The sequence below is a fragment of the Mytilus californianus genome, unplaced genomic scaffold (assembly GCF_021869535.1).
Source record: "Mytilus californianus isolate M0D057914Y unplaced genomic scaffold, xbMytCali1.0.p SCAF_14, whole genome shotgun sequence".
Taxonomy (NCBI): domain Eukaryota; kingdom Metazoa; phylum Mollusca; class Bivalvia; order Mytilida; family Mytilidae; genus Mytilus; species Mytilus californianus.
The window spans coordinates 17,814,604-18,048,921 of record NW_026262626.1 but is presented as its reverse complement, the minus strand read 5'-3'; the positions used below and the strand labels follow the sequence as shown (position 1 = coordinate 18,048,921).

General features: G+C 31.8%; 2 long non-coding RNA genes across 2 annotated transcripts; one reads left to right on the top strand and one right to left on the bottom strand.

Moving 5' to 3' along the window:
• Positions 1 to 22,238: 22,238 nt before the first annotated feature.
• On the bottom strand, positions 22,239 to 164,737 carry LOC127724317 (uncharacterized). Its single transcript, XR_007992446.1, has 2 exons — positions 164,594 to 164,737; positions 22,239 to 22,411 (listed from the first exon to the last, which is right to left on the bottom strand). It is a non-coding gene; the product is annotated as an uncharacterized LOC127724317 (long non-coding RNA).
• Positions 144,934 to 151,007, top strand: LOC127724316 (uncharacterized). The gene is made up of 6 exons (XR_007992445.1): positions 144,934 to 145,021; positions 145,548 to 145,687; positions 146,825 to 146,931; positions 149,014 to 149,072; positions 149,599 to 149,738; positions 150,880 to 151,007. It is a non-coding gene; the product is annotated as an uncharacterized LOC127724316 (long non-coding RNA).
• Positions 164,738 to 234,318: the final 69,581 nt, after the last annotated feature.

The window sequence follows — 234,318 nt, the reverse complement described above, 5'->3', positions numbered from 1 at the left end:
CATCAGGCATAGTCGCCTTTTTTATGACGTCACAATAGGGAATTCAGAAGAAATTAAAAAAAAATTGACATAAAATTAAATTTCGAGAACAGATATTTCCTTAGTGAGGGGAACAATTTTTACAATCGGTTGGAAAATGTGAAAATAGTTAAAAAATCAGAGAAAACACGTAATACTATTAGATTCAGACACTTCTTCTCATAGATCAGGTGAACATGTGTCGGGAGTGTCACCTACTGGGCGTTTACCAATAAACATCAAGGTCAGGGAACGAATAAATTTCGGTCAAAGAGACATGCAAAATACTTTTCCTCGACATTGGTTTTTTTTTTTCTGTCAGCGAGCGAAAAAGGTGTCTTGAGTTTTCATAATGACAAATTTAAGATTGAAATGAGGTTTGATCTAATGTTAAATAAAAAAAGTATGTACATATTGGAACATAAATTGACTGCCTTGTTGAATAACACGTCTATAGGTCTGTTGTATAGAGATAGGGGAAGGTCTTGCTGCTGCTGCTGCGCATGTTTGTTTTTCATATGTCTTCGAAGATCATGTGGCCAACGCTTCGACATAGGTTGCAACTGAACATGTTCACTTTTTCTGCATGTGTATACAATCTCTTATTATAGGTTTCTTGCGAAAATGCAGCAAGCAAAACAGGTAGTCATTCTTTGGGCGACATACTTTGAGATTATCATCCCTCAAGGCGAATTCGATTTGGTACAATTCGTTTCTGGTTACTTTGAGGTTAATTGGATTTTCATATACGATGTCCGCGATATCTTCGTTCGAAACCCCTGCCGATTGAAGTATCGGCAGAAACATTTCCCGGGTGTACCTGTCGATCACAAAAGAAAACCCGTCTCGTTGGTGTTGGAAATTTTGGTACGAACAATAATTCTAGCAGTGCACATTCCCATTCTCCGTCCAATATGCAGCTTTTGTGAAGTTGAATCTTGAATGCACTACCGTCATTATTTTCTAAAAGCGAAAGAGAATCCTCGCTTGATACGTAAAGGTAAAATTTATCCATCATTAAGTGACAAGTTTTGCTTCAGGCATTCTTATAGACGTTTGAAAGGTTGAACAATTTTATGCAGTGATTTTTTTCGATTTTTCAAAATATTCTGAATTTTTTATTTATTTTTTTTTTTATTTTTTAAATTTTTATTTTTTTTTGCTTTTTTGCTTTTTTGCTTTTTTGCTTTTTTTGCATTTTTAAAAATCTTTGAATTTAAATTTTTTTGAATTAAAACTTTTTTTTAAATTGAATTTTTGATTTTTTTTAGTTTTAATTTTCCAAAATGAGAGACATGCTCTTGCATAATGAACGTACCAACAATGCCGACTATGTGAGTCATGTGTTTTATTACTTAAACATGTTAGACATGACGTCACTTTAGGGGTCGACACTATTCCATCTGGTTTGAGGATGTGGTCACCTAATAAGGGTAGATGATGTCTCATACAGGGAGTAGCTCCCTTATAAGGAGATGACGTTACTTCTGGGCTGCGTCATCGGGCAAAATCCGGTATGGACCTCCGGTGACGTCACAAGTGGGCGGGGAATGCCTTATACGGGAGTGCCTTAGCGCCCTGGGTTTTCGACTTAAAACAAACCACATACTACTACTGTGGTCTAATATCACAATATAAGAACAAACTGTAATTGAACCTAGTTGAAATCTATTTCCTAGCTGAGTTCTTGGCTTCGTTGTAAATTTTTCGTACATTTTAATATAATGTTATAGGTTGGTCGAGTTTATAGTTGTGCCATTTAAACTGAGAAATTCTGAAACTTTGAGCCCTTCGTATCCTGGCAACATGTCCACTTTTCAGAGCAATGCCTAACTTCATTTCATCCATTGCCAACCTTTGTAATAGCATGTTTTTTGTAAGTAAAGTTGCATGTACATGAGTTTTTTTTTTTCGCCAAATCCTATCCCGTCGCATTTTTTTTTTTCAAAAACAGAAACTTCACAAAAATTTCTGCATTTACGATATTTAATTACTTTATAAACATCAATTTATATGACGTTTTTTCTGGCTGAATCAAACTAAAGTTATCCTTTGAATGACAACTTTACAGAATACTTAAAAAAGGTAAACATTCTGTGTTTATTATTTGTTAGATGAAATATTTAGTCCGCATCCAAAAATACAGAACAGTCTGAAAATCACAATTGGTCAGGTTTCTTATGTTTAAGGGGCATAACTCTGAAATGGTAACACCCATAATGGTAAAAACTAAATGACGTGTTTTTTCTTCGTAAATTAATTTAAATTAACCAGCTGAAAAAAAGGGTAACCGGACATACGGACAAAGTCAAAAGACTACTAGTATATGCCCTCGATCTGTATATGAATGATAAAATGAAAAGTTTTTATTTCATTTCACGTAGGCCCTTAAACATTTTCCGTTGCCTCAACCAGCCAATACCAGTACCAGTATTACTAGGTATATCCCAGATATAACTGAAACACAAGATTAAACATATGCTTCTACCCCAAAAGTTTTCAATTTAATGTGTTCCCGGTTTGTCCTCCTAAAGCTCAACCTTTCGGATGAATAGTGTAGCGTTCATTGACATACGAACGTCAACTATATAATCAAATTCTAACTGGAACATTTATTCGACTTTTTATGTCAAATAACGTGATCCTGTGTTCGCATTTAAAAACACCCTTCTTTACACGTATAAACAGAAAGACAAACAACATCAAAACCAAAACGAAAGAGACGCAAGAGTTATTAGAACTGGTTCTCCGGTAAAGCGCCCAACGTCAGAGTAAAAAATGATAAAATATAAATTGCAGCAAAACTTGTAAATAAAGAACATGGAACATCTTCATAGTATATTCTATCCACCATATAAATTTCAGCATGTAATATGCTACCGTTAATTTCTAATGATCGAGACAGTTTGGTTGAAAAAATGTCAAAAAAATTAATTTAACGTCATTTGATTTCCTTTGACGTCGTGATTTTCAATACCAATTATTTCTTTTACGGTGTTTTGTTATCTTTATTTATTCACATAAACTTTAATGTGCGTTTTTCTTGTGAGTTGAAATTAAGGAATATTCAGCCATGTCTGCTTTATTATGTAAGTCTTTTTTTTATCTCTTCAACACAAATTTGGGTAATACATCTTCCTGTGGACTGTTTCCTTGTGAACTAGTACGATAAAAAATCGACTCAGCATGTCGGTCTTGTAGAAGGCATGATTAATATTAATATCGTAACATGCTTTCGATCCGAATATGCATTTAATTCGCCGCTGATTCCCCCTCCTCCTCCTCCTTCTCATCACCATCATCATCTAGTGTTACCATGAATTATCATCGATGTGGTCATATTTATATATAAAATCAACTGTTTCAAAATTGCACAAGAATGGCGTATAATGCATTCATCCCTTGGGATGAATAGTTTGAATAACTAAGAATTTTCTATGTAGACGAAACACAATTCTTGTGTCTTTGATGGGTTACTTCCTTTGATATTCAATAATACTTTTTTCTTTGTAACGGAAATTTTGAAATAATAAAAGAGTAACGAGACGTGTTTATATCTGACCAAAGGATTAAACGAATCACTTATTTGATAATGTTTAAAGTTATTATAATACTGCAATTTTAGAGGAGATATGATTTATTGATCGTTGTTTTCTGAACGCAAAGTGGCAAATATTTCATGCAGATTTATGACCGATAAAAATATATATAAACAAAACCCTGACGAGAGACAGACGACAAAAAAGCAATCAGCAAAATATAAAATATAAAAACATTTTCTATAGATTTTTTATTCATAGTAGGCAACCCTCTTTGTTGGTTGGTTGTAGCATATTAATCTCACCGACTTAAATTTTAAAAGAGACCACCAAAAAAGACCAATTAAACAGCTTCTCCTTGTAGATACTCTTATACTAGTAGTATTATGCATCCTATTCCGCTTGAATATCAGATATTTATTTAAAATAACCAAAGATATATGAGGTGGTTTATAGAATAAAAATAATCCCCCCCCCAAAAAAAAAAAATAAAAAAAATAAAGAAACAAAAAATAGGCAATCAAATAAGGAATAGAAAATAATGGGGTGGTAAAATGTATTTTTAAAAATAATTGTATACAAATTAAAGATAAGTTAAAAAAAAAAACTAATTTCAGAAATAAACTATTTACAGAATAATGAAACTTTACGTTTTCTGCATATCAAATTTATTATTGATAATTGACAATAGAATAGTAAATCATTTGGAATAAAGTGTTGAACTGGTTGTAATCGGAACTGGTAATTGAAATTAGCGATGCAAATTCTATACATTCATAATCCTCGGTATTTTTTCTCCAAAATCACGATCTTGCACGAGTTAACGTATCATTTTGTCTCCTATCCTATATATATTGCAAACAAAGTTAACCTTACATCCTTCTCCTGCATTGTGTCACAATGATTACATTTTACATCACTGATTAAACAGTTCGTGACAGAGGTCAGACCAGGATAACCATTGACAACAAAAAGCTCTGCAATAGTGTTTTGAATTTATCTTCATCATTTACGCCTAGCGTCGAATATTTTATAGCCAAGGATGTAAAAGAACAGAAAGAGTTGATGAGCTATCTGACCAAAATGACATATAAAAATAGCCAAATCAGTCTAAGATTAACTTTGCCCGATAGAGTTGAAACCTTAGTTTCTTTATAGTTTCAAAATTTATAAATGAACAATTGAAGGGAATTGAGAGAATTGCAGAATCAAAACGCTGTCAAAATTCCTACGTCTTCAGTTTCATATTTGTATGATCCATAACTCAACAACAATTTATTGGTTAGGGCTGGATGATTGATGCTTGAGGACGGATGACATTGTCTTAGATTTTTTGGGGGTATGATATGTTTTTAGTACCAATAAATGTTAAATATTTAAGAATTGAATGCTTCTTTTTGTAAATTTATTGGGGTGTAAAAGCGTTGACCGAAGTACATTTTGTATAAAGCGCGGAAGCGGTTCGTTTTAAAAATGTGCGTACGGTCAACGCTTTTACACCCCTTTAAAAATTACTAAAAGAAGCAATCAATACTTATAATTACATTTTTTTTGCTTGGATCATCAAAACACAATTTCTATAAAGTTTTTCTTTTATTTACCTGTGCAGTGTATTGTGGAAGCTCGTGTCATCATGAATGTTACATTTCATTTTGAAAATGAAGGTTAATTTCATAATGACCCGAAATTGCTGTTAGCCAATCAAAATAACGTATTATTATGAAACATACATACATGTACTGTAATTATTATATAAATAACACATAGCTGAGAGGGTGATAGAGCAGATTGTTACCCCGAGAAAACATTGTCAACTGAGGCGAAGCCAAGGTTGACAATGTCTTTTCAAGGGGTAACAATCTGCTCTATCACCCTCTCAGATATGTGTTATTTAATTTATTATACTGAATGTTCTGTTATTACTGTCGATTAAATTTCAAATTCAAAGTAATAAACTATGACGTCTTGTACATAACAACCATCCGTATTTAATAAAGCGCACACTTCATCAAGCGTCTCCATGAAGGGTAATAGAGTATTTGCCATAGGATAGAGTCGTATTTAATAAAGCGCACACTTGATCAAGCGTCTCCGTGAAGGGTAATAGAGTACTTACCATATAATAGAGTAAATTAACACCCTCGTATAAGCCAATCAAAATATTGCATTTTTACGTAAAGTATAATAAATTTTAATATTCTTCAAAACAATTGATTGATAGGAAATTTTTTTATATTTTGTTGGACAGTTGGGTAATCAAGAATAAAATCTAGTTCTGGTGATCGAATTTTTATTCTATCAGATTTCAGATTTCTCTTAATGTCGGTTAACTACCGGTACTTTCTCTGTTGTAAAACTGAATGGTCTGCTTCTCAGTACTAGTACCTCATATCACAAACCAAATATACTATGATCAAATATACCTCATGTCATCTTAACCTCTGTTTATAATCCCAGATACCCAAATTATTACGAAGAAATTAAAATAGTTTTTTTTTCTCCACGTTTGATTTTAATCAGATATTAATCAAAATTGATAAATGGTATCATTTGTGCAGTTCAGTGACAGATTTCAAAAAAGGGGCGTACGGGGTAATATCGTCATACGTATGTCGTTGATACAAACAAGAAGATCTATAATGTCAAAATTGTGATACAACAGGAAATTTAATTTCATATGCAGGAACTGAACACAAGAATTTTACAGAATAAGCATATTTCTTACTGAATAGAGAAAAATGGCCAAAAGAATTACAGAATACAGACATGTAGACCCCCTCCCCTAATCCAGACCGTCATATATCATTGTGACGGATAGCTTTGTTTGATCTATTTAACTGTTTTTATTTTCGAAAAGAATATGTGTACAAGGTGTTTTTAAAAAATGTAACGGACAATATATACCATGCCCTCTCAGCCGACGTCGTAATTTCATTTTAATGAAAGAAAGTAATTAAAAGCTTCGCTCCCTGTGCACCATGATATAAAACTCATTAGGCAGAGCAATTTTTATGGCTACTTGCATAATTGTTACATCGTATTAAATTCGGTATCAAACTTATATTAATAATAAAAGTTTCATATCTTGAATATTAAAAACGGGTTAAAATTATGTACTTGCATATATTAATATTGATATAAAAACATCCGGTTCGGGTTTTTTTTCTAGATCTGAGATAAAAGCAACTCTGTTACACTTAAACAATTGACTAATAAGAATTGTTACATGGCCTGGTGTCTTCTTGTGTCGCCTGAATTACAATGTATGTTATTGTTCTGTAATTTATATATTCGCCATCCGTAATAATTATCTAATATGTTTATTTGGCATGCCATACTCGATAAAAGTGCGGACGTGATAGAAAGCACTCTTTACCAAAACGTCAACGGAGATTACATTCCACGGAGGTTACATTTCGATGATTTCGTCATTTATAAAGCATAATATGTGTATCTGAAGATAGAAGTTGTACTAAAATTAAATGTTGACACCGATATCGATCTATTGGATGTAGAATTTATTTTCAAAATTGGTGTTCGTTTAGAATAGACCATTCCACGGAGATTACATGCTTAACAATTCTCTGCAGTTTTCAACTTTGTTGAGTTTTTCAGATTGATATATGATTTGGAATAAATGACCATTGTTATAAAAAAAATTATTTATGGTAACCTTATAATCAAATTTAACTCGTATCACACTCTATGTTGTGCTGAATATTTTGTCCTGCTTGATCTTTTATCCGTTAACGGAAATTACAGGTTTACGAAGAAAACATTTCGAAGGACGGTACGACCACTATCGTTGTGCAATATGTACTCAACTTTGTAAAAACTTAAAATATAGATAATAAAGAAATATATTAATCTCAGAAATAAGTATAACAAGCTACGGGTATATAATTCGAAGTCGTTAGTTTTGCTTTATTACGGTTGGACATATTAACGTCATAAAATGGGCGCTTTAACGGAGAACCAGTGTAAAGCGTTGAAAATAATGTAAACAACGCCATTTGGCATGAGATATACATGAACTATTGCTTATAATATTTAAAACTTAAATCATTACTGTGAAGCTATTTGTGCAGTATTTGATGCAACAATTCAGCAGATAACCTATTACAATTATCACTATATAAGACATTTAATAATAAAAAAATATTTTCAAGAAGAGATTGATTGCTTACTATGATTATTCAGATTATGTGGAAATTACAAAGAACCGAGATACAGTTGCTTTCTGAGGTAAGCGGACAATAGCACAAACATTGTTGGGAAAAGGAATAGTGAATTCGATAAAATTTGAAACAATGTATGGAATGGATATGAACCAAGTACAGGTTGCATTTCTGTAAATATTGACAATGCAATTTCCCATAGGAACTCCTTTTACAGCTAAAACTGTACCTCTTTTACTATGAAGTTTTGAACAAAATCTCATCCTAGAATTGAAAGTTCATATGCACTACAATTTTTTTCAAAGGTCAAAATATAGGGCTGTGCGGCATATTTTCAACGTTTATATGCCCTGAACTTTTCAGAGTTTAAACTAACACTAATTTTCTTAACTACCCCTACCTCGAATGAAGGGTTACCACAGATTTCAATGTAAACAATATGTACATGTCTATTTACTGGTAACATTCCCAAGTTATGTCTCTATGAGATGGAACACAGAGAGCATAACTGGGAACCAGTATGTAAACAAAATTAATTTTCTATGAATATTCTAAATCTCCCCAAAAGAGGCGTGGTTTGAGAAACAGCTGTATTTACAAAGTGCAACCAACAGGGGTATTTACAACTTCTCGTGCAGGCCTTTATCACTTAACTTGAATGGTTATGTCGCCGTCTGATAAAAGTTCGTATTTGAGAATTTACCACGGCAATACGATGAATACATCTGGAATATATGCCGACGGTGCCGATTATTAGACTTAGACATTTGATGTTATACTGAGTTTACAGAAGGGTAGGTTCGTTTTCTCCGTAATTCGGTATTGTCAAACTTGTCATTCATTTATTTCTGCAGGTGGTTATACAATCTATATTTATAGTGGAACATACATCACATTTTCTGGACATAGCATTGTGTAGCTAGACAAGATAAATTGGTTATATGATGATGCTGCTTATATTCTATTGACCTAAATGAGTTATAAAATTTGGAACGCTTACGGAGAAAGATGTAATATACGGAAGATCAAAAACCTGATTGAATAAATACAAAAATATAAGTATTCAAGACCCGATCGATGAATATTATTGCTAAAGGATCGGATCGATACACATGGGTAGATAAACGGTGTCAGACCACCAATTCACCAACTCCAATTCAAAACATAGTCCTACTCGGACAAAAATGATTGTATAAGTATTCGAAACCTGATCGATGAATATTATTGCTAAATGATTGGATCGGATACACATGGGTAGATAAACGGTGTCAGACCACCAATTCACCAACTCCAATTTAAAACATAGTCCTTCTCGGACAAAAATGATTGTATAAGTATTCGAAACAAGATCGATGAATATTATTGCTAAATGATTGGATCGGATACACATGGGTAGATAAACGGTGTCAGACCACCAATTCACCAACTCCAATTTACAACATAGTCCTACTCTGACAAAAATGGTCTTTTTTATATCTTTGTTTACTAAAACTTGCAAACATATTTACATGACTGTTACTTTTTATGTGGTTCAATATATAGGGATTTTTAATTGGTGATCTGATACCTTTAACAAAAGCTTATAGTTGAAACTCAAACTTTTTTCGACATAAATACTTTTATAAGATCGAGTCGTGTATTCATTGTTGCTGATAGTAGAAATTATTATTATGCATTCCTATTGCCTAATGTGCATCTACAAGATTCGTTTTATTCACTTTATTACCAATATATGATGTTCAATAACATATCACCAAAAAACATAATATTCAGAATGGCTGAGGTTTATAAACAGAATGTTCTTTGATGAATTAACTCAGTGCTGACCGATAACAAAACAAAATTTTCAGAGTTCAGTTGTCTGCCTTTTTTTAACTGACACTCAAATTTGGCGCGTTTTCCAGAGAGGTTTTTTTTCTGAGAAATGAAGTAGTTTTCAATGTCTTTTTCAGTAATATTTGGCAAGTTATCTTAAGTGGCAACAGTCCATTTAGAGTCAAGTTCTTCAAATAAACATGTTGTGTTTTGTCATCTTCTCCCTCACTTGATTCAGAATCAAGGATTTGTTGCATGTCACGAAATACACGCTTTACAAGCACTTCCATTGTCCCGCTTTGCTTAAGGTTAAATTTTTCTAAGAAGTTTGAAAAAAAAAATGTACTGTCCATTTAGACATATCCTCGATAATAATAATTTGCTCCTCTTCTTCTTCCGAACAAACTACTGTAATTTACATTTGACGCCATTATTTTTGTTTAGCCTAGCGTCTCCCTGGACGTAACTTTCGAGTCAAAACTAAAATCCGGACCGGACAAGAAAAATCATTGTTCCGCGAGATGGCGGAACAGTGTCATTTTATGAAACAAATACGACTTCCTTCTATAAAACTGGAGAGGAAATCTTTTTGTTTCCTGTTTTATTACTTATATAACAAATACGGTTTCCCTCCTTTGTATATTACATCATCGTGTTAAAATAAGACTTTGTTAAAATGTGTACAAAAAATAAAATTCATCCTCGGAAACCTTGTCAATTTCTTCACTTTAAACGTAGTTCAGTTTTAGCAAACATATAGCGATATTACACAATATGTTTTTAACGTGTAAAATATACCAAACGATAATTAATTTTATTATATGACTAAAAACTTTCGCTTTTCTCATTGGCTAAAAGCATACGAAGTCTTCTCTGATAAAGCATTGTATCCACCGCGGGAAAAATCATGGGAGTTTAATATAAGATTTGGAACAGCTGACGTGTTCGTAAATATAGATGTATCAAGGCAACGTCAATGATGTAGGTTTATGACGTTATGCAAATCTTGTTTTTTCTTTTTTTTCTTTCGGTGTAAATGTAATTGTTTTCTCTTCTTCTTTTTTTCGGGGTATTTTTTTGGGAAAATTTTATTGAATATTTCAACTTATAACAGTTAGCAGCTGCAAAAGTTGATGATATATTTAGTATAAAAACAAGAAACATTTTGAGCAAATACTAGAAAATTGGAGAAGGATAAAAAGTCATATGATAAAACGATTATTGACTTTTGATATCAGTTGATACAATGATTTATCAAGAACAGAGATATGACATTCATATTCGGCCGTTGGCTTCGGTGAATATCATATTTCTGGGGTTGATAAATCGTTGTATCAATCTCATCAAAAGTCAATAAATGTATAATAGTGCATAGTGAAATGCAATATTTTTTATGTTCATGCGATTGGTCTACCAATCAATATATAACACAAAATACCTACATGTAACAAACTAAATTGAAAGCAAAGTAACAGCTCTGCAAGTGATGTTAATCCTCTCTTCAAATTCATAAACAAAGGAAAGGTTATCCTATCTATGGTCACTTGTGTTACAAATAAACTCATCATAGATACCAAGTTTAAAGTTAAGTACGCCACACACGCTTTCGTCTACAAAAGACTCAACAGTGACGCTCGAATAAAAAAAAAATTCTAAAAAAAAGGCCAAATAGAGTACAATGTTGGAGACTATCAAGGACCAAAAAATTCCGATGGTTTTGCCAAATACAGCTAAGGTAATCTATTCCTGGGGTAAAAAATCTTTCGCAAACTTTAAACTAGAACTAAAATAATCTGTCACGATTTACTAAGTTTATTTCATACGTAAACTCCAGACTTTGACTCTGATTCCCTGTCCTGGTTTGGCTTTACTTTTGGTCTTCTTTAGTTTTATCAGCTCTTCAATGTTTGTATTGAGTTTTGAATTTTCAAATATTTTGACATCGAGCATCATTGAAGAGACTTTATAAATCGAAAGTGCATCTAGTGTAGTAAAACAGGTACAGTTAATATTTGACTACATCTTCAATTGGAACTCTTAAAATCATTGCATGGAATGTAAGCAGAATAATATCTTATGGAAATCCTCAGGAATATCATTTCAACTGGAAGAATTTGGGATATACACAACATATGTATGTGCTGTGACCATAAAGGTCAGTCTAACAAAAAGAAATTTGTTGATTTATGTGTATAGGTCAAGTTATGAAACCGGTTTAGCTGTATATGTCGTAACTCTTGTTTCAAGTTTAAATGGATAGATGTCCCCGACAAAATCACTAAATTTGCTTTATTAAGACATATTTAAAGCATAGTGGAATCCGAAGTTAAAAATGCTAGCTTAGTTACATTCTTCTAAGAAAAAAATTCAATGTATATTTCACATTCCAATTAAGAAACAAGTCAACGAGTCAGACGAAAATCAAATTTAGTCACAGTAGAACATCTATTGAAAAACATGTACAAAATGTTGGCTTATTAAAGTCATTCCTTAACTTAGAGCATTAGTAAGGCTTAAATTACACAGACTGCAAGAAGCAGCTAAGATATTGCCTTATATCAAGGGATGTGTGTTGTTTTTGCAGGGAGTCTGTCCGGCATACTGTCTTACTTGATATTCCAAAAAACAATGAAAACAACACTTTATAAATTTCATGTGTTCGATGCGCTTTTCTGGATTTACCTTCATCAGGAACGCTCAAAGCCGAAACTTTGAAATCCAAGGATGCATAAGAACCCACATATTTGAAGAGCTATATGACTGAAAAGAGCCTAAAATAATAGCCAAATCCATCCAATGTCGACTTTGCTTCAGGGAGTTAAGACCTTAGTTTCTTTATAATTTTTATAATTATAAATGAATAACTTAGAATACTATTCTATTAGCCCCAGAAAAGTAGGTTATTGTCGATTTACAGTTTGGTTTGTGGAACATGGTGCGTTAAGTAAAAAAGAAAATCTTTGTACATTTAGTCCTATTCGTGATTGTGTTTGCCAATCAGCTTGTCGCACATCTCTTTGTTCATGTTATGCAATTAGTATATTTATAGACACTCAGAGATGTAAGGTTAAACTTAATAAGATAACCAACCAACTATTTGAGGAAACTATATCATTATATATTTTAACGTTAATATAATATTTGTTATGAACAAGTGTCCATCACATACATTGTATGAAAAGTATTTTGATGCCAAGATATAGTCAAATTAAGGTTCTTCCGATATCAACATTTAACATGTGATAATATTGAACATTCCCGAGGACAAAATGTCTAATCAATATTACAATTCAATCAAAGTTTCTTTTTCTAACAAAGTATAATTTGATTAAGGATAATGGAGAAATATGAACTAACTCTAGCAAAAACGATTACAACCGAAACATTACCTCTCGATTTAAAATCAAATTACATATCTTTCGCCTCTCTTCTACATAACAAAGTTACTGCATAGAACAAGGAAACAATATAAGGCCTCAGTATGGAAACACAAAAACATTAATTAGCAGCTTTATTCAACGTCAAAATAATCTTTTGACAACGGTTGACAACAAAACATTAATGAAAACACTTTCGTCAACTTCCTTGATGGCTATTGTTGCTTAAAATAACCATCAAAAAATAAAAAATAGGAGTCATATACAAGAAAGCAAAAGTACAGTGTACTAACTTATATTCTATTTATTTCCTGAACTTAATATTACACTAAGAGTTGATAAACAAAAAAATCGGGGGTTTTCTCAGGTGCTCCGGAAGGGTTGGCAGATCCTGCTGCTTATGTGGAGTCTTGTTGCGCATGTTAGTAAAACCAGGTGATAAGTTTAATGTGGTAGGTCATATTCGAAGAAAAGAGGACGTGATTGTGATCACGACAATTGGAACACATCCGTCGTTATCTTGTGAAACCGATATTCTATAACGGTCAACCAACCAATCATGACATCCGTTAATTTTTGAAGCGATGATTTCCACTTTACCATTTGGAATTCTTGGTTATATAGCTTTATTGTAAGCAGAAATCCTCTATCAAGGATGCCACGATAGAAAATATAAACTCTTGAATTTAATTTCAACTAGGAGATATATACTCCATATGCATTTGGAATTATGCTACATAGGAATGCAAAGTGTACAATTTGGAAGCTTAAACAATCCTTTTTGTCGTATTCTTTTGTTCTCAACCAACCCTCATTGTGAATATCTAGATGTCAGTCAAGATATGATGCAGACTTAATTTTATCTGTTGTTTCCTTAAACTTATTTCATGTTCGATGGGATAGATGCGTTCAACGAAGTCACCAAAGTTTGATTTTTTTGGTGATAGGACGTCATCTATATTAGCAAAACGTGAAATTAAAGGATAGTGTCAGCATTCTAATAAAATAAAAATACAAACCACAGCCTCACCAAAACAATTTTATGCCAAATTTATAAATAAACTGCGAACGTTGACTGCATACCATAGTGATCAATCTAAATATGTAAATACGAAGCAGGTTATTATTTTATATATTTATTACCATGAAACAAAATGCATTTTGCAAATACAGATACAATTGAACATAAAATGTCTTATTTTTTTCGCTACCGACACTACTATATGAGCCATTTTAACGTTAACGGTAACTATTCTTCTAAACATGCACACTTCGAGAATTGATGTCTCTTTAGTGCTGATTGATGTCGAAATAGTTGATATCCAAAACTTAGTATAAACGTTGAAAAAATAACATAAAAATCCGAAAAGGACCAAATGTATATCCAACGAATAAAGAGAGTTTAAAAAACTGATTGGCATTCGCCATAAAGGGAAATAAAAGTTAACAAGATGTCTTTTTATACATGTACAAACGTACTTATTTTTTGCGCATTTTACTTCGATTTTGAAATATGTCAGATAACAAAAGAGGAAAATATACCTTTATATGGAGTCCAAAAACTGACGCTAGGGGGAAGTAACGGAAGATAATACATCTGATTCATGATCTTTTGATTTTCAATAGTTCCCCTAAAAGTACATTGATGAAGTATCGTTTAGGAAAGTAAAGGTGGGGAAGTGGGGAAGGCTTTTTGGTGGGACGTCAAGGTTGTACCTTTATCTTTGCGGGATTCGAGATTAACTCTAATCGGGACTCGGGAATTAATGATTGTTTTTTTTTTGGAAGGGGGGCGGGGGATGGGGGGGGGGGGGGGGGTGTGGGGGGTCAGGGAATGAAGGCTTTTTTGGGAATTTGGGAATCAACGTTTATTGTTCCGGGAATTCGAGATGACACCTTTCCTACCCCTCAAGATATACGTTTAAGGTGAACATATGCACGGTTAATGAGTTACCTATATGGATATTTGTGGTGCAACATGTTGGAAAAATCAAATGTCAAACATTGCAAACAGTTGTAATGTGTCATTAGTTTACATAGGTTCGTTAGAAATTTTTATTTTCTAGACATAGCCTATTACAGTTTATCGCTTTATAAATCATAAAAATTTTAAATATTATGTTTATATATATAAACGATTCAACGCCCCCGTAAGAAAGATCGTTGACTAATATATATATTTACGATAAAAAAAAAAAAAAAAATGTGTGTTAACAAATTGATCTGACAGAAGCGTACTTTTTTTAAAGTCGTATTTAAGAGTAAGACAATTATTGTAAAATATCAGATGCAACTCAAATTTGAAGATTTCTCATGGAGATAATTGAATTGGCATAGAAAAAGTAGCTCCATTTAATGCATTTTCTTTATAATGAATGTTTATTAGTCACATATACCACTTCAATGTATCTTGTTTAAATGTAGATAGTTTTTCAATATCAAATCAATATATTTATGCCAAATGTTTAGATGTTTTTTTCTTTTTCATGAGCGGTAATATTCAATCATCAAATGTAGCTACCCTAGCTTGTCTTATATCAGTAAGGAGTTTTGATCCTGCTTTTCAAAGTATATGACACGTGACGTTTAGCAACCAAAAATCAATCGTTCATCAAAATGACCTCTGTTAGTTTTTTATCAACTTGCTGGTCTTCTCCCTTTTTGTTGGATTGTGCAAGTTTTATAATTGTGTGTATTACTTTTATGACATATGGTCAAGATAGGTCTGAATGTGCGCACGTAACATAGGTTTAATCCCACTACATTAAGCAGTGGGAAATCTAGTGACAAAATATTACCTCCCCTGTAAACACTGAAAACTAGATCTTCTCAATGTTTGTCCCATTTTAGCAAGGACGATATCAATATTATTATGGATTCACGGGAAATGTTCTGGTAAATAGTAAAAACAGAAATAAGTTGAAATAAAAACAAAACTTCCATTAAATGTTATCATTTTCCTCCTTAAGTAGCAAACGACGAGTACAGCAGGCTAAAGAACATGTAGAAGCTTGATGTAGAATTGGTTTAAAATGTTGCTTTGCGAATAAATTCCTTGAGTACCAACTTCAATTTATTTTTCTACTTGCTGTACACCTCTCTGGAACATGCTAATTATCCGTATATATATATACAGCTAGATCAGAGAAAGTCAGGGAAAAAATTCCATTACTAACTATGTCAGTTGGTCTATGGTAGAGAGTTGGTCTTTTTGGCAATAATACCATATCTTTTCATTTTTCTATTGCGTCATATAGATGCAAAAAATCAGCAGTATGAACATAATCGCAGAGTGAGGCCAATCATAAATAAGAAGGTTAAACATTTAGACGAGCAATTTTAATCGCTTCGGTTATGCAGTATAAGATGACCAAAGAAGTTATATTTTCATTGAAACAATGATAATATTCAAATACTATTATTCTAAATGTAAATGGTCACGTGTTCATTGGTGTACATGCAATACTTTCTTATTGCTTCTGTAAGTTCATAGCAAGCGGAATTAAACACTATTACGCCAAATGTAAATGGTCACGTGTTCATTGGTTTACATTTAGTACTTCCGTAATGAAACTGTAAATTTCTAGAAAGCTTAGTTCATCAATTGATTAGATTAAAGATAAAGATGGCTTCCTCTAAAATAGAAATGGACGATTATGAAAATACAACAAGACGTGAAGAACAAATATACGATCAAATCGGAACAGCTCATGGGAATATTAAGAAGGACCTTGAGTTAAATCTGTCGATGACAAAATGGTTACAATTTGTGCTTTTACCTTTACTGACAGTATCTTTGCTATCTGTCGGTTTGATTTTGACAGTTGTATATGTTTCGATGTATGGTAAGTCATAATGAACAGAATTTTAATCATTATGCATGCTTTTCCATGTTTTTGCCGATAAAACAATATCATAAAAGCTTATTTAAATTTTCATACTTAATTTACATAAATAAATAAAACAATTTTGATATTTAATTAGATGATTCATTTTTATAATGACATTTGAGGCAAGAGTCCATGCAGGGGGAAAACACATTAAAAAATTGAAGTAAAGCCATTTTGAAGGAGGTGTCTTGAGAAACAATTCATTGTTTTAAAACAAATATGGAAATTATGCTAAATATATCTAAACTATAGTGTATAACCTACTCCAAGTCAGCTGGTATATTGTTGAAAACCGCATGTTGCCCTTTAAAGATCTTTTTCTTTCCTTTTTGTATTTTTGAGGGTAGGGGAGTGGTCGTACATTTGTATGTGGGTTTTCATATAAATCAGTTACTTCTTTTAAATATAATCAGATACACTTGGGTCAGTTTGTGTTGCTCAGTCTTAAGTCTTCTGTATTTGGTTCCGTGTATTATTTATTGTCTGTTTTATATTTTTCATTAGACAATGGCGTTGTATCCTTATTATTATTGACCCTTCCATTATGTTTATTATCCCCTCCTTGATTTCTAGGCATATTCAAATAATCAATTCTAAAAGTAAACCACGTGTAAAAAAACAGTGAAGGTTTACATATTTTTTGATTATTGCGCATCAGTTACATCTCCTTATTATACATATATACCTTATTTCAGCTGAACTAAAAGTGAAAATGGAAAAAAATTATGCCTGTCTTATGACAAATCAAAACATTTCCGCGGCAGAGACTCATTCTTTGGTCAATGAAGTAAAAAGTAAGTATTTTTAAAATTAATTGATGCATAATGCAATATTACTGACTTTTGCGACTCAGTGGGAGTCAAAAAAAAAGAAGAGAGAAAAGATACCGACGGGAAATTCAAACTCATAAGTCGAAAGTCAAAACACAACATAGAAAACTAAAGACTGAGCAACACGAACCCCACAAAACATTGGGGGTGATCTCAGGTGCTCTAGAAGGGTAAGCAGATCCTGTTCCGCATGTTGCACCCGTCTTGTTGCTCATTTAAGTATAAACCCGGAGATAAGTGTAATTCAGTCGGTCAAACTCGGGGAAAAGGCACAAGATTGTAGTTACGATAACTGGAACATATTCGTCATCTGTGAAACAGAAATTCCATAACGGTCCACCAACTCGTGATGGCGTTTGTAAAGTTTACAAAGGGATGATTTCGAATTCTCAACTTGGAACTCTTGGCTTAATAGCTTTCTGGTGAGCAATACAATCCCTGTTCAGAAAAGCTTCTACTATGACTAGTATTATTTTTTCATAACAAGATTTTTAGAAAAGCTACTAAAAAAATGGAGAGTGATGTCCCTTTATTGCTAAGGCTCAGCGAGATACCACTCTAGAAAAAAAAAATTTCATTAGGTTAAACTTCATAATGGAACCTGAGATTGAAGCATTGTGTAAACAAATGTCAAAAGATCGTTTTAAACGTCTTCTAGAAGGATTGCAAGGTATGCAAGAAGAGTGGTTAGACCCCGAAGTGGACATTTCAAATCAAAACAAAACAAATATGGCGTCATATTCCGAGGCAGTGTAAAATACAAACACCAACACAAACCAAAACAAAACAGTTGGGGCTGATGATGTTACAGGTGAATCAAGTGATCCCAGTGACAATATAAAACTTATATTTCTGACAGATACCGATGTACATGGTTCTGTTAAACCATCGGGATCCCTATGGCTTACGAACGTATAGATATACAAATCCATTGATACAAAAATTCCAGCTGAACGGATTAAAGGTATTCAGAGAATCCGTGATATGTGGCGCATTAACATGGATAACGAGGAAGACAAACTGTCTCCGTTAGTGACAGGAATGAACTTGCGTGGCAGGCAAGTTCTTTTCCACAATAAAAATTCCCGAAATCAAGGCAATTTACAACCAGATACCATCATAATTACAGTGAAAAATGTGCCGATTTCTGTTGATGATGGGCAAATACATAGAGCCCTTACATTACAGGGTTGTGACATACACGGTCTCTATAGAAAACGTTTACTGGTTAATGGCAAAATCACTAACTGCAAAACAGGAGACAGAATAATAGTTAGTAAGCTGTTAAACAAACCCATAGCCAGAAATTTACAAATAGGCAAATACATGGCCATAGTTATACATAGTGGGCAACCTGAATTTGAAAACAGACGCTCTAACAGTGATGGCAATATAAAACCTTGCTATAAATGCTTATAGGTTGGTCATTTCGTGTATGACTGTCCAAATGATTGGGTATGCAAAAAATGCAAATTAATGGGCCACAAGATGATGGATTGTCCAAATGCATTTCAAGTAGTTAGCAATCATGAAGAACAAAATAGTGACCACTGATGAATCTGTAAATGATTCTCAGTCAACTGAACAGGCTGAGAAACTGAAATCAAAAACAAATGTGGCAAGTTAACCAAAAGACAAAAACCGAAAACAAAAGATGCCAATTCAAGCAATGCAAATAAACCAAATCCTACAAAACCAGGAAAGAGAAAGTCTAGTGTGAATGAGACAAATTTAAACAATTCTGACAACGCACAATCATATATAGACAAATTTATGACCACACCACAAAGTCAACGCAGGAATCTGTCTCAACATCATACCCCACCTACACCCCCAGATAATTTACATGATAGGATTACTGGTAATAATGGCCCCAAGAAGGCCAAAGCTTCATAGTAGTTATATAGACAATGTAAAATACTTTAATGTAAATATTACAGTACAATGATATTTTATATATATATAAACAAACCAAAAAATAAAATAAAAAACAAAAACACAACAAAAATATAAATGGAAAAAAGCATTCAGCTCTATAAAAGAGTTTACTTTAAAGTGTTGATGTTGTTGATTGTGAAGTTGACTATTGGTGGTTTTCATAAATGCAACTCATGTTCATGTTTTTATAAATGCAAACTCAAAAACTTCATTTTAAAGGCTTTGATAAGCTATAACAAAAGATATATAAAGTGTGAGATTTGTATGTGAAAGAGAAGTATATTGCTAACTATTTTAAGTTTCAAATTACTATCAAAAATGTTATATTCTGAGTCATACTTGTGGAAAGTAAGAGTTTTAATCACAATTTATTTTGATCTCTGGAAAGAGCTACACATGATATTTCTTTTGTTTGTTCTTTATAATTGATTTTTTTACATTGATCAAACAAAAGTACTTTTTCAATCCATCAATGTATTATATTTGGGTTAGTGAAGACTAGCTATCTCATGAAATATGTGTATGCATAATGTGCATTATAACTTTAACATTATTAACAATGATTGTGTTTACTATAGGTCAATCGCTGAACAAATTCAAGTAGCGAATATTTATTGATATTTTTAGCATATTACTATTATGTTGGTTTTTACCTGTGCTATATTTAGCGCAAGTATACACATGCTGTGTGCTATTAATAGTGAATGAACAATTGATGACATTAGGTAAAACACTGTATACAACTCACCGTATAAAATGTATAAATAATTACCTTACTGTCAGCGTATACATTCATGCTATATTTGTAGTTTAGCAAAATCTATTTTTGAAACATATTTGTATATAGTACATGAATAAATCCACCATATGGCAAAATTTGGGGTAATTTGCTAATTTGCATAGCGGCCATTTTGCCTTATCATGACGGCAGCCATTACAATAGGATTATATAAGCCCCTTAAATAAAAATGCCAATATGCCAATACATATGCCGAATGAACGATTTGTTCGCATATAGGTGAATTGTACATGTTTTTAGGCTTCTGTCCGTGTTCAAATGGACATTGTCTACTCTGAAATCTTTCGGCCTTTTTAGTTTAAAAAATCGGAGGCGTAACCATAGTATAATTGCTATATGAGATCATATAAAATGACGGAAAATCGTAAAATAGCAAGATTCAAAACAGAAATACATATGCAAGAAGATATTGTTCATGATTTGTTCGCATATAGGGAAACACCTTGTAGGTTGAATTTTAAAGTTAAATGACATTTAACCTACCTGCTTTCTTAAGTTTTCGGCCAAATTCTTTTAAAAACATGATGATTTCAACATTCCCATTTCGTAAAAAGTCAAATTTTAAGCATTTTTCCTTACAATTACACAGCATTTTTGTAAATATCCGCCAAAGGAAGTTTTTAAAGATACATTAGTTTTAGATACATGACGGAAAAGGACTGGATTATCCGCAAATTTAAAATAAATTATTTTCAATCTTAAGCTAAGGGAAGTAATGTGATCAAAAGGGACAAAAACACGTGGTGCAAATAATTTGAATAAAGTACCTTTGATTTTGCCATATGGGAAATGCACTATCGGATATTCCTCTACACTTCATACTACATATATCTAAAATATCTATTTCTTCCAAACAGTTTACTTTTTTAGTAAAGATAGCTAACAAATCATTTATAGAAGCCTCGCAAAACGGTGAAGTCCACATGCATTATTATCTTAAATATGTTTACATTCTTCATTTCACTTATTTAGATAAAAGTATATACACTCATTATTTGAATTAGACACGTATATCAGAAACATATATCCATCCGAATACACAATGTAAGACTGTAAAGAACAACACGTGTTGAATATTTTAGTGTCAATTTTATTGTCTATCGATTTTAACATAACAAGGTCAAACCAGGCCAGTAAATTAAATGCCGTATTCACAGGTAGCGTGTTTTATCTGTTACCCGTAATTATATGAAGCATGATGAATTGTACTTTTTATGTTTGTAGAAATAGAGTTATGTATATTGCCGATTTCTGTATGATTGTTATAAAAATGTGTTTTAACTGTACTGTTTGTAGGCATGTACAGTTATGTGAGGAACTATTACAAAAATATGAAATCATACTTTGAAATGGCATCTAAATTTTTGATAAATTTAAGTAGTTTAAATGTAAATGGTACTAAAATAAAGCTAAAAGAGACAGAGTAATTGAATGGATTAAATCTCAAAACTGTTCTGTTTGTTTCTTACAAGAAACTCATTTTGATGAAAACATAGAAACAGAAACAAGAAATAATTCAGAATTTGATATATTTTGCAGTCACGGAACGACCTCTAGGGGTGTTGCTATTCTCATTAAAAAGTCACTGAATTATAAGTTGATAAATAAACATAACGATGAAGATGGACGATTAGTTCTTCTTAATGTAGAAAATGATGAAAGCGTTTTTACACTAATGTGTATATATGCACCTAATTGTAAAAGTAATAAAAACATATTTTTCAAAAAAGTAAATAATATATTAAAAGAACAAGGGATAGGAATTACAATAATGGGGGAAGATTTGAATGATACGATGAAAGAGATAGAAAGAAAAAATACTTGTTCAGAGGTAAAAAATATCCAATCAGTAAATAGTTTAAAATCTTTAATAAAAATAAATAACTTAACTGACATTTGGATATATTTAAATAAAAATAAACAACAATATACTTGGCGAAGAAAAGATAAATCACAGGCAAGTAGGATTGATATGATTCTGATAGGTTCAGACTTCATACCACTAGTAGAATGTTGCAAAATTAAACCTGCAATTATTGATTCATCAAAGTGTTTTTATGAAATTTAGAACTGGTGCATCAGAAAAGGGAAGGGGGTACTGGAAAATAAATAATTCTATATTAGAAGATAATGACTACATACAATTAGTTGATAAAGAAATGGATAGCTGTTTTATGAGTAATCGTAATTTAACAAACCTTGGTTTAGCATGGGATATATTTGAAATAAAGGTAAGGGAGGCAACTATAGCTTATTGTAAAACTAAAGCAAAATTTAAAAGAGAAAATTTACGAACTCTTGAATAAAAAATTAGAAATAAAATTGAAAATTAGAGATGAGCAAGAATCTGGGAATAACATTTTAGATAAAGAGATTGAAGAACTTGAAAATGATATTACCAAAATTTACGAACAAAAGGCTAAAGGGGCTCAAATTAGGTCACGAGAGAAATGGGTTGAATTTGGGGGAAAAATAACTCGTACTTTTGAGGTTTAGAAAAACAGGGACAGGTAAAAAAATCAATCAATAAATTAAAAGGAGAAAATGATGAGATGATAACGGTTCAAGGTGATATACTGTGTAGTATTAAAGAGTACTATAAAAAGTTATACTCGACGCAAAGTCCTGATAAAACATCAAGTGATAAATATATATTTGAGACAAAACTAGAGAAGGAAATGGACGAAAATGATACATCAGTCTGCGATGGGGATATTACAGTAGACGAATGCTCAGATTCAATTTATAAAATGAAACTTAATAAATCTTCTGGATTAGACGGTTTAACAGTCGAATTTTATAGAAAATTTTGGGATAAATTAAAGTACATAGTAGTAAACATTCTTAATATTGGATATAAAGATCAAACACTTACATATTCACAGCGTACAAGTGTATTAACGCTATTATTTAAAAAAGGTGATCCTTTGTCACTAAATAATTATCGTCCTATTTCTCTTTTAAATATTGACATGAAACTTCTTTCGTACGCTCTAGAACAACGATTGAAAAAAATCCTACCAAAACTTATTAAAGAAGACAAGACTGGATATGTAAAGAATAGATTTATTGGTTTTAATCTTAGACAGATAAAAGATATTATTGATTCACTGATTTATACAAAATTGAAGGGGCTATAGTCTTTGTTGATTTTTGTAAAGAGTTTGACTCTTTAGAATGGAATTTTATGTTTTCATTTTTAAAACATTTTGCATTTAATGGTTCTTTTATAAGATGTGTTAAGATATCCAAACATGTGTTATGAATAATGGTTGGATATCTGATGTCTTTAAAAACACAAAGGGTATACGCCAAGGATGTACTTTATCGGCATTACTATTTGTTTTATCGGTGGAAATCATGGCGTCAAGATTAAGAAGCAATACCGATTTCAAAGGTATCAAAATCAAATTGGATGGCAAAAATCATAGCATAAAAATTTTGCAACCAGCAGACGATACTTCTTTATTTTGTTGTTCTAAATTCGACGTTCAATTAGCAATGAACGAAATTAAAATCTTTGGTTCTTATTGGATTGAAATTAAATAGAGATAAAATAAAGGGGTTATGGGTCGGAAAGCTAAAATCATATAAAGACAACATTGAGGGAATCAACTGAAGCAATGGACTAGTTAAAACTCTTGGCATATATTTTGGGTATTGTAGAGAGGAATGTGAAAAACTAAATTGGGAAAAAAAAAATTGAAAAAATGAATAAATTATTTTGTTCTTGGCAGAAAAAAAATCTTACTATTTTGGGAAAACATTTGATAATTAAAACACTAATTATGCCTATTTTCACTTTTGTGGGAACTGCCTGTATAGTTCCAGAGAAATATTTGAAAGAAATAGAAAAAAAGTTGTTTTAAATTTGTTTAGGATAATAAAACAGATAAAGTCAAAAGAAATTCGATCATTGGTCCATATGAAAAGGGGGGATAAGAAAAGATAGACATGAGAAGTTATTTCGCTGCTTTAAAGCTATGTGGTTTAAAAGACTAGTAAGTGATTGTGAAGGAGATTGGACAATTATACCACAGCACTATTATTATAATTTTGGGTCAAACTGGTTAGTGTTTCAAACAAACAGTGGGGATAAACCAAAAGAAAGCCTTGAAAAAATCCCAGATTTTTATAAAAAGTTCCTTAAATGTTGGAAGTTAACTGGTGGAGGTCTAACAAATTTACAGATATAAGAAAACAAATATTATGTAACAATAAATTTATTAAATTTGAAAATAAAGCTATAGTTTTAAAAAATTGGATTAAAAGCGATCTTATTTATGTAAATGATATCATAGATGAAAAAGGCTGCATTTCACAAGATATCATTTTAATAAACTAAAAAATAAATCAAACTGGATAGCTAAAATTAATTTGGTAAAGAAATCAATACCAAAAGACTGGGCAGCAATGTTAAAGTCTGAAGATTCTATAAAAAGCACTGTTAATATAAAAAGAAACCAATTTATATGGAAAGGTTTACCTATAAAATTAGAATCTCTATCAAACAAACTTTTATATATGTCTCTGATAAACAACAAATTTGAACCAGTTATTGGACCAAAAAAATGGCTGCGTATACTTTATATAGATGATGTGTTATATCAAAACATTTTATATGAATTTTATTCAGATATATAAAAGAAAATAAACTAAAAATTTTTAGATGGAAATTACTACAACATATTCTACCTACATAGAAACTTTTATTCAGGTGGAAAATTGTAAACAGTAGTTTTTGTAACTTTTGTACACAAGAAGAAGATTATGATCACTTCTATATACTGTGTCCGTATTTAGAACATTTTTGGAATAAAATAAATGAAGTTTTGAAGAAGAGTAAAATAACTTTTAAGATAAATTAACACATTTGATATTTGGATATAAAATTTCTGACGAAGAATATTTTGACTTTAACTATTTTTTAACAATTGTTAGTTTTTAAATTTACAAAGTCTATTACATATCTGATCAAAAGACAAAAAGTGTCAATGTTTTCTCAATTTTTCTCAATGAATTCAATAGAAAAGTATGTTTGACAATTCAAAATAATTATTCAGCAACCATTAGAAAACATTTGAATAATCATTATGAGTGATATTATTGCATATATATTGGACGTAATATGAATTTTACAACTAATTACTGCCCTGGGTGATTAGTGGAATGTAACAGGAAGCATCATGAGGAGCTTGGACTCCTGAAGGGTATTGTAACAAGCCAATAATTGAAATAAATATTAAATCATATAATTATAAAAAAAAAAAAAAAAATACAATTCATGCGTTAGAAGTGCTTTTCTGGATTTACTTTAATCAGAAACGCTGAAAGCCGAATATTTGAAATCCAAGGTTGTATTAGAACCGAAACATTTGAAGAGCTATATGACCAAAAAGGATTTACATAATAGCCAAATCAATCTAAGGCCAACTTTGCCTGATGATGTTGAAAACTTTGTTTCTTTATAATTACAATTTCTGAAAGGTTTGTTATAATTCATGTCAGTACCGCAGTACTGACTACTGATAGTCCACGAGTAGATGTATCGACGCAGGCTTGTAAAAAATGAAAACAACTCCTTATAAATTTCATGCGTTCAAAGCGCTTTTCTAGATTTACCTTCATCTGGAATGTTATCACTAATTTTCTAATTGCACGGGGATTTTTTTTTTGAAAATCTATTACTTGTCCAATTACAAGCGTTTTAGTAAAGCTATTAATATTGTAATTACCTACGATGTAATGTTAATCATATTGAAACGCATTGGTCGCTACCATACATAGTTGAAACGGAAGTCGGCAAATCGAATCGTGATCTTAAAACAAATATAATCTTATCCATGTTATTATCTGAATCCTTGACGTTAGACAATTAGACACGGTCTGCATATTCAGTTCATGATATGGCCGAATTACTATTGGATTACTGCATTAGCTTGATCATGCACCATTTAGGATTTTCTCTCAAACAAGAAACATTGTTTCTTTGTAGCTGAGAAGAAACTTTATTGCGAAACCCAACTACCTGCAACCCTATTTGGATTACCAGTTTTAATAATTATTGATTCCTTTTTAAGTCTTAACACCTTTTCATAGATACTTTTCATTTTCTTCTAATCATTTTGTTTTCATCCATTTTTCTTGCAAAATGTCGATAAGATATTTTGTGTATAATATCGAATATTTATTGCAATTTTGAAACTTATCATTCTTAATTGAACACTTTTCCATATTGCAGTTATCTCACCGTATACTATTCGTTACTAAAATCATTTATTATGGAACCAAGAACTAATTGAATAATTAGTATCCCAAGATAGGGGAGGATTGTGTTTCCAAATTTGTTATATTCACATTGCCACTCGAATGGTCGGTTTTTATCTTTATTCAAGGTCACAAACTTGAAAAAGAATTGCAACTGATTTACATAAAATTCTCTTCATTTAATCCATATTTCTTATCCCATGCACGGTTTCAATTTTTTACATATAGTTCAAATTCAACCAGACGTATTTTTTTTCGAATCCAGCTCGTAATGGCTATCCTTTTTGTGAAGCTTAGTAAATATGAATGGTAATTAAAATCCGTCTGCTTGGCTAGCAAAAGGAAAGAAAAAAATATACAAGTAAGTTAATAACATTCTTTAGTCATGATATGCATATTATATCTAAACAAAGTAGGACTGGTTTCATCATTGTATTTTTTTATGCACTATTTGAAACAACACCTAACAATTTGGATTTTCAAATGTTTTTACCCTGATCTTTTTTAGAGACATTATTTGTCGAAATGCTGATTATAAAAATTAATGTGAACTAATTTAACAGAAATAATTTAGGATCAGCCATATTTCCATGTAGATTTCTGATACGGGTTTCCATAATTGTGAACATTTACTCCATCTGCTAAATGATCCTTTCATAACCGATGTATAATTTCAAAATAGATTTTTACCAATTCATTTTTATGTCCCCTGCAGTAGGCAACGTGGGCATTAAATGTTACCCTTGACCGTTTGTCCGCATTTTTGTCCTTCTGTCCTTCCGTCCGTCTTTCCGTCCGTCCGTCCAATTTTCGTTTCCTCACTCTTAAGATTGCCTCATGTAACATGTGTAAAATTTTTGAAACTCATACACAATTCTGATAACCAAACCTTGCAGACAGAGTTCGAATTCGGGTTGCGAGTCACTTAACGGTCTAGAGTCATGCCTTTTAAACTTGAAAAATAGGAATATTTTTAGTTTCCGAACTCTAACTTAAGGTTGCCCCATCCAAATTTTATGAAACTCATACACAATGCTAAAACTACAACACGCAGAAATAGTTCGAATTTGGATGGTAAGTCATTTACCGTTCTATAGTTATGCCCCTTGTTAACTTGAAAAATTGCAAAGCTTGAGCGAGGGCATTCGTGTCCTTAGACACATTCTTCTTTTATTTATATTTATTATGTAGAATCTGAACCAAAAGCACATTTAGAAATAATCCATATAGCCACAAGATGTCCTTCAGTTCAAAAACATTAAATGTTCAAACATTGTACCAAAACCCATGTATCTTCAACAACATCGTGAATCGAACAAGGATTTTGCTTTTGAACACGATTTTTATTCGTCCATCGACAGCAAGAGTTTTATTGTATACCGTTATTCATCCTTCCGTCCGTTTGCAGAAATGGGAATTTAAACATCAATCATTAGACACATTCTTAGGATGTCTTAGAATAAGACGATCATACCTTCAAAAAACTTTATTACACAGTCATGGTTAAGTCTTTATTTGTTGATTAGAATTACCTTTAAGTTGATTATCAGATTACAGTTGTCCGAGTCAGAAGAAAGTATACACAATTTTCAAATGTCCTATGATAGCTCAAATTTTTTTCATAAATTCTTGCGAAATTGTAGAGAATGGTAAATTTGATAAAGACAAGATATCTTTGGAATTTAATGATTTGCAATAATGTTGTTCAACTTACCGGATTTTTTTTGTATGTCTGTTGATAACTCAAAGTGTACTTTTGTATAGGCTTTTGTTAGTGTTATCTGGGGTTTAGTTTAATCAATTTGGGCTAGCTTAATTGGATGAAATGGATGAAGATACAAAACAAGCGCTTGTTCTACTTTGTGAAAGAGGACTTGGTATCATTCCACTTAGTTTTTCAGAACTTGTCCCTTTTAAGATAAAGACAACCAACTGAACAACAATTTTAATTTAGACACCCGGTGAAAAGAACCATAAGTGTTTTTTTTACAACTTTACAAATATTTTGATTTGTTTGTTTTTTTTTTTGTTTTTTTTTTGGAAAGGGGGGGAGGGGGCTGCTTAGCGTACATTGACAAATCATTCATAAACTATTCATAGATATTTAGGAGACTTTTTAAAGAACAAAATCTACTTGTTTCTTAGATCATAGTAAATCTCAAAGTCCATAGGTTGTTTTCATTAAACCTAGCATTTGTCATAATGATCAGTCAAAATAAACTTTGGATATCATCAGACAAGGAAAGACATGTTCATGTCATTATGAAAGACAATAATTTAAATAGAATTAGATAGAAATGTATCCTGACATTTAAAGATTTTTTACTCATTTGTAAACGAATGAAGGTAGTTAAACTCATATAGAAAGGTCAAAACGCGATCTTTAAAACAAGTGAAACAAAAACAATATTTAATAAATTCAAACTTGAAAACAAACAATGAATAATAATAATTGTCATGCATTCTATGTGTTTTTATTTATTTTGAAACATTATATCACTGTGCACATGTATGCAATATTTGATGCAACAATGAAGCAGATACCTTTGATAGACAAACACACATTTATTATGACATTGAGTAATCGCTAAATTTGTTTAAAAAGAAAAAAAAACACAGATTGTGCTTATATAAAATTCGATCATATAGTGAACGCACAATCCTATACTGTGTTTTTTACTACAAGATAAAAAAAATTTTATTTTCGGAGGAGTGAAACGAGGGAGAAAATAAACTTCAGTTATCGTCAGACAGGGGAAAACATGTTCATCAAATTATGAAAGGCATTATTCAAAATAGGAACATAAAGAAATGCATCGGTGTAATAGATGATATTTACTAATTTATAAAATATTGGAGAAAGTTAAAGGCTATCAAATCCATTCTTACCGAATTGACTCAAATTCTCATATTTGATTTATAACATATTAACACGTATATCAAAATTACAAAAAGTCCAAAAGAACAATGAATGCGATTAGACTCGCTAACAAGTATCATCGTTTTGAGCGTATTTTAAACTATACGCCATCTAATTAACCACCGAGATGACATACGAAGACCATATAAACCGAAATAAACATTAATAATAATATAGATAGACAGATAAGCACGTCCAATCGTCTAATAATGATTTGCAGTCCAATAATACACTAGCGTGGTTCTTTGGCTTTAATTGACGAAATTAAAACAAACAGACTGCTAATAGTGAAATTTATTTCTATATCCCGCTATTATAATTATTATGCTGGAAATAAAACAAAATGTGTTGATCATTTTATCTTATTGGTAGCTAATGCACTTTAAAACGCTTTGATAGAACTTGACAGGATTATAATCATAAAAAAGATTTAACCAAAAAAATAACAAAACTTGAAAACAAATACTAAATATAATTAATTACCATGCATTTCATGTGCCTTTATTTATTATAAATAAGTGTATCACTGTGCACTTTTATGCAATATTTGATGCAATTCTTAGGCGAATAATCCAAGCGTTTGGTCGTCATACAAGACATCTATAATATCATTGAATGTTCGTCGCATCTATTAAAAAATACTGTGCTTATTTAGGTTATGAAGAAATGGTAAAGAAACAAGACCCGGTTGCTTTCGTAGCTTACCGGAGAAGTTCACAAAGATTGTCAAATGGAACAAAAATCGTATTTGACCACGTCTGGACCAATGTGGGGAATGGATATCAACCAAGTAGTGGGATATTTACAGCTCCACGTGCAGGTCTTTATCACTTGTCTGCCGTAGTACTGTCAGGAAATGGGAAACAGTTATTTGTGCAACTTTCACACAATAAAGAGTTCAAATCAGGAAGTTGGGTAACCGGTGACGGTCGTAAGACTGGTACATTAAATGTTGTATTAAGTCTACAAAAGGGAGACGAAGTATGCATTGTAGCAAGTGATAGTGATACAATCTACAGTGACGGCAATGCATACATAACCTTTTCTGGATATAGTATTACGTAACTCTTGTTCTTGCTCCTCTTTTATTTAGCATATGTTTATTGTTGAAACTTTCATTGGAATATTTATAATTTGCAACGAATGTCTGAAAATGAATATCTAATTGCTGTTTACACCAGGTAAACATTGTCGACAAATTGGTTAATATATCAATTGATAGATCGTTTGATTGATTGATTGATTGGAAGCGATAAAACGGATGTTAGCACACATATGGGCTACATCGCAGCAATAATGATGTTCTAAACATATGTTTACTAACATTCATCTTCTATTGATAGAGGTTATTAAAATTTTACAACTCAAGAGCGTCACATTTTATTTTTTATGCATAAAAACTTTCCTCAACAAAAATTCACTTTTCGAAAAAATATTTTATAAACAATCAAAAAGAAGAATATTTTTTTTCCAAACGATTTTATCTCGCCTTTACGGCGTCAAAAAGAAAACTCATGCTTGCTCTTTCAAACCGTGGCGACAACAACTTGTTAAATTGTGTGGTTTTGTCAGTTTCAGTGGAACCACTTATGGTAAATCAATTATATTTTATATGCAGTTGTATAAGCTCTGGCACATTTCATTTTTATTGATATGATTTGGCCCTGCCCCCTCAATTATGATCTATGGAAATTGAAACTTCATTATAGATTACAAGTTAGAGTTTAAGTTAGGTCAGTTTAAGGAGAACCACTAATGGTAGATAAATGATATTTGGTATGCAGTTTTATAATTGGTACATCTCATTTCCTTGGAGATTGTTTGACCATCCCCCTTTAGTCTTGGTGTTAGTTTTATAAGAATTTTTACACCTCATCTCTTTGGGGATTATTTGGTCCTGTCCTTCAGAACGGTATTTCATACTTGAAACGTAGGTCATAGTTTACAGTACAGTATAAGGTATTCAATATTTGTAAGTCAATGATACTTAGTATGCAGATGTATAAGCATTGTTTGATCTCATTTCTATTGTTATGTTTGACCCTGTCCCCTCAGTCATGGTATATTGACATTGAAACTTAAGTATTATTTACAAGCTAGAGTGTGCGATTTAGCATAAAAAGATAAAAAAAAAAAGTGAAAATAAAAGTTTTCTACCGAGGGTTAGTATTGTGGTGAGCCACCTTGAATGTTTAAACCATTTACATAATGCTGAAATTCTTTGAGTATGATACTCTAAATTTAATGACAAAATTCAAAATTATCTTCATTTATTAATGACCTTTCCATCATCAAATGTTCGACGTGGATCATCAAGATTTGTAAAAAAAAAGCTACAATGTATAGAAACATTAATGAAAAAAAGCATCTGGGAGATGGAATAACAGATTGTGTGATGAAGTTTTTATCTTTAATTAAAAGGATCAAATGGGACAAAAATTTATGGCGACACTTGCAATCGGAGGAAACAAATGTAAAACGGAATAAAAACTCATATTCTGTTTTCAACTATTGATATCTTCAATTAATGCTAGACGCACATCTGCTGTCTCATATCTTTAAAAGTTGTTGATTTGTTAAAAATCATTTGCTAGTTATGGATTAAACAGTGGTGCATTAACCATTATACAAATATGTTAACACGAGCGAACATGTGAAATCCAGTGTCAATTTCTAATAGAGTTGAATATGAAAGTTATATAGGCCAAACTTTATAAGTCCTGTCAAGCTTAAAATGATTCAAAACAACAATAAAAAAAAAAAAAACAAGAAGCAAGAGGCAAGTTATGATGAAAAAAGGAAAACTTATGTGTTCGGAAGGTTAAACAGTCTCTTTGTCTGACTTACTTGTGCATATAATAGACAAAAGCAGATATCCTGGATAAGAGACTAGGAGACACATCGGATGCTGCTAAGTAATGTTTTTTTATTATTATTATTTTTTTTTTTTTGGGGGGGGGGGGGGGTGGGGAGTGGGAAGTGGGGGAGTGGGGTGGGGAGTGGGGGAGTGGGGGGTGAGGGTGGTGTTGGACGGTTTGAACACAATCTTTTTTAAGGGTAGTTTCTTTTCTTCAGACGATCATCTATTTAGTAAATTCTTTTGTGTTATCTCCTTCCCCCTGGTAGTATTATATGTCTACCTCGTACGTACGAGTCATCATGGAATAGCAAATTTGTTGTCCCTGAGATACCAACTATTGCTCGAGTCCAGATGGGGTATTTGGAATTCTTTGTAAGTTCTGATTATGGTATAATGAAACACTTTATGACTGGTTATAAGGATAATAGCAACAAAACAAAACATGAATAGTTTCATTCGAAAGATCAGAGAATTAATATATACAGATGTATGATTTAACCTGTCTTTGTTATATAAGATGTAGAAAACGGACGTGGATTCTTAATGTAAGTGCTGTTTAATGTGGGACACAATATTGTACACATTTAAAATATATTTCTTTATTATGAAGATTGTTTAATTTTTTGACAAGCTCATAAATCTAAAAGTTGCCTTAAATGTACTGAACAATAACCGATATTTACAATAGACATGCTAGAGTTCAATACAGTACAACTGACGTGTAAGTCTGGGACTGAATACTTGTATGATAAACTCACAAATGTTTACATTTAAAAGATGTGGGGTACATATCAACGAGCAGCAACCAAACGACAAAATAACTAGTAGACATCTTGAGTGCAACATACAGGTTCGACAATAGCCAGGAGTCTATGCAATATGTAAAGCTCTATATCACACTGAGTCAAACAATGTGAATCAGGCAATTTCGACTGCAGGTGCAGAAATAAGTGTTCAATTATACATTTTTTTTCTCATAAAACGTACTTTCACAATTTCAAAACAATTGTAGGAAATGCATAAAATTTGACAATTGTTTGATTCAAACAAAGAAACCTACTTGAAAGATAAACAATTGAAATCACGAGATAGTACCCATAGACGGAAAAACAAAAAACATACTGAGATTTATTGATAATAAGATAATATAAAAAAAAACAATTGTTCTCTCTCAACAACTGAAGGACTTTCGACCCAATCGACATAAAGATACAACAATGATAATTTCCGGTTTAAAATGTCCGTTCTGGTGTCATATGATGGCATACTTTTCGCTTATTCCCAAAATGTATGTTTGTTTCTTACTTTTGCTCGAAAAAAGGGATATAAGTTGCAACTTCCTGTTTGAAAAATGTCTTTCCGATTTTATATGATAGGTTTCTTGAAATTGATTCCCAAAATATATGGTTTCTATACACTTTTGCTTCAAATAAGGATAATAATTTTCTACCTCCGTTTTGAAAAACGTCACTACCGGTTTCAAATGATAGAATAATTCATACTGGTTCCAAAAATATATGGAAATAAAATTGTGCAACGAATGGCTTCTTCCTGTTAACAAAAGGTCACTTCCGGTTGACATTTTCAAAGTCAAATGTCTTCAATCCAAATGCAAAAGACCCCATGGCTTTATCATGTATAAGAATATGAAGTTATAGCAATGGTCAAATTCTAGAACGTCAAATTTACCTTTGCCTTGACCTCAATTTCAAGGTCAGAAAGCAAGGACCTCATATCCAAAGACCTTAAAGATTTGATATGTATTGTTTATAAGTGAAATTACCATGTATCTTATTTTGGACATTCAAGGTGAGAACACTCGTATTAAAAGCCAACGTACCCCTCCGAAAATTACCATTCCTATTGCAACTGTTACAACTAGCAATTTAGTGAAAATCTTTTGTCGATATACATATATAACTGTTTCTTTCAGTACTTGCAACCTAAGGCGTTAATATTTTAGCGATCAATCAGCGGTCATCGATCAGTCACAGATCAGTCAAGTTCGCGTCAAACTCACGTCACCAATCCGTCAGACTTATAGTAACAATCTTTGACTGATCGGACGGATCGGACGGATTGACCTTTCTGACGGATTGAACTTTACTACGTCACGTGTTGAACTCATACAAATTACGGAATCTTATAGTTTCGTTTCATTTAATTAAAATGGCGCCACGGAGATATACGAATCGTTCAATTGCAGAAGTTCGACATTTTAATATTAGTCATTCAGCAAATTTTAAAGAATTAAAAGAGAATAGAAATATGCAGATAAAACTAAATTTAAATATTATTAAAGAATTGTGATTGCCGTTTATGTTTATGTTATTTTTGAGTTGAAAAGCGGTGTTTGTCGCAACTGTTAAATAAATTTTCCGAAAATGCTCTGAAAAATGAAATGAAATGAAATGATTATTTATAGTACATTTTGGTGTATTATTTTCAATAGAATAAAGAAATATGAAAGTTGGACAGTCGAAAATAATGCAAACAAAATATAAAGTAAATTTTCCCTCAAAATTCATCATACTTTTTGGGGAACAACCCAACAAAAATAATAATATCCAATGATGGTTTATGTGTAATTAAATCTTAATGAAATGAAAACAAAATTGCAGTCTTAGTCAACGCAAAGAAATATCTTAATCCCTATATTATTCAAATTTTATAAACAGTAAATTATCCAAAGGCAATTAAAATAAATGATCGCTAAAAAGAGTGCGTTATTTTTGATAAAAAGAAGAAATATTGGTATTTTGAAACAATGAAACCATTGAAATAAAGAAAGAATTGCATTCTTATTCAACACAAACAAAAGATTAAGTATCTTTATCATTATATTATTCATATCTTATAAAAACAAATATTTGTTTAAAGGCAGTAATAATGACTGGTTGCAAATGACATTGCATTATGTCGGATATAAAAGAAGAAATATTTTCATTTGTAAGCAATGCGAACAACATTTTAGTATCTTTTCCCTGAAATTCAGCAACCTATTCTGATGTACAAAAAGTACTAAAATCAATTGGTAGTTCATGATTTCTATTGAAATAAAGGAATTATTTCATTCCTTTTTACTACAAACAAAAGTTTAAGTATTTTTATCCTTATATTATTAAAATTTTTATAAAAAAAATTATTTTGAGGCATTTGAAATAACTGATTACAAATAACATTGCATTATTTTTAATAAAAAGAAGAAATATTAGTAACTTTAAACAATGCGAAACAACATTTTAGTATCTTTCCTCTGATATTAATTAATATTTATGAAAAACAAACCTACTTCATGTACAAAAAGTACTATAATCCAATGATGTTTCATGATTTCTTTTAAAATGGGAAATGATTGAATTCTTATCCATCCCAAACAGAAGATTTAGTATCTTTATTCTTATTTTCTTCATATCTTATAAAAACAAATAACATAGCCTGAGGCATTTAGAATAACTGATTGCAAATAACAATGCATTATTGTTCATAAAAAGAAGAAATAATGGCATTTTTATTACGGCAAACACAATTTTAGCATCTTTTCTCTGATATTCATTTAATTTTATAGAAAACAACCCGTCCTGATGTACAAAAAGTACTAAAATCCTGTGGTTCATGATTTCTATTAAAATAAAGAAAAAATTTCATTCTTATTCAACCCAAATAAAAATTTAAGTATTTTTATCCTTATATTATTAAATATTTTATAAAAGAAAACTTATCTTGAGGCCTTTGAAATAACTAATTACAAATAACCTTGCATTATTTTTGAGAAAAAGAAGAAATATTGGTAATTTTAAACAATGCGAACAACATGTTGATATCTTTTCTCTGATATTCATTTAATTTTATGAAAAAAAACAACCCATGATACACTTAAAGTATTAAATTCAATGGTTGTTCATGATTTCCAGTTAAATAAAGATATAATTGCACTCTTAATCAATCCAAAACAAAGCTTTAAGTATTTGTGCTGTTATATTATTTTCTTTTTCATCATCTAGTGACATTAAAATGCATGTAGGGTACAAATTTCAAATGATAACATTTAAACTCTTTTTAGTAATACAGAAAGATTCTGAGCATGACATTCTTTTGCACTTATGTAATTTATTTAGCAGAAAAATAAGAGAACCAATATTGAAAATATATATATAATGCGTGAAAAGTAATTTATACATTTTTTATGTGTTATGGCGACCAAGTTGATTATAAATTAACGAGTAACGGTGTCTCCATAGAGGTCCGCGTTTATCGCATGTAAATACTGTGCAATTCGTTTTACATAAGGATTTTAATTTTATACGTATCCGTCCGATCCGTGCATATAATTAATTTACTGATCGATCGCTGACCATTGTCACGGTAACTCTCGCATAGCTTATTTGACGTATCTGACGGATTCTATGGGTTATCGATCACCGATCATTCATCGATCAGTCAAACATCCGTTACTGATCATTCACCGATCAGGCAAGTTCCCGTCAAACAGTAACGCATAAGGTTGCAAGTACTGTAGGAGTAGCATGTACAAGCAAAACAGAAAAAAACAAGAATGTGTCCATAGTACACGGATGCCCTACTCGCACTATCATTTTCTATGTTCAGTGGACCGTGAAATTGGGGTCAAAACTCTAATTTTTTGCATTAAAATTAGCAAGATCATATCATAGGGAACATGTGTTCTAAGTTTCAAGTTGATTGGACTTCAACTTCATAAAAAAACTACCTTAACCAAATACTTTAACCTGAAGCGGGACAGACGGACGGACGTACGGACGAACGAACAGACGCACAGACCGAAAAACATAATGCCCCTAGGTGGGTCATAATAAAAAATGACTTTGACCTTGACCTTATTTTCTTGTTGGTGTGCCCAGGACCCCAAATCCAAAGACCCAAGGTCTATATCACTTATGATTGATAAGTTGCTATTATTTCAACTTAAATGTCAAATACATAAAGGGAAAAAACTCTCATATGGAATCTTCAGATCTCTTCGATCGATATTATTTCCAACAACCAGAGGATATAACGAACAATTTGGTGACATAATGTCGTCGTTTTCTTTTACATTTACATAGAAGTAGTGTGCAAAAGAAAAACAATGTTTCGTGAGATAACTCTTACAAAGTAATGCGTTGATTTAAGTTAGTTTCAAAAGCGTATAATCTGTTCGATATCATATATAAAAAATCAAAGCGACATCTTGCGGAACAACAGAACCTTTTTTTTTAATAATATGCCAAAAATGAATTTTATATATTGCTTTTTTTTCATAGATATAATAAAAAGTATGGATCACCGGGCTTTTTTTTCCACGCCATAATATATGAATCCAAAAGAAAAAACATAATTTCCTATATAAATATTAAAAGTCTTACAAATGAATACCATAATAACCTCGAAATTTGCACATTATATTAAAGATCAAGACCGCTTGTTATTTGCTATTTCAAAATAGAAGACGAAGGAAGACACCCCGGCTACCTTAAATATGCTAAATACAAATATTGCAATCAGAATTTTGAATCATAGTTTTATTTGCGCAAAAAATTATCTCTGCGTAATTATTGCAATACTAAAAACATCTGATTTCAAGGGAAGGCCATACTATATTCTGGGAGAGAGCGGAGGAGAATTTTTTCTGAGAGAATATTTATTTTAATTTTTTTTTTGCGAGTTTTGCTTATATTTTTGCGCGTATGTATTCTTTTTTGTATATATTTATTCCCTTCAGTTTGTTGCGCATATTATTCATTTTCAACCTGTTTTGGGCAAAGATTCTTTTCTTCTTCAGAATACTTATTTCAAGAATCCTCTTTCCCCTCCCCGAATATGAAATGTTTAGATATAGGAAGATGTGGTATGAGTGCCAATGAGACAACTCTCCATCCAAGTTACAATTTATAAAAGTAAACCATTATAGGTCAAGGTGCGGCCTTCAACACGAAGCATTGGCTCACACCGAACAGCAAGCTATAAAGGGCCCCAAAAAATTACTAGTGTAAAACCATTCAAACGGAAAAACCAACGGTCTAATCTATATAAAAACGAGAAACGAGAAACACGTATGAACTACATAAACAGAGGACAACTACTGTAATCAGATTCCTAACTTAGGACAGGTGCAAACATTTGTCCATTTACAGTATACAACTGTCATTTGTCACATTTATCTTATGGATTTTATAGTTATACGTTAAGAAAAGTTATAGTCAATTTTAGGTGAACATTTTTTAGACTTTCATACAGGATTATAAATTAATGTTTAAAACTTAAAGATTCCATTTTCTGATCATTCAACTCTGCAAAAATATTGCACTTTGACGAACTTATGTTTTTATACGCCCGTTTGTGGGGCGTATTATGGCATACCGTTGTCCGTCCGTCCATCCGTCCGTCTGTCTGTCATTGTAAACATTTTGGACTATAATTCAAAAACGTTTTAACCAATTTTTAAGAAACTTTGGTGCCTGGTTTATATCTATTGACATAAGATCTCTTTCGATTTATATCAATTTTAGATTTTACGTTTCCGATTTATGGAATTGTATTCATAAAAAAAGGGGGGGGGATTTTCCAAATTTCGGACATTACTCAAAAAATGCTTAGAGCAGTTTTCACGAAACTTTTGTGACTGGTTTATTTGTATTATTATAAGTTTTAGAAATTCTGATATGACCATGAGGAGTTTTGAACTTTATTCGTAGAAAAGACAACGGGCGTATTATGCGTTCATGTCGTAACTCTTTATTTGGAATAGGTATGCAAAATTCGAATAATGTCGCGCCCTTTTGAATCTGGATCTTTGTACGTTTTTTGATGCATTGTTGTACCAAATTTGAATGATTAATTCATTGACAGGTGCTTAACGTCCAATGCAAACTATTAAATGCATATCTAGGACAACGTGTGTCAATATGAAGCGAATATTACACTGCTTCGACATGACCGACACGGTGGGTCTAGTGTATGGTTTATACAAATAAAGATTATTATGTAGAAATAGATTAAACGCTTGGCATATAGATAAGTTGAAGGATTTGTATATATAAATAGGTTGAAGGCTTGGTACATATAAATAGGCTTAAGATTTGGTATATATAAATAGGTTAAAAGCTTGTAAAACATGCATAGGTTGAAAGTTAAGTGCACACACATAAGCTAAAGGATTGGTATATATAAATAGGCTTCGTATGAATCAATAAGTTTATGGCTTGGTATATATGTAGGACTCTGAACAACGATTGTCACGCTGGTGTGCAATCGTTTGACGCGGAAGTTGACGTTTTTAATCACGCTGAAGTGCAATGGTGGCATTGTGACGCTATCTTGTTGATAGCTACGCCGAAGTGCGTTGTAGGTAACGCTGAAGTGCGATGGTTTACTTTTTTTTATTGTGTTTCAAATATCAAATGTTTCAGGTCGAAATGCAATCAATGGTTTGTGGGCAATACTGAATGCAAATTTAAATGCTAACTAATAAGAATTAATCTTTTTGTCATAATAAATGTACATCTGTAGATTTTCAACTAGCCATCACGTGTCATGTATATAGACCATTGCACTTTAGCGAAAGGACCATCTTATTTCAGCGCTACCATCGCACATGAGCGTCCAAATCGTGCCTCCGAGTCCTACATATATATAAATAGGTTAAAGGCTTGATATAAATTATAAAATAGGTTAATGGCTTGATATATATAAAGGTTAAAGGCTTGATAAATATAAATAGGTTACAGGCTTGATATGTATAAAAAGGTTTAAGGCTTGATATGTATAAATGGGTTAAAGGTTTAAGGCTAAGTATATTAAAATGTAACCGATTTTACACTTAAAAGATTTACTAACATGCAGGATTTAATTGTTTTCCTATTTTTTCAATACACAATGAATATTAAGGGACTAAATTATAGCCAACAAATAAATAGTAACAGTACTGTCAATGACCCCTCTCCCCCCCCCCAAAAAAAAAAAAACCACTCTGAAAGGTTGACTTATGCCAAAAAATAAATATTGTAAAACAAACGGTTTTACCTTTCATAAATAGGGGTTTACCTATATTAGGAAGAATTCATTTAATCTTGTTAGATGTCCTCCTGCATTGTTATTACATAACGGCTGTATTTATAATACCACTATACCCATCTTACGGCAAACCAACACCCGAACTTTCTGAATAGAATATGGATGAAACACTTGCGACTGAAACGTTACATAAACAACATTCAACAACTTAAACGTACTTTAACGTTATATTATCTTCAAACTTTTCATCTGCCTAACTTTAAACATTCTCTTTTTACATACAATCTAGAACCATTTGTAAGTTCCTAAGTTTTCGCACTAGTTACTAAGACTAAAGCACTTTCTTCACATATTAAATCATTGAATCAATTTACAATTAGTCCTTCACATTAGAAACATACATGCAGATTAGCGGTGCCAAGCAGTGAACACCACCGGACCTGACAGTAATAATATATACAGAGTATGACTCAAACTTGAATCCTTGTAAAGAGTACTTTAGAAGTATGTAGAATGTATTTTTCTCTAACTTCTATTGTATTTTAATCATTTCATATTATCATTTCATTTTTTTAAGGAGGAGGGTCATTTCGGGACTTAACTAGGTGCATTTTACTGCTTGACTGGTCCCCAAACATGAAACATATTCATGTTTGGTTTCAGAGTGCAATTAACTCACATCATGGTTCATATCAGCCGAGGGATAATATGTATACACGTTTTCCACTGGACCACTGTCTTGGGCAACTGATCTAACTAAAGTAACGCATTTTAACTTATATTAAACAATCCAATACCTGCATCTGGCAAATAAAAACAAAAAAAGCAACACAATAAGCAATTAAATATAAAACTCACAACTAAAGCTAATAAAAAAAAACACAAAGTACTTTTTCTAAAGTAAAACTATGCAAAATATAGGACCCAATTTTCCATTGGAAAGCCGCCGTATAATCACCTCCAGCCATATTTTTAAATAGGTTTAAGATTGGTTATAAATGAAAAGATCTCGATACAACTATCATTTAGTTATGTTTGTTTTTATCAAAAGTAGTTTCAATTTCAGTTTCAACACTGATTCTTTTAGATGTTACATTTTCCATAACAATTCAAGTTGGGATAGAAAACACCTGTTTTTTCTGCACAAAATAATATCATGTGTCGTAGTTTTAGATAAAGTTGGATGTAACTTTACTTATTGTTAGGTAATAAAAATTTCGCGTGCTTACAGAATACACAAAGGACAAATTTGAACTGGTAAACAGGTAAAGGTGAAGCAATAATAACTTCATCCAATCGAATTGCGTAAGATTCAATAACAATGACCAGTCCATATCATATTATGTGAAGGGGGTAATTTGGGTAAGGAGAACATGAAAGATTTTTCAACACAATTTGTTATTAATGCTACAAAACATTCATGACCCAAACTTTTTTGTCATGAAGTGCGTTTAAATGAACCATGGTATAGCAAATATCGAATTCCCTCACAAAATCTCAGCTCACACACTATAACCCTTATCTTTTCCCCCATAAAAGATCTTTAATTACAGAAGAAAATATATTTTTACCAGATCACAGAAATGGAACAGTTCTACACCACAATTTTTCTTCCAGTCGTCCAGTTATCTAAATTTCCTGTATGGCCAAAGTGGTGTCATGACAAGCTTAAGTTAACATAAAAAAGCATACCCAGATTAAGGATTGGAGTCATGTCATCGCAGTTTAATCGCAGTAAAAGCATATTTTTCAAGAACTCTTTTTCGCTTACGAGGCGGTATATTTTGATTTCCCGGAGTAACAGAGATAGCTCGCATAACTAACAACGCAACTTTTCTATCCCGAATTCGGCTATGGACGTGCATTCGCGTATACATCGCCTTTAAAAATGCAATCTGATAATCTGATGTTATTTTTTTAGACCCGGATAACTTAGTTAAATGTATGAATTGAATTTTAAAACTTTGACAAAATCAAGTTCATGGTCAAGGAAAGCATCTGGAAGAAAAAAAATAAATTTTGTGTTGCACTTCTGTATTCTACTGATCATATAGCTTTATTTCTTAAAGGTTAACATTTAAATATAGTTAAGGGATAAAGTATTTAAATCATAAATAACTTTTTTCTTTGAATTTCAGGTTACGTTTACAAATGCTTCTCATAATCAAACGATACATTCTAGATTCAAGGTTTAATTGTTTGCTCTTTTGGATAACGGTATCTGACTAATAAATTAACTTAATTTTAGACAACATTTTGTAGTCTGTGGTTATATACTAAAACAGCAATGTCAAACCTTCAAAGCTTGAACAGAAGCTCTTTCATAACTGAACAAACCTTTTCATTCATACTCATTTTTAATCTTATCTTTATATATGGTTGTAGGTGAATATACGACAGCTTTCCAGTGGGAAATTGCGCACTATATTTACATAGTTTAACTTTAGAAAAAGTACTTTGTTGGTTTTTTTTAATAACTTTAGTTGTTTGTTCTATAATTAATTAAATATTGTGTCGTTTATTTAATTTTTTTAGCAGATGCAGGTATTGGATTGTTTAACATGAGTTGATGTGCGTTATAGGCGAGTGACAATTTTCAAAAAGACTCTTAGTTAACGACTTTAATGCACCCACCTAACATACGGCTATTTTATATATCATTCAAAAGCTTATTACCTGTACTTTCTTTTTTGCCCGGTGGTCAATAATTCGTACGGTGCAATTTTCGTTAAATCAAGGTCAATGTTCAAAACTGAACATTCCAAAAGTTTGCTAGAATTACACAAAATGCCATTTTCAGGTACTTGCATGGTATTTGTTCTCCTAAAAATGATCTTAACCTTATAAAACAAATTACCATGATTTCAAATCACATGCAAACTTAAATGTTGATTGCGCTATATTAACAAAAAATTGCATTTCTTGAAAAAACTTCTAAAAATGATAAAATTGCAATAAAATCTAAATGTTTTCTGAAATATAAATATTTGTATGTCAAAAATAGAATAGATGTATTTTTTAAAGACCGAGGGGATTTTTTCATCATTTTAAACTGCAATTATTATGATGTAGGTCCAGATGCAGCCTTTTTATGATGCTTTTGTAGTTGCCCAAAAAAACACCATCTGCAAATGGGGATCCCTTTGCTTTTTTTGCTGGATATTATTGCTAATATCGGCGGATAATGATTAACCATATCTAAAAAGAGGGTAATGGAAGAACTTTAAGGAACAAAAGAAGTATATTTGGTGAAAATTAGTTTTCCGATGTGGAAAGAAATGTTACGAAGATTATTCTCGTTCAATGTTCGAATGAAAACTGTCTGTACCATGCGCTTTTCAATGTCAAATCCGGCGAATTCCTTTTAATGTTAGCCCATTATTATATACTTTGTTAGTTGTTTTATCAAATATGACTGAACATTAATAATTCAGATTAATTAAGATTGAATAACCTTCATGAACAACTGTAATCATCATACTGGTTTATGTAGTGTTCACACAATTCGGTATAGTGTTTTAAGAAGATTTGTTTGTCTGTCCTAATTTTTCGCCATGGTCATGCTGTCGTCTGTTTTTCTTCGACTATGGTTTAAGACTGCCTCCTTATTATTTTATCCCTTCTTTCAATCAAAGAAAATAAAACCATAAATTTCAAAGCTGAGCGAAAAAAGTCAACAGAACTTAAAACTCAGATATTGATGCAAAAAAATAAATTAGTAAAACAACATAAATTACCGAACTCCAAGTGAAAATTCAAAACGGAAAGTCGCTTATCAAATGACAAAACCAAAAGCTGAAACACATCAAACGATATGAAAACAGTTGTCATAGACCTCTCTCCATCTCTATCTATCTTTATATGATATAGCTGAAATGTAAGAATCATCTTGTCTCTACGTCCTTTTTTCTTTTGTTCTGTCCATTCACATATCTATATGTTAGTCTCAAAATTGTAATGAGCAACATTGTTTGGTAGAATTATGGAAGTTCAATGTGCACATATGGAGGTTATACGTGAAGGGATTTGTTTCATAATAGACATATTCAAATAGCGCTAAAAATGGTAATCGCTTTAATTTTACCAGAACATACATGCTTTCAAGCTATCTCATTGAGTTAATAGACATAGGGAGATGTGATATAAGTGTCAATGAGACAACTCCTATCCAAGTCACAATTTATAAAATTAAACCATTATAGGTCAAGGTACGGTCTTCAACACGGAGCCTTGGCACATACCGAACAACAAGCTATAAAGGGCCCCAAAACATTACTAGTGTAAAACCATTCAAACGGAAAAACCAACGGTCTAATCTTTATAAAAAAACGAGAAACGAGAAACACCTATGAACCACATCAACAAACTACAACTACTGAACATCAGATTCCTGACTTAGGACAGGTGCAAACAATTGCAATTGGTTCAAACGTTTTAATGGTACCAAACCTTCACCCTTATCTGAAACAATAGTGTAACATCACAACATAGAAAGACACACTATAAAATACCAATTAGAATGGCTTAACTCAATCAAAAGACGTAGTGACCAAATGAACATACACTGAACGAATAAATTTGATCTATGGTACAATGTAAATACAAAGTTCATAAACATAAGGGATGAAAATAAGGGATGAATAACCCTTATCTCATTAAAATGTAGTTCTCTGATTTCGTTATTCGATATATGAACAGGCGAATCGTGATTGATCTGAATTTTATTCAGATTGTTTTAACCCATGTTTTTAACACTTATACATAACATTTGTACGGTTTATTTTTTCATGTCAACTTATATCACTTATTATTGTTGTGAGATCTTCGCACCATTGGAAACTTGAACCAATAAATATGAAAATAAAGTGAGAAAATCGCAAAAAATGCGCTGTCAGATCAACAACAGAGGGCTCAGTACACAATAAATATCCACGAACATAATTTAAGATCAGATGACACAAAAGTAATAAAAAAAACTGGATAAATTCAACCACAATTTTTTCAGTTCTCAAAATTGTATAGATATTTTAGAATAAAACAACTGAATTTTAACCATATGTATTATTAATATACATGTACTATCTTTAATATACCAATGTTCAACCAATGCTTAATAGATGATCTACTGAAATAGTGCTCTTTTTTTTAAATGCCTAAAATGAAAATATTATGTGGCACATATACATAGAAATTTTAATGCAAAATCATGGCCAATTAAATTTGAAATAAAAGTGGTTCAAATGCATTTATATTTCTGTTTCTATTAAGCAACTTTACTTGTAACATTTAGCTGAAGCAAACATCAACATTAAAACTGCTGTGTTGGTTAGAGGTTGTCTACTTTTACAAAAGGTGGTCAATGCTGATTGGTAGATTGTTGTTGTGACAACTACACAGTAACTTCGTCCTTGATACTAATAGCTATAACTAATTTATTGTTGATGGGGATTGCCAGTTTTCCTGCCAACGGTCGGTGGTTCCTTGGCCATTCAATGGGCCTAAACTATTTAAAACAGATCGCCGCAAAATACATTAGTAGCCAAAAGTGCTAAACCGAAAATTGCGTCAAACACCAACAATCAATCAATCATCTTTATATTAAAATGTATTTATATGTAAACTATTCAGGTAGAAAAATTGATTAATGGAAATATATGTATTGTTATTGCGAATTGCAAGATTTCCCAATTCAAAAAATAATGTAAGTTAATATAATTGCGAGAGTCTCAATTTATTTACAGGACATTTCGTAGTTTGATAGGATTAAATGAAGAACATTTCAGTGGCTAGCTTATAATAGTTTTCACTTCCTTAGTCATAGCAAGACGCGGTATAAGCAACCAAGAAAACATACAAATATTGAAATATTGAAATATCAAAGTTTCGCTCCCAAACCTTTCCCTAAATGCACGAATTTCCTGTGTATTCTATCCTTTAACATTTTTGCACTTTTAAAATTTGTGTTTTTCAACATAATATCGACTACATACAAATGTTTTAACAAAGAACAGCTAAAAAAGCTATCTTTTTGCAGATGGCGGTATTTTGGGCAACTGCTTTGTTGTTAAAATTAGCTTAGAAGCGTAATTGCAGTAATTTAATGATGTCAAAAACATCCCTAGCACTAAATACAATATGTTATTTGGTTTTATGGTGAATAACAGTTGAATCACAGACATAAAATTTGATTTTCATGCATTTTTGTCATTTTCAATGGAATTTCTGGAAAACAGCGCTATTTATTAAAAATCCGACATTAATATTTCAAAGTGCTTTTGATAGGTTACTATTAACATCTGTTCTAACAGATTTCCATATGTCCATATAAAATATCATTATTCAGAAGACAGAATATGCAAAAATGCTGACTTCTCGTAAAATTACCGTCCTTATCCTTTCGTTGTGATTTGCACCATACGAACTTTTGACGACCGGGCAAAAAAGGTAGTACAGATGATGTGCTTTTGAATGGTATATGATTTAGCCGTATGTTAGGTGGGTGCATTAAAAATAAAATTTTATGGTTAATGTCACTCGTCTATTAATTAAGATAGATAAATTGCCCAAGCCAGTGGTACCATAGGAAACGTGTATACGCACTATCTCACGGAAGATATAAACTAAGGTAGTGTTGGTTAATTGCTCTCTGGAAACAAACATGAACAAGTTCTCTGTCTGGGGATCAGTCAGGCAGTAAAAATGCCCCTGGCTAAGTCCCGAAATGCAAAAACTGTTTCATGATATAACACCCCCCCCCCCCCCCCCACCAAAATAATACCAAATTGTTGAAATACAATAAAAAAAAATTAAATAAATACATTTTAGTTCTAAACTTTTCTTTACAAGGATTTCAGTTTGAGATGTATTCTCTTGTCCATTCATTACTACAGTCGATGTACTTTGCGTTGACGTCACTGTCCAGCATGCTACATCTATGACATACTTGTGAAAACTTTAACATTATATCATACCCTGTTTACGACTACCAGGTCCGGGGGCGACCACTGGTTGGCAATGCTAATCTGCATGTATGTTTCTAATGTGAACGACTAATTGTGAATTGATTCAATGATTTAATATGTGAAGAAAGTGCTTTAGTCTTAATACCAAATGCAAAACTTAACAAATGGTTCTACAGTGTATGTAAAAGGAGAATGTTTAAAAGTAGACAGATGAAAGTTTGTTAGAAGTGATATAGCGTAAAGTACGTTTAATTTGTTGAAAGTTTTTCATATAACGTTCCAGTGGCAAGTATTTATCCATATCAGTCAGAAAGTTCTGGTGTAGTTTTGCCGTAAGAAGGGTAAAGTGGTGCTATAAATGCAGCTATTATGTAATAGTGATGCAGGAGGACAAGATAACATGAATTCTTTCTGATATAGATAACCCCTATATTTTTGTTATATAAGAGATAAAACAAAAAACAGTACTGTAGATTATTTTACAATAGTTATTTGTTGGTATGAGTCATCCTTTCAGAGTATTTTTTTTTTCTGGGGCAGAAGATAAAATCTTCCTAGCATTGGTTTACCCCTTTTGATGTAATCAAAATATAAGAATAAAAAGGTAAAAATATATAGTACTTATGTATTCTACAGTACTGTTACTTTTTGTTGGATACGTTAGTCCCTTAGTATGCATTGTGTATTCAAAAATAGGTTGAGTGTCTTACATATATACCAAGCCATAAACCTATTGATAAATACGAAGCCGTCAAACTATTTATATATATCAGTCCATATTACTATTTACATATACAAAGACTTAAACATAATTATATATACCAAGCCTTCAACCTATTTATATATAAAGCGCTTTAGCAAAATTTTGCTGTGGTTTTGCGCCCCTAAAAATTGAAACGGGCCGGTACCAGAACTTACCTATTAATAATAGAATATGTTTTAATTGTAACGATAATACAATTGAAGATGAGAAACATGTAATTTTTAGTTGTCCACTATGTGCAAATTTACGTGCTGTTTTGTTTAGTTATGCTAATTCATTTTGTCATGATTTTTATAGTATGTCAGATGACAATACATTTGTATTTTGTTTGTGTTGAAAATGTTTATTTTACACTGCCAAAAGCTGCTATGATATTTTATTGAAAAGACTATGTTTATTATATTCTTAAAATGTATATTTGTATTATGTTTTATGTTTTATACTTTACGTTTGTATATGCATGAGTTCGAATCCCCGCCAGGGAAAAACAAAAATTTGCTTCCGCAAGCTTAAAGATCCAATATTGTTGGGCTGTTATTTAGACGAATTATAAATCTATAAATATATATAAAAATTGAATCGTCTCTCGTTACTCTTTTTAGAGTGGCTCTTGGTTAATATATGAAGTTATGACAATGTGTAAATGTTTGTAAGAGGTGAGACTTAAATAAAATATTGTCTTGTTTTGTTTACCAATCCTTTAACCTATTCATAAATACCAATTCTTAAGCCTATTTATATGTACCAAGCCTTCAACCTATTTATATATACCAAGCCTTTAACCTATTTATATATACCAAGCCTTAAGCCTATTTATATGTACCAAGCCTTCAACCTATTTATATATACCAAGACTTAAGCCTATTTAAATAAACCAAACACTAGAAAAACCGTGTCGGTCATGTCGAAGCAGTGTAATATTCGCTTCATATTCACACACGTTGTCCTGAATATGTAATTAGTAGTTTGCGTTGGACGTCAAGCACCTGTCAATAAATTAATCACACAAATTAGGTACAACAATGCATCAACGAAACGTACATAGATCTAGATTCAAATTTGCGCGACATTCTTCGAATTTTGCATGCCTATTCCAGGAAACATTAGGTCGTCAAAGCGCAATGTTATTGCAGATTTAAATGATCAGAAAATGGAATCGTTAGGTCTGCCATTAGAATTTATAATCCTGCATGGCAGTCTAAATAATGTTGACCTTTCATTGACAATCACTTTTCTTAATTATAAAATCCATAAGAAAGGAGAAGGGGCATTGAGGCCCGTTTTTGGCCCAAGAAAATAAAATGTTTGACAACTATTCAAAATTGGCACATAATGTTTTGAAACGCATAGAGTCAAGAAATATTACTGAAAAACATAAGATTTTTTATTCTGATGACGTCACCATTACGTCATAATATGTACCGTTTTCATGAAAACGACGAAAAATAAAGCATTAATTCAGTTTTCCATCGTTATTTCTATTGTGGAAACATCGCGCGCAGCAAAAAAACAACAAAATAATTTAAGAACTTTATTATAACTATTGGCATAATCTCACCAAATAGAAAGTTGTCTCTTGGATGCACAACTACTTTGCCAATCTAAAATATACTTAAAATTTGATGAAAAACACGGAAGAAATTTTAAAAAATATACAAATTTCGTCATGGTCTGTTGCCATGGTAACTCGTTAAATGTAAAATGTGTTTTTATTTTCTGAATACCTTGTACCTTAGTCTAGTTAGGACAAAAATAATATGTAGGATAACTTTTAGATTTGCAATAATATTTGGGCCAAATAAGGGCTTAATTGCCCATACTCCTTTGTGACAAATGTCAGTTTTATACTGTAAAGGAACGACCATTTGATATTCGAGGAGTGGAAGAGGATTCTTGAATTGAGTACTCTGAAGAAGAAACACTTTTGCTTAAAACAGGATGAAAACAAATATTTTGCGCAACAAAGTGAAGAAAATAAATGTGTACAAAAGAGAAAACATACGCGAAAAAATATAAGCGAGACTCGCAAACAAATTAAATTGAATATCCCCCCCCCCCTTTCCTACACAGAATATCATATTGTCGTCCCTTAAATTCCGATGTTTTTAGTATTGCAATAATTACGCGGGGATATGTTTTGCACAAATAGAAACTATCATTTTCAATTCTGATGGCAATATTTGTATTTAGCATATATCATTTTTTTTAAAACTAATCTTGCATTTTAATCCATTGTTAAACAAATCGCAATCATAAAAGAATTCAAAAACTTCCATATTTACGTACAGTCTATTAAGGTGCCTCCACAATAAATATGTTGATGAAGTTTGATTCATAAGAACAAAGAAAAGTTTGGTTTTTTTAGCTGGTCATCGGTAAGGATTTGTTGTATATTACATAATAAGGTCTTTCCACTTTTCTGTTTTTTGTTTTTGTTCTGATAAGGCGTGGAAACCCCCTTTGATGTTGTTCTGATTATTTGTTTTTTCTTCCGCCTAACTTTTAATTTTTTTCTTGCGAGGTTTTTCTTGTTTAGCAAGATGTCGTTTGGATTTTTGATATATGATATCGAACAGATTATACACGTTTTGAAACGGACTTAATCCAACACTTTACTTTGTAAGAGTTATCTCCCCGAACACTGTTTTTCTTGTGCGCACTTCTTCAGCGCAACTGTAAAAAGAATAATTTTGATCGAAGAGATCTGAAGATTCCATATGAGAGTTATTTCCTTTTCTGTAGGGACATAAGTGAAAGAGGGACGAAAGATACCAGAGGGGCAGTCAAACTCAGATAATAGTAACTCATAAAACATAAGTGAAAGGGACCTAGGGTCTTTAGATTTTAAGTCCTGGGTTCAACCAAAAAGAAAATAAGGTCAAGATCAAAGGTCAAGGTCATTTCTGTATTTGTTTTGCTTGTGCATGCTACTCCTAAGAAACAGTAATATATATCGACAAAATATTTTTCACTGAATTGCAACTGGATTTGTTTTGTTCGAAGGAGTGCGGAGACTTTTAATATTAGTTTTCTCCCCTGGAATGCCAACAATAAGATGTATGATAAATTTTACGTTCTAGATTTTGATCTTTGCTATAACTTCATATTTATACATGAAACAGTCATATGGTCTTTTGCATATGGTTGGAAGATATTCAACCTTGAAAAATTTCAGCCGGAAGTGACTTTTTGTTAACAGGAAGTAGCTATTCCTTGCACAAATTCATTAAAAAGTATCTAGAACCTTAATTTTGGAAACCAGTGTGAAGTTATCTATTATTAGAAACCGGAAGTAATGTTTTTCAAACCTGAAGTAGCAACTTATCATCCTTATTTGAAGCAAAAGTATACAGAAACCATATATTTTGGGAATCAGTTTCAAGAAACCTATCATATAAAACCGGAAGAGAGATTTTTCAAACAGGAAGTTAAAATCATCTCCCTTTTTTCGAACAAAAGTATTTTTGAAATAAGCGAAAAGTAAGCTATTATTTTACATCAGAACGGACATTTTAAACCGGATGTTATCATTTTCGTATCTAAATATGTCGTTTGAGGTGGAAAGACCTTTATATTATATATTCATTATTAAACCTGAGTATGTTTGTTTTTTTTTGTATATAGAAAGATAATGATATGGTTGTGTTAGTTTAATAGACTATTAACCTGGTACCTTGTTTTGCAACAATATTCCCCTAACTTTTTCATTCTTGTTTTTCATTGGAAAAAAAAAATGCTTAAACTTTTTCGCATGGTAAAGTAAAACACTGAAATAAATATTGTTGTTAGTGCCTGTTGTCGTCGTTTTCTAGGTCTGTTTTTTCATATTGATAAATTACTTAGCAGGAGCAATGCTGAAAAAAGGAAGAAAAATCTACAGGAAAATTGACATTTGTATAGAACTACACGAATTTATCACCCTGCCCAATACCTTTATTCTATGTCCATGTTCAGGCGTCACTATTGTATTTGGTCATATAATTTTGAAAGTTCACCTCACAATTAACATCTGTACTAAGTTTCAAGTTGATGTGATCAAAACTTCATGGTAATCTATCTTAACCAAACACGTTAACCGGAGAATGTACTAACTTCAAACTATCGCATTTCTATGTTCAGTAAACCCTGTAATCGGGGTCATAACCGTAATCTGTCATATATGAACAGTTCACATTATAATGAACAATTGTCATAAGTTTAAAGTTGGTGTGACCACACCTACATGATAAACTACAGAAACCAAAAACCGTAACCAAATATATGGACGGACTAACGAACGGACGAATAGAACAGAAAACATAAAGCCCCCTTCTATCGTAGGTGGGCATTAAAATTTATTTTACAACCATAATAAGCTCTTCATTATTTCAGATAGCAAATATAAGCTTTGGTTTCTGCTTTGTGAAAAGTTTAAGTTAATATCTCTACTCAATATTTGACTTTAATGTATCATTAATGAATTCTATTTTGATTTCTGTCTATAGGTACTATCTCGTGATTTCAATTGTTTATCTGTCAAGTGATTCTCTTTGTTTGAATCAAACAATTGTCAAAGTTTAAGTATTTCCTACAATTGTTGTGCAATAGTGAAAGTACATTCTATGAAAAACAAATGTATTATTAAACAATTATTTCCGCACCAGTTGAAATTTCTTCTTATCAGTTTCACATTATTTGACTCAGTGCGATATAGAACTTAACATAATGCATAGACACCTGGCTATTGTCGAAGACTGTATGTTGCACTCTGGATGTCTTCTAGTAGTTTGGTCATTATAAACATATTATACTACCAGGGGGAAGGAGATAACTCAATAAAATTGACTAAACAGATGATCGTCAGAAGAAAAAAGAAAAGAAAAAAAAAGATTCTGCTCAAACCTAAATTCGTAATTTTGAAATCCCCAAAATAGTAAAATTGAAAAAAGTTACCTCCAAAATATATTATGGGGCTCGTTGAATAACTTTTATTCAGATTACCTGTCTTCCCGTTGGTACAATGTAATTATATCCTGTTTGTGAAGCCTTGTGTTGAGTACAGATACAGGTCTTTAAGCTTACCTATCGAATCGCAGTTTCCGTTTTCCTTAAATCACACTTACTGTTTAATCATCAGTATTGAAATTCAGAATATATAAAGTGCAAGATGGTTCATGTGTTTTCTTGACATACTTTCCGATGTTAAAATTTGCATGAAAATTGACAAAACAAGATATATCATTAGTTGATCTATAATTCATAATTAGAGCTCAAGGACGGATTTAGGTGAGGGTGCATCCGTTGTGTCTCTACTCGGCAGACATACTCCTACCTTCCTATTCATGATATCTGCCTTACTCTATTATATGCACATCTAAATCAGGGAAAGAGACGGTTTAACCTTCCGCAACACCTAAGTTTTTTTTCAGTGTAACTTGTTGCTTGTTTGTCTTTTTTGTTTAAACTTGCTAAACAGGACTCATACAGTGTGGCCTATATAACGTTCATATTGAACACTATTTGAATTGATGATTATCATATTTTTGTTGTTTGGCTGTTGTCTCGTGGAAAGCTGTCTGCGTGGGTATGTGTGTATGTGCGCATCGTTCATTTGGAACTGACACTGGATTTCACAAGTTCTCTCGTCTTAAAATCTATTTTGAATGGTTAATGCACCACTGATTGGTCCACAATTAGTAGATGATTTTGAACCAATTAATGACGTTTAAAAGTATATGACAGCAGTTGTGCATCTAGCATTATCTGAAGATATCAATAGTTGAAATCAGGCCATGAAAACAGACCCTGAAAACAGACCATGTAAACAGACAGGTTGTCATTGGATCATGTCTGTCATATTTTATTTTCGTATATTGCTTTGTTATAAGTTAGGCCGTTAGTTTTCTTGTTTGAATTGATTCACGTTTTTCATGTCGAGACCATACGGTGACCTATAATTGCAGTTATCCCCTTATTTTAACTCTAGTGGATAGTTGTCTCATTGGCAATCATACCACATATCCTTATGTTTGCATGACAATCATTCCGTCTATGGGCTTTCAAAATTTTGTATATGATTCTTTTTGCTACAAATACCTTTTCACACAAACCAGCTTGGAAGGAGAGAATCTCTGATATTCCCAAATATCATATATTTAGACCAATCAAAACATCTGAAATACGACATGTGACAAAATTGCCAATGAAAATGTTGTATGTAAATTTGAAAATTGTTGAATAATGGCTTTGGATATCAAAACTTAATTCTTTATTTTACTTACATTTATAAAAATGTTTAAATTCACATACGACATTTTGGAAGCAAACATTTTAATCAAATTTTCAAAGCCTGTTTATGAGATGTTTTTGTTGTTGAAAAAATACTAATTTACTTCATTTTGAAAGCCCAGCAAAGACTTGGGGAATACTAATGAAACGGCCATTTAACTTTCAGGGAGAGGGGGTAGAGTTTTTATTCCGTTTCATATTTGTTTCATACTATGGCAAGTGTTGCATTATATTTTGTTCCCATTTGAACCTTTAAATTAATGGCAAAAACTTCAGCACAAAATCTATTTTTTTCCACCTCCCAGATCATTTTTATCATTTTTTCCATACATTGAAACATCTTTTTTCTGACGAATCTTCATGATCCACGTCGACAATTTAATGTTGGCAAATTCATTAGAAAATAAAGATAATTGTAAATTATGTCGTTAAATTTAGAGTATCATACTGCAAGAATTTCATCATTATGTTATGTCTAAACATTTAAGATAAAATGCATGCTTGAACAATTCCTGCGCAAATATGTGTGATCGTGGATAACATAAACAAAGTATCGGACATAAGTGTATTTTAATTTATTTTAATTAATTTTCAGATATTAAATGCATTTTTTTTTGCGATATGCATAAATCTTAAAGATACACTTGATTCAGAAAATAAGTTAAAATGAATGGTATTTTTTCCTTTAATCTTCGAGGGATTTTACTTCTGTTATTTTAAGAGAATTGCGTCTACTGAATGATTTTTTTAGTTATTGCTATATCCAGTCCCGCAGTGTGTCGCTTTTCATATGAAAAGCAAAGAATGGGAGGAGCTTAGACCAGTGCTCTAACTTCCATCTCAGAAGTGATAATTTCACCGTCTAGCTCCGCCTCCTTGGCATAGTAAATAATGAAATCAATGACCATAGAATGGACTTATAAATTTGAACGAAATGCATACACAACAATATATCCCAAAAAAAAAAATCGGGAAGGAGAGAAAAAAGGGGGGGGGGGTGTTACTCTAACGCTAGCCAAACTTGTAAACCTAACCCTAAATTAAAAGTGGATCCTTATACTTGATACAAATGAATGCCCGAGGAGAGATATACAAAAAGAAATAACGTGGATACTTGTTTTTATCGTGTCATAATAAATATTCCATAAAAACTGGATCCTCCACTCCGTCAATTGCTTAAACTATTTACTCTAGACCTTACGCAATCAACAACCCATCTATTAATCGAAAATTTTCATGGTGTTTGGGAAACGTAGAATACCTTCACAATACGTTTAAAAAACGTTTCCTTCTTTTACATCTTCTTTAACTTCACGTCCTATTGGTTTTGAAAGCAGACATCATATTATACATCTAACAAGATTTTGCATCTATCCCCTCAAGAATTTTCGCCCAAAAGGGGGGGGGGGGGCACTTCAATAACACACATAAATCGCTTTCTGGTCTTTAAACCTTGATGAAAGTATCACGGCAACAATTCATTTACATGTAAATCTATCATCAAATCAAATCCTGCTTAAAAATCCGATCCATCAGTCCTTTTTCTGAAAATAAAAGACGATTTGTCATAGACAGCGCCACTATTTGATTGCCATATTTGATTCATGAAAAGTACAGTTAGGTTTAACCTTTGACATGTGTTATCGCCCATTTATGTTATAATCATATATAGCCACGCCTTACTCATTAACATATTTAATCCACTCAAAGCTACGCTTTTCGTGAATTAAATACGTTAATTCGAAAAAGGTGTTCCAATGGTAACAATATAGTAGCATGTTTACATGTTTTGTCATCAAAACATTAAGGAGCAATGTAGAATGACCAGTTTTGGCTTAACATACTTGTAACATGCTTTGAATGCATTTGTATTTAGTTTTAGAATCTTAAACATATGCATATGTTTGTGATCACCCCACTTTGCAGTTGAAAAAAACATATTTGGAAAAACAGTAATATTGGTATTTTTACTGTCTTTTCATATAAACAACAAAGAGTGCGGCCATGTCATACACTTATTTTTTTACTTTTACTCAACTTTCATTTAAAACCAAGAAACTTTAAAAATTATGAGACAAATAAAACGGTGTTATATATCACGCTTAGAGCTTTCTTACATTTTAACGAAAGATAAGAACGAAGGTAAAAGTTCATGTAATACATTCCAATTATGACACAGGGAGTCTACGTTTTATCTGATAAAACGGCATTATTTATATAGCATGCATTTTACGAATTCAGAAAAGTTGTCATCAGTAAGTGAAATATATGTTTAAGTTTAAAACTCTCAGATAGCATTAGTTTGATAAGATAACGAAGCCTGGTGATCATAGTGACTAAGAAGGCACAGTCAGAAAAAAAAATTTACAAAGGAAAGATTAAAGCATTAGATCGGATACATTGCTTATATAAACATTGATATGAATTTCATAAAAATCTGACCAGAAATGAAGACATGAGAGCGCTTTAAAGGATTGAGAGCGCTAACAATACAATTTGTGTGATGTTTTTACATTTCCAAAGAACAGAACTTCCGTAAAAATATTTCATTGTTTTACATGTGACATTTTATAAAAATAAGAATATGTGGTATGATTACATTTTTGCGCCTGTCCCAAGTCATTGGCCTCTGGCCTTTGTTAGTCTTTAATTTTTTTATTAATTTTAGTTCATTTATATGTTTTGGAGTTTAGTGTGACGTCCATTTTCACTGAACTAGTACACAATTTTATTTAGGGGCCAGCTTAGGACCACCTTCGGGTGCGGGATTTTCTCGCTGCGATGAAGACCCATTGGTGGCCTTCGGCTGTTGTCTGCTCTTTGGTCGGGTTGTTGTCTCTTTGACATATTCCCCATTTCCATTCTCAATTTTATTGCTATCCATCAGTTCTTACTGCGATACAAAAACATTCTTGTGTCTTTTTTGTTGATAGGGATGTATAAATACCCGGCCACGTCCGGTCTGTTTTTTGTTAGATATTTTTCTGCTCTGTGCATATCTGATGAGTTTAGTCCTTTAAACTGTTTTTTATAGTGTATTGCTGTAACACAACTGTCCCAAGTTAGGGTAAGGCTGAGCACTCACAAACATGTTTAACCCCGCCTTATTTATTATGTGCTTGTCCAAGTTGTGAGCCTGTAGTTCGGTGGGTATCGTTGGTTTATGTCTGTCACAATTGTTTTTCGTACATTGTTTTGTTATAAACTAGGCCGTTAGTTTTCTTAATTGAATTGTTTCATATTTTTCATGTCGTGACCTTTTATATCCGACTATACGGTATGGGTTTTTCTCATCGTTGAAGCCTATAATTGCTTACATCAACTTCATTTGAACTTTGGTAGATAGTTGTCTCATTGGCAATCATATCATATCTCCTTATTTTTATATTAAGTGAACCAAATGCATGCCATTTGTTTACAGACAAATAATGAATCTGAAACGTCTGCAGGTGAATTTTTATTAATGACAAGAAAATCGAAATTAGAAGCATTTCATTTGACTTTAGTTTCATTGTATCTGGTTTAATGCAGTTAACAATATATGCAAGGACAAAATAAATTATCAGAACTAGCATTAAAAATAACAACAAATGACAGGAAACTATTATCATCATAACAAAGCGTGATTAAAATCTTTTCCGTATCATGTATATATATATAACAGTGACATTTTTCATTGTGGTCATATACATAGCAAGGAACAGTCAAAATGTTCGCATTTCGAATGTTTTCTTTAAGCTTGTCAATCATAAACACATTGACAAGTTCAATTGGATCGGAGTCCGAATCATTGCTAACCTGTTCAAAATTTCATTTTGAAGAAAAAGTTCTGGAAAAACTTGTACGGTTAGAACATAAAATGGAATTATTTGAGGAAAAGATTAAAATGATGGAAAGTTCAATGTGATCGAAACTGGAAAGAATGAACGAAATAGAAAAAGAAATGGAAACTTTAACAGAAACGATGCTCGATAAACAACTTCAGATTCAAACGAGAATTAATGATTCTTATCAGGAAATTGTTGACAACTTTAAAACGCAATCTAACAACGAAACACAATTATATGGCGAAATGATGGAAACTTTGTTGGATTCTTTGTCTTTGAAAAGTCAAGAATTCAGTGAAGCAGAAAAGGAACGAGAGAAAAAAATGGAATCCATGCAGCATGATTCACACGAAGAGCAGAAACGGTTAAATGAGTCATATGATGGGATTGTGGAAAACTTCAAAGTTCAATCTAATAAGACATTGCAGGAATTGATTTCACAACAAGAGAAAGGTAGGGTTTATTTCGTTTAAATTTATTTTTTACTTTTGCATCCATAATTTTATAATCATAGATGGAATAATAATTATTGAAATACCGACTTTTTCTACATTTTTATGCAAATCAATGGGCTGTTCAAAATAATGTCATTTGTAATTAACATTTCGCCAGAGTTGATATGATAAGGGCATAACATGTATAATTCAATTGTTGAATTGTCCCGATTTTTAATACTAATTAATACAATTATGTAAGCTATCATTACAAGTATTTTGAAAGAATATAAACATATACCTAATAATTTTGTTAGGTGATATTTCTATCGTTTTATTTTTCTGATATTCATTTGGGAACAATAAAGATATTGATAAATTTAATGTTTTTAATATCTAGCTGAGCTTATATCTTTCACAAAAAATATTCAAGAAACTAAAAAGAGAACTTAAAAGGAATGACAATCGAAACCATAACATTTGAATTGAACCACTGTACTGTCTTTCAGATTTAAAAATGTTTTACTCGAAAGCAATACACCTGTTCAAGTAGTGCTGAGTTACACTTTCATTTTCTATTGGTGAGCAAATAGAATTGAGAATGGAAATGGGGAATGTGTCAAAGAGACACCCAACCCGACCAAAGAGCAGAAAACAGCACATGGCCATCAATGGGTCTTCAACGCAGCGAGAAAATCCCGCACCCGGAGGTGGGCTTCAGCTGGCCCCTCAATAATATTGTATAATAATTTAGCGAAATGGACGCTGCACTAAACTCCAAAACATATAAATGAACCAAAATGGAAAAAAAACACACAAGACTTACAAAGTCTAGAGGTTAATGACTTGGGACAGGCGCAAAAAAAGTGGCGAGGTTAAACATGTGTTGTGAGATCGTAACCCTCCCCCTATACCTCTAGTAAATGTAGAATAAACAAACACACAGTAATACGCACAGTAAAACTCAGTTGGAAAGAAGTCCGAGTCCGATGTTAGAATGGGTAACAGAAGAAAATAAGCAAAATGACAATGTTTAACATAAATTAACAAAGGACTACTAGCAGTTACTGACATGCCAGCTCCAGACTTCAATTAAACTGAACGAAGGGTTAAGTCTTAATCATATGAAAATCAAGCACAATCCCTCCCGTTAGAGATAAATATGCCTGAATGAACATAGAGAAGTTCTCGTTCGAACACACACTCAATTATCTTGTATAATATAAGTATTGAAACATGTTTTAACTTCATTCTAAGTACGATGAGGAGATACCAAGTCTCTACATTGATATCTATGATTACACTATGTTAAATCAATTTTCCAAATTTAACTCGAAGTGAAACAACTACTTGACCGTGAATCAAACTCTTTCCTAATGATCGATATGGCTTAGGTCAAAGTGGCGAAGGAGTAGACTGACAGTATGTGTAGGGGAGGGCGGCAAACTTCTGAAAGTGACAAACCTAAAAAGAAACATATTTTCTGTTGTCTTATAGTCTAGAAGTTAGTCGGTGTTCTCTTTCATTTTCACTTTAAATAAAAATTGTTTGGGAAGGGCAATTACTGTTTGTCCCTCTTTGTCGGATCTTATACTCCTGAGTTATCCGATAAATGTCCGATTTTTTATTCATTGATTGTTGGTTGACTACGTCCAGGCTCAAGTATTTCGAACAAACTAATAATTTACCTAATAATGGTGCAATGTATCGATCAAAATTAATAGTTACTTTAGTTTCTTAATTAAATCCGACATTGTTTTAAAGATTGTGTTCATTTTTACGAAACGTTACAAAAAACGTAAAATGTACATTGTTTTCTTTGAACCCGATTTTTTTTTTCAATTTTGTAAAAATATTTTAATATATTTTTGAACATTAATTGAGCAGGAACTGCTGTGCATTCAAAATCACTTCAGTTCATCGACTTTTCTGTTGGGATGTATTGCTCAATGTTTAGTTTTCTGCATATCAATTTGTTGACTGTGATATTTTTCGTTTTATTTTTGTCATGCTTTTTCTATCTAAAAGACAAGGAGAATATTTAGCAAAATAAAAACGCAACAAACAAACAAAAAGCAATAAGAAACCTAAATATATGAGTAATTTAATCACATAATTTTAGTCATGCTATGAATATTATATCTATCACGCGGTTTCATTACCGTATTATGTTATGCACTATTTGAAAAAGCACCTAATAAAAACATTTCATTTTATTGGCTGTCATATTGATTTTTTTTCATATAACACAATTAAAACAACTACATATTTCATTTAATATTCAGATTTTAAAGAAATGATGGAGAAAAGAGAGACAATTGCTAATCTCGTATGTTTTGCAGCTTTTTATAGCTTGAATACATTTTAAACTGTTATGCGAATTTGTTTGTTTTGACACTTCTGGAGAGAAAGTGACTAACCTGGAATACGATTTAGCCTTTTTTTATACCAAAAAAGGAGATATGGTATAAATTGGAAGTAAGATAACTATTCACCAACGACCAAAGAACAACAATTGAGACAAATTACAGTTCAAACTACAGCCTCCGACAATGATGAAAATGCGTACCTTATAGTAATCTATAAAAGGCCTCGTGATGACAAAAAATTCAAAAGAGAATTTCAACGCCTTAAATAAACGGAAAGCTAATTGTACAGACGACAACTATTGTTCCCAGTCCGTTATAATTAAAATATTTATACTATATAGATATAATAGTAAGCTTTAAGAAGCTCCGACATGACAAAATCTAAAACAATTTTAACAATAAAAAACCAATTGATTTATGTACAAAACTATAGACGAATCAAAATATGATAGACAGAAACCAACGAACAACATTGAATTGCAGACTCCTTACTTGTGACAGTCACATACTGTTTTGGCGGATTTATAATGTTTGTAAGCACTCAACCTACCCCAACCCTAACCTGGTACAAGGGTGTAACAGCACAACGTAAAAACAAACCCTCAAAACCAGATACAAAGGTTCGAAACACCAGAGTAACACAAAACACTAAAACAAAAACTAACAAATCGACTTAAGACATAAAGTACCGATCTACAGTTACTAAAAACTAGTTCAAAACCAATTACCACTAATAAATAAATCATGTTCCCTATGTTGTTATTTCATGAATATTGTTTGATTATTTTATTTGGTTTATTTAGACCCGTTGAGGACCTGTACAGAAAAAAAATATATTCTTAGCTCAATATGATTATATTGTACGCGTATATCATCTATGCATGCGCAAAAAATAAATATATTGTGCAAAATAATTATTATTTATATTTTCTTGCGCTCAATAGAAATTAATTGTGCGCACGATTTAACACATTGTCACATGATTTTGTGTACAATTTTATACACTATGTGCCTAAATTCAATGAGCTTATACATGATAGGACGTTCGAATACCTCCTATTCAGAAAGATACGTCAGTCAGAATGGATGATTTAATAAGGTTTTATTTTGTTCATGGATTAGGTGACAGCATAAAAGTATTTTACTGGAAATAGCACATAAAAGATGATACAAAAATGTAGGAATCTGTCTGTTCATGAATGATGCCAGCGCAACTCCTCCTTAACCATTCGGCGGATCTTCTAAAAGCTTTACCTAAGAGAGCATGTAGTCAATTATATATAGATGTGCATGAGGAAAGATAATTTGTTCTGACATTTTGAAAATTTGGATACTTGAACTTTGAGTAAATAAAAACAACTAATTACCTATCATAAGTGGCAAAATGAATTTAAATAAAATTAAGATAAGGGTATTCCACTAAATGAGGATGTGCATGATGAAATAATATTCTTTTCTTATATATGCAAGATGGCATAATTGGATTTGAGAAAAAGGGGAGAAAAGGGCGAGAAAGTGTATCCTCAAGTGAGCGTGCTCACAGATAAGTTTGTATTAAGGTCAATTTTATGGATATCATTTATGATTTAATAATGATATATTTATATCCAGCGATGATAAGGTCAGGTTGAACTTCATTTTATGCCTGAAATACTTAGAATAATGGGAGGGCCTACTATTTCATGGATAGGTTTTGAAATAAAACTTTGAAGAGTTTTGTGTGTAGTACCCCTGTTACAAATAGACATCATTTGGCATCTGTTGCAAGTCTGTTTGTCCGTCAATTGTGACCTTTTTTTCTATCGACCAACCAACATGAAACCCATGAAGATAAATCAACCGAATAAACTGCACCTTTAGGCTTATATCGGAAAACTAAGCATTTTAAGCAAGCGGACTGACACTGGATAACATAATACAATTGGCAAGATCTGCCTACGTACCCTGCAGTTGTAAGATAAATTGAATAACTCGTTTTGGAAATGATGCCACTTGATATTTATTTTTTATTAGCTCACCTGGGCTGTAAGCCAACCAAAGGTCCGTGTTAACTAATGCCACCACTGAGCGTATGATGTTGTCTGTCGTCGTGTATCCTTAACTATTTATTCTACATGAACAAATAGGGAATTTTATATATATATATATTGCTTTGTCCGTCCAACCGCCCGTTCTTCCATAAGTATGTCGGAATCAAGTGATTTAAGGATGGTTTCTCGAGTATCCCATATTTGATTGGAATGAAACATATAATGCGGAAGATATACTAAACGTATATCTTATTCTAAATTTGTTGAGCCTACATTTACTTGGCCATGAATTTGCATTAAAATGAGGATTACTACGCTTCATAGTATGCATTATACTTATTTAAGATTTCAAGAAAACCAGGATTTATTTTTTCGGTAGTTGACTTCAAAACGGTCGTGTTTTCCTACAATACTGAAAACATTGGTAGAATATTGGCATATAGAAAGTTGATACACGAGATAAATCATGTTTCTATGACGTAAAACCTAAGGTTAACTATTTAGAAAATTCTGACAAATTTCGTTAATTATAATAGGATTTTGAATTTGTGCTCTGACACCTGTATCCCATGTGTTTGGTGTTGGATCTGACCATGATTCCTGTAGTTATCGACGTGGTTGGCATCGACATGGTTATCAGCTGATTGCTATAGTTTTTGAAAGGCAGCCATTGTAAAAATTGTTAAAAATTATCATCAAATATTTCTAACTAACCACGCAATATCAACCTTTAAAGCTTCAGGTCTGCATATGCCTGTCATCTATAATACATCGACAACTACAACTAATGCATCAAACGCGGTAAATTGGTGTATACAAAACAAAAACGAACACAGACTTTCGTTTTTAACTTCTTAAAACGAAAAACTCTAATGCATTATTCGTCTAATGTGAAGTAACAGGTTTAACAATATTTTCTTTTTAATTCAAGATTAATCTATGATATCAAAGACAAGAATATTAAACATGTTAAAAGAGCGTTATATCTATTTTAAATCTTTGCTACAATTAATGTAAATTGAAAATTCTGAAAGTTTGTTTTATATCTAACGTTCTTTTTCGTACTTACATTGAATTCATTTTGCTGCATGAATTTACCGCAGCAAAAGACATTTTGACTAAACGGTACAAAGCAATTTTCAGGAATTTCCGTGCACCAGATATTTAGGTCTGTTTGATTTAATTTTATAAATATAAAACAAAACTTGATTCATTCTTTTACTTGATAAGAATACTGTTTTTTGTTGTTGTTTTTTAAGGAGTGGAGGGTTGGAGGCGAATCAGTCAACGAATTGCTTCTCCAAGGTAGCTCACTTGTATCACTTTTCAATGTGGACATTCTTTTCTCTTTATTAAGAGAACATGCTAAGTACATGCGTTCCCCAATCTCAAGTTAAGGGGGAAATTGAAAGGCAGATGGATACGGATACAAATGTGGTTTACCTGTTGAGTTACATGCTAACAATACAATGAAAATGTCTTTGATATAAAATAAGAAGTGGTATAATTGCCAAAAAAACTACTATCAAACAGAGTACAAATGAAGAGGCTTTTAACAACTATAGGACACTGTACTGCAAGCTTGTATAAATGAAGGTTTAACAACACCCACTTAGGCACGATAATTCACATACACAATCAGTAATGACTAGAAAATGTCCTTAGAATAATCACTAAACACGTAACTTCTAGTTACAGTAAGCTATGAATCAAACACAAAAAATATTGATCTCAATTACCATAAGTTACGAACAGAAGACGTCTCTACTTCATTTAATAAACATACTCTAGATTAATGTGTATGCTTATGTGAAATTTTTAGTCAGTTGTGGTGTATATCTCTGGTGTATGTTAACACAGTTTTTGATGCTGAATCCCAATTATTGTCACATTAACCAATTATGTCTGTTGGGGTTGTTTACACAAATGAGTCAAAACAAATGGAACAAAAACAACTGACATACAAGTTGGGTGTTGTGCTTGCTATAAAACCAGGTTTAACCCACCATTTTTTTCCGAAAGTGCCTGTACCAAGTCAGGAATATTGCAGTTGTTTTTCACCAGTTCCGTTGATTGATAGCGCTTGATTTTGTCAGTTTTTATGGACTTCCCCCTTTTGAATTTGCCTTGGAGTTTGGTACTTTGTTACTTTTTCAGTAAAACTTCACATAGCTTAGTAATTCAAAAATCGCTCACACCTTCCTACATTTCATAGCAACTTCTTCAATGGAATTCTTCAATTCACTATATCCCAACACTAAAACATAGGGCCCCTTATTTACCCATTGCAACAAACTATCCACCAATTATTTAACCTACATTCATACTGGCTTGGTTGACCCAAACTGTCCCAAAATATGCTCCAACTATGCAGCAAACTCTTAATTGAACTTATATATAAACTTGATATACTAAAACAAATTGAAAGCATGTTACACCAAGAAAACCATTCAACGTAAGCACATCATATTCAAACTCTTTTTTTTTATCTTTTTCTTTTATCTGCTTTATTTTTTTTTTGGGGGGGGGGGGGGGTCAAAGGAACACTCATTTTTGAAGTTTTTTTGATAACACGAAATCAAATGAAAAACAAATGAATAAAACATGTACAAATTAATTCATTTCACTAAATTTGTTCCTTTTACAACCGTTCGATATAACCCTTACACCTGTATTTCAATACAACCGTTCAATTTAATCTTTACATCTGGTTTTCTATCATTCGTTTGAAAATATTACGAGTGCATAAGATAACTGTATAGAAGCTACATTATTTAGTGAATGCTTGTTATAATAAGTTTTTGCTTTAGAAAAAAGTCGCACAGCTGTACAGTTACACAATAACACAATCTAACTCTGGCAATGATACCATCAAAACTGAAAAATTAAGATTTGAAGGGAAGGTTAAGATGACTTTAAGATTTAAGTTATTTCTACACAGGTAATGCATGTAATGGCAAATGATGAAAACGAAAGAACTATATCACTGTTATAGACATGTAATGTTTTGCATTAGTATATGCTACAATATGTTGACTTGGGCAGTTTCGATATTTGAAATAAAACGACAAAACATCTTCTATGAGAAGCAAGTCCCTGCTGAAATGTATAAACAGATAGAGGGGTCCTTATGAAGAAAAATCATATTGATTGTATTAAATTGCAATATCGAAGCCTTCAACATTGTATTGTATCTTGTTTGTTTAAATTGAAAAAAAAACTAATGTGAATAATTTAAAGAATTATCACACAGCGACATAAAATACATTTAGACCGTCTACAAACAAAGATTGATCGGTACTTTATATAAAATATGCTGTTTACAATTAAAAAAAATAATTAGATATATGTATTGACAGAAAAATTTAAAAACAAATTCTTAGGAGGGTGTGTTAAAGGCGATGGCACGAAAGGATATCGTGACAAGTCATATGTTTTGACTTTCGAGTTAACTTAATGCTGTGGTAAAGTTCCACAAAAGATATTCAAACGTTGACACATAACTAAGAAACCAAGAAGGTTCACAAACTATACTACATTCCTCTACGTCATTTGGTCTCTGTTGGAGAGTTGTTCCATTGGCAATCATACCACATCTTCTTATTTTTATATACATGTAGTTTCATTGTGATATTTTATCATGGTCTTTTGCATTAGTTACGTATTGACAAACATAAGATTTTTTTTTTGTAACTTCATGATGTACAATAACTTTGCCCATATATATTGAGATTATTTCCCCTACTACATTACAGGGACATGTCTTGTGCTCGCTAAAATATCTTTAAATGTATTTGAATATCTCGCATTTATCGATCAAAATAAACCATACAATAAATACCAATTGCTGAAAGACCGCATCATAAAATACTGTAGTATAATAACAATTTGTATTAGCCAAAATAACTTGTTATAAATATGATACACCATATCGGACTGATGTCCAAGAAAATGAAATGGTCGTCCCCTAGGCCGCAGAAATTAATATTCATTAGGATCGACAAAAATCGTCGTAAATATAAGTCTTACTTATTTGTAGGCTTATGAAATTATTTCGTAAAGTAACTGTACAGTGTCAAAGCTTTTAACCACACATTTGTTCCCGTTCAGCTCTTGAATCAAACTTCTAATGTCTCCATGTTGAACTATCACGGTGTATTCTTGGTTTTCTCAACAATTATGAAATGTTAATTTGTTGTTACAAAACATATGTTCATCCCTGTTGGCATACCTTTTATATTAGTTTATGTGCTATTGCCACTAAAAACTCATGAAATAGTTGTCACTTGACGTTTAGCCAGCAACAATCAAACAACATGTAGTATCTCATTATAAAAATTAGAAGATGTGGTATAATTGCCAACGAGACAACTGTCCACAAGAAAGCAAATGACACAGAAATTAACATCAATAGGTCACCGTAAGGCCTAAAACAATGAGCAAAGCCCATACCGCAATGTCAGCTATAAAAGGCCCCGAAATGACAAATGTAGACCAATTCAAACGAGAATACTAACGGCATTTTTTTATGTACAAAATAATGAACGAAAACAAATATGATACACAGAAACAAATGACGACCACTGAATTACAGGCTCCTAACTTGAGACAGGCACATAAAGAATATGGCGGGGTTAAACCCTTAGTCTGTTATTGTCCTAAATTGTCAGGCAATTTATGAAACGCCTAACCTTAGCAAACATTATATTCAATGAATAAAATACCTAGTCACTTTCAATTTGAAACATAATTCAACAATTTACTTGTTAGGTTTCGTGTAATTGGTAAGAAGGAAGGACAGTTATCATTGAGCATTTAGATGCATATGACCAAAACCACAATTTCATTTAAAAGAAAATAACTAATGGTTTGGTAAAATTGAGTTTAATCTTCAAAACCCGGCCCGGAAAGTTTGTATTCTTTAACATTTAGTAGTGAAACTACTATGACTGCGTCGAGTATGTACAGTACTAACTCTGTATTTCAGATAGTAATTTTAAGAATTTCTTGTCATAATGACAGCAGGACAACTGTTCTTACAATAGAACAAAGTTTACAAACGAATGTTTAAATAAAATCTGATTCATAGAGAGAAATGTGCAATATAAAGCAGAGAAAAAGACGCATGATTTTTTTTAAATACTGATTGTTATTTCTTTGCTTTCAGTAGCAAATATTTCATGCATATTTAAGTCGGAACAAATTGATTATAGATCAAAGGGGAAAGTTCTGCAATGAATTGACCCGAAAAAAAGGACAGGAATTTTGACTGCCACTTAAAATGAAGGAATGTAGGTTAGAGAGAAAAAGGTTGCTTCGACCTTTTGCATCCTTCACAGCCAAACGGATTATATATATAGAATAGGTTTTGCCATGCAAGGACGTTTTTAATGCAAAGATTTGAGTATTTTCAATTCATCTTCACTGCCTCAAATCTGATGGACGACAGTAGTTAAATAAAGGCAATAGTAGTATACCGCTGTTCAATAGTCATAAATCGATTTAACTGAAACAAATCCGGGTCACAAACCAAACTGAGGGAAATACATCAACTATAAGAGGAAACAAAACGGAACAACAGAAACATTGAACTGCTACCGTTATTAAAATCTCGAAAATCGACCAATTATAGACGCATAAAGGCAGGGTAAACGTATTTTGCTAGTAATCGCCCGACATCCGTACATCTGTTTAAGCATGAAACATGCTCTGATAAACAAAAATATGTCAGTAAACCTCATCAAGCTAATGTGACTTTGAATCTGTTAAAACACATGCAATAGAAGATATTCAGGTGTGTGCTTTTTGCGAAAAACCTTTGTTGATCGAATGTTTTATCAAAGAAAGTATTGACAAAGCTGAATGTGTGATGGTCCGGGCTTCAACATATGTTGTTGTAGTGATAAGACCAAATGTTACCCCAAATGTAATTTTAAAAATATTAGGACAAATGTGTAACAGATCATGTCATTTAAACATAATATGAAATAACAAATAATTGTCGAGTTCGATGCTTGTGTGAATTTTAAATTATTCAGTAAAATTTATTTTTCAATTATTTTTTATTTTTAAATGCAAGCTTAAAGAAATTCAGTTAACATTATAGATAAAACAGCTCTGTTGTTCGATACTTTCAATTGCTCAGTTTTTTGTTAATTTAACATTTAATCAAATAATTTCAGACATTTTGTTAAATACCATAATGTTCCCAGACATTTGTCGGAAAAAAAATTGTTATAACATCGAAAATGCCTTAATTTAGAAAATGCCTGTAAAATTACGTGTTTCATCATTTCCAGCTTTTCCTTTTATTGTGTTAATGACTTTAAATTATAATGATTAGAAATGAATAGATATTTAGAAAGTAATGAAAATAAAAGAAAAATAAATATATAAAGAAATAATCTTTTTTCAAATAAAAAGGATTATGTATACAATCATCTCTAAAGTATAATAGAGATTAGATAATAACGTGCAACCGGATTATTTTGAAATGTCTTAGGTACAAATTATTACTTTGGTCGTTGGTTAACTCTAAACAGATTTGAAGTATATTTGATAAAAGATAGAATATTAATAAAGTTCAAATGGACGAAATTCATCAAAAACAAGCGCTGTTAAATTGTATTCATTAAAGAAGGGATAGAGCCAACGGCACCAGATGTTGCTTCAGATATCATAGCATAGCTTTGTTAGCTATATAAACGAGAGTTAAACAGACATTTTGATATAGGAAATGGAAAGAAGTCTTATCAGTTTGCTTAGCTTATCGTGTGTTATGGCTTCATCAATATCGATTGGATCAAAATTCGAACTTCACTTTCCTGTTCGAAATTTCATTTTGAAGAAAAAGTACTCGAAAAACTTGTGCGACTGGAACATAAGATGCAAATATTTGAGAAGATGGACGTTAGGGAAAAGTTAAATACTGCTAAGTTGGATGAAATAAGCAATATTAAGAAACAAACAGAGACATTTGTTCAATCAGTACAAGATGCCCAGATATAGGATCAAACGAGATTCAATAAATCGTACCAGGAAATTATGGAACATTTTAAAATTCAAGCCACAAAAGATACGGATGTTTATGGAGACCAGATGAATATTTTGCTGGAATCTTTGTCTTCGAAAATCAATGTGTTCACTGAAGCTGAAAAGAACAGGGATTGTGTTAAAGAATTAATGCATGTCACTCTTGTCCAAGAACAGAAAATATTCAATTCATCGTATGATCAGATTGTGGAAAATTTTCAAGTTAATTCTAACAAGACGTTACATGATTTAATTGTAAATCTACAGGAAGGTAGGACTTATATATTATAAATTAGAATTTACTGCTCTGACCAATTTATGCACCATAAGAGTATGTTAAGCCTAAAACAAAGCTTTTCAAAAATAATACAAATAAAAGACAATAATTTCCGAAATATATAAATTACTTAGTAATCGTCATCCTAGTTGTGATAAGATTACAAACACTCTTGTAGGAACATTTGAAACGATTGCATTGAGCCAAAAATAAAACCCACTTATGAATGTATATATAATCTTTCTATATTTGAAAATGATAGGTTCGCAATGAGAGCATACTTTTCCGAATCAAATCTGTTTTCAAAAAAGACAAATAAAAGACAAAAAATAGCCCATCCAAAAAATTGAAAAACATATTTAAAGGTACATTAATTACATGTTGAACAATTGCACAGAGCAAATGTTTTGATTGCTTTTCAATTTTTTTCTATTCCTTTCTAAAAAAAAATATAAATTATAAATTATTATCATACTTCATGTAAAAATGACATATTTTGATTGGTTAATACGAGGGTGATAATTTTATCTATTCCATGGCAAATAATCTATACTTACTCTTCACAGAGAAGCTTAATCAAGTGTGCGCTTTATCAAATACGAATGGTTGTTATGTGCAAAGTAATAAATCGTGTCTTGTTCTAGATGTCTTTCATTTGTAATATTTCACAAACACACACAAATAAACATTTAAATTCTTAAAAATTTCTAGGGGGAGCAATCTGCTCTATCACCCTCTCAGATATGTGTAATATATAATATATATTTCAAAACTTTGAAAATCAAAGCAAAACATTTTTCAACTAAAACATTTAGTTTATTCATTTTACCTAAATCTAATGTAGGCAATCCGGTTTGAATTTGTAACATTTTAAATGTTGATGTTTGTGTGTGTTATATATTATCAATAAAAGACATCTAGAATTCCCGCGAACAAGACACGATTTGTTTTTGATTAAAGAAAAAAATCACCGCTATCAATCAAATTTTTTTTTCAAAACTAAACACCATAAGGTATGGGGGAAATCAAGATTCAGAAAGATTTTTTGTCATCTGCTTGACCAGAATATTTTTTTTCATCAAATTGGGGATCAGAATTTTATTTATGAAAAATACATAACACCCTTGATACATTTGATGTTGTATTTAGTCTACAGAAGGTAGAAAAAGTATACATTGCTGGACATAGTACTTATACGATCGTTAGTGACAGCTTTGCACACGTTACATTTTCTGGGCATAGTATTGCGTAACTAAAAACAGAAATAGATTTCAATTATCGTCCTTGAACCGGCAATATACATTTATATGTAATGATTGAACTTTTATTTGAATGTCAATATATGTTATACTTTATTTTGATTTTGTAACACGATCACGAGAGAAATATCAGAATTACAAAACTTAAAGGTTGAAAAACTTTTTGAGATTGTTATTAAAAACACAAAAAGACAAAAGGGTTCATTTGTGCAAACATAAATCTGGGGACTTGAGATTGGAATAAAATTAAAGATTTATATAGATAAAAAGGTATAATTTTTCCGAACTTTAAACTGATGACATTGTATTACATGTTGTGCCTATATGATATGAGGCCATTTGCACCATTTCTGTAATTGTTTATTGTTTATTGTTTATTGCCTGTTTTGTGCATTTCAGAAGGATTACATCGATATTGGTGTGTTTGTTTGTGTATTATTTAAAATGTTTGGTAATTCCTTTTATCCTTTTTTGTGTATTACTATGAAGTCATTGTAAACAAAAACTTGTCACTGCAGTTAATAGCGAGAAAGGACCAAACGGTATTTTGGATACTGAGAAGCAAGCATTTGCAGTGGGAAATCTAGTGAACGAAAACAAAAGAATATTTACTCTTCTTATGATAGAGTCGAGAAAGTCATTGATAAAATAATACCAGTGACGATACTGAACAAAAATTATTTCTAAATAATAATTGTACATCTTAAAGAAATTATTTGTTAAACTGTGTTATTAGAAATATATATGCAAACACTCGATGTTTTATGTTCGCTATTTATCGAGATAATTCAATAAGAAGCTTGTGAAACTAAAATCTAAAAAAATGCTAATCTTTGCTGCATATTGAAAAAAAATGGAAAAAAATCATATACATACACAATCTAAAGATCTTTCGCTGCATTTGTTTGCACCTGTCCTAAGTCAGGAATCTGATGTTCAGTAGTTGTCGTTTGTTGATGTGGTTCATAAGTGTTTCTCGTTTCTCGTTTTTTATATAGAATAGACCGTTGGTTTTCCCGTTTGAATGGTTTTACACTAGTAATTTTTTGGGGCCCTTTATAGCTTACTGTTCGGTGTGAGACAAGGCTCCGTGTTGAAGACCGTACTGTGACCTATAATGGTTTACTTTTATAAATTTTGACTTGGTTGGAGAGTTGTCTCATTGGCACTCATACCACATCTTCTTATATCTACAATCTAAAGATCTTTCGGTCTCCAGTTCTCAAAGTGTTTCTCAAAGCCATCAGCATGTTCTACCATGATCTAGCTGCATGTATATACGGATAATTAGCATATTCCAGATAAAAAGATTATATTTTGTATTTAGTCAGTCATTTATGTTGTAACACTTACTGAGTTCCGTATACAATGTAAAAAAAAATTAAGTATGTATATATATATTTATATATTATGGCCTTATTTATAACAAAACAATTTACGAAAAACAAATATGAAAGACATTTACAATCCAACGACAACTATTGAAATACAGGCTTCTGAATTGGGACAGGCACATACAGAATGTTGCCGGGTTTAACATGTTTGAAGGCGTCGAACCCTCCCCCTAACCTGGGACAGTGGTGAAACAGTACAACATAAGAGCAAACCCTAAAAATCAGTTGAAAATGGCTTAATTCATTAGATCTATAAGAAGCAGAAAAATATCTAACAAAAACACGAAACAGACGTAAAAGGAGATTTATTCGTCACTCATAACAAATAAGATACACAGTACAGATCTGAGAGCTTATTAAAGCAAATAACAACTAATAAAACATCATGTATCTAAGACTAAAATTAAAATCTTTGTTAATCCTCAATTCATCATTGTTTTCTTATTTTACTTTTAGATATCTTAATAAATTATACGTTTTTCGAAATGAATAAATTCCAAATTTGTCCTTTTTCACCACGACCTACTTTTTTCTTCTTTTAATCCAACTTTGTTTACTCCAATATTCCACATCCTCGCTTATTCTCAGGCGCTATATCCTACATCCTAGCGTGGTATTCCCTAATTCAGCATTCTAATTTAATTCTCATTGGATGCGCTCGACTACAAAAGTGGGTCATATGCATAGCGACAACAACCCTAAAGGGACATACAGAAAACAATTAAACATGTCCGAAGTTTAATTGATAAATTGAGATGTGGCATGATTGCGAATAAAAAAACTATCCAACAGTGTCCGAATGAAGCGGATTTAAGTAACTATGTAGGTCACCATGCGGCCTTCAGCAATGAAGATATCACATAACGTGTAGATCTCCCAACACGACAAAATGTGAAATTATTCAAACTAACAAGATATTTTTTTTTTGTCTCTTGACATTTTAACCATACGACAGCACCACAACGACATAAAAAAACCAACTAATAGTCTTTCGCAATTATAGCTAAATGCCTATACAATATGCTATGCTCTGAATAGCTCTGAGGCGATAAAAGTTTTGTATAAATCTGTTAACAGAGACATTTTAAGTTATCACAAACCGCCAATTCCCGGAGTGACAAAAATAGAATGATACAACTAAAGATTGATTGATTGATTGGTGTTAAACGCTCCTTTCAGCATTAGAGGCTATTTCGTTGTGGTCAGTTTGTATTGGGTGGAGGAAGCCGGAGTGTCGGGATTCAACGGAAGACCTCCTCTTTACTTTTTTTTACAATTTACCATTTTTTTGGTACAAAAAAATATTTGGAATTTAAAGCACTATGCAAGATCAGATTAAGAACACACACCCTAAAATAGAGACGGATAGATATGCCAAATATTATATAGATACATCACAAAGATTGTGTAAAAAACGCATGATGGATAAAGTTGAAGATGAAGAACATTTTATATGTGAAATGTCCCCTTTATAATCTTTCGAGATAAGAGTTCTATGATAAAATTTTGAAAAGTTGTAAACATTTCGAAAAGTTAAACACAAGTGCCAATTTTTATTGTTCTTTTCTTTCTATTGACAATTTTTGGGATTTATATTAGTAAATGTTTTGAACTCAGAAAACTATCAATACAGTACAGATATGTTTATATTAAGAATATTTATCTGTTTATTTTATATATAACCTGTATTATTATATACTTAGTAGTAAATACAGATAAATTGCATGTGTAATACGGTCAACGACAATCGTGCTGTATCGGTTATCCGTGATGACATCGATATAAGTCACGGTTGAAAAGGCTTTCTCTTATGGTTGTGGCCTATTATCTATTTCTTGCATGAATAGATATTTCTCGTATCACACTGCACAGAGTGTGATACGAAAAAGTGATACGAAAATCTGCGTTAATTTGATTGGCTTGTCCAGCATCACAAGACGATATAACGGTATTTCCATTGGTTATTCGTTAGGTCAAGGATGACTTTCAAAGGTTAAGACGATGTACATTTCGTCCATGGCAACGGACATTATGATTTCTTCAACAATAAACAAAACACTGACACATTTCACCTGACAATCTTCCTTTTGTCAAATTTTATTACGTTCTGAAGCGTACAAAAAGTCTTAAAATGTCAGATGTTAAAGTTTGACACCGGAAAAGGGCATATGACGTCATACTAGAATGTGCAAAAGACTAGATCAATATTTCGCTGAATTTTTATTTTACACATTGAGAGTTTTGACCATAAGAGAGATAAGTTTAACAACTTGTGAAAATTGAATATAGCTAGATATCAACTTTCGTTATCTAATTTAAATAGTAATAATAAACTCGCCGAAGGCTCGTTTATTATTATTATATTGAAATTAAATAACTCGAGTTGATACCAAACGATATCCCAGTCTCACTCGTTATGAAACCTATAAATAGCACACCTTTAATATGTATGACGTCACGTCAAACCTCTAATCTGTATGACGTCATGTCAATCCCCTAATTTGTATGACGTCATGTCAGATAAAAAAACATCTACGTGAGGTATATATATAATAAAGTGTATATGATATGGCTTTTTCAATATCACACACCGTATCAACCCGAGACACCAATATAATCCCAAGAGCTCTGCTTGAAGGATAATATTGGTTGAGGGTTGATACGGATGTGATATTGAAAAAGCCATATGATATTCTCTATTCATTACTGCTGTTTTACAAATATGCTTATGACTCTGGTCTGGCTGTGGCTTAAGATCTTATAACTTAGTTGATCATATTCATGTTTATATATGATTGTCAAAATTATTTGTGATAATTATAACAAATTGTACTGAATTACTTTGCTCTTCATGTGCCCTTTAATTGAAATAAAAAATATCTTATCTTAAAATATCTTATCTTGTCTATCTCAATGTATCTTAAGGTAAAACTTTTTATGTTTTTTTAACACGAATTTTAACCAAAAAAAATATGATCAGTTTTGTGTGAGTAATTTATCAACACGAAATTGAAATTACAAACAAATAAACAAATGAAATTACCGCGTTCCACTACATTTAAAGTTTTAATATTTTTTGTCTTTACATGGCCAACCGTTTGATATAACGCTTACACCTGATTTTCATGCATTTGTTTGAGAATATCACGAGTGCATAAAATAACTGCATAGAAGGTGCATAAGTGAACGCTGGTTAAAACATTGAGTTCTATATAATGCAAAATACATCAAATAAATGTATCGTAATAGCTTAATAATTTAATGATCTAATTACACTGTGTCGTTAAATACCTGCAGACCGTCTACACAGAAAGATGTACTTAATGTTGTTTTCAATAACATATAATTAGATATATACATTGACAGAAATACTTGATTAAGTAATGAACCAATTTCAAAATGGTGTTAAATTATTTTTCAGACATTACTGACTGCTTCTTGTCACATTTTTTTGTGTTTGTTTTATTTTGTTTTATTTTTCGAAAGAGAGAGGGGTTACGAAAGGGTGTAATGACAAGACAATATATTTTGATATGCGATTTTTCTTTAGTGCTGTGGTTATGTGTTTCTAAACACTAAAAATATGACAGCAAAACAAGGAAATCTCAAAGGTTTACCAAATATACTACATTCTTCTACGCCATTTGGTCTCTGGTGGAAGGTTGGCAATTATACTACATTTTCTTTTTTTTATATACATGTAGTTTAATTATGGTTTGTTATCATGGTCCTCTGCCTAAGTTATATATTGACGAATTTAAGATTTTATTTTTTGTAAATTGAATTTGTACAATAACTTTTGCCATATATTGACCTTATTGCCCTTAATGTTTTCAAGTCTGTCAAGTTTCCTATAAATAGAATGACAATTCATGGGTTTTCATAATCAAACGTTACCTCTGGAATGACAACACATAAGAATTTCACAACCAAGAGGAAACTTCCTTCTATCAATCCTGCTGTTGTGTTTATTTTTTTATATTTTGTGGGAATTATTGTATGTCATTTTTATAATGAGTCGTTTTGATAATAAGAAAGACCTAGCTACGACTGCGTTTTGTACACATGCGAAAATAATCATGGAAATCATTAGTAAGGTACCTGGATCGCCATTTCATAATATGTATACCAACAATAGCGACTAGAATATAGAAATGGGCTACTTGTGCTTCTCTATACAATTTAAACACCCATTTAATTTGTGGGCGTCTTCCTGACTGCTTTAACGCACAATTAGGTCAGACTGATGGGACTATGCATCACATTATTTCTCTTATATGAATATTCATTATAAAGTCATGCACTTTGCATTACAAGCTCTATAAGATCATAGGAGTCCTATCGCAATGTATAATGTCTGATCATAGTCAGAATACGTAACTTGTAAATGATCTGTCGACACTCTGTGCTGATCGAATCCACAAAGTTGATTAATGCCGTATCGTCCTGAATATACACTTACATATTTGACATATGTGAAAAAAAAAATAAATGTAAGTTACTCCTACAAAATGTAGCAGTTCTACGTTTTTTGTTATAAATATATGTTATTCATTAGGATATGAAAAGGGTCGGACAACAAGCACAGCCTATAGAAGCTCTCTCCACATTACTGTTCAACGGTGATCATAAGATGTACAACTCTATCATTGAACCTTTAACCATTAGAATATGGGATCCTATGCCCTAACAGTACGTCTGTACTTTGATTTAAATATTTTGCTAAAAGTCAGCCTCCGTTGCATATTTACACAGACGACGACTTGAGACATTTGTTTTCTATAATGGTTTAAAATTTGATCCTTCTTTTAGATTTTGTTTTTTTTTTACTTCGGTGGTTACTAACGAGATACAATAAATAAGTGTACAATATATTTTGTAGATAACTTTGAAGTTCCCTTAAGTACAGTATAGATTACATGCTAAAGACTAATTTAATTATTCTGATATGTCTTTAGTACCAGCTATAACTTTCGTTAAATAAAATTCAAAGGACACAATTCATCAAAAACAGGTGCAGGCAAATTTATTCATTAAAGCAAAGCATATGATCAATGGCACCAGAAATTGCTTCAGATAGCATACCACAACTTTTAAAACTATATATACGAGAGTTGAACAGATATTTTGATATAGGAAATGAAAAGAAGTGTAGGAAATATGGATGTCGTTCAAACCCTTATAATTTTGCTTAGTTTATCGTTTGTATGGGCTTCATCAAGTTCAATCGGGTCAGAATTCGAATCTTCACTTTCCTGTTCGAAGTTTCATTTTGAAGAAAAAGTACTCGAAAAACTTGTGCGACTGGAACATAAGATTCAAATATTTGAGGAGAAGATGGACGCTAGGGAAAAGTTAAATACCGCTAAGTTGGATGAAATAAGCAATATTAAGAAACAAACAGAGACATTTGTTCAATCAGCAAAAGATGCCCAGATACAGGATCAAACGAGATTAAATAAATCGTACCAGGAAACTGTTGAACATTTCAAAACCCAGGCCGACAATGAAACAGGTGTTTATGGAGACCAGATGAATGCTCTGCTGGAATCTTTGTCTTCGAAAATCGAAGTGTTCACTGAAGATGAAAAGAAAAGGGAAAGTGTTACAGAATTAATGCAGTTCACTCTTGACCGAGAGCAGAAAAGATACATTTCCTCGTATGATCAGATTGTGGAAAACTTTAAAGTTATCTCTACCAAGACGTTACAGGCGTTAATTGTAAATCTACAAAAAGGTAGGATCTCTTTATTAACAATTAGTATTATTGGTCTTGTCCTTCTAGATTTTTTTTTGCCTACCGTGAAGTATATAATAAATAATCAACATATTCGTGTTAGGTTTTTTTCTTTTTTGCATTTGAAAACAAAACACACTTATAGATGTTTGAAATTAACCGGTGCGACATGTGAGCATGCTACTTACAAAACAAAGCCATCTTAAAATAATATAAATAAAAGACAAAATTTGCCAAACAATGATAGATGCTAATTAATCGTCATCTTTCTTCTAAACTACTAAAGGAAGAGACCGATTTCATTGAGCCGCAACTCCTCTGAAACCATACATAGTCGGAAATATTTGTGATATGACGTATAAATGTAGTGTTTTGTACTTCCTAAATTTGTCTTTGAAACAATTTTTTTTTCCACAGAAAACGCCAATTTTTGAGAAAATATCCAAATTCGGAGACCTTTATCGATCCGTGTCTTATACGCTTTCGCACATGCTCAGTCGACGTACTGCCCGCGAAATCCAAGTGAAAGTAAGAAGAAATGATAGAAAATAGGACAGTTAGGCCTATAAGGATCCTGCATTCTATTGTCATTTGTAAGTGCATCATTTTTCTAAATTAAACGACATCCAACCTTTTTACTCAGGTGCAGAACTGTCTAAAAATGAAATGGGTGTTGAACGTGGCGAAGTGATCCACCCCCTTTTTATGTGTAAACACAGGCAACCGACGTCCGGACCCCTCCCTCCACTCTTTGTTTCAACACTTGCCCAATTGTACCGCGATTTCGCGGGCATCTTCTAGTATGATTAATTTAAACTACCATTATACATGTTATATGAAAATTTTGCACTATTGCACCAGGCTATTATTATGATCGCTTTTCATTTTAGCTCACCTTGTACTAAGGGCCACTGAAAATGTTTGCCATCTCAATGGCGTGCGTCGTCAGTAGTCGTCCATTGTTGTCCATTGTTGTAGTTCATCGTCGTCCGTCATCCGTTAATTTTACCAAGATCATCTTCTCTGAAACTTGGCCACAATCATCAATTGGGGATCTAGTTTTAAAATGTGTCTGATGACACTGCTTGCCGAAAAACACGGTCAACATGACTAAAAATAAAACATAAGGATAAAATGCAATTGTTGTCTATTATCTCCAAAACCACTTTAGACATAGAAAATCAGACCGGGCAAAAACCGTCAGACCACTTTTTTTATAAGAGTTATCGTTCTTAAACAACGACTTTTACAAATATTATTCGTTTTAATACGCCCGTCTTAGACGGGACGTATAAGGTTATACCGTTGTCCATCCGTCCGTCCGTCGTCATCACTTCGGGCAATAATTCAAACATGTCAAACATGTCAAATACGCTTACTTCAATTTTTTGGTGAATTGTTTATATCTATTGATGTAAGCTCCCTTTCAATTTTTATTAGTTCTAGATTTTATGTTTCCGAATTATGGGATTTTATTCATAAAAAAATGGGGGATTTTCCAGTTTTCTGACTTGAACTTTCAGCAATTTTCATGAAACTTTGGTAAATTGTATATATATATATTGACATAAGTTCTTTTTTGATTTTTAAATTCTGATTTTACGTTTTAGAGTATTGAGATTTTATTCATAAAAATGGGGGAATTTTCCAGTTTTCGGACATATATTCTTTTTATAAATTTCTCAGTGATATGATATGCGGAGTAATGGAACTTTGTTTGTTGAAAAATAGCCGAAAACTGTCAATATTTCCCACCGTGGATGGTTTTAAGATTTTGTTTTAAGAATCGTGTTGTGAATAGAATAGAAATGTATCGGTGAAAAATCAAGGCCACAAACTTAATTAAACTTTAGGTAGCCTTATAGTGACACATAATTCATGTTTTTTATCAATGGGTTTCACTGTGTGTGGATGTTTTCTTTTTTAGGGGGAGGAGGGTCTATTTGAGCAGTGTAAACAGTATTTTAAGTTGATCGTTCATTTAAGGCATAAAGACAAGCTAAAAGTATGACTATTAATAAAAAGGGGCTTTTGTTGATATACAGGTGAGAGAAATAGAGCCTCTAGTTTATTTTCTTTTTGCTGGCAACATTTGATTGGAAAAAAAGCATTCGAAGACTGCCCTCGGTCTTATAAGACCATATAAACCGATATAAACATAAATATTAATATACAGACTAGAGGACTGATCAGCACGCCCAATCGTACAATAATAATTTGCAGGACAATAATACATCAGCGGGGATCTTTAGGTTATATTAACAAAATTAAACCAAACTGACTGCTAATAGTTAAATGTTATTTCTATATTCCGCTATTATAATTATTATGTTTGAAAAAAAAATGTTGTTATTTTTTTTGTCTTATTGGTAAGTAATGCTCCTTAAACCGCTTATACAGAACATTACAGCATAACAATCATGATAATGAATGAAACAAAAAATATTAAAACATGAAAAAAAAACCTAAATATCAATAATTGCCATGGATTTCATGTGCCTTTATTTATTATGAATAAAATTGAGAATGGAAATGAGGAATGTGTCAAAGAGACAACAACCCGAATAAAGAGCAGAAAACAGCCCAAGGCCACCAAAGGAACTTCAACAAAGAGAGAAAATTCCTTACTCGGAAACGGGCTTTAGCTGGCCCCTATAAGCAAAACTGTGTACTAGTTCAGTGAAAATGGACGAATGATATCAGGTGTAATACCACAATTGTTTTCCCCCTATTAGTCTTTATCAAATTTGCACTTTTCAAAAATTTGTGCAGAATTTATCTTGGTTTCAAATAAAGAAATACCTGGCATGAGTAAAGTGTTATCCTGTCCAGTACTACAGACAAAATTTCACATAACATTTCATTGCATATAAGATAATAACCAACACTGGTAGTTAACCAATCAAATTTTCACCCCCTTTTATCTGCGTACAAGCTTAAGTAACCATGTAACCTGAAGTTTTCAAAATTATCTATAGAAACACCAAATAAAAAAGAATGGTGCTTTGAAACACCCAAGATATATGTTTATGAATTTTTTTACTGCAATGAAATGTAGGATTTATTTCCTACAACTGTCAAATTCAAGGGAATATTTTTTTTTTACCCTTTTTCGTATTTTGTATAAAAAACTGGATGTGACCTACTATAATTTGGTGGTATTACACCTATCACACAATGTATCACTGTGCACATTTATGTAATATTTGATGCAAAAATAAAGCAGATAGCCCATCCATCGTCATATGAAACATCGATAATAACATTGAATATTCGCCTTATCTGTTAAAAATAATTACGTATTGTGCTTATTTAGGTTATGAGGATATGGTAAAGAAACGAGACCCAGTAGCTTTCTCAGCTTATCGGACAAGTTCACAAAGTGTTTCGAGCACCGAAAAAGTGAAATTTGACCAAGTCTGGACAAATGTAGGAAATGGCTATGATCCAAATACAGGGGTATTTACAGCTCCACGGATTGGACTTTATCATATTACTGCCGTGATTCTGTCACAGATTGGAGCCAACTTTTATCCTAGACTTTATCACAATAAGGTAGCTGCATCTGGAAGTTACCTCAGCGGTGACGGTTATAAGACTGGGACATTTGATGTTGTTTTTAGTCTACTGAATGGAGACGAAGTATACATTGCTGGATATAGTACTTATTCGATCTTTAGTGACAGCATTGCACACGTTACATTTTCTGGGCATAGTATTGCGTAGCTAAAAACAAACAGAAATGGAGTTCAATTATCGTCTTTGAACAGGCAAAATCTGCATACTAGTATCCTGTAATGCTTGAACTTTTAATTGAATGCATGTCTATGTTATACTATTAATTGCATAGGACCATTGCGAGAGGTCAACTGTTACTTCTAAGAATTCCAAAACTTGAATATTGTTAAAGCTTCAAAACCCTTTTGAGATTAAATAAAAAAATACAGATACACCAAAATGTCAATTTGTGCGTACATAAGACTAGGAATTTGAAAATAGATTAAAATCTAAATAAGCAAAACGGTTTAATTGTGCAAAAATAAAACTTGGAATTTGAGATTAAAAATCAAAATCCGAGATTCATATGGGTAAAAAGGTATATTTTTTCGAACTTTGAACTGACGACATTGTATAACATTTTGTGCCTATATGAAATGAGGCAATTTGCACCGTTTTTTGTTATTATTTGTCTTTGTTGGTGCATTTAAGAAGGATGAGATCGATATTAATGTTGTGTTTGTGTATCATTCAAAATGTGTGATAAATCCTTTCATCCTTGTAAACAAAAACATCTTGTCACTGCAGTTAATAGCGAAAAAGGTCAAAAACGGTATTTTAGATACTGAGAAGCAACCATTTGATGAAAAAAAAATTATTATGTGCATTTTATTTACATCAGGTAACCATTTGATTAAGTTTGATTAATTAAATAATAGAAAGCTGTAAAACATCTTCCATCAGATTAATGTGCAGCGTCGTAGCGAAAGAATTTTGTTGTTGATAATATAAAAAATAAAAAATGATTAAAGTTCATTACATGTACATATACACTATTGATTAACAATATATTTCTCGCTGAATATTGTTCAATCAATATTTCAAATATGCAATATTCAGTGAAGTAATTTAGTAATTTGCAATTATGATGGTCGGTTGAAAACAAAAATCTACGACAAAAGATATGATTTCAGTTATGTCTTCTCCTGTTCGTATTAATTGATTGAAAATAAGTTTTTACGACTAAAATGCATGACGGCTAATTTTATATTAAGAGGAATAAAGACACAAAGGGTCAAACAACCATCAAAATTCGAGTGAACTACAAAAAATTCCTAATTGCGAACTTCCCATTTCTATATAGCAACATTACAACAGCACCTGCATACGAAGTGTATATCTCCCAACTGATACGATATTTCAGGGCTTGTTTTTCCTATCTTGATTTCCTTGATAGAGGGTTGCTGCTCACACAGAAGCTATAACACCAAGAGTTTTAAGTGGTGAAGTTGAAATCGTCCCTTCGTAAATTTCACGGACGCCATCACGAGTTGCTAGACCTTTATGGAATACCCATTTCACAGATGACAACGGATATGTTCCAATTGTCGTAACTACAATACCGTTCCCTTTCCCCGAATGTGACCTACCGAATTAGAATTATTACCGGGTGTGTACTCACATGAGCAACAGGACGGGTGCCACATGTGGATCAGGATCTGTTTACCCTTCCGGAGCACCTGAGATCACCCCCAGTTTTGGTGGGGTTCGTGTTGCTCAGTCTTTGGTTTTCCATGTTGTGTTTTGTGTACTCTTGTTTGTTTGTGTTTTTCTTTTTAGGCATGGCGTTGTCAGTTTATTGTCGATTTGTGAGTTTGAATGTCCCTTTGGTATCCTTCGCCTCTCTTTTACAAGCAAACAAACCCATGATTTGTTTTTATTATGCTTTCAGTCTTTCAGTTTTTTATTGAAGTCATCCTGACCGTTATGGAATATCTGTGTAACAGAAGATCATATTCAGATTGTGGTACGGTAAACGGGATTATTTTCGAAATTTCAATGAATAGACCTTTCGCGCATAGGTTACATTTGGGCTTTGACTGTAGGGTCGTACTTCGCATCGCATCTGCTGCTTTCTACATTCTGTTCTTTAAATTATTCATGCGGGGATATGTTCGTGCATTATAAACGCGAAATAAACGAAAATAACCACAGCGGGAAAAAAATATTCCCAGAAACCACAATCCTGTCCTCATTTCCTCGATTGTTTATCAACGAATGAGACTTATCACTGACTTTATATTTACCACAAACAACGTTTACACGACGGGTGCCATATGTGTAGCTGAATCTGCTTATCCGTAAGAAACACATGAGATCACACCGTTATTTGATGGGGTTGTTTTTTTTTAATGTTTAAGTAAACTGTTGATTGTCTTTGCGTAATTTGCGTATTTTATCGAGTTTTTGCCATGGTATTCTCGATTTTTCTTAGTTTGATGATTTTTGATTGTGCCTCATTTTAAAACTCGTGATCACACAGGACAACAGTGGCGCTGTTGAAAAATAAACAACCAGTTATGTGATGTCTTTATTAATAGTGCTCAATTCAACAGTACCTGAAATAAAGGGCCTCACTGAAGTATCAAGGTCGTTTCCGCGTCTGATGCGTCGTATATGGTTTATGGAAGAAACTCAAACCAACATTGTATGTTGCACATTTCGTGCATTCGAAGCACTTATTGGATGTACGTTCAACAAGTACTCAAACATTGTTAGTTACACAGTGTGCTAGTGACCCAATACGATATATACGGGGTCAGTAAATTTCAAATGGAAAGCTCGAACCCTATATGAAAATTACTGACCCCGTATATATCGTATTAGGGCACTAGCATACTGTGTAACGAAATTATCTTACCGACTATTTTAACATGTGGAATTCAGACTACTGGCCAATTAAAGTGATCAAGTTTTCAATATCAAGAACCTACTTTCACTGGTATATACAAAAACAAATACCAACAATAAGAATTTGTTAGCCTTTAATATGTTTTCTGCATTTATTTTCAATCATTTATCATCAATGTCTTCGTCTGTTGTCTGGGCGAAACGTTTCATATTTTTTCTTCAACGTCATATTGTTTGTATAAAGGGACGTAACACAGCTAATAACCATGTATTTAAATAAAATACGCACACTAACCCCAATATTATATAAAAAGGAGCGTAGACACAGGATAGACATTTCAATCAGATTGTAGCACGCATGTGTTTGCTATAACTATTGATAACTATATAGCAAAATTAAATATTCCGTTAAGGTGAAGTTTAAACAGATATCACATGACGTCTCCATTACAAAGGTCTTAAATACACTTTCTTAATAAAATAGAGGATCGATTATTAAGGGAATCTTATTTTAAAACCAGACAGTTAATCCTTAAATTTCAGATGAGTGACCATACCCTAGATGTTGAAATGAGTAGCTACAGAAATATACCCAGACACCGAAGGTTATGCGAAATTTCCGATCAACTGGATGATAAACACCAATTTGTTCTAGATTGTAAACTGAATAAAACTTTAAGAGATAAGATACTTAAAAAAATCAATAATATGAATATAAAAATAAGGAGCTGTGGTATGACTGCCAATGAGACAACTATCCACCAAAGTTCAAATAGAGTGGATGTAAGCAATTATAGGCAATCGTACGGCCTTCAACAATGAGACCAATATTGTATAGTCGGTTATAAAAGGCCCCGACATGAACAATGTGAATCAATTCAATTGAGAAAAATAACGGCCTAATTTAAAACAAAACAATTTATGAAAAACAAATATGACAAACATGAATCAAGGACAACCACTGAACTACAGGCTCCTGACTTGGGACAGATACATAAAGAATATGGCGGGGTTGAATATGTTTGTGAGCGCTCAATCCTCCCTGGGGCAGTGGTGTTACAGCACAACACAATAACAAACTGTGAAAATAATTTGTAATTGGCTTAACTCAAAAGATTGGTACGAGGTAAAGACAACTAACATAAAAAAAAACAACATTTAAAGATTTTACTACGGTTTAAATCGATGACTTAAAAAAACAATATTTAAAGGATCAATTAGTTTACATGGATCGTATCTAAATTTACAGGCTTTATAAACAACTTCGCCGTAACAAATAGGATGTGATATCCCGTTTTTAATAAGAATCCTACAGGTAAAACCTGGTTATACATAAGATAAACAATTTTCAAGCCTAAAGAACATTAAAATCCTGAATTTGAACATTGTCAGCAGTTGGTGGCTTTTTAAAACAATCTTTAAAGTTGCAAATTGAGGTCTATGTCCATCAAAAGTTACATAATGACTTTATTTATAAGTGTATAAAGCAATATCAAGTTCGAAAATGGTTGTTTACAGATGACACATTTTCTTATTTTGTAAAAACGATGATAATTTTGAAATTCATATTTTTACCATCTTTTTTCAGTAAAACTTGTCTTTTGTTTTACGTAAATGGGAAGTTACATATTGAACTTTACATGCTGAGTATGTATACACACGATGTACCAATAATTGTTTACCGCGAAAATTTATATACAAATCAGTCTGTAAACAAATAATTCTCCGATTTGTTAGGTATGTGTAAGATTAACATCATGCATAAATTGTGAATCATGGTACCTTTATTTACAACTGAACGAATGAAGTAAAAAACGATAGCAATACTGCATGATGCTTTGTCATTCCTTTTAAAAAAATCTTTTGTACCCCAATTTTTGACATTTTTACCTATTATGTCTGTTTGTTTTTATACACACATTGTTGTCTATATAATGTAATTATATGCGACTGTCATACAAGTGAAATGTTTCGTTAGCTATAAAACCAAGTTTAATCCACAATTTTCTACATAAGAAAATGCCTGTACCAGTTCAGGAATATGACAGTTGTTTTCCATTCGTTTGATATGTTTGAACTTTTGATTTTGCCATTTGATAAAGGACTTTCCATTTTGAATTTTCCTTGAAGACCGGTATTTTGTTTTGTTACTCTTTGTGATATTTGGTCTATTTAAAGTTGCCGGTTTTTAATTACTTATTGTTTTTCTCCATGTTTCAATTAAACCACAATAGACGGTCATTAATGGCTAACTCAATACTTTGCCATGCACCCGTACACATACCTGGGCATTTTGCTTTCCTTTCAAAGATTAGTTCATTTAGTTCCTGATGTCCATAACATTGAAATGTGATATCGAGTTCAGTACGCACGACACTTGCTTCTTGAGTTACTTTCATCAGGTCAGTTCGAGGTAATAAAAACTATTAATCAACTAGTATATCGATCTCGATATTAAGTTTCATGATTAAAACAATGTTAACCTATAGGTTGCACTTTGTAAATACAGCTGTTTTCTCAAACCACGCTTATTTAGGGGAGATATATAATATTCATAGATATTTCGTTTTGTTTACGTACTGGTTCCCAGATATGATCTCTATGTTTTTATCTGATAGAGACATAACTTGGGAATGCTACCAGTATAAAAACATATGGTTGCGGTGAAAATTGAATTCTGAAGTAGGCCCAAAGTGAAGGTAGGGGTAGTACAGAATTTTAGTACAAGTTTAAACTCTAACTAGTCCGGGGCATATAAATGTTGAAAATTTACCGCACAGCCCTATGTTTTGACCTTTGAATGAAAAAGTAGTGCATATCAACTTTCCATTCTAGGAGATAATTTTTTACGAAACTTCATAGTAAAAGAGGCACAGCTTTAGCCGCAAAGGGAGTTCCTATGGGAAATTGCAATGTCTATTTTTTATAGAAATGCAACCTATATTGGGTGAAAAAAGAAAACATATAACATTTCACCAAATCAGGTTAATCTCAGAGATTTTAATGAAATTAACTCAAATATGAAGTTTTATAAATATTTCATGAAGATTGAGAAAATCCTGGGCCTTAACTATGATGACTCAGCATAAATTCACAGTTTACAGTATGCATAGTTTACTTAAAGCCGTGAATGCAAAATAAATTCATAATATATGCATATTTGTAATTTAAATTGTTTAGAAGTGCTTATATTTACTCTTCGAAGTCATTGAAACTCATAGATCCTTCCTGAATATTGTTGGTGGGGTATTTTGTCCTGTCGATAACCCAAAGTAAGCCGTAACATCTAAATGTGCTTTTTTGTGACCATGGCATAAAAAAATACAAGCTAGAAATACAAAAATACCTCAATAAAACTAACAATAGTGTGTTCTATCCTAAATATGTACTAAATATTCCATATTCCAAGAAACAGCAGAATAATTTAGCAAATTTGAGGCCCCAGTGGCAAAATGCAGAGAAAAATGCCTACCCCCTGAGTCATAAAACAGATAATTTAACCTGTAAATGCTATGATTTTATTATTATAAAGGTCTTTTGTATAGAAAACAATAAATGTCCTTGGAGGTTATGCAAAAACCAGATGTTAGCAGTCAGTTCTATAAAACTTTTAGTGAATGCATAAATCAGACTGGTAACTTCATACGTACAACTTTTGCAAACACTTTGTATGGCTTTGTTTAAAGACTACTAGTTCATATATTAGCTAAATTATGTTAGATATATAGTTAGAGATGATACTGTTGTGACAAGATCTCTAAACTGACAAATAGGCATACAGCAAGATGTGGACTGAAGACAGAGGCAGGATTGCATACTTTATATAATCTTGAATGTTGGAATGATTTACTACTAAACTTTACATTTATAGTATTTTGAAATGCTTTCAATTTGTTATCAGAATAGTTTCAAAAAGGTTCTAGACATTTCATGTCAGAAAACATGCACATAGGGTAAGCTGGCAATAATTAAAGTCTTGTTTTCAAATTCTTTAAAAAATTGAAACAGGGGTGGAGGTGTAAAATGTACTGTAAAAGAAAACTTAGAGTATATGCAGTGATTTCTTAAAGGCTAAAATTCTGATAAATAAGTATTGTTGTGAGAAAAGGTGTTTTTAGAGAGTTTTTCGTTTGAATAAATGTTAGTATATTGGGTGAAAAAAGAGAAGATATAGAATTTCACCAAATCTGGTAAAAAACAGAAAAAAATGCCTACCCCCTTGGTCATAAAACAGATAATTTAACCTGTAAATGCTATGATTTTATTATTTTAAAGGTCTTTTGTATAGAAAACAATAACTGTGCTTGGAAGTTATGCAAAAATCAGATGTTAGCTGTCAGTTCTATAAAACTTTTAGTGAATTCATACATCAGACTGGTAACTTCATACATATAACTTTTGGAAATATGGCTTTGTTTAAACACTTCTATATAGATATAAGAAGATGTGGTATGAGTATCAATGAGACAACTCTCCATCCAAGTCAAAATTTATAAAAGTAAACCATTATAGGTCACAGTACGGTCTTCAACACGGAGCCTTGGCTCACACCGTACAGTAAGCTATAAAGGGCCCTAAAAAATTACTAGTGTAAAACCATTCAAACGGGAAAACCAATGGTCTAATCTATATAAAAAACGAGAAACGAGAAACACTTATGAACCACATCAACAAACGAAAACTACTGAACATCAGATTCCTGACTTAGGACAGGTGCAAACAAATGCAGCGGATTTAAACGTTTTAATGGTACCAAACCTTCACCCTTTTTCTGAAACAATAGTGTAACATCACAACATAGAAAGACACACTATAAAATATCAACTGAAATCTAGTTCATATATTAGCTAAATTATGTTAGATATATGGTAAGAGATGATACTGTTGTGACAAGATTTCTAAACTGACCATTTGAGGCAGAAATTGAGTTAACTTTCATTGACAAATAGGCATACAGCAAGATGTGGACTGGAGACAGAGGCAGGATTAGATACTTTATATAATCTTGGATGTTGGAATGATTAACTACTAAACTTTACATTTATAGTATTCTGAAATGCTTTCAATTTGTTATCAGATCAGGTTCTAGACATTACATGTCAGAAAACATGCACATAGGGTTAGCTAGCAAGAATTAAAGTCTTGTTTTCAAATTCTTAAAAAAAATTGAAACAGGGGTGGGGGTGTAATATGTACTGTAAGAAAAAACTTAGAGTATATGCAGTGATTTCTTTAAGGCTAAAATTCTGATAAATAAGTATTGTTGTGAGAAAAAGTGTTTTAGAGAGTTTTCTGTTTGAATAAATGTTAGTATATTGGGTGAAAAAAGAGAACATATAGAATTTCTCCAAATCTGGTTAATCTCAGAGATTTTAGTGAAATTAACTCAAATATGAATTGCTATAAATATTTCATGAAGATTGAGAAAATCCTGGGTCTTAACTATGATGACTCAGCATAAATTCACAGTTTACAGTATGCATACTTTACATAAAGCCGTGAATGGAAAATAAATTCATAATATATGCATATTTGTAATTTAAATTGTTTAGAAGTGCTTATATTTACTCTTCGCAGTCATTGAAACTCATAGATCATCATGAATATTGTTGGTGGGGTATTTTGTCCTGTCGATAACCCAAAGTAAGCCGTAACACCTAAATATGCTTTTTTGTGAGCGCGGCATAAAAAAATATACAAGCTAGAAAAACAAAAAAAACCTCAATAAAACTAACAATAGTGTGTTCTTTCCTAAATATGTACTAAATATTCCATATTCCTAGAAATAGGACAATAATATAGCAAATTTGAGGCCCCAGTGGCAAAAAACAGAGAAAAATGCCTACCCCTGGGTCATAAAACAGATAATTTAACCTGTAAATGCTATGATTTTATTATTTTAAAGGTCTTTTGTATAGAAAACAATAAGTGTGCTTGGTAGTTATGCAAAAATCAGATGTTAGCAGTCAGTTCTATAAAACTTTTAGAGAATTCATACATCAGACTGGTAACTTCATACATACAACTTTTGCAAATATGGCTTTGTTAAACACATGAAATTATTAAACGTGTTGTTTTCAATTTTTTTACATCACTGGGTCGATACCTCTGCTGATGGACTATCAGTCCCCGAGGGTATCATCAGCTAAGTAGTCAGTACTTCGGTACTGGCATGATTTATAACTAACTTTTCTAAAATTGTCTGTTTATAAATTTTGAAATTATAAAGAAACTAAGATTTCAACACTCTCAGGCAAAGTTGACATTAAACGAATTTGGCTATTTGTTTTAGGTATTTTTGTCATATAGCTCTTCAACTGTTTCGGTATTTATACATCCCTCGGATTTCAAATGTTTGGCATTGAGCGTTCCTGATGAAGGTAAATCCAGAAAAGCGCTTCGGACGCATGAAATTATTAAACGTGTTGTTTTCAATTTTTTACATCACTGGATCGATACCTCTGCTGGTGGACTATCAGTCCCCGGGGGTATCATCAACTCAGTAGTCAGTACTTCGGTACTGACATGATTTATAACTAACTTTTCTAAAATTTTCCGTTGATAAATTTTGAAATTATAAAGAAACTTAGGTTTCAACTCCCTCAGGCAAAGTTGACCTTAGATGAATTTGGCTATTTGTTTTAGGTATTTTTGTCATATAGCTCTTCAACTGTTTCGGTATTTATACATCCCTCGGATTTCAAATGTTTGGCATTGAGCGTTTCCGATGAAGGTAAATCCAGAAAAGCGTTTCGGACGCATGAAATTATTAAACGTGTTGTTTTCAATTTTTCTAGTTCATATATTAGCTAAATTATGTTAGATATATGGTTAGAGATGATACTGTTGTGACATGATTTCTAAACTTACCATTTGAGGCAGAAATTGTGAGCTTTCATTGACATATAGGCATGCAGCAAGATGTGGACTGTTGACAGAGGCAGTATTGGATACTTTATATAATCTTGAATGTTGGAATGATTAACTACTTAACTTTACATTTATAGTATTCTGAAATGCTTTCAATTTGTTATCAGAATAGTTTCAAACAGGTTCTAGACATTTCATGTCAGAAAACATGCACATAGGGTAAGCTGGCAATAATTGAAGTCTTGTTTTCAAATTCTTTAAAAAATTGAAACAGGGTTGGGGGTGTTAAATGTACTGTAACAGAAAACTTAGAGTATATGCAGTGATTTCTTAAAGGCTAAAATTCTGATAAATAAGTATTGTTGTGAGAACAAGTGTTTTTAGAGAGTTTTCTGTTTGAATAAATGTTAGTATATTGGGTGAAAAAAGAGAAGATATAGAATTTCACCAAATCTGGTTAATCTCAGATATTTTAATGAAATTAACTTAAATATGAAGTTCAATAAATATTTCATGAAGATTGAGAAAATCCTGCGCCTTAACTATGATGACTCAGCATAAATTCACAGTTTACAGTATGCATAGTTTACTTAAAGCCCTGAATGCAAAATAAATTCATAATATATGCATATTTGTAATTTAAATTGTTTAGAAGTGCTTATATTTACTCTTCGCAGTCATTGAAACTCATAGATCATCATGAATATTGTTGGTGGGGTATTTTGTCCTGTCGATAACCCAAAGTAAGCCGTAAAACCTAAATGTACTTTTTTGTGACCGTGGCATAAAAAAATACAAGCTAGAAATACAAAAATACCTCACTAAAACTGACAATAGTATGTTCTATCCTAATTATGTACTAAATATTCCATATTCCTAGAAACAACAGAATAATTTAGCAAATTTGAGGCCCCAGTGGCAAAAAAAAAGAGAAAAATGCCTACCCTCTGGGTCATCAAACAGATAATTTAACCTGTAAATGCTATGATTTTATTATTTTAAAAGTCTTTTGTATAGAAAACAATAACTGTGCTTGGAAGTTATGCAAAAATCAGATGTTAGCAGTCAGTTCTATAAAACTTTTAGTGAATTCATACATCAGACTGGTAACTTCATACATAAAACTTTTGCAAATATTACTTTGTTTAAACACTTCTAGTTCATATATTAGCTAAATTGTGTTAGATATATGGTTAGAGATGATACTGTTGTGACAAGATTTCTAAACTTACCATTTGAGGCAGAAATTGTGAACTTTCATTGACAAATAGGCATACATCAAGATGTGGACTGGAGACAGAGGCAGGATTGGATACTTTATATAATCTTGAATGTTGGAATGATTAACTACTTAACTTTACATTTATAGTATTCTGAAATGCTTTCAATTTGTTATCAGAATAGTTTCAAACAGGTTCTAGACATTTCATGTCAGAAAACATGCACATAGGGTAAGCTGGCAATAATTGAAGTCTTGTTTTCAAATTCTTTAAAAAATTGAAACAGGGTTGGGGGTGTTAAATGTACTGTAACAGAAAACTTAGAGTATATGCAGTGATTTCTTAAAGGCTAAAATTCTGATAAATAAGTATTGTTGTGAGAACAAGTGTTTTTAGAGAGTTTTCTGTTTGAATAAATGTTAGTATATTGGGTGAAAAAAGAGAAGATATAGAATTTCACCAAATCTGGTTAATCTCAGATATTTTAATGAAATTAACTTAAATATGAAGTTCAATAAATATTTCATGAAGATTGAGAAAATCCTGCGCCTTAACTATGATGACTCAGCATAAATTCACAGTTTACAGTATGCATAGTTTACTTAAAGCCCTGAATGCAAAATAAATTCATAATATATGCATATTTGTAATTTAAATTGTTTAGAAGTGCTTATATTTACTCTTCGCAGTCATTGAAACTCATAGATCATCATGAATATTGTTGGTGGGGTATTTTGTCCTGTCGATAACCCAAAGTAAGCCGTAAAACCTAAATGTACTTTTTTGTGAACGTGGCATAAAAAAATACAAGCTAGAAATACAAAAATACCTCACTAAAACTGACAATAGTATGTTCTATCCTAATTATGTACTAAATATTCCATATTCCTAGAAACAACAGAATAATTTAGCAAATTTGAGGCCCTAGTGGCAAAAAAAAAGAGAAAAATGCCTACCCTCTGGGTCATCAAACAGATAATTTAACCTGTAAATGCTATGATTTTATTATTTTAAAAGTCTTTTGTATAGAAAACAATAACTGTGCTTGGAAGTTATGCAAAAATCAGATGTTAGCAGTCAGTTCTATAAAACTTTTAGTGAATTCATACATCAGACTGGTAACTTCATACATAAAACTTTTGCAAATATTACTTTGTTTAAACACTTCTAGTTCATATATTAGCTAAATTGTGTTAGATATATGGTTAGAGATGATACTGTTGTGACAAGATTTCTAAACTTACCATTTGAGGCAGAAATTGTGAACTTTCATTGACAAATAGGCATACATCAAGATGTGGACTGGAGACAGAGGCAGGATTGGATACTTTATATAATCTTGAATGTTGGAATGATTAACTACTTAACTTTACATTTATAGTATTCTGAAATGCTTTCAATTTGTTATCAGAATAGTTTCAAACAGGTTCTAGACATTTCATGTCAGAAAACATGCACATAGGGTAAGCTGGCAATAATTGAAGTCTTGTTTTCAAATTCTTTAAAAAATTGAAACAGGGTTGGGGGTGTTAAATGTACTGTAACAGAAAACTTAGAGTATATGCAGTGATTTCTTAAAGGCTAAAATTCTGATAAATAAGTATTGTTGTGAGAACAAGTGTTTTTAGAAGGTTTTCTGTTTGAATAAATGTTAGTATATTGGGTGAAAAAAGAGAAGATATAGAATTTCACCAAATCTGGTTAATCTCAGATATTTTAATGAAATTAACTTAAATATGAAGTTCAATAAATATTTCATGAAGATTGAGAAAATCCTGCGCCTTAACTATGATGACTCAGCATAAATTCACAGTTTACAGTATGCATAGTTTACTTAAAGCCCTGAATGCAAAATAAATTCATAATATATGCATATTTGTAATTTAAATTGTTTAGAAGTGCTTATATTTACTCTTCGCAGTCATTGAAACTCATAGATCATCATGAATATTGTTGGTGGGGTATTTTGTCCTGTCGATAACCCAAAGTAAGCCGTAAAACCTAAATGTACTTTTTTGTGAACGTGGCATAAAAAAATACAAGCTAGAAATACAAAAATACCTCACTAAAACTGACAATAGTATGTTCTATCCTAATTATGTACTAAATATTCCATATTCCTAGAAACAACAGAATAATTTAGCAAATTTGAGGCCCTAGTGGCAAAAAAAAAGAGAAAAATGCCTACCCTCTGGGTCATCAAACAGATAATTTAACCTGTAAATGCTATGATTTTATTATTTTAAAAGTCTTTTGTATAGAAAACAATAACTGTGCTTGGAAGTTATGCAAAAATCAGATGTTAGCAGTCAGTTCTATAAAACTTTTAGTGAATTCATACATCAGACTGGTAACTTCATACATAAAACTTTTGCAAATATTACTTTGTTTAAACACTTCTAGTTCATATATTAGCTAAATTGTGTTAGATATATGGTTAGAGATGATACTGTTGTGACAAGATTTCTAAACTTACCATTTGAGGCAGAAATTGTGAACTTTCATTGACAAATAGGCATACATCAAGATGTGGACTGGAGACAGAGGCAGGATTGGATACTTTATATAATCTTGAATGTTGGAATGATTAACTACTTAACTTTACATTTATAGTATTCTGAAATGCTTTCAATTTGTTATCAGAATAGTTTCAAACAGGTTCTAGACATTTCATGTCAGAAAACATGCACATAGGGTAAGCTGGCAATAATTGAAGTCTTGTTTTCAAATTCTTTAAAAAATTGAAACAGGGTTGGGGGTGTTAAATGTACTGTAACAGAAAACTTAGAGTATATGCAGTGATTTCTTAAAGGCTAAAATTCTGATAAATAAGTATTGTTGTGAGAACAAGTGTTTTTAGAGAGTTTTCTGTTTGAATAAATGTTAGTATATTGGGTGAAAAAAGAGAAGATATAGAATTTCACCAAATCTGGTTAATCTCAGATATTTTAATGAAATTAACTTAAATATGAAGTTCAATAAATATTTCATGAAGATTGAGAAAATCCTGCGCCTTAACTATGATGACTCAGCATAAATTCACAGTTTACAGTATGCATAGTTTACTTAAAGCCCTGAATGCAAAATAAATTCATAATATATGCATATTTGTAATTTAAATTGTTTAGAAGTGCTTATATTTACTCTTCGCAGTCATTGAAACTCATAGATCATCATGAATATTGTTGGTGGGGTATTTTGTCCTGTCGATAACCCAAAGTAAGCCGTAAAACCTAAATGTACTTTTTTGTGAACGTGGCATAAAAAAATACAAGCTAGAAATACAAAAATACCTCACTAAAACTGACAATAGTATGTTCTATCCTAATTATGTACTAAATATTCCATATTCCTAGAAACAACAGAATAATTTAGCAAATTTGAGGCCCTAGTGGCAAAAAAAAAGAGAAAAATGCCTACCCTCTGGGTCATCAAACAGATAATTTAACCTGTAAATGCTATGATTTTATTATTTTAAAAGTCTTTTGTATAGAAAACAATAACTGTGCTTGGAAGTTATGCAAAAATCAGATGTTAGCAGTCAGTTCTATAAAACTTTTAGTGAATTCATACATCAGACTGGTAACTTCATACATAAAACTTTTGCAAATATTACTTTGTTTAAACACTTCTAGTTCATATATTAGCTAAATTGTGTTAGATATATGGTTAGAGATGATACTGTTGTGACAAGATTTCTAAACTTACCATTTGAGGCAGAAATTGTGAACTTTCATTGACAAATAGGCATACATCAAGATGTGGACTGGAGACAGAGGCAGGATTGGATACTTTATATAATCTTGAATGTTGGAATGATTAACTACTTAACTTTACATTTATAGTATTCTGAAATGCTTTCAATTTGTTATCAGAATAGTTTCAAACAGGTTCTAGACATTTCATGTCAGAAAACATGCACATAGGGTAAGCTGGCAATAATTGAAGTCTTGTTTTCAAATTCTTTAAAAAATTGAAACAGGGTTGGGGGTGTTAAATGTACTGTAACAGAAAACTTAGAGTATATGCAGTGATTTCTTAAAGGCTAAAATTCTGATAAATAAGTATTGTTGTGAGAACAAGTGTTTTTAGAAGGTTTTCTGTTTGAATAAATGTTAGTATATTGGGTGAAAAAAGAGAAGATATAGAATTTCACCAAATCTGGTTAATCTCAGATATTTTAATGAAATTAACTTAAATATGAAGTTCAATAAATATTTCATGAAGATTGAGAAAATCCTGCGCCTTAACTATGATGACTCAGCATAAATTCACAGTTTACAGTATGCATAGTTTACTTAAAGCCCTGAATGCAAAATAAATTCATAATATATGCATATTTGTAATTTAAATTGTTTAGAAGTGCTTATATTTACTCTTCGCAGTCATTGAAACTCATAGATCATCATGAATATTGTTGGTGGGGTATTTTGTCCTGTCGATAACCCAAAGTAAGCCGTAAAACCTAAATGTACTTTTTTGTGACCGTGGCATAAAAAAATACAAGCTAGAAATACAAAAATACCTCACTAAAACTGACAATAGTATGTTCTATCCTAATTATGTACTAAATATTCCATATTCCTAGAAACAACAGAATAATTTAGCAAATTTGAGGCCCCAGTGGCAAAAAAAAAGAGAAAAATGCCTACCCTCTGGGTCATCAAACAGATAATTTAACCTGTAAATGCTATGATTTTATTATTTTAAAAGTCTTTTGTATAGAAAACAATAACTGTGCTTGGAAGTTATGCAAAAATCAGATGTTAGCAGTCAGTTCTATAAAACTTTTAGTGAATTCATACATCAGACTGGTAACTTCATACATAAAACTTTTGCAAATATTACTTTGTTTAAACACTTCTAGTTTATATATTAGCTAAATTGTGTTAGATATATGGTTAGAGATGATACTGTTGTGACAAGATTTCTAAACTTACCATTTGAGGCAGAAATTGTGAACTTTCATTGACAAATAGGCATACAGCAAGATGTGGACTGGAGACAGAGGCAGGATTGGATACTTTATATAATCTTGAATGTTGGAATGATTAACTACTTAACTTTACATTTATAGTATTCTGAAATGCTTTCAATTTGTTATCAGAATAGTTTCAAACAGGTTCTAGACATTTCATGTCAGAAAACATGCACATAGGGTAAGCTGGCAATAATTGAAGTCTTGTTTTCAAATTCTTTAAAAAATTGAAACAGGGTTGGGGGTGTTAAATGTACTGTAACAGAAAACTTAGAGTATATGCAGTGATTTCTTAAAGGCTAAAATTCTGATAAATAAGTATTGTTGTGAGAACAAGTGTTTTTAGAGAGTTTTCTGTTTGAATAAATGTTAGTATATTGGGTGAAAAAAGAGAAGATATAGAATTTCACCAAATCTGGTTAATCTCAGATATTTTAATGAAATTAACTTAAATATGAAGTTCAATAAATATTTCATGAAGATTGAGAAAATCCTGGGCCTTAACTATGATGACTCAGCATAAATTCACAGTTTACAGTATGCATAGTTCACTTAAAGCCCTGAATGCAAAATAAATTCATAATATATGCATATTTGTAATTTAAATTGTTTAGAAGTGCTTATATTTACTCTTCGCAGTCATTGAAACTCATAGATCATCATGAATATTGTTGGTGGGGTATTTTGTCCTGTCGATAACCCAAAGTAAGCCGTAAAACCTAAATGTACTTTTTTGTGACCGTGGCATAAAAAAATACAAGCTAGAAATACAAAAATACCTCACTAAAACTGACAATAGTATGTTCTATCCTAATTATGTACTAAATATTCCATATTCCTAGAAACAACAGAATAATTTAGCAAATTTGAGGCCCTAGTGGCAAAAAAAAAGAGAAAAATGCCTACCCTCTGGGTCATCAAACAGATAATTTAACCTGTAAATGCTATGATTTTATTATTTTAAAAGTCTTTTGTATAGAAAACAATAACTGTGCTTGGAAGTTATGCAAAAATCAGATGTTAGCAGTCAGTTCTATAAAACTTTTAGTGAATTCATACATCAGACTGGTAACTTCATACATAAAACTTTTGCAAATATTACTTTGTTTAAACACTTCTAGTTCATATATTAGCTAAATTGTGTTAGATATATGGTTAGAGATGATACTGTTGTGACAAGATTTCTAAACTTACCATTTGAGGCAGAAATTGTGAACTTTCATTGACATATAGGCATACAGCAAGATGTGGACTGGAGACAGAGGCAGGATTGGATACTTTATATAATCTTGAATGTTGGAATGATTAACTACTAAACTTTACATTTATAGTATTCTGAAATGCTTTCAATTTGTTATCAGAATAGTTTCAAACAGATTCTAGATATTTTATGTCAGAAAACATGCACATAGGGTAAGCTGGCAAGAATCAAAGTCTTGTTTTCAAATTCTTTAAAAAATTGAAACAGGGGTGGGGTGTTAAATGTACTGTAAGAGAAAACTTAGAGTATATGCACTCATTTCTTTAAGGCTAAAATTCTGATAAATAAGTATTGTTGTGAGAAAAAGTGTTTTTAGAGAGTTTTCTGTTTGAATAAATGTTAGTATATTGGGTGAAAAAAGAGAAGATATAGAATTTCACCGAATCTGGTTAATCTCAGAGATTTTAATGAAATTAACTTTAAATATGTTGTTTTATAAATATTTCATGAAGATTGAGAAAATCCTGGGCCTTAACTATGATGACTCAGCATAAATTCACAGTTTACAGTATGCATAGTTTACTTAAAGCCCTGAATGCAAAATAAATTCATTATATATGCATATTTGTAATTTAAATTGTTTAGAAGTGCTTATATTTGCTCTTCGCAGTCATTGAAACTCATAGATCCTTCCTGAATATTGTTTGTGGGGTGTTTTTGTCCTGCCGATAACCCAAAGTAAGCCGTAACACCTAAATGTGCTTTTTAGTGACCGTGGCATAAAAAATATACAAGCTAGAAATACAAAAATACCTCAATAAAACTAACAATAGTTTGTTCTTTCCTAAATATGTACTAAATATTCCATATTCCTAGAAACAACAGAATAATTTAGCAAATTTGTGGCCCAAGTGGCAAAAAACAGAGAAAAATGCCTACCCCCTGGGTCATAAAACAGATAATTTAACCTGTAAATGCTATGATTTTATTATTCTAAAGGTGCTTTGTGTAGAAAACAACAACTGTGCTTGGAAGTTATGCAAAAATCAGATGTAAGAAGTCAGTTCTATAAAACATTTAGTGAATTCATACATCAGACTGGTAACTTCATACGTACAACTTTTGCAAATACAATGTATGTCTTTGTTTGAACACTACTAGTTCATATATTAGCTAAATTATGTTAGATAAATGGTTAGAGATGATACTGTTGTGATAAGATTTCTAAACTGACCATTTGAGGCAGAAATTGTGAACTTTCATTGACAAATAGGCATACATCAAGATGTGGACTGGAGACAGAGGCAGGATTGGATACTTTATATAATCTTGAATGTTGGAATGATAAATACTAAACTTTACATTTATAGTATTCTGAAATGCTTTCAATTTGTTATCAGAATAGTTTCGAACAGGTTCTAGACATTTCATGTCAGAAAACATGCACCTAGGGTAAGCTGGCAATAATTAAAGTCTTGATTTCAAATTCTTTTAAAAATTGAAACAGGGGTGGGGATGTAAAATGTACTGTAAAAGAAAACTTAGAGTATATGCAGTGATTTCTTTAAGGCTAAAATTCTGATTGTATTAAGTATTGATGTGAGAAAATGTATTTTTAGAGAGTTTTCTGTTGGAATAAATGTTAGTATATATATTGGGTGAAAAAAGAGAACATATAGAATTTCAGCAAATCTGGTTAATCTGAGAGATGTGAATGAAATTAACTCAAATATGAAGTTTTATAAATATTTCATGAAGATTGGGAAAATCCTGGGCCTTAACTATGATGACTCAGCATAAAATCACAGTTTACAGTATGCATAGTTTACTAAAGGTAGCACTATACAAAAGATACATTTGTATATCAAAATTTCAATTTTGGCATTTTCTATTACTTATTTACTTATTTACATACTTGACCTACACATGGCTGTATATATACCATATTCCTAGAAACAGCAGAATAATGTAGCAAATTTGAGGCCCCAGCGGCAAAAAAACAGAGAAAAATGCCTACCCCCTGGGTCATAAAACAGATAATTTAACCTGTAAATGCTATGATTTTATGATTTTAAAGGTCTCTTGTATAGAAAACAATACCATAACTGTGCTTGGAAGTTATGCAAAAATCAGATGTTAGCTGTCAGTTCTATAAAAACTTTAGTGAATTCATACATCAGACTGGTAACTTCATACATACAACTTTTGCAAATATGACTTTGTTTAAACACTTCTAGTTCATATATTAGCTAAATTATGTTAGATATATGGTTAGAGATAATACTGTTGTGACAAGATTTCTAAACTGACCATTTGAGGCAGAAATTGTGAACTTTCATTGACAAATAGGCATACATCAAGATGTGGACTGGAGACAGAGGCAGGATTGGATACTTTATATAATCTTGAATGTTGGAATGATTAACTACTAAACTTTACATTTATAGTATTCTAAAATGCTTTCAATTTGTTATCAGAATAGTTTGAAACAAGTTCTATACATTTCATGTCAAAAAACATGCACATAGGGTAAGCTGGCAATAATTGAAGTCTTGTTTTCGAATTCTTTAAAAAAGTTAAACAGGGGTGGGGGTGTAAAATGTACTGTTAAAGAAAACTTAGAGTATATGCAGTGATTTCTTTAAGGCTAAAATTCTGATAAATATGTATTGTTGTGAGAAAATGTGTTTTAGAGAGTTTTCTGTTTGAATAAATGTTAGTCTATATAGACAATATGATGCCACAAAAAAATTGCCAATAACCGTTTTCAAAATGCAGTCAGATGTCTGTTTGCTCCAACTTGAATGCTTCGATGTGCATTTGAGATTATGTACAGAAATACAAGTGTTCCCAGCAGACATTTGACGTTGTATAAACATCAGTTCGACGTCAGACCCTAACGTTGCGCCCACGTTAGATTTTGGTTGTATATGATATTTTTTAGACGTCAAATAACTGTACAACGTAGTTACAACATCAGTATAACGTTGGTACAACATCAGATCAACCAACAGGATGAACTCGAATAAGGATGTTCGACGTCTGTACAACGTCTAATAAACGTCATAACAAACAACCACCATTAGACCTCTTTAAATATCCTCAGATGTCTGTACAACGTCTAATCAACGTCCTAAAAACCACCATTAAACCTCTTTAAATATCCTCAGATGTCTGCACCGCGTCTAATCAACATCCTAACAACCACCATTAAACCTCTTTAAATATCCTCAGATATCTATACAACGTCTAATCAACGTCATAACAACCACTATTTAACCTCTTTAAATATCCTCAGATGTCTGCAGAGCTAATTAAAGACCAACGTAAATCCTTATTAACGTTCTTAAATTGGACAACTTAAGGTAATGAAACAATAATTCATACAAGTTGACGTCCTGAATAAGTGCTTCAACATCTTTAAAACTTCAGAAAATCATTCCTTCCAACAAAGGTTGGTAACCTTATAATTCATGTCTCCACAACTACCTTGCACATCAATCTGCTGTTGACCACGGGTTCAAAAATGGTCGCATTATCCGGGCTTGACCAGTAAATTATATTTTTGACTTGATATGCAGAGCCTGAAGTGGACATATAAGGTTTTGCCAAGTTAATATAGGACAAACCAACAAATATCAATTAGCTAAGTTCTAAAAAGCAGAACTATGAGCTTTGAACACTTGAAATATGTGTTGAAACAAAACAATAAATAATTGAATGAATCTACATATTTTAATGTGGTATTTTTAAAAAACATCAATGTCATATTTCTGCTCCATTTCTATTGATGTCTGCTGCTCCATCAGTTGATGTCCTAGCTTTCTTCTTCCGACCACTCGTCCCATTCTGCTAGATGGGTACCATTTCTAAAATAAAAAATGTATAATTTATGTAAAAACCAAACAGTTTAGTGTTAACAACATAATGTCATTAGTGCTGCATTATCGATGTTTTAAGCAAATTTTGAGGCAAACAGTTAAACCCCTGACTTCAATAACAAATTGTTCTAGGTATAGTAAAAATATTCTTTATATTTTTTTTATATAAAGCAAGGGATCATACATTGTAAACACAGATCAATGATGGAAAATATAATTATTTTTTTTCAAATTATCTTGAAATATCACCAAGATCTTGACAGTCACTCATCTTGAGAAACAATAATGCACCGCAAGCACCGAGATCTTTACAGTCACTCATCTTGGGAAACAATAATGCACCGCAAGCACCGAGATCTTTACAGTCACTCATCTTGAGAAACAATAATGCACCGCAAGCACCGAGATCTTTACAGTCACTCATCTTGGGAAACAATAATGCACATAAAGCACAGAGATCTTTACAGTCACTCATCTTGGGAAACAATAATGCACCGCAAGTACCGAGATCTTGACAGTCACTCATCTTGAGATACAATAATGCCCCACAAGCACCGAATTCTTGACAGTCACTCATCTTGGGAAGTAATAATGCCGCACAAGCACCGAGATCTTGACAGTCACTCATCTTGGGAAACCATTATGCATCACAAGCACCGAGATCTTGACAGTCACTCATCTTGGGAAACAATAATGCCCCACAAGCACCGAGATCTTGACAGTCACTCATCTTGGGAAACAATAATGCATCACAAGCACCGAGATCTTGACAGTCACTCATCTTGAGAAACATAATGCCCCACAAGCACCGAGATCTTGACAGTCACTCATCTTGGGAAACAATAATGCACCGCAAGCACCAAGATCTTGACAGTCACTCATCTTGGGAAACAATAATGCCCCACAAGCACCGAGATCTGTACAGTCACTCATCTTGGGAAACAATAATACACCGCAAGAACCAAGATCTTGACAGTCACTCTTGAGATACAATAATGCCCCACAAGCACCGAGATCTGTACAGTCACTCATCTTCGGAAACAATAATTGATGCACCGCAAGTACCGAGATCTTGACAGTCACTCATCTTGAGAAACAATAATGCACCACAAGCACCGAGATCTTGACAAACACTCATTTTGTATAATAAAACACCCATAAAAAAATGTATCCTACATTGCCAGATAGACCCCTATAATTTTACTATAATTCAAAATAAATATTATTCATGTATAATTAATTATATTGATATATTTTATTTTATATTTAAATTCTTCATCAATAGATATTTTTGGCATGTTTGCTATATGCAAGAAGTAGTTAAACATTGAAACTTTGTTTACATTCTTCTTCAAACTGTAAGAAATTCCAGTCTTTTGTGATACTTTTTTTATTTTACATATACATGTATATGGGTTATGTTTAGATACCAAAACTATAGTAATATTTGCTTTTTCCTTGAATTTTATGTGCTGTAACAATTAAGTACGGTCAATTGATAAAGCATCAGTATTCATGATATTAAACACATCATCTATTTCGACGTTATCATATAAACCACTTTGAAATTGGTCAAATTGTGTATTAATTTGCTATGGTCAAACGTGTTTCTTATCTGTGTATTACTTCACCGATAACATGTTGGAATACATGCTGTGAGTGTCAGATAGAGTAGAAAAGAATTTGTTTGTTTTAAATGTATTCCAAGGTCAAGAATATCACGTGTTGTAAATCGTTGACTTGTAATTGCATCAACATATATAAATAAGAACGAAATGTTATCGTTTGAATTTACATAGGTGAATTTAACTTCAATAAGGGGTTATAGATAATTATTTCAATACTTGCCAGACGAATAAATTCTTTAATTTCATCCGATGTTCAATGATATATTATTAATCCATCCTCTCTGTATCTGCAATGATAGAATTTTGGAGAAAGCGTTACTATAAGTTGAAAAACTTGTATCTAATATCCATTTGTCCATTTTGAACGATACAATATGTTTTAACTAATATTAGAATACTTTGCCACACACTTTGGCTTTTTACCAAATCATTGTTCATAATTTTTTTAACACATGTTCCTTCACCCAATTTTCAATTTACAAGTCAAATATATCTTAAGGTCAACCTATAGTTTTTCGCTGAGGCTTCAATTATAAATTATATGTGATCCGAGATATGATCTGCACAGATCACTGTACACTCATACTTGCGGCAACAGCGACTTATTACAGCTACAATACTGTTTACACTTAATAATCATATATCTACTATTAAAGCAAACAATAAATGAAAATTACACTTACTTTGCACTTCTTACAGCATCCGTCGTAGAAATTGTTGTCGTAATCAAATTGGCGCACATAAATTAGAAATGTCGGCCTCATACGCATGCGCCAATTGAAATCAAATCTGTTTCGTGTAATTGAAATATTTTACGGCGAAAATTTTAAAACAATTTATTCATTCACTTTAATCATATCAATTAGATATATTATCTACAGTAATCGTTGAATTTATTCAAAAAAACAAGTAAACCAATATAAATAAAAGGTTGCGTGCCTGCTGGGTATATATGTCCAGGTACGTGTTATTTCGATATTTAAGATTAATTTAGACGTCCGACCGACATTTGGAATCCGACGTTGTGTCGACGTTGTATAAGGTCGTGACAAAAAAACAAGGTTATATAGACGTCATTCTATAACGTCCGACAGACGTTTGCCAGTCGACGTTGAACCGACGTTGAATTTAGGTCGCCGACGTTGCGACCTATTTTCAACCAAATATCAACGTCTGTACAACATCGGGTGCCTGCTGGGTTATTTCTTTTGTTATGTCTTGTTTTTGAAGTGACATTTTTCCATGAAATATACACCATATCCATTATTCCCCATTATCATAATATAGTTTAATCACTTCAAAATAACAGAGTATAATCGGATGACGAACTTTCAATGTAATTTGTAATTGTGGTGTTAATGTACTAAGACGTTTTGCACAAATAACATTGTGGGGGGATTCCAGACACATATGTGTTTATTTTCCAAAGAATTAATGCTTGCTGATGTTCTAGGAAGTTGGAAGTTGAAACAACTGGTATTAGAACGATGCGAAGAAGCCTATTCATCATATTTTGTTTCAATTATTTTTTTTGCATTTCTGACAATTAATTACGTTTCATCTTAAGGAAAACGGCTATAAACGAAAAATTCTTTTGAGTGGATAACTTTGTCCAGGGACAGTAATATATCGGCCAATAACTAGACAACAAAATTTATAAGATAAATTGAGGCCCTACTTGAATGAATTAACAAACTAATGTTTAACTCAATTTCATAGCTATAGAGATATGCTCTGTTACATAAAACGTCAGAATGATTGCTTATTAATTCCATTAAGGACAAATGTAGTTTTTAACAGATGTGGTATATACTTAACTAAAGACTATCTGAATCACTGAAATGTTCCTCGTGTTGATATAATGAAGACATTTGGCCATACCGGAGGCGTAGAACGATTTTTCTGAAAATCCTCATTTTAAATGCTAAAATGTTGATAATCTAGTGATCCGAAAGGTCAAAATGGACTTCGTGATTCTTGTTTTTTTTTAACTCCTGATCGTCGTCTATTAATATAAGTTCCTGTATTTTAGCTTCTTAAAAAATATTGTCTGATTTACTATAAATACTCATTTTAGCAAATTGAATTAATAACTTGAGGAAACTACATGAATCTGTTTAGACTTTGATTTAAGTTCGAGTAAGAGTTAGTGTTAATATTCGAATTATACTATGATTTATTGATTGATTGCTGGTGTTTAACGACATTTTCCGCACTTTTGGATATATAATAGAACAGATCATCGGCAGAAAAACTAACAATCCTAGTCAATTAAGAATGGAGTTGAACGTACCTTCCACGTGTTCGAATTCACAACTTCAGTGAAGAATTAAACGCTAATAACTCTTATTTGATTTGCATATTAGAGAATACGTTGATATGATTGGTCGAAAGGACTTCCAGTAGTTGTTCTTGACATTGTTTATTTTTCGATAGACGACGTTGACCGAACTTCTTTTCGTAACCAATGTAAACAAGATGGCGGCGATTATAACACAATCCGGATCGACGTTAACAAAATTTATTTTTCAATTCGCGTTAATAGGTCTTAATAGTTAAATTAAATAATAAACACAAAACATTCGTTTGAATGATAAAAAGAGTTTTTGTAGTTTATTTTTTATCAGATTGCAAATTTCATGGAGAACATATTTTTGCGTTAACCAACAAATATATTCATGCGCCAGGCCTATTCAATGACACAAATATACAATTAACGTGTGATAGAGGTTACGAGTGTGGAAAAATAAATTCCTCATCTCCCAATTTTAAAGAATTATAAGGATTAAACGCTTTTTTGAAGGAATTTATTGGTGTATAAACTGTAAAAATATTTGTTTGTGAGTGAATTGGTTGAGTTTATACACCAATAAATTCCTTTAAAAAGGCGTTTAATCCTATAGTAATACAGTGTTGAACTACTCTGACCACCCGGCCGCGGAGATCCAAGAATTATATAATGAGGTACAGTATAAGTTCTTGGTGAAATTCTAGTTTTTAGACGTATGAACAGTAAGAAAAACAACATCATGACAAAAAAATCAACAGTCCACAAAACACAAGACAGACAACTCAAAATTGAGTAACACGAACACCAAAAACCCAGGGGTTGATATTTGACGTAATGTAGTTTGAAATTAAGTTATGTTAATATTATATATAAACTGTAACACAATTATCTTTCTAGAAACTGATCTACAGGAGAGGCTAGGAGAACCATAATAGAGAATTGTAAAATAAAATTTTACCAAAGCAGCTCTATGAAAGAAATGCTTGTAGGTTTTCAAATACTAACTGTTTGATGCACAGTTAATCTAAATGTATTGAAAGTTTTCAGAAAAAGTAATATAAAGAGGAACTGACATGAATTTGCTCAAATCTGATGTGTGTTGATACAATGAACAGCTTAATGTCTTCACGAAAAAGAAGTTTCATCTCACTCATGAATATACGATTTTACGCGTGTGTGGTTGTTTGTCTTAGTTAGAGAAACAATATAAATATATAATTAACATAATGTGTAGTCATCTTTAATTTCACTTAACCTTCACATGTATTATTACTTATCTAGTCAAGTAAGCTTATCTACAGGGAGAATTTAGATTTTGTCTGCTTAAAGTTGTTTTGAATTAAAACTTTAATGATTAATCGACCAAACGCAAGACAAATTATGTCAGTCTTATATGTTTGGCGTTAAAACAAAATAAGAGCTTGTTCACATTACTAAGCTTACGGTGTAAGGTGCATTTGGATATAATACAATGGAAAATGAGGTAGATTGCGATATAGATTGATCAGATATAGCCACACACGAGCTGCGTCTAGATGAACTGAAACGTGAGATTTATCGAGAAGTTTTTTGAAAATGATACCAAAAATAACTAAGAAAAAACATGAAAAACTTTCTAAGTATATGTATAAATACAATTTTCAATTGCAGTTAGGTACTGCAACTAAAGACCCGATAACATGATTGTTGTTCGAATACGTTTCCTTTTCTTAGGCTTGTTAGTGGTAAGAAGTTTATCGAATACGCTTGGTTCTGAATCAGAATCTTTACTGACCTGTTCAAAATTTCATTTCGACGAAAAGGTGCTTGAAAAGCTTGTCCGTTTAGAACATAAATTTGAACAATTAGAGGCAAAGACGAAATCATTGGAAGATTCAATTTTCTCTCAGTTGGATAAAATGAACGAAATTGAAAGACAAACTAAGGCATTCGTAGAATCAGTACGAGACTCACAGTTACAGGATCAAATACGACTTAACGAATCATACAAGGAAATTGTTCAACATTTTAAAATTCAATCAAACAATGAAACAGGATTTTATAGCAAACAGATGAACACATTGATGGACTCTTTCACTTTAAAGATGCAAGAATTCATTGAAGATGAAAAGAAAAGGGAAAGTGTTCTAGAGTCAATGCAGGTTACTCTTGATCAGGAAAAGAATCGATTCAATCATTCAATCGATCTGATTATGGAAAACTTTACTATTCAATCTAATAAGACATGGCAGGAATTCATTCTAAAACAACAAAAAGGTAAGACTCATTTCACAAAACATTAATTCTTACAGAAAAATCAACAGAGTTGCTCAGAATTGTAATTAGTGAACAGAAAATCTGAAATGAATTTAGATATTGTCATTTAGGCTCCCTAATTTACGCAAAAATGTAATTGTAAAGAATGCAAATGGAATGCACCACAAAACCATTCTGTTGAAGACGTATTTACATTTATGTGCAATTTTGTCTTTATTACTTAAAAACCACACAAGTTCCCGCAAAATATTGTATATTAATTTAAAACATTTGTCGTTATAATTTAAAAGAGATTGTTGTATGACGTCAGAAGGTTATTTGGGAACAGATATTGGGTCAAAACATTTATGCTTAATACCCAATAGGTTAAATACGTATAATAGACGACAGAGAAGTGACCATCAAATATAAATGTAAACATTTCGTTTTTGCGAAAAAATTGATGTTTTTTTACGATAAACTTCTAATTTTTTTCTTATACCAGTAAAGGCACTAATGTTTAATGCATGGTACAGTAATCCATGATTACAGATTCCAACAATTAATATATATTCAATGATGCCCGAAGCAATAATACTTGAAAATCCAAATCATAATACAAACGACGAAATGGTAAAACCACGAAGGACAATTTTGTAAATACATACGCAGACAAGGAATCGGACCTATGCATTGGAGAGATACATTCCTTAATTAAGAATAAATAAAATCATTTAACAACTGAAGAAGATGAAATTATATCCGCTTTGTTATACCTATTTGGCTAACATATTTTTTTAGTAACACACTTATATTTAAGAACTAAAGATGGTCAAAAATGCATACAATGATTCCAATCAATAACATTGTAAAATCGGGTTATTATTATTTAATTTGGAACTTTTAGAACTTTATTAAACAAACTCAGACGCAGTAACTCCACTTCAGGAGATTCAATTACACATAATACATTGTTATTCAAGATGACAAAATGAGTAGAAATGATCTTATATATAGAACTATAAAAATTTCAAATTATTTAAACATATATAGATAAGGTAACATGAATAATCATAGTACTGTGAATATATTATAACGTATATTTTCGAAAGGTAATACACAAGTTCATACTTCAACTATTTCTGTTTTGAGTGCACTCGATTCAATTCTTGTACGTCATCACCACGTGTAAATAGTGTGTTGTGTTATAAGAATGTAAATAAATATGTTATCCGAGTACTAGATCATGAACTAAGGTAAATTTTGCGGTCTGACACTATAAAAGTTTAACAATCTTTTGGAGAAACCATGAACGGTGAGTAAGAACTTGTGTATTTCCTATATTCAACATGTTAATCATTTCTATCTAAGTAAACCGCTATATATTTAGTTCGAATATATTTCAATTTATCACAGCAGGACATACAAATGTATAATGAAATACATTTCCAACACCTTGTTTACAAAGATTGCACAATATTTCATCCCTTGGTATACCAGCCCAACATCCCGTCTTTATCGGAAATGTAAGATTGCTTGTTTTCAGTTTGCAGATAGAGCTTCAATTTACAGGATTTAACCGTAAATGATAATCTTCTAATTTAAACTCTGTCTTAAATTAAGAATAATATTCTACTCGTGAATAATTTGTAACATCTTTTGTATAAATTGATATTGCAATCTCTGTCTTACAACAAAAATCAGAATTAACATATTCTTGATTATTCCATATTTTACTTAAACTCGTTTCATCAAAGATGAATTTAATATAATTAACCCAGAGCATGTATCTATTGCCATTTTCATATAATTTGAACAGTAATTTGTACATTTTACCAGACAATTTCTCTGCATTTCCAACTAGTTTGTTCCAGAAACATAGCATTTTATTTTTTCTGTATTTCTACGGGGATTCGCCGAAGTTCGCCATACACCATACAAGTAGGCGTTCTAATTCCTAAAATTTTCTTACAAAACTGTAAATGTATTTTTTCTATAATGTTTTTATTTTCAAACCCCCAAATCGCAGATGAATATATCAATATAGGAGACACTAATATATCAAAAAGTTTTAGTTGTATATCTATAGGTATACTTATATTACGAATTTTCGTATACAACGAATATAGTGATTTCTGTGCTTGTTCCACAAGTGTTTTTCTTGCTTTATGAAAATCACAATTATAATTAAGCAAAATACCTAAATAGTTATAAGAATCCTGCTGATAATTTTTTTCACCAAATATTTCAAAATTATATAGTCTACAGTACACTTTCTCTTCGAGAACACCACAACCTTTGTTTTTGATACATTAACTTTGAGTTTCCATAAGTTACAATAGTTTTCAAACACTTTCAGAGCTTGTTTTAATTCCTGTGGTGATTCTGCAAATAAAACAGTATCGTCTGCATATAGTAATAAAAATAGTTTCAAATATATACCCAGATTCTCAAAATTTAAAGACCTTAGAGTGTCAAGTCCAATTTCACAATTTTCAGACAGATATTCTTCTAAATCGTTTAAATAAATAGCGAATAGAAATGGAGAAAAATTCTCCCTTTGTCTAACATCAATATCGCATGTAAAAAAATCAGAGTATCTATCACTATCTTTAACATAAGATTTAATATTGCTATATAAAGAAAAAAATATTTAAAATATCTCCCCTTGAATGATACTTTTTATCAATTTTTGCCACAACCCAGCCCTCCAAATTGTATCAAATGCTTTTTTAAAATCTATAAATGTGCAGAATATTTTTTTTTACTTTAATAAAAATAGTGTAACTAAGCAATACAAAATGAAAATATTATCCTGCGTAGAATATCCAGTGCGAAAACCTGCTTGTGTCCAAGATATAAGACCAGCTTTCATCTGCAAAACTATTTAATATTGTGTTTAAGATTGAAGTAAACACTTTTCCTAGACATGACCCTAAAGAAATAGCCCGATAATTGGCGGGGTCCTTTGGATCTACTTTATTTTTATAAATAGCTTTAATAATTCCTAATTTCCATGATTCAGGACTATTACCACTAGATTAAAAAATTTATGGTACATGTAGTATTGTTAAAATTTGTATAGAGTTGTTTTCATGTATTCATTTACAATATTATCTATGAGACCGTGTATATTTACGCCAAAGATATTTCATTTTTGTTGTCGAAATTGAAAATTAGAAATAACTCAGTAATTCAAAGTGATCTTATATCTCGGAAAAAATAATTATTGAAAAATACTCAAATTTTCTCATTTCAATTTTAACTTGAAGATTAAAAAAATCGCATTTGGAACAGTTATATTTACTTTCTTTCTAGATTATTTGAAAAGAAATCAAATGGTTCTTTTGTATATCAATTTCATTTCTTAACATTGATACAAAAATTGAAAATTGAAATTGAACTTTTACAGAAATTTTTTTTTTCTATTTTACATACAAATGCAAACAATGCACATTTATACGGCTTTTTCAATTTCTATTCAAAGAATGTAAAAAGAAAAACAAAATCCCCCCGTTACAGCATTTTCTATTTTTTTTTTTACATATTGAAACTTGAAAATGCTAAGATAAACATTACATTACCTATTTCAGTTTTTCAACTCAACAATAAAAAGAATACTCCAATGTGAAGGAGTTTTTCAATTTGAAATGTCTCGATAAATATAAAAAAATAGTCCATCATGGTTGAATTTTGATTTTTTGAAAATTTTCATAAAAAATGAAAATGCTCCTGTCTGGAGCATTTTTCAATTTTTGAAATCGTTTGACAAAGATATTGAAAAATGGTTAATAAACTTATTTTTTCATTCATTATATATATAAATATATATATATAAACAAGTCTTAATTGAAAACAACGTTCAAACCTATGATTGCGTTGGATAAAAACCGCAATTTTTATACGTGTGCATGCAAAACAAATTTCTTGGTAAAGGGGTCTAAAAACAGCACAAACAACATTTTCCAAAAGACCAAAAAAGTGACAAAGTATATTTTAACAAATCGCATTTGATTAGCTGGTCGAACAACAGATGTTCTTAAACCCTGCTGACTGCCATTGGCGATTGCCAAATAAAATGATCACCAGATGTAACAAAATGGATCTTAAATATTAATTTAATATCAAACAGAAAACAATAAACTTGCGGAAAAGATGGTATACCGCAAACATAAGGTGCAAAAATTGGTACACCATATCCGGATTTCAACAGTGTCTCTTCAGTGATGTTAGGAATCGAAACGGTATTTGGAAGGCCATATAATTTACCTCAATTTAGGATTGACTCTTGAATTTTGAACAGTCGAAATAGGATGAACGGATAATACAAACCCGAAGGCAAATATAATACAAGCCCAAACGAAAAAATACAAACAAGTCTAAATTGAAAACAACGTTCAAACCTATGATTGCGTTGGATAAAAAACCGCAATTTTTATACGTGTGCATGCAAAACAAATTTCTTGGTAGAGGGGTCTAAATACAGCACAAACAACATTTTCCAAAAGACCAAAAAAGTGAAAAATTATATTTTAACAAAACGCATTTGACTAGCAGGTCGAACAACAGATGTTCTTAAACCCTGCTGACTGCCATGGCGATTGCCAAATAAACGGATCACCAGATGTAACAAAATGGATCTTAATTATTAATTTAATACCAAACAGAAAACAATAAACTTGCGGAAAAGATGGTATACCGCAAACATAAGGTGCAAAAATTGGAACACCATATCCGGATTTCGACAATTAATGTCTCTTCAGTGATGTTAGGAATCGAAACGGTATTTGGAAGGCCATATAATTTACCTCAATTTAGGATAGACTCTTGAATTTTGAAGAGTTGAAATAGGATGAAGGATTATATAAACCCGAAGGCAAATACAATACAAGCCCAAACGAAAAAATATAAACAAGTCTAAATTGAAAACAACGTTCAAACCTATGATTGCGTTGGATAAAAACCGCAATTTTTATACGTGTGCATGCAAAACAAATTTCTTGGTAGAGGGGGTCTAAATACAGCACAAACAACATTTTCCAAAAGACCAAAACAGTGAAAAAGTGTATATATATATATATATGCGTGTGTGTGTGTTTGTGAACCCTTATACACACTCTTTGACACATCTATAACCTAACCCCGAAAAGAAAGGAAAAACCACCACGCACTAGCAAAATTTTCTAGATACATTTCGTACTAATTAAGAGAATATGCAATATATATATATATTATCATTGATAAAAGGTTCTTAGATAACAAATAAGAAACTGATAGTTATTAGTAAATTCATCCTTAATAATCATCACTTGTAATGTACGGAAATGTTTCCCGGTTTCGTATATTATGACGGTACAAAAAATGAACGACATAATTAAGCTTCGTTGTGTTCAAAGGTGCTAAAAGACTAACAATTAAAGAAGAAGACATGAACGTCTTTTACGTATAATATTCCTACGCTCATGACTGATCTTTTTTGTAACAGTATTAATTTAACAAAATAAGAGAAACCCCCAAAACTCAGACAAAAGTCTCTTCACCAGAGACAAAAGTGATATAAAAGTTAGCAACTAAAGGTCACCGTTCATTTTTACGACTGTGCTGTAATAAAAAATCTGTAAAAATTAACACTAACTTATCATTCATTTACACCAAGTTGTTGTAAATGAAACATATGATCAAATCGTTGAAAGACTCCCCCCCCCCCCCTTTTCCTATATTCTTGAAAACTATCGTCCTGCATAGACAATAATATCTGGGTGTAAATTAGATACACCCATTCGGGCTCATGCCCTCAAAGGTGTATCTAATACTTACATTGTACATATATTTGTATAGTTGTGTCGTTGGTTGCTGTTTATTGTAAAAAAACACAAGACTTTTATTACGCACAATAAGATAAAAAAGACAATCTTCATTCCAAGAGGAAAACATAAGTAGATAATGGTGCATCAACTCAAACTACAGTACAAATTGATCATAAATGTAAGAAAATTATTGAAGTGTTGTTTCTCATATTTTTGCTTTTTTGAGTTCCCTATCTAGTCAACGCCTGTAGCTATCTGAGTTAGCTTCATGTAGTAGCATCCTAGTCCAAATAGTTATGACGTCTTGAAAGGCTATTTTATTATTTTTCTGTGATGCCTTCCTGAAAGGCTATTTTTTTTTTCTGTGACGCCTTCATGAAAGGCTTTTTATTTTTTTTTCTGTGACGCCTTCTTCCTCGGAAGGCGTCACAGAAAAAAAAATTAAAACAGCCTGTCAAGACGTCATAATTATTAGGACTAGTAGCATCCCTGCTTTTTAAGTTATGTGTCTGTTTTTTTTTACCTCCTTGTTCCAGATAATGGTCTTCATCTTATCATGATCACTTTAATACATATGCAGGCTTTATGTGTTTTTGTTCAACGCCGAAATACGGTCTAGATAGGTAAAGGGAAATGTTTGAGCGCACATACAACTTGTTTAACCTAACACGTGTTATGCCTTATCAAGAAAGGATTGTTTTACTATGTGTTGTTCGTTGTATATGTTTTGGGTTTGTTTGTATCAAGGCCTGTTAGTTTTTCGCGTAAAATTTCGGGAGGGTCGGATGTTGGCGGTTTATGTGGTGTGTTCAGCTGTCTAGTATTTTTGTCTTTTATCCTTTATGTATAATTCTCGTAACAATGATTACAGTAAATTCTTCAAGAAACAAACAAATTATACATAACAATCTCAACATAGTTATGTAAAATGGGAAATTCCGCTACTATGTCGTACCATCAGTATGTTCGGTTTTTTTTCCTTCTGATATGCATCCCGCGGATCTTATCATTTGCATATATTTTCTTCAGACATTCTTACAATTGGTAAATGTACGTTGTTTTCGGTCTTACTATTCTGTCTGTCCGTCTGTTTGTTCAATATCTACAATAGAAAAACATGTTGCAAGAGGTCTACTCAATGTTCTTTCCATAAACTTCTGGGTAGATCGTAAAAAACCTGGACGGAAAGGGCTCAAATTCGAATAAAAAACTGGTTAAAGTTACGAATGTTGAAAGGAAGTAGGAGGAGTTCCAGACATATTCCCCATTGTTAAGAAAAAGTTCATTATCTAGTTTAGGGGTAGGCTTCCCCTAGAAGAATCGTTGGTTTTAGTTAGGATGGCATAGTCACGGCCGTTCGAAATCGGAAGGGTAAAAACGATGCCTCATGTATGAAAAGTGTCACGCTGATTGCAAGTTAAAGAACCCCTTTAACACTCATTAAGGGATTCATAGTTGACATTTTACAAGATTAGATTCGTGTTTCTATCCAACATGTCAATATTTTCCTACAAAATTCCACATTACACGCCCTTCATTGTTGTCATACCACTTTGCATGAATCACATTTTTGTAATTTGTTTACCGAATATTTATGAAATATTAGCCACTGGACATGAGGCAAATATCAATGAACCTATTAATCAAACCATCTCCAGAGTGTCACAACTAATGTACGTGTTTTAAAAACATAGAAATAATCGAATGAATATATGAATGTTAAATAAAAGTAGCAGATTATTGTTGACTCAAATCTGTATTCCCTCAACATGTTTGACGAAAGAACCCACCTTACAAAACTTGCGGTGTATGCAGTTGTAAGCTTATCTTAATATCTAATTAGAGAACGGTCTGTTAATCAATATACACTTGAAAAGATAAAAAATGAAACGATATGCGTCGAATATACATGCCATATCGCGCATAACATACTCTAATTAAAATTTATAACGTTTTTAAGGTGGGGGATAAGCCCCTCCTTTTGAACAACCAACCGAAAAATCCGCTCGTGTATCTATTTCCAAAAATTGGATGCTTGAATATGAAATCAGACTTAACGAGAAATCGCTATTCACTACCATATCATATCCCAAACTGAGATGTGAAAGTGACAGAGTTGTCTCTCCTAGCGTACTTACTCTTCATGATTAAGTTATACAAGTTATATCTTAAAAAACGATATTCGACGCCTTCAGATGGAACATATCTTTAAAAATTAATTGTTTTTTTTTCTTTTGTCTTTCTGGTCATATTTAAATGTCGTTAAATTTACGTCAAACGTCTGCCAATTCTAAAAATTGCCCCTGAATTTACCGGTAAAATGATACGTGGAGTATTTTCTTAGAGACTGTGATATTGATATATAAAATGTATATAAACTTGCACTAAAAAAAAAAAGGATTCAGAACATTGGAGAATGTCAATGATAACTATACAAGGCTGCATTTAGCAATTAAAGACGCAAACCCTTCCCGTGCGTACAACAGACGGACGCCGAAGGGTGATTATCAATAACATATTTAACAGGTTATTAATTTTAACCATATTTCATTTGCGCCAAAATAAAAACATTTCATTTGCGCCAATAATACAGGTAAATACAGATAAATAGTATAAAAAATAGTTTTCTTCAAAAGGAAATTTTAATAATAACTTTAAAACACAGTTTTTGATTGCATGATAAGATATATTACTCCGAAATCAGTCATCGTAACCATAATGAAAGCACAATACACTGATACGTTTGAAATAAGAGACTTTTAATAATAATGTTAAAACACAGTACGCTGATACGTTTGAAATAAGAGACTTTTAATAATAATGTTAAAACACAGTTCTGTTATAAATTAACGAGATCATAAAACCTAAAAGAAAGCACTATACACTGGAGTAAAACAAAATGTTTGTTCTAACACAATACTTGTAAGCAACGACTCGGATGTACTTATGTACACTGGATAACCTGTATGTGTGGTCATAAAACATTACAGACTTATTTCCTCTGTATAAAAATAAGGAGATGTGGTATGACTGCCAATGAGACAAAGTTCAAATGAAGTGGATGAAAGCAATTATAGGCAACGTGCGGCCTTCAAAAATGAGAAAACCCCACGCCGCATAGTCGGCAATAAACAGCCCGGACGTGAAAAATATGAAACAATCCAATTGAGAAAACTAACGACCTGTTTATCTCAGAATTGACAATGATGTCCATCTTGACACCTAAAACATGTGAACACTATACAGTTTTAAACCTAAGTGTGTACTCTCACATTTATATTAGAAATGAGTATGAACTTACTTAGTAACCCGGGGGAATACTCTAAAAAAAATCTTATTCACGATGTAGCAATGAATATTTTAAACTTTTCCGTTATATGTTACCTGTAAAATAGCGTAAATGTAGTTTTTTTTTTTGGCGCAAATGAAATATAACCTTGTGGCGTAAATGAAAGATTGGATTTTGTAAAAATTGGCGCAAATGCAATGCGCCCCGTGAATATGCTATATATATATATATTAGGACACTCTTCAATTCAAGTCTTATATTTTGTACCGATACATATTAATATTTCGATTCTTGATTATGTCTGATAAATGTTTACTGCACTAGCATACAACACTATATGAATAACACATAGCTGAAAGTGTGATAGAGCAGATTGTTACCCCGAGAAAACATTGTCAACTGAGGCGAAGCCAAGGTTGACAATGTCTTTTCGAGGGGTAACAATCTGCTCTAACACCCTCTCAGATATGTGTTAATTAATTTATTATACTGAATGTTCTGTTGTTTACTGTCTATTGAATTTCAAATTCAAAGTAATAAACTATGACGTCTTGTACATAACAATCATCATTATTTATTTAAGCGCACACTTGAGCAAGCGTCTCCATGAAGATATTTGCCATGGGATACACACTGATATCCAAGACGAGAACATGATAATGTGATATGACCATAATTTAAACCTTACTCTGTACTAGACGACACACTGAGCCTGATTCCTAATGTGCTCTTTCACAAGAAAACAGTCCACAGTAAAAAAAAAAGATTGTGTAAACCATGTGTTATCTTTTGTTATGTTACTACCATAATGACCTTAATTTAAACTTTTATTTAAAATTATTTTATTTATTATAGTTATCAAACATTCCTTCTTTTTAAAATGATAAAATAAACATGCTGTGTATTGGACTCGATGTATTGTGTATATCATACGCTAATAAATCGATACCAATAATGTGCAATCATGTGATCAGATTATACATTGTCTCCGTGGTGTTATGAAGATAACACATAGGGTTGAGCGCTCACAAACATGTTTTACCCCGCCACATTCTTGATGTGCCTTTCCAAAGTCAGGAGTCTGAAATTCAGACGTGCCGTTGTTTCATATCTGTTATATGTGATTTTCGTAATTTGTGTTGTTATAAATTATGCCGTTAGTTTTCTCGTTTGAATTGATTCGGATTTTTCATGTCGGGGCCTTTTATAGCCGACTATACGGTATGGTTTTTTTCTCATTATTCAAGGCCGTACGGTTGCCTATAATTGCTTACATTTACTTCATTTGAACTATGGTGGATAGCTGTCTTATTGGCAATCATACATTTTTTTGTACCACATCTCTTTATATTTATATAAATAAGTATCATTTATACCAGTCGTACTGCAATATTACTCTTCAAAAATTGGATTTGAAACTAAAAACAAATAGGCATATAACGATTTAATATAAATACAGAGGTACATATATAACAATTTCTTTGTTCAAATTATTATTATTGATCGATGATGTAACATACCTAGTAATGCGAGTACTTAGATATTATTCAAAAGTTGAAATTAAGCAAAACTGACATGCATCGCCATATAATATTATCTTTTGTTATTATAATTGAATTGAAAAGACCACATACAATTACTGTTATCGGGAAGTAAAACACTGTTTTCGGTTTTGAGCTAGTTTTAGACTGTTTTCAACTCAAAGTATAAAAACTTTGTCAAATCAAGATTAACCCGCGTACACAGATATTCATGGTTTATTTACTGATATTTATTTCTCACGACAAAACAAGTTGATATTACAAATTAATGTTCATAAAAAGATATTTTCATGAGAGATTTAATCGTGGTAATATTAATATATATGAATCGATAAAAATGTTATTCTGAACTCGATAACGTCAGCGTATTTATAAGCAGTGAAGGGTGTTTAAAGGAACACTCAGAAATTGCCATCAGGTCGTCCTTGTAAAAATTGAGGATGACGGAATGAAATTATATTCTCATAAGCTTATTTACACAATTACAAAAATTATAAGTTTTTTATAATAAAAAAATGATAGTGCGATGTTCAGTGCATGTGGTATTACTAGAAAACTTGTTGTCATAATCTCTGAGGACATTTGGTTTTGTTTTTTTGGACAATGGCCCTTTTATTGATCCTTCCAAAGACAGAAGTAGGTTAAAAACCACAAAATACATTCTGTGCCAAAAGAATGATTTGTGATTGCATTTTACAGATATTTGACAATCGCTTTCCCTATTATGTTTACGAGATAACTGAAATGTAAAAGAGCCTCCAGTTTTGGTTTCTGAAATCAGTGGAAAGTTGTGTTGTATATTTCTTTTTTGGTATTGAAAAAGGCGTGACTTCGCGGAATACACCTATTGCCATTGGTAATGCATGCATCACACTGTCCCCAAAATGAACACACGTACGATAAAGAAAATATTCAAATTCGGGTTTCATCGTAAAAAACATCGGGCCATTCGAGAGGGCATCTTAAGCCATGGTATGACAACCGGTTGAATTTTTCAGGCTCCGACAGTAACTTAGTGAGCGATGGCAAAATCATTGGCATGCCAAAAAATTTCCGAAAGACCTTACGATGGTTCATTTTCGTGTTGAATTCGTATGTCCATGCTGCCTTTCGTAGGGTCATCGTTGGGACATCTTGTCAATTCGTGTCATCTTCGTCTCTACTTCGTGTGATCATCGGTGCCATCGGGTATTTTTCGCCTCACGAAGAAAATACGAAGGAAACAAGAAGCTGCCTGATTGTGTTAGGAATTCAACACGAACAAGGTGTCGGCGAAGACAGTCGGGTTTTAGTAGTTTAATTTCAAAAGCGTTAATCTTTGCTGCTTATCAATCGATGTTTTGGTATATTTTTCCGGAACTTCTCTGATCTATTTTCAACAAACGTATTTTATTTCAACGAAAAAAATCTCTGTATTACTGAAAAATTATTACACCAGGGTTTTCGATGTCACAAGCTAGTCAAAAAATTTACTAAATATTATCATCGGTGCAAGGAAATCATTCGTAAATATAAATCAACATGCCGACATCTTATACGTTAAGGTATTTCATATCCAATCGTATATGGTAATATTCTATACAAAGCACAAAAATGTCGGCATTCACCTCAAAAGCTAACCAAACCTTTAATCAGACTTATTCAGAAGGGATATAGTTACGATTCTGTTGTCAGGTCATTAGAGATGGCATATTTTGGTATTAATATTGATTCACTCATAGGGTCTTTGCAAAGGAAATAAACACATTTATTCTAAAATAAGTTGTTGGCATGATACGGGTTTATGTTCTTCTCATATATTTTATGATTGTATGATACTAAACCCCTAACGGGAGGGATTGTGCTTGATTTTCAAATGATGAAGACATTATCTTTTATTTAGTTTAGTTGAGGTCTTGAGCTGGCATGTCAGTAACTGCTAGTAGTCCTTTGTTAATTTATGTATCATTGGCCTTTGTTTGTTTTTTAATTTTAGTTCATTCATATGTTTCGGAGTTTAGTGTGACGTCCATTTTTACTGAACTAGTACACATTTTTGTTAAGGGGATGAAGCCCGCCTCCGGGTGCGGGATTTTCTTGCTGTGTTGAAGACCCATTGGTGGCCTTGTGCTGTTTTCTGCTCTTTGGTCGGGTTGTTGTCTCTTTTACACATTCCCCATTTCCATTCTCAATTTAATCATTTATATATACTGATATTTGGCATGTTCCATTTACATGTAGATATACAGTCGTGTGTTGTGCGGGTAAACTACTCATGTTCGGAATTAGTTGATACCACACACAGTGCACACGTATACATCACTAAAAAGATATTTTGCTTCAAACAAGAAAAAAAAAAGAAACAGTGAAACATTTAGAAAATAGTGTTTGAAAATTTAAAACACCTATATTGAAACAAATTTCATTTCGTTCTACATTAAAAAATGATGCAGATGGGAGCATTTTTCAAATTTGAATATTGCAAAGAAAAATGAAAAATTCTCTATCTTGGAGCATTTTTCATTTTCCAATTTATAATGTCAAAATGAAAAATGCTCCACATTGGAGCATTTTTCAATTTTCAATATTTTGAGTCAAATTGAAAAATGCTTCACGTTGGAGCATCTTTCATTTTTCAATATTTAAAGTCAAATTGAAAAATTCTTAAGGTCAGCAATTTCAATATTTGCTTTTAGAATGAGATTGAAATGTGTTTTTTTTTCTAAAACAAGCAAATGCAAATGTTTTAATGTATTTAAACTATTGATAATTTAAATCATTTAGCATAAACATATTCTCACTTTTTCAATATTCTCGTGAAGTCAAAAGAATGTAATTTTATGAAATTACAAATTTCAAATCTCATTAAGAAAATAATTTTTCAAAAATGACTTCAAAAGATTTTTTTAAACTTTTTTTCAAAACAAATAACTTTAAACATTGTTAAAAGTTGCAGAGCTTTTTGAAAAATCTATTTTTCAGATTAAAATGAAAAATGTTTTGCGTAAATGTACAGGGACGATAAACATATTCTCATTTTTTAAATATTCTCGTGAAATCAAAAGAATGTAATTTTATGAAATTACAAATTTCAAATCTCATTAAGAAAATATTTTTCAAAAATGACTTCAAAAGATTTTTATTACTTTTTTTCAAAACAAATAACTTTGTAAGTTGCAGAGCTATTTGCAAAATCTATTTTTCAGATTAAAATAACAAATGTTTGGCGTAAATGTACACGGACGTCTATGGTAGGTGCTTTTGAATTTTTCAAATTTTTAATCGCTTTTAGTTAATGATTTCATCCTCTGTTATTTCAGAATTAAGAAGGTCAATATCATTTGAGAATAAATTTATGAAAAATCGTCCACACTGGCTTCTTCATCATTGTTATTTAAGTCTTTAAAAATATTCATATAGGTGATCAAGTGTAATATTATTTTTTTCAGAAGTTTCAAACTTTGAGAATGACTTCAATATACCCCAAAACTTTTTGTATCGGTTTTAGAGGCATTTCGAAGTTGCGTCTCAAAATTCTTCAAATGTTCATTATAACATTTATCATTTATTTCTTATATTCTCGACACGATCTCTCGAGTATCTGTTTGTTTACATACGACTTTTGCAGATTATATTTTTTACGGTTAATATTAAACAGCTTTCGTTTTTCTTGACAAATATTGTCTGGTTTCACTTTTTTCCGAGTCGAGTTTTTACAACCAAAAATTGATTTTGCCGTGTTTCTAAAGATCTTACCAATTTTGTTCACTGCTTTCTCATGACATGTTTCACTTTTTTCGTTAAGAATAGTATCAATTTCACAGAATGACAATTGGCTACTAAAAGTTGCTTCGACAAACTCGTCTTGTTTGGCAGCATTCCATTGAATATAATTGGATTAACTACATTTACCTACATTTTGTTTTGTAGTATTTTTCTTTACATTGGAGTGCAAATATACATTGTACATTTAGCCCACAATGTACATCTGAATATAGGGGATTGTAATCTAAAGCATCATAAGATTTTACATTTGAAAACAAACCATTTGAGGATAAAAAGAAATAATATACAAGTGATACAACTTTACATGTCTTCTTACCAACAGATTTATCATTTCCATTCAATCTGCTATTTTCGATATAAATATTTAGTTTTTTTACAAAAATCTAGCAATATCCATAATTATTAACTTGAGATGTATCTTCCGAAAATTTTGATAGAGAGATATTCTAATAATCATACTAATATACTAGCAATTCATTATCATCAAAATCATCCAAAACTTCAAAAGAGAGTCATCAAGTACAACAAAGTCATCTAATTATCTTGTTTTTGCATTAAATTCTCCTAAAAATGCAATATTATAACTGTTATCTTGTAAATGAAGAAGTTTATCTGCAATTTCAGTAAAAGCTTCTGTTGATGCATATTTGGAGTTTTCAGGTGAAATGTACACACATCCCAACAATAACCCATTCTATTATTCAATTCATCTGACTAGTGGGTTCAATTTTTCTAATTCAATGTTTATTTCATGAATTGTGTTCATGATCCTATTTATTGTCATAGGATTTATAACAGGATTGTTACTTGTCTGTACATTATGTTGCTGTTCATATATTTGCTGAGGTTGTAACTGATTGTGGAATTGGGGTTGAGGTCGAGGTTGAGGTAACTGCATGTAGGATGGAGGCGAGGCAAAAGTAAAGTTCATGTTTTCATGACGAATGGTCTGAATACCTGAAACAAAACCACTAAGTGCAGCGAGTGTTCTTGGTTGAATCCCCTGGAAATGTTGATTATTTATGGGTGTCGAAACATTTTGTGGTAGGTTGGTAGGTTCATTTTCACCCCATATGTTAAAATCCATTGAATATTTTGATAATTTGTCAAATTGTAGTTTTTATCATGCTTTATCCAAAATATATTATTATATAATATCCTACATGTCCTATTGCAACATATTTATTGATCGGGTCCAGAATACCTGTACCAATACTGTACGACTATCTATATAAAATTGTCTCTTTCACCTCTTTCTGACGTGTTTCAAAGTTTATAACTCATTCAAGCCAATAGAAACCTTAGCCACACCGAAAAGCAACCAATCAGAATTCACTGTTGTTTAGTAAAAATTTCAAGATTGCTTGTATATCGACTGAAACTAATGGCTTCGAGCCGTGCTGCGAAGCAATAAATAAAATATGCTTAACGTTTTGTTAAAATATTTGTTGCATACACTACAAACCAGTAAAAGTCTGAAATGGCCTATATCTGTACTCGACTGTACTGATTTTTACTCGACCAGTCTGAATTGGTCTGAATTTTACTCGACATTACTCGACCCTAAACTTAACCATACTCGACAGTACTGATTTGTACTTGACCCTTATCTTTGCCATTGAAAATAGTCTGAACTATTACTCGACCAGTCTGAAACAGTCTTAACCCATTCTCGACCTGTACTCGACCAATTTTTTCAGTCTTAACCATACTCGACCAAAGGTCTGAACAATACTCGACCAGTCTGAACCATACTTGATCAAAAAACCTATACTTTTTTTTTAATTTTAGCTGTTAAAATTAATTTCTTTTTTTCTGACATGACAACAGCCACAAAAAAATAAAGATATATATAAACACATATTTTTACATCCTTACATGATTCTCAGATTTATCAAATAGAGATAGTTAAATTAAATTATCTTATATAATAATTTAATTATATTATTTTAAACTTATAGAGTTTTGTTAAAAAAAAAAGATTTTCTTTTAACTAAAAACCACACCTTTACTGAGGGTAATAAAACCTTATTAAGGTGCTTCTTGTTTGGCATGTGTTTTTTTTTTTTTAAACTTAATTTTCCTAAATTCCTAAAGAAAAACTATATAGGTTTCATGGTTACATACAATAGTTATATAATTATCTTTTTAATGAGGTAACAACAGCCAAAAAATCACTGAAATGGTTTAACCTTATATTAGAAATATATCTATTCTTATTATAATTTGGGATATATTATTTAAAATATATATCAAAAAGGGATAAAAAAATTAAAGAAATAGATAAATTTTTCTTCTGATTAGTGGTAAAGTATAAAGTAATACCTCCTGCTTGGGGCAAACTCATTAAAAAGATCACACCTGGTCATTCATTAAAAATTACAACATCCTGTAAAACTTAAATCGCAAGGCCTTTTGAATTCACTAGATAAGTAATACATGAGTTTAAGAAAAATAGGGCTTTCTTTTTACCTGTAAAACACACATGTACTGAGGTAATTAAACCTTATTAAAGTGCTTCTTGTATGCCATGTCTTTAATTTTAACAAACGCTATTTAAATTTAATTGAAATAAATTTTTTCTGCAACTTTGGAACACATTTCCTTTTTTAAATGGTTATCAAGAATTGCTATGGAAGTTCTATCATGATTATATTAAATTCTTGGTTTTACAAAACAAAGGTGTGATTTTTAAAATTTATTAAGTTGCTTTATATACTATTCTAAATATATTTTAATAAAAAAATGTTCACTGCATTATTAACTAAACTCAACTGTCATCATAAATCTATACAAGGCTTAAGTAAATGGTGAAAATTGTCCAGTAACCATAAATTATATCTGAAACATTCAAAAAAATTTGAATAACATTGCCAATATTAGTCACAATTCAGTTTTGAGATTACTTGATCAGCTTGTTTTATTTTTATTTTAAAGGTGATATATATATGTAAGTGTTGATAAATATGGTGTTGAATTTATATTATGTTTATTGTGAAATTTTGGTTTCAATGCCATATTGAATACATTTTAAATTTCAAATTGTTGTTCAAATTTCTAGCCAGGGGAAATAGCTGTTACAAACAGTTCCTAAATTGATGAAATACAATAGATAGATACAAAAATTAGGTCTAGGTTGGTTAAGACTTGGTCGAGTATGATTCAGACTAGGTCGAAAATGGTTCAGACTAGGTCGAGTATGGTTCAGACTAGGTCGAGCATGGTTCAGACAAAAATAAAACGGTTAAGTACTGGTCGAGGACAAGTTCAGACTGTTAAGTATGGTTCAGAGTACAGTCGAGTATTATCAAGTAAATTTCAGACCAATTCAGACTGGTCGAGTAAAAATCAGTACAGTCGAGTACAAATATAGGCCATTTCAGACTTTTACTGGTTTGTAGTGATAGAGAGCATACAACAATTTATCATTTTTAGCTGTGATTTGTCTACTGTTAAACTTTTGAAAAGAGAACAGTCAATCATTCTGCAATAATGAATATAAAGTTCAGCTGAAACATTAAGTTGTGAATTAAGATTATTATCTGATAGTACTAATTTCGATTTTGTTCTATTTTTAGTTGTGGTAACTGGGTGTAGTGTTGAAAGTGGTAAAGCTCCTACTAGATCACTTAAATTTCCTGACATTAAAACATCCTTGGGCGTATCTGACCTATCATCATTTAAATCTACAGGTAAATTTACCTGTCAAGTTCCTGGATATTATTACATTATAGTAACAATAATGTCTTATGACGATCATCCAAGAATTGAGATTATGAGAAATTCTGCCGCCATACATTGGCAATACGCTGTTGGTTATACAAAAGGACACTGGGCACCAGGAGCTGCTGCGGTTGCTTTAGAATTGAAATCTAATGACAATGTGTGGATTAAACTAGATTTCTCAAAAAGTATCTATCAATCATGTCTTTCCATATTTAAAATCAACTAATTAAACATGCTTCAGAAGAAAGTGGTTCTTCAAAAATGTTAAAACTTTGACTTCTCACATTGTGGTTAATCAAGATATGTACCCAAGATGTTAATAATACAAAAGAAGCTTGCGAGTACAATGAATATTTCTTAGCAGGATAATATTTACCAATATACAAGCAATAACCGCTATATTGTATAGCAAAACTTAAACATCTGTTTGAAAGATATGTTTGTCACTGTGGGCGTCACTAATTTATACGTTTATCCGAACTAGTGTAATATGATATATTATTGCACGCTTACTTTTTGTTACGTTCCACGTGAAAAATGTTGTTGCTATACAATTAAACAAATAATTCTTATTACACCAATGACAAACGATGCTATGTATAGGCAACACTAGCTTACCTTTCAGAATGTTGGGTTCTCGATGCTTTTAGAACAACTTTGTGTTTTATTTGACATTAACGTTTTTAATTCGAGAGTCACTGATGAGTCCTTTGTAGACGAAATGCGCCTCTGGCGTACAAAATTTAAGCATGATATCTATGATGAGCTTATTTACCGATGTTCAAATCTTATATATCGATTGATAAGACAATCCAAAGTTACAATAAAAGACTAAGGGAATCGCATGAAAAAGAACAGGAGCGATACCGGGTTCGTCGATAGGCCTAGGGTTAGCGTCTCCTACTATGCATGCTTCAGCAGCCATGCAAATACACATTCAATCAAAATTTCACAATCGAAAATAGGAAACAATCGGTAAAATTACAGATTACACAACTGTTCTGGTATCACATGATCTAAGATCGGAAAAAGGACACAATCGTTAAAATTACAGATTACACACTGTTCTGGTATCACAAGATCTAAGATTGGAAATGGGACACAATCGTTAAAATTACAGATTACACAACTGTTCTGGTATCACAAGATCTAAGATTGGAAATGGGACACAATCGTTAAAATTATAGATTACACAACTGTTCTGGTATCACAAGATCTAAGATTGGAAATGGGACACAATCGGTAAAATTTCAGATTACACAACTGTTCTGGTTTCACAAGATCTAAGATTGGAAATGGGACACAATCGGTAAAATTACAAATATACAACTGTTCTGGTATCACAAGATCTAAGATTGGAAATGAGACACAATCGGTAAAATTACAGATAACACAACTGTTCTGGTATCACAAGATCTAAGATCGGTAAAATGATACAATCGGTAAAATTACAGATTACACAACTTCTCTGGTTGCAAAAGATCTAAGATCGGAAAAAGGACACAATCGTTAAAATAACAGATTACACAACTGTTCTTGTATCACAAGATCTAAGATTGGAAATGAGACACAATCGTTAAAATTACATATTAAACAACTGTTCTGGTATCACATGACCTTAGATCGGAAATAGGACACAATCGGTAAAATTACAGATTACACAACTGTTCTGGTATCACATGATCTCATATCGGAAATAGAACACAATCGGTAAAATTACAGATTACACAACTGTTCTGGTATCATAAGTTCTATGATCGGAAAAATGACACAATCGTTAAAATAACATATTACACAACTGTTCTGGTATCACATGATCTAAGATCGGAAATAGGACACAATCGTTAAAATTACAGAATACACAACTGTTCTGGTATCACATGATCTAAGATCGGAAATAGGACACAATCGTTAAAATTACAGATTACACAACTGTTCTGGTATCACAAGATCTAAGATCGGAAATGAGACACAATCGTTAAAATTACAGATTACACAACTGTTCTGGTATTACAAGATCTAAGATTGGAAATGAGTCACAGTCGTTAAAATTACAGATTACACAACTGTTCTGGTATGACATGATCTAAGATCGGAAATAGGACACAATCGTTAAAATTACAGATTACACAACTGTTCTGGTATCACAAGATCTAAGATTGGAAATGAGACACAATCGTTAAAATTACAGATTACACAACTGTTCTGGTATCACAAGATCTAAGATCGGAAATAGGACACAATCGGTAAAATTACAGATTACGCAACTGTTTTGGTTGCACAAGTTCTAAGACCGGAAATAGAACACAATCGGTAAAATTACAGATTACACAACGGTTCTTGTACAACAAGGTCTAAGATCGGAAATAGCACACAATTGGTAAAATTACAGGTTACACAACTGTTCTGGTATCACAAGATCTAAGATTTAAAATAGGACACCATCGGTAAAATTACAGATTACACAACTGTTCTGGTTGCACAAGTTCTAAGATCGGAAATAGAACACAATCGGTAAAATTACAGATTACACAACTGTTCTTGTACAACAAGGTCTAAGATCGGAAATAGCACACAATCGGTAAAATTACAGATTACACAACTTTTCTTGTACAACAAGGTCTAAGATCGGAAATAGCACACAATCGGTAAATTTGCAGATTACACAACTGTTCTGGTATTACAATATCTAAGATCGGAAATAGGACACCATCGGTAAAATTCAAATTACATCATTGTTCTGGTATCACAAAATCTAAGATCGGAAATAGGACACCATCGGTAAAATTACAGATTACATCATTGTTTTGATATTACAAAATCTAAGACCGGAAATAGGACACCATCGGTAAAATTACAAATTACACAACTGTTCTGGTATCACAAGATCTAAGATTGGAAATGGGACACAATCGGTAAAATTATTGATTACACAACTGTTCTGGTATCACAAGATCTAAGATTGGAAATAGGACACAATCGGTAAAATTACAGATTACACAACTGTTCTGGTTTCACAAGATCTAAGATTGGAAATGGGACACAATCGATAAAATTACAAATATACAACTGTTCTGGTATCACAAGATCTAAGATTTGAAATGAGACACAATCGCTAAAATTACAGATAACACAACTGTTCTGGTATCATAAGATCTAAGATCGGTAAAATGATACAATCGGTAAAATTACAGATTACACAACTTCTCTGGTTGCACAAGATCAAAGATCGGAAAAAGGACACAATCGTTAAAATAACAGATTACACAACTGTTCTGGTATCACAAGATCTAAGATTGGAAATGAGACACAATCGTTAAAATTACATATTAAACAACTGTTCTGGTATCACAAGATCTAAGATCGGAAAATGGACACAATCGTTAAAATTACAGATTACACAACTGTTCTGGTATCACATGACCTAAGATCGGAAATAGGACACAATCGGTAAAATTACAGATTACACAACTGTTCTGGTATCACATGATCTCATATCGGAAATAGAACACAATCGGTAAAATTACAGATTACACAACTGTTCTGGTATCATAAGATCTATGATCGGAAAAATGACACAATCGTTAAAATTACATATTACACAACTGTTCTGGTATCACATGATCTAAGATCGGAAATAGGACACAATCGTTAAAATTACAGATTACACAAATGTTCTGGTATCACATGATCTAAGATCAGAAATAGGACACAATCGTTAAAATTACAGATTACACAACTGTTCTGGTATCACAAGATCTAAGATTGGAAATGAGACACAATCGTTAAAATTACAGATTACACAACTGTTCTGGTATTATAAGATCTAAGATTGGAAATGAGACACAATCGTTCAAATTACAGATTACACAACTGTTCTGGTATCACATAATCTAAGATCGGAAATAGGACACAATCGATAAAATTACAGATTACACAACTGTTCTGGTATCACAAGATCTAAGATTGGAAATGAGACACAATCGTCAAAATTACAGATTACACAGCTGTTCTGGTATCACAAGATCTAAGATCGGAAATAGGATTCAATCGGTAAAATTACAGATTACACAACTGTTCTGGTTGCACGAGTTCTAAGATCGGAAATAGAACACAATCGGTAAAATTACAGATTACACAACGGTTCTTGTACAACAAGGTCTAAGATCGGAAATAGCAAACAAACGGTAAAATTACAGATTACACAACTGTTCTTGTACAACAAGGTCTTAGATCGGAAATAGCACACAATCGGTAAAATTACAGATTACACAACTGTTCTTGTACAACAAGGTCTAAGATCGGAAATAGGACACCATCGGTAAAATTACAGATTACATCATTGTTCTGGTATCACAAAATCTAAAATCGGAAATAGGACACCTTCGGTAAAATTACAGATTACACAACTGTTCTAGTATCACAAGATCTAAGATTTGAAATAGGACACCATCGGTAAAATTACAGATTACACAACTGTTCTGGTTGCACAAGTTCTAAGATCGGAAATAGAACACAATAGGTAAAATTACAGATTACACAACTGTTCTTGTACAACAAGGTCTAAGATCGGAAATAGCACACAATCGGTAAAATTACAAATTACACAACTGTTCTTGTATAACAAGGTCAAAGATCGGAAATAGCACACAATCGGTAAAATTACAGATTACACAACTGTTCTGGTACTACAATATCTAAGATCGGAAATAGGACACCATCGGTAAAATTACAGATTACATCATTGTTCTGGTATCACAAAATCTAAGATCGGAAATAGGACACCATCGATAAAATTACAGATTACATCATTGTTCTGGTATCACAAAATCTAAGAATGGAAATAGGACACCATCGGTAAAATTACAAATTACACAACTGTTCTGGTTGCACAATATGTAAGATCGGAAATAGGACACCATCGGTAAAATTACAGATTACATCATTGTTCTGGTATCACAAAATCTAAGATCGGAAATAGGACACCATCGGTAAAATTACAGATTACACAACTGTTCTGGTTTCACCATATCTAAGATGGAAAATAGGACACCACCAATAAAATTACAGATTACATCATTGTTCTGGTTTCACAATATCTAAGATCGGAAATAGGACACCATCGGTAAAATTACAGATTACATCATTGTTCTGGTATCACAATATCTAAGATCGGAAATAGGACACCATCGGTAAAATTACAAATTACACAATTGTTCTGGTTTCAGAAGATCTAAGATCGGAAATAGGACACCATCGGTAAAATTACAGATTACACAACTGTTCTGGTTTCACAATTTCTAAGATCGGAAATAGGACACCATCGGTAAAATTACAGATTACATCATTGTTCTGGTATCACAATATCTAAGATCGGAAATAGGACACCATCGGTAAAATTACAGATTACATCATTGTTCTGGTTTCACAAGATCTAAGATCGGAAATAGGACACCATCGGTAAAATTACAGATTACATCATTGTTCTGGTATCACAAAATCTAAGATCGGAAATAGGACACCATCGGTAAAATTACAGATTACATCATTGTTCTGGTATCACAAAATCTATGATCGGAAATAGGACACCATCGGTAAAATTACAGATTACACAACTGTTCTTGTACAACAAGGTCTAAGATCGGAAATAGCACACAATCGGTAAAATTACAGATTACACAACTGTTCTTGTACAACAAGGTCTAAGATCGGAAATAGCACACAATCGGTAAAATTACAGATTACACAACTGTTCTTGTACAACAAGGTCTAAGATCAGAAATGGCACACAATCGGTAAAATTACAGATTACACAACTGTTCTTGTACAACAAGGTCTAAGATCGGAAATAGGACACCATCGGTAAAATTACAGATTACATCATTGTTCTGGTATCACAAAATCTAAGATCGGAAATAGGACACCATCGGTAAAATTACAGGTTACACAACTGTTCTGGTATCACAAGATCTAAGATTTGAAATAGGACACCATCGGTAAAATTACAGATTACACAACTGTTCTGGTTGCACAAGTTCTAAGATCGGAAAAAGAACACAATCGGTAAAATTACAGATTACACAACTGTTCTTGTACAACAAGGTCTAAGATCGGAAATAGCACACAATCGGTAAAATTACAGATTACACAACTTTTCTTGTACAACAAGGTCTAAGATCGGAAATAGCACACAATCGGTAAAATTACAGATTACATCATTGTCCTGGTTTCACAAAATCTAAGATCGGAAATAGGACACCATCGGTAAAATTACAGATTACACAACTGTTCTGGTTTCACAATATCTAAGATCGGAAATAGGACACCATCGGTAAGATTACAGATTACATCATTGTTCTGGTATCACAATATCTAAGATCGGAAATAGGACACCATCGGTAAAATTACAAATTACACAACTGTTCTGGTTTCAGAAGATCTAAGATCGGAAATAGGACAGCATCGGTAAAATTACAGATTACACAACTGTTCTGGTATCACAATATCTAAGATGGGAAATAGGACACCATCGGTTAAATTACAGATTACATCATTGTTCTGGTATCACAAAATCTAAGATCGGAAATAGGACACCATCGATAAAATTATAGATTACACAACTGTTCTTGTACAACAAGGTCTAAGATCGGAAATAGCACACAATCGGTAAAATTACAGATTACATCATTGTTCTGGTATCACAATATCTAAGATCGGAAATAGGACACCATCGGTAAAATTACAGATTACATCATTGTTCTGGTTTTACAAGATCTAAGATCGGAAATAGGACACCATCGGTAAAATTACAGATTACATCATTGTTCTGGTATCACAAAATCTAAGATCGGAAATAGGACACCATCGGTAAAATTACAGATTACATCATTGTTCTGGTATCACAAAATCTATGATCGGAAATAGGACACCATCGGTAAAATTACAGATTACACAACTGTTCTGGTTTCACAATATCTAAGATCGGAAATAGGACACCATCGGTAAAATTACAGATTACACAACTGTTCTTGTACAACAAGGTCTAAGATCGGAAATAGCACACAATCGGTAAAATTACAAATTACACAACTGTTCTTGTATAACAAGGTCAAAGATCGGAAATAGCACACAATCGGTAAAATTACAGATTACACAACTGTTCTGGTACTACAATATCTAAGATTTGAAATAGGACACCATCGGTAAAATTACAGATTACACAACTGTTCTGGTTGCACAAGTTCTAAGATCGGAAATAGAACACAATAGGTAAAATTACAGATTACACAACTGTTCTTGTACAACAAGGTCTAAGATCGGAAATAGCACACAATCGGTAAAATTACAAATTACACAACTGTTCTTGTATAACAAGGTCAAAGATCGGAAATAGCACACAATCGGTAAAATTACAGATTACACAACTGTTCTGGTACTACAATATCTAAGATCGGAAATAGGACACCATCGGTAAAATTACAGATTACATCATTGTTCTGGTATCACAAAATCTAAGATCGGAAATAGGACACCATCGATAAAATTACAGATTACATCATTGTTCTGGTATCACAAAATCTAAGAATGGAAATAGGACACCATCGGTAAAATTACAAATTACACAACTGTTCTGGTTGCACAATATGTAAGATCGGAAATAGGACACCATCGGTAAAATTACAGATTACATCATTGTTCTGGTATCACAAAATCTAAGATCGGAAATAGGACACCATCGGTAAAATTACAGATTACACAACTGTTCTGGTTTCACCATATCTAAGATGGAAAATAGGACACCACCAATAAAATTACAGATTACATCATTGTTCTGGTTTCACAATATCTAAGATCGGAAATAGGACACCATCGGTAAAATTACAGATTACATCATTGTTCTGGTATCACAATATCTAAGATCGGAAATAGGACACCATCGGTAAAATTACAAATTACACAATTGTTCTGGTTTCAGAAGATCTAAGATCGGAAATAGGACACCATCGGTAAAATTACAGATTACACAACTGTTCTGGTTTCACAATTTCTAAGATCGGAAATAGGACACCATCGGTAAAATTACAGATTACATCATTGTTCTGGTATCACAATATCTAAGATCGGAAATAGGACACCATCGGTAAAATTACAGATTACATCATTGTTCTGGTTTCACAAGATCTAAGATCGGAAATAGGACACCATCGGTAAAATTACAGATTACATCATTGTTCTGGTATCACAAAATCTAAGATCGGAAATAGGACACCATCGGTAAAATTACAGATTACATCATTGTTCTGGTATCACAAAATCTATGATCGGAAATAGGACACCATCGGTAAAATTACAGATTACACAACTGTTCTTGTACAACAAGGTCTAAGATCGGAAATAGCACACAATCGGTAAAATTACAGATTACACAACTGTTCTTGTACAACAAGGTCTAAGATCGGAAATAGCACACAATCGGTAAAATTACAGATTACACAACTGTTCTTGTACAACAAGGTCTAAGATCAGAAATGGCACACAATCGGTAAAATTACAGATTACACAACTGTTCTTGTACAACAAGGTCTAAGATCGGAAATAGGACACCATCGGTAAAATTACAGATTACATCATTGTTCTGGTATCACAAAATCTAAGATCGGAAATAGGACACCATCGGTAAAATTACAGGTTACACAACTGTTCTGGTATCACAAGATCTAAGATTTGAAATAGGACACCATCGGTAAAATTACAGATTACACAACTGTTCTGGTTGCACAAGTTCTAAGATCGGAAAAAGAACACAATCGGTAAAATTACAGATTACACAACTGTTCTTGTACAACAAGGTCTAAGATCGGAAATAGCACACAATCGGTAAAATTACAGATTACACAACTTTTCTTGTACAACAAGGTCTAAGATCGGAAATAGCACACAATCGGTAAAATTACAGATTACATCATTGTTCTGGTTTCACAAAATCTAAGATCGGAAATAGGACACCATCGGTAAAATTACAGATTACACAACTGTTCTGGTTTCACAATATCTAAGATGGGAAATAGGACACCACCGGTAAAATTACAGATTACATCATTGTTCTGGTTTCACAATATCTAAGATCGGAAATAGGACACCATCGGTAAGATTACAGATTACATCATTGTTCTGGTATCACAATATCTAAGATCGGAAATAGGACACCATCGGTAAAATTACAAATTACACAACTGTTCTGGTTTCAGAAGATCTAAGATCGGAAATAGGACAGCATCGGTAAAATTACAGATTACACAACTGTTCTGGTATCACAATATCTAAGATGGGAAATAGGACACCATCGGTTAAATTACAGATTACATCATTGTTCTGGTATCACAAAATCTAAGATCGGAAATAGGACACCATCGATAAAATTATAGATTACACAACTGTTCTTGTACAACAAGGTCTAAGATCGGAAATAGCACACAATCGGTAAAATTACAGATTACATCATTGTTCTGGTATCACAATATCTAAGATCGGAAATAGGACACCATCGGTAAAATTACAGATTACATCATTGTTCTGGTTTTACAAGATCTAAGATCGGAAATAGGACACCATCGGTAAAATTACAGATTACATCATTGTTCTGGTATCACAAAATCTAAGATCGGAAATAGGACACCATCGGTAAAATTACAGATTACATCATTGTTCTGGTATCACAAAATCTATGATCGGAAATAGGACACCATCGGTAAAATTACAGATTACACAACTGTTCTGGTTTCACAATATCTAAGATCGGAAATAGGACACCATCGGTAAAATTACAGATTACACAACTGTTCTTGTACAACAAGGTCTAAGATCGGAAATAGCACACAATCGGTAAAATTACAGATTACACAACTGTTCTTGTACAACAAGGTCTAAGATCGGAAATAGCACACAATCGGTAAAATTACAGATTACACAACTGTTCTTGTACAACAAGGTCTAAGATCGGAAATAGCACACAATCGGTAAAATTACAGATTACACAACTGTTCTTGTACAACAAGGTCTAAGATCGGAAATAGCACTCAATCGGTAAAATTACAGATTACACAACTGTTCTTGTACAACAAGGTCTAAGATCGGAAATAGCAGACAATCGGTAAAATTACAGATTACACAACTGTTCTGGTATCACAATATCTAAGATCAGAAATAGGACACCATCGGTAAAATTACAGATTACATCATTGTTCTGGTATCACAAAATCTAAGATCGGAAATAGGACACCATCGGTAAAATTACAGATTACATCATTGTTCTGGTATCACAATATCTTAGATCGGAAATAGGACACCATCGGTAAAATTACAGATTACATCATTGTTCTGGTTTCACAAGATCTAAGATCGGAAATAGGACACCATCGGTAAAATTACAGATTACATCATTGTTCTGGTTGCACAAGATCTAAGATCGGAAATAGGACACCATCGGTAAAATTACAGATTACATCATTGTGCTGGTATCACAAAATCTAAGATCGGAAATAGGACACCATCGGTAAAATTACAGATTACATCATTGTTCTGGTATCACAAAATCTAAGATCGGAAATAGCACACAATCGGTAAAATTACAGATTACACAACTGTTCTGGTATTACAATATCTAAGATCGGAAATAGGACAACATCGGTAAAATTACAGATTACATCATTGTTCTGGTATCACAATATCTAAGATCGGAAATAGGACACCATCGGTAAAATTACAGATTACACAACTGTTCTGGTATCACAAGATCTAAGATCGGAAATAGGACTCAATCGGTAAAATTACAGATTACACAATTGGTATCACAAGATTTAAGACTGCGGAAACATGCAATAGTGAGTTAAGACACAGACATATCGTACCGGTCATCCAATTCGTAATTTGGCCATACAAATCATAAAGTGTCGCTTTCAGTTGTTCTTCTTCATAACTCAGTTGGAGTTCTTTTTGTGTAAGGAACCCTTCCCGATGAAGTCCGTATAGTTTGAACATGCACGAGCGTAATGTTTTAACTGAGATATGAAAACCCATACAATGGAGCAGGAGGATCATTCAATTATAATGAATAGAGGGAAAGATTAAGTTCCAAATTACAAGATAAGTAAAATTACCGTCTTCTTAATAGAGTTAATTGTTTCAGTTACATATGATTGCAATGTTTCTTTTACCTAGATTAATAATGATATTAATCATAGATATTAATTAAAGCCTTCCGATTCCGTTCAATCTTTTATACATATGCTTTAGTCATACTTTGAATGACAGATTGTTTTCCTGATTTATAAACGACAAGAAAATTGTATCTCATTTAAACCGCCTTAAGACGTCTCACTCTTTGAGCATGGGTTCTAAACCGCCCATGTTTGTCATCCACGACGTTTTTCTAGTCGCGTAATGACAAAAAAAAATTCAGGGCTCTTCTTCGCGCGTCAAACAAATTATAAAAAGCGATAGATAGCGCAAAATAAGTTCAATATTCAAACAATTCTTAACTTAGTCAAGGAAACATATCGTCCAATAATCTGTCATATCGGCGATCATGTTATTTTGACGGATCGACCTAAGAAAGAAACATAAAATTGCGTAACTTACACTTGATCGAAATGTTATTTTCACCTTATAGATGCAAATTGATGCGTTTTCTGAAATGTGACAGTTTTCATTAAAGATGGGCAAGCAATACTTTTATATAATTTTTCTGTTATTTTTCAGTATTTTGAAGTAAACTATTTAAAAGCTTAATCTTTCAAGTATTTTTGAACTTGGTGGGGTGTGCTCTTGAAGGGCTATGTAATCATTTTAAGAGCTTTAAAGTGCTTTTATATTGACAATCTATTAAGATTTTAACAGATTTCAACTTTATCGTTATTTATGATGATAGATATCTTCCCAAACTTTTGTTTTGATAATCTGAGTTAGAAAGGAAGTAAATAAAACACAAGTCATTTCTAATATTTTGAAATTAGAATGACTTTGAATTTGTTTCCTTTTACAATTACGTCATGTAGATTTTTTTACACATTCAACTTGCAACACGCATTACTTGTAGTTTCAATTATTGAGAACCCAACTCATCAGCTCTGCTGCTTTCCTTGAAATGACCAATTTTTTTTTGCATCGTATGCACACAAAAACAAGTACCCGTGTGAAGTTAATTGATCAAATGTAAGCGCAATTATCGGATAAGTAAACAAGGAGTCGTTGTTTCTATCAATTTGAAAATTGGGGTTTACAGATACTTTTTAAAATGGGAGCCGACGAAAATTTAAGCCAACAGAAATTTGAAAATGTGAGCCTACGTATGATTTTGGACATCAGAAACCAAATCATCATGTTCTACTTAAAACAAATTGGAACCGATGGATAACTTACTACATAAGAAATCATATTCTACCTGGATATAAAATTTCTTTTAAATCAGAGAACTTGGAAAGATTACATATTTTGGCGTTTATTTTGAAAGCGATGGACGTTTAAGTTAAGAACCAGGAATTAATTCAATTTATTACATTCAGTGCAATAAAAACTGATAATTTCACGTAAAAATAACTCGATAATTGCACCTTTGACGTCGTACAATAGTAGGTGTTGTCAAGACGTTGTCGATGACGTTGCATCAAAGCAAACTGTGAATGCCTTGCATTTTCTACTTTATTTCTGTTAAAAAGCTAATTGTTAATCTAATAAAAAGAATAACTAATCAAAGAATTTAAATATCGAAAAATATGCATACCATATGCAAAAAATCTAAGCGACATCTTGCGAAACCACTATTAACCTCAAGAAAAAAATTGGGTGAAAGACGAAAAAAATGCTAATTAGAACAAAATCAATAGGTCTTTCCACAGAAAAGTGGAAAGGCCTAATAACAACAACAACAACAACAATACTTTATTTTAAGAGGGTTACACAGTGAGCTATATAGCTAATCTTCCCTGAGGCCCTCGTCATATAAATCAAACAAAATGCAAACATATACATTGCATACATTAGTATAAAAAGACAAGAATGATAATAATGATCAATACAATTTGATAAAATGTTATGAAAAAATAAACGTGATGACATAATCAGTTTTCAATACTTTTTATACCGCTAGGTTGATTTCAATAAATGATCTGTTATTTTGTATTTGAAAGAATTAACATTTGATATATTTCTTAACGGTATTGGCAAATTATTCCACAAGAATGGTCCAGAATACATAAAAATTATTTTGAACAATTCTGTTTTTGGTTTAGGGAGTATGAGGTTTCCTTGAATAGCATTTCTCAAGGGGTATGAATTTCTGTCTGAAACATAATGAAACTTGTTAGTAAGATATGATGGTGCGCCATTTTTTAAGCACTTTCTGCAGTGCGTTTCGATACAGATATTTTATTCAAATACTCCTTTATTTTTCAGCGACATGATGAAACAAGCGTTTGCGAAAATAACATTTATGGTAATTTGAGTATTCAACATATATATCCTTTTCATGCGTAAATGTTGAAAACCAGAGACACCAATATAATCCCAAGAGCTCTGATGGTTGATACAGTGTGTGATATTGAAATAGCCATATCATATACACTTTATTATATATCTCAAGTAGATGTTTTTTCTTGTGACGTGACGTCATACAGATTAGGGGTTTGATAAAGCCTTTGCAACGGTGACTGATGTCGATGACGTGACGTCAAACAGATTAAGGGTGTGATAAAACCTTCGCAACCATGACTGATATCGATATCCTCACGGATGGCTGATACTACACAATTACCATTGATCGTATTACACATACAATTTACATGTATTTACTACTTAGTATATAATAACTTTGTTTATTCAGATTATGTAGAAATGATAAAGAACCGTAAAACAATTGCTTTCTGAGTTAAGCAAACAATATCATGAATACCATAAACATTGTTGGGAATTGAATAATACAATTCGATAAAATTTGGACCAATGTAGGGAACGGATACGAACCAAGTACATGGATATCAACAACACCTCGTGCAAGTCTTTATTACTTAACTGGGATGGTTATGTCGTAGTTTCATAACAGTACTAGTTTATATCTGAGACTTTACCACGGCAATTAGATGACATCTTCTGGAATATATGTCGACGGTGCCGATTATAAGACTGGGACATTTGATGTTGAACTTAGTATACAGAAGGGAGACGAAGTATATATTTCTGGAGGTGTTTTTTCAATCTATATTGACAGTGGAACATACATCATATTTTCTGGACATAGCATTGCGTAGCTAGACAAGATAAATTGGTTGTATGATGATTCTGCTTATATTCTATTGACCTTAATGAGTTATAAAATTTGGAACGCTTACGGAGACAGAAATAATATACGGAAGATCAAAAACCTGATTGAATAAATACAACAGTATAAGTATTCAAGACCCGATGAATTATATTGCTAAAGGATCGGATCGGATTCACATGGGTAGATAAACGGTGTCAGACCACCAATTCACACACTCGAGTTTAAAACATAGTCCTACTCGGACAAAAATGCTTGTATAAGTATTCGAAACCTCATCGATGAATATTATTGCTAAAGGATTGGATCGGATACACATGGGCAGATAAACGGTGTCAGACCAATAATTCACCCACTCCAATTTAGAAGATAGCCTTACTCTGAATAAAATAGTGTGTTTGATATTGTTGTTTACTAAAACTTGCAAACACATTTACATTACTGTAACTTTTTCTGATTGCAAAATATATTTTGATTGTTTTAAGCCCATATTTACTTGTGCAATACAATTTCAGTGTAGTTGTACTCAATAGTATTATAATGAAGATTTTTAGTAGCCCAACATGCCATTGTTAGTAGATGAGGACTTCCCGAACATCATGTGTCACTACAAGACTTTAAACATTGGTTGAAAATTGGCAGTAGAAAGTTGATACAAGTATAATCCATGATATATATGGTTTTCATGAAGTTAACCTTAATGTAGTATTTAAGAGAGCTGTGAAAATTTGAAAGTGGTCTAATACCTTTAACAAAATTTTATAGCCGAAATTGATACTTTTATTAGATCGCGTCAGATACACATTATTAGATTATTTAAGTGATTACATTCGAAATAAATACTTTTATAATATCGCGTCGATTACTTAAAAACCGCTGATAGTAGAAAATGTTATTATGCATTTCTATTGCCTAATATGCATCTACAAGATTCGTTTTATTAACTTTATTACCAATATATGATGTTCAATAACATATTACCATTAATGTTTACATAATATTCGGAATGGCTGAGGTATATAAACAGAATGGTCTTTGATGCATTAACTCAGTGCTGACCGATAACAAAAACAAGATTTTCAGACGCTCGAATTTGGCATGTTTTCCAGAGAGGGTTTTTCCTGAGAAATGAAGTTGTTTTCAATGTCTTTTTCAGTAATATTTGCCAAGTTATCTTTAGTGGCAACAGTCCATTCGGAGACAAGTTCTTCAAATTCTACGTGTTCAACATGTGTATTGGCATCTTCCCCGTCACCTGATCCCGAATCAAGGATTCGTTGCATGTCACGAAATATACAAGCACTTCTATTGTCCCGTTTCGCTAAAGATTACATTTTTCTAACCATTTTTTTTTAGAATTTTCACTGTCCATTTAGAAATATAAGGCTTGCTGTTCGGTGTGAGCCAAGGCTCCGTGTTGAAGGCCGTACTTTGACCTAAAATTGTTTACTTTTACGCATTGTGACTTGGATAGAGAGTTGTCTCATTGGCACTCATACAACATCTTCTTATTTCTATATATCCTCAATACTAATTATTCGCTCCTCTACTTCTTCCAAACTACTGTAATGTACATTTGACGCCATTATTTTTAGACATATCCGCGATACTAATAATTTGCTCCCCTTCTTCTTCCGAACTACTGTTATTTAAATTTGACGCCATTATTTTTGTTTAGCCTACCGACTACTCGGACGTAACTTTCGATTCAAAACTGAATTCCGGACCGGACATGAACATTTTTTTGTTCCGCGAGATGGAATAGGATCCCAGTTACGGCAACCAGTCCAGTACCCACGAATGTAGTTCTTAAAAAAAATTATAACTTTTATTTAAAATGGTGTTGTGATATTATTACACAAGTTCTGTAACTGAATGTTGATTTATTTGAAAGGGTAGGCTTTCTAGTTTGAATTTCTGTAAACATTTTGATTGATTAAAATGTAATCTGGCCTCAGTGCATAGAGTAAATTGCCTAAATTCTAGCCTTTATTCTTCCCCGGAAGTAGACTGACTGACCCTGTTGTCAATCAAAACAATATTTTGCAACGGAATGCCGGTCATGAGGCACTGAGATTGCACTTAGAAACTTCGAAACCAATGCCTAACATGAAACAGAGATCCCAAGGTGGCTATCAAAATTATTTATTGAACAGCACCCCATTTATTTACTATGATTTTCAATGCGTTTCAATGGAGCAAATAACTGGGTCCCCGTTCCTGTCAGAGGGCATATATTGAACACTTCAATCTGCTTCTGTAAGCTTATTTTTGGAGTTACATGGATGAAATTTTGCTAGAGACTTCAAAATTCAATAAGAAAAACAATGATGTAATTTTTTTTTTAAATTGAATTAAACATTTTAGATTAAAATGAAATTTAAATTTATGAAATTTAAAAAAAAGTTTTTTTCAATTTAAAGTTTGCAAAGGGGTCACAGTAAGGTCATTTTGTTGGTAATATGTATTCATACACTTGTAAGTTAAAATGGAGGGATTTTTCAAAAAATATCAGCAAAAAATACTAGAAAAGAACCACCTGGCAAGAAATAGCAAATGTCTAATTTGGGATCAGTGGACAACAAAAGATAGAAAATATGGGCTTATTTCTTTCCGGGATCCTATTTCTGGGACCTGGAAAAAGAAAAAAAGCCCATAGATTCAGTTTTATGGTTTTTAATAATTATTTGATATTAAATGAAACATTTGACGCCAGCCACTTGTGTCACAATAGTTTGTGTGTGAATGCGGCTCACATTACTTAAGAGCCGCATCACATAAACAACAACAGCATTTATTGTAAACACCGAAACTCTTGCCAGGGGCATGCCAATTTTCCAGATTGCCGCCTGGATTTATTTTTGGAAGATATTTAAGGGGTAGGGCTATAGCTTATATAGAGAATTTTTACTGAATGTGCAACAATTTTAAACTCATTTTTTAAAGATTTAGTGATCCTTAAAAGGACCGTTAGTTAATTTTGTCTTTATCTTTTTCAGCAGTAGATGAATGCAGCTATATCTTCTTTGACTTTGGAACTTTTGAAGTACAGCTTCTGGTAGGTATATTCTTCTTTGCTGGTATTACTCTCCCATATGAATGATCGTCCTTTATGCTTTTTACAAATGCAGCATCAAGTTTTGGATCAAGTTGTCCCTTTTGATATCTGTCTGTACGTTTACTTTGTTCCTTTTCTTTCACATGATCCTTAATTTTCTGTCCGGTTTGTTGTAAATTTTTCTTTTTTCTTTCTGGAGTATTTTGGTAAACTTTGTTCCGTTCACACTCCCTTTGCATCTGGTCCAAGTGTTTTAATGAACCTTGTGATATTTTAAAACCAATACATTCTGCTTTTTGTCTCCAGGAATTAGCTATACCATTATTCAAAGTGTTATTGCTGATGCCCTCCCATCAAAATTTCTAGAAAAGTTCACATTCTTTGGTAAGGAAACACTTAGTGCTCTGTTAACAGCTTCACATTTTTTAGTGTTGAAATTAAATTTAATTTTCATTAATGCTTCCTCGCTAAGTTTCATTTTTAAAAGTTCCTGCATTATTAACTTGTCATTGTTATCCATATTCAGGTTGGTTAACTTATTCGCACCCAAGTACATGGATCTCAGCCACCAACAGTTTGAGTGTCCACCACCACACACGTATGAACTAGTGGGACATTTAGAGCAGTCACCAGTATAACAACGCACAGTAGCATCAAGCACTCTAGGTAAGCATTTTTTAATGTTTTCCACATTTCCAAAGTTTTCTTTCCACATTTCATTGAACACTAAGCTACATCTGGCTTTCAAATCTTGACTTAAAACTTTCTGTCCTTGTTTTTATCTTTTCATGTGTCGAACCAGGAAACATATGCAAACTAAAATTTGCAGAATTACTTTGCCGAAACTGTGAGCGTCCTAGATGAATTGGGTCAGCTTGGCGTTCAACTTTCCACAACGGGTGTCAAACTTTTAGTGCATCATTTATACCTTCTGCTCTACGTCCATCTCCATCTGTAACTGCATACTTTATCAGCACATTTTGCCTATCAACCTGAAGTCCAATTTCTTTACCCATGAGATATTCACTTAAAGGCGTGGTTGGCTTAACATTGGCTGTACATGTACCAGCATGTCCATCTGGACAGGTAACATCAAGTCCTTTCCCTTTAAGCCAAGCACCTGTCCACCAAAGTTTATTGTGAAAAACTGATGCAACAATGAACTTATGGTCAGTGACTTGCTCACACGCCAAAGATATTGCCTGGGAAGCATTTTGTCCAGGTTTTTTTGTGCTCACTATATGCATACTGTTATAACGCGTGTCGATTGCTTCAGGAATATGTGACGGCTCTTTAACACCACGAATTCTGTTAACCTCTTTCACAGTTTCAAGTTTTTTTCTTCATATCATTGTCATTTAACTCTTTTATTTCATTAGCAACAACATTAGAATGCCTCTGCAGTGTTCTTTTATCGGGTGGTGGTATATTTAATCCTGCAGCCATCAGAAATCTTCCTCTTTTTATTCCCATAGGAGTCTCCTGTAAGGCAGATGCACACATGCGGTTTAACTCTCCAGGGTTAGGTCCAGGATTCAAAGTTTTAATTTCATCGTACAGATTAACACGTGGTGATGTAATCTTGCATCTTATACATCTATATATATGCACTTTACACAAGATCCATACTAAATTTCCTTTGTCAGTTCAAAGTGCGGATTATCACATTTAATGTCTTGTAAAGTGTGAAGATTAAAAACTACATTCATCAATAGAGTAATTTTCTTCATTTTAACAGCTCTATATGTATCATCTTTAACATGGTTTTCATCGTGAGACTCAAATATAGCTTCTTTTTTTCAGAATCTTCAAAGATTTTGGATGTGGACGTAATAACTTAGTAGATCCAGGATTTCCCTCGACATCTGGTAAACTGTAGGAGGTGCCGTCTTGACTGGTTTTAGCTACAAGTTAGAACTTCTCTACATCTAGCCTCTTCCATTGTATATTAGATGAACTTAGCTTACTGTTTGAAGACTGTGTTTCATATTTTATCCCCTTGTTATGGGGTATGTTACCCGGTTTGAAGCAGGATTTACGTCGATTTTTTTCACCTTTCATGTTAATTTACAGTACCATTGACTGATAATTTATGAAGAACTATATTTTCCTGCATTATTTATATCATTCGAAGATGCTGTCAGCTTCCATGACACAAGTTTGCCACTAATTGCTGACAGTGGCACTCTTAGGGGGATTTACAGGTGCTGGACAATATGGTCTAAGATATCACGTGTGTGTACAGTAGGGCTTACATTTTATTGGATTACCACTAATTTCATTACCATATAAACCACAGCTTTTCATATATGACAAGGAACTTATTGGCCTTCATAAATATACATTTCTTGTAAGATTTTAACTTTTAGCTCCTTTGCATATGTAGTTCTTATTGAAAAAAAGACTTTATTTTTTTTTTTTAATTAAAAAAATAATTTTAATATTTTTTTTTTCATCAAAATTTATTTTGTACTAGATTTGTATACACAAAATCATTTTATCTACTATGTGCAATTTACAGAATGTAAATATCTTTTGAAATAAAAAAGTTTTGCTGATTTTAAGCATATTTACTTCATGAATTTATGATTTCAGCCGACCAATTTTCTGGTATTTGAGATGTTATAGATAAGGATCAATAACTCTGTAACTGTTGGATCAAATTTATTGAAACTTTGCACAATAACTACTGAGATGTATATCTTTATTTAAAAAGTGCAGTTTTAAGTCTGGAACAAATAAAGTCTGACAGGAATAGGATCCCAGTTACGTCAACCAGTCCAGTACCCACGAATGTAGTTCTTAAAAAAAAATTATAACTTTTATTTCAAATGATGTAGTGTTATTATTACACAAGTTCTGTAACTGAATGTTGATTTATTTGAAAGGGTAGGCTTTCAAGTTTGAATTTCTGTAAAAATTTTGATTGATTTAAATGTAATCTGGCGTCAGTGCATAGAGTAAATTTCCTAAATTCTAGCCTTTATTCTTCCCCGGAAGTAGACTGACTGACCCTGTTGTCAATCAAAACAATATTTTGCAACGGAATGCCGGTCATGAGGCACTGAGATTGCACTTAGAAACTTCGAAACCAATGCCTAACATGAAACAGAGATCCCAAGGTGGCTATCAAAATTATTTATTGAACAGCACCCCATTTATTTACTATGATTTTCAATGCGTTTCAATGGAGCAAATAACTGGGTCCCCGTTCCTGTCAGAGGGCATATATTGAACACTTCAATCTGCTTCTGTAAGCTTATTTTTGGAGTTACATGGATGAAATTTTGCTAGAGACTTCAAAATTCAATAAGAAAAACAATGATGTAATTTTTTTTTTAAATTGAATTAAACTTTTTAGATTAAAATGAAATTTAAATTTATGAAATTTAAAAAAAAGTTTTTTTCAATTTAAAGTTTGCAAAGGGGTCACAGTAAGGTCATTGTTTTGGTAATATGTATTCATACACTTGTAAGTTAAAATGGAGGGATTTTTCAAAAAATATCAGCAAAAAATACTAGAAAAGAACCACCTGGCAAGAAATAGCAAATGTCTAATTTGGGATCAGGGGACAACAAAAGATAGAAAATATGGGCTTATTTCTTTCCGCGATCCTATTTCTGGGACCTGGAAAAAGAAAAAAGCCCATAGATTCAGTTTTATGGTTTTTAATAATTATTTGATATTAAATGAAACATTTGACGCCAGCCACTTGTGTCACAATAGTTTGTGTGTGAATGCGGCTCACATTACTTAAGAGCCGCATCACATAAACAACAACAGCATTTATTGTAAACACCGAAACTCTTGCCAGGGGCATGCCAATTTTCCAGATTGCCGCCTGGATTTATTTTTGGAAGATATTTAAGGGGTAGGGCTATAGCTTATATAGAGAATTTTTACTGAATGTGCAACAATTTTAAACTCATTTTTTAAAGATTTAGTGATCCTTAAAAGGACCGTTAGTTAATTTTGTCTTTATCTTTTTCAGCAGTAGATGAATGCAGCTATATCTTCTTTGACTTTGGAACTTTTGTAGTACAGCTTCTGGTAGGTATATTCTTCTTTGCTGGTATTACTCTCCCATATGAATGATCGTCCTTTATGCTTTTTACAAATGCAGCATCAAGTTTTGGATCAAGTTGTCCCTTTTGATATCTGTCTGTACGTTTACTTTGTTCCTTTTCTTCCACATGATCCTTAATTTTCTGTCCGGTTTGTTGTAAATTTTTCTTTTTTCTTTCTGGAGTATTTTGGTAAACTTTGTTCCGTTCACACTCCCTTTGCATCTGGTCCAAGTGTTTTAATGAACCTTGTGATATTTTAAAACCAATACATTCTGCTTTTTGTCTCCAGGAATTAGCTATACCATTATTCAAAGTGTTATTGCTGATGCCCTCCCTTCAAAATTTCTAGAAAAGTTCACATTCTTTGGTAAGGAAACACTTAGTGCTCTGTTAACAGCTTCACATTTTTTAGTGTTGAAATTAAATTTAATTTTCATTAATGCTTCCTCGCTAAGTTTCATTTTTAAAAGTTCCTACATTATTAACTTGTCATTGTTATCCATATTCAGGTTGGTTAACTTATTCGCACCCAAGTACATGGATCTCAGCCACCAACAGTTTGAGTGTTCACCACCACACACATATGAACTAGTGGGACATTTAGAGCAGTCACCAGTATAGCAACGCACAGTAGCATCAAGCACTCTAGGTAAGCATTTTTTAATGTTTTCCACATTTCCAAAGTTTTCTTTCCACATTTCATTGAACACTAAGCTACATCTGGCTTTCAAATCTTGACTTAAAACTTTCTGTCCTTGTTTTTTTCTTTTCATGTGTCGAACCAGGAAACATATTCAAACTAAAATTTGCAGAATTACTTTGCCGAAACTGTGAGCGTCCTAGATGAATTGGGTCAGCTTGGCGTTCAACTTTCCACAACGGGTGTCAAACTTTTAGTGCATCATTTATACCTTCTGCTCTACGTCCATCTCCATCTGTAACTGCATACTTTATCAGCACATTTTGCCTATCAACCTGAAGTCCAATTTCTTTACCCATGAGATATTCACTTAAAGGCGTGGTTGGCTTAACATTGGCTGTACATGTACCAGCATGTCCATCTGGACTGGTAACATCAAGTCCTTTCCCTATAAGCCAAGCACCTGTCCACCAAAGTTTATTGACTGTAAAAAACTGATGCAACAATGAACTTATGGTCAGTGACTTGCTCACACGCCAAAGATATTGCCTGGGAAGCATTTTGTCCAGGTTTTTTTTGTGCTCACTATATGCATACTGTTATAACGCGTGTCGATTGCTTCAGGAATATGTGACGGCTCTTTTACACCACGAATTCTGTTAACCTCTTTCACAGTTTCAAGTTTTTTCTTCATATCATTGTCATTTAACTCTTTCATTTCATTAGCAACAACATTAGAATGCCTCTGCAGTGTTCTTTTATCGGGTGGTGGTATATTTAATCCTGCAGCCATCAGAAATCTTCCTCTTTTTATTCCCATAGGAGTCTCCTGTAAGGCAGATGCACACATGCGGTTTAACTCTCCAGGGTTAGGTCCAGGATTCAAAGTTTTAATTTCATCGTACAGATTAACACGTGGTGATGTAATCTTGCATCTTATACATCTATATATATGCACTTTACACAAGATCCATACTAAATTTCCTTTGTCAGTTCAAAGTGCGGATTATCACATTTAATGTCTTGTAAAGTGTGAAGATTAAAAACTACATTCATCAATAGAGTAATTTTCTTCATTTTAACAGCTCTATATGTATCATCTTTAACATGGTTTTCATCGTGAGACTCAAATATAGCTTCTTTTTTTCAGAATCTTCAAAGATTTTGGATGTGGACGTAATAACTTAGTAGATCCAGGATTTCCCTCGACATCTGGTAAACTGTAGGAGGTGCCGTCTTGACTGGTTTTAGCTACAAGTTATAACTTCTCTACATCTAGCCTCTTCCATTGTATATTAGATGAACTTAGCTTACTGTTTGAAGACTGTGTTTCATATTTTATCCCCTTGTTATGGGGTATGTTACCCGGTTTGAAGCAGGATTTACGTCGATTTTTTTCACCTTTCATGTTAATTTACAGTACCATTGACTGATAATTTATGAAGAACTATATTTTCCTGCATTATTTATATCTTTCGAAGATGCTGTCAGCTTCCATGACACAAGTTTGCCACTAATTGCTGACAGTGGCACTCTTAGGGGGATTTACAGGTGCTGGACAATATGGTCTAAGATATCACGTGTGTGTACAGTAGGGCTTACATTTTATTGGATTACCACTAATTTCATTACTATATAAACCACAGCTTTTCATATATGACAAGGAACTTATTGGCCTTCATAAATATACATTTGTTGTAAGATTTTAACTTTTAGCTCCTTTGCATATGTAGTTCTTATTGAAAAAAAGACTTTATTTTTTTTTTTAATTAAAAAAATAATTTTAATATTTTTTTTTTCATCAAAATTTATTTTTTACTAGATTTGTATACACAAAATCATTTTATCTACTATGTGCAATTTACAGAATGTAAATATCTTTTGAAATAAAAAAGTTTTGCTGATTTTAAGCATATTTACTTCATGAATTTATGATTTCAGCCGACCAATTTTCTGGTATTTGAGATGTTATAGATAAGGATCAATAACTCTGTAACTGTTGGATCAAATTTATTGAAACTTTGCACAATAACTACTGAGATGTATATCTTTATTTAAAAAGTGCAGTTTTAAGTCTGGAACAAATAAAGTCTGACAGGAATAGGATCCCAGTTACGTCAACCAGTCCAGTACCCACGAATGTAGTTCTTAAAAAAAATTATAACTTTTATTTCAAATGATGTAGTGTTATTATTACACAAGTTCTGTAACTGAATGTTGATTTATTTGAAAGGGTAGGCTTTCAAGTTTGAATTTCTGTAAAAATTTTGATTGATTTAAATGTAATCTGGCGTCAGTGCATAGAGTAAATTTCCTAAATTCTAGCCTTTATTCTTCCCCGGAAGTAGACTGACTGACCCTGTTGTCAATCAATACAATATTTTGCAACGGAATGCCGGTCATGAGGCACTGAGATTGCACTTAGAAACTTCGAAACCAATGCCTAACATGAAACAGAGATCCCAAGGTGGCTATCAAAATTATTTATTGAACAGCACCCCATTTATCTACTATGATTTTTAATGTGTTTCAATGGGGCAAATAACTGGGTCCCCGTTCCAGATAGCGGAATATTTCCATTTTATAAAATAAATACGGCTTCCTTCTATAAAAATTGAGAGGAAATCTTTTTGTTTCCTGTTTTATTACTTATATCACAAATACGGTTTCCTTCCTTTGTAAATTACTTAAACGTGTAATGTAAGACTTTGGTAAAATGTGTACAAAAAATGAAATTTATATATTTACAAAATTTTATTGAATATTTCAACTTATAAAAGTTAGCAGCTGCAAAAGTTGATGATATGTTTGGTATAAAAATAAGGGATAGTTTAAAAAGTATCTTGAGCAAATACTAAAAATTGGAGAAGGATAAAAAGTCATTTTATAAAACAATTATTGACTTTTGATATCAGTTGATACAATGATTTATCAACCACAGAGATATACCATTTATACTCGGCCGTTGGCCTAGGTATATATCATATTTCTGGGTTTGATAAATCTTTGTAACCATCTCATCAAAAGACAATAATTGTTTAATATTGCATAGTGAAATGTAATACTTTTGATGTTCATGCGATTTGTCTACCAAGCAATATATAACACAAAATACCTACATGTAATCAAACAAAATTGAAAGCAAAGTAATAGCTCTGCAAGTGCTGTTAATCCTCTCTTAAAATTCATAAACAAAGGAAATGTTATCCTATCTATGGTCACTTGTGTTACAAATAATCTCCTCATAGATACAAAGTTTAAAGTTGAGTACACAACACAGGCGATTCGTCTACAAAAGACTCACCAGTGACGCTCGAATCAAACAAAATTATAAAAAAGGGCAAATAGAGTACAATGTTGAAGACTATAAAGGACCAAAAAATTCCGAAGGTTTTGCCAAACAGCTAAGGTAATCTATTCCTGGATAAAAAATCCTTCGAAAATTTTTAAGAACTTAAATATGCTATCATGGTTTGCTATGATTATTTCATACGTAAACTTCAGGCTTTGACTCTGATTCCCTGTCCTGGTTTGGCTTTACTTTTGAACTTCTTTGGTTTTATCAGCTCTTCAATGATTGTATTGAGTTTTAAATTTTCAAATATTTTGACCTAGAGCATCAATGAAGAGGATTTATAAGTCGAATATGCATCTAGTGTAGTAAAACTGGAACCGTTAATATTTGACTTCAGCTTCAATTGGAACTCTTAAAATCATTGCATGGAGTGTCAGCAGAATAATATCTTAAGGAAATCCTCACGAAAATCATATCAGCAGGAATAATTTGGGACATACACAACATATGTATGTGTTGTGACCATAAAGGTGTGTATAACAAAAAGAAAATTGTTGATTTATGTGTATAGATCAAGTTATGAAACCGGTTTAGCTGTATCTGTCGTAACTCTCGTTTCAAGTTTAATGGGATAGATATCCCGGACAAAATCACCAAATTTCCTTTATAAAGACATATTTAAAGCATAGTGGAGCGCAAAGTTGAGAATGCTAGCTTTTTTACATTCTTCTAAGATATATTTTAAATTCTAATGAAGGAACAAGTCAACGAGTCAGACGAAAATCAATTTAAGTCACAGCAGAACATCTATTGAAAAACATGTACAAAATGTTGGCTTATTGGTTAATGAACAAAGTCATTACTTAACTTAGAGCATTAGGTAGACTTAAATAACACAGACTGTAAGAAGCAGCCAAGATATTGTCTTAAACCAAGGAATCTATGTTGTTTTTGCAGGGAGTCTGTCCGGTATACTGTCTAACTTGATATTCCAAAAAAACAATGAAAACAACACCTTATAAATTTCATGCGTTCGATGCGCTTTTCTTGATTTACCTTCATCAGGAACACTCAAAGCCGAAACTTTGAAAGCCAAGGATGTATAAGAATCGACATAGTTGAAGAGCTGTATGACTGCAAAGAGCCAAGGTCGACTTTGCCTAAGGGAATTGAGACCTTAGTTTCTTTATAATTTTTATAATTATAAATGAATAACTTAGAATACTATTCTATAAGCTCCAGAGAAGTAGGTTATTGTCGATTTACAGTTTGGTTTGTGGAACATGGTGCGTTAAGTAAAGAAGCGAAATCATTGTTATATTTAGTCCTATCTGTGATTGTGTTTGCCAATCAGCTTGTAGCACATCTCTTTGTTCATGTTATGCAATTAGCATATTCATAGACACTCAGAGATGTAAGGTTAAACTTAATAAGATAACCAACCAACTATTTGAGCTAACTATATCATTATATATTCTAACGTTAATATAATATTTCTTATGAACAAGTTTCCATCACATACATTGTATGACAAGCATTTTGATGCCAAGATATAGTCAAGTTAAGGTTCTTCCGACATCAACATTTAACATGTGATAAGATTGAACATTCCTGAGGAAAAAATGTCTAATCAATATCACAATTCAATCAAAGTTTCTTTTTTTAACAAAGTATTATTTGAATAAGGATAATGGAGAAAGATGAACTAATTCTAGCAAAAACGATTAAAACCGAAACATTACCTCTCGATTTAAAATCCAATTACATATCTTTCGCATCTCTTTTACATAACAAAGTTTCTGCCTAGAACAAGGAAACAATATAAGGCCTCAGTATGGAAACACAAAAACATTAATTAGCAGCTTTATTCAACGTGAAAATAATTTTTTGACAACGGTTGACAACAAAACATTAATGAAAACACTATCGTCAACTTCCTTGATGGCTATTGTTGCTTAAAATAAAAATAGGAGTCATATACAAGAAAGCAAAAGTACAGTGTACTAACTTATATTTTATTTATTTCCTGAACCAAATATTACACTAAGAGTTGATAAACAAAAAAATCGTGGGTTTTCTCAGGTGCTCCGGAAGGGTTGGCAGATCCTGCTCCTTATGTGGCGTCGTGTTGCGCATGTTAGTAAAACCAGGTGATAAGTTTAATGTGGTAGGTCATATGCGAAGAAAAGAGGACATGATTGTAATCACGACAATTGGAACACATCCGTCGTTATCTTGTGAAACCGATATTCTATAACGGTCAACCAACCAATCATGACATCCGGTTTTTTTTGAAGCGATGATTTCCACTTTACCATTTGGAATTCTTGGTTATATAGCTTTATTGTAAGCAGAAAACCTCTATCAAGGAAGCCACGATAGAAAATATAAACTCTTGAATTTCATTTCAACTAGGAGATATATACTCCATATGCATTTGGAATTATGCTACATAAGAATGCAAAATGTACAATTTGGAAGCTGAAACAATCCTTTTTGTCGTATTCTTTTGTTCTCAACCAACCCTCATTGTGAATATCTAGATGTCAATCAAGATATGATGCAGACTTAATTTTATCTGTTGTTTCCTTAAACTTATTTCATGTTCGATGGGATAGATGCGTTCAACGAAGTCACCAAACTTTGAAATTTTTGGTGAGAGGACGTCATCTATATTAGCAAAACGTGAAATTAAAGGGTAGTGTCAGCATTCTAATAAAATAAGAATACAAAGCCTCACCAAAACAATTTTATGACAAATTTATAAATAAACTGCGAACGTTGACTACATACCATAGTGATCAATCTAAAAATGTAAATACGAAGCAGGTTATTATTTTATATATTTATTACCATGAAACAAAATGTATTTTGCAAATACAGATACAATTGAACATAAAATGTCTTATTTTTTTCGCTACCGACACTACTATATGAGCCATTTTAACGTTAACGCTAACTATTCTTCTAAACATGCACACTTCGAAAATTGATGTCTCTTTAGTGCTGATTGATGTCGAAATAGTTGATATCCAAAACTAAGTATAAACGTTGAAAAAATAACATAAAAATCCGAAAGGACCAAATGTATATCCAACGAATAAAGAGAGTTTAAAAAAATGATTGGCATTCGCCATAAAGGGAAATAAAAGTGAACAAGATGTCTTTTTATACATGTACAAACGTACTTATTTTTTCGCATTTTCTTCGATTTTGAAATATGTCAGATAACAAAAGAGGAAAATATACCTTTATATGGAGTCCAAAAACTGACGCTAGGGGGAAGTAACGGAAGATAATACATCTGATTCATGGTCATTTGATTTTCAATAGTTCCCTTAAAAGTACATTGATGAAGTATCGTTTAGGAAAGTAAAGGTGGGGAAGTGGGGAAGGCTTTTTGGTGTTACGTCAAGGTTGTGCCTTTATCTTTGCGGGATTCGAGATTAACTCTAATCGGGACTCGGGAATTAATAATTGTTTTTTTTTGGAGGGGGGGGGGGGGGGGGAGGGGGGGGAGGGGAATGAAGCTTTTTCGGGAATTTGGGAATCAACGTTTATTGTTCCGGGAATTCGAGATGACACCATTTCCTACCCCTCAAGATATACGTTTAAGGTGAACATATGCACGGTTAATCAGTTACCTATAAGGATATTTTTGGTGCAACATGTTGGAAAAATCAAATGTCAAACATTGCAAACAGTTGTAATGTGTCATTAGTTAACATAGGTGCGTTAGAAATTTTTATTTTCTAGACATAGCCTATAACAGTTTATCGCTTTATAAATCATAAAAGTTTTAAATATTATGTTTATATATATAAACGATCCAACGCCCCCGTAAGAAAGATCGTTGACTAATATATATATTTATGATAAAACAAAAACAAAATAAAGTGTGTTAACAAATTGATCTGACAGAAGCGTACTTTTTTAAAGTCGTATTTAAGAATAAGACAATTATTGTAAAATATCAGATGCAACTCAAATTTGAAGATTTTTCATGGAGATAATTGAATTGGCATAGAAAAAGTAGCTCCATTTAATGCATTTTCTTTATAATGAATGTTTATTAGTCACATATACCACTTCAATGTATCTTGTTTAAATGTAGATAGTTTTTCAATATCAAATCAATATATTTATGCCAAATGTTAAGCTGTTTTTTTTCATGAGCGGTAATATTCAATCATCAAATGTAGCTACCCTAGCTAGTCTTATATCAGTAAGGAGTTTTGATCCTGCTTTTCAAAGTATATGACACTGGACGTTTAGCAACCAAAAATCAATCGTTCATTAAAATGACCTCTGTTAGTTTTTTATCAACTTGCTGGTCATCTTCCTTTTTGTTGGATTGTGCAAATTCTATAATTGTGTGTATTAATTTTAAGACATATGGTCAAAATAGGTCTGAATGTGCGCACGTAACATAGGTTTAATCCCACCACATTAAGCAGTGGGAAATCTAGTGACAAAATATTACCTCCCCTGTAAACACTGAAAACTAGAGCTTCTCAATGTTTGTCCCATTTTAGCAAGGACGCTATCAATATTATTATGGATTCACGGGAAATGTTCTGGTAAATAGTAAAAACAGAAATAAGTTGAAATAAAAACAAAACTTCCATTAAATGTTATCATTTTCCTCCTTAAGTAGCAAACGACGAGTACAGCAGGCTATAAAACATGTAGAAGCTCGATGTAGAATTGGTTTAAAATGTTGCTATGCGAATAAATTCCTTGAGTACCAACTTCAATTTATTTTTCTACTGGCTGTACACCTCTCTGGAACATGCTAATTATCCGCATATATATATACAGCTAGATCAGAGAAAGTCAGGGAAAAAATTCCATTACTAACTATGTCAGTTGGTCTATGGTAGAGAGTTGGTCTTATTGGCAATAATACCATATGTTTTCATTTTTCTATTGCGTCATATAGATGCAAAAAATCAGCAGTATGAACATAATCGCAGAGTGAGGCCAATCATAAATAAGAAGGTTAAACATTTAGACGAGCAATTTTAATCGCTTCGGTTATGCAGTATTAGATGGCCAAAGAAGTTATATTCTCATTGAAACAATGATAAAATATTCAAATACTATTATTCTAAATGTAAATGGTCACGTGTTCATTGGTGTACATGCAATACTTCCTTATTGCTTCTGTAAGTTCATAGCAAGCGGAATTAAACACTATTACGCCAAATGTAAATGGTCACGTGTTCATTGGTTTACATTTAGTACTTCCGTAATGAAACTGTAAATGTCTAGAAAGCTTAGTTCATCAATTGAGTAGATTAGAAATAAAGATGGCTTCTTCTAAAATAGAAATGGACGATTATGAAAATACAACAAGACGTGAAGAACAAATATACGATCAAATCGGAACAGCTCATGGGAATATTAAGAAGGACCTTGAGTTAAATTTTTGGATGACAAAATGGTTACAATTTGTGCTTTTACCTTTACTGACAGTATCTTTGCTATCTGTCGGTTTGATTTTGACAGTTGTATATGTTTCGATGTATGGTAAGTCATAATGAACAGAATTTTAATCATTATGAATGCTTTTCCATATTTTTGCCGATAAAACAATGTCATAAAAGCTTATTTAAATTTTCATACTTAATTTACATAAATAAATAAAACAATTTTGATATTTAATAAGATGATTCATTTTTATAATGACATTTGAGGCAAGAGTCCATGCAGGGGGAAAACACATTAAAAAATTGAAGTAAAGCCATTTTGAAGGAGGTGTCTTGAGAAACAACTCATTGTTATAAAACAAAAATTGAAATTATGCTTAATATATCTAAACTATAGTGATTAACCTACTCCAAGTCAGCTGGTTTATTGTTGAAAACCGCATGTTGCCCTTTAAAGATCTTTGTCTTTCCTCTTTTTTATTTTTGATGGTAGTGGAGTGGTCGTACATTTGTATGTGAGTTTTCATATAAATCAGTTCCTTCTTTTAAATATAATCAGATACACTTGGGTCAGTTTGTGTTGCTCAGTCTTAAGTCTTGTGAATTTGGTTCCGTGTATTATTTATTGTCTGTTTTATATTTTTCATTAGACAATGGCGTTGTATCCTTTTCTTTGCATTATGTTTTTCTTATTGACCCTTCCATTATGTTTATTATCTCCTCCTTGATTTCTAGGCATATTCGAATAATCAATTCCGAAAGTAAACCACGCGTAAAAAACATTGAAGGTTTAAATAATTTTTAATTATTGCACACCAGTTACATCTTTTTATTATATATACCTTATTTCAGGTGAACTAAAAGTGAAAATGGAAAAGAATTATGCCTGTCTAAAGACAAAACAAAACATTTCCGCGGCAGAGATTCATGCATTGGTCAATGAAGTAAAGAGTAAGTTTTTTTTTAATATTAATCAATGAATAATGCAACATTACACACTTTTCCAACTCAGTGAGCGTAAAAAAAGAAGAGCGAAGGGTTCCGAAGGGAAGTTAAAACTCAGAAGTCGGAAACAAACAGAAAACGCCATGTCTAAAAAACGACAAACCGACAACAACAGTACACAAAACACAACATAGACATCTGAAGACTAAGCAACACGAACCACACCAAACATTAGGGGTGATCCCATGTGCTCAGGAAGGTTAAGCAGATTCTGTTCCACATGTGGCACCCATTGTGTTACTTAAGTATAAACCCGGTGATAAGTCTGATTCAGTGGGACAAATTTTTGGGAAAAAGTTCAATATTGTAGTTACGAGTACTGGAACATAATCGTCATCTATGAAACAGATATTCCATAACGGTCAACCAACTCGTGATGGAGTTTGTAAAGATAAGAAAGGGGTGAGATTTCGACTTCTCCACTTTGAATTCTTGGTTCAATAACTGTCTTAAAATGATCGGAAATACAAGCCTTGTTCAGAAAAGCTAGTACTATTTTTTTTTTCTTTGATGGTTGAGGATTTGTTATACATTTGTATGCTGGTTTTCATATAAATCAGTTACTTCTTTTAAATATAATCAGATACACTTGGGTCAGTTTCTGTTGCTCAGTCTTATGTCTTGTGTATTGGGTTCCGTGTATTATTTATTGTCTGTTTTATATTTTTCATTAGATAATGGCGTTGTATCCTTTTCTTTGCATTATGTTTTTCTTATTGACCCTTCCATTATGTTTATTACCTCCTACTTGATTTCTAGGCATATTCGAATAATCAATTCTAAAAGTAAACCACGTGTAAAAAAACAGTGAAGGTTTAAATATTTTTTGATTATTGCGCATCAGTTACATCTCCTTATTATACATATATACCTTATTTCAGCTGAACTTGAAGTGAAAATGGAAAAAAATTATGCCTTTCTTATGACAAAACAAAACATTTCCGGGGCAGAGACTCATGCTTTGGTCAATGAAGTAAAAAGTAAGTACTTTTGGAATTAATTGATGCATAATGCAATATTACTGACTTTTGCGACTCAGTGGGCGTCAAAGAAAAAAAGAAGAGGGAAAGATACCGACGGGAAATTCAAACTCATAAGTCGAAAACAAACTGACAACGCCATGGCTAAAAAAATAGACAAACTGACAACAACAGTTCACAAAACACATAGAAAACTAAAGACTGAGCAACACGAACCCCACCAAACATTGGGGGTGATCTCAGGTGCTCTAGAAGGGTAAGCAGATCCTGTTCCGCATGTGGCACCCGTCTTGTTGCTCATTTAAGTATAAACCCGGAGATAAGTATAATTCAGTCGGTCAAACTCGGGGAAAAGGCACAAGATTGTAGTTACGATAACTGTAACATATTCGTCATCTGTGAAACAGAAATTCCATAACGGTCCACCAACTCGTGATGGCGTTTGTAAAGTTTACAAAGAGATGATTTCGACTTCTCAACTTGGAACTCTTGGTTTTAATAGCTTTCTGGTGAGCAATACAATCCCTGTTCAGAAAAGCTTCTACTATTACTAGTATTATTTTTTAATAACAAGATTTTTAGAAAAGCTACTAAAAAAATGGAGGCTCAGCGAGATACCACTCCAGAAAAAAAAAGAATTTTCATTAGGTTAAACTTCATGATGGAACCTGAGATTGAAGCATTGTGTAAACAAATGTCAAAAGATCGTTTTAAACGTCTTCTAGAAGGATTGCAAGGTATGCAAGAAGAGTGGTTAGACCCCGAGGTGGACATTTCAAATCAAAACAAAACAAATATGGCGTCATATTCCGAGGCAGTGTAAAATACAAACACCAACACAAACCAAAACAAAACAGTTGGGGCTGTTTATGCTACAGGTGAATCAAGTGATCCCAGTGACAATATAAAACTTATATTTCTGACAGATACCGATGTACATGGTTCTGTTAAACCACCGGGATCCCTATGGCTTACGAACGTATAGATATACAAAGCCATTGATACAAAAATTCCAGCTGAACGGATAAAAGGTATTCAGAGAATCCGTGATATGTGGCGCATTTACATGGATAACGAGGAAGACAAACTGTCTCTGTTAGTGACAGGAATGAACTTGCATGGCAGGCAAGTTCTTTTCCACAATAAAAATTCCCGAAATCAAGGCAATTTACAACCAGATGCCATCATAATTACAGTGAAAAATGTGCCGATTTCTGCTGATGATGGGCAAATACATAGAACCCTTACATTACAGGGCTGTTACATACAGGGTCTCTATAGAAAACGTTTACTGGTTAATGGCAAAATCACTAACTGTCAAACAGGAGACATAATAATAATTAGTAAGCTGTTGAACAAACCCATAGCCAGATATTTACAAATAGGCAAATACATGGCCATAGTTATACATAGTGGGCAACCTGAATTTGAAAACAGAAGCTCTAACAGTGATGGCAATATAAAACCTTGCTATAAATGCTTACAGGTTGGTCATTTCGTGTATGACTGTCCAAATGATTGGGTATGCAAAAAATGCAACTTAATGGGCGACAAGATGATGGATTGTCCAAATACATTTCAAGTAGTAAGCAATAATGAAGAACAAATAGTGACCACTGATGAATCTGTAAATGATTCTCAGTCAACTGAACAGGCTGAGAAACTGAAATCAAAAACAAATGTGGCAAGTAAACCAAAAGACAAAAAACCGAAAACAACAGATGCCAATTCAAGCAATGCAAATAAACCAAATCCTACAAAACCAGGAAAGGGAAAGTCTAATGTGAATGAGACAAATTTAAACAGTTCTGACAACGCACAATCATATATAGACAAATTTATGAGCACACCACAAAGTCAACGCAGGAATCTGTCTCAACATCATACCCCACCTACACCCCCAGAGAACTTACATGATAGGATTACTGGTAATAAAGGCCCCAAGAAGGCCAAAGCTTAATTGTAGTTATATAGACAATGAAAATACTTTAATGTAAATATTACAGTACAATGATCTTTTATATATATATAAACAAAACAAAAAACAAAAAACAAAAAACAAAAACAAAACAAAAAACAAAAAACAAAAACAAAACAAAAACAAAAATGAAAAAAAGCTTTCAGCTCTATAAAAGAGTTTACTTCAATGTGTTGATGTTGTTGATCGTGAAGTTGACTATTGGTGGTTTTCATAAATGCAACTCATGTACATGTTTTTATAAATGCAAACTCAAAAACTTCATTTTAAAGGCTTTGATAAGCTATAACAAAAGATATATAAAGTGTGAGATTTGTATGTGAAAAAGAAGTATATTGCTAACTATTTTAAGTTTCAAATTACTATCAAAAATGTTATATTCTGAGTCATACTTGTGGAAAGTAAGAGTTTTATTCACAATTTATTTTGATATCTGGAAAGAGCTACACATGATATTTCTTTGTTTGTTCTTTTTAATTAATTTTTTTACATTGATCAAACAAAAGTACATTTTCAATCCATCAATGTATTATATTTGGGTTAGTGAAGACCAGCTATCTCATGAAATGTGTGTATGCATAATGTGCATTATAACATTAACATTATTAACAATGATTGTGTTTACTATAGGTCAATCGCTGAACAAATTCAAGTAGCGAATATTTATTGATATTTTTAGCATATTAATTTTATGTTGGTTTTTACCTGTGCTATATTTAGCGCAAGTATATAAATGCTGTGTGCTATCAATAGCGAATGAACAATTGATGACATTAGGTAAAACACTGTATACAACTCACCGTTTAAAATGTATAAATAATTACGTTACTGTCAGCGTATACATTCATGCTATATTTGTAGTTTAGCAAAATCTATTTTTGAAACATATTTGTATATAGTACATGTAATAAATCCACGAAATGCACTATCGGATATTCCTCTACACTTCATACTACATATATCTAAAAAATCTATTTCTTCCAAACAGTTTACTTTTTAAGTAAAGATAGCTAACAAATCAGTTATAGAAGCCTCGCAAAACGGTGAAGCCCACATGCATTATTATCTTAAATATGTTTACATTCTTCATTTCACTTATTTAGATAAAATTATATGCACTCATTATTTGAATAAGACGTACACGTATATCAGAAACATAGATCCATCCGATTACACAATGTAAGACTGTAACGAACAACACGTGGTGGCTGTTGAATATTTTTTATTGTCAATTTTATTGTCTATCGATTTTAACATAACAAGGTCAAATCAGGCCAGTATATTAAATGCCGTATTCACAGGTAGCGTGTTTTATTTGTTACCCGTAATTATATGTAGCCTGATGAATTGTACTTTTTATGTTTGTAGAAATAGAGTGATGTATATTGCCGATTTCTGTATGATTGTTATAAAAATATGTTTTAACTGTACTGTTTGTAGGCATGTACAGTTATGTGAGGAACTATTACAAAAATATGAAATCATACTTTGAAATGGCATCTAAATTTTTTATAAACTTAAGTAGTTTAAATGTAAATGGTACTAAAAATAAAGCTAAAAGAGACAGAGTAATTGAATGGATTAAATCTCGAAACTGTTTTGTTTGTTTCTTACAAGAAACTCATTTTGATGAAAACATAGAAACAGAAACAAGAAATAATTCAGAATTTGATATATTTTGCAGTCATGGAATGATCTCTAGTAGGGGTGTGGCTATTCTCATTAAAAAGTCACTGAATTATAAGTTGATAAATAAACATAACGATGAAGATGGACGATTAGTTCTTCTTAATGTAGAAATTGATGAAAGCGTGTTTACACTAATGTGTATATATGCACCTAATTGTAAAAGGAATAGAAACATATTTTTCAAAAAAGTAAATAATATATTAAAAGAACAAGGGATAGGAATTACAATAATGGGGGAAGATTTGAATGATTCGATGAAAGAGATAGACAGAAAAATACTCGTTCAGAGGTAAAAAATATCCAATCAGTAAATAGTTTAAAATCTTTAATAAAAATAAATAACTTAACTGACATTTGGAGATATTTAAATAAAAATAAACAACAATATACTTGGCGAAGAAAAGATACATTACAGGCAAGTAGGATTGATATGATTCTGATAGGTTGAGACTTCATACCACTAGTAGAATGTTGTAAAATTAAACCTGCAATTATTGATTCTACGGATCATCAAAGTGTTTTCATGAAATTTAGAACTGGTGCATCAGAAAAGGGAAGGGGGTACTGGAAAATAAATAATTCTATATTAGAAGATAATGACTACATACAATTAGTTGATAAAGAAATGGATAGCTGTTTTATGAGTAATCGTAATTTAAAAAAAATCTTGGTTTAGCATGGGATATATTTAAAATAAAGGTAAGGGAGGCAACTATAGCTTATTGTAAAACTAAAGCAAAATTTACAAGAGAAAATTTACGAACTCCTGAAAAACAATTAGAAATAAAATTGAAAATTAGAGATGAGCAAGAATCTGAGAATAACATTTTAGATAAAAATATTGAAGAACTTGAAAATGATATTACCAAAATTTACGAACAAAAGGCTAAAGGGGCTCAAATTAGGTCACGAGAGAAATGGGTTGAATTTGGGGGGAAAATAACTCGTACTTTTTAGGTTAAGAAAAACAGAGACAGGTAAAAAAATCAATCAACAAATTATAAGGAGAAAATGATGAGATTATAACGGATCAAGGTGATATACTGTGTAGTATTAAAGAGTACTATAAAAAGTGATACTCGACGCAAAGTCATGATAAAACATCAAGTGTTAACTATATATATGAGACAAAACTAGAGAAAGAAATGGACTAAAATGATACATCAGTCTGCGATGGGGATATTACAGTAGACGAATGCTCAGATTCAATTTATAAAATGAAACTTAATAAATCTCCTGGATTAGACGGTTTAACAGTCGAATTTTATAGAAAATTTTGGGATAAATTAAAGTACATAGTAGTAAACATTCTTAATATTGGATATAATGATCAAACATTTACATATTCAAAGCGTACAAGTGTATTAACGCTATTATTTAAAAAAGTTGATCCTTTGTCACTAAATAATTATCGTCCTATTTCTCTTTTAAATATTGCCATGAAACTTCTTTCGTACGCTCTAGAACAACGATTGAAAAAGATCCTACCAAAACTTATTAAAGAAGACAAGACTGGATATGTAAAGAATAGATTTATTGGTTTTAATTTTAGACAGATACAAGATATTATTGCTGATTAATTTCACTGATTTATACAAAATTGAAGGGGCTATAGTCTTTGCTGATTTTTCTAAAGCGTTTGACTCTTTAGAATGGAATTTTATATTTTCAGTTTTAAAACATTTTGGATTTAATGATTCTTTTATAAGATGGGTTAAGACTTTGTATAGCGATATCCAAACATGTGTTATGAATAATGGTTTGATATCTGATGTCTTTAAAAACACCAGGGGTATACGCCAAGGATGTCCTTTATCGGCCTTACTATTTGTTTTATCGGTGGAAATCATGGCGTCAAGATTAAGAAGCAATACCGATTTTACAAAAATGTTTTAAAGGTATCAAAATCAAATTGGATGGCAAAAATCATAGTATAAAAATTTTGCAACCAGCAGACTATACTACTTTATTTTGTTGTTCTAAATACGACGTTCAATTAGCAATGAACGAAATTGAAATATTTGGTTCTTATTCAGGATTGAAATTAAACAGAGCTAAAACAGAGGGGTTATGGGTAGGAAAGCTAAAATCATATAAAGACAAAATTGAGGGAATCAACTGGAGCAATGGACCAGTTAAAACTCTTGGCATATATTTTGGGCATTGAAGAGAGGAATGTGAAAAACTAAATTGGGAAAATTAAATTGAAAAAATGAATAAATTATTTTGTTCTTGGCAGAAAAGAAATCTTACTATTTTGGGAAAACATTTGATAATTAAAACACTAATTGTGCCTATTTTCACTTTTGTGGGAACTGCCTGCATAGTTTCAGAGAAATATTTGAAAGAAATAGAAAAAAGTTGTTTTAAATTTGTTTAGGATAATAAAGCAGATAAAGTCAAAAGGAATTCGATCATTGGTCCATATGAAAAGGGGGGGTAAGATATGATAGATATAAGAAGTTATTTCACTGCTTTAAAAGCTATGTGGGTTAAAAGACTAGTAAGTGATTGTGAAGGAGATTGAAAAATTATACCTCAGCACTTTTTTTATAATTTTGGGTCAAACTGGTTAGTGTTTCAAACAAACAGTGGGGATAAGCCAGAAGAAAGCCTTGAAAAAATCCCAGATTTTTATAAAAAAATTCCTTAAATGTTAGACGTTGACTGGTGGAGGTCTAACGAGAAAACCTGAAACACTTACAGATATAAGAAAACAAATATTATGGAACAATAAATTTATTAAAATTGAAAATAAAGCTATAGTTTTAAAAAATTGGATTAAAAGCGATCTTATTTATGTAAATGGTATCATAGATGAAAAAGGCTGCATTTCACAAGATATCATTTTTAAAAAACTAAAAAATAAATCAAACTGGATAGCTGGAATTAATTTGGTAAAGAAATCAATAACAAAAGGCTGGGCAGCAATGTTAAAGTCTGAAGATTCTATAAAAAGCACTGTTAATATAAAAAGAAACCAATTTATATGGAAAGGTTTACCTATAAAATTAGAATCACTATCAAACAAACTTTTATATAAGTCTCTGATAAATAATAAAAATGAACCAGTTATTGGACCAAAAAAATGGCTGCGTATACTTGATATAGATGATGTGTTATATCAAAACAATTTATATGAATTTTTATTCAGATATTTAAAAGAAAATAAACTTAAAATTTTTAGGTGGAAATTACTACAACATATTTTACCTACAAAGAAACTTTTATTCAGATGGAAAATTGTAAACAGCAGTTTTTGTAACTTTTGTACACAAGAAGAAGATTATGATCACTTCTTTATACTGTGTCCGTATTTAGAACATTTTTGGGATAAAATAAATGAAGATTTGAAGAAGAGTAAAATAACTTTTAAGATAAATTAAGACATTTGATATTTGGATATACCATTTCTGACGAAGAATATTTTGACTTTAACTATTTTTTAACAATTGTTAGTTTTTCAATTTACAAAGCCTATTACATATCTGATCAAAAGACAAAAAATGTCAATGTTTTCTCAATTTTTCTTTATGAATTCAATAGAAAAGTATGTTTGACAATTCAAAATAATTATTTAGCAACCTTTAGAAAACATTTGAATAATCATTATGAGTGATATTATTGCATATATATTGGATGTAATATGATTTGACAACTAATTACTGCCCTGAGTGATTAGTGGAATGTAACAGGGAACATCATGAGGAGCTTGGATTCCTGAAGGATATTGTAACAAGCCAATAATTGAAATAAATATTTAAAAAAAAAAAACAAAAAACAAAAATGACAATTCATGCGTTAGAAGTGCTTTTCTGGATTTACTTTAATCTAAAACGCTCAGAGCCGAATATTTGAAAGCCAAGGATGTATTAGAACCGAAACATTTGAAGAGCTATATGACCAAAAAGGATTTACATAATAGCCAAATCAATCTAAGGCCAACTTTGCCTGAGGGTGTTGAAAACTTAGTTTCTTTATAATTACAATTTCTGAAAGGTTTGTTATAACTCATGTCAGTACCGAAGTACTGACTACTGATAGTCCACGAGTAGATGTATCGACGCAGGCCTGTAAACAATGAAAACAACACCTTATAAATTTCATGCGTTCAAAGCGCTTTTCTGGATTTACCTTCATCTGGAATGTTATCATTAATTTTCTAATTGCACGGGGATTTTTTTAAAGAAAATCTATTACTTGTCCAATTACAAGCGTTTTAGAAAAGCTATTAATATTGTAATTACATATGATGTAAGGTTAATCATATTGCAGCGCATTGGTCGCTACCATACATAGTTGAAACGGAAGTCGGCAAATCAAATCTTGATTTATGACTTTAGAAAACAAATGTAATCTTATCTATGTTATTGTCTGAATCCTTGACGTTAGACAATTAGACACGGTCTGCATATTTAGCTCATGATATGGCCGAATTACTATTGGATTACTGCATTAGCTTGATCATGCACCATTTAGGATTTTCTCTCAAACAAGAAACATTGTTTCTTTGTAGCTGAGAAGAAACTTTATTGCGAAACCCAACTACTTGCAACCCTATTTGGATTATCAGTTTTAATAATTATTTATTCCTCTTTAAGTCTTAACACCTTTTCATAGATACTTTTCATTTTCTTCTAATCATTTTGTTTTCATCTATTTTTCTCGCAGAATGTCGATAACATATTTTGTGTATAATATCGAATATTTATTGCAATTTTGAAACTTATCATTCGTAATTGAACACTTTTCCATATTGCAGTTATCTCACCGTATACTATTCGTTATTAAAATAATTTATTATTGAACCAAGAACTAATTAAATAATTAATATCCCAAGATAGTGGAGGATTGTGTTTCCAAATTTGTTATATTCACATTGCCACTCGAATGATCGATTTTTATCTTTATTTAAGGTCACAAACTTGAAAAAGAATTGCAACTGATTTACATAAAATTCTCTTCATTTAAGCCATATTTCTTATCCCATGCACGGTTTCAATTTTTTTACATATAGTTCAAATTCAACCAGACGTATTTTTTTCGAATCCAGCTTGTAATGGTAATCCTTTTTGTAAAGCTAAGTAAATATGAATGGTAATTAAAATCCGTCTGCTTGGCTAGCAAAAGGAAAGAAAAAAATATAGAAGTAAGTTAATATCATTCTTTAGTCATGATATGCATATTATATCTAAACAAAGTAGGACTGGTTTCATCATTGTATTATTTTTTATGCACTATTTTAAACAACACCTAACAATTTGGATTTTCAAATGTTTTGACCCCGCTCTTCTTTAAAGAGACATTATCTGTCGAAATGCGCATCTACTGCTGATAATAAAAACCAATGTGAACTAATTGAACAGAAACAATATAGGATCAGCCATATTTCCATGTAGATTTCTGATACAGGTTTCCATAATTGTGAACATTTACTCCATCTACTAAATGATCCTTTCATAACCGATGTTAAATTTCAAAATAGATTTTTACCAATTCATTTGTATGCCCCCTGCAGTAGGCAACGTGGGCATTAAATGTTATCCTTGACCGTCCGTCCATATTTCCGTCTTTCCGTCCGTCCGTCCAATTTTCGTTTCCTCACTCTAAAGATTGCCTCATGTAACATGTGTAAAATTTCTGAAACTCATACACAATTCTGAGAACCAAACCTTGCAGACAGAGTTCGAATTCGGGCTGCGAGTCACTTAACGGTCTAGAGTTTTGCCTTTTCAACTGGGAAAATTGGAATATTTTTAGTTTCTGTACTCTAACTTAAGGTTGCCCTATCCAAATTTTATGAAACTCATACACAATGCTAAAAACTACAACATGCAGAAAGAGTTCGAATTTGGATGGTAAGTCATTTACCGTTCTATAGTTATGCCCCTTGTTAACTTGAAAAATTGCAAAGCTTGAGCGAGGGTATTCGTGTCCATAGACACATTCTTCTTTTATTTATATTTATTTTGTAGAAACTGAACCAAAAGCACATTTAGAAATAATCCATATAGCTACCAGTTGTCCTTCAGTTCAAAAACATAAAATGTTAAAACATTGTACCAAAATCCATGTATCTTCACCAACATCGTGAATCGAATAAGGATTTTGCTTTTGAACACGATTTGTATTCGCCCATCGACAGCAAGAGTTTTATTGTATACCGTTATTCATCCTTCCGTCCGTTTGCAGAAATGGGAATTCAAACATCAAACATTGGACACATTCTTAGGATGTCTTAGAATAAGACGATCATACCCTCAAAAACCTTTATTACACAGGCATGGTTATGTCTTTATTTGTTGATTAGAATTACATTTAAGTTGATTATCAGAATACAGTTGTCCGAGTCAGCAGAAAGTATACACAATTTTCAAATGTCCTATGATAGCTCAATTTTTTTCATAAATTCTTGCAAAATTTTAGAGAATGGTAAATTTGATAAACATGATAAACACAAGATACCTTTGGAATTTGATGATTTGCAGTAATGTTGTTCAATTTACCGGACTCTTTTTGTATGTCTGTTGATAACTCAAAGTGTACTTTTTGTATAGGCTTTTGTCTGTGTTATCTGGGGTTTAGTTTAATCAATTTGGGCTAGCTTAATTGGATGAAATGGATGAAGATACAAATTCCAAGCGCTTGTTCTACTCTGTGAAAGAGGACTTGGTATTATTCCACTTAGTTTTTCAGAACTTGTCCCTTTTAAGATAAAGACAACCAACTGAACAAACATGTTAATTTAGAAACCCGGTGAAAAGAATCATAAGTTTTTTTTTTACAACTTTACAAATATTTAAAGTATCTCCATATTGATTTTAATTATCTTACGACTAATTTCCGACATAACCCTTGTCAGTGAAAAAAGCTAGTATGTGTCTTTCATTGGTTAGCTTCAGAAATGTCATCACATATCTGATTGTTTTTTGTTTTTTGTTTTTGTTTTTTTTTTTGGGGGGGGGGGGTGCTGCTTAGCGTATATTGACAAATCATTCCTAAATTATTCAAAGATATTTAGGAGACTGTTTAAAGAACAAAATCTACTTGTTTCTTAGATCATAGTAAATCTCAAAGTCAATAGCTTGTTTTCATGAATAAACTTGGGATATCATCAGACAAGGGAAGACATGTTCATGTCATTATGAAAAAGACAATAATTTAAATAGAATTAGATAGAAACGTATCCTGTCATTTAAAGATTTTTTACTCATTTGTAAACGAATGAAGGTAGTTAAACTCATATAGAAAGGTCAAAACGCGAACATTAAAACGAGTGAAATAAAAACAATATTTAACAAATTCAAACTTGAAAACAAACAATAAATAATAATAAGTGTCATGCATTTCATGTGTTTTTATTTGTTTTGAAACATTATATCACTGTGCACATTTATGCAATATTTGATGCAACAATGAAGCAGATACCTTTGATAGGCAAAAAACACATTTATTATGACATTGAGTAATCGCTAAATTTGTTTAAAAAGAAAACAAACACAGATTGTGCTTATATAAAATTCGATCATGTTGTGAACGCACAATCCTATACTGTGTTTTTAACTTCAAGTTAAGAAAATTTTTATTTTCGGACGAGTGAAACGAGGGTGAAAATAAACTTCAGCTATCGTCAGACAGGGGAAAACATGTTCATCAAATTATGAAAGGCATTATTCAAAATAGTAACATAAAGAAATGCATCGGTGTAATAGATGATATTTACTAATTTATAAAATATTGTAGAAAGTTAAAAGCTATCAAATTCATTCTTACCGAATTGACTCAAATTCTCATATTTGATTTATAACATATTAACACGTATATCAAAATTACAAAAAGTCCAAAAGAACAATGAATGCGATTAGACTCGCTATCAAGTATCATCGTTTCAAGCGTATTTTAAACTATACGCCATCTAATTAACCACCGAGATGACATACGAAGACTATATAAACCGAAATAAACATTAATGATAATATAGATAGACAGATAAGCACGTCCAATCGTCTAATAATGATTTGCAGTCCAATAATACACTAGCGTGGTTCTTTGGCTTGTATTCACGAAATTAAAACAAACTGACTGCTAATAGTGAAATTTATTTCTATATCCCGCTATTATAATTATTATGTTTGAAATAAAACAAAATGTGTTGATATTTTTATCTTATTGGTAGCTAATGCACTTTAAAACGCTTTGATAGAACTTGACAGGATAATAATCAGAAAAAATATTTAACCAAAAAAATAACAAAACTTGAAAACAAATACTAAATATAATTGATTACCATGCATTTCATGTGCCTTTATTTATCATAAATAAGTGTATCACTGTGCACTTTTATGCAATATTTGATGCAATTCTTAGGCGAATAATCCAAGCGTTTGATCGTCATACAAGACATCTATAATATCATTGAATGTTCGTCGCATCTATTAAAAAAATACTGTGCTTATTTAGGTTATGAAGAAATGGTAAAGAAACAAGACCCGGTTGCTTTCGTAGCTTACCGCAAAAGTTCACAAAGATTGTCAAATGGAACAATAATCGTATTTGACCACGTCTGGACCAATGTGGGGAATGGATATCAACCAAGTAGTGGGATATTTACAGCTCCACGTGCAGGTCTTTATCACTTGTCTGCCGTGGTACTGTCAGGAAATGGGAAACAGTTATTTGTGCAACTTTCACACAATAAAGAGTTCAAATCAGGAAGTTGGGTAACCGGTGACGGTCGTAAGACTGGTACATTAAATGTTGTATTAAGTCTACAAAAGGGAGACGAAGTATGCATTGTAGCAAGTGATAGTGATACAATCTACAGTGACGGCAATGCATACATAACCTTTTCTGGATATAGTATTACGTAACTCTTGTTCTTGCTCCTCTTTTATTTAGCATATACTTATTGTTGGAACTTTCATTGGAATGTTTATGTTTTGCAACGAATGTCTGAAAATGTGATATAGAAATCTAATATCTAATTGCTGTTTACACCAGGTAAACATTGTCGACAAATTGGTTAATATATCAATTGATAGATCGTTTGATTGATTGATTGATTGGAAGCGATAAAACGGATGTTAGCACACATATGGGCTACATCGCAGCAATAATGATGTTCTAAAAATATGTTTACTAACATTCATCTTCTATTGATAGTGGTTATTAAAATTTTACAACTCAATAGCGTCACATTTTATTTTTTATGCATAAAAACTTTCCTCAACAAAAATTCACTTTTCAAAAAAATATTTTATAAACAATCAAAAAGAAGAATATTTTTTTTCCAAACGATTTTGTCTCGCCTTTACGGCGTCAAAAAGAAACTCATGCTTGCTCTTTCAAACCGTGGCGACAACAACTTGTTAAATTTTGTAGTTTTGTCAGTTTCAGTGGAACCACTTATGGTAAATCAATTATATTCTATATGCAGTTGTATAAGCTCTGGCACATTTCATTATTATTGATATGATTTGGCCCTGCTCCCTCAATCATGATCTATGGAAATTGAAACTTTATTATAGATTACAAGTTAGAGTTTAAGTTAGGTCTGTTTAAGGAGAACCACTAATGGTAAATAAATGATATTTGGTATGCAGATTTATAATTGGTACATCTCATTCCCTTGGAGATTGTTTGACCATCCCCCTTTAGTCTTGGTGTTAGTTTTATAAGAATTTTTACACCTCATCTCTTTGGGGATTATCTGGTCCTGTCCTTCAGAACGGTATTTCATATTTGAAACGTAGGTCATAGTTTACAGTACCGTATAAGGGTATTCAATATTGGTAAGTCAATGATACTTAGTATGCAGATGTATAAGCATTGGTTGATTTCATTTTTATTGTTATGTTTGACCCTGTCCCCTCAGTCATGGTATATTGACATTGAAACTTAAGTATTATTTACAAGCTAGAGTGTGCGATTTAGCATAAAAAGATAAAAAAAAAAAGTGAAAATAAAAGTTTTCTACCGAGGGTTAGTATTGTGGTGAGCCACCTTGAATGTTTAAACCATTTAAATAATGCTGAAATTCTTTGAGTATGATACTCTAAATTTAATGACAAAATTCAAAATTATCTTCGTTTATTAATGACCTTTCCATCATCAAATGTTCGACGTGGTTCATCAAGATTTCAAAAAAAAAAGCTACAATGTATAGAAAAATTAATGAAAAAAAAGCATCTGGGAGATGGAATAACAGATTTTGTGATGAAGTTTTTATCTTTAATTAAAAGGATCAAATGGGACAAAAATTTATGGCGACACTTGCAATCGGAGGAAACAAATGTAAAACGGAATAAAAACTCATATTCTGTTTTCAACTATTGATATCTTCAATTAATGCTAGACGAACATCTGCTGTCTCATATCTTTAAAAGTTGTTGATTTGTTAAAAATCATTTGCTAGTTATGGATTAAACAGTGGTGCATTAACCATTATACAAAGATGTTAACACGAGCGAACATGTGAAATCCAGTGTCAATTTCTTATAGAGTTGAATATGAAAGTTATATAGGCCAAACTTTATAAGTCCTGTCAAGCTTAAAATGATTCAAAACAACAATAAAAAAAAAAAACAAGAAGCAAGAAGCAAGTTATGATGAAAAAAGGAAAACTTATGTGTTTCGGAAGGTTAAACAGTCTCTTTGTCTGACTGACTTGTGCATATAATAGGCAAAAGCAGATATCCTGGATAAGAGACTAGGAGACACATCGGAAGCTGCGAAGTAATGTTTTTTATTATTATTTTTTTGGGGGGGGGGGGGTGGGGAGTGGGGAGTGGGGGAGTGGGGTGGGGAGTGGGGGAGTGGAGGGTGAGGGTGGTGTTGGAAGGTTTGAGCACAATCTTTTTTAAGGGTAGTTTCTTTTCTTCTGACGATCATCTATTTAGTAAATTCTTTTGAGTTATCTTCTTCCCCCTGGTAGTATTATATGTCTACCTCTTACGTACGAGTCATCATTGAATAGCAAATTTGTTGTCCCTGAGATACCAACTATTGCTCGAGTCCAGATGGGGTATTTGGAATTCTTTGTAAGTTCTGATTATGGTATAATGAAACACTTTATGACTGGTTATAAGGATAATAGCAACAAAACAAAACATGAATGGTTTCATTCGAAAGATCAGAGAATTAATATATACAGATGCATGATTTAACCTGTCTTTGTTATATAAGATGTGGAAAACGGACGTGGATTCTTAATGTAAGTGCTGTTTAATGTGGGACATAATATTGTTTAATGTTTTGACAAGCTCATAAATCTAAAAGTTGCCTTAAATGTACTGAACAATAACTGATATTCACAATAGACATGATAGAGTTCAATACAGTACAACTGACTTGTTAGTCTGAGACTGAATACGTGTATGATAAACTCACAAATGATTACGTTTAAAAGATGTGGGGTACATATCAACGAGCAAGCAACTAAACGACCAAATAACTAGTAGACATCTTGAGTGCAACATACAGTTTCGACAATAGCCAGGAGTCTATGCAATATGTAAAGCTCTATATCACACTGAGTCAAACAATGTGAAACAGGCAATTTCGACTGCAGGTGCAGAAATAAGTGTTCAATTATACATTTTATTTCTCATAAAACGTACTTTCACAATTTCAAAACAATTGTAGGAAATGCATAAAATTTGACAATTGTTTGATTCAAACAAAGAAAACTACATGAAAGATAAACAATTGAAATCACGAGATAGTACCCATAGACGGAAATCAAAAATAGAATTCAATAATGATACATAAAAGTCAAGTATTTAATACATATGTATTAACTTAAACTTTTAACAAAGCAGAAACCAAAGCTTATATTTCTATCTGAAATAATGAAGAGCTTATTATGGTTGTAATCCGTCCATGTATTTGATAAAGGTTTTGGTTTACGTAATTTATTATGAAGGTGTGGTCACATTATCTTGAAATTTATGAAAACTGTCTATTATAATGTGAACTGTTGATATATGGCAGATTACGGTTATGACCCCGATTACACGTTTTACTGAACATAAAAATGTAATAGCTTGAAATTGGTACATTCTAAGGGTAACGTTTTGGTTAAGATAGTTTACCATGAAGTTTTGGTCACATACACTTGAATTGTAGTACATATGTTCATTGTGAGCTGAACTTTTATTATTATATGACAAAGTACAGTATTGACGTTTATTTCACGGTTCATTGAACATGGACATAGAATAGAGCAATTTATATTGGTGTCGTTTGAAGACATATTCTTGTAGTTCTATAAAAATGTCAACTTTCCTGTAGATTTTTCTTTCTTTTTTAAGCATTGTTACTGCAAAGTAATTTATGCGAAATAGACTAAACAACGCGAATAGTAAATGACGTCATTTTTGTCAAATGAAAAAGAAGTATGAAAAAGTACGGGGCATATTGTTGCAAAACAAAGTACCAGGTTTATATTCTTTCAAACTAACACAACCATTCATTCTATTTTTATATACAAAAAACATACTGAGATTTATTGATAATAAGATAATATAAAAAAAAAAAACAATTGTTCTCTCTCAACAACTGAAGGACTTTCGACCCAATCGACATTAAGATACAACAATGATAATTTCCGGTTTAAAATGTCCGTTCTGGTGTCATATGATGGCATACTTTTCGCTTATTCCCAAAATGTATGTTTATTTCTTACTATTGCTCGAAAAAAGGGATATAAGTTGCAACTTCCTGTTTGAAAAATGTCTCTTCCGATTTTATATGATAGGTTTCTTGAAATTGATTCCCAAAATAAATGGTTTCTATAAACTTTTGCTTCAAATAAGGATAATAATTGTCTACCTCCGGTTTGAAAAACGTCACTACCGGTTTCAAATGATAGAATAATTCATACTGGTTCCAAAAATATATGGTTCTAGGTACTTTTAAATAAAATTGTGCAACGAATGGCTTCTTCCTGTTAACAAAAGGTCACTTCCGGTTGACATTTTCAAAGTCAAATGTCTTCAATCCAAATGCAAAAGACCCCATGGCTTTATCATGTATAAGAATATGAAGTTATAGCAATGGTCAAATTCTAGAACGTCAAATTTACCTTTGCCTTGACCTCAATTTCAAGGTCAGAAAGCAAGGACCTCATATCCAAAGACCTTAAAGATTTGATATGTATTGTTTATGAGTAAAATTACCATGTATCTTATTTTGGACATTCAAGGTGAGAACACTCGTATTAAAAGCCAACGTACCCCTACGAAAATTAACATTCCTATTGCAACTGTTGCAACAAGCAATTTAGTGAAAATCTTTTGTCGATATACATATAGAACTGTTTCTTTCAGTACTTGCAACCTAAGGCGTTAATATTTTAGCGATCAATCAGCGGTCATCGATCAGTCACCGATCAGTCAAGTTCGCGTCAAACTCACGTCACCAATCCGTCAGACTTATAGTAACAATCTTTGACTGATCGGACGGATTGTCTAGTTAGACAATACTCAGGTTAGACCACGAAATGAAGCGAGGCTTCAAAAATATGTTAAAATCAATCGGGTCCAGGACCAATCCAGTATATCTTATCATAATCCTTCGTTTTTAATTCAATTTTCTATGTGCATACTTTTAGAGTAATTAAGAGCTTGTAAACTCAGTGTATGATATATATTTCCGGTTATGGAATACATTCTTCTGCATTTATTTCCATATTTTTCTAGAAATTCACAATTGCATGTTTGTAGTATAATTATTCTGTGTGTACTAAAAAAAGGTGTTTCGGTTATGGTCATGTTGACCTAGGCTTATCCTCATCAGGTATCCCTAGCCTATATGTTTCCTCCTTTGTAATATGTAGAATAGTTCCAATTTGATTTCTCTTATGGGGATACGACACCTGTTTATACAATCGTTTTTTTATCTTTTTTCTTCTTTCTGTTTTTTTGGTATTGTTTCCTCTTTTATATTTATAAGCTCTTCAATTAGTTTATTGTTCGTGATATTTTTTTCTTTTTATTGATTTCATCTGTTTATATATATTTTTTTTTCTTTGAATTCGTTAAATACTCTTTTAGATTATTATGTCTGTAAGTATGTAAAACGTTTCCTCATTGCTTTTAATACTCTATTTGAGCGATTAAATATTTTTTGTTATTTTATTTAAGAACAATATAGTTATTAAAGCAGTCTCTATTTGAGAGATCACTTTATTTTTGCTTTTCTATTAATAGCAGTCTCTATTTGAGAGATTATTATATGTTCTTTTTGAGAATAACTTGTACTAATAATCTCTATTTGAGAGATGATTATTACTGTTTTTTTTCACAAAAATAAAAAGCAGTCTCTATTTGAGAAATTACTTATTTTTTGCTATTCTATTAATAGCAGTCTCTATTTGAGAGATTATCATATGTTGCTATCTATTTGAGAATAATTTGTATTATCAATCTCTATTTGAGAGATGATTATTACTGTGTTTTTTTTTTTAACAAAAACAAGACACAACAGTCCTTACTTCCTATGTTATAGCGTTAATGTAGATCCTGCACTGTATGATAGATAAGTATGTGTATGCTATCAGTCAAATATTTCAATCTAATCGTTTCCACGTGATTGCAAGATCTCGTATGCTGATTGGTTGATTCTATATACGTCACAGATACATGCAAGTGTATATTTGACCTCACCTGACCTAAACTTTATCTTAAAATAGTTCAGGAGTGCCCGTAACAGATACACATAATAATGTATTATTTTCTTCTTCTGGATCGATATTACTAATGAAAATAAATAGAAAATCCTTTACATTAATTGTATATATATATATATCTCGTATCTCTATTAAAATGTTAGTATTATTTATTGGTCAGCTAAAGAATTATAGTTTGATAGTTATAGTCAATTAGTATTTTTCATTTAGAAAAAAACTATTATTTGTCAGCTGTTGAATATATAATTATTGTAATATTCGTATATACAGGTGGTCGAATCCCCATGAGAATCAAATTTGAACCAGTGACTTGTATGTATAAGTCAGGAACTTTATAACATTCTGTTGATGCAATTAATATTTCTTGTCATTTGACTTTAATTGATATATCCTGTTAAGTACTTCCTGTATTCTTTTCATGTGGCACATTTATTTCGAACATAACTAATTGTTATTTCATTGTAAGTTATTGGTGCTCCATTCTACTTTTCAAGCTTGATTGTTTAATATAGTTGCAATGTCCCTTCCTCTGGCCAAGAGTTGTTCTATATAGTTTTCCAAATCTATATTTCAGTTTTTTGTCCCTTACCATGGTTTTGATAAGCAATTCGACAAAGGGTTATAATAAGCGTATATGGAGATTGTCTTGTTAATAACAAGACAATACTCAGGTTAGACCACGGATAGAGCGAGGCTCCAAATAATATGTTAAAATCAATCGGGTCCAGGACCAATCCAGTATATCTTATCATAATCCTTCGTTTTTAATTCAATTTTCTATGTGCATACATTTAGAGTAATTTAGAGCTTGTAAACTCAGAGTATGATAAATATTTCCGGTTATGGAATACATTCTTCTGCATTTATTTCGATATTTTTCTAGAAATTCACAATTGCATGTTTGTAGTATACTTATTATGTGTGTACTAAAAAAAGGTGTTTCGGTTATGGTCATGTTGACCTAGGCTTATCCTCATCAGGTATCCCTAGCCTATATGTTTCCTCCTTTGTAATATGTAGAATAGTTCCAATTTGATTTCTCTTATGGGGATACGACACCTGTTTATACAATCGTTTTTTATCTTTTTTCTTCTTTCTGTTTTTTTGGTATTGTTTCCTCTTTTTTATTTATAAGCTCTTCAATTAGTTTATTGTTTGTGAAATTTTTTTTCTTTTTATTGATTTCATCTGTTTATATATTTTTTTCTTCTATGAATTCGTTAAATACTCTTTTAGATTATTATGTCTGTTAGTATGTAAAACGTTTCCTCATTGCTTTTAATACTCTATTTGAGAGATTAAATATTTTTTGTTATTCTATTTGAGAACAATATAGTTATTAAAGCAGTCTCTATTTGAGAGATCACTTTATTTTTGCTTTTCTATTAATAGCAGTCTCTATTTGAGAGATTATTATATGTTCTTTTTGAGAATAACTTGTATTAATAATCTCTATTTGAGAGATGATTATTACTGTTTTTTTTTCACAAAAAAAAAAAAAAAAGAAAAAAAAAGAAAAAAAAAAAAAAAAGCAGTCTCTATTTGAGAGATTACTTAATTTTGCTATTCTATTAATAGCAGTCTCTATTTGAGAGATTATCATATGTTGCTATCTATTTCAGAATAATTTGTATTATCAATCTCTATTTGAGAGATGATCATTACTGTGTTTGTTTAACAAAAACAAGACACAACAGTCCTTACTTCCTATGTTATAGCGTTAATGTAGATCCTGCACTGTGTGATAGATAAGTATGTGTATGCTATCAGTCAAATATTTCTATCTAATCGCTTCCACGTGATTGCAAGATCTCGTATGCTGATTGGTTGATTCTATATACGTCACAGATACATGCACGTGTATTTTTGACCTCACCTGACCTAAACTATATCTTAAAATAGTTCAGGAGTGCCCGTAACAGATACACATAATAATGTATTATTTTCTTCTTCTGGATCGATATTACTAATGAAAATAAATAGAAAATCCTTTACATTAATTGTATATATGTATCTCGTATCTCTATTAAAATGTTAGTATTATGTATTGGTCAGCTAAAGAATTAGAGTTTGATAGTTATAGTCAATTAGTATTTTTCATTTAGAAAAAAAACTATTATTTGTCAGCTGTTGAATATATAGTTATTGTAATATTCGTATATACAGGTGGTCGAATCCCCATGAGAATCAAATTTGAACCAGTGACTTGTATGTATAAGTCAGGAACTTTATAACATTCTGTTGATGCAATTAATATTTCTTGTCATTTGACTTTAATTGATATATCCTGTTAAGTACTTCCTGTATTCCCTTCATCTGGCACATTTATTTCGAACATAACTAATTGTTATTTCATTGTAAGTTATTGGTGCTCCATTTTACTTTTCAAGCTTGATTGTTTAATATAGTTGCAATGTCCCTTCCTCTGGCCAAGAGTTGTTCTATATAGTTTTCCAAATCTATATTTCAGTTTTTTGTCCCTTACCATGGTTTTGATAAGCAATTCGACAAAGGGTTATAATAAGCGTATATGGAGATTGTCTTGTTAATAACAAGACAATACTCAGGTTAGACCACGGATAGAGCGAGGCTCCAAATAATATGTTAAAATCAATCGGGTCCAGGACCAATCCAGTATATCTTATCATAATCCTTCGTTTTTAATTCAATTTTCTATGTGCATACATTTAGAGTAATTAAGAGCTTGTAAACTCAGTGTATGATAAACATTTCCGGTTATGGAATACATTCTTCTGCATTTATTTCCATATTTTTCTAGAAGTTCACAATTGCATGTTTGTAGTATACTTATTATGTGTGTACTAAAAAAAGGTGTTTCGGTTATGGTCATGTTGACCTAGGCTTATCCTCATCGGTATCCCTAGCCTATATGTTTCCTCCTTTGTAATATGTAGAATAGTTCAAATTTGATTTCTCTTATGGGGATACGACACCTGTTTATACAATCGTTTTTTTTTTATCTTTTTTCTTCTTTCTGTTTTTTTGGTATTGTTTCCTCTTTTTTTATTTATAAGCTCTTCAATTAGTTTATTGTTCGTGATATTTTTTTCTTTTTATTGATTTCATCTGTTTATATATTTTTTTCTTCTTTGAATTCGTTAAATACTCATTTAGATTATTATGTCTGTTAGTATGTAAAACGTTTCCTCATTGCTTTTAATACTCTATTTGAGAGATTAAATATTTTTTGTTATACTATTTGAGAACAATATAGTTATTAATGCAGTCTCTATTTGAGAGATCACTTTATTTTTGCTTTTCTATTAATAGCAGTCTCTATTTGAGAGATTATTATATGTTCTTTTTTTAGAATAACTTGTATTAATAATCTCTATTTGAGAGATGATTATTACTGTTTTTTTCACAACAATAATTTTTTTAAATCAATCGGGTCCAGGACCAATCCAGTATATCTTATCAAAATCCTTCGTTATTAAGTCCATTTTTTATGTACAATGTGTATCATAACTGTTTCTTGTTACGGAATATTTTTTTCAGCGTTTATTTTCATATTTTGTTAAAAAATTTGCACTTGCATGTTTGCAGTATAATTGTTGTGTGTGTGTATTTTTAGAATAAAAAACCAGATTTAGTCTGTGTTTCAAATATTAAAGGAGGTGTTTCGGTTATGGTCATGAGACCTAGGCTTATCCTTATCAGGTATCCCTAGCCTATATTTTTCTTTCTTGTAATATTTAGAATGGTTCCAATTTGATTTCACTGATGGAAACATATTAAAATCAATCGGGTCTAGGACCAATCCAGTATATCTTATCAAAATCCTTCGTAATTAAGTCCATTTTTTATGTACAATGTGTATCATAACTGTTTCTTGTATCGGAAGGAAACATATCTAGGAGGAGAGGTCGCGGAGGAAGAGGTTATTATAGAGGGGGTTATTATTCATCCAGATATTAACGGAAAAAAACATTTGGAAGAAGGAAAAGAACACCATACTGTAGTGATTAGATTATTATTATTATATATATTTAGATTATATAAAATCACATACAGGTCTGTCTATCTTTGTTCTTTTTCATTCATGATAATGTTAAAATTACACAATTGGTCCAGCGATAAATATAACAGGACATTAATGAGTTTCAAATATAAAAGAAACAAAAAATTCAATTTGCAAGAAAAATAACCTTAATTTTCTTATTGGTGTATCTATCTCAAATAAATAACTAAATAACAAATAAACGAGGAAATGAATTCAAACTCATACGGAAAAAGAATTTGTTCATACAAATTATTACTAAATTATTATTATTATTACTATTATTATTATCATATCATCAATCATGATATAAATTTAATACTAGTATATACTACAACTTATCAAAAGAATTTTGTTTTTTAAACTTATCAAAATGGCACAAGAAGATTACACGAATAAAGCATACAGCGTTCTAGTCTCTTTCAAATAATAAACAAATGTAAAATAATAATGAACCATAATTAGTCAAGCTATAATGCTTTAATTGACCAGCAAAAAAAACGATTATTTTAATATAAATATGATATATGAAATATATATATATATATATATATACAAAGTATGAAATGGGTTTTTCTGTTTATTTGCATTGATAATATCGATTCAGAAGAAGAAAATGATACTTTATTATGTGTATCTATTACGGCAGACACTCCTGATTTATTTTTAGACATTGTAAACAATTCATGATTGATTTAGGTTAGGTGAGGTCAAACATACACGTGCATGTATCTGTGACGTATATAGAATTAACCAATCAGCATGCGAGATCTTGTAATCACGTGGAGGTAATTAGATAGAAATATTTGACTGATAAAATACACATGCTTATCTATTACACTTTGCGGGATCTATCTTAACGCTATAACATAGAAGGGGAAAAACTGTTTTATATCTTATTGAAATAACAATCATCTCTCAAACAGAGACTGATAGTACAAGATATTCTCAAAAAGAATATCACCATATAGTACTCTCTCAAATAGAGACTACTAAAATATATTATACTCAAGAAGGATAGCAAATATAAAGTAATCTCTCAAATAGAGACTGCTTATCTCAGTTGTCCTCAAATAGAATAACAAATTAAGATACCTAATTTCTCAAATAGAGTACTGAATTCATAAGCAATGAAGAAACAAAAAAGAGGCTTTAAAAAAGAAAACAAAACAAAAATATATTTGAGTAAATTACATAATCATAATAGAAGGAGAAAACAGTTTATAAAGAACAATCAACACAATGCAAAAATTGAGAAAGCGTTAAATTATATAGACATATTTACTCAAGAAAACCTAACCATTGATGAAATACTTGTTTTAGCAAAAGGTTTAAAATTTATTCCTAAACCTGGAAATAAAAATGCGAAACAAAAACTATTACAGGATTTCGACGAAATGTCCAGGAAGATGAGATGTAAATTTCTATTTGAAGATATTACCAATACTTATACATACCACCCATTCAGGAGAAAATCGGGATATAAACCGAAACATGCAAATAATACAATTGAAAATTATCTATTTGCGACAAAACTGGAACTCAGCAAATTGAAAATGAACAAAATTAGAGACAATCCAAGTAAAAAGGAAAGAATAGCTTTAAACAATTTACGAGCGAATAAAAATATTATAATTAAAAAAGCTGATAAGAACTCATCCACAGTTGTTCTTGATAAGAAATTATACATTAAACAGGCAATGGTTATACTCAATAACAACATACATAATGAACAAATCCAGGAGTGTCATACAGAAGATATTTCAGAAACTATAAATGGAATGCTGAAAAAATTACATGATAATAATTACCTTGATAACACTACATATGAGTATTTAACAAGATACGAAAATAAAAGACTAGGAAGATTATATATACTACCAAAGATGCACAAATTAAATCAAACTGATCGAGACAAAATAAAAGCAAACAGTGAACACTTAAATGAAGTTCAAATCCCTGGCAGACCAATTGTATCGTTATGCAACGATCCTGTTGAAAGAATTGGTCAATTTATAGACTATTTTCTCAAACCAGTTGTAAGCACTTTTTGGACATATACAAAGGACACGACCGCTTTTATCAACAAAATTGAAAGTGTAAGAGTACCTTAAAATATCATATTATGCAGTTTTGTTATTTCTAGTATGTACAATTCACTCACACACAAAGAATTAATTGAAGCGGTCGATAGAGCATGGCCAAAAATGCTCGAAATTAAATATGATATACCTCTGCCACCTAAGAATGAAATACTCGAGCTGTTGAATTACGTACTAACAAATAATGAGTTTGAATTTAATGACAAAATATTCAAACAGAGATGTGGGATTCCTATGGGAAACCCAATGAGTCCTAGTTTAGCTGATATTAGAATGTTTGAAATAATTTCAAAAATACTTGATTTATTCCCGTTTAAAAACAATATCACTCATTTATCAATTTATCGGGACGATGGCTTTGTCCTATTTAATTCCAGTGAAGATAATCTTATGGTTTTCTTCGACATCGCTAATACTATTCACCCATTAATTAGATTTACACATGAGATATCATCAGAAAGTATACAGTTTCTAGACATAACTGTCTTCAAAGGTGAACGATGGGAAAAAAAGCAAATTTTAGACGTCAAACTATATAGAAAACCAACTGATAATTTCCAATACCTGGAACGAACATCAACCCACCCTACATCCGTATTTAAAGGATTCATTACTGCAGAAATTATTCGTTTTATAAGATCTTGCAATAACCTAAATGACTTCAATAAAGAAGTCCAACTGTTTAAGTCTAAACTTCTTAAAAGAGGACATTACGAAAATGAGATTGACATCATTATAACTAATACAACAAAACGAGAAAGGAAACAAACTTTGAAATACAATTATAAAAATAAGAAAGCGGCTCCACCGCTCGTTTTTGCAACAAGATTTAACCCAGCATTTACAGGAATCAGAAGAGCTTTAAGGAAACATTGGCACCTAATCGAACAAATCAGAAATACAAAAACTATGTTTCCAAAACCACCGATTATTGCGTACAAAAGGCATAAATATCTAAAAGAATATTTAACGAATTCTAAAATGGAAAACGAAATAGTCGTATAAAATCAAATAAAAGATAAAAATATCACACACAATAAAATTACAGAACAGCTAAAATAAAGAGAGAAATAAATAACAAAAAACAGAAAGAAACAAAAAAGAAAGAAACGAACTAGAACGTATGAACAGGTGTCGTATCCCCATAAGTGAAATCAAATTGGAACCATTCTAAATATTACAAGAAAGAAAAATATAGGCTAGGGATACCTGATGAGGATAAGCCTAGGTCTCATGACCATAATCGAAACACCTCCTTTAATATTTGAAACACAGACTAAATCTGGATTTCTATTCTAAAAATACACACACAACATTTAAACTGCAAACATGCAAGTGCAAATTTCTTAACAAAATATGAAAATAAATGCTGAAAAAATATATTCCGTAACAAGAAACAGTTATGATACACATTGTACATAAAAAATGTACTTAATTACGAAGGATTTTGATAAGATATACTGGATTGGTCCTGGACCCGATTGATTTTAAAATGTTATTTGAAGCCTCGGTTCATTCCGTGTACTTTATAGAACAGCCCCGATTTTCCCTGATATTCAGCATTGAAACCATGTAATTGATTGTTTATACAAGCAATTAAATGATTAGGTTAAGTGCTTCTCTCACAGTTGGTGTCCACTGATGTTATCAAATAAACACAGATGGTTAGCTGGTCAAGATTGTTTAATTTCAATATCACCTACACTAAATACATTATATATTCTTATCTACAAAATATTCTCTTAGACAAGGTGCTTTATTTTTTCTTCTTCTCATTTTTGCAATGTTTTCATAAAAAATTCAATTAAAAAATAATAAAATTTAATGTTTCTTTGAATATTGATGAAAATAGGATTTCTGCAGCTAATTTGGAAATGCTATGATAAAAATTTTAGATTTGCTCATTTAGCAAATTTTATATGTTTTAATAAAACGTGTCAATGTAATTATATTAAAATCAATCGGGTCCAGGACCAATCCAGTGTATCTCATTATAACCCTTTGTATTTAATTCCATTTTTTGATGTGCATATATTTAGAGCTGGTATTTTTGGTGCAGGATAAATATTTATTGTTATGGAATACATTTTTCAGTATTTATCTTTATTTTTTTTTTTTTAGAATTTCCGACTTGCATGCTTGTAGTATAACTATTGTGTGTGTATTTCGGTCAAGAAGAATTGGAACTATCCTCATCAGGTATCCCTAGCCTATATGTTTCCTTTCTTGTTATATCTAGAATGGTTCGATTTTGATATCACTTATGGGGATACTCGAATAACTATATTAAAATCAATTGGGTCCAGGACAAATCCATACATAAACTGTATATATATATATTCAGCATTTTTTCACCCCCTTTTTTTAATAAAATACCATAACTGGGAAATGTAAAATGTAAAATCAATAAAATTTGAAAGGGAGCTTACGTCAATAGATATAACCAATTCACCAAAGCTTCATGAGAACTGCTAAAAGCATTTTTGAGTTATTTTCCGAAAACTTGAAAATCCCCTTTTTTTAATGAATAAAACCCCATAACTCGGAAACGTATATCTGAAATTTATAAAAATCGAAAGTGAGCTCATGTCAATAGATATAAACATTTCACCACAGTTTTTTGCAAATTGGTGAAAGCATTTTTGAGTTACTGTCTGAAAATAGGAAAATCACTTTTTTTTATGAATAAAACCCCATAACTCGGAAATGTAAAATCTAAAATTTATAAAAAAAAAAGACAAAATGGAGCTCACATCAATAGATATAAACAATTTACCAAAGTTTCATGCAAATTGGTTAAAGTGTTTTTGAGTTCATATTCAACATGTTGACGACAGACGGACGGATGGACAACGGTATACCATAATACTTCTCATAAACGGGCGTATAAAAAGGAGGGTTCTTTTTCCAAATTGTCTTTGCCTAATGAATATTCTATAAAGAATTTCTTTTAAGTATTTAGGAAATTTCCTTTTATCATTAAATGATATTTTATCAAAATAAATGTGAAAATTACAAAGAATATTCATTTCTAATGAAAATTAATCTTCAAAATGACAACAAATTATGGATCTATTCTAAATTTTAAAAAAATGGAAAATTAATAAAAAAAAATAAGAACTTTATATTACATTCCTTTAACTGTATCTGAACATGATTAATAAAAAAAAAATACTGACTAGATTGTCAAAATCTTATGAAGAATATTTATATTTATATTTCAAGTAAAGACAGAAAATGCCAAAATGTTGACCTTCTTATCAGATAACCTATGTGTAACATCTGTGGTCAGTTTATTGGGAAGAGTGATATATAAATTACAAGGACTTCAAACTGTGAAGCTAATCAGTTGTGAAATTTGAGATTCCCTCAAATCTGAGGGCATTCTTCGGGCTGTACTATAAAGTGCGTGGTCTAACCTGAGTATTGTCTAACTAGACAATCTCCATATATACTTATTAAAACCCTTTGTCTAATAGTCTTTATAAAAACCAGAATAATGGACATAAAAATGAGATATAAATTTGGAAAAGCTATATAGAATAATTATTGACCAGAAGAAAAGACAGAAAATATATCAAATAGAAGAGAAAAGTGAAAAGGAACATCAATAATTTACAATGGAGTAACAAATATTTATGTCCAAAATAAATGTGCCAGATGAAAAGAATACAGGAAGTACTTAACAGGATATGTCAATTAAATTCAAATGACAAGAAATATTAATTACATCAACCGAATGTTGAAAATTTCTAAACTTATACATATAAGTCAGCGGTTCAAATTTGAGTCTCACGGGGATTCGACCACCTGGTTATGCGTAAATCGTTTACAAGGATCAAAAAGTAGATATAACACTACAAAAATAGTCACTGATCAAATGCACAGACGAAGTCTAAAACTAAGGAAAAGAATGTCAGACACAAAAACAGATTCGGACTCAGAAATGGATAAAGCATTTAAAGATATTCCAAGTGCACAACCTCCAAATATAACTGTAATACCTATAAACTTCGACATGGATAGCTGGGACAATGAAAATGACAATGAAGGTGAAACACTTATTGATAACTGTGTGGAAAAAATTGATAATCTGTTATCTAAAAGGCATCTCATATCAACCCTAGTTAGAGACTTAAGAAGATTTCAGAATGATGAACTGCCAGTATATGCAGTACTAAAGGATGCATCCTTTTCACCAATATTTGGCTCTGATGAGGCAAAAACTTTTTTCAGTGGAAAAATAAAACAATTCAGCACAGAAATGAGAAGATCATATAGAGAATTCATAACAACTGAATCAAAGATATATGTAGACAGTGCCACAGAGGAAATCAACAAAATTTGGCAAGGAACAACAAAGGAGATAAGAAGCCGAAACAAAGACAGTTCCAGGACGATAGTAAAACTTAACGAGAGGATTAGACAGTTAAAAGAAGAATGGGCAGAAAAATACAGGAGTGCAAGTTATCAACCAGTACGTGGAAGTAAAGAAAAAATGAAAGATGTCAAGAAAGAAGCAGAAGAAGAAAGAACAAGACCAAGAAAACAGCAAGAACAAACGCAAAGTGATAAGGAGGTGCAGAGATTAAAAAGAGAATTGGATGACTTCAAAAACATGGTCGATGGAAACATATCTAGGAGGAGAGGTCGCGGAGGAAGAGGTTATAATAGAGGGGGTTATTATTCATCCAGATATTAACGGAAAAAAACATTTGGAAGAAGGAAAAGAACACCATACTGTAGTGATTGGATTATTATTATTATATATATTTAGATTATATAAAATCACATACAGGTCTGTCTATCTTTGTTCTTTTTCATTCATAATAATGATAAAATTACACGATTGGTCCAGCGATAAATATAACAGGACATTAATGAGTTTCAAATATAAAAGAAACAAAAATCTCAATTTGCAAGAAAAATAATCTTAATTTTCTTATTGGTGTATCTATCTCAAATAAATAACTAAATAACAAATAAACGAGGAAATTAATTCAAACTCATACGGAAAAAGAATTTGTTCATACAAATTATTACTAAATTATTATTATTATTACTATTATTATTATCATATCATCAATCATGATATAAATTTAATACTGTACATCCTGAAATTATTGCGATGTTTTTATTATTGCGAAAAATGCGACAGGGTTATAATCGCAATAATTTAAACTCGCATTTTGAAATTTTTTATATGAATTTAACAGGATTTCTCTCTATATCGCAAAAATTAAAATCGCATTTTGGTCTAAAATGACAAAATCGCAATATTAAATGCATGCAATAGTTTCTGAATTTCCGGTACAAACTCCAACTTATCAAAAGAATTTTTTTTTTTTTTAAACTTATCAAAATGGCACAAGAAGATTACACGAATAAAGCATACAGCGTTCTAGTCTCTGTCAAATAATAAACAAATGTAAAATAATAATGGACCATAACTAGTCAAGCTATAATGCTTTAATTGACCAGCAAAAAAAAAACGATTATTTTAATACAAATATGATATATGAAATATACATATATATATATACAAAGTATAAAATGGGCTTTTCTGTTTAGTTGCATCGATAATATCGATTCAGAAGAAGAAAATGATACTTTATTATGTGTATCTATTACGGCAGACACTCCTGATTTATTTTTAGACATTGTAAACAATTCATGATTGATTTAGGTTAGGCGAGGTCAAACATACACGTGCATGTATCTGTGACGTATATAGAATTAACCAATCAGCATGCGAGATCTTGTAATCACATGGAGGTAATTAGATAGAAATATTTGACTGATAAAATACACATGCTTATCTATTACACTTTGCGGGATCTATCTTAACGCTATAACATAGAAGGGGAAAAACTGTTTTATATCTTATTGAAATAACAATCATCTCTCAAACAGAGACTGATAGTACAAGATATTCTCAAAAAGAATATCACCATATAGTACTCTCTCAAATAGAGACTACTAAAATATATTATACTCAAGAAGGATAGCAAATATAAAGTAATCTCTCAAATAGAGACTGCTTATCTCAGTTGTTCTCAAATAGAATAACAAATTAAGATACCTAATTTCTCAAATAGAGTACTAAATTCATAAGCAATGAAGAAACAAAAAAGAGGCTTTAAAAAGGAAAACAAAACAAAAAAATATTTGAGTAAATTACATAATCATAATAGAAGGAGAAAACAGTTTATAAAGAACAATCAACACAATGCAAAAATTGAGAAAGCGTTAAATTATATAGACATATTCACTCAAGAAAACCTAACCAATGATGAAGTACTTGTTTTAGCAAAAGGTTTAAAATTTATTCCTAAACCTGGAAATAAAAATGCGAAACAAAAACTATTACAGGATTTCGACGAAATGTCCAGAAAGATGAGATGTAAATTTCTATTTGAAGATATTACCAATACATATACATACCACCCATTCAGGAGAAAATCGGGATATAAACCGAAACATGCAAATAATACAATTGACAATTATCTATTTGCGACAAAACTGGAACTCAGCAAATTGAAAATGGACAAAATTAGAGACAATCTAAGTAAAAAGGAAAGAATAGCTTTAAACAATTTACGAGCGAATAAAAATATTATAATTAAAAAAGCTGATAAGAACTCATCCACAGTCGTTCTTGATAAGAAATTATACATTAAACAGGCAATGGTTATACTCAATAACAACATACATTATGAACAAATCCAGGAGTGTCATACAGAAGATATTTCAGAAACTATAAATGGAATGCTGAAAAAATTACATGATAATAATTACCTTGATAACACTACATATGAGTATTTAACAAGATACGAAAATAAAAGACTAGGAAGATTATATATACTACCAAAGATACACAAAATAAATCAAACTGATCGAGACAAAATAAAAGCAAATAGTGAACACTTAAATGAAGTTCAAATCCCTGGCAGACCAATTGTATCGTTATGCAACAGTCCTGTTGAAAGAATTGGCCAATTTATAGACTATTGTCTCAAACCAGTTGTAAGCACACTTTGGACATATACAAAGGACACGACCGCTTTTATCAACAAAATTGAAAGTGTAAGAGTACCTTAAAATATCATATTATGCAGTTTTGATATTTCGAGTATGTACAATTCACGCACACACAAAGAAATAATTGAAGCGGTCGATAGAGCATGGCCAAAAATGCTCGAAATTAAATATGATATACCTCTGCCACCTAAGAATGAAATACTCGAGCTGTTGAATTACGTACTAACAAATAATGAGTTTGAATTTAATGACAAAATATTCAAACAGAGATGTGGGATTCCTATGGGAAACCCAATGAGTCCTAGTTTAGCTGATATTAGAATGTTTGAAATAATTTCAAAAATACTTGATTTATTCCCGTTTAAAAACAATATCACTCATTTATCAATTTATCGGGACGATGGCTTTGTCCTATTTAATTCCAGTGAAGATAATCTTATGGTTTTCTTCGACATCGCTAATACTATTCACCCATTAATTAGATTTACACATGAGATATCATCAGAAAGTATACAGTTTCTAGACATAACTGTCTTCAAAGGTGAACGATGGGAAAAAGAGCAAATTTTAGACGTCAAACTATATAGAAAACCAACTGATAATTTCCAATACCTGGAACGAACATCAACCCACCCTACATCCGTATTTAAAGGATTCATTACTGCAGAAATTATTCGTTTTATAAGATCTTGCAATAACCTAAATGACTTCAATAAAGAAGTCCAACTGTTTAAGTCTAAACTTCTTAAAAGAGGAAATTACGAAAATGAGATTGACATCATTATAACTAATACAACAAAACGAGAAAGGAAACAAACTTTGAAATACAATTATAAAAATAAGAAAGCGGCTCCACCGCTCGTTTTTGCAACAAGAGTTAACCCAGCATTTACAGGAATCAGAAGAGCTTTAAGGAAACATTGGCACCTAATCGAACAAAACAGAAATACAAAGACTATGTTTCCAAAACCACCGATTATTGCGTACAAAAGACATAAAAATCTAAAAGAATATTTAACGAATTCTAAAATGGAAAATGAAATAGTCGTATAAAATCAAATAAAAGATAAAAATATCACACACAATAAAATTACAGAACAGCTAAAGAGAGAAATAAATAACAAAAAACAGAAAGAAACAAAAAAGAAAGAAACGAACTAGAACGTATGAACAGGTGTCGTATCCCCATAAGTGAAATCAAATTGGAACCATTCTAAATATTACAAGAAAGAAAAATATAGGCTAGGGATACCTGATGAGGATAAGCCTAGGTCTCATGACCATAACCGAAACACCTCCTTTAATTTTTGAAACACAGAATAAATCTGGATTTCTATTTTAAAAATACACACACACAACAATTATACTGCAAACATGCAAGTGCAAATTTCTTAACAAAATATGAAAATAAATGCTGAAAAAATATATTCCGTAACAAGAAACAGTTATGGACATATTGTACATAAAAAATGGACTTAATTACGAAGGATTTTGATAAGATATACTGGATTGGTCCTGGACCCGATTGATTTTAAAAAATTTAAATTGACCTTTCTGACGGATTGAACTTTACTACGTCACGTGTTGAACTCATACAAATTACGGAATCTTATAGTTTCGTTTCATTTAATTAAAATGGCGCCACGGAGATATACGAATCGTTCAAGTGCAGAAGTTCGACATTTTAATATTAGTCATTCAGCAAATTTTAAAGAATTAAAAGAGAATAGAAATATGCAGATAAAACTAAATTTAAATATTATTAAAGAATTGTGATTGCCGTTTATGTTTATGTTATTTTTGAGTTGTAAAACGGTGTTTGTCGCAACTGTTAAATAAATTCTCCGAAAATGCTCTGAAAAATGAAATGAAATGATTATTTATAGTACATTTCGGTGTATTATTTTCAATAGAATAAAGAAATATGAAAGTTGGACAGTCGAAAATAATGCAAACAAAATATAAAGTAAATTTTCCCTCAAAATTCATCATACTTTTTGGGGAACAACCCAACAAAAATAATAATATCCAATGATGGTTTATGTGTAATTAAATCTTAATGAAATGAAAACAAAATTGCAGTCTTATTCAACGCAAAGAAATATCTTAATCCCTATATTATTCAAATTTTATAAACAGTAAATTATCCAAAGGCAATTAAAATAAATGATCGCTAAAAAGAGTGCGTTATTTTTTATAAAAAGAAGAAATATTGGTATTTTGAAACAATGAAACCATTGAAATAAAGAAATAACTGCATTCTTATTCAACACAAACAAAAAAATAAGTATCTTTATCCTTATATTATTCATATCTTATAAAAGCAAATATTTAATTAAAGGCAGTAATAATGACTGGTTGCAAATGACATTGCATTATGTCTGATATAAAAGAAGAAATATTTTCATTTGTAAGTAATGCGAACAACATTTTAGTATCTTTTCCCTGAAATTCAGCATATTTCATGAAAAACAACCTATTCTAATGGACAAAAAGTACTGAAATCAATTGGTAGTTCATGATTTCTATTGAAATAAAGGAATTATTTCATTCCTTTTCACTACAAACAAAAGTTTAAGTATTTTTATCCTTATATTATTAAAATTTTTATAAAACAAAAATTATTTTGAGGCATCTGAAATAACTGATTACAAATAACATTGCATTATTTTTCAATAAAAAGAAGAAATATTGGTAACTTTTAACAATGCGAAACAACATTTTAGTATCTTTCCTCTGATATTAATTAATATTTATGAAAAACAAACCTACTTGATGTACAAAAAGTACTATAATCCAATGATGTTACATGATTTCTATTAAAATGGGAAATGATTGAATTCTTATCCATCCCAAACAGAAGATTTAGTATCTTTATCCTTATTTTCTTCATATCTTATAAAAAAAATAACATAGCCTGAGGCATTTAGAATAACTGATTGCAAATAACAATGCATTATTGTTCATAAAAAGAAGAAATAATGGCATTTTTTATTACGGCAAACAAAATTTTAGCATCTTTTCTCTGATATTCATTTAATTTTATAGAAAACAACCCGTCCTGATGTACAAAAAGTACTAAAATCCAATGGTTCATGATTTCCATTAAAATAAAGAATACATTTCATTCTTATTCAACCCAAATAAAAGTTTAAGTATTTTTATCCTTATATTATTAAATATTTTATAAAAGAAAACTTATCTTGAGGCCTTTGAAATAACTAATTACAAATAACATTGCATTATTTTTTAGAAAAAGAAGAAATATTGGTAATTTTAAACAATGCGAACAACATGTTAATATCTTTTCTCTGATATTCATTTAATTTTATGAAAAACACAACCCATGATACACTTAGAGTATTAAATTCAATGGTTGTTCATGATTTCCAGTTAAATAAAGATATAATTGCACTCTTAATCAACCCAAAACAAAGCTTTAAGTATTTGTGCTGTTATATTATTTTCTTTTTCATCATCTAGTGACATTAAAATGCATGTAGGGTACTGATTTCAAATGATAACATTTAAACTCTTTTTAGTAATACAGAAAGATTCTGAGCATGACATTCTTTTGCACTTATGTAATTTATTTAGCAGAGAACCAATATTGAAAAAATATATATAATGCATGAAAAGTAATTTATACATTTTTTATGTGTTATGGCGACCAAGTTGATTATAAATTAACGAGTAAAGGTGTTTTCATAGAGGTCCGCGTTTATCGCATGTAATTACTGTGCAATTCGTTTTACATAAGGATTTTAATTTTATACGTATCCGTCCGATCCGTGCATTTAATAATTTACTGATCGATCGCTGACCGTTGTCACGGTAACTCTCGCATAGCTTATTTGACGTATCTGACGGATTCTATGGGTTATCGATCACCGATCATTCATCGATCAGTCAAACATCTGTTACTGATCATTCACCGATCAGGCAAGTTCCCGTCAAACAGTAACGCCTAAGGTTGCAAGTACTGTAGGAGTAGCATGTACAAGCAAAACAGAAAAAAAACAAGAATGTGTCCATAGTACACGGATGCCCTACTCGCACTATCATTTTCTATGTTCAGTGGACCGTGAATTTGGGGTAAAAACTCTAATTTTTTGCATTAAAATTAGCAAGATCATATCATAGGGAACATGTGTTCTAAGTTTCAAGTTGATTGGACTTCAACTTCATAAAAAAACTACCTTGAACAAATACTTTAACCTGAAACGGGACATACGGACGGACGTACGGACAAACGAACAGACGCACAGACCGAAAAACATAATGCCCCTAGGTGGGTCATAATAAAAAATGACTTTGACCTTTGACCTTGACCTTATTTTCTTGTTGGTGTGCCCAGGACCACAAATCCAAAGACCCAAGGTCTATATCACTTATGATTGATAAGTTGCTATTATTTCAACTTAAATGTCAAATACATAAAGGGAAAAAACTCTCATATGGAATCTTCAGATCTCTTCGATCGATATTATTCTCAACAACCAGAGGATATAACGAACAATTTGGTGACATAATTTCGTCGTTATCTTTTACATTTGCATAGAAGTAGTGCGCAAAAGAAAAACAATGTTTCGGGAGATAACTCTTACAAAGTAATGCGTTGATTTAAGTTAGTTTCAAAAGCGTATAATCTGTTCGATATCATGTATAAAAAGTTAAAGCGACATCTTGCGGAACAACAGAACCTTTAAAGAAAAAAATTAGGAGGAAGGAAAAAAAATAATAATCATATCAAAATAAAAAGGGGATGTATTATATATACAAGAAATCAATATCGATGACCAGCTAAAACACAGAACTTTTCTTTGACAATTTTTTTTCTTAATACTTATGAATCAAACTTCATCAACATATTTATTGTTGTGGCCCATTTTTCACTGTAAGTAAATAAGGAACTTTTTGAATGATTTTAGAAATTACGATTTATTGAACATGGTTTAAAATGCGAGATTAATTAACAAGATGAAAGGTAGATGGGGGTCTACATTTAATATCCATCGATTTTTTTTAATAATATGCCAAAAATGAATTTTATATATTGCTTTTTTTTTTTAGATAAAATAAAAAGTATGGATCACCGGGCTTTTTTTTCCACGCCATAATATATGAATCCAAAAAAAAAACATAATTTCCTATATAAATATTAAAAGTCTTACAAATGAATATCATAATAAGCTCGAAATTTGCACATTATATTAAAGATCAAGACCGCTTGTTATTTGCTATTTCAAAATCGAAGACGAAGGAAGACACCCCGGCTACCTTAAATATGCTAAATACAAATATTGCAATCAGAATTTTGAATTATAGAAAGAATGTGGTATTAGTGCCAATGAGACAACTCTCCATCCAAGTTACAATTTATAAAAGTAAACCATTATAGGTCAAGGTGCGGCCTTCAACACAGAGCATTAGCTCACACCGAACAGCAAGCTATAAAGGGCCCCAAAAAATTACTAGTGTAAAACCATTCAAACGGAACAACCAACGGTCTAATCTATAAAAAAACGAGAAACGAGAAACACGTATGAACTACATAAACAGACGACAACTACTGTAATCAGATTCCTAACTTAGGACAGGTGCAAACATTTGTCCATTTACAGTATACAACTGTCATTTGTCACACTTATTTTATGGATTTTATAGTTATACTTTAAGAAAAGGTATAGTCAATTTTAGGTGAACATTTTTTAGACTTTCATACAGGATTATAAACTAATGTTTAAAACTTAAAGATTCCATTTTCTGATCATTCAACTCTGCAATAATATTGCACTTTGACGAACTTATGTTTTTATACGCCCGTTTGTGGGGCGTATTATAGTATACCGTTGTCCGTCCGTCCGTCTGTCATTGTAAACATTTTGGACTATAATTCAAAAACGCTTTAACCAATTTTTAAGAAACTTTGGTGCCTGGTTTATATCTATTGACATAAGATCTCTTTCGATTTATATCAATTTTAGATTTTACGTTTCCGATTCATGGGATTTTATTCATAAAAAAAGGGGGGGATTTTCCAAATTTCGGACATTACTCAAAAATGCTTAGAGCAGTTTTCACGAAACTTTGGTGACTGGTTTATTTGTATTATTATAAGTTTTAGATATTCTGATATGACCATGAGGAGTTTTGAACTTTATTCGTAGAAAAGGCAACGGGCGTATTATGCGTTCATGTCGTAACTCTTTATTTGGAATAGGTATGCAAAATTCGAATAATGTCGCGCCCTTTTGAATTTGGATCTTTGTACGTTTTTTGATGCATTGTTGTACCAAATTTGAATAATTTGTGTCAATATGAAGCGAATACTACACTGCTTCGACATGACCGACACGGTGGGTCTAGTGTATGGTAAATACAAATAAGGATTGTTATGTAGAAATAGATTAAACGCTTGGCATATAGATAAGTTGAAGGATTTGTATATATAGATAGGTTGAAGGCTTGGTACATATAAATAGGCTTAAGGTTTAGTATATATAAATAGGTTAAAAGCTTGTAAAACATGCATAGGTTGAAAGTTAGGTGCACACACATAAGCTTAAGGATTGGTACATATAAATAGGCTTCGTATGAATCAATAAGTTTATGGCTTGGTATATATGTAGGACTCTGAACAACGATTGTCACGCTGGTGTTCAATCGTTTGACGCGGAAGTTGACGTTTTTAATCATGCTGAAATGCAATGGTGGCATTGTGACGCTATCTTGTTGATAGCTACGCCGAAGTGCGTTGTAGGTAACGCTGAAGTGCGATGGTTTACTTTTTTTTATTGTGTTTCAAATATCAAATGTTTCATGTCGAAATGCAATCAATTGTTTGTGGGCAATACTGAATGCAAATTTAAATGCTAACTAATAAGAATTAATCTTTTTGTCATAATAAATGTACATCTGTAGATTTGCAACTAGCCATCACGTGTCATGTATATAGACCATTGCACATTAGCGAAAGGACCATCTTATTTCAGCGCTACCATCGCACATGAGCGTCCAAATCGTGCCTCCGAGTCCTACATATATATAAATAGGTTAAAGGCTTGATATAAATTATAAAATAGGTTAACGGCTTGATATATATAAAGGTTAAAGGCTTGATAAATATAAATAGGTTACAGGCTTGATATGTATAAATAGGTTTAAGGCTTGATATGTATAAATGGGTTAAAGGTTTAAGGCTAAGTATATTAAAATGTAACCGATTTTACACTTAAAAGATTTACTAACATGCAGGATTTAATTGTTTTCCTATTTTTTCAATACACAATAAATATTAAGGGACTAAATTATAGCCAACAAATAAATAGTAACAGTACTGTCAATGACCCCCCCCCCCCCCCCCCCCCCCCAAAAAAAAAAAAACAAAAACACTCTGAAAGGTTGACTTATGCCAAAAAATAAATATTGTAAAACAAACGGTTTTACCTTTCATGAATAGGGGTTTACCTATATTAGGAAGAATTGTTAGATGTCTTCCTGCATTGTTTTTACATAACGGCTGTATTTATAATACCACTACACCCATCTTACGGCAAACCAACACCCGAACTTTCTGAATAGAATATGGATGAAACACTTGCGACTGAAACGTTACATAAACAACATTCAACAACTTAAACGTACTTTAACGTTATATTATCTTCAAACTTTTCATCTGCCTAACTTTAAACATTCTCTTTTTACATACAATCTAGAACCATTTGTAAGTTCCTAAGTTTTCGCACTTGTTACTAAGACTAAAGCACTTTCTTCACATATTAAATCATTGAATCAGTTTACAATTAGTCCTTCACATTAGAAACATACATGCAGATTAGCGGTGCCAAGCAGTGAACACCACCGGACCTGACAGTAATAATATATACAGAGTATGACTCAAACTTGAATCCTTGTAAAGAGTACTTTAGAAGTATGTAGAATGTATTTTTCTCTAACTTCTATTGTATTTTAATCATTTCATATTATCATTTCATTTTTTTAGGGAGGAGGGTCATTTCGGGACTTAACTAGTAGCATTTTACTGCTTGACTGGTCCCCAAACATGAAACATATTCATGTTTGGTTTCAGAGTGCAATTAACTCACATCATGGTTCATATCAGCCGTGGGATAATATGTATACACGTTTTCCACTGGACCACTGTCTTGGGCAACTGATCTAACTAAAGTAACGCATTTCAACTTATATTAAACAATCCAATACCTGCATCTGGCAAATAAAAACAAAAAAAGCAACACAATAAGTAATTAAATATAAAACTAACAACTAAAGCTAATAAAAAAAAACACAATGTACTTTTTCTAAAGTAAAACTATGCAAATATAGGAAATTGGAAAGCCGCCGTATAATCACCTCCAGCCATATTTTTAAATAGGTTTAAGATTGGTTATAAATGAAAAGATCTCGATACAACTATCATTTAGTTATGTTTGTTTTTATCAAAAGTAGTTTCAATTTCAGTTTCAACCGTGATTCTTTTAGATGTTACATTTTCCATAACAATTCAAGTTGGGATAGAAAACACCTGTTTTTTCTGCACAAAATAATATCATGTGTCGTAGTTTTAGATAAAGTTGGATGTAACTTTACTTATTGTTAGGTAATAAAATTTCGCGTGCTTACAGAATACACACAGGACAAATTTGAACTGGTAAACAGGTAAAGGTGAAGCAATAATAACTTCATCCAATCGAATTGCGTAAGATTCAATAACAATGACCAGTCCATATCATATTATGTGAAGGGGGTAATTTGGGTAAGGAGAACATGAAGGATTTTTCTACACAATTTGTTAATAATGCTACAAAACATTCATGACCCAAACTTTTTTGTCATGAAGTGCGTTTAAATGAACCATGGTATAGCAAATATCGAATTCCCTCACAAAATCTCAGCTCACACACTATAACTCTTATCTTTTCCCCCATAAAAGATCTTTAATTACAGAAGAAAATATATTTTTACCAGATCACAGAAATGGAACAGTTCTACATCACAATTTTTCTTCCAGTCGTCCAGTTATCTACATTTCCAGTATGGCCAAAGTGGTGTCATGACAAGCTTAAGTTAACATAAAAAAGCATATCCAAATTAAGGATTGGAGTCATGTCATCGCAGTTTAATCGCAGTAAAAGCATATTTTTCAAGAACTCTTTTTCGCTTACGAGGCGGTATATTTTGATTTCCCGGAGTAACAGAGATAGCTCGCATAACTAACAACGCAACTTTTCTATCCCGAATTCCGCTATGGACGTGCATTCGCGTATACATCGCCTTTAAAAATGCAATCTGATAATCTGATGTTATTTTTTTAGACCCCGATAACTTAGTAAAATGTATGAATTGAATTTTAAAACTTTGACAAAATCAAATTCATGGTCAAGGAAAGCATCTGGAAGAAAACAAATAAATTTTGTGTTGCACTTCTGTATTCTACTGATCATATAGCTTTATTTCTTAAAGGTTAACATTTAAATATAGTTAAGGGATAAAACATTTAAATCATAAATAACCCTTTTCTTTGAATTTCAGGTTACGTTTACAGATGCTTCTCATAATCAAACGATACATTCTAGATTCAAGGTTTAATTGTTTGCTCTTTTGGATAACGGTATCTGACTAATAAATTAACTTAATTTTAGACAACATTTTGGTAGTCTGTGGTTATATACTAAAACAGCAATGTCAAACCTTCAAAGCTTGACCAGAAGCTCTTTCATAACTGAACAAACCTTTTCATTCATACTCATTTTTAATCTTATTTTTATATATGGTTGTAGGTGAATATACGACAGCTTTCCTGTGGGAAATTGCGCACTATATTTACATAGTTTAACTTTAGAAAAAGTACTTTGTTGTTTTTTTTTAATAACTTTAGTTGTTAGTTCTATAATTAATTAAATATTGTGTCGTTTATTTGTTTTTTTTAAGAAGATGCAGGTATTGGATTGTTTAACATGAGTTGATATGCGTTATAGGCGAGTGACAATTTTCAAAAAGACGCTTAGTTAACGACTTTAATGCAACCACCTAACATACGGCTATATTATATATCATTCGAAAGCTTATTACCTGTACTTTCTTTTTTGCCCGGTCGTCAATAATTCGTACGGTGCAATTTTCGTTAAATCAAGGTCAAAGTTCAAAACTGAACATTCCAAAAGTTTGCTAGAATTACACAAAATGCCATTTTCAGGTACTTGCTTGGTATTTTTTCTCCTAAAAATGATCTAAACCTTATAAAACAAATTACCATGATTGTAAATCACATTCAAACTTAAATGTTGATTGCGCTATATTAAAAAAAAATGCATTTCTTGAAAAAACTTCCAAAAATGATAAAATTGCAATAAAATCTAAATGTTTTCTGAAATATAAATATTTGTATGTCAAAAATAGAATAGATGTATTGTTTAAAGACCGAGGGGATTTTTTCATCATTTTAAACTGCAATTAATATGATGTAGGTCCAGATGCAGCCTTCTTATGATGTTTTTGTAGTTGCCCAAAAAAACACCATCTGCAAATGGGGATCCCTTTGCTTTTTTTTGCTGGATAATATTGCTTATATCGGCAGATAATGATTAACCATATCTAAAAAGAGGGTAATGGAAGAACTTTAAGGAACAAAAGAAGTATATTTGGTGAAAATTAGTTTTCCGATGTGGAACGACATGTTACGAAGATTATTCTCGTTCAATGTTCGAATGAAAACTGTCTGTACCATGCGCTTTTCAATGTCAAATCCGGCGAATTCCTTTTAATGTTAGCCCATTATTATTATACTTTGTTACTTGTTTTATTAAATATGACTGAACATTAATAATTCAGATTAATTAAGATTGAATAACCTTCATGAACAACTGTAATCAACATACTGGTTTATGTAGTGTTCACACAATTCGGTATAGTGTTTTAAGAAGATTTGTTTGTCTGTCATAATTTTACGCCATGGTCATGCTGTCGTCTATTTTTCTTCGACTATGGTTTGAGACTGCCTCCTTATTATTTTATCCCTTCTTTCAATCAAAGAAAATAAAACCATAAATTTCAAAGGTGAGCGAAAAAAGTCAACAGAACTTAAAACTCAGATATTGATGCAAAAAAATAAATTAGTAAAACAACATAAATTACCGAACTCCAAGTGAAAATTCAAAACGGAAAGTCGCTTATCAAATGTCAAAACCAAAAGCTGAAACACATCAAACGATTGGAAAACAGTTGTCATAGACCTCTCTCCATCTCTGTCTATCTTTATATGATATAGCTGAAATGTAAGAATCATCTTGTCTCTACGTCCTTTTTTCTTTTGTTCTGTCCACTCACATATCTATATGTTAGTCTCAAAATTGTAATGAGCAATATTCCTCCGACATTGTTTGGTAGAATTATGGAAGTTCGATGTGCACATATGGAGGTTATACGTGAAGGGATTTGTTTCATAATAGACATATTTAAATAGCGCTAAAAATGGTAATCGCTTTAATTTTACCAGAACATACATGCTTTCAAGCTATCTCATTGAGTTAATAGACATAGGGAGATGTGATATAAGTGCTAAAGAGACAACTCTCCATCCAAGTCACAATTTATAAAATTAAACCATTATAGGTCAAGGTACGGTCTTCAACACGGAGCCTTGGCACACACCGAACAACAAGCTATAAAGGGCCCCAAACCATTACTAGTGTAAAACCATTCAAACGGGAAAACCAACGGTCTAATCTTTATAAAAAAACGAGAAACGAGAAACACTTATGAACCACATCAACAAACGACAACTACTGAACATCAGATTCCTGACTTAGGACAGGTGCAAACAATTGCAATTGGTTTAAACGTTTTAATGGTACCAAACATTCACCCTTATCTGAAACAATAGTGTAACATCACAACATAGAAAGACACACTATAAAATACCAATTAGAATGGCTTAACTCAATCAAAAGACGTAGTGACCAAATGAACATACACTGAACGAATAAATTTGATCTATGATACAATTAAATACAAAGTTCATAAACATAAGGGATGAAAAAAAGGGATGAATAACGCTTATCTCATTAAAATGTAGTTCTCTGATTTCGTTATTCGATATATGAGTAGGCGAGTCGTGATTGATCTGAATTTTATTCAGATTGTTTTAACCCATGTTTTTAACACTTATACATAACATTTGTACGGTTTATTTTTTCATGTCAACTTATATCACTTATTATTGTTGTGAGATCTTCGCACCATTGGAAACTTGAACCAATAAATATGAAAATAAAGTGAGAAAATCGCAAAAATTCGCTGTCAGATCAATAACAGAGGGCTCAGTACACAATAAATATCCACGAACATAATTTAAGATCAGATGACACAAAATTAATAAAAAAAACTGGATAAATTCAACCACAATTTTTTCAGTTCTCAAAATTGTATAGATATTTTAAAATAAAATAACTGAATTTTAACCATATGTATTATTAATATACATGTACTATCTTTAATATACCAATGTTCAACCAATGCTTAATAGATGATCTACTGAAATAGTGCTCTTTTTTAAATGCCTAAAATGAAAATATTATGTGGCACATATACATTGAAATTTTAATGCAAAATCATGGCCAATTAAATTTGAAATAAAAGTGGTTCAAATGCATTTATATTTTTGTTTCTTTTAAGCAACTTTACTTGTCACATTTAGCTGAAGCAAACATCAACATTAAAACTGCTGTGTTGGTTAGAGGTTGTCTACTTTTACAAAAGGTGATCAATGCTGATTGGTAGATTGTTGTTGTGACACCTACACAGTAACTTCGTCCTTGATACTAATAGCTATAACTAATTTATTGTTGATGGGGATTGCCAGTTTTCCTGCCAAAGGTCGGTGGTTCCTTGGCCATTCAATGGGCCTAAACTATTTAAAACTGATCGCCGCAAAAAACGTTAGTAGCCAAAAGTGCTAAACCGAAAATTGCGTCAAACACCAACAATCAATCAATCATCTTTATATTGAAATGTATTTATATGTAAACTATTCAGGGAGAAAAATTGATTAATGGAAACATATGTATTGTTATTGCGAATTGCAAGATTTCCCAATTCAAAAATTAATGTAAGTTAATATAATTGCGAGAGTCTCAATTTATTTACAAGACATTTCGTAGTGTGATAGGATTAAATATCTTGGCCAGGCATGAAGAACATTTCAGTGGCTAACTTATAATAGTTTTCACTTCCTTAGTCATAGCAAGATGCGGTATAAGCAACCAAGAAAACATCGTTTATTGAAATATTGAAATATCAAAGTTTCGTTCCCAAACATTTCCCTAAATGCACGAATTTCCTGTGTATTCTATCCTTTAACATTTTTGCACTTTTAAAATTTGTGTTTTTCAACATAATATCGACTACATACAAATGTTTTAACAGAGAACAGCTAAAAAGCTATCTTTTTGCAGATGGCGGTATTTTGGGCAACTGCTTTGTTGTTAAAATTAGCTGTTTAATTATCAAGAAGCGTAATTGCAGTAATTTAATGATGTCAAAAACATCCCTAGCACTAAATACAATATGTCATTTGGTTTTATGGTGAATAACAGTTGAATCACAGACACAAAATTTAATTTTCATAAATTTTTGTCATTTTCAATGGAATTTCTGGAAAACAGCGCTATTTATTAAAAATCCGACATTAATATTTCAAAGTACTTTTGACGACCGGGCAAAAAAGGTAGAACAGATGATGTGCTTTCGAATGGTATATGATTAAGCCGTATGTAAGGTGGGTGCATTAAAAATAAAATTTTATGGTTAATGTCACTCGTCTATTAATTAAGATAAATAAATTGCCCAAGCCAGTGGTACCATAGGAAACGTGTATACGCACTATCTCATGGAAGATATAAACTGAGGTAGTGTTGGTTAATTGCTCTCTGGAAAGAAACATGAACAAGTTCTCTGTCTGGGGATCAGTCAGGCAGTAAAAATGCCCCTGGCTAAGTCCCGAAATGCAAAAACGGTTTTATGATATAACACCCCCACCCCCCCCCCCCCCCGCCCCCCCCCCCACAAAAATAATACCAAATTGTTGAAATACAATAAAAAAAAATTAAATAAATACATTTTAGTTCTAAACCTTTCTTTACAAGGATTTCAGTTTGAGATGTATTATCTTGTCCATTCATTACTACAGTCGATGTACTTTGCGTTGACGTCACTGTCCAGCATGCTACATCTATGACAAACTTGTGAAAACTTTAACATTATATCATACCCTGTTTACGACTACCAGGTGCGGGGTCAACCACTGGTTGGCAATGCTAATCTGCATGTATGTTTCTAATGTGAACGACTAATTGTGAATTGATTCAATGATTTAATATGTGAAGAAAGTGCTTTAGTCTTAATAACAAATGCAAAACTTAACAAATGGTTCTACAGTGTATGTAAAAGGAGAATGTTTAAAAGTAGACAGATGAAAAGTTTGTTAGAAGTGATATAGCGTAAAGAACGTTTAATTTGTTGAAAGTTTTTCATGTAACGTTCCAGTGGCAAGTATTTATCCATATCAGTCAGAAAGTTCTGGTGTAGTTTTGCCGTAAGAAGGGTAAAGTGGTGTTATAAATGCAGCTATTATGTAATAGTGATGCAGGAGGACAAGATAACATGAATTCTTTCTGATATAGATAACCCCTATTTTTTTATTATATAAAAGATAAAACAAAAAACAGTACTGTAGTTTATTTTACAATATTTATTTGTTGGTATGAGTCATCCTTTCAGAGTATTTTTTTTCTGGGGCAGAAGATAAAATCTTCCTAGCATTGGTTTACCCCTTTTGATGTAATTAAAATATAAGAATAAAAAAGTAAAAATATATAGTACTTATGTATTATACAGTACTGTTACTATTTGTTGGATACGTTAGTCCCTTAGTATGCATTGTGTATTCAAAAATAGGTTTAGTGTCTTACAAATATACCAAGCCATAAACCTATTGATTAATACGAAGCCGTCAACCTATTTATATATACCAGTCCATATTACTATTTACATATACAAAGACTTAAACATAATTATATATACCAAGCCTTCAACCTATTTATATATAAAGCGCTTTAGCAAAATTTTGCTGTTGTTTTGCGCCCCTAAAAATTGAAACGGGTCGGTACCAGAACTTACCTATTAATTATAGAATATGTTTTAATTGTAACGATAATACAGTTGAAGATGAGAAACATGTAATTTTTAGTTGTCCACTATGTGCAAATTTACGTGCTGTTTTGTTTAGTTATGCTAATTCTTTCTGTCATGATTTTTACAGTATGTCAGATGACAATACATTTGTTTTTTTTTGTGTTGAAAATGTTTATTTTTACACTGCCAAAATCTGCTATGATATTTTATTGAAAAGGCTATGTTTATTATATTCTTAAAATGTATATTTGTATTATGTTTTATGTTTTATATTTTACGTTTGTATATGCATGAGTTCGAATCCCCGCCAGGGAAAAACAAAAATTTGCTTCCGCAAACTTACAGATCTAACATTGTTGGGCTGTTATTTAGACGAATTATAAATCTATAAATATATATAAAAATTGTATCGTCTCTCGTAACTCTTTTTAGAGTGGCTCTTGGTTTATATATGAAGTTATAACAATGTGTAAATGTTTGTAAGAGGTGAGACTTAAATACAATATTGTCTTGTTTTGTCTACCAATCCTTTAACCTATTCATAAATACCAATTCTTAAGCCTATTTATATGTACCAAGCCTTCAACCTATTTATATATACCAAGCCTTTAACCTATTTATATATACCAAGCCTTAAGCCTATTTATATGTACCAAGCCTTCAACCTATTTATATATACCAAGCCTTAAGCCTATTTAAATAAACCAAACACTAGAAAAACCGTGTCGGTCATGTCGAAGCAGTGTAATATTCGCTCCATATTCACACACGTTGTCCTGAATATGTAATTATTAGTTTGCGTTGGACGTAAAGCACCGGTCAATAAATTAATCACTCAAATTAAGTACAACAATGCATCAACGAAACGTACATAGATCTAGATTCAAATTTGCGCGACATTCTTCGAATTTTGCATGCCAATTCCAGAAAACATTAGGTCGTCAAAGCGCAATGTTATTGCAGATTTAAATGATCAGAAAATTGAATCGTTAGGTTTGCCATTACAATTTATAATCTTGCATGGCAGTCTAAATAATGTTGACCCTTCATTGACAATCACTTTTCTTAATTATAAAATCCATAAGAAAGGAGAAGGGGCATTAAGGCCCGTTTTTGGCCCAAGAAAATAAAATGTTTGACAACTATTCAAAATTGGCACATAATGTTTTGAAACGCATAGAGTCAAGAAATATTACTGAAAAACATAAGATTTTTTATTCTGATGACGTCACAATTACGTCATAATATGTACCGTTTTCATGAAAACGACGAAAAATACAGCATTTATGCAGTTTTCCATCGTTATTTCTATTGTGGAAACATCGCGCGCAGCAAAGAAACAACAAAATAATTTAAGAACTTTATTATAACTATTGGCATACTCTCACCAAATATAAAGTTATCTCTTGGATGCACAACTACTTTGCTAATCTAAAATATACTTAAAATTTGATGAAAAACACGGAAGAAATTTTAAAAAATATACAAATTTCGTCATGGTCTGTTGCCATGGTAACTCGTTAAATGTAAAATGTGTTTTTATTTTCTGAATACCTTGTACCTTAGTCTAGTTAGGACAAAAAGAATATGTAGGATAACTTTTAGATTTGCAATAATATTTGGGCCAAATAAAGGCTTAATTGCCCATACTCCTTTGTGACAAATGACAGTTTTATACTGTAAAGGAACGACCATTTGATATACGAGGAGGGGAAGAGGATTCTTGAATTGAGTACTCTGAAGAAGAAACACTTTTGCCTAAAACAGGATGAAAACAAATATTTTGCGCAACAAAGTGAAGGAAATAAATGTGTACAAAAGAGAAAACATACGCGAAAAAATATAAGCGAGACTCGCAAACAAATAAAATTGAATATCCCCCCCCCCCCTTTCCTACACAGAATATCATATTGTCGTCCCTTAAATTCCGATGTTTTTAGTATTGCAATAATTACGCGGGGATATGTTTTGCACAAATAGAAACTATCATTTTAAATTCTGATGGCAATATTTGTATTTAGCATATATCATAATTTTTTTTTAGCTGGTCATCGGTATAGATTTGTTGCATATTACATAATAAGGTCTTTCCACTTTTCTGTTTTTTTGTTTTTGTTCTGATAAGGCGTGGAAACCCCCTTTGATGTTGTTCTGATTATTTGTTTTTTCTTCCGCCTAATTTTTAATTTTTTTCTTGCGAGGTTTTCTTGTTTAGCAAGATGTCGTTTGCATTTTTGATATATGATATAAAACAGATTATACACGTTTTGAAACGGACTTAATCCAACACTTTACTTTGTAAGAGTTATCTCCCCGAACACTGTTTTTCTTGTGCGCACTACTTCAGCGCAACTGTAAAAAGAATAATTTTGATCGAAGAGATCTGAAGATTCCATATGAGAGTTATTTCCCTTTCTGTAGGGACATAAGTGAAAAGTAATAGTCACTCATAAAACATAAGTGAAAGGGACCTAGGGTCTTTAAAGTTTACGTCCTGGGTCCACCAAAAAGAAAATAAGGTCAAGATCAAAAATCAAGGTCATTTCTGTATTTTTTTTGCTTGTGCATGCTACTCCGAACAAACAGTAATATATATCGACAAAATATTTTTCACTGAATTGCATGTTGCAACATATTGTAACTGGATTTGTTTTGTTCGAAGGAGTGCGGAGACTTTTAATACTAGTTTTCTATCCTGGAATGCCAACAACATGATGTATGGTAAATTTTACGTTCTAGATTTTGATCTTTGCTGTAACTTCATATTTATACATAAAACAGTCATATGGTCTTTTGCATATGGTTGGAAGATATTCAACCTTGAAAAATTTCAGCCGGAAGTGACCTTTTGTTAACCGGAAGTAGCTATTCTTAATTTTGGAAACCAGTGTGAAGTTATCTATTATTAGAAACCGGAAGTGATGTTTTTCAAACCTGAAGTAGCAACTTATCATCCTTATTTGAAGCAAAAGTATACAGAAACCATATATTTTGGGAATCAGTTTCAAGAAACCTATCATATAAAACCGGAAGAGAGATTTTTCAAACAGGAAGTAACAACTTATCTCCCTTTTTTCGAACAAAAGTATTTTTGAAATAAGCGAAAAGTAAGCTATTATTTGACATCAGAACGGACATTTTAAACCGGAATATGAACAGTTCACATTATAATGAACGATTGTCATATATTAAAAGTTGGTGTGACCACAACTACATGATAAACTACAGAAACCAAACACCTTAACCAAATATATGGACGGACTAACGAACGGACGAATAGAACAGAAAACATAAAGCCCCCTTCTATAGTAGGCGGGCATAAAAATTTATTTTACAACCATAATAAGCTCTTCATTATTTCAGATAGCAAATATAAGCTTTGGTTTCTGCTTTGTGAAAAGTTTAAGTTAATATCTCTACTCATATTTGACTTTAATGTATCATTATTGAATTCTATTTTGATTTCTGTCTATAGGTACTATCTCGTGATTTCAATTGTTTATCTTTCAAGTGATTTTCTTTGTTTGAATCAAACAATTGTCAAAGTTTAAGTATTTCCTACAATTGTTGTGCAATAGTGAAAGTACATTCTATGAAAAACAAATGTATTATTAAACAATTATTTCCGCACCAGTTGAAATTTCTTCTTATCAGTTTCACATTGTTTGACTCAGTGCGATATAGAACTTAACATATTGCATAGACACCTGGCTATAGTCGAAGACTGTATGTTGCACTTTGGATGTCTTCTAGTAGTTTGGTCATTTTAAACATATTATACTACCAGGGAGAAGGAGATAACTCAATAAAATTGACTAAACAGATGATCGTCAGAAGAAAAAAAAAAGAAAAAAAAAGATTGTGCTCAAACCTAAATTCGTAATTTTGAAATCCCCAAAATAGTAAAATTGAAAAAAGTTACCTCCAAAATATATTATGGGGCTCGTTGAATAACTTTTATTCAGATTACCTGTCTTCCCGTTGGTACAATGTAATTATATCCTGTTTGTGAAGCCTTGTGTTGAGTACAGATACAGGTCTTTTAGCTTACCTATCGAATCGCAGTTTCCGTTTTCCTTAAATCACACTTACTGTTTAATCATCAGTATTGAAATTCAGAATATATAAAGTGCAAGATGGTTCATGTGTTTTCTTGACATACTTTCCGATGTTAAAATTTGCATGAAAATTAACAAAACAAGATATATCGTTAGTTGATCTTTAATTCATAATAAGAGCTCAAGGGCGGATTTAGGTGTGGGTGCATCCGTTGTGTCTCTACTCGGCAGACATACTCCTAGCTTCCTATTCATGATATCTGCCTTACTCTATTATATGCTCATCTAAGTTAGGGAAAGAGACGGTTTAACCTTCCGCAACACCTAAGTTTTTTTTCAGTATAACTTGTTGCTTGTTTGTCTTTTTTGTTTAAAACTTGCTTAACAGGACTCATACAGTGTGGCCTATATAACGTTCATATTGAACTCAATTTCAATTGATGATTATCATATTTTTGTTGTTTGGCTGTTGTCTCGTGGAAAGCTGTCTGTGTGGGTGTGTGTGTATGTGCTCATCGTTCATTTGGAACTGACACTGGATTTCACAAGTTCTCTCGTCTTAAAATCTATTTTGTATGGTTAATGCACCACTAATTGGTCCACAATAAGTAGATGATTTTGAACCAATTAATGACGTTTAAAAGTATGTGACAGCAGTTGTGCATCTAGCATTATCTGAAGATATCAATAGTTGAAATCAAGCCATGAAAACAGACCATGAAAACAGACCATGTAAACAGACAGGTTGTCAAGGGTTCATGCCTGTCATATTTAATTTTCGTATACTACTTTGTTATAAGTTAGACCGTTATTTTTCTTGTTTGAATTGATTCACGTTTTTCATGTCAAGACCATACGGTGACCTCTAATTACATTTATCCACTTATATTAACTCTGGTGGATAGTTGTCTCATTGGCAATCATACCACATCTCCTTATTTTTGCATGAGAATCATTCCGTCGATGGGCTTTCAAAATTTTGTATATGATTCTTTTTGCTAAAAATACCTTTTCACACAAATCAGCTTGAAAGGAGAGAATCTCTGATAATCCCAAATATCATACATTTAGACCAATCAAAACATCTGAATTACGACATGTGACAAAATTGCCAATAAAAGTTGTTTCCAAAATGTTGGATGTAAATTTGAAAATTGTTGAATAATGGCTTTGGGAATCAAAACTTATTTCTTCATTCTTTTGAAAATAAACATGGTCTTTGTGTTATCCAGAAATATTCAAGTTTTTATTTCACTTACATTTATAAATATGTTAAAATTCACATACGACATTTTGAAAGCAAACATTTTTATCAAATTTTCAAAGCCTGTTTATGAGATGTTTTTGTTGTTGTTACTTCACTTTGAAAGCCCAGCAAAGACTTGTCGAATACTAATGAAACGGCCATTTAACTTTCAGGGAGAGGGGGTAGATTTTTTATTCCGTTTCATATTTGTTTCATGCTATCGCAAGTGTTGCATTATATTTTGTTCCCATTTTAACATTTAAATTAACTGCAAAAACTTCAGCACAAAATCTATTTTTTTCCACCTCCCAGATAGTTTTTTTTCATTTTTTCCATACATTGAAGCATCTTTTTTCTGACGAATCTTGATGATCCACGTCCACAATTTAATGATGGCAAAGTTATTAGAAAATAAAGATAATTGTGAAATTTGTCGTTAAATTTAGAGGGGGGGGGGGGGGGGGGGGGGGGGGGTTTACTTTAACGCTAGCAAAACTTGTAAACCTAACCCTAAATTAAAAGTGGATCCCTATACTTGATACAAATGAATGCCCGAGGAGAGATATACAAAAAGGAATAACGTGGATGCTTGTTTTTATCGTGTCATAATAAATATTCCCAAAAAAACTGGATCCTTCACTTTTTAAAAGTGTATCTCCGTCAATTGCTTAAACAATTTACTCTAGACCCTACGCAATCAACAACCCATCTATTAATCGAAAATTTTCATGGTGTTTAGGAAACGTAGAATACCGTCACAATACGTTTAAAAAACGTTTCCTTCTTTTACCTCTTCTAAAACTTCACGTCCTATTGGTTTTGAATATCATATTATACATCTAACATGAATTTTCACCCAAGGGGGGGGCACTTCAATAACACATAAATCGCTCTCTGGAACTTTAAACTTTGATGAAAGTATCACGGCAACAATTCATTTACATGTAAATCTATCATCAAATCAAATCCTACTTAAAAATCCGATCCATCAGTTCTTTTTCTGAAAATAAAAGACGAGTTGTCATAGACAGCGCCACTATTTGATTGACATATTTGATTCATGAAAAGTACAGTTACAAATCATATATAGCCACGCCTTACTCATTAACATATTTAATCCACTCAAAGCTACGCTTTTCGTGAATTAAATACGTTAATTCGAAAAAAGTGTTACAATGGTAACAATATATTAGCATGTTTACTGGTTTTGTCATCAAAACATTAAGAAATTAAGGAGCAATGTAGAATGACCAGTTTTGGCTTTAGATACTTGTAACATGCTTTAAATGCATTTGTATTTAGTTTTAGAATCTTGAACATATGCATATGTTTGTGATCACCCCACTTTGCAGTGGAAAAAAAACATATTTGAAAAAAACAGTAATATTGGTATTGTTACTGTCTTTTCATATAAACAACAAAGAGTGCGGCCATGTCATACACTTATTTTTTTACTTTTTCTCAACTTTCATTTAAAACCAAGAAACTTTAAAAATTCTGAGACAAATAAAACGGTGTTATATATCACGCTTAGAGCTTTCTTACATTTTAACGAAAGATAAAAACGAAGGTAAAAGTTCATGTAATACATTTCAATTATGACACAGGGAGTCTACGTTTTATCTGGTAAAACGGCATTATTTATATAGCACGCATTTTACAAATTTAGAAAAGTTGTCATCAGTAAGTGAAATACATGTTTAAGTTTAAAACTCTCAGATAGCATTAGTTTCTAATAAATTGTAAATTGATAAGATAATGAAGCCTGGTGATCATGGTGACTAAGAAGGCACAGTCAGAAAAAAAATATACAAGGGAAAGATTAAAGCATTAGATCGGATACATTGCTTATTTAAACATTGATATAAATTTCATAAAAATCTGACAAGAAGTGAAGACATGAGAGCGCTTTAAAGGATTAAGAGCACTAACAATACAATTTGTGTGATATTTTTACATTTCCAAAGAACAGAACTTTCGTAAAAATATTTCATTGTTTTTACATGTGACATTTTATGAAAATAAGAATATGTGGTATGATTCCTATCCATCAGTTCTTTTGCGATACAAAAACATTCTTGTGTCTTTTTTGTTGATAGGGATGTATAAATACCCGGCCACGTCCGGTCTTGTTAGATATTTTTCTGCTCTGTGTCGATCTGATGAGTTTAGTCCTTTAAACTGATTTTTATAGTTTATTGCTGTAACACAACTGTCCCAGGTTAGGGTAAGGCTGAGCACTCACAAACATGTTAAACCCCGCCACATTTAGTATGTGCTTGTCCCAAGTCGTGAGCCTGTAGTTTGGTGGGTGTCGTTGGTTTATGTCTGTCACATTTTTTTTGTTATAAATTAGGCCGTTAGTTTTCCTAATTGAATTGTTTCATATTTTTCATGTCGGGACCTTTAAAAGCCGACTATACAGTATGGGTTTTTCTCATCGTTGAAGCAGTACGAGTGCCTATAATTGCTTACATCAAATCATTTGAACTTTGGTAGATAGTTGTCTCATTGGCAATCATATCATATCTCCTTATTTTTATATTAAGTGACCAAATGCATGCCATTTGTTTACAGACAAATACTGAATCTGAAACGTCTGCAGGTGAATTTTAATTAATGACAAGAAAATCGAATTTAGAAACATTTCATTTGACTTAAGTTTAATTGTATCTGGTTTAATGAGAAACAATAATTGTAAAAAAGGTGTGCGGTATTATTATTCTTAGAATAGTTTCCAAATGGTACACGTATACCAACCTTCAATCAGTTACATGCAGTTAACAATATTCAAGGACAAAATAAATTATGAGAAATTGCATTAAAAATAACAACAAATGACAAGAAACTATTATCATCATAACAAAGCGTGATTAAAATTTTTTCCGTATCATGTATATATATAACAGTGACATTTTATATTGTGGTCATATACATAGCAAGGAACAGTCAAAATGTTCGCATTTCGAATGTTTTCTTTAAGCTTGTCAATTATAACCACATTGACAAGTTCGATTGGATCGAAGTCCGAATCATTGCTAACCTGTTCAAAATTTCATTTTGAAGAAAAAGTTCTGGAAAAACTTGTACGGTTGGAACATAAAATGGAATTATTTGAGAAAAAGATGAAAATGATGGAAAGTTCAATGTCATCGAAACTGGAAAGAATGAACGAAATAGAAAAAGAAATGGAAACTTTAAATGAAACGATGTTCGATTAACAACTTCAGATTCAAACGAGAATTAATGATTCTTATCAGGAAATTGTTGACAACTTTAAAACGCAATCTAACAACGAAACAAAATTATATGGAGAAATGATGGAAACTTTGTTGGATTCTTTGTCTTTGAAAAGTCAAGAATTCAGTGAAGCTGAAAAGGAACGAGAGAGAAAAATGGAATCCATGCAGCATGATTCACACGAAGAGCAGAAACGGTTAAATGAATCATATGATGGGATCGTGGAAAACTTCAAAGTTCAATCTAATAAGACATTGCAGGAATTGATTTTACAACAAGAGAAAGGTAGGTTTCATTTCGTTTAAATTTATTTTTTACTTTTGCTTCCATAATTTTATAATCATAGATGGAATAACAATTATTAAAATACCGACTTTTTCTATATTTTTATGCAAATCAATGGGCTGTTCAAAATAATGTCATTTGTAATTAAACTTTTACTCGAAAGTAATACACCTGTTCGAGTAGTTCTGAGTTACACTTTCATTTTCTTTTGGTGAGCAAATAGAATTGAGAGTGGAAATGGGGAATGTGTCAAAGAGACACCCAACCCCACCAAAGAGCAGAAAACAGCACATGGCCAGCAATGGGTCTTCAACGCAGCGAGAAAATCCCGCACCCGGAGGTGGGCTTCAGTTGGCCCCCCAATAATATTGTATAATAATTAAGCGAAATGGACGCTGCACTAAACTCCAAAACATATAAATGAACCAAAATGGAAAAAAAACACACACGACTTACAAGGCTAGAGGTTCCTGACTTGGGACAGGTGCAAAAAAAGTGGCGAGGTTAAACATGTTTTGTGAGATCATAACCCTCCCCCTATACCTCTAGTAAATGTAGAATAAACAAACACACAGTAATACGCACAGTAAAACTCAGTGGAAAAGAAGTCCGAGTACGATGTTAGAATGGGTAACAGAAGAAAATAAGCAAAATTACAATGTTTTACATAAATTAACAAAGGACTACTAGCAGTTACTGACATGCCAGCTCCAGACTTCAATTAAACTGATCGAAAGGTTAAGTCTTAATCATATGAAAATCAAACACAATCCCTCCCGTTAGAGATAAATATGCCTGAATGAACATAGAAATGTTCTCGCTCGGACACTCACTCAATTATCTTGTATAATATAAGTATTGAAACATGTTTTAACTTCATTCTAAGAACGATGAGTAGATACCAAGTCTCTACATTGATATCTATGATTGCACTAGGTTAAATCAATTTTCCAAGTTTAACTCGAAGTGAAACAACTACTTGACGGTGAATCAAACTTTTTCCTAATGATCAATATGGCTTAGGTCAAAGTGGCGAAGGATTAGACTAAAAGTATGTATAGGGGAGGGCGGCAAATTTCTGAAAGTGACAAACCTAAAAAGAAACACATTTTCTGTTGTCTTATAGTCTAGAAGTTAGTCGGTGTTCTCTTTCATTTTCACTTTGAATAAAACTTGTTTGGGAAGGGCAATTACTATTTGTCCCTCTTTGTTAGGTCTTATACCCCTGAGTTATCCGATAAATGCCCGATTTTTTATTCATTGATTGTTGGTTGACTACGTACAGTCTCAAGTATTTCGGACAAACTAATAATTTACCTAATAATGGTATAATGAATCAATCAAAATTAATAGTTACTTTAGTTTTCTTAATTAAACCCGACATTGTTTTTAAAAGATTGTGAACAAAAATTGGTTATAGATCAACTCATTGTTCATTTTTACGTAACGTTACAAAAAACGTAAATGTACATTGTCTTCTTTGAACCCGATTTTTTTTCGATTTTGTAAAGATTTTTTAATATATTTTTAAACATTAATTGAGCAGGAACTGCTGTGCATTCAAAATCACTTCAGTTCATCGACTTTTCTGTTGGGATGTATGGCACAATGTTTAGTTTTCTGCATATCAATTTGTTGACTGTGATATTTTTCGTTTTCTTTTAATCATACTATTTTCTATCTAAAAACAAGGAGAATAATTAGCAAAAAGAAACGCAAAAAACAAACAAAAAGCAACAAGAAAACCAAAATATATAAGTAATTTAATCACATAATTTTAGTCAAGCTATGCATATTATATCTATCTCACACGGTTTCATTACCGTATTATGTTATGCACTATTTGAAATATACATTTCATTTTATTGGCTGTCTTCTTGGTTGTTTTTCATATAACACAATTAAAACAACTACATATTTCATTTAATATTCAGATTTTAAAGAAATGATGGAGAAAAGAGAGACAATTGCTTTACCGGTCAAGTTCACAAACATTGTCAAACGGTAGTAAAGTGAAAACTGATGGAGTATGGACCAATGTCGGGAATGGGTATGAACCCAGTACTGGCGTATTTAATGCTCCACATCCAGGTCTTTATCATTTGTCTGCCGTTGTTATGTCATATTCTGGAAGTAGTCTTGTGTTGTACCTTTATCACAACCGTTCGCAGATAACAAGAAGTTACCTTATTGGCGATGGTTATAAGACAGGAACATTTGATGTTGTAATTAATCTACAGAAGGGTGATAAAGTTCATATTCAGAGTGATAGAAGCCAATCAATCTATAGCGACAGTTGTAAATACATTACATTTTCTGGATATAGGATCACATAGACTAAGAATGGAAGCGCGCAAATCTCCTATGTCTTGCAGCTTTTTATATAGCTTGAATACATTTTAAACTGTTAAGCGAATTCGTTTGTTTTGACACTTTTGGAGAGAAAGTGACTAACCTGGAATACGATTTAGTCTTTTTTTATACAAAAAAAGGAGATGCGGTACAAATTGGCAGTAAGATAACTTTTCACCAACGACCAAAGAACAACAATTGAGACAAATTACAGGTCAAACCACGACCTCCGACAATGATCAAAACGCGTACCTTATAGTAATCTATAAAAGGCCTCGTGATGACAAAAAATTCAAAAGAGAAAATCAACACCTTGAATAAACGGAAAGCTAATTGTACAGACGACAACTATTGTTCCCAGTCCGTTATAATTAAAATTTCATACTATATAGATATAATAGTAAGCTATAAGAAGCTCCGTCTTGACAAAATCTAAAACAATTTTAACAAGAAAAAACCAAATGATTTATGTACAAAACTATAAACGAATGAAGATATGATAGACAGAAACCAACGAACAACATTTAAATGCAGACTCCTTACTTGTGACAGTCACATACTGTTTTGGCGGATTTATAATGTTTGTAAACACTCAACCTACCCCCACCCTAACCTGGTACAGTTGTGTGACAGCACAACGTGAAAAAAAAACCCTCAAAACTAGATACAAAGGTTCGAATCACCAGAGTAATACAAAACACAAAAAAAACTAACAAAACGACTAAAGACATAAAGTACCGATCAAACTACAGTTACTAAATAAAATTGAGAATGGAAATGGGGAATATGCCAAAGAGACAACAACCCGACCAAAGAACACACAACAGCCGAAGGCCACCAATGGGTCTTCAACGCAGCGAGAAAATCCCGCACCCGGAGGATGTCCTCAGCTGGCCCCTAAATAAAATTGTGTACTACTTCAGTGAAAAAGCTAGTTCAAAACCAATTATCACTTATAAATAAATCATGTTTCCTATGTTGTTATTTCATGAATATTGTTTGATTGTTTTATTTTGGTTTATTTAGACCCGTTGAGGACCGGTACAGAAAAAAAAATTATTCTGAGCTCAATATGATTATATTGTGCGCATATATTATCTATACATGCGCAAAAAATAAATATATTGTGCAAAATAATTATAATTTAATATTTTCTTGCGCTCAATAGAAATTAATTGTGCGCACGATTTTACACATTGTCATATGATTGTGTGTACAATTTTATACACTATGTGCCTAAATTCAATGAGCTTATACATGATAGGACGTTCGAATACCTCCTATTCAGAAAGATACGTCAGTCAGAATGGATGATTTAATAAGATTTTATTTTGTTTATGGATTAGGTGACAGCATAAACGTATTTTTACTGGAAATAGCACATACAAGATTATACAAAAATGTAGGAATCTGTCTGTTCAGGAATGATGCCAGCACAACTCCTCCTTAACCATTCAACGGATCTTCTAAAAGCCTTACCTAAGAGAGCATGTAGTCAATTATATATAGATGTGCATGAGGAAAGGTAATTTGTTCTGACATTTTGAAAATTCATATACTTGAACTTTGAGTAAATAAAAACAACTAACTACCTATCATAAGTGGCAAAATGAATTTAAATAAAATCAAGCTAGCGGTATTCCACTAAATGTAGAAGTGCATGATGAAATAATATTCTTTTCTTATATATGCAAGTTGGCATAATTGGATTTGAGAAGAAGGGGAGAAAAGGTTGAGAAAGTGTATCCTTAAGTGAGCGTGCTCACAGATAAGTTTGTATTAAGGTCAATTTTTTGGATATCATTTATGGTTTAATAATGATACACTTATATCCAGCGATAAGGTCAGGTTGAACTTCATTTTATGCCTGAATTACTTAGAATAATGGAAGGGCCTACTGTTTCGTGGATAGGTTTTGAAATAAAAATTTGAAATTTGTTGTGTGTAGTACCCCTGTCACAAAAAGACATCATTTGGCATCTGTTGCAAGTCTGTTTGTCCGTCCATTGTGACCTTTTTTCAATCGACCAACCAACATGAAACCCATGAACATAAATCATCCGAATAAACTGCACCTTTAGGCTTATATCGGAAAACTAATCATTTTAAGCAAACAGACTGACACTGGAAAACATAATACAATTGGCAAGATCTGCCTACGTACCCTGCAGTTGTAAGATACATTGAATAACTCGTTTTGGAATTGATGCCACTTGATATTCATTTTTTTATTAGCTAACCTGGGCCGTAAGCCAACCAAAGGTCCGTGTTAACTAATGCCAACACTGAGCGTTTGATGTTGTCTGTCGTCGTGTATCCTTAACTTTTTATTCTACATGAAAAAATAGGGAATTTTTTATATATATATATATTACTTTGTCCGTCCAACCGCCCGTTCATCCATAAGTATGTCGGAATCAAGTGATTTAAGGATGGTTTCTCGAGTATCCCATATTTGATTGGAATGAAACTTATAATGCGGAAGATATACTACACTTATATCTTATTCTAAATTTGTTGAGCCTACATTTACTTGCCCATGATTTTGCATTAAAATAAGGATTACTACGCTTCATAGTATGCATTATACTTATTTAAGATTTCAAGAAAACCAGGATTTATTTTTTTCCTACAACACTGAAAACATTGGTAGAATATTGGCATATAAAGTTGATACACGAGATAAACCATGTTTCTATGACGTAAAACATAAGGTTAACTATTTAGAAAATTCTGACAAATTTCGTTAATTATATTAGGATTTTGAATTTGTGCTCTGACACCTGTATCCCATGTGTTTGGTGATGGATCTGACCATGCTTCCTGTAGTTATCGACGTCGTTGGCATCGACATGGTTATCAGCTGATTACTATAGTTTTGAAAGGCAGCCATTGCTAAAATTGTTAAAAAAGATCATCAAATATTTTTAACTAACCACGCAATATCAACCTTTAAAGCTTCAGGTCTGCATATGCCTGTCATCTATAATACATCGACAACTACAACTAATGCATCAAACGCGGTAAATTGGTGTATACAAAACGAAAAACGAACACAGACTTTCGTTTTTAACCTCTTAAAACGAAAAACTCTAATACGTCTAATGTGAAATGACAGGTTTAAAAATATTTTTTTTTAATTCAAGATTAATCTATGGATATTAAAAGAGCGTTATATTTATTTCAAATTTTTGCTACAATTAATGTAAATTGAAAATTTTGAAAGTTTGTTTTATATCTAACGTTCTTTTTCGTACTTACATTGAATTCATTTTGCTGCATGAATTTACCGCAGCAAAAGACATTTTGACTAAACGGTACAAAGCAATTTTCAGGAATTTCCGTGCACCAGATATTTAGGTCTTTTTGATTTAATTTTATAAATATAAAAAAAAACTTGATTCATTCTTTTACTTGATAAGAATACTGTATTTATTGTTGTTTTTTAAGGGGTGGAGGGTTGGAGGCGAATCAGTCAACGAATTGCTTCTCCAAGGTAGCTCACTTGTATCACTTTTCAATGTGGACATTCTTTTCTCTTTATTAACAGAACATGCTAAGTACATGCGTTCCCCAATCTCAAGCTAAGGGTGAAATTGAAAGTTGGATGAATACGGATACAAATGTGGTTTACCTGTTGAGTTACATGCTAACAATACAATGAAAATGTCTTTGATATAAAATAAGAAGTGGTATGATTGCCAAAAAAACTACTATCAAACAGAGTACAAATGAAGAGGCTTTTAACAACTATAGGACACTGTACGGCCAGCTTGTATAAATGAAGGTTTTACAACACCTACTTAGGCATGATAATTCACATTCATAATCAGTAATGACTAGAAAATGTCCTTAGAATAATCATTAAACACGTAACTTCTAGTTACGGTAAGCTATGAATCAAACACAAAAAATATTGATCTCAATTACCATAAGTTACAAACAGAAGACGTCTCTACTTCATTTAAACATACTCCTGAAACAGATTCTTTCAGTTGTGGCAATTTATCAATCGAAACCAAAATATGGATTCCAGTAACTATTAATTATGTCTCTACTTATGACCACGCTATTTGTCTTCGTGCTTTTATATTTCTTTTGCGTGTTTTGGTTGTATTACTTTTGACGTGACTCTGTATTTATGCATCCTATTTCGTTATCTTATTTTTTTATTAAAGACATTGTACAATTTACTATCTACGACACCTTTTTTTTTGTTGAAGTCTTTGTTGGATTAATTTGTATGTTTATGTAAATTTTTTAGTCAGTTGTGGTGTATGTCTCTGGTGTATGTTAACACAGTTTTTGATGCTGAATCCCAATTATTGTCACATTAACCAATTATGTCTGTTGGGTTGCTCACTCAAGTTAGTAAAAAAAATGGAACTAAAACAACTGTCATACAAGTTGGGTGTTACGCTTGCTATAAACCCAGGTTTAACCCACCATTTTCTTCCGAAAGTGCCTGTACCCAGTCAGGAATATTGCAGTTGTTTTTCACCAGTTCCATTGATTGATAGCGCTTGATTTTGTCAGTTTTTATGGACTTCCCCCTTTTGAATTTGCCTTGCAGTTTGGTATGTTTATAATACTTTTTCAGTACAACTTCACATAGCTTAGTAATTCAAAAATCGCTCACACCTTCCTACATTTCATAGCAACTTCTTCAATGGAATTCTTCAATTCACTTTATCCCAACACTAAAACATAGGGCCCCTTATTTACCCATTGCCACAAACTATCCACCAATTATTTAACCTACATTCATACTGGCTTGTTTGACCCAAACTGTCCCAAAATATGCTCCAACTATGCAGCAAACTCTTAATTGAACTTATATATAAACTTGATAAACTAAAACAAATTGAAAGCATGTTACACCAAGAAAAACATTCAACGTAAGCACATCATATTTAAACTCTTTCTTTCTTATCTTTTTCTTTTATCTGCTTTATTTTTATTATTTTTTGGTCAAAGGAACACTCATTTTTGAAGTTTTTTTTGATAACACGAAATCAAATGAAAAAAAAATTGAATAAAACATGTACACATTAATTCATTTCACTAAATTTGTTTCTTTTACAACCGTTCGATATAACACTCACACCTGTATTTCAATACAACCGTTCAATTTAATCCTTACATCTGGTTTTCTATCATTCGTTTGATAATACTACGAGTGCATAAGATAACTGTAGAAGCTACATTATTTAGTGAATGCTTGTTATAATAAGTTTTTGCTTTAGAAAAAAGTCGCACAGCTGTACAGTAACACAATAACACAATCTAACTCTGGCAATGATACCATCAAAACTGAAAAATTAAGATTTGAAGGGAAGGTTAAGATGACTTTAAAATTTAAGTTATTTCTACACAGGTAATGCATGTAATGGCAAACGACGAAAACGAAAGAACCATCTCACTGTTATAGACATGTAATGTTTTGCATTAGTTTATGCTACAATATGTTCACTTGGGCAGTTTCGATATTTGAAATAAAACGACAAAACATCTTCTATGAGAAGCAAGAACCTGCTGAAATGTATAAATAGATAGAGGAGTTCCTTATAAAGAAAAATCATATTGATTGTATTAAATTGCAATATCAAAGCCTTCAACATTGTATTGTATCTTGTTTGTTTAAATTGAAAAAACTAATGTGAATAATTTAAAGAATTATCACACAGCGACATAAAATACATTTAGACCGTCTACAAACAAAGATCGATCGGTACTTTATATAAAATATGCTGTTTACAATTAAAAACAATAATTAGATATATGTATTGACAGAAAAATTTAAAAACAAATTCTTGGGAGGGGGTATTAAAGGCGATGGCACGAAAGGATATCGTGACAGGTCATATGTTTTGACTTTCGAGGTAACTTTAGTGCTGTGGTAAAGTTCCACAAAAGATATTCAAACGTTGACACATAACTAAGAAACCAAGAAGGTTCACAAACTATACTACATTCCTCTACGTCATTTGGTATCTGTTGGAGAGTTGTTCCATTGGCAATCATACCACATCTTCTTATTTTTATATACATGTAGTTTCATTGTGATATTTTATCATGGTCTTTTGCATTAGTTACGTATTGACAAACATAAAAAAATTTTTTTTTTGTAACTTCAAGATGTACAATAACTTTGCCCATATATATTGAGATTATTTCCCCGACTACATTGCAGGGACATGTCTTGTGCTCGCTAAAATGTCTTTAAATGTATTTGAATATCTCGCATTTATTGATCAAAATAAACCATACAATAAATACCAATTGCTGAAAGACCGCATCATAAAATACTGTAGTATAATAACAATTTGTATTAGCCAAAATAACTTGTTATAAATATGATACACCATATCGGACTGATGTCCAAGAAAATGAAATGGTCGTCCCCTAGGCCGCAGAAATTAATATTCATTAGGATCGACAAAAATCGTCGTAAATATAAGTCTTACTTATTTGTAGGCTTATGTAATTATTTCGTAAAGTAACTGTACAGTGTCAAAGCTTTTAACCACACATTTGTTCCCGTTCAGCTCTTGCATCAAACTTCTAATGTCTCCATGTTGAACTATCAGGGTGTATTCTTGGTTTTCTCAACAATTATGAAATGTTAATTTGTTGTTACAAAACATATGTTCATCCCTGTTGGCATACCTATTATATTAGTTTATGTGCTATTGCCACTAAAAGTTCATGAAATAGTTGTCACTTGACGTTTAGCCAGCCACAATCAAACAACATGTAGTATCTCATTATAAAAATTAGAAGATGTGGTATAATTGCCAACGAGACAACTGTCCACAAGAAAGCAAATGACACAGAAATTAACATCAATAGGTCACCGTAAGGCCTAAAACAATGAGTAAAGCCCATACCGCAAAGTCAGCTATAAAAGGCCCCGAAATGACAAATGTAGACCAATTCAAACGAGAATACTAACGGCATTTTTTTATGTACAAAATAATGAACGAAAACAAATATGATACACAGAAACAAACGACGACCACTGAATTACAGGCTCCTAACTTGAGACAGGCACATAAAGAATATGGCGGGGTTAAACCCTTAGTCTGTTATTGTCCTAAATTGTCAGGCAATTTATGAAACGCCTAACCTTAGCAAACATTATATTCAATGAATAAAATACCTAGTCACTTTCAATTTGAAACATAATTCAACAATTTACTTGTTAGGTTTCGTGTAATTGGTAAGAAGGAAGGACAGTTATCATTGAGCATTTAGATGCATATGACCAAAACCACAATTTCATTTAAAAGAAAATAACTAATGGTTTGGTAAAATTGAGTTTAACCTTCAAAACCCGGCCCGGAAAGTTTGTATTCTTTAATATTTAGTAGTGAAACTACTATGACTGCGTCGAGTATGTACAGTACTAACTCTGTATTTCAGATAGTAATTTTAAGAATTTCTTGTCATAATGACAGCAGGACAACTGTTCTTACAATAGAACAAAGTTTACAAACGAATGTTTAAATAAAATCTGATTCATAGAGAGAAATGTGCAATATAAAGCAGAGAAAAAGACGCATGATTTTTTTTAAATACTGATTGTTATTTCTTTGCTTTCAGTAGCAAATATTTCATGCATATTTAAGTCGGAACAAATTGATTATAGATCAAAGGGGAAAGTTCTGCAATGAATTGACCCGAAAAAAAGGACAGGAATTTTGACTGCCACTTAAAATGAAGGAATGTAGGTTAGAGAGAAAAAGGTTGCTTCGACCTTTTGCATCCTTCACAGCCAAACGGATTATATATATAGAATAGGTTTTGCCATGCAAGGACGTTTTTAATGCAAAGATTTGAGTATTTTCAATTCATCTTCACTGCCTCAAATCTGATGGACGACAGTAGTTAAATAAAGGCAATAGTAGTATACCGCTGTTCAATAGTCATAAATCGATTTAACTGAAACAAATCCGGGTCACAAACCAAACTGAGGGAAATACATCAACTATAAGAGGAAACAAAACGGAACAACAGAAACATTGAACTGCTACCGTTATTAAAATCTCGAAAATCGACCAATTATAGACGCATAAAGGCAGGGTAAACGTATTTTGCTAGTAATCGCCCGACATCCGTACATCTGTTTAAGCATGAAACATGCTCTGATAAACAAAAATATGTCAGTAAACCTCATCAAGCTAATGTGACTTTGAATCTGTTAAAACACATGCAATAGAAGATATTCAGGTGTGTGCTTTTTGCGAAAAACCTTTGTTGATCGAATGTTTTATCAAAGAAAGTATTGACAAAGCTGAATGTGTGATGGTCCGGGCTTCAACATATGTTGTTGTAGTGATAAGACCAAATGTTACCCCAAATGTAATTTTAAAAATATTAGGACAAATGTGTAACAGATCATGTCATTTAAACATAATATGAAATAACAAATAATTGTCGAGTTCGATGCTTGTGTGAATTTTAAATTATTCAGTAAAATTTATTTTTCAATTATTTTTTATTTTTAAATGCAAGCTTAAAGAAATTCAGTTAACATTATAGATAAAACAGCTCTGTTGTTCGATACTTTCAATTGCTCAGTTTTTTGTTAATTTAACATTTAATCAAATAATTTCAGACATTTTGTTAAATACCATAATGTTCCCAGACATTTGTCGGAAAAAAATTTGTTATAACATCGAAAATGCCTAAATTTAGAAAATGCCTGTAAAATTACGTGTTTCATCATTTCCAGCTTTTCCTTTTATTGTGTTAATGACTTTAAATTATAATGATTAGAAATGAATAGATATTTAGAAAGTAATGAAAATAAAAGAAAAATAAATATATAAAGAAATAATCTTTTTTCAAATAAAAAGGATTATGTATACAATCATCTCTAAAGTATAATAGAGATTAGATAATAACGTGCAACCGGATTATTTTGAAATGTCTTAGGTACAAATTATTACTTTGGTCGTTGGTTAACTCTAAACAGATTTGAAGTATATTTGATAAAAGATAGAATATTAATAAAGTTCAAATGGACGAAATTCATCAAAAACAAGCGCTGTTAAATTGTATTCATTAAAGAAGGGATAGAGCCAACGGCACCAGATGTTGCTTCAGATATCATAGCATAGCTTTGTTAGCTATATAAACGAGAGTTAAACAGACATTTTGATATAGGAAATGGAAAGAAGTCTTATCAGTTTGCTTAGCTTATCGTGTGTTATGGCTTCATCAATATCGATTGGATCAAAATTCGAACTTCACTTTCCTGTTCGAAATTTCATTTTGAAGAAAAAGTACTCGAAAAACTTGTGCGACTGGAACATAAGATGCAAATATTTGAGAAGATGGACGTTAGGGAAAAGTTAAATACTGCTAAGTTGGATGAAATAAGCAATATTAAGAAACAAACAGAGACATTTGTTCAATCAGTACAAGATGCCCAGATATAGGATCAAACGAGATTCAATAAATCGTACCAGGAAATTATGGAACATTTTAAAATTCAAGCCACAAAAGATACGGATGTTTATGGAGACCAGATGAATATTTTGCTGGAATCTTTGTCTTCGAAAATCAATGTGTTCACTGAAGCTGAAAAGAACAGGGATTGTGTTAAAGAATTAATGCATGTCACTCTTGTCCAAGAACAGAAAATATTCAATTCATCGTATGATCAGATTGTGGAAAATTTTCAAGTTAATTCTAACAAGACGTTACATGATTTAATTGTAAATCTACAGGAAGGTAGGACTTATATATTATAAATTAGAATTTACTGCTCTGACCAATTTATGCACCATAAGAGTATGTTAAGCCTAAAACAAAGCTTTTCAAAAATAATACAAATAAAAGACAATAATTTCCGAAATATATAAATTACTTAGTAATCGTCATCCTAGTTGTGATAAGATTACAAACACTCTTGTAGGAACATTTGAAACGATTGCATTGAGCCAAAAATAAAACCCACTTATGAATGTATATATAATCTTTCTATATTTGAAAATGATAGGTTCGCAATGAGAGCATACTTTTCCGAATCAAATCTGTTTTCAAAAAAGACAAATAAAAGACAAAAAATAGCCCATCCAAAAAATTGAAAAACATATTTAAAGGTACATTAATTACATGTTGAACAATTGCACAGAGCAAATGTTTTGATTGCTTTTCAATTTTTTTCTATTCCTTTCTAAAAAAAAATATAAATTATAAATTATTATCATACTTCATGTAAAAATGACATATTTTGATTGGTTAATACGAGGGTGATAATTTTATCTATTCCATGGCAAATAATCTATACTTACTCTTCACAGAGAAGCTTAATCAAGTGTGCGCTTTATCAAATACGAATGGTTGTTATGTGCAAAGTAATAAATCGTGTCTTGTTCTAGATGTCTTTCATTTGTAATATTTCACAAACACACACACATAAACATTTAAATTCTTAAAAATTTCTAGGGGGAGCAATCTGCTCTATCACCCTCTCAGATATGTGTAATATATAATATATATTTCAAAACTTTGAAAATCAAAGCAAAACATTTTTCAACTAAAACATTTAGTTTATTCATTTTACCTAAATCTAATGTAGGCAATCCGGTTTGAATTTGTAACATTTTAAATGTTGATGTTTGTGTGTGTTATATATTATCAATAAAAGACATCTAGAATTCCCGCGAACAAGACACGATTTGTTTTTGATTAAAGAAAAAAATCACCGCTATCAATCAAATTTTTTTTTCAAAACTAAACACCATAAGGTATGGGGGAAATCAAGATTCAGAAAGATTTTTTGTCATCTGCTTGACCAGAATATTTTTTTTCATCAAATTGGGGATCAGAATTTTATTTATGAAAAATACATAACACCCTTGATACATTTGATGTTGTATTTAGTCTACAGAAGGTAGAAAAAGTATACATTGCTGGACATAGTACTTATACGATCGTTAGTGACAGCTTTGCACACGTTACATTTTCTGGGCATAGTATTGCGTAACTAAAAACAGAAATAGATTTCAATTATCGTCCTTGAACCGGCAATATACATTTATATGTAATGATTGAACTTTTATTTGAATGTCAATATATGTTATACTTTATTTTGATTTTGTAACACGATCACGAGAGAAATATCAGAATTACAAAACTTAAAGGTTGAAAAACTTTTTGAGATTGTTATTAAAAACACAAAAAGACAAAAGGGTTCATTTGTGCAAACATAAATCTGGGGACTTGAGATTGGAATAAAATTAAAGATTTATATAGATAAAAAGGTATAATTTTTCCGAACTTTAAACTGATGACATTGTATTACATGTTGTGCCTATATGATATGAGGCCATTTGCACCATTTCTGTAATTGTTTATTGTTTATTGTTTATTGCCTGTTTTGTGCATTTCAGAAGGATTACATCGATATTGGTGTGTTTGTTTGTGTATTATTTAAAATGTTTGGTAATTCCTTTTATCCTTTTTTGTGTATTACTATGAAGTCATTGTAAACAAAAACTTGTCACTGCAGTTAATAGCGAGAAAGGACCAAACGGTATTTTGGATACTGAGAAGCAAGCATTTGCAGTGGGAAATCTAGTGAACGAAAACAAAAGAATATTTACTCTTCTTATGATAGAGTCGAGAAAGTCATTGATAAAATAATACCAGTGACGATACTGAACAAAAATTATTTCTAAATAATAATTGTACATCTTAAAGAAATTATTTGTTAAACTGTGTTATTAGAAATATATATGCAAACACTCGATGTTTTATGTTCGCTATTTATCGAGATAATTCAATAAGAAGCTTGTGAAACTAAAATCTAAAAAAATGCTAATCTTTGCTGCATATTGAAAAAAAATGGAAAAAAATCATATACATACACAATCTAAAGATCTTTCGCTGCATTTGTTTGCACCTGTCCTAAGTCAGGAATCTGATGTTCAGTAGTTGTCGTTTGTTGATGTGGTTCATAAGTGTTTCTCGTTTCTCGTTTTTTATATAGAATAGACCGTTGGTTTTCCCGTTTGAATGGTTTTACACTAGTAATTTTTTGGGGCCCTTTATAGCTTACTGTTCGGTGTGAGACAAGGCTCCGTGTTGAAGACCGTACTGTGACCTATAATGGTTTACTTTTATAAATTTTGACTTGGTTGGAGAGTTGTCTCATTGGCACTCATACCACATCTTCTTATATCTACAATCTAAAGATCTTTCGGTCTCCAGTTCTCAAAGTGTTTCTCAAAGCCATCAGCATGTTCTACCATGATCTAGCTGCATGTATATACGGATAATTAGCATATTCCAGATAAAAAGATTATATTTTGTATTTAGTCAGTCATTTATGTTGTAACACTTACTGAGTTCCGTATACAATGTAAAAAAAAAAATTAAGTATGTATATATATATTTATATATTATGGCCTTATTTATAACAAAACAATTTACGAAAAACAAATATGAAAGACATTTACAATCCAACGACAACTATTGAAATACAGGCTTCTGAATTGGGACAGGCACATACAGAATGTTGCCGGGTTTAACATGTTTGAAGGCGTCGAACCCTCCCCCTAACCTGGGACAGTGGTGAAACAGTACAACATAAGAGCAAACCCTAAAAATCAGTTGAAAATGGCTTAATTCATTAGATCTATAAGAAGCAGAAAAATGTCTAACAAAAACACGAAACGGACGTAAAAGGAAATTTATTCGTCACTCATAACAAATAAGACACACAGTACAGATCTGAGAGCTAATTAAAGCAAATAACAACTAATAAAACATCATGTATCTAAGACTAAAACTAAAATGTTTGTTAATCTTCAATTCATCATTGTTTTCTTATTTTACTTTTAAATATCTTAATAAATTATACGTTTTTCGAAATGAATAAATTCCAAATTTGTCCTTTTTCACCACGACCTACTTTTTTCTTCTTTTAATCCAACTTTGTTTACTCCAATATTCCACATCCTCGCTTATTCTCAGGCGCTATATCCTACATCCTATCGTGGTATTCCCTAATTTAGCATTCTAATTTAATTCTCATTGGATGCGCTCGACTACAAAAGTGGGTCATATGCATAGCGACAACAACCCTAAAGGGACATACAGAAAACAATTAAACATGTCCGAAGTTTAATTGATAAATTGATATGTGGCATGATTGCGAATAAAATAACTATCCTACTGAGTCCGAATGAAGCAGATTTAAGTAACTATGTAGGTCACCATGCGGCCTGCAACAAAGAAGATAACACATAACGTGTAGATCTCCAAACACGACAAAATATGAAATTATTCAAACAAACAAGATATTTTTAATTTTTTTTGTCTATTGACATTTTAAGCATACGACAGCACCACAACGACATAAAAAAAACCAACTAATAGTCTTTTGCAATTATAGTTAAATGCCTATACAATATGCTATGCTCTGAATAGCTCTGAGGCTATAAAAGTTTTGTATAAATCTGTATAAAACAGAGACAGTTTAAGTTATCACAAACCGCCAATTCCCGGAGTGACAAAAATAGAATGATACAACTAAAGATTGATCGATTGATTGTTGTTGAACGCTCCTTTCAGCATTAGAGACTGTTTCGTTGTGGTCAGTTTGTATTGTTGGAGGAAGCCGGAGTGTCCGGATTCAACGAAAGAAGACCTCTCTTTACTTATTTTACAATTTAACATTTTTTGGTACAGAAAAATATTTGGAATTTAAAGATATACAAGCACTATGCAAGATCAGAATAAGAACACACACCCTAAAATAGAGACGGATAGATATGCCAAATATTATAAGTTACATCACAAAGGTTGTGTAAAAAATGCATGTTGGATAACGTTGAAGATGAAGAACATTTTATATGTGAAATGTCCCCTTTATTATCTTTTGAGATAAGAGTTCTATGATAAAATTTTGAAAAGTTGTAAACATTTCGAAAAGTTAAACACAAGTGCCAAGTTTTATTGTTCTTTTCTTTCTATTGACAATTTTTGGGATTTATATTAGTAAATGTTTTGAACTCAGAAAACTATCAATACAGTACAGATATGTTTATATTAAGAATATTTATCTGTTTATATTATATATAATCTGTGTTATTATATACTTAGTAGTAAAAACAGATAAATTGCTTGTGTAATACGGTCAACGACAATCGTGCTGTATCAGCTATCCGTGATGACATCGATATAAGTCACGGTTGAAAAGGCTTTCTCTTATGGTTGTGGCCTGTTATCTATTTCTTGCCTGAATGGATATTTCTCGTATCACACTGCACGGAGTGTGATACGAAAAAGTGATACGAAAATCTGCGTAAATTTGATTGGCTTATCAGCATCACAAGACTATATTACGGTATTTCTATTGGTTATTCGTTAGGTGAAGGATGACTTCCAAAGGTTAAGGTGATGTACATTTCGTCCATGGCAACGGACATTATGATTTCTTCAATAATAAACAAAACACTCACACATTTCACCTGACAATCTTCTTTTTGTCAATTTTTATTACATTCTGAAGCGTACAAAAAGTCTTAAAATGTCAGATGTTAAAGTTTGACACCGGAAAAGGGCATATGACGTCATACTAGAATGTGCAAAAGACTAGATCAATATTTCGCTGAATTTTTAATTTTACACATTGAAAGTTTTGACCATAAGAGAGATAAGTTTAACAACTTGTGAAAATTGAATATAGCTTGATATCAACTTTCGTTATCTAATTTTACAAACCTGCTCGTGCATTTTTCATTGTTATTCAACGCAAAATAATTATCTAAGATACCTTGGACGATCTCATTTCACAAAGGATTTCTATTGTCTACTTATTGTACCTCGAACTTAAATACCCGGTGTAGGTCTTTAAGTTGAGGTTCAATTGACTAAAAGTTAATCGGGCATGACTAATTAGATACGCCTTCTTAAAATCAGGGGGTCCGAAATAAGATCGGGAAATAACACTCAGCAAAATACCATAATTTACAATTTTAGAAATTTTTGATTCAAAGTGCTTTTGGTAGCTTTAATATCTCCATTCAATAATCAATCGGTAGAAATAATAACCTGTCCCGAACCGAGAAATGTTGGCTGCAATAGGAATTTATATAAATAAAAAAGTCCATATCTCATTTACTTATAGTGGCCGTTATTGTTTGTAAATTCATGACGTTTTGTTTTTGGCAATCATCTACCGTGGAGAAAAAAGAGGGAAGGAGGGCTTAAGCTTAGCTTATGACTTCGATCATGATTCAACTGTATTCTATTACGGCATACGTTTTACTTCAAGCGAACGCTCTGCCTTATTGTAAAAAGTGCCACTTTAAAATTGTTATCATTTGCCGCAGGTTGATCCACTTTGCATCTCGTCGTAAATATGCATGACATATTTGCCACTGGACATAAAAGGAGCAATTAATTAATCAGCTTCATTCAGTGACGTATAATCATTTGGTTTCAGTAAATAATCGTCACTCAATGGTGACTGGGGAATAGAAATATTGTCACTTGATCTTTTTCCGACCGGAAGTAAAACGCTTGCCAAAGTGAGGCGTCCGTTTGGCTGTGCGGGATGTATCAAGTTTGCAGCCACGTCCGGTCAGATTGGGAACGTTAAATCCGATGCCTCGTGTACAGAAAGTGCCACGCTCTTTGCACGTTAAGAATACTTGCAACAACTCTTTGAGGGGTCCGTAGGTGGCCTGTTGCAAGGCAAAATTTCTGTCCCTATCCAATATATCCTCATTGTCCAGTGGCAGTCCAAATTTCCCCGACCATCATCTCAGATGGCCTCTATTATTACAAAACCTACCTATTGTATTTATTGTTAACTTGTTTTTGTCCTGAACATTCATGAAATATTTGCCACTGGACGTTAAGCAATTAACCATCAATAAATCAATAAATAATCGTCTCAAACAGTTTTCCAATTTTTATATTTCATTTTCATTTAAGTAT